The sequence below is a fragment of the Rhinolophus ferrumequinum genome, chromosome 5 (genome assembly GCF_004115265.2).
Source record: "Rhinolophus ferrumequinum isolate MPI-CBG mRhiFer1 chromosome 5, mRhiFer1_v1.p, whole genome shotgun sequence".
In the NCBI taxonomy this organism is placed as follows: Eukaryota; Metazoa; Chordata; class Mammalia; order Chiroptera; family Rhinolophidae; genus Rhinolophus; species Rhinolophus ferrumequinum.
Genome location: NC_046288.1, coordinates 85,956,944 through 86,200,736, shown reverse-complemented (window position 1 = coordinate 86,200,736; position 243,793 = coordinate 85,956,944). Strand labels below are relative to the sequence as shown.

Genomic DNA, 243,793 nt, shown 5'->3' with positions numbered 1-243,793 from the left:
GCAGCAGGTGACTCGGCCTGGAGCTCAGGGGCGGCGGCAGAGCGGCTCTGTGGGGTTTGAGTCACGTTGCACCACCACCCCGTCTCCCCCGAGTGGTGAGCCAGCGGGGCTGTGAGGGGCGCCTCCCGGAGCCGGGCCCACACCTGACTGTCTGCTTCTGAACAGGACTGACGTGAGATATATGTTTAAGGTTTTGAAACGGCTGCAAACATTGTACATCTGAATTAAAGGAAAGGAATTAAACCGTGAACTGCTGTGCAAGGCCTGCTTTGCTTCGAGGACTGACACCCTGCTGGGGGAGCAGAGGCTGCTGCTGCACCACACGCCCGACACCTCGGAGGGGACACTCGCGTTTGTGCCCACAGACCACAGCGCAGGGGGCTTCTGCTCAGCAGACACGGCTGCAGGAACCGTGCTGGTTAAATGACATCATCCAGTTACACAGGGGCCACGTGTTTTTGGCACTGAATCTGCCTCCACATTCGGCCCAGGGCCCTGGGGGGCGGTAGAGGCTGGGTCGGGAGTGGAGTGCTCCCGCAGAGCCGTGACCCAGCTTTTGACCCACCCCCTAGAACCCCCCCATGCCCCCGCGGCCCGGCTGGCCCCTGTGCCTTTCTGGCCGTGGGCACCCATGTCCCTGGGCTGCATTGTGTGGCAATGTGTGCCACGCCCGCCCATTTGAGCTTGCGAGTGCTTGTCACCCGAGTCCAGCGCCTCTGGAAATCTGCCCAGCTACAGGGCACGTCCTTAGCTCTGGTGAGACCCTCCCGGGGAGCCTGGGCGGTTGGGGCCGTGGTAAACTCGGGGTGCAGGTGTTTACCACCAGCCTGCAGACACAAAACCTCTAGGCAGTGGGCTGCTCAGGCAGGTACTTTGGAGTCCCGTGGGTTCCGCTCATTTGGTGGGAGTGGTCGGCAGGGCAGTCCCCCCGCTACACTGCAGTGGCTGCCTGGACACAGCACAGGCTGCCCGGCCCTGCACTTGGGTCTTAGCGGTGTGACTGCACGTGGGCTTCCCTGAGGCTCTGTGATAGCTCTGCCCCCTGCCCTCCTGAGGCACAGGGATGGTGACAGCATTGGCTGCCAGGACCAGGGGGACAGGCCACATCAGCCTCCGGTCTCATCTCAGTTGCTCTAAACGTTTGATGGGAGTGTCTTCACCTAAATTTGTTTCCTCTGTGACACAACTCCTGGGCCCCATGGCCTTACCCTTCAGAGCCACCTAAGCTGTAGTCCCCTACCTGGGCCACGCTGGGACAGCCAGACCCTGGCTGGCACACCTGAGCACACCTGGTCTACCTGTCATGTCCAGAAAGAGCCCCTGGTGGGAGTGGGCTTGTTTGCCATATGTCCCCTGTTTGCCCACCATGGCAGAGGGGCCCTCCGGAGAGGGCGAGACCCTACTTTTCTCAGAGGAAACCCCTGCTTCTGACCTGAGACCCTTGAGCCCTGGGTGTGGGGTGGCCCGCACCTCAGCCCGCGGCAGCGTAGCAGTAGGTCTGAGCGCTGCTGGAGGCAGTGTTCTGCCAGGGCCCAGGGGCACAGAGGTTGACTTGCTTTGTGGAGTCATGGAGACATTTGGGAAACCACGAGCGTCTCCTGAGGTTCCCATGGGCTTTGGGGCGTCTGCAGTCAGGCTCCTCCGTGTGGCTGGATGGCTCTTCCATGACCTCCCAAGCAGGAAACCCAGGCGCCACCAATACGGCCTCACCCTGTCACAACCACGTCCTAAAGGGGCTCTGGGGTTCTCAGGCCTTCAGCCTGCATGGGGAGGGTGGGGCGGGAGGAGCCACTGGCCAGGCCTTCACTTGTCCTGGCCCGGGGGCGCTTGGAGTGTGGGGGGGCCCTGGGGGGCCCTCAGGCCAGGGTGGAAGCCTGCTCACCGAGGGCTCAAAGCCAGGGTCTGGGCTCCTGGTGAACGTGGGAAAGGGCGACGGTGTCAGCAGGGCCCGCAGGCCCCGCCGTCCCACAGCTCTGCCCTGCCCTGCTGCCCCCCAGCCTGGACACCCTGCACACACACCTGGTGTGCTTTCCTCCCTTTGCCCAGGCTGGGAGTTCTACCACCAAACTTCCCTACCCACTGCCATGGTCCCCAATCACTGCTGCCTGGACCCCTTGAGGGGCTGCCCACTTCCTGCCCTGGGCTCCCACGTGGGCCTGACTGCCCCTTCTCCCTGCAGGTGCTGCCGGATGCCCAGCCCCTAGCCCTCTGCCTCCCCCTCCCGCAGACACTGAGGGTCCCAGCAGGCCATGCAGCTGTGCCAAGGTATGGAGCCCCCCTCCGCAGATGAGGACAGACAGGACCCCCCTAGGCCGGCACAGCTGGGTGGTTGGCCCACCCCACACACACCCAGCTGCTTGTCTCTGGGGGCCCAACATGAGGGTTCTGCTTCCGGCACTTCCCCAGGGGTGCTGGGCTTCTGGTGTCCGCTGAAACCTGAGAAGAGACAGTTGGAGTCCAGCCTCTTACCCTGACTCCCTGGACATGCCAGCTGGAGGGCAAACAGGAAGCGTAGGCACCTCTCTGGTATCAGGCCCAGAGACACCGCATGGGCCAGCTGCTGCCCCTGGGGCAGTGGGACTAGCTGTGCGGGAGTTACCCAGGCCGGGAACCCTGGGACGGCAGCCATGCCAGCATCCAGCCTCTGCTCCAGCCAGGCCCTGCCTGCATCTCTCTGGCCCCCACCTCGTATGCTTGGGGGGCCAGAGAAGCACCAGGGCCACCTGAGGGGCCACATCCTTTGTGTGAGGAGTGGGGTTTTCCAGTCGGTCGTTTACTCTGCAAACACTCCTGAGTGCTCTGCCAGGTACCCAGGCAGCCCAGGGATGCAGGGGTGCTACACGGCCAGGCGCTGGTGTCACCATGTCCCTAGGTGACCCCTGAAGCCCAGAGAAGAGGGGATCCCACCGGGAGCTGATGGCAGGGCCGGGCCTTGACCCACACGTGCCCACACCTGTCCCACTGCGTTTCCAGTTCTGAGCAGGGAGGAGGGCGCCCCAGCCGCCGGCCCATCCCAGGCAGCTCCCCGAGTTCAGGCCACCAGCAGAACCCTGAGGGTGCCATGCGTGTGGGGGCGGGGCTGGGCTCCACATGGCCATCAGGGCCTGTCCTGCAGGCGCCGTGGGCTCCTGCTGATTGGCCACTTGCTGGAGTTCAATCTTCTAACTTTCGAATGTTAGTGCCTTTAGGTGGCCCTTGCTCTCTGCAGTCCCCTCAGGCTCTCTGCTCCGGTCTCCTGTCCCCTGGCTGGTCCCCACGCCCCACTGAGGTGGGGCAGCCCTAGCCTCACTCTGAAGCCCACCTTTGCTGACAACGCCCCCTCCCATTATAGTCACGCTGTCGCACAGTGCCCTCGCAGCCCAGCCGGTGCTGGCAGTCAGTGTCTGTGTGTCCTGGCCCTCAGGACATTGGGATGAGCCTGTCAAGCCCTGACAGAGGCCCACGGAGGCAGGGCCAGGGTCCGACGGCCAAGGACCCCAGCCAGAGCCTGGGAACGGTGGGGAGCATTTGCCGAGGCTGCAGCAGTTTGCATGAGCTACATCATGGGTGCAGAGGACAGGTGACAGTGGCTTTCACAGGGAGCCTGTCCACCAGCACGGGGTCAGATCCGGCTCCGAGGCAGCCTGCCTGGGTTCAAAGCCTGGCCCAGCCCAGCCCCTTGTCCACAGGGTGACCTCACCTTTCCAGCCTCAGGGTTTTCATCTGCAAAATGGGAATAACAACAGTTTCAGCCTCCCTCAACAAGAGTGCCTTGAGGATCAAAGTAGAAAACACACAAATACGTTACGTAGAACATTGTCCAGCGCTCAGAGTGCTCGATTCTCATTACTGTCACTTTTGCCAGTGTTCTTAACCCAGGGTCACACAGCTAGAAGGGAGAAAGTAAAACAAGCTGGCTGAAGGTGGGTCCAATTGGCAGGAGGGAAAAGGGATAGAAGACAGACCAAAGTCAAGTAGGAAGACTTCAGAGAGGAGGTAATGTCAGAACGGGGTTTTGAAGAATGAATAGGAGTTTGCCAGTAAGACCGAAGGTCAAGTGTAGGTGATCTACTGGGAAGGGAGGGAGGATTACTTGGGGTTGGCCCCTTCATTTGTACGTTACTTTACGCAGCAGGCCTGTACCAAGCCCTTTCCTGTGGGGTACGGGGGATACAGGGAGCACCCCGCCCAGCCAGGGGGAGCAGGCAGGTCTGGGTACAGATGGCACTAATGCAGGGTGGTCAGGGCTGCAGTGGGCTGCTCAGGGCAGGAGGGACTCACACACCACATGCTCCCAGGTGCTATTTGGCCTCAGAAACTGTCCTGGCTCCTCAGCCCACCCCACCTCAGCCAGGTCAGCAGCCAGCCCCACCTGCAGGGAGGGAGACACACCCGCAGACAGGCCAAGCCGGGCTTGCTCAAGCCAGAGTCCCACTCGCCAGCCTAGCGTTTACACATTTATGTTTCCTATCACAAAATGTTGTTTGGGGACACGGTGCATGGGGCCCTCGGGTGTGAGTGTTGGCATGTCCCTGGGGGTGTCTGCTCCTGTATCTGCCCCCTCTCTGTCCATTCCTGCCCCTCCCACCCACTCTGTCTGTCCTCTCTCAGTCTCCCTGTCTCCCTCTCTGTCTGCCATGCTCTCCTCGTTTGTCACACTCCAACTCCCTGTCTTGGGCTCTCCCAGGCCCCCAGCCGTCGTGAGCCAGGGCCAGACTGAGGTGGGGACCTGGATCCCACTCCTCGGGTGCCCGGTCAGACCAGGGCAGGCTCCTGGCTCCTCATGGCCTGGGCCAGACAGGCCTGGAAGCCGGGCTGGGCGGAGGCAGGGCTGGGAGCTTGTGCCGCCGGTTTTGGGCCTGGCCCGTCCGCTGCAATATTGATGGCCCGTCACGGTGGCCCTGATTCCTGTGCTTTCAGTTAAAAGGTTTCTGTTGTTGTAGCTTATGCAGTTGCTCTGTTGCTATGGAAACGTGACATCAAAATGACGTTTCCCGTTTAAAAGCTTTTAACTAAATTCCTGCCTGTCAGATGTAGGCCCCATTTTGAGCGCGGAGCTGCCTTCCAGGAGCGGGGCTCCCGCCCGCCCGCTGTGGTGTGCAGGCCGCAGCCAGCCTCCCTGAACGCAGTCCTTTAACCCCGCAGGTGCCTCCAGCATGGCGGCGGCCGAAGTACCCGGCTACCTTGTATCTCCTCAGACGGAGAAGCACCGGCGGGCACGCAACTGGACGGACGCTGAGATGCGCGGCCTCATGCTCGTCTGGGAGGAGTTCTTCGACGAGCTGAAGCAGACCAAGCGCAACGCCAAGGTGTATGAGAAGATGGCCAGCAAGCTGCTGGAGATGACTGGCGAGCGCCGGCTGGGCGAGGAGATCAAAATCAAGATCACCAACATGACCTTCCAGTACAGGTAGGCCTCTGCGTGCCCATGCGCTTGGCCCCGCCGGCCCAGCCCTCGAAGGGTCTGGGGTCCCCACTAGAATGGCCCACCTGTGGCCCGCCCTGGACGGGCCCCACAGGGCAACATGGGGCCTCAGAAACCACTGGTGCAGCCTCCCATTGGAGGTTGGGAAACTGAGACCCAGTGAGGGCAGGGCTGGGAGTGACACAGGCCGGCTGTCCTGGGAGCCTCTTCCAGGGCCGTCCCAAGGGCGCCCTTTGCACTGTCCCCCTGGCCCCCACAGTGGCTGGCCCTTGGCCTACACACTGCGTCCAGGAGACTGCAGGCTGCCAGCCCAGGCTCAGCTCTGCAGCAGGGTGGCGGGACGCTGCTGTACAGACAGAGAAACTAAGGCCTGAGGCGAGAAAGAATCTCAGCTCCCGGCCTGTGAGCCCTGCGCGGTCCTGATGCTCATTTTCAGCATGTCCTGAGCCAGCTGTGAGCACAGCGTCGTGCTGACCTCAGGGCCCGGGAGCGGTGAGGGCTGATTGGGCAACCCTTGGCGCTCGGCAGGGTCCCGCTATGGGAGGGGCCTTGTTTGTGGAAGCAAGGGTTGCGGCCCCAGGCCTGGCCCCACCTCTGCCTCTGCCCCTGCCCATCCCATAGTGGCCCCCTTCCCAGGCAGCCTGAGGGGAGCTGCTGGGTCAGGGCCAAAGAGGGACTCCGGGGTGGTGCAGTGTCCAGGGAGGGAGCCGAGTGTGGCCCATGTGCCTGGTACCTCGGGCTGCGGGGGGCCCATGCCTACCTGCAGAGGGTCATGGTCAGGGTGAAGGTCGCTGGCAGAGTGAAGGTCGAGGGCATGCCATGGTCTTGCTGGGGTGAAGGTCAAGCAAGAACTAGAGGCCGTGGGCGAGCGCGGCACCGAGCACCCCGGGTCCTGTGGGCGGCCTGGGCACGGCTGGGCCTGTCAGTGTCCTGGGAGGACGGGCAGGTGTCCAGCTGGTCCCAGGCCTCGCCGCTTACTGGTCCTCCTAGTGGCCGCCCTGAAGGAAGCAGAGCTGTGCCGCTGGTTGGGTGCAGACCGGGTCCTGCAGGGCTGCCTCGGGCACCTTGGGCCACACCCTGTGGGGAGGACCCTCCCCCCTCCACAGGCAAGGAGACGACCCCCCAACCTGGAAGTGCGCAGAGGCTCTGCAGGTCCTTGACAACCAAAAACCTGTTTTCAGTTGCATCCATCTAACTTTTTATGGTCCTTGCAGGAGCAGGTCCAGAGCCTGGCCCCATGCAAAGGCCCTTTTCTGACCCACAGCCCCGGCCCCAGCCAGGCCGGGCCAGAAGGCATCAGAGCCACTTGGAGAATCAGCGTTAGGTCCCAGCTGTGGCTCTGGGATGCCCAGGGCTGAGTGTCTGCCGACGCCCCTCAGCGCCTGGTGTGGGGGGCACAGCGGTGCTGCTGGCTGGTACTAGCCTCCCCTCAGACTGTAACGCAGGCTCTGATTGGTGTCTGGCGGCTTATTCATTATTTATCCTGGAAGCCTACTGACTCTCAGGGGAAGGATTCAGTTCCATTCCTGGAGACGGGGCATGCGGGCGCAGGAGCCACAGGAGATGGGGGTGCAGCAAAGTGGGAACCTGGGGCCTCCACTCCCGGGGCAGGGGTGAGGGCTGCACATGTGGACAACATTTCACAGCTTATGAAGCACGTTGCACACTGTGGCACCTCACAGCTCCCTTTCACCCAGGGACAAACTGAGGCTCAGAGCTGGAGAGGGGCGTGGCTTGCACAGTCCTTAATTAACAGGCCAACACTTTGGCTGACTCGTTCTTTATCTGTCCCCCAAGAGGGCCTATCCACAGCAGGGCGTTTTCTTGCACTTGTTTTCACAGTAGCTCTTTATATATTAAGGTTGTCAGGCTAAGGCAGCCTGGGGGTAGGCCGGGTCCCGTGGAGCATGGTTTGTTAGAATTCAGGGACCTCCCATGCAGGCCTTTGCTCTTTTCTCCAAGGAGTGGACTGGCTTGAGTGGAGCCGAACAGAAGCTGGGGCTCCAGAGGGGCTGGAGGGGAGCCCCGGGCGGAGGCTGGGTGTGGGCCCAGGCCAGTCTCGCCCCTGCGCCCAGCCCTGCGCAGTCCTACAGGGTGACAGACGGCTGTCCCGTGGCTGGGAAGATGCGGCAGGTGTGCTCTTCCCCATGTCACCTGTCCCTGGCTGTCTGCTCAGGACACGTCAGTTGGTGGGTGCTGCTGCCAAGGCCACTCCCTGCCATGGGCAGGCTCTGCTCGCTTATTTGTTGGGGGCCACTCATTCAGATGGCCAGCCCGTTATATCTAGTGCCCCGTGGCCACACCCTGGTCGAGAACCCATGTTGGGAGACAGGAGCCACCCTCCACGGGGCACTCTAGCTCCAAGGCCTCCCCACATTTGGGAGGAACATGGGGCAGGGAACATGGGGGACCACAGGCTGAGGCTGGGTCTGACGGGGCAGAGAGCATGCACCCGCCCCCTTGTGGCTGCTTCCCTGGCCTGGCAGCCCCTTGTCCCCATCCCTCACCTCCAGAGGACGGCCTAGGCCCAGGGCCCGTCTGCATGGGAGGGCAGGACGCAGGGCCTGCGAGCTGCTCAGGCCCGTGCTGGGCAGAGCTGCACTGTGCAGACCCTTGGCTCGAGGTCTGCATGGGGTGGGGGAGGTCAGGCAGCGTGAGAAGGGGTCCCATCAAGCCCAGCCGCACTGCATCTTGATACCTTCAGCCAACACGCTATCTGGATAACTCGCTATTTGTCAGGCCCTGGCTATTGTCATTAAATCCTTCCCACAGCCATGTGAGGAGCTCACTTTGATCATCCCCATTTTACTGATGTGAAAATGGAGGCTCAGAGAGGTTAATGAACCTGCCCAAGGTCACACAGCAAAGTGGTGGGGCCGAGACAGACTCAGATCTGTTGGACACTGAAGCCTGTGCTCTTAACTCCGGTGGTTCTCATTCCCTGAGGCGTCCTCTTTAGAAAACTGCATTTTTCATATTACAGTATTTTTTGTTCGTGTTGCATACTTTATTACATCATGATATTCTATTCCATGTGTGTCTTATGTTTTATTACGTTACAGTATTGTACCACAGCTCGCTGACTTATTTAGAAGCAGTATTTGTTCATGGCAGAGAGTAGAAACTACAGCACATGAAAGACAGAAACAATAGGAGTCAGCCCAAGGTCGCAGCACTGACCGTGACCTCACTCACATTTGGGGCATGTGCTGCCGTTTCTCGTTCAAGGTTGTGTAGGTCCCATGCCTGACTTCTTTCTAAGTGCAGTGTCACCTTGGCCCTGGAGCCTGGCCGATTTTTCTGGGGAGGCCTTTCTGGCCAAGAGTGGCTCCTGCCCGTGCCACGTGGCCCCCCGGGTCCCAGAGCCCCGGTGTCCCTGCCGAGGGCCGGGCGGGACGGGTGGGAGCAACTCTGTTTCTCACCCTTGGCTCTTGTGTCTCTCGTTTCAGGAAATTAAAATGCATGACAGATAGCGAGTCCGTCCCGCCCGACTGGCCCTATTACCTAGCCATTGATAGGATTCTGGCCAAGGTCCCTGAGTCCTGCGATGGCAGACTGCCGGACGGCCAACAGCCGGGGCCCTCCACGTCCCAGACCGAGGCGTCCCTGTCGCCGTCTGCTAAATCCACCCCTCTGTACTTACCGTATAACCAGTGCTCCTACGACGGCCGCTTCCAGGACGATCGCTCCGACAGCTCCTCCAGCTTACTGTCCCTTAAGTTCAGGTAGTGTGTGTCCCCTTCTCCTGCCCCACCTCCAGTGGGGCCAGGAGCCTACTGTCCAGACAAGGGGCTTTGAGCGGTGAAGGCGGCAGCTGTCGTGCCAGTGGCGTCCTCCATCATCCCTGGCTGGCTGCAAAGCATGAGGGGGTGTGAGAGTGCGTCGGGGGCAGCGAAGCCCCAGAGACAGAGGCCTCAGACGGGGGGGCCTCAGACGGGGGGGTCTTAGACAGGAGGGGCCTCGGACAGGGCGGCTTTAGATGGGGTGGGGGCCTCAGATGCAACAGCCTCAGACAAGGAGTCCTTAGATGGGGTGGCCTCAGACGTGACGACCTCGGAGAGGGCGGCTCATACAGGAGGGCAGCCAGTTATGGAAGCGTGGGCTGTCCTGTCCACAGACTGGGTTTGTCTCCTGGCTCCGTCACTCTTTAGCTGTGTGGAATGTTCTTGACTTCTCTGGGCCTCAGTCTCCCTCTATAAAATGAGGACAAATCAGTAGCTTTTCCAAGGATGGCTGGGAGTGTCAGAGGAGAGAACAGACTCGGGCACAGGGAGGAAAGCCAAGCGCCCAACCCCAGTGTGCCCTCCCTGCCTGCCCCTCAGCTTCTGGCTTACGGACTCCCCTTCACCCCAAGCAGACCCCACCCTGGGGTCCCCCTTCTCTCTGCCCTTGCTGAGTCGGCTGGTCCTCGCAGTACCAGGGAGGGGGTGCTGGGCTGAGTCTCCAGAGTGTCCTTATAACCGGCTGCAGTGGGTGCACCCGTCCCTTCTGCTGTGCGTCACATGCTTCCTGCCACGTGACCCTGTCCTCAGGATATCCACACCTGTGTGGTGTGGGGGCTGGGGCCAGAAGAAGGACATTTGGGTCGGGCTTTCAAGGGTGAATAGGAGTTGGCATTTTGGGGAAGTGAGCAGGAAGAGCATGGATTTGAGCCGTGGCCCTGCCTCTCCCCCAAGCCCCAGTCTTCAAGTCTGTCAGATGGGGTGGAGGAAGGGAGGCATCTCTGGGGGTATCTCTCTGATTCTGACGCCTCCGATGTTGAGGCTGCAGTTCTTTTGTCCAGTGCCCCTTCCCTGGAGGGCATTTTTCAGCAAAGACCCCAGGCAAAAATGTGTTTGCTGACAGCCAGACCGAATTAGCAGGGAAGCCTGAGATTTATGGCCAATTGTTTCTGTGGATTGAGCCCAGTTCCCAGACTCACAGCCACCCCAGGCATTGCACCAAGGCTGGGCCATGGGGACCCAGAGCTCTGCTCTCCCACCCCTGAGGTTGACTGGGTCACTGTCCTGCTCAGAAGCATAGAGCTCAGACTGGGAGATGGGCAGGGCCTTGGGGTCTGGTGGAATTGAGCAGCTCCCTGCCCACCAGTGGGGACCGGTTAGACCAGGGGTACCCGCCACCCCACAGCAGGGAGCCCAGGGGAGAGCCGTGGACTTGGACTATCTTTTCTTCCTGTCCACCAGAGGTCCCAGCCCTGGGGAGGGAGGCCTAGGCCCTGGGTGCCTGTCTTTCTGCCCCCCTCCCCAGCCCCTTCCTCTGGGACCTGAGTTTCCCCATCTGTCCAAGGCCGGCCCAGACTGGTGTCCTCTGACTTCCTGGGGGAGCCACACTGCCCAGCACCCCAACCCACCCACCCTTCCTCTTATCTCCAGCCCTGAGTCCCTCCATTGTGCCTGTGCCAACCTGCATGCCCAGCTCAGTGGGTTTGGGGGTGCTCTTATGGCAAGGTGTTCCCCATCCCCCAGATTGTGGGTGTTTGGAAGTCCTGTGACTGGGGTCATTGGGTCTCAATGGACGGCAGTGCCTGCGGCCACCGTTGCCCCCTCACATGCATGGATGGTGGGGCCCTGGCCAGTGGCCCAGCTCCCCAAGGCCTGTTTCCAGTTTATCCAGTGGGGGGGCTGGGAGGGTCGGGTGGGGCCCTCGTGCCCGCTGCTCATGCACCGGCACTGTCTTCCCAGGTCGGAAGAACGGCCTGTGAAGAAGCGCAAGGTGCAGAGCGGCCACTTCCAGAAGAAGAAGCTGCGGCTGCTGGAGGCCATGTTGGACGAGCAGCGGCGGCTGAGCCGGGCCATGGAGGAGACGTGCCGCGAGGTGCGCCGTGTGCTGGACCAGCAGAACATACTGCAGGTGCAGGGGCTGCAGCTGCAGGAACGCATGATGAGCCTGCTGGAGAAGATGATCGCCAAGTCCAGCGCCTAGCTGCCGCTCCAGGCCGGGACCCCGCAGGCTCTGGGGACCTCGCGGCCCCGTGTCCAGCAGTAAAGCCCCTCGGACACAGCCAGGGACTCCAGGGTAACTCTGGGTGAATCCCCAGTGAGGACGTGCCATTATAGAGTCCACTTTCCACCGTAGTCACCGTCCATGGTACTTGAAATGGCTTCTGATAGTAAATGCGTGATTTCTCCTTCCCACCTGGAAGCAGAGCTCACTTCCCAGGCCCGGGGGATGCACCAGGTGGGTTGGTCTGTTCTGGAAACAAAAGCAAATGCAAACAGGTCAGCCTGGCTCACAGCTCCATGAAGGAGGGGGCCCGGTCTTCCTCAGCAGGGTCCGCGTCTGCCCTAAAGTAACCTCCGACACCCAGCAAACCCCGCCCACCCTCGGCCTTCCAGCGCCTTTTTATTCCTGTCCCTGGAACGCCAGGGGTTGCCACTGCCTCCTCAGTGAGAACTCTAATAAAGGTAATGACGCCTGCTCATGTGCACCGGGGGGCCGTTCAGTCTCCTGGCCCCAGAGTCTGGTGGTGAGACAAGGCCTGTCCTTACGGAGCTTACGCCCCAATGGGGAGACAAACACATGACTAGAGAAGTAAACCCATAGTGTGTTGAGATAGTGCTGGAAAGGAAGAGCCGGCTGGAGGCCGAGGAGGGGCCGGCACAGAGCTGGTGCGCCAGGCTGGAGAGTTGCTCCCCACGCCCGGGCCACGGCTGCTGGGATCTGGACAGGAGCTGGGGTGGGGCGGTCAGGGCTGCAGGATAACTTCACCTCCCTGCCCCTGCTCCTTGGCTGGTGGAAAACCTTTCCAGAGGCTCCTCCGAGGGATTCCTCCTGAGGTTTGTTGGCTTCTTTGGCTTTGGCCACTGGCTGTAATGGAGGCTGGGCACAGTAACAGACGATTCTCCCCTGGAACTTGCACATTGCTGCACACAGAGCAGGTTCTGAGGTTACACGATGCGTGGGTTAGTGGCAGGTGAAATGGACTGACTTATGGTCCAGGGAAGCCCCCTTGTGGCTACAGATGGGCCAACTGCTGGGGGTGATGGTGGTGGAGGGGGCCTGCCAGGAAATTTCATCACACGTCGTCCTGGTGGGACAACTGCAAGCTCATCTGACACTTCAGTGGCTCAGAGGTTAGCCATGCAGTGGTCGCCCAGTGGTACAGAGGCCAGAGGCAAAGCTGGGCGGGAGCTGGGCGGGCAGGGCCCCCCCAGCTACTCAGGGATCTCCCTGAGGGGCCTGCCATGGACGCAAACCCTTTGGCTTTGGGGCTGAAGACAGTGTTGGGTCTGGTGACTAGTTACCAGGCCTTGCAGTGATGGCTGGACCCCGAAGTGTGACCTTGTGCATTTCCGTGGTGGAGATATTCCCACCAAGGACTATTTCAGCTACCGATGTGATGTCACCAAACCCGTAGTGGGAAGAGAGGCTGACGTCGGCTCCAGCACCCCATTGCTAGGATGGAGAGCTGGAAGATGGCTTGTGTGGAAGACCTGAGTCTGGGGGCTTGCCCAGCTGATCTCTAGCTCCGGTGCCCATCTGCCCTTTAGAAAAGACGCCCCTCAAGAACTCATTTGTTTAACGAACACTGAGTTCCTGCTGTCTGGCTTGAGAGGGTGCTGGACCCACCCAAGCAAGTGTGTGGCCCATCAGGATAGCCACACCCAGAAGCTTCCCCAGGAGGCGACAGGTTCAGGTTCTAAGTTATGTAGCAGGTTTTCACTTTAAACATCTTTGCTCCTCGGTCATGACCGTGGGACATTAGGACTACAGTAACCACAGGTGTCAGTCACAGTGTTTGTCGCGTTTTCCTGTTTGTCGAAGGGGTGGTTTGGTCTGTTGTCTTTTCCCTGCTGTCTGTCAGAGTGGGAGTCAGGCTCTGCGCATCCTTCACCTCGGGAGTCGCGCTGCCCGTCACTTTCCCTGGGCTGGAACAGTCACCTCCGTCGGGCGGAGCTCGCTGTGGGACCACCAGGCTCGCGCCCTTCGTAAACAGTGTCTTTGTGAGCTTCCCGTTTTTTCTGACGTTATTGGCCCGTGAAGAAGGAAAACGTGGCTAGATCAGTAAATGCTAAAATATTTGACAGGGTTCAGCAAAATTACAGGTGAACACAGAAAACTAAAATCAGGAACCAGATTAATGTGCTTGCTCTGGCCATTATTTAATGTTGTTTTGACAATATTAGCTAATGCACTAAGACAAATGAAATAAGCAGGATAAGAGATGAATGGAGAAATGAACATTACCTTTATTTTCAGATAGTATTTTTGTATACCCAGAAAACCAAATGTCCAAAACACCAAGAGTTCTTGAAACCACCTTAAACCTGTTAAATATGAGAGTGGAAACGTGTTTTATTAACAGTTATGATTAAAAACTGCAGAATGTTTAGGAGTGAATGTAACCAGGAAGGTATAGGATCCATATGAAGACAACTATTTAGTTTTATTGAAAAATCGAAAAACACCTGAGCATGTGGAGAAACTTAACATCCTCCTGAAAGCCCCAAAAGGAAATAAAATGTCATCATTTTATTAATGTAATTCCAACTAGACTCTCAGTAACGCTGGGTTTTCTGTTTGTTTTGAAATGGACAAGATTATTTTAACATTTATGTGACACAGGAGTGCAATGGGTGTCAGGGGCCCACGAGCTAGGAAGACACGCCCCGCCCCGGAAGCAATGGGGAAACGCAAAAGAAAACCCCAACGGGCCATTTCATACCCGCTGTCAGCATCGAAGGGGTCACCCACTTCGGAAAGGAAGCTGAGAGCCCGCACGTGGGTGTGTGAGCTGGCACAGCCCCTCAAGGAGCAAGGTGGCATGGTGTCGGAAAGCTGGAACCACCGAGCTCTTCACGCACATGCTGCCCTCGGGCACCCGCTTCGAACTGTGGCTTTAGGGCCCCCGGCCTCTCTTCAAAGTTATTGAAGGTGCCAGAGAGCGTTTGTGCATGGGGGTTCTAACTAACAATATTAATACCTGTAAGATGGCCTGATTAGAAATCGGACCTCAGATTTAAAAAATGCTCCGTTCAAAATATTAATAAACCCGTTACATGTTAACATAAATCCCAGTTGCGTGGAAAATACATTTTTCTGAAACCAGTTTCAGCGAGAAGGGTGTCATTATGGTACCGGTCCCATGCTCTCTGGCTGAGAGAGGTCAGCTGGGCTCCTGACTCAGGCTGCTGTGGGGTGTTGTTTGCTGGCAAGGATGAGTTTCTGTGGGAAATCCAGCCTCACACAGATGCGTATTTGGAGAAGAAAGGGATATTTTAATAACATCTGCAGATGGCTGCACCAAACTCGACAAGTGCTGGTTCCTTACAGGTAGTTGTGATGTGGAGTCCGAATCCACATCAGGGACTGTTGCTGCGGTATCACGTTAGAGCCATCCATCCATCTCGCACCTGAGGACCCTCCCCGTCGCGTCATGCTTTCGTGACATCACGTGCTCGGCACTTGGAACACGCGGGTCTTCTAAACGTTGATGCGGTTCATTAAGCAATCTGAGTTACTTTTGTTGGTGTCACCGTCAAGCTTAGCAGAAAAGTCTTTACTTTGGGTAGCAGATGCAAGTTTTTCAAATTTCCAATTTTTGCACAAAAGCTTGAATTTTATCATTGATCACAAATGCTGTCAGTTGGCATTTCTTGAAGTGACCGGCTTACTTTGTTCATTTTCAAGCAGGTGTGTGCCAGGTGCGGGAGTGTGAGTAACTGGGACATTCAGGGCCACGTGGTGTTGCCACGGGGATAGCCAGCGGGGGTGGGGAATACCCAGCGGGGGTGGGGCAAAGATGCAGGACCGCCCGACTCAGGAACAGCATCCGACAGAGACGACGGTGGCGACCCTCGAGTTCGGTGCAACAGGCAGGAAAATCACGGACGAGCCTCTCATAACCTTTACAAGGTGAGTTTCAGGTAGATTAGAGGTTTAAAAGTTAAAAAATGGAAACTTCCAGAGGAAATTTTGGAAGAATACTAATCTTTCTGAGTGAGACAACTCATAAAGGGAAAAATGGTCTAATTCGATTAATGAAATGTCCAAAATGTTGCATGGCGAAAGAGCTTTAAAAACTCGAGACGTGCAACCCACGGACAACGTAGAGGATAAAAGAGAGCAGCTTGTACGGCGGGGTATGAATGGGGCTGACAGTTGTAGCCCCGCCAGGTGACGGGATGGAAGGGCGGGAGAGGAGAGAGCTGAGGCTGGGGACTGCTGTGCCCCTCCCACTCCGCCCACCCAGCCCCCAGGGGCTCCTCCTTCCCCACCCAACAGCCAGGCAGCACCCTGAACCCCCCCATGTGCACACCCGGCCTCTCCTTCCAGGGGCCTCCGCTCTCCCTTCTCCAGTAGGTGCTGCCTCTAAGGATCTGAGCTGATTTCTGACACTGTGTTCTGGAGTCTCATTGTTATTCTATATGCTGGGAATCATCGTTCCCAGAATCCTTCACCCTGTACGGTTCCAGGATAGACGACGTCAAAGGTGAGGTTGTTTGAGACTTGGGAGGCAGAAGAAGGACTGGCCATGATGTTCTAAAGGTCATGGATGTTTAGGGGTGTGCATGGTTAGAGACAATGGATGGTAAGGGGTGTGGATGGTTAGGGGTGTGGATGGTTAGGGGTGTGGATGGTTAGAGACCATGGATGGTTAGGAGTGTGGATGGTCAGGGGTGTGGATGGTTAGGAGCCATCTAATGTTGGGGTATCAGTGGTTGGCAGCAGAAGAGACACAGAGGTCCCAACAGGGTCTAGTTTGTCTGGTGCAGTGTAACTGGCCACATCAGCCATTTCAGTGGACTCATTCCATGTCCTTTTGGGGGGTACCTGCTTGGATTCAGATTCTGTGATGCTGTGTCTGCCCTCAGGGAGGTAAGGACAGACCTGAGTTCAGTCTTCCAAATCTCCTCTGTTTGGAGTCTTGTTTGATTCAGGGTTTTCCATGTTACAGACAATGCATGAAGGGTCTTCCCTCCTGGCAGAACCTGCTAAAGGCACAGCAGTATCCACTTCTTCCTTTCTAAGTAGCACAATGCTTATTTTATTCTGAGCAGCAATGTTCTGACTAAAATTGGAACAAATGTCCTTTGCTGTTAAGGGTGACAAGTGACAATCTGAGGAAGTTGGCAAATTCTGAGAAACCGCCGTAAAAAGGGCTCAGGTAGGTGTGTGAGGTTTTTTGTTGGTTTTTTGTTTTACCATTTTCCTACTTTCTCCTGCTCCCTGTCCAGCGACACAGGGGATGTAGAGATGGCTGGCTCTCCAGCAGCCTTGCAGGACTATGAGGCACTCTTGAGGATAAAAGCCATAAGACCCCACAGCCAGAAAGACAGCAGGGTCTGACTGCTCTGCCCTGGCTTGTTTTATGTGAGAGAGACATAAAATTCCAGCCATGCCAGTGTTATTTTCAGCCAAACTCAATTTTTAGCAGAGAATTTAATTTAGTCCCAGAAAGGGGAAGGTGTGCTGGCATGGTAGCTCCTAGAACAATGGTTGGCGAAGTGGAGGCAGTTGAATGTGGGTGGAGGGGATCACAAGGGCATACCCACTGCAGACCGGAAAGCTGGTGACCTGTGTCACGTCATGGGAATCGTGGTGAAACTGTCACCTGGTCTACCTTGGCAGGCAGACCACACACAGACCAAGACGGCGGAGTGAGGGGAAACGGTGAGGGAAACATTTGGAATTCTGTCAAGGTTGGTCCCTTATCGCCAACTCTCCCAGAAGAAGGCAGACTCGGCTGGAGCAGCCACTGCAGCACAGATAGTAGGACGCGCTGCTTTCCTGGGGGAGGCTCCGCTGTGGCATGTGGCCTCCTCGTGGAAGCTCTGCAGGGCTGTCCCCCAGACGGCAGCACGTTTAAGGGATGCCCAGTCGCAGGGCCCACTGCAAAGCCCCACTGGGCACCAGCCGTGGGGACCCTCCCCGGGTCATCTGCTGACCTGTGGGACACAGTCAAATCTGAGACAGCCCTGCCCTCAAGGAGCAACCAGCATGGGAGGGGCAGCAGTGAGCAGGGGTGTGACAGCAGCAGAGGGTGGCATCGTGACCCCCATGTTGTGAGGGAGCATGTGTGAGGGGAAGCCCCAAGGCTCTGGGGGCAGGGCCAGGCCTTCTCTTTACCTCTACACTGGCTCCCAGCTGGGGCTGCAGGGTCAGGGAAAGGTCAGGACCGAACAGGGGAAGGGGAGCCCAGGGGTGCGCAGGGTCCCAGGGGATGGCCAGTGCCCTCGCACACCACTCATGCATATGAGCCCCAAGTCGGGAGAAGGAGAACCAGAGAGCTGCTGGGTATGGGGGAACCCTGGGGCTCCCCTCTCACTCTGCCCTGCCTTCTGTGGGGTCCACAGCAGCCCCGCCCCTCTCGGGCTTGTCCATCTGGTGCTGGAGGCTGGGCCCTGAGGCTTTGGTCCGCTGAGAGTACCTGCCAGGCCTGGGGCTCACTCCCGTGGGGTGGTCGCAAGGCCGAGATGGCTCTCATCTGTGGGGGGAGGACCTGGTCACACAGCTCCCCACCCTTCCTCCAGCCCCAGCTGCCAACTCATTTCACTGCCACAGAATTCCCTCCATGCAGACCTCGCCCCACAGAGGGTTCTATCAGTTCTAGAACTTTCCCATCTTGTTACAGCTGTCAGTCCTGAATCCCCTGGTAACCCACACTTGGTCCTCCTTCCATCTAGTGCCAAGCTCAGGCCCAGGTCTGGGCGCCAGGCCCCTCCCCTGGGAGGCCCAGCTGCTCACCCAGACACCCGTTCATTACACTGATATTTAGATTCCAACGGTGTGCCTGACCCCTCACCCCCTCATTTGCCAAAACGCCTCTGTCTTCCTGTTCAGAGAACTTTCAAGAGACTTTGAAAGTTCTGCTTGGGAACAGTGTGGCTCCCAGGGCACCAGCTGGCATCTCCTGCAATTATCCTTCAATTACAGGGATAATTTTAATTTCACAATAATTAGAAATATCAACTGCAGCTCAGGCCTTCAAAACTAATGGAATTTTAATGGGCAGCTGCTTAGGTTACAGCCAAGAATAGGAACTCTCCACCGAGCGCAGAGCCTAGGGCCCTGAGCACCGGCCTCTGTGCATGTGGAAGGGGCAGGGGCACCGCCGGGGGGCCATCCGCCCAGCAGGCCCGAGCCGGAAGGTGGGGAAGTGAGATTCGGGGGCGATGGGACTCACCCTGGCAGGTGGAGTGCAACCCACATCCCACATTGGGACCCCCAGTTCAGTGTATTTCCCCACGTGGGCCCAGCCCACAGCCTCTACTCTTGGGTCTGAGCTTCCTCCCAGCCCGGGGCCAGTGCCCACCTCCCCTGGCTCCCGCAGCCTTGGCCCACAAAAACCTTCCTCCGAGCGGGATACAAGGCTTCCACTCAGGCCGCGCTGGCCCCAGGCAGACAGCCAGGGGCTCGGGAGGCTCACCTCAGTTGCATCCCAGAATTATAGGCCACTGTCCCAGAGCCGTCATTTCCCATGTGCTGTCCGGTTTTCAGCTGTTTGAAGTGTGGGGCGGTGGGTCTCCAGCCAGATCCTGTGAGGTCAGCATGGCGGAAAGTGGAAATTAGTGGTGTCTGTTGGGGGGCAAAGATTTTGCTTTTGAGAAAATCAGAATTATCTAATTTATTTTTCTTTTCTGGCTAGAGCTTTTCGTGTCCTAAGAAATCTTCACCAATATCATGAAGATGTTTTCCCCTATGGTATTCTAGAAGCCATGACTGTGTTTGGGACTTTTGGGACTTGGAGCCGTCTCCAATTAATTATTGTCTATGATGTGAGTTAAATATCAAGTTTCTTACTCCCCCCCATTCCCCCCCACATGATTATCCAGCTATTCCAACACCGTTTGCTAAGTCTTTCCCTCCCCTACTGAATTGTTCTCATGCCTTTGTCAAAAAGGCAATCCATTGAACAAGAGTGGGGCCACTGGTTGATCTGTCTACTTTATCTTGATCACTATAGCTTTATAGCAAGAAAGTCTTGAGGTCAGATGGTGTAAATCTTCCAACTCCATTTTGTTCCAAAATTGTTTTGGTTAGTCTGGATCTTTTGCATTTCCAAATAAATTTTAAATCAGCTCACCAATTTGTACCCCCACGAAGCCTGCTGAAATTTTTATGGAGATGGCATTCAAGTCTAGATCAACTTGAAGAGAACTGACATGTTACCAATCAACACTGAGTCTCACAATTTATGAACGTGGTCCACTCCTCTCTTTGGAGAAGCCTAGTGCATTCTTTATTAAATTTACTCCTCAGTGTGTTAATTTTCCAATTGTTTGTTGATAGTATAGAGAAATGCAATTGAGGTTTGTATTTGTAGCCTGCAAGCCTGCTAAAGTCTTATTAGTCTGGTAGCTTTTTAAATAAACTCCTTAGGACTTTCTCTGTTCACAATGATGCTTTCTGTGAAAAAAAGGTGCTTTCCTTTTTGCTCTTTAATCTATATAGTTTTTATTTCTTTTTCTTGCTTAACTCCTCTGGCTAGAACCCCAGTACAATGTTGAAAATAAGTGGTAAGAGCAGCATTGTTGCTTTATTCCTGATTTTAGGGGGAAAATAGCCTCTCACCAGTGAGTATGATGTTAGCTGTAGGTTTTCCATAGATGTCCTTTATCAGATTGAGGAAGTTTCCTTCTATTTTTAGTCTATTTAGAATTTTTAATTATAAATGGTATTGAATTTTGACAAATGGTTTCTCTGCATTTATTGAGATAACTACAAGATTTTTTTCCTTTATTTTGTTAATGTGGTGAATATAATGATTGCTTTTCAAATGTTAAACCAACCTTGCATTCCTGGGATGGACTATGTTCATACTGTGTTTTTACTAAATTTAGCAATATTTTGCTAAGGATTTTTGTGCCCGTGTTCATGAGAACATGCAATTTCCGTTTCTCATGATGTTTTTGTCAGGTTTTGATATCAGAGTTATGCAAGCCTCATAAAGTGAGTTCAAGAGTATTCAATCTTTCTCTATTTTTTGAAAAAGTTTGTGTAAGAATGGTATTATTTCTCCCTTAAATGTTGATTTATTCCTGCACCATATGGTTTTGGGGTTTTTTTTGTGGGTAAGTTTCTTTATGGAAAATGCTGGCTTTTTCCCTGAAGTTTTATTATGAATAATTTCAACCACTCAGAAAAATAGACAGAATTGTATAATGAGCAGTCATGTCCATTTCCTAGAATGACATTTTATTATACTTTCTTTGTCAGATATTTATCCATCACTCCATCTTACTTTCTGATGCATCTAAGTAAGTTGCAGACATCAGCACACTTCCCCTTAAAGGTTCTGAATAATCAATTCAATTTCTTTAACCGATACAGGGCTATTCAAACTTTCTATTTATTCTTGTGTAATTCGTGTTGTGTTGTCAAAGGAATTTTTCCATTTTATACAAGTTGTCGAATGTGTTGTCCTAAAGTTGTACATATTTATATTTTACTATCCTTGAAATATCTGTGGGCTCTGTAATGATATTCCTGATATTAGTAGCTTGTGTTTTCCCTCTATTTTTCATTAGTCTGAGTAAGGGTTGATAAATTTTATTAATCTTTTTGAAAGACCAACTTTTGGCTCTCTTGGGTTATTTTTTTCTGTGGTTTAGCTGTTCTCTATTTCATTAATTTTCACTCTTATTATTTTCTTCTTTCTGTTTACCTCAGATTTCATTTGCTCTTCATTTTGTAGCTTTTTAATGTGAGGCTTAGATCATTCATTTCAAACCACCTTTTCCAATATAAGCATTTTAAATTATGCATTTATCTATAAGAACTTTAGCTACATACCACAAATTTGGGTATATTATGTTTTCTTTACTATTCAGTTAAAATGTCTTAAAATTTTTCTTTGTGATTTCTTCTTTGACTTGTGGATTATTTAGAAGTGTGCTACTTAATTGTCAAAAGTTAAATACTTTTCTAGATATTGTTATTGATTTCTGTTGTTAGAAAACATGTGCTATATGGCTTCAATCCTTTAAAATTAATAAAATTTATTTTATGGCTCAACATATGTTCTCATTTGGGAAATGTTCCATGAGAAGAATCTGCACTCTATAGTGAATGGGTGTAGTCTTCTATAAATATCAATTAGGTTAGATTGTTTGATGGTGTTCAAATCTTTTATATCCTTACTGATTATTTTGTCTGGTTTTCTCATCAATTTATGATAGAAAAATGTTAAAATGTTCAGCTGCAAGTATGGTTTGTCTATTATTATTTGTCTTCTTTTACTTCTCACAATTTTTGCTTCACATATTTGAAGATATAGCCACGGCAGTTTTCTTATGGTTATTTTCCCTTTTTTTTTTTTTTTAAATCCTTTCACTTTCAATCTAAATGTGTTTTTATGTTTAGAGTGTGTCTCTGTCAAAGAAAATATAGCAGGGTTTTAAAAAAAATCCAGTCTGCCATGCCTTGTCTTTTAATTGGCGTGTTTAGCCTATTTATATGTAATGTAATTATTGATATAGTTAGATTCAAGTCTACCTATAATCTTGCTAATTATTTTCTATTTGTCCTGTTTGTTCTTCATTCTTTTGTTCTTCCTTTCCTGACTTCTTTTGAATTAACTGCTTTAAATTTTTAAAAATTTTGTCTCCACCATTGGGTTTTTAGCTACAATGCTCTGTATTACTTTTTAGAGTTTGCTCTAGGGCTTCCAATATGTATCCTTAATTTACCTCAGTCTACTCTGAAATCGTATTATACTACTTCATGTATAATGTAAGACCTTTCAACATATAATTCTGTTTTCTTCCATCTTTTGTGCTCTCAGTTGCATATAATTTGCATGTTCTTATTGTTACAAACCTCATAAATACAATGTTATTATTTTTCTCTTAAATGTTCAATTGTCTTTAAAGAAATGAAGAAAAGGGAAATGTAGTCTTTCATATTTACACACATATTCACCATTTCTACTTTCTCTTCACTCCTTTGTGTAGATCCAAGTTTTCATCTGGCATCATTTCCCTTCAGCCTATAGAATTTCTTTTAGCATTTCTTGTAGTGTGAATATGCTGGCAATGGATTCACTCAGATTTTGCTTATCTGAAAATGCCTTTATTTTTCATAGATATTTTCACAGAATATAGAATTGTCGGTTAACAGTTTTTCTCCTTTAGAGATGTGCCTCTTTTGTCTTTGGGCCTCTGTTGTTTCCGATAAGAACTCAACCATTTTTGTTATACTAAAAGTATCTAATTATACTAAAAAGTATAAAAAGTATCTAATTATACTAAAGTATCTAATGTGTCTTTATTTCTCTGGCTGCATTGAAGATTTTAGTTTTTATTTTCAACGATTTGTTCCTATGTGTGTTTCCTTTGTAATTATCCTTCTTAGGGTTTGTTGAGTTTTAAGATCTATGGATTGTTTTTCTAAAAATCAAATTTGAGAAAATTTTGGCCACTATTTCTTCAAACATATTTCCCCCGTTTTATATTTCTGGGCCTCTAATTACACATATGTCACTTGATATTATCCCGTAGGTCACAGGTGTTCTTTTCATTTGATTTAATCAAATTTTTCCTCTGTGATTTAGTTTGCATTATTCATATTGATGTATCTTCAAGTTCACTGAATTTTTTTGTGTCTAGAAGCCTAGCCAATACGTTTTTAAAAATTTCAAATATTGTGATACTTTAGTTTTCAATTTTTGAATTTCTTTTGTGACTTTAGAGTTTCCATTTCTCTTCCAAAATACCCCATCTCTTTATCTATTATTTCCACCTTTACCTGTAAATTCTTCTGCATATTCATAATATTTTTTATATTACATGTGTGCTAATTTCAATTACTGGGTCATCTGGGATTTACATGTTTTGATTGTGTTTTCTTTTGACTATAGGTCAAAATCTTCATGTGTCTTGTAATATTTATTCCATTCCAGACATTTGTGCAAATGAACAGTGGAGACTAATAATATGTAATGTTTTGTTTTGATTTTATTCTGCTTATTTCCCACAGAATACAAACTGTTTCCTCAGTTTGGGTGAGGAGTTTAATATTCAGATTTCTCCAAGAGTCAAGTTGACTCTGGAACTGGGACACAGCTTTAATTATTTTGAGTTTACCTATGTTCACCCCAACCTTCCACGTTCTATTCCACTGCTGCCTTTTTTTATTTTTTATCTTGTCAGAATTGGAGCTAGGAGCCCAACTACAGTTTCAAATATATTTGATTCACTGTAGATCGAACTCTGGCAGAGCTCTGGCATCCCAGCACGGTGTGACTATGGGGGACGAAATGATATTGCTTTGCTTCCCAGCCTTTCTTCTCACTTTCTTTGTATCATTTGAGTCTGGGTGGGGCTGAGTGACTTGTCATCTAAGACTGGGCTTGTTCCTCTTCACCCCTGCAACTCCACCCACTACTATGTGGGCCAGACTCCCGTTATAGGGATGGCTGCCATACTTTGTTCAGTGATGAAGAGCTCATCTTTCTCGGGCATTCAGTTCTTAAACATTTCCTTGCATCTCCTTGTCTACTAATCCCATAGAAAAGTACGGTTTTTTCCCCCTGGGTTTTTCTTGTAACCATGGGAGTGAAAGTCTTTTGCATCCTTCCACACTCCAGCTGGAAGAGGAAGTACCACTTTCTTTCCTTCATTTTCCCTTACTTTGAAAATGCTTGCGTTGAAATAAAAGGTAACAAACTTGTCAGGTCCTTCTCTTCAGGTGGACCGAATGCCACAGACTCACATAATGGTGTTGACGTCTATTTGCCTTGCTTTTCTTCATATTTCTATTTGTGATTGTTTCCAGAGGTTCTCAGAAACTGACAGAGCCTTCGCGACAGCCCACTTGGCAGGTGGGGGGCGCTTTGCAATGCTGAGTGTTCGCATTACTCCTCCGTTTATGTGCATGTCGGGCGAGACCTAACGGTGAAGTGGGTGACGCCATGGCAGACTGGCAACAAGATGGACACTGACACTAACGTTGGGAATCCTTTTATTTAATAAGATTCATTTACATTTTCAAAAATCAAATAAAACAATCTTACCTTCAAATACTTTAGAAGATAGTCAAGAGAAGAGTGTGATAATGTACCATTGCAGTGGGCAAAGGAAAAGGTAAACGAGCCCAAATTTTGGCCGGAAACCCAGAAGCCTTCCTTGTGCCAACTGTGACACAGTCTGAATTTGTTATTGGGAGACGTGGCTGTGAGGCTGCCAGCCGTGATGACAGGCTCTGCAATCATTCAAAGACTGTTGGATAGTTTCTGCATCTGCCCAGAGGTGGACCATCTTGATGAAACATGTATTACATCTACCCTTATAATCACCCTCAGAAACACAAAAGAAAGTCACCGAAATGCTGTTAAAGGAATTAGATTTAATTTATAGAAGACTCAAGCTGCATTAGAAGAGTTAAGTGAAATGCCTAGCAGAATATCCTCAGTGAATCACTGTCTTCAGAGAAAAATAAAACTGATTTCAAATTTGCTCTATTCCAATCACTCAGTATGTTGATTGCTATTAATAACATTAGAAAAAGCTGACCAAGAAAGAAAAAAAGATACAGAAATAAGCAAGGTTGACTAGTTCATGTTTTAAGAATTAAATGCATTGTTTTTAATTGGAGAGAAAATGGGCTTTCTGTGCATGTCTCCTGCCTGGGGCCAGGCACCCGTCCTGCTCCTCAGGGAGAGGCCCCGGAAGCCCACCCTGTAGCGGGATCTGGAGGGGATGAGAGGAACATCTGGGAAAATGCCAAGATCGCCTGTCTGGGAGAACCCAGGGCTCACAGCGTGCCTTTGTACAATTCTCTACTAATTCTCAGGAGGGGACAGAGGGGAGCTTTGCTGCCAATAAACGCTGTACTAGTGGCGGGAAGATGCCCTTGCTGGCCGGGACCTGACACTCCTGTGATATCAGCTCCTGGGGCTGCGACGGGGAAATAGCACCCAGAGAAGACAACGAGGCCCAACTCCTTCAGGTGTGACAGGCGGTATCTTTGCCCAGCCTGGCATGTCTCTGGTTATTCGTGAAGTCCATCAGAGGTGGGACGACTAGCTGTCCCGTTTGCCTGGGACTGGGGACCCAGGAACGCAGGAGTTGGGGTGCTAAGACCCAGAGAGGCCCAAGCAAACCCAGACAGTGTGTCCCCTACAAGGGACAGGTCACATTTTCCACCCTGCCTTCTGGAATATCTAGCCCCATGCAATTGGTGAATTGAAAAGCGTTTCTCATGATAAAACCAAAATGTAACTTTGTTTTCTCCTCTTTCCCGCCCTAAAAACTCCTGGCTGGCCTTTGGGTTTTTGGTTTCTCTTACATAAAAAGGCAGCTTTCCGTAACTTCAGTAGCAAATCCAGTGTCGATTTAGAATTTGTCCCAATCCACGCTCTCAAGTCCGAGATATTAACCAAAGTTCCATACTGATTTCAAGTCAAGCCCTCCTGCCCCTGTACCCTTGTCCTGGGCCTGCTCTGGGCTGGGGTGGGGTGGGGGGGTGTCTGCTCCCCCCTCCATCCACACTGCATCCCAGCCAGGCACCCCATTTCTGACCCTTGCAGGTGGAGTGTGGGGTGGGGGAGAGGGAGAGGTCGGAGGGGTCAGGGATGACCTTCCGTGACCCAACCTGGGGAGCTCACTTCCTGCAGCTGGGCCTGGGGTGCTCAGCGTCTTCTCTCTATGGCCGCTTTCATGGGTTCTTGGGGTAGGGACCCTGGCTTCCTTCCTTGGCCTCGAGGAACTGGGGTCCACTCCTGTCTTTGCTGTGGATGCTCTGTCTCTTGGGGTGCCAAGTGAACAGGACCACGGGTGGTCCATGGGAACCCGGCATCCCTCATGCCCACAGACTCAGGACGTGGGCTGGGCTCGGCCACCTGAGATGCACTTGGGTCCCCTGTGTCCCCTCTGCAGCAGACAGAGTGACGTCTGGACATGGAGGGACAGCACCTCCCCCCATACTGGCAGTGGGACCTGCAGTAGGGCACCCCACAGAGTCTCTTGCCAAACTCTCTTCCACTCTGCAGTGGGTGAGCGGGCCCAGGGGCCGGGTCTCGTCTCCACTGTCACACCCCGTTACCCCTGAACTCCTGCTGTCACCTGGATGCAGGCAGACCTTGGCTCTGGCCCGCTCATGCTGGGGGGTGGGATTGGGTGTGACACCTCCCGAGCCTGTTTTATCATCTGACGGTTGGGATAATACTAATAACACCCACGTTGTGAGGCTGGCTGGCTAGGATGACGCCCAGAAAGTTCCCCACACGGGACCCATTATCACCATAGAAAATGCAGGAAGCACGTGTGGGTGGGGAGGAGCCTGCACATGGTAAGAAAGCCAGGTCCTCTCAGAGGTGTCACTGGGGACTGTCAGTCCCTGGAGGTGGGTGTGGGCCTCCCTCCAGCTGCTGCCTCCCGAACTCTCTGTTGTGGCTGCGAATCCTAGAGCTCTGATTCCAGCCTGTGGCTCATCCACTCGCGTACCTGCTGTGCCCCGGCTGGAGAAGGAAGATGAGCCTTGGGGCTCCTGCCCTCTAGTGCTCACCCACCTGCCAGGGGACGCTGTGTGCCGCCTGTCACCCCAGGATGTGGAGCTTGGGGGACAGCTCTCAGTGGTCGCTGGGTCCCAGACAGAGGAGGGCACACAACAGACAGGGTGGCCCCTCCGGCCAGCCATGCCGTCACTCCTCTCCTCCCGGCCAGCTGTGCCCCACGTGGCTTCACTGGGCTGCCCCTCTGGTCCCTGCAGTGCCCTGGTGCATACAGAGCATTCGCGAAGCTTGGAGCCAGCTCGGGGAGGCAGGAGGCCAGGCCGGGCATGACACACACTGGGAAGGCTCTCCCAAGCACTTGTGTCCCCGAGCCTCAGTCTCCCTATCTGTAAATGGGTGTGTGCAGGGTTGTAGGGGGATTAAAGGGCCAAGGTGGGCAAAGCACCCAGTAGGCACCTAATTGGCATGGCTGTTGGTGCCAATCCTGCCAAAGGGAACTCAGCACAGAACCAGGAGCTGTCTCTGCAGGACGTGCCCTTAGCCTGGGACACGCTCGACGAGGCCCTGGCCCGTGGCCTCAGCTTGTACACACATCAGGGAGCATCTCAGAGGAAGTCACCGTGTTCAGGAAAGGTCGCTCATTCCTTCGGAATCCTGGTCTGAAAGGTGCGTTCTGGGGCCGCCTGTTCACTGAGTGTCCAGGAAAGGAAGCCTCAGACGGCAAGGCGCTGTGTCCACTCGGGAGCGCAGCATGCAGGACAACGGTGAGTGTGGGCCTACTCACGGCAGTCACGGGGCAACGTTTGGGAATTCATTGTCATTTCCCTGGTTTGAGGGGACGCTTTCTGGTTTATTTCATGTTTATTTTTTGCGAAGGAAAACACTCTCCTAACAGACATTTTCCTCAAATGGGGACTTTCCCAGCACAAGTGACGCTGTGACAGCAGAGACACTTCACAGTTGGGTCTGCACAAGAGGGCGGTGTTCAGGCCACACAGGGGGCTTCCTCTCCTGCTCTGTGAACTTGCCAAGGCCGGCCTGCCCGCCGGACCTCCCTGTCCCTGGCCACCGGCACCCTGCACGATCCTTCTTGGGGCCCCAGGAAGAATGAAGTGCGTTCCATTGTGGGAACAATGTGAGCTGGTCAGTTGTTACACATTTTGCTCAGTAACAACGTGGCCTGTTCCATTTGGTGACAATGTCCCTGATTAACCGGAGTTCTATTGAGCAACAATATGCTCAATTTAATTGATTTCATGTGTTTTGGTTAAAAACATTATGCTTCATTTGATTTATTTCATCTGTGCAGTGATCCTAATGAGTTCCAAAACACAGGGGTGCAGCGGGGGGGGGGGTTGTTGGGAGAGATGTGAGGCAGGGGTTCTGGTTCCCTGAAAATCGGGAGGGCCTCCTGAGGGGGGGCTGGGAGCCGAGCATCAGGTGGGGGCAGGTGCTAGCTGGGCCTGGGTGGGGCCCTCAGCCTACCCTAAGTGCCCGTGTCCCTGGCTGCCCCAAGGACTTTGCCCTTGTCTGGGCCTGTGGCCGTCTTGGTTCTTGTTCCAGGGCCCCTCACTCCCCTGTCCATCCCACTGACTGCAGCCTCTCAAGTCCACCGTGGCTCCTTCTCCAGGGTGCTTTCCCTTCCGGGGCAGGTCACTGTCCCTGCTCCCCAGTCACCCCCCGCCCCCACCCTCTCTGTTGTCCCTCCCCTCTACACAGTCAAGGGCTTTTCCAGAAACACAAATCTGCCCAGTCTCCTGGACATGGTTCCCAAACCCTTGCCAAGTGACCCTGCAGGCCTCTCTGCCAGCTGGCCACCTGTGGGCCATCCCACCTGCTGGGCTGGTCTACCGTGAGTTCTTGGAGCCCTAGACGTTGTAGCCCCATGCCTGGCATTCGTTCGGCACAGGTGGGCGCTCTGCAATGTCTACTGGTCCATCGTGGTACTTCTTGGTCAGTAGCTCCAGGGTGGGGGTGAATAGTGTGGGGGCATAAGACAGATGTGAACCTGACCTCCTTACAGAGGGATAGGATGGTGACAGGTGTGTGTATCGGTCAGGTGGGTGCATGGGAGGGGCTCCCTTCCACTTGGGTGGGGGTGGGGTGGGGTGTGTGACACCTGAGCTGAGCTCTGACAGGTGAGGAGGTAGCCAGCAGATGTGGCAGCAGGTGGCATTTCAGCAGGCCCGCTAAGGACACGGAGCATGAAGGGCACCAACTGGAGAGGGAGGAGAGGACCTCGGCCCTCAGGCCTGCTGGATGCTCTGACTGGCCTCATGTCTAGCTGGCACTGAGGTCACCTGGCTGCAAGGTCCCACGGTCCCATCGCCTCAACTCCTGGAAGGCAGAAAGGGGTTCCGTGGAGGGGAGCCTAGACCCAAGCCTCGGGAATCAATCGATTCCTTAGTGCAGACAGTGGGGCCTGTGCAGGGCTACACGGCACAGGCAGGCTGGGGAGAGGGGCTGGCAGTGTGACGCTGGGTCCAGAAGGCCCTTCCACGTGGTGTCCAGGGCGTGGGAGCAGGGGGTGCCATGGAGCTGTCAAATTTTGGGAGCCAAATCCCAGCTTCTCTGCTTAGTGGTGCGCTGCTGCCGGACCCTGCTCCAGCCTTAGTCTCCATCTATAAATGGGATGACACTAACACACCTACCTTGGAGGGTGTGGCTGCATCCAGTGTGAGGGACGCTCCTGGCATAGCTTGACACCAGGTCTTAGCTCCACGGTGGCCAGTGAGGTAGTGACTCAGGCTGGTGGCTGGCTGATGGCCTCAGGCTGAAGCAGGGTGCTGGGAAGATGGCTGAAGGTGCCAGGTGCTGGGCAGGGGAGAGCAGGTGTCAGCCAGGGCGGAGGCAGTGTGATCCCACTTTGCGCATGTCCTGCAGGTAGGGCAGGCCTGGGGAAGCTGACCTGGTGATAATCTATGAGGCAGAGGGAGTAGACACCAGAGAAGTATGTGTGTGCCCCCTCGCTCTCTTCCTCTCTCTTTCTCTCCCTCTCCCTTCATACTCCCTCACCCTCTCTCCCTTTCTCTCCCTCTTTCTCTGCCCCACAACCCCGACACCCATCTCTCTGGGCTGCCCCTGCTCTCCTAGCCCTAGAGGTGGTGCCTGGCCCCCGCCCTGTTTTTCTATCTCTGCTCTACACCACCCCCTGGATCCTCTGCAGAACGGGCCTTTACTGGACTCGAGTTCTCAAGTTTCCCCATTTGAGAATGCCATGTGTTTCCTCCTGGGACCCGAAGTAATAACACAAGACCTAATGATGAAGGGCTGCCAAAGAAGGACTTGGGAGGGACAGGGGGAGAGGGAGAGAGAGACAGAGTGGTATCCTTGGAGTCAAACAAAGCAGATGACACACTCAGAAGAGGAAGGGGACAGGAGCAGAGCTTCGGCAAGTCGCCAGGGTATGCAGAGTTTGGAGAGTGGACAGGTAGCGAGTGGTGTATTTAAAGGGGAAAGAAGGCAGGAGAGAAGGAGGATGGTGGACCAGAAGGAAGGAGCAGAGGATCCAGCATTGGAGAAAGGAAACAAGAGGCTGAACAAGGAGTCCGACCTAAGGAGGTGGCTGGGACAAGTCTAGAGAAGGCAGAATTCCGGAGGCGGAAGCGTGACATGATCAGAAGGGGGCAGTGCTCTCCGACTGCTCTCCGACTGCTCTCCTGCCCCTACCCCTTGTACAGAGGGTTGGACTTGGGTGCTTGTCTCAGAAGACCACAGACTGGGGGGCCTTAGAGAGAACAGAAACTAATTTCTCACAGTTCTGGGGGCTGGAAGCCTGAGATCAAATCGCCAGCAGATTCGGAGTCTGCTGAGAACCCACTTCCTGATTCATGGACAGTGTTTTCTTACTGTCACCTCACAAGCTGGCGGGGACAAGGAGGCATTGTGGGGTCTGTTTTATCAGGTACTAATACCCTTCATGGTGGCTTCACATGCATGACCCAATCACCTCCCCAAAGCCCCACCTCCAAATACCATCACATGGTAGTGTTAGGCTTCAACACATGAATTTGGGGTGGGGGGACAAACATTCAGTCCATAGCAAAGCTGTTGTAGAGACAGTGGCCCCCAGCCTCAGAGTCACCATTTCCTGCCCTCTGTTAGCAGAGCAGGGTCGCGTGCTTCTACCAGTGCCAGTTCCACATTCCATGGCGCTGTCCAGGTATTTCATTTGCAAACACGGGGGAAGATGCAAACTGATAACATCCCAGGTAGTGAAAACACTGCCCTTGCTGTCATTCTGGGAGCATAACTTAAACTTTCTTGTTGTTGGGGTCAGTGGAGGGACTGGAGTGTGATGGCTGGTGGCTTTGTTGTAATGCTGTTACATACAACCCAGCAGGCTCCAGCCGGGTTTGGTGCTGGCGGCAAAACTGAAAGCCAGGGCCCAGCTAGTCAGGAGTCCTGGACTTGATATCCACTCCCCGCACTTAGATTGTACAGTACATGTCCGGTGGACTGTTTCCTGAAAATACTCTGGTGGGGCACTGGGAGGAAAGGAAACGGAATTTCCAAATAGTGACTGCGGGGGAAGAAGACAACTTGGAGGCAGGGAGAGCTGCTTGGAAGAACTCCGGGGGGACAGAGGCGGGAGTCTGGACAAGAGGAGGGAATCAGGTCCCCGGGGCCCTCCCCCGGGGTCGTGCTGGGCACCCCACCTGCCTGGCCTCTGACCCCTGTTGGAGGACCCGAGGGATACCGCACTTCCTATCTGCTCTTCTTCTTTAAAAATAAAACGATTTCCCGTGGGATGCAGTCTCCACCAACATCAAAGTCCGCGGAAGGCAGTCGGGAGGAGGGGGCGGGACGGCCTTGGCGGGGGCACAGGAGACTGGGCGGAGGTCGAGAGGAGACCCGAGCTGGGGGTCGGGAGGGGACTCGGGGTTAGGGTTCGGGAGGGAACCCGGTGTCGGGAGACCGGAGGGGACCGAGGCGGGGGCGCAGGGCTTACGCTGGAGAAGCTGGACCAGCAGCCACAGCTTGAGCAGCGGAAGTCCCGCCCCTGCTTGGGAGACCCCGCCCCCAGACCCGCCCCCAGGCCCCGCCCTTCGTTTCTTCTTACCCTCGTCTTCTGTATGCTCCGCCCCTAGGGCCCGGACGAGCATCCAGTTTCCCGCCCCCTGGAGGCTCCGAACCACCCATACACCGTGCACTGCTGCCTCCTCCTGAGGCCTGCCCACGCCCTGGAGGCCACGCCCACATCGACCGGAGACCACGCCCACCAACGACCACGCCCTCCGGAGGACCCGCCCAAACGACCCCTCCCCGGGCCCGCCCCTTGCTCCGGGCCGCGGAGGCTGAGGGGACCGTTGGGCGCGCGGGCGGCGCGGTCTCCGCCGGCGGAGGGAGCGGCCGGTAGGTTGCGGGCCGGAGGCTGGGCCGCCCCGCCTCCGCTTTCTTTCTTTTCTAGGCGCGCGCTCGCGCCCTTCGCGGGCCGGCCCCGCCCAGCGCGGCGGAGGCTGGAAGGGGCGTCCGGCCGGGTCCGGCCCCTCAGGGCCGCTGTCTCCTCGGGGAGCCCGGCCCCCGGGCCGCCGGCTACTCTCCTTTTGTTCCCGGGCCCCACTCCGGGACTTGTCGTGGACCCGGCGCGGGTGTGGGTCGCTGTGAAGCCGCCGGGTCCTGGCGGGAGCGGACGGGCCGGGGCCGGGCCCGGGGCCGGCGGCGTTCGTGGCGAGCACCCGGGCCTGCGCGCCCACCGCGCTCGCTCGCTGCCTGCGGGGTCCTGGTTTCCTGGCCGAACCTAACAGGCGCCTCATTGTTTGGGCACAGGCCGTCTCCAGAGACCCCAACTCTGGAAATTAACTGCCGCCGCCTGCCTGCCGGTCCCGGGTCCCGGGCTCTGCTGCGGCTCAGGGGTGGTGGGGTGTAGACAGAGCGGCTCAGGGGTGGTGGGGTGTAGACAGAGCGGCCCGGAGTGCTGGGGTGTAGACAGAGCGGCTCAGGGGTGGTGGGGTGTAGACAGAGCGGCCCAGAGTGGTGGGGTGTAGACAGAGCGGCCCGGAGTGCTGGGGTGTAGACGGAGCGGCTCAGGGGTGGTGGGGTGTAGACAGAGCGGCTCAGGGGTGGTGGGGTGTAGACAGAGCGGCCCGGAGTGCTGGGGTGTAGACAGAGCGGCTCAGGGGTGGTGGGGTGTAGACAGAGCGGCTCAGGGGTGGTGGGGTGTAGACAGAGCGGCCCGGAGGGCTGGGGTGTAGACAGAGCGGCTCAGGGGTGGTGGGGTGTAGACAGAGCGGCTCAGGGGTGGTGGGGTGTAGACAGAGCTGCTCAGGGGTGGTGGGGTGTAGACAGAGCGGCCCGGAGTGCTGGGGTGTAGACAGAGCGGCTCAGGGGTGGTGGGGTGTAGACAGAGCGGCTCAGGGGTGGTGGGGTGTAGACAGAGCGGCCCGGAGTGGTGGGGTGTAGACAGAGCGACCCGGAGTGGTGGGGTGTAGACAGAGCGGCCCGGAGTGCTGGGGTGTAGACAGAGCGGCCCGGAGTGCTGGGGTGTAGACAGAGCGGCTCAGGGGTGGTGGGGTGTAGACAGAGCGGCCCGGAGTGCTGGGGTGTAGACAGAGCGGCCCGGAGTGCTGGGGTGTAGACAGAGCGGCTCGGGTGGTGGGGTGTAGACAGAGCGGCCCGGAGTGCTGGGGTGTAGACAGAGCGGCCCGGAGTGCTGGGGTGTAGACAGAGCGGCCTGGAGTGCTGGGGTGTAGACAGAGCGGCTCAGGGGTGGTGGGGTGTAGACAGAGCTGCTCAGGGGTGGTGGGGTGTAGACAGAGCGGCCCGGAGTGCTGGGGTGTAGACAGAGCGGCCCGGAGTGCTGGGGTGTAGACAGAGCGGCTCAGGGGTGGTGGGGTGTAGACAGAGCTGCTCAGGGGTGGTGGGGTGTAGACAGAGCGGCCCGGAGTGGTGGGGTGTAGACAGAGCGGCTCAGGGGTGGTGGGGTGTAGACAGAGCGGCTCGGAGTGCTGGGGTGTAGACAGAGCGGCTCAGGGGTGGTGGGGTGTAGACAGAGCGACCCGGAGTGCTGGGGTGTAGACAGAGCGGCTCAGGGGTGGTGGGGTGTAGACAGAGCGGCCCGGAGTGCTGGGGTGTAGAGAGAGCGGCTCAGGGATGGTGGGGTGTAGACAGAGCGGCCCGGAGTGCTGGGGTGTAGACAGAGCGGCCCGGAGTGCTGGGGTGTAGACAGAGCGGCCCGGAGTGCTGGGGTGTAGACAGAGCGGCTCAGGGGTGGTGGGGTGTAGACAGAGCGGCTCAGGGGTGGTGGGGTGTAGACAGAGCGGCCCGGAGTGGTGGGGTGTAGACAGAGCGGCCCGGAGTGGTGGGGTGTAGACAGAGCGACCCGGAGTGGTGGGGTGTAGACAGAGCGGCCCGGAGTGGTGGGGTGTAGACAGAGCGGCCCGGAGTGGTGGGGTGTAGACAGAGCGGCCCGGAGTGGTGGGGTGTAGACAGAGCGGCCCGGAGTGGTGGGGTGTAGACAGAGCGGCCCGGAGTGCTGGGGTGTAGACAGAGCGGCCCGGAGTGGTGGGGTGTAGACAGAGCGGCCCGGAGTGCTGGGGTGTAGACAGAGCGGCTCAGGGGTGGTGTGGTGTAGACAGAGCGGCCCGGAGTGCTGGGGTGTAGACAGAGCGGCTCAGGGGTGGTGTGGTGTAGACAGAGCGGCCCGGAGTGCTGGGGTGTAGACAGAGCGGCCCGGAGTGCTGGGGTGTAGACAGAGCGGCCCAGAGTGCTGGGGTGTAGACAGAGCGACCCGGAGTGGTGGGGTGTAGACAGAGCGGCCCGGAGTGCTGGGGTGTAGACAGAGCGGCCCGGAGTGCTGGGGTGTAGACAGAGCGGCTCAGGGGTGGTGGGGTGTAGACAGAGCGGCCCGGAGTGCTGGGGTGTAGACAGAGCGGCCCGGAGTGCTGGGGTGTAGACAGAGCGGCTCGGGTGGTGGGGTGTAGACAGAGCGGCCCGGAGTGCTGGGGTGTAGACAGAGCGGCCCGGAGTGCTGGGGTGTAGACAGAGCGGCCTGGAGTGCTGGGGTGTAGACAGAGCGGCTCAGGGGTGGTGGGGTGTAGACAGAGCTGCTCAGGGGTGGTGGGGTGTAGACAGAGCGGCCCGGAGTGCTGGGGTGTAGACAGAGCGGCCCGGAGTGCTGGGGTGTAGACAGAGCGGCTCAGGGGTGGTGGGGTGTAGACAGAGCTGCTCAGGGGTGGTGGGGTGTAGACAGAGCGGCCCGGAGTGGTGGGGTGTAGACAGAGCGGCTCAGGGGTGGTGGGGTGTAGACAGAGCGGCCCGGAGTGCTGGGGTGTAGACAGAGCGGCTCAGGGGTGGTGGGGTGTAGACAGAGCGACCCGGAGTGCTGGGGTGTAGACAGAGCGGCTCAGGGGTGGTGGGGTGTAGACAGAGCGGCCCGGAGTGCTGGGGTGTAGACAGAGCGGCTCAGGGATGGTGGGGTGTAGACAGAGCGGCCCGGAGTGCTGGGGTGTAGACAGAGCGGCCCGGAGTGCTGGGGTGTAGACAGAGCGGCCCGGAGTGCTGGGGTGTAGACAGAGCGGCTCAGGGGTGGTGGGGTGTAGACAGAGCGGCTCAGGGGTGGTGGGGTGTAGACAGAGCGGCCCGGAGTGGTGGGGTGTAGACAGAGCGGCCCGGAGTGGTGGGGTGTAGACAGAGCGACCCGGAGTGGTGGGGTGTAGACAGAGCGGCCCGGAGTGGTGGGGTGTAGACAGAGCGGCCCGGAGTGGTGGGGTGTAGACAGAGCGGCCCGGAGTGGTGGGGTGTAGACAGAGCGGCCCGGAGTGCTGGGGTGTAGACAGAGCGGCCCGGAGTGCTGGGGTGTAGACAGAGCGGCCCGGAGTGCTGGGGTGTAGACAGAGCGGCCCGGAGTGCTGGGGTGTAGACAGAGCGGCTCAGGGGTGGTGTGGTGTAGACAGAGCGGCCCGGAGTGCTGGGGTGTAGACAGAGCGGCTCAGGGGTGGTGTGGTGTAGACAGAGCGGCCCGGAGTGCTGGGGTGTAGACAGAGCGGCCCGGAGTGCTGGGGTGTAGACAGAGCGGCCCAGAGTGCTGGGGTGTAGACAGAGCGGCCCGGAGTGCTGGGGTGTAGACAGAGCGGCCCGGAGTGCTGGGGTGTAGACAGAGCGGCTCAGGGGTGGTGGGGTGTAGACAGAGCGACCCGGAGTGCTGGGGTGTAGACAGAGCGGCTCAGGGGTGGTGGGGTGTAGACAGAGCGGCCCGGAGTGCTGGGGTGTAGACAGAGCGGCTCAGGGATGGTGGGGTGTAGACAGAGCGGCCCGGAGTGCTGGGGTGTAGACAGAGCGGCCCGGAGTGCTGGGGTGTAGACAGAGCGGCCCGGAGTGCTGGGGTGTAGACAGAGCGGCCCGGAGTGCTGGGGTGTAGACAGAGCGGCTCAGGGGTGGTGGGGTGTAGACAGAGCGGCTCAGGGGTGGTGGGGTGTAGACAGAGCGGCCCGGAGTGGTGGGGTGTAGACAGAGCGGCCCGGAGTGGTGGGGTGTAGACAGAGCGACCCGGAGTGGTGGGGTGTAGACAGAGCGGCCCGGAGTGGTGGGGTGTAGACAGAGCGGCCCGGAGTGGTGGGGTGTAGACAGAGCGGCCCGGAGTGGTGGGGTGTAGACAGAGCGGCCCGGAGTGCTGGGGTGTAGACAGAGCGGCCCGGAGTGCTGGGGTGTAGACAGAGCGGCCCGGAGTGCTGGGGTGTAGACAGAGCGGCCCGGAGTGCTGGGGTGTAGACAGAGCGGCTCAGGGGTGGTGTGGTGTAGACAGAGCGGCCCGGAGTGCTGGGGTGTAGACAGAGCGGCTCAGGGGTGGTGTGGTGTAGACAGAGCGGCCCGGAGTGCTGGGGTGTAGACAGAGCGGCCCGGAGTGCTGGGGTGTAGACAGAGCGGCCCAGAGTGCTGGGGTGTAGACAGAGCGGCCCGGAGTGCTGGGGTGTAGACAGAGCGGCCCGGAGTGCTGGGGTGTAGACAGAGCGGCCCGGAGTGCTGGGGTGTAGACAGAGCAGTCCCAGAATTGTGGGCTGTACACAGAGTGGCCTCAGAGTTGTGGAGGGCGGACAGAAACCCCAGAGTGGGCTGCCTGGCCTGGCACCTGCCTGGCTGCTCTGCAGGGATGTGCCCTTGGGCAGGTGAGCACCCTGTCTGTGCCTCAGTTTCCTCATTGGTGGGGGGTGGGGTTCATCATGGGACATGCCGTGGGGCAGGCAGGTCCTGAGTGGATCTGCCCGGAGCCCTTAGCGTGGTCAGTGTCAGTTACCTGCGTGGTCGCAGCTGCTGTAGCTCAAAGCACACTTGTAAGGCCCCAGACCTGCAGGAGGGCGGCAGTGAGGTCTGCGTGGTAAAGGGCCACACACTTGCTTCCGAGAGGAGGAGAGAAGGGTGGTGAGGCAGGTCCCGGGCAGGGGTGACGTCCTGAAGAGTCCTGTGAGCTTTATAAAGGGTCTGAGACTCAGCCTAGAGTGCGCAGTGGGTGGAAGGCGGCGAGTAGGAGAGAATGTGTTTTAAGTTTTACTTTAGAAACTCAGTTGTCACGTCACAGTGTGAAGTTTCATAAAAATGCCTCCCTGCCCTGTGGTTTTAAGGACCAGAGATAATAGGCCTTGAGTGCCTGCAAGGACGTCTGCTTCAGGGTTGCTCCTCAGGTGGTGACAGCGTATTGTTGAGGCGTCCACTGCCAGGGCACTGGGTGACTGACGACGAGGGACACCTCTGGGTGGGGCTGAGGAAAGACCACGGACTTGGGCTGTGGAGGGGGTGGGAGGAAGGGACAGCGGCAGGTGGCTGGAGGGCTCAAGGTGGCAGTGCCGTGGGGCAGGTCAGGAGGTGAGGAGGGAGACGCTGAGCAGGCCTGTGTGGCAGAGAGGCGGGGGGCTGGAGGCGCATGGGCCTCAAGGTCAAGGGGAGGCCTGGTCCCCTTTCTAGAATGATGGCGTCTGAGAGGATGGCGTCAGTAGCCAGGCAGAGGAGCAGCTAGGGGGCTGGTGAGGGCCAGAGGAGATGGCCCCAGTCCCAGGCAGGGACTGTGCTGTCGGGAGGTGGGGCAGCTCCAGTTTTGGGGTGAAGGTGCTCAAGGTGGCCGTGAAGGAATAATGAAAGGAAGCGAGGCTGTGCCCACAGCCTGCACCTCCACTACAGAAGGTGACACTGTGTTCATTTCTGATTTTACTGTCTTTTGACATGTATCTTTGTCTGAAAAGGGCCAAGCAAAACAGAGTGAAGGAGAAAGCAACGTGTTAGTTATGACAACACATTCTGTGTGGCAAGCACAGAAACAGTGAGCTGGAGTATTTTCATTTTCATTGAATTTGGTGGCATTCCTGTAAGCATTTTACTTTCTTAATTAGCATGTGTGTGATTCGCGTGGCTGCTGAAACAAATTACCACGCACTTGGGAGCTTTAACAACAGGAATGTATTCCCTCACAGTTCTGGATGCAAGAAGTCGGAAATGGGTCTCACTGGGCTGAAACCCAGGGGAAGCTTCGGGAGGTTCCAGGGAGAATCTGTTCCTGTCCCTTTTCAGCTCCTGGAAATTGTCCTCAGTCCTTGGCCCCGCCTGACAGCCCAGTGCCCACCGCCCTCGCTTCTGCCGCTGTCACATCCTATCTTCAAGTCCCCCCCTTACACCCCAAGGACACTTGTGATCGCTCGCGTCCACTCCCACCTGCATAACCCAGGATCCTCTCCCAACTCAGGATCCTTGACTTCATCACACCTGCAAAGTGTTCCCTGTTAGGTGACATTCACAGTTCCAGGGGCCAGGACCTGCTGTCTCTGGGTACTACCCCTGAGCCTAGCACAGTGCTCCTGACTGCTTCTGGAAGGACTGTGGTTCTTCCCACTCCTGCCCTGGTCCCTCGGGCACGTCTATCAGAAGGGCTGCCACTGCCCCTGTGTCCAGATGGGCCTAGTGGTTTCCCTGCTCTGCTCTGGAGGAGAGACTGGGGCTGTACTGGGAAGGGCATCCCAGGAAAGAAGATAAGTCTGACTTGGGGTTCGAGTCTGGTAGATCACTCTTTCTTTACCTTTTGGGGTTGGTGGCCACCAGGGCTTTGGCCATCTGATGAAAACTATAGTCTCTCTCCAGAAGTATACACACATGCATACGTGATTTTAATATGGACACAAGTTTTCCTGTGCTTTACAGGGGGGTTCACATTTCAAAAGTTCACCAGCTTCATCCATGAAGGAAGCCCTGTGCTCCAGGCAGAGAACTCTTCTGTTGGAGCTTTCTCAGAGAAAACATGGAGTTTGTCCTGTTTTCCTTCCTTCCCTCCTTTCCAGTGGCCTTGCTCTCCCCAACCCTGTAGACATGGTGATTTCCCGGTGCGTGTGCTTCCCACCTTTTTCCTTGTTTACATATTTGTAGACATACAGACACGCACACACAGACACACACTCCATGCTATTTACATATCTTTCTCTACCTCTTGTTTTTGTCCCTTATTCTTCTGGGACACTAGCTGAAGCTAAGCCTACTGATTTAAGAATCAGACCGTAGGCCTTCTGTCCTGCTGCTCCTCATCTCTGAGATGCAGTCTTCTTCAGGTATAGCTGCTAATTAAGCTGCTCTTTTAAACTATGTATGTAGACATTATCTTTTGATTTCTCTCAAAGGTGTGGAGGAAGCTTTAGCTTTCCTCTCTATCCATCACTGCTCCCCCTCCCTCCATTCCCCAACGTTACCATATCACCTTTTGGTTAAACCAGTGGTCATTGCTTACCTTTTTTATGGCTCTATTGTTCATTATCAAACCGCACAGTACACTCGAGCACAACTCCTTTCTCATCCAACCCTGTCACTCATCTATCCCCAAACTCCTTTTTCTTACATCCAGCACACGCCCCACCACTCCCCTTTTGTGGTTGTTGGGAGACTTATCTTCCAGAGTCCCCTTCCTGCCCCAGTCTTCTGGTCCCAGAGACCTGCATGCAGCTGCTGACTGGGTTTCTCTGTGCTGTTCTCCCTCTGTGATGGGCCTGTGCTCTGGGCCCCTGTGTTCTGTCTGGGCTTACTCATTCTTTTGTTGAAGTACATGCTCTTGACAACTAAGAAAAACGTTACATAGATTTTTCTTTTGTCTTTGATTTAAAAAATACCTTTACCCTTCAGTTAACTTTTAGTTTAGCTGGGTATAGAAATCTACTGAAAAGTATTTCCTCTGCATTTTGAAGACGTGGCTTCACTGTATTTAGTTTCCAGCAATGGTGGGAAGTCTGTTCCTTTCTGATTTCAGTTCTCTGTGTGGGATCTGGCCCCACCGTAGCTCATAGGAGCGGCTTTTGTTCCCTGTGTTCTGCAATGTCCCATGATGGTACTTGTTCTCATTACTGTGGGGGTTGGCAGGAAGCACATGGTGGCCTCTTCAGATTGAGGACTGATGTTTCGTATCATTCCAAGATAATTTTCTTCCAATTTTGTGTTTTCTCTTTCCTGAACTCATTTATTTGGAGGTTTGATTTCCTGGGCTGATGCTCTAATCTCCTGATCTTTTTTCTCCTTTTGTTGGTCTCTTTGATGTTTGTCCTGCTCTTGGGAAATTGCTTTCCATCATCTTCCAACTCTCCCATTGTTTTATTTCCATTATCCTTTTTGTTTTTCAAAAGTTCTTTGATTTCCTTTTTCTATTTTTAAAAATAACATCTCTTAGTTTATTTTTACCTGATTAAAATATCAATTAAAGGTTGTCAGCATGGTTGCAGGTAAACTGATGTTTGAAATTCACCAAACGACTTAATGTGGAATAGGATAATATACTTCTAGTGCCCTCAAGGCTGTGACCTTACAGCCATGTTACATAGCACATCATTCCTCCTATAGGGATGAACTTTTCCTGGCACGAGAAGTAGCCGCTCTGGATAAAGCTTTGCTTATTGTAACAGGCTTTTGTTTCCAGGTAACATGTCTGTGGAAGACTTAATTCTGAATAGAGATGTATCTATTACTGGAGACTAATTGTTTATTATACACTGCTTTATCAAAAAAGTAAAACACTTAAATTGTGCTACAGAAATCCAGATGTTGTCTTGCGATCTTTAAACAATAAATGAATGATTTGCCCTTAAAAAAATAAAATAAAATAAAATAACATCTCGTTTTTCATTTAAAGATGTAAGATCTTATCTTTTAGAAGATAATAATTAAGAATACTTTGAGTTTTTATTCTGTTTTTTGTTTGTTTTTCCTTTTTTCCTTCTGTTTGAACTAGACTATATTCTCCATGAAACCAGGGATTTTCTTTTCCTCATTATTATTCGTGGTTGATTTCAAACACCAAAATGCCTGGCACATAGAAGGAACACTACATAGTGTTTTGATTGGCTGTATTAGTACTGATTTTTGGCGGGTGAAGATTCAGATAGTTCTAACTGTTGCTGAGAAAGCTGTTAAATAACATCGGCGGTGGATTGGTCTCCTTCTGCCTTTAGTTCTTTCCACTTTGGTTCATGTGTTGAAGCTCTATTATTAGGCTCCCACACATTTATGGTGATTCTGTCTTCCTGATGAATGGAGCTTTTGTGTCTAAGTCTATTTTGTCTGATATTAAGACAGCGCCTCCAGCTTTCTCATGTTTGTTGTTTTCATGGTATAGCTTTTCCATTCTTTTACTCTCAGCCTACTCGTGTCTTTATATTCAAAGTCAGCTTCTTATAAAACGTATAGTTAGATGGGTCTTGCTTTTTCATCCAGTCTGATAGTTTTTGCTTTTGAATGTGAATGTTTTATCTATTTACATTTTTTAATGTTTAAATATCCCCCAATTGAAGACTTTTTTATTAGCTAATAAATGAAGAATAAACACCATTTTTTCCAAAGCAGCTTGGAGGGTGAGGCATAAATAATATTTGGAATACTCTTAAATCCAATTTTAAAAAGTGTTAATTATGGAAAATATTGAATAGATACAGAGTAAAGAGAAGAATATGATGAACTCATATGTACCTGTCACTCAGCTTTAACAACAGTTGATGTCCTGCCATTCTTTTCCAGCTCTACTCCACGCACTCCTCACTCCTCTCATTGCAAAGTTTTTCAGTTCCATTTCATATGAGTATCAATATGGCTGATCTGTGTCTCCCACTTTGTATTCTATTTGCCCTATTTTTTGTTGTTGCTGTTTTTCCTTTCCTGTCTTGTTTTGGGTTAATTGAATGTGTACTTATATGTATCCATACACACACACACACACACACACACACACACACACACACGTACATGCACATAATTTATGTGTGTATTTGTAATATACATATACATTTTTTAGTATTCTATCTTAATTTCTCTATGGGCTTTTTGGCTATACTTCTTTGCATTACTTTTTTTTTATAATTTTATTTTTTTGTCAGACACACATGTTTTTTTTCCCCCCTAGGACTTTATTGGGGAACAGTGTGTACTTCCAGGACTTTTTCTCAAGTCAAGTTGTTGTCCCTTCAATCTTAGTTGTGGAGGGCACAGCTCAGCTCCAGGTCCAGTTGCCATTGCTAGTTGCAGGGGGCACAGCCCACCATCCCTTGCGGGACTCGAGGAATTGAACTGGCAACCTTGTGGTTGAGAGCCCATGCTCCAACCACTGAGCCATCCGGGAGGTAGCTCAGCTCAAGGTGCCGTGTTCAATCTTAGTTGCAGGGGGCGGAGCCCACCATCCCTTGTGGGACTCGAGGAGTTGAACCGGCAACCTTGTGGTTGAGAGCCCACTGGCTCGTGTGGGAATCAAACCGGCAGGCTTTTGGAGTTAGGAGCATGGAGCCCAACTGGCTGAGCCACTGGGCCAGCCCCGCATTACTTTTTAGTAGTCTAAAATATCTTACTGTAGCCCGTTAGGTTAATTTTGTAACACTTTACATAAAACATAAGGATTTTTGTCATAGTAAGTTCCATTTATCCTCCCTTGAGCTATTCTTGTCTTTATATTACATCTACATGTTGTAAACCACACAACACAGTGTTACAATTTTTGCTTTAAAAAAATCATATGTATTTTAAAGAAATTAAGAAAAGAAAGTATTTTAAAATACTTAGTCACATGTTCACCATTTCTAGTGTGCTCCGTTCCTTCTTGTAGACTTGAGTTTCCATCTAGTATCATTTCTCTTCAGCTTGAAACACTTCCTTTAGCATTTCTTGCCTGTTAATGACAAATTCTCTCAGTTATCATTTATCTTAAATGTCTTTATTTTCCTTCAATTTTAAAGGATCTTCTCGCTGGATATAGAATTCTGGGTTGCCTGTTTCTTTTTCCCAGCTCTCTGTGTTGTTCTAACATCTTCCAGCTGCCCTTGTTTATAATGAGACGTTAGCCCTGGCTTCACTGCGTTGTCCCTGCATGTCCTTGGTGATGCTGCTTTCCAGTTCTTCTCTTTGTGTTCCAGTAGTTGGACTGATGTCCTTAGGAGGGGATTCTCTGTATTTATCCTGCTCAGGGTTTGTTGAACCTCGTGGATATATATGTTAATAATTTTTTACTAAGTTTGGGGAAAATTTGGTCATTGTTGCTTCAGATATTTTTCTATCTCACTTGTTCTCCTCTCCTTTTGGTACTCCTATTACATTTATGTTTGATATTGTCCCACAGGGCATTCAGGCCCTGTCCATTTAAAAAATAATTTTTGCCTGTTTTTCATATTGCATAATTTCTATTGATCTATCTTCAAGTTAGTTCACCTTTTCTTCTGTCTCCACTCTGTTATTAAGTCCATTTGGTGAGTTTTCAAATTTGTTACTGTAGTTTGTATTTCCAGAATTTCCACTTGCTTCGTTTTTATCGTTTCCATCTCTCTACTGAGATATGCCATCTGTTTATTGTGACTGCATTTTCCATTAAATCCTTGATCACACTGTATTAGCTGCTTTAAAGTTCTTATCTGCTAATTTCAACCCCTGGGTTATCTCAGGATCAATTTCTGTTGACCTCTTTTTCTCTTGACTATGGGCCACATCTTCCTGTCTCTTTGAAGATATAGTAATAGTTGATTGTGTGCTGGACAACATGGGTGATCCATTGTAGTGACTTTTGTGTTTTTTTGTGTGAAGAGTTGATTTTTGTTCTGGGAGTTCATTTGTCTGGACTCAAACTGAAATCTCTGCTGTGATCTCCACTTGGTGAGCTCAACCCACCAGCTGACTCCTCCTGTTCCTTGTGCATGGACAGCTCGGGCTGGCCCAGGACCTGGCAGAGTTTATGAGTGGATTCCCGGGCTTCCTCTCCTCAGCGTCTTCCTTTCTGAGATGGTGAGATGTCCCCCTCTCTTTCTAGTCACGCTGCCATGCCCATCTCCATTCTCTGACTCAAGCCAGGAGGAGTGCAGCCTCTGCCTGTACTGCAGTCACTTGTACAGATGCACAGCGTAGCATTTTACCCACTGCAATCTTCTTCGAGGGGAGAACACCCTTCCCCCCCCCCCGATTTCTGCTCCCTCTTCACAGCTCTCCAGTACCTTTAAATAGTCGGTCTTTATTTTGTACCTGGCTGGAATTTGATTGAGCAACAAAGGAGAATGCGTGAGGCTTTGTCACCACACGGACAGACTGGGACTCAGCCTGTTGGTTCGTAGGCATTGAACTTGGGGTTTACTTGTTTCTCCCCTGGAGAATTGAGTAATCAGGGAGTGAGGCCCTCTACCCTAAAAGAAGCTTCCTTACAAAATTCTGGGTGAGCTAAAGCCCACGGCTGGCTCTGCTGCATGTTAGCCTCAACAGGTGCCCGTCTCCGTATGGAAAGGAGTTCGATGAGCGTGGTGGCAGTAGAGGCGGAGCGTTTTTCACTGTCTTCCTCGGGCACTGCTTAGCAGTGAGGACCTGGCAGGTGATCCCGGGCCTGGCGTGCTTACTAGGCGTCGGGCTCCGTCTGAGGCCTGAGAGGCAAGAGCATTGCCTTTCAGTACCATGTTCTTTACCGCATCCTGTTGTCTAGTTTGACCTTGTGCAAACTCTTCTGTGCTGCAGTTTCTCTCGCTAGACGAGCAGTTGTGAGGATTAACTGGGTGACGTGTGTAAGACGATGGGAGCTGGGCCTGACACCGGACGCTCTCAGTACCCGTGAGCGACGTTGTGCTGACGTCATGCTTAGGCTTGCAGGGTCGTTGCTGGGAGTGGGTCTGTGCCCAGGTAGGCGGCCCTGGCCTTCATGTGGCACATCTGTGTCAGGCGCGGCCGGAGGAAAGAGCCGCAGGAGACCAAGCTGGGTCTATTGGAATTTACTGGGCATGTTTGAGCTGCGGGAGGGAGGCTAGAGCCAAGGGAAAAGATCATAACCTCCCCGAGCAAAGAGCGGGCTGGCTGTTCCCCTTCAGTCTTCAGGGGGTTTCGTTGACAAAGATTTCAGGGCATGGCCAAGCCCTCCAGCTCCACACCAGGCCCAGGCCCCTAGGAGATAAAGCAAGATGGGCTCACGACAAGATGGCTTTTCAGATAAGGTTTCTGCTCCTGGCCTCAGTGTGGCTTAACACGATGTGATTGCACCTGAGCGCGGTCAGCGCATCCACGGCCAGGATGCGGTTTCCCAGGGAGCAGTTGGGCAGAGAGAGGTGCCCACTTGCCAGAGCCCCGCATCCCTGTTCGCTCGGAGTCCAGCCCAGAGGACGGTCTGTGGACGTAAACGTGTAGCAGCCAGCCTGCTTCCTCACTGCGATGGGGGCAGTAGGGCCGGGAGGAGGAAGGAGGGTGTCACTTTCCTGGGGCTGTTGTAACGAAGCACCACAAACTGGGGGGCTTACGACAGCAGCCATTTACTCACTCACAGTTCTGGTGGCCAGACGTCCATGTCAAGGTGTGGGCAGGGCTGTGTTGCTTCTGGAGGCTCCAGGGTCCTTCCTGCCTCCTCCAGCTTCTGGGGGCTGCAGCTGTCTGTGCTTGTGGCTGGTCCTCCAGGCTCTGCCTCTGTTTTCACATGGCCTTCTTCCTGCCTGAGCCCCTCTCACTGTCTGGATAATCCAGGAGCATCTCCTCAACTCAGAATCCTTAACTTAATCCCATCTGCAAACATCCTTTGTCCAAATAAGGTCACGTTTCCCAGTTTCGGGGATTAGGACCTGATGTCTTTGGGGCCACCATTCAGCCCACCTCACCCTGCCTGGATGTGGGAGGTGAGGAGCCATCTGGGGTCCTCAGGGGGGTGGGGCCTCCTCTGGCCACCCCTCCTCCTTTGCTCCCAGCACCCTGTGTGCGGGCCTGTGGCTCTCAGCTTTTCCCTCCTTCTCCATGCTGATCCGGGCGCGGGCAGGTTTCCTTGTCTTAACAGTGACGGAGAAAGACACGGAGAGCAGAAAGATCTCCTTGAGCCCCAGTGAGAAAACCAGACAGGACAGGCCAGCACCCGTGGCTTTCTCATCTCAAACCCCAGAGGGAATGACTACATTTGTACGTGGGAGAGGGAATTGCATGTAGGAGGCTTGAAATGAGACCCATTTGATGAGGAAGAAATTGTTCTCAGTCTTTCCTGGGCCTGTGGGGGTGAGGCGGGGTGGCAGACGAGGCTGGGGATTGAGTGGGGCAGGTGGACACAGAGCTTGGCCTGCCCACCCTGTCCTGGGCTTTGCCCGGGCGGGTGGCGGGGGGGGCCAGCCAGGCTCCAGCAAGGAGGAGCTCAGGGAGACTGAGCGGGGGGCATGGGCGCTGCAGTGTGGCCAGGCAGGGGGGGCAGCCTCAGCCGTCCCCCCCCCGGACTGGCCAGATGAAGTGTGCTGCGCAGTGTTTGGGACATATTTACACTAAGCAGTTACTCGTCTTTTATTCGAAATTCAACTGGGTGACCTAGTTTTACTTGCTAAACCCGGTAACTCTATTTATAGTCCCACTTTGCCCAGGTTTTAAAACCACAAACAGAAATAAATATCAAGCAGAGATAAAAGAAAGTCAAATGATAATGGCAAGGGAAGGCGGAGATGACATAACCTTCATTATTCTGAGATTGTTGACCTAGAATTTGTTTCTGGAATCAGTAAAAGCCCCGCAGTTCCCTCAGCTGTAGATCCTGAAAGTTCGTAGCTCAGCTTGTCCTGCCCCTCACACGGCTTCCCCTCAAACCTGTCACCCGTCCTGACGTCCACACGTGTGCCCGCAGCCTGCACGTGTCCTCAGTGCGTGTACCGATGCTGTGTGCGCCCACTGCGCTGCCTCACAGACACGGAAGGCTGCTCAGTGATGTCCCTGGGCTGACCAGTGAGCAGAGCCTGGGGCCGCCTGGGGGCGCCTCAGACCCCACCTCCTCCCTGACGACCCCGCCAACTCCCGCAGCCGGCCCCAGCCACCACACACCACCACTATGAAATAACCCCCTTTTCTAATCCGCGGGGTCTGATGTCTGTAGTTATTTTCCATGTGAGAGCTTGTGTACATTTGTTTCTCTTAATTGTTATCCTGTGGAATTTGCTTGATGTAGACTTCACATGACAAAGGATTAGAATCAACATGTGATACAGTTGACCCTTGGACAGCGCGGGTTTGAGCTGTGCAGGTCCACTCACAGGCGGGCGGTTTTCAGTCAATACCCAGTGGGCTGTCCGTATCCCCGGGTTTCGCGTCCGCAGATTCAACCAGCCGCGGATGAAAGCTGCGTTTCTGACCCGGGTTGGGGATCCTCGGATGCGGAGGGCCGGCTGTGTACGTCATTTCATGCCGTTTTATGTGAGGGGCTTGAGCACCTGCCGGGGGTGGGGTCTGGAACCACCTCTCCCACCCCCCGGCCCCCGCAGACACCTAGCGACTGTAGTTAAGTTTGGAGGGAGTCAAAGTTACACTCAGATTTCAACTATGGTGGGGGTTGGCGCCCCTCACCCCTGCGCTATTCAAGGGTCAACTGTATATTAATATTTTTGAACCAGTACAATGGACCTTTGTAATTTACAACAATGTCTTTTCTGCTGAATCTAGACTTTCTTCTCCGCACATGAGAAAAAGGGAACATCCTGTGCTAGAGGTGCTGCCTGGCCTTCTCGTGTGGGCGGGGGACAGTGGGAACCAGTGATAAAATATTCAAGCAGCTGGGCAGGTATCCTGTTCCCACAGGCCCTTCTGTTCCAGGACTGTGGTCGCTCCCTTCCTTGGGGGCAGCCCCTCGCTCCCCTGCAGCCTGAGCTGTACTGGGGGGCACACAGCTGCACTTGTCTTCGTGGGGGCCGTAGATAGTTCAGTGCTAAGAAGGCCGAGTTGTGCTGTCGGGAAGGAAGAAGGAGCTAGATGAGTTTAATGTTTTAAACTTTCCTTATGTGGTAAGTATAACATTAGCATAACTGTATTTCTTCAACTTTATATTATTTTTGGCATTCTATTTCCTTTTTACATTATTAGACTGTGAGTAATAATTGTGTGTACACTTTTCGATGTGTTCAAAGAAATGAAACATTCTTTAATTTTCCAGTTTGTAATTTCTTCTCTCCCTTTCTTATTTCTTTCTCCTCTCTCCTGGTGATGTGTGTTTGCTGTATTTCCGAATTCCACAAGCTGCTTTCCTGTTGGTGTAAATTCTTGTCCATCCCTATCTGCCGTGCGGCTGCTTAGTTGGCAGTGAGCCAGGCTGGGAAGGCAGAGGGGACATGATCCCGGAGACCAAACCGGGCATCCGATACGTGCCCGAGCCTGGCCTCTTGGTTTCTTGAAGTGGTAACACCTCAAGAATTGACATTTGAAAAGAAAAACCCACACAAAAACTCTGCATAACAAAATGCTGAACTGGGACTTTTATATATTGTACGTCTGTTCAGCCTGTTGTAAATTATTCCACAAGCATGCATACTAAGAATTTGGCTGGCTTCCGACCGACCTGCCCCCTAAACTTAGATTAGTGTTCCTATTTGGGAAATGACACTCCCAAGGAATTGAGATGGACTCTTTGAGAATGAGGCAAATCATTTCTGTCAGCAGCAGACATGCTCCGAGGGGCGTCAGTTTCTACACCGGCTTTTGCTTGTGCGCTGGTGGTAAAAAGGGGGGTGCAGCGGAAACGGCCTTGGCAGTGAGTCCAGCCCTTGTCTTCTGTCGTGGCGGCAGGCAGGTGCTCGAGCCTCGGTTTGCTGCTGTGTATGATGGCGTTGTTTTCCTGTTTAGCTGTGAGACCGTGATTGCTTAGGTAGTGGTCCCGCAGAAGTCATGTATTAGCCCGTTGTTTCCATTCTGTAACCAGTTTATCTCTGGGGTACGCAGCACCATTTCCTCCATCATCTCCTCACAGATTAGACTAGAGGGAACGCGAAACACACGTAGCCACGCATTGCTGCCTAGACATAAGTAGAGTGCTGTTTTTATGTATTTGTGGCAGGAACGGTAACAAATCAGATCCTGACATTAGATTTTGCATTATGTGCTGCATTAGTTACCTACTGCTGTGTAACAAACCACCCTAACCGTGACCGCTTACAGCAGGCTCACCTCAGCAGGCGTATGTCACCTCAGGAGCTGGGGTCAGGCCTTCTTGGGTCCTCTGCCCCAGGTCTCACACAGGTGTCGCTGCCTGTGGTGGGTGCAGACCCGCGTCTGGGCACACTCCGAAAACCCCTGCCAAGGCCAGCGGTGTGGCTGTCAGCCGGCGACGTCGTTCCCTGCGGTGTGGGCTGCTGCTCAGGGCAGCTCACGGCCCAGCAGTTGACGTCCCTCAGAGTGAGCGTGGGGCAAGGTGAACAAGACAAAAGCCACAGTCCTTTTGGAACCCTACTTGGAAGTGACATCTCTTCACTTTTGCCACGTTCTGTTTGTTGGAAGTGGGGCACTGGGTCCAACTCACATCCAAGGGGAAGGGCTGACTAGAGTGGGACCCGGGGGCCACCCCAGAGGCTGCCTGTCACTGTCCAGCCCCGGGCACAGTGGTTCATGTCCCTCCCGCGTACAAAACACACGCCCGCAAGGGCCTCCCCTCGAATCCGAATCCCATTGTCTGAATCAGCTCCAGGTGTGGGTGAGGCTCCCAAACGTAGCCCCTTGACTGCCACTCCTGGGGTGCACTTCTTCTCTGTCTAGACCTGAACTAAGACACCAGCCCCCAGCTCCCGCCTCCCCCCCAGCCCCACAAACCAGAAGTGCATTGTTGGCACAGACATACGACGACCACTATAGATGCTCCTGCTCAAAGCGAGGGCAAATGGGAGGCATGGTGGGGCCACGGGGGTGTAGCAGTCTTCAGTCTGGCCGGGCAAAGGTGGCAGTTCCTCGGTTAGCTCTCCACACTTGGGGATCGTTCTCTCACCCTGATCCGTCTGTCTGAGCCATCTCCCCTTCTCGGAAGAGAGCACGTGCTTTGCTGTTGAGTCGTTTCCTCAGCCTGCTTCCTGCCAGTGCCAGTTGGGGGATCCAGTCCCACTTCTCATTTTGTACTGCATCCGACCCTTCGCGTTCAGGCTGGCAGTGTTTCTACTGATACAATTTTCTAGAAAATGTCGTGGGCCTCCTGTGAACCTCATTGGTGTTCACTCCGTCAGATAAGAGCCATTCCTCAAATCTCCGAAGGTGAGTGAGGGACAGCGCCTGCGAGCCCCTTGGGGCCCAGCTGTGCTGTGAGGGCTTGTGAGGCAGTGTGGGGACAGAGTCCCAGACAGCAGGTTCCAGGCTCTCGGCCTCACATGGGAAGGTGCTGGCTCGGGTAGTGGATGGCCGTCAGCTGTGGCTAGTTGGCCCTCAGCTGTTACTGGTTAGCCATTGGCTACTGATGTAACTGCCGTGGCTGCGTTGGTTGGTTGGTTGGTTGATTGGTTGGTTGGTTGGTTGGTTGGCAGGCAGAGAAGCGGACGGCGGATTGCGAATCGTGTGGCTACTACTTCCTGTGTGCGTCTCGCCCGGCCGCCAGAGAGACTGGGGAGCCGGAAGACCCCTTGTTGGGGTACTGGCAGACGTTTGCTCCCTGTGTCTCCAATCCAGCCGCCAGCGAGACGATAGTGGTCTGACTCCCCTACCTATGGCTCTGTGGGTGTTCCTTTTTGGCCTCACCGTGTCCTGCGTTCTTGTGTGGGGAGCGGGAGCTGAGCCCCTGCGGGACACCCCGCCTGACAGGCACCCTCGCACCTCCTCCCCTCTGCTCACACACAGCCCTTTCCCTCAGCATCACCACACTGGGACAGGCCTTGCACAGGCATGGAAGGTAAGGCGAGGTGAGGCGGTAGCTCTGGAGACATAGGGTCCATGTGGGTGGTGACCGCTCAGAGGGGAGAGGTGGCAGGGGGAGGCCAGGTGGTGGTGACAGGAGCTTAGCAGGGCTGTGGAGAGAAGGCGCGCTGTCCCAGGTAGAACCGCTCAGCCGTGCAGGAGGAATGCTCGTGGGGGGAACAGAGGGGAACCCCGGGATTGTACTCGGAGTGCCATGCCCGCCCCCGCCTGTCACGTGGATCCACCAGCACACCTGGGCTTTAACCCGGGCTTTCTGTGCCGTGTTGCTCAGACCCGCGTGCTGCGTATGCCCGCACAGCCGGCCCGGCCTCTTCGGAAAACTCGTGCTGATTGTTTCCTTCTTCAAATGTAACCGTTGTCAGTCTACTCTGCCACTTGGACCTCAGCACCGCCCCTCAGGGGACACGTCAGGTACCTGGAAGCGGCGGGAGACCTGAGTGGCGGCCCGTGGCCCTGGCCACCCGGGCCCAGCCCCCACGGCACTCTGCGTCTCTGGGTCGGGATGTGGTGCGTGGGGCACTGCGTCTCTCGCCTGATTACCTGGCAATTAGGCTGACAGCCCTGGTGGGAGGAGTTGGGTTGGGTTAAGGGGTGATGGGAAGAACGGAGAGAGGGGACTCTAGCTTCATTTTAGGGAACTCTGGATTTTCGTCAGTTTTCTAATGTTTGGTTCCCTTTCATCCCTTTACTCGTCTGAGTTGTGCTGATTAATGTGTGTGGGGGTGCTTTGCTCACCGCACCCCACTGAGCTCGGGAGCTCTGATGACGGCGTGTTTCCACCCGGAGCCAGCAGTTCGACTCGCTGGTCTGCTCCTGGGCTTCGGCGTCCAGCCCATGTGTCACACCCTTGCAAATTCCTGCTGTGGCTCAGGTACAGCCTCTGGGACAGGGGCCCAGCGTAGTGGGGACAGACCCCACAGCCGCAGCGAGTGCACTCCCCCACTGTTGGGTCCCCACTGCGTGGGACAGGAGTGACCTGGGTCTGGAGAGAGAAGGCCACCTTCATTGTCCAACTTGCACTTAGGTATTTTGTTCATGATTGTTTGTGATGGCCTAGGTATAGAGACGCGTCATCCTCTTCAGTTAACTTTGTTTTTCTTACTACAAAAGTCGTATCTCTTCTTTTTAGAAAGTTTAGATACTTGGGATGAAAATAATTAAATTCTCACACTTGGAGAAAGCTCAGGCTGTTTCAGCCACATTTATTCGTTCAGCAGGTAGCTTACTGAACACTTTCTCACTCCAGTGGCACGTGACATGAACACAACACCTTCTGTCGTAGCTACACGTCTGACAAGCCATGCCATCGGGCTTGTGATGTGCCCTGGGAGAGGGACCTTTCAAAGGGGAGGGCGCGGGCGCGGTTGATACAGGTGCCGAGGGCCAGGAGCCAGCACATTCCTGTCCTCAGGGAATTGTGTGGGTCTCCTGTCCTCTACAGGCCCTGGGGCTCGTCCCAACAGGCAAGGATGAAGCCACAGCTAAAGAGTAAGGCGGGCCGGGCCTCTGCCAGGCCTCTCACATGTGACCCCATCTGACCCTCCCAACCTCAGGCAAGGGGCGCTGTGGTCTCTGTTGAACATGTGACCAAGGTTGCATAAGTGGCAGGGCTGGGTCTCCAGCATCTGTCTCTGTAGTCTCGGCCCTGACTGGGACAGTCTGCAGTACTCTGTTTCAGCTACTGATGCTTGTACAGAAGGTGGGCCCCTCCAGGGTGGTACCCCCAGGACAGGCCCCCCCGGATGGTCCCCCAGGATGGTCTCCCCAGGACAGCCCCCCTGGATGGCCCCCAGGCCGGCCAGGCCGCCTCTGTTGACCCCTCTTCCTGTTACGGCCTGAACAGAGCACAGGACTAGGCATTCGTGGAGTGGGCGGGACGAAGAGCAGCTTGCTCCTCCATTTTACCGTGTTTCCCCGAAAATAAGACCGGGTCTTATATGAAGTTTTGCTCCAAAAGACGCTTTAGGGCTTTTGTTCAGGGGATGTCATCCTGAAAAATCATGCAAGGGCTTATTTTCCGGCGAGGTCTGATTTTCGGGGAACCCTGGTCGCAGGGCTCCGTTAGTGCCTCTAGTATTTAGGGGAAGGGTGTAGATTTCTGCTCTCAGAAGGTACTGCCAGAGCAGCAGTCATTTGAAAAAGGGAACTTCCTTCTCTGTTCCCAAAGTCCACAACGTCCTGTAGGGAGAGGAGGGGAACCTGTCCTTGCCTGACGTATCTGGGCTCCAGCCACCCCACTAGGATGTCTGGAGGGCTGGGCAGAGGCCGTGCACCGGGGCCTGTTTACGCTCTGTGGCTGTTTATCAGACTTTGGGAGTTCAGGCGGGTGTGATCAGACATTGGAGGGTGCATTGCCCGCAGCACACCTGTCTGTCTAGCTGGGTGATGAACTCAGTCTGTGCCTCTGCTGACATTGACAGGGGCAGGGGCCGATCCCCTCTTGAGGCAACCCCGCACCGCTAGAGCTTGCATCCTGGGTGAATAGAAAGAAACACGCCGGAGGAGTCACACAGATGGTCTCCCGGAGACGGCTCCTGGTGAAGGATCTGGAGTTCAGCCTGCCAGTCCTCGCGGGGGTGCGGGCTCTGGACAGGGTGCCTCATTGCAGCCTTCCCTTGCTCTAGGGTGACCATCACACTAAAACGGTGAGATGCACGTGCTAGTCTTTCTGGCCACCCTCACCTGTCAGAGCTGCCACAGGTTGAAGTCCTGGGGATGGGCTTCTCGCACAAGCAGGTGGGTGCTGGTCGCACCTGGGAGCATGGCCAGTCTGCGGGCACACTGTGGGCACGCGGGGTAGCCCAGTGGGACCACCCAGCCCGGGCCTTCGCTGCCAGCAGCCTTCTCACCGCATACATGATGTTCTCCAGCACGCGTGCAGGGAGCCGCAGAACCTCACCCGCGGGCTCTGCCATCCTCACACGTCCGCTGGCAAATCCTGCTGCTTTGTACGAGAGCTGTCTTTTCTCCTGAAAGTCTGGGGACTTTTCACTTACTCTGCTCAGCACTTGCTGGGCCCTTTGAATTTAAAGGTTCTTGTCTTTCTGTATCTCTGGGAAATGGTCCATGAATTTTGGGGCCAACCAGGTGTTATTGGGCAAACATTGACTACCACTAATGAATTCAGTTCCTCCATCCATCCATCCATCCATCTTTCTCCCATCCTTCCATCTGTCCCTCTCCCCCTCTATTCATCCACCCACCTACTTCTCCATATGCTCGTGGCTGGAGCTGAGTCCCCTGGGCCTGTGGGAAGCAGTTGGTCACGCAGGAGCAGCCTGGTTGGAAACCACGCCGAGTCCTAGCACAGCTGGCGCCTTGTAATGAAACTTCCTCTGGGCGTGGGGCCTGAGCACATGGCCTGTGTCCCCTGAGTCGCGGGGTGGGCTGGAGAGTCTTCCCTTTGTTTTGGTGGCTGCAGGATCCTTCCACTATTTCTTCCAATTTCTTTCTCTCCGTCTTCTTTTCCCACTTTTTTTAAAAAAAGCAAAACAAGGCCAAACATCTACCAAATGCTAATACCTGGCTTCAATTTCAGCTGCCTCCAACGTTCTCCAAGGAGAATTTTGCGTTTTCCCCATTATCTACAATTTAAGTCATACAACCCCCAACACATGCTGCAAATTTGGGGAAACCCCCTTCCTGGCTGCCCTTTGCGGGCGACGCAGTGACAGATGCACAGAGACGGCTTTTCACTGAATTTCCCCCCGTGTTTCTTCCCTTCCCACACTTGTCCCCTTGGTGGCTCCTGGTCGATGCTGTTAGTGTCTCAGCTTGTCTGTCGTCGTCCTCCCATCTCACGGTCCTTCTGCTCTGTGTGGAAGCTGCGCTTGGCTGGCCCGTCCTGTGTTTGTGGGTTGTGGGGTTCTGTAGACTCTTCGCACTGTTGCTCCTTGTTCATAGGCTTTGCCTGAGGCTGAATCTTTGAATCTCTGTGTCCTGATTAGGATTTCAGGGGTCTCTGGGAGCCCCCACGGGTGTCGGCTCCTGCCTGTGCCTCTGTGGGGATGGTGGCCAGTCACTTGAGAGGGCGTCAGCTTTGGGGGACAGAGTTTGTTTTGACTATGAGTTTGAGGTGCCCCGAGCTTGCAGGAGCAGTGTGGGCGGGAGATAAGCAGGTGGGAGACCCTGGCCTTGGGGTGGATCTGTTTCCCCAGGGAAGTGGGGGGAGAGCTCAGAGTCACGCCCCACTACCTTGGGGAGGGTATTGAAGTTCAGAGAGGACATGGGTCCTGGAGGGAGAAAGGACGGGCACAGACAAGGGGCCCTCGGCAGGTGTGTGAGCAGCTGGTGTGCGGACAAGGGGCCCTCGGCAGGTGTGTGAGCAGCTGGTGTGCGGACAAGGGGCCCTCGGCAGGTGTGTGAACAGCTGGTGTGCGGACAAGGGGCCCTCGGCAGGTGTGTGAGCAGCTGGTGTGCGGACAAGGGGCCCTCGGCAGGTGTGTGAGCAGCTGGTGTGCGGACAAGGGGCCCTCGGCAGGTGTGTGAACAGCTGGTGTGCGGACAAGGGGCCCTCGGCAGGTGTGTGAGCAGCTGGTGTGCAGGTGTGGGTGGCACTGCCAGCCAGGGAGCCAGTACCCCTCAGGAAGTCGCTCTCCTCGTAGCCTCCTCGCAGGAAGGGACTGCTCCCTCCTGGGGCATCGCTGTGCTGGCCCCGTCTCCTGCATTGTTGGCGCTCGGTGACACGGTTGAACTACAGGCAAAGGGTTTGCACCAGCACCGGGTAGGTGACGGGTCCGGTGGCAAGGGGTGGAAAAGGGGCCCTTTCAGGGTAAAAGCATGGTGAGGGTTGTTGTTTGTTTGTGGCAGTAAATGGCCTGGAAGTGGCCTTGGTGAGCCAAGCAGTGGCCAGTACATCCTTTTTGGTGCTTTCGGATCGTCTGTCCAGGTCGGGTCGGTCAGGCTGAGGGCAGGCCGAGTGGCGGGACTTGGGAGCTCTTCTCAGGGGTCAGGGGACCGGCTGCTAGGATGGAGCTGAGGGGGTGAGGTGGCCAGGACGCAGGGCGGCTCCGCGTGCGTCCTGGTGTGTGTGTGTGTGGGGACGTGTTGGGTCTTCCGTGTATGTCCCCAAGGGGGATGTGGAGGGACGTGGTACCTGGTGGGTGTTTGGCACTGGGGGCAGTTCTGGGGTGGTGGCTAGCGTTAGCTGCTGGGACACAATGGCTTTGAGTGTGGGTTTAGGGGGCAGGGGTCTGTTGGTGGGCAGGGCACAGCCGGGATGCGGCACGGTGCCGCCAGGCCCTGTGCTGAGTGGGACCAGGCTGACGAGGCGTCCCCAGTGTGTCACGGACTGTGGGAATGGACAGCGCCTGCTTCCTCAGGCTCAAGGCCGTCTCTGCTGCTTCTCAGAAGCCCTCTGCGTGGGGATAGAGAAAGCCAAGAATGACCTCTGCTCAGATCCACCTCTGACACTAATTAGCTGTGCAGCCTTAGACTAATTCCTTAACTTCTCTGTGCCTCCATTTCCTTACCTGCAAAATGGGAATAATAACCGTACTACCTCACATGACATTGCTACGGACACACGAGTGACTGACTGTGCGTGAGGTCCCGAGGCCCTAGCCCCTGCCAAGCGCTGTGGGAGGCCCCCGTTGCTGGCGTCACTTGCTGGTGTCACAGTCACTGTCCTGCGCTTCTCCCCGAGCGTCCCCTCCCCCTCAGTGCCTCCTGGTGCTATTTCTCTCCCTCCGATTGCGTCTCCACGCGCTACTCTTTATTGCTTTGCTCTTTTGGCCCCCTGCTCAGCCCAGGGCCCGTTGAAGCATGAATGTCTGTGACATTTGGGGGCACAGTTCTGGACAGCCGAGCGTCGTTCTCCCAGAACGTCCCCTCTCCATGGGCAGAGATGGAGGCTGAGCTGCATGATGGCCGGAGTCATGCCGCCGCCTCTGCCTGGGATGGCTTTCGCAGCTCGCTGCCGGCTCTGCCGGTGGACTCCACGCACGGGCGTACAGCTGGGGCGGCACTCGCTCTGCTCAGAGTGGGGGCTCTGTAGCTTCTGGGTCTGCGACGCTGCCTGGCACGGGGTGGGCACTCACTCTGGGCTGGTGAGTGGAGGAAGGCTTGAACGGGCCTTGTTTTATAGCAGAGTGAAACCTTGGAGAGGAAGGGGCGGGGAAACGTCATGGCACCTGGTATTTGTTTCTCGGTTGTTAGTTTGAAGGCCGAGTGACTGGAGGGTGACAGTAGTGGGCGCAGTGAGAGTGGAGACCCTGTGTCACCGCTTTCTGTGCCGTCCGGAAGCTGTCACTCAGATGAAACCCTGCTTGCCGACCTCAGTTACCTTTCTGCAGGCCGAGGAGGCTGGGTGACATGACAGCTCGGCCAGCGCGGCCGCTCTAACTGAAGCCCACAGACTGAGGGCTTAAGGACAGAAATGGCTTTCTCACGGTTCTGGGGCCAGAAGTCCATCATCAAGGTGCTGGCAGACCCGGTGTGTGCTGAGGACCACAGCCTGGCTCACCACGGCTGTCTTCTCTGTGTGCTCACGTGCTGGCAGCAGGCGGCTCCTGGGTGTCTTTCTGTGTTACAAGGACACGAATCCCATCACGGGGCTCCACTGTCATGACCTCGTCTAAAACCAGTTCTTCCCAGAGGCCGTCTCCAAATACCATCCCTTTTCTACGTAGAAATTTGGGGGACACGTCTCAAGCCAGGCTGCTCCACGTGCTGCTGCCTACATCGACGTCTCCTGGAAGATTGTGGGCTTGGGGGGAGCTTCGTCAAAGCAGGCGCCTGCTGGGCCTACAGCCCCGAGCTTCTGGGAGGAGGAGAGGGACTGGCACCTGGCATTTCAGCTGCCCAGATGGCGAAATGCCTGTGCAAGTTGGAAACGGGTGCCCTGTGGTTTCTCCTGAATTTCACTGCCTGTTCCACCAGTTTGCTATTCATTGATGCAGCCTAAGGAAAATTTAAAGTATAGGCTGAACTTCTAAAATGTGATTTATAGGTATGCAAATGGCATTCATATGAGTTAGAAACTGCTTTTAATCTATAGAGGAACGTAGCAATAAGTCTAATAGAAATGTCTGAGTAAACCACATACAAGATTATTATTCAATGGTGTGTCATACAGAGTTGTGACTCCTGGTGATCGGATGAATTACACAATAATTCTGCATGTGAAACTGGAAAAGAGCTTCTTTCAGAGAGGATCTGTTATTGTTTGGAAGAGAAAGCCAGGAGGTTTTGTGTTCCTGGAGGGAGCCAGCAGGGCCGCACCGACCTCTGTCCTGGGAGACTTCACAGTGACAACTGACACCTGCAGTAACACCGGGAACGGCGGCAGCTTTGATGTATCATCTGCCAGGAGCCAGATGCTGTGCTGAGCGTTTTTCAGACAGGTTATTTCATGCATGTGCTGTATCCCCACCTATAGGTGACTCCCCTGTATGAGGTTCCTGTGGCTGCTGAAGCAAATTGCTGCAAACTGAGGGCCTTAAACCACACAAATTGGTTCTCATAGTTCTGGGGCTCAGAAGTCTGCAGTTAGTGTCACCAGGCTAACGTCAAGGAGTCTGCAGGGCTGGTCCTTCTGGAGGCTCCAGGGGAGAACCCATTTCCTGCCTTTCCAGCTTCTAGAGGCACCTGCATTCCTCGGCTCCTTCCTCCACCTTCCAAGCCCGTCACTCTCATCTCTGCTTCCGTCATGTCACAGCCTTCTCTCTGACCTTGACCCTCCTGCCTTCCTCTGATAAGGACCCTGTGGTTACACAGGCCACCCGGAGAGTCCAGGATAACCTCCCATCTCAGGGTCCTTCACTGAACCACAGCTGCAAGGTCCCTTTGGCCACGTGAGGTGACATTCGGGTTCCTGAGATTAGGCATATTTGGTGGGGGGGGGGGCGTTAGCTCACCACACCCCTTAAGAAGATCTAGTGAGAAGACCTTAAAACACATTTCTTGGCCATCTTTAATATATGCATTTTAATGATGGATATTTAAGTGATTAATTTAGTACCACTTAGGTATTAAATAATATGGTAATTTAGAAACAAATGATTCATTTTCACTCTTACATGCCATAAAATAATTTTATTGAAACATGCATCCCACATGTTGGTGTTTTCATCATTCTTGAAGCCGCTCTTGGAGTCCTCTAATAATACCCTTTCCATATCTTCTTGTTCTTTCATTGTGTGTGTGTGCATAAATTACCTTGAATTATGCTTCTATTACTGGAAACTTTATCCCAAGACGTAAGAATTTCTCCTAATAACTTTAAAACAATTACTTAAAAACACACACTCTTTAAAAAACATTCTCTATTCTAGTTTGGATTTTCACAACATAATCACTTACTGTATTCTTTTTAAAGTGATCTTTAAAGGGTTTTGTGCGGAGGAGCGCGCACGGCAGGCCTGGCTGCGCTGGGAGACGCCTGCGTGAGGGCTGGCCCTGGGCTGGCATCGCGAACCTGGGCGTCAGGAGCGTCCTCAGGACCCTGACTGACAAGAGCGGCTCCCTGTGCCTCACCTGTGCGCTGACACCCCTCTCCTCCTGGGGGTCTGGAGTTCGGGACGTGCCCGCCAGAGGGCCCTGTGGGACCAGCCCCCCAATGAAGGCCCTGGCTCTGAGTCTCTGAGGAACCTCCCTCGTGGACAACACTCCACACGTGTCGTCACGAGCCGCTGGGGGACTTGAGCGCGTCCCGTGCGACTCTGGGAGAGGGTTCTGGAAGCTGAGGCTGGTTTCCTCTGGATTTCGCCCGGCGTGCCTTCTGCCTTCACTGACTTGCGTTCTGCATGCTGTCTCTGTGCTAAATCTTAGCGTGGGTACGACAGTCTGCGCAGTCCCGTGTTCTCCTAGACAGTCGTCGAGTCACGGGGCCCGTCCGTTTTGTCCTGATGACCACACTCCTGTAATTATGCGGCCATCCCCTGGGAATGACTCTTAGTATTGAATTCCTCAGCTCTTTCTGCTGCTTTTATCTGTTCTATCGGGCGACCTGACTGCAGCTGTTCCAGTCCAATACGATGTGTTGTCCCCACACAGTACCTTGTTCACGTGGATTCCTGGAGGGAGGGTGGTGGGCTGGGAGAGAATGTTAGCTGACTGCCTTTCCTGGGGAGAACGTTTCCTAGAGGGAGTTTGAGGTCACATGCAGGTTGGACTAGGGGTCATCCAGGTGCCTGTGTCCCCCAAGTCTCTAGCCAGCACTGCTTTTCACTCCGACCGCCCCTCTGGTTAACATGCAGACTTGGGTGCATAGGGCGTGCAGTGGGCTCTGGCCCTCGGGCCACACTGAGGGTCAGGTCTCCAGGCGCCTTCTCTTCCATCCCCACCGGGAGCGGATTCTGCGCAGTCCTGTGCCGCTCCAGGCCCAGGTGGGGCAGCCTCAGAGGAGGGGGCGGGGGCGGGCGGGGAGATACGTCTTGGGAAGCGTTTTCTACTTCGGGAGGAACTTGAGCCTGACTAAGATTTACCGCTTCTCCTTCACTTTGACGTTTATGTGGTAACTGGAGAGTCCTTCTCTGGCGGGTTTTGTTCTGAATTCTTTTGTTATGTGTAGGTAATAAGCAATAGAGAGCTGGGCTTTTTAATAATGAGCTGTTTATTTTTCTTCCTTAGGGCATTATTTCAAGAAAAACTATGGCAGCATCAGGCATTCTGAACTGCGGACCCCTGGAATAAGAACTATGCTCCTGGTCTTGGAGGCCCATTGAGATGTATAGAGCAGGCAACGCAGCGGAGCGCCCCCTGCCGGGGACGGCGCCCCCTCGCATGAGGAGCGTGGAGGTTGCCCGGGGAAGAGCTGGGTACGGCTTCACCCTTTCTGGTCAGGCGCCCTGCGTGCTCAGCTGTGTCATGAGAGGGAGCCCTGCCGATTTTGTGGGCCTCCGCGCTGGAGACCAGATACTTGCTGTCAATGAAATCAACGTGAAGAAAGCGTCCCACGAAGACGTGGTGAAATTAATCGGGAAGTGCTCTGGGGTCCTGCACATGGTGGTGGGGGAAAGCCTCAGCCACATAGAGTCGTGCTCCAGTGACGAGGAAGTGGGGTTCTATGAAGGAAAAGGCTGGCTGAAGCCCAAACTCGATTCTAAAGCTTTAGGTATAAACAGAGCAGAGAGAGTTGTTGAAGAAATGCAGTCGGGTGGAATTTTCAATATGATCTTTGAAAACCCTACTCTTCGTGCAAGCAGTTCAGAGCCCTTGAAATTGAAACAAAGATCCCTTTCAGAGTCAGCTGCGGCGCGATTTGACCTTGGACATGAAAGTATAAATAATCCGCACACCAGCCTGCTCTCCCAGGAGGAAATCTCCAAAGTTACTAATGATGATTCCGTGTTCAGTATTGGCCTGGAGAATCATGAAGACTTTGGGTTAGATGCCAGCATATTGAACGTTGCCATGGTCGTCGGCTACTTAGGTTCTATCGAGCTTCCTTCCACGAGCTGCAACCTGGAGTCCGACAGCTTCCAGGCCATCCGCGGCTGCCTGCGGCGTCTGCGGGCCGAGCAGAAGATCCACTCTCTGGTGACGATGAAGGTCATGCATGATGGCGTGCAGCTGTGCACCGACAAGGCGGCCGTCCTGGCCGAGTACCCCGCCGAGAAGCTGGCGTTCAGCGCCGTGTGCCCAGACGACAGGAGGTTTTTCGGGCTCGTGACCATGCAGAGCAGCGATGATGGCAGCCTGGCGCGGGAGGACGAGGGTGTCTTGCGGACGTCCTGCCACGTGTTTATGGTGGATCCCGACTTGTTCAACCACAAGATCCATCAGGGCATCGCTCGCCGCTTCGGGTTCGAGTGCACGGCCGACCCCGACACCAACGGCTGCCTGGAGTTCCCGGCGTCCTCCCTCCCCGTCCTGCAGTTCATCTCCGTGCTGTACAGAGACATGGGCGAGCTGATCGAGGGGGTGCGGGCCCGGGCGTTTGTGGACGGGGACGCGGACGCGCACCAGAACACCAGCACCAGCAGCAACAGCGACAGCGGCATTGGGAATTTCAACCAGGAAGACAGAAGCAGCCGGGTGCTGGTGGTCGACCTGGGCGCCAGCTCCAGCAGGCATGGCCCCGGCAGCAGCACCTGGGAGGGCGGGGGCGGGCGGGGCTCCCAGCCTTGGGGAGCCCCCTGGAATGGGGCCTTCTGCCACGACCCCGAGCTGGGCGCCCCTTTTGAGGCTGCTCTGCAGGCTGACAGGTGCTGGGACTTCGGGAAGCATGGAGGGCCCACTTCTCACGTGGAGGTGCCCCCTGCCTCCTTGCGGAGTTCCGTCCCTCCTTCCAAGAGAGGCGCTGCAGGCCCTGGCGGTGGGTTCAGCCAGCGGTGGCTCCCGGTCCACGTCCTGCAGGAGTGGCAATGCGGTCACGCCAGCGACCAGGAGTCTTACACGGACTCCACCGACGGGTGGTCCAGTGTCAACTGCGGCACGCTGCCCCCACCCATGAGCAAGATTCCCGCCGACCGCTACAGGGTGGAGGGCAGCTTGACGCAGCCCCCGCTGAGCTCCCAGAAGAGGGACTGGTCCAGGAAGGCTTTTGGGATGCAACACATTTTCAGTCCCCATCGCAATATTAGAAAGACTAAGGAAGACAAAAAGGTAAGCCTGCTGGGAGTGGCCCATAGAAGTGAGCTTGATTTGATAGCTTAGTCAGCTACTGGTGAAATGATGGCACATCAGTCGCCGTGTCTCCAGTCCGACTTCCTCTAGCTGTGGCCTGTCAGCTGGCACAGGATGTGTGCTTTGCCTGTGGGCTGCAGGCTCCGTCTGGCCCTCTCAGCGCACTTAGTTCCCTCCCGTGGGCTTGTCCCCAAGCTGGCCTTGGCTCTGCTGTCCCGGGTAGGACACCTGGGGGACAGGTGTTGGTAGAAAGGCCGTTGACTCCTCACAGCCCCGATGAGGCTGTGCCCCCTCCTTCCTGCCCTGTCCTCCTGCTGGTGCCTGGGACAGCCCTGTCCCTTGGCCCCTTCAAAACCCTTTGTGTCTCTGGCCTGAGTCTTCACCCCAGTGGCCAAGGCAGCCAGCCTTCTGAGGAGAGAAAATTCTCGAAGCACAGAGACTGTTCATTATCCTTGCACTGCCTCCTTCATCGAGGAAACCCTGCTACAAAGCCGTGCCAGCTGAATCCGACAGTGGCACGTGGCAGGCTCCTGGTCGTTGGGGACGAGCATCAAACAGCTGGGGGCCGGCTTGGCATAGCACTGCCCTCAAGCCCCTAGGTCTGCTGTGTCCCTGGGGGGACCTTTGTGTCCCCACACACACGCTCAGTTTGGAGCCTGAGGGAGGGGTCGCCCTCCCTTAGGACTGCTGGGAGAGGGCCCCCGGTGGCCGTGGTACCAGCCTGAGCAGGAGGAAGGCTCCTGCTGAGAGGAGGATGGCACTGGGCTCAGATTGTTCCAAAGGAACGTCTCACAGGACTTCTGTGACGTTAGGGTACCTTTCCTGTGTCTGCTCGGATTTTGTTCTCGGTAGCTGGCCTCTCCCCAGCAAAGCCTGCGCACCTATGCCTGGGTAGGGCAAGTCAGGCAGAGGAGAGCATGGGGCTTGCACTGTGGGTTCCATCAGGTTTTGTTCTAGATCCTTCCGCTTCCGAGTCTTCTGTTTGTCACACAGAGCATACTAAGGAAACGCAAAGGTGGAGCAAGCACAGCTCTCCTGTAGCTTTACCTCGTGTATCTAGGCACAGAGGTTTGTTTTCAGATACACAGTTGTTGCCGTATGAGTTTAGGACTAAATCCTGAAGCTAGTGGTGCTCGTGGGAGTTCTGCCCTGTGTGCACCTCCCCCTTTCTGGTCTGGGTTCAGTGTCTGAACCGTGTGCAGGTGGGGTCTCAAGGTCTCAGGGTCTCAGGGTCTCAGGGCAGCGTGGCTCCTGCCCCTCCTTCTCTGCACCCCACCGGCCTACCTGTGCTGTGGGCCCCACCTCCCACCTGAGCCTCCTTCAGGGGCTTCCTCCCAGCTTGGGCGGGGGTGGGGCTGGGGAGGGAAGGCCCTGGAAGGCTCTGGAAGTTGGCTAAAATGTTGGTTGAAACTGAGGAATTCACCATCTCTTGGAATACATATTCTACAAGTGGGTTTTCTCAATTGTGGCTGTGTGAGTACATTTCATAAGAATACGGTTTTTTTAAAAAAATTAATTAATTAATTAATTTATTGGGGTGACAATTGTTAGTAAAATTACATAGATTTCAGGTGTGCAATTCTGTATTACATCATCTATAGATTACATTGTGTGTTCACCACCCAGAGTCAGTTCTCCTTCCATCACCACATATTTGATCCCCCTTACCCTCAGGTCCCACCCTCCAACCCCCTTACCCTCTGGTAACCACTAAATTACGTTCCCCAGATTAATTTTCAGAACCCCGTGGCCATCTTGTGGTTACTGATTGTTTTCTAATCCCCTCACTTTCCCCCTTACCCCCACCCCCCCCGCCCATCTAGCAACCCTCAGTTTTTCCTCTTTGTCTCCAAAACTGTTTCTGATTAGTTCATTCACTTATTCTTTTCTTTAGATTCCGCATATAAGTGAGATCATATGGTACTTATCTTTCTCTGTCTGACTTATTTCACTTAACATAATGTTCTCTAGGTCCATCCATGTTGTTGCAAATGGTAAGATTTCTTTCTTCTTTATGGCTGCGTAATACTCCATTGTATAAATGTACCACAGTTTCTTAATCCAGTCGTCTACTGATGGGCATTTCGGTTGTTTCCATGTCTTGGCTATTGTGTATAGTGCTGCAATAAACATAGGAGTGCATAGAGATTTTTGAATTGGAGTTTTGGATTTCTCCGGATAGATACCTAGGAGTGGAATTACTGGATCATAGGGTAGTTCCATTTTCAGATTTTTGAGATACTGCCATACTGTTTTCCATAGTGGCTGCACCAATCTGCAATCCCACCAACAGTGCACAAGCGTTCCCTTTTCTCCACATCCGCGCCAGCACTTGTTTGTTGATTTATTGATGATAGCCATTTTGACTGGGGTGAGGTGGTATCTCATTGTGGTTTTTATTTGCATTTCTCTGATGGTTAGTGAGGTTGAGCATTTCTTCATATGTCTGTTTGCCATCTGTATGTCCTTTTTAGAAAAATGTCTCTTCAAGTCCTCTGCCCATTTTTTAATTGGGTCGTTTGTTTTTTTGGAGTTGAGTGAGTTTTTCATAGATTTGTGATATTAATCCCTTATCAGATATATCATTGGCAAATATCTTTTCCAATTCAGTAGGATCCCTTTTTGTTTTATTGATGGTTTCCTTTGCTGTGAAAAAACTTTTTAGTTTGATATAATCCCACATGTTTATTTTTTCTCTTACTTCCCTCGCGCGAGGGGATATATCAGTAAAAATCTTATTCTGCGTAATGTCTGTGAATTTTCTTCCTATATTTTCTTCTAGGTATTTTATGGTTTCAGATCTTACGTTTAAGTCTTTAAGCCATTTTGAATTTATTTTTGTATATGGTGTAAGGAGGTGGTCCAGCTTCATTTTTTTGCATGTGTCTGTCCAGGTTTCCCAGCACCATTTATTGAATAGACTGTCTTTACCCCATCGTACATTCTTGCTTCCATTGTCGTAGATTAAATGGCCATATAGGCATAGATTTATTTCTGGACTCTCTATTCTGTTCCATTGATCTATGTGTCTGTTTTTATGCCAGTACCATGCTGTTTTGATTACTGTAGCCTTGTAGTATAATTTGAAGTCAGGTATTGTTATACCTCCCACTTTGTTCTTATTTCTCAAGATTGCTGAGGCTATACGGGGTCTTTTATGGTCCCATATAAATTTTAGGATTATATGTTCTATTTCTGTGAAAAACGTCGTTGGTAGTTTGATAGGAATTGCGTTGAATATGTATATTGCCTTAGGCAGTATGGACATTTTAACTATATTAATTCTTCCTATCCATGAACATGATATGTGTTTCCATCTATTTATATCTTCTTTCATTCCTTTCTTCAGTGTCGTATAATTTTCTGAGTACAGGTCTTTTACTTCTTTGGTTAAATTTATTCCCAGGTATTTTATAGTCTTTGGAGCAATTGTAAATGGGATTGTTTTTTTAATTTCTCCTTCTGATGTTTTATTATTGGTATATACAAATGCAACTGATTTCTGAATATTAATTTTGTATCCTGCTACTTTACTAAATTCATCTATCAGCTCTAATAGCTTCTTGGTGGAGTCTTTAGGGTTCTCTATATATAGTATCATATCATCTGCATATAATGATAATTTTACTTCCTCCTTACCAATTTGGATGCCTTTTATTTCTTTTTCTTGTCTGATTGCTGTGGCTAGAGCTTCCAGCACTATGCTGAATAGAAGCGGAGATAGTGGGCAACCTTGCCTTGTTCCTGATCTTAGGGGGAATGGTTTTAGCTTTTCCCCATTGAGTATGATGTTAGCTGAGGGTTTGTCATATATGGCCTTTATTATGTTGAGATATGATCCCTCTATTCCCACTTTCTTAAGGGTTTTTATCATACATGGTTGCTGGATTTTATCAAATGCTTTTTCTGCATCTATTGACATGATCATGTGATTTTTATTTTTCATTTTGTTAATGTGGTGTATCACATTAATAGATTTGCGGATGTTGAACCACCCCTGCATACCAGGGATGAATCCCACTTGATCATGGTGTATGATCTTTTTAATGTATTGCTGAATTCTGTTCGCTAATATTTTGTTGAGGATTTTTGCATCTATGTTCATTAGAGATATCAGCCTGTAGTTTTCTTTTTTTGTGGTGTCTTTGTCTGATTTGGGGATCAGGGTGATAGTGGCTTCATAAAAAGTGTTTGGGAGCCTTCCCTCCTTCTGGATTTTTTGGAAGAGCTTGAGGAGAATAGGTGATAGTTCTTTTTTGAACGTTTTGTAAAATTCACCTGTAAAGCCATCTGGTCCAGGGCTTTTGTTTGTTGGGAGATTGTTGATTACTGATTCAATTTCCGTGGTGGTAATCAGTCTATTCAGGTTTTCTGTTTCTTCTTGAGTTAGTCTTGGAAGGTTGTACGCCTCTAGAAAATTGTCCATTTCATCCAGATTGTCAAATTTGTTGGCATATGGTTGCTCATAGTAATTTCTTAAAACTTTTTGTATTTCTGCGGTGTCCATTGTCACTTCTCCTCTTTCATTTCTGATTTTATTAATTTGGGTCCTCTCTCTCTTTTTTTTAATGAGTCTGGCTAAAGGTTTGTCAATTTAGTTTATCTTCTCTAAGAACCAACTCTTGGATTCATTGATCTTTTGTATTGTTTTTCTGGTTTCTATTTTTCATTTATTTCTGCTCTGATCTTTATTATCTCCTTCCTTGTGTTCCCTTTGGGCTTATTTTGCTGTTCTTTTTCCAGATCCCTTAAGTGTGAAGATAAACTGTTGATTAGTGATGTTTCTTGTTTCTTTAGGTAGGCCTGCAAAGCTATGAATTTCCTTCTTAGGACTGCTTTCGCGGCGTCCCATAGATTTTGGGTCGTCGTGTTTTCATTTTCGTTTGTCTCGAGATATCTTTTGATTTCTTCCTTGATCTCTTGCTTGACCCATTCATTATTTAGTAATAAGTTATTCAGCCTCCATGAATTGGTGTGACTTCCAGTTTTTTTCCTGTAGTTCATTTCTAATTTCATAACATTGTGATCAGAGAAGACAATTGGTATGATTTCAATTTTCTTAAATTTATCAAGACTTGTGGCCTAACATATGGTCTATCTTGGAAAATGTTCCATGTGCGCTTGAGAAAAACGTGTATTTTGCAGCATTGGGGTGAAATGTTCTGAAAATATCGATTAAATCCAAGTGGTCCAATGTATCATTTAAGGCTGTTGTTTCCATATTGATTTTCTGTCTGGAAAACCTGTCCCTTGTTGTCAGAGGTGTGTTGAAGTCCCCTACTATGATAGTGTTACTGTTGATCTCTGTCTTTATGTCAGTCAGTACCTGTTTTATATATTTAGGTGCTCCTATGTTGGGTGCATAGATGTTTACTAGGGTTATGTCCTCTTGTCGGATCGATCCCTTTATTATTATATAGTGCCCATCTTTATCTTTTAATATGTTCTTCATTTTAAAGTCTATTTTGTCAGATATAAGTATTGCAACTCCAGCTTTTTTCTCATTTCCATTTGCATGAAATATCTTCTCCAACCCTTCACTTTCAGCCTGTGTGTGTCTTTTGTTCTGAGGTGAGTCTCTTGTATACAGCATATACAAGGGTCTTGCTTTCTTATCCAGTCAGCCACCCTATGTCTCTTGATTGGAGCATTTAATCCATTTACATTTAAAGTGATTATTGATAGGTACATAGTTATTGCCAATTTTAAATTTGTAGTTAGGTTGTTTTGATCTTTCTTCTATTTACAGAAGTCCTTTTAGTATTTCTTGCAATGCTGGCTTGGTGGTAATAAATTCCTTTAGCTTATTTTTTTCTGGAAAGCTCTTTATCTCTCCATCAACTTTAAATGATAGCCTTGCTGGATAAAGCAATCTAGGTTGTAGGCCTTTGTTTTCCATCACTTTGAGTATCTCCTGCCACTCCATCCTGGCCTTCAATGTTTCTGTAGAAAAGTAATTTGATAGTCTTATGGGAGTTCCCTTGTATGTAACCCTTTGTCTTTCTCTTGCTGCTTTTAGGATTCTCTCTTTGTCTTTAAGCTTTGCCATTTTAACTATAATGTGTCTTGGTGTGGACCTGTTTGGGTTTATCCTGGTTGGAACTCTCTGCACTTCCTGGACTTGTATGTTGGTTTCCTTCATCAGGTTGGGGAAGTTTTCGGACATTATTACTTCAAATATGTTCTCAATCCCTTCCTTCCTCTCTTCACCTTCTGGTATTCCTATGATGCGCATGTTGTTGCGCTTGATGTTATCCCATTGGTTTTTATTCTTTTTTCTTTCTGTTGTTCCGCTTGGGTGATCTCTGCTACCTTGTCTTCTAAGTCGCTGATTCGATCCTCTGCTTCATCTAACCTGCTGGTAATTCCTTCAAGTGAGTTCTTAATTTCGGTAATTGTGTTCTTTAGTTCTAACTGGTTGTTCGTTATGATTTCTACATCCTTCTTTATATCTTCTCTAAGCTCCTTAAACATTCTTACCACCAGTGTTCTGAACTCTGTCTCTGAAAGGTTGGTTACCTCTGCTTCATTTGGTTCCAGTGTGGAGGTTTCTTCTGTTCTTTTATTTGGGATGTGTATCTTTGTTTCCCCATTCTGGCTGACTCTCTGTGTTTGTTTTGATGTATTAGGTAGATCCCCTAGAGTTCTTAGTTCTTGCTAGGTTATCTTATGTAGTATGTGTCCTTTATATTTGACTTGCACTACGTCGTTCTTCTCCTCTGCGTGTGCTCCAAGGGTGACTTGTGTTGTGTATATTGTCCTGTTCAAGATCTTTAATTGCTTTTTGCTTGTGAGTAGGTGGGGTTAACTCCTAAGCTGACTCGTTGTGAGACTTGGCTCTGCCCACCACAGGGCGTTCTGCTGCGTGAGGGTTGACCACTTAAATGTGGTTTGGCCTCTATGGGCTCTACTGCCTGCAGAGAATTCCCTCTGGGTGTGTGACTTGTAGGTCAAACCCAGTAGTACTCTGGTTTGGTCTGGAGTTGGCCTCTGGATATGTTGAATCTTGAGCCTCTTAAGCTGGGCCCTCCTGGTCTCTGTGCTCTCCGTTCCGCCCTGGGATCCCGTGCGTGCCCGGAACTGCGGGTGCCACCACGGTTTTCGCCGCCGCCGCCCAAGAATACGGTTTTTGTACGGTCCTGTGTAGACTACAGTGCCGCTTCATGTCCACTCTCATTGGGTTGGAAGTACCCTGTCTATACACTGTCTTGGATCCCTCACAGTGGGGTTCTGGCCTCGGGAAACCTGGGAGATGGGAATGTGGTGGTCCCCTGAGGGGTTAAGTGAGGGGTTTGTCTAAGGTCCAACAGTCAGCATTAAGCAGGCTCATGATTCAGCACTTCTTTCTTTATTTTATTTATTTAAAAGATTTTATTGGGGAAGGAGAACAGTACTTTATTGGGGAACAGTGTGTATTTCCAGGACTTTATTGGGGAACAGTGTGTATTTTCCAGGACCCATCAGCTCCAAGTCAAGTTGTTGTCCTTTTAATCTTAGTTATGGAGGGCGCAGCTCAACTCCAAGTCCAGTCGCCATTGTATAATCTTAGTTGCAGGGCGCGCAGCAACTAAGTCCCTTGCAGGAGTCGAACCGGCAACCTTGTGGCTGAGAGGATGTGCTCCAAACAATGGAGCCCTCCAGCCACCTGGGAGTTCAGCAGCAGCTGAGCTGCAGCTCGTCGTCTTCATTCTAGTTGCCGAGGATGCAGCTCACTGGCCCATGTGGGAATCGAACCGGCAGCCCTGTTGCCCAGAGCTCACACTCTAACCAACTGAGCCACCTGTCTGCCCTCAACCCTTCTTTACAGACTGTTTTCTTCAGAGCAGTTTTAGGGTCACAGCAAAATTGAGCGAAGGTGCAGAGAAGTCTCATATACTGTGTCTCCCACACACGTGCACAGCCTCCCCCCCCGATGGTACCTTTGTTACAGCCCATGACCCTGCATTGACACGTCCTCACCCCCCAGAGCCCTTCTTTGCATCAGCGCTCACTTGGTGGTGAGCATTCGGTGCGTTTAGACGGTGTAATGACACGTGTCCACCATCACGGTGTCACACAGAGGGGTGTGCGTTCTGTGGGTTTAGATGGTGTAATGACACGTGTCCACCATCACGGCGTCACACAGAGGGGTGTGCGTTCTGTGGGTTTGGACGGTGTAATGACACGTGTCCACCATCACAGTGTCACACAGAGGGGTGTGCGTTCTGTGGGTTTGGACGGTGTAATGACACGTGTCCACCATCACGGTGTCACACAGAGGGGTGTGCATTCGGTGCGTTTAGACGGTGTAATGACACGTGTCCACCATCACGGCGTCACACAGAGGGGTGTGCGTTCTGTGGGTTTGGACGGTGTAATGACACGTGTCCACCATCACGGCGTCACACAGAGGGGTGTGCGTTCTGTGGGTTTGGACGGTGTAATGACACGTGTCCACCATCACGGTGTCACACAGAGGGGTGTGCGTTCTGTGGGTTTGGACGGTGTAATGACACGTGTCCACCATCACGGCGTCACACAGAGGGGTGTGCGTTCTGTGGGTTTGGACGGTGTAATGACACGTGTCCACCATCACGGCGTCACACAGAGGGGTGTGCGTTCTGTGGGTTTGGACGGTGTAATGACACGTGTCCACCATCACGGCGTCACACAGAGGGGTGTGCGTTCTGTGGGTTTGGACGGTGTAATGACACGTACCCACCATCACAGCGTCACACAGAGGGGTGTCACTGCCCTAAGCCCCCTGCTTCCCCTGTTCACCCTCCACCCCCACCCCCGGCCACCACTGATGTCTTTACTGTCTCCACAGTTTTGCCTTTTCCAGGGTGTCACGTCACTGGACTCACACAGTGTGCAGCCTTTTCAGATTGGCTCTGTCACTTAGTGACACGCATTTAAGGTTCCTCCGTGTGTTTTCATGGCTGGACAGCTCATTCGCGTTTAGTGCTGAGTAACATTCTCTTGTCTGGATGGACCACACTTATTTATCCCTCACCTACTGGAGGAGGACGTCTTGGTTACTTCCAAGGCTTGGCAATTCGGGATGGGGCGGATGTAAGCAGCCGTGCGCAGGGTTCCGTGTGGCCGGGGGGCTCCGGCTCCTTTGGGTAAATGCCGCGGAGCCCGACTGCTGGATCTGCAGGTGTCTCTCGCTCTGCTCCCCTAGCATCTCGAGCAGCCTTGGCAGCAGCTTCCCAGTTGTACCCAGACCCCTGAGTGCGGTCAGCGCACGAGCCCCCCAGATGACACTCAGCGCACCCCATCAAAAGAAGCTCTTTGCCGGGAGCTAGTGCTGCAGGGACAGGAGACCCATGCAGCGTCTCTAAGGGCATGTTTATCTCCACAGACCAGCTGGCCCCCCAGCCTGCTGTGCTTTGGGCGGGAGTGGGGCAGTGGTGCCCTGGGCATTGTGTGCACAGGCAGGGATCAGAGCCGCTCTCTTCACAGGGCCCGAGCTGTGTTCTCCAGATAGTTTCTACAGTCTATTTTAACACTTCCTGCCATTGTGCTAGGAAAACTCCCCGAGAGCCATTTGTTGAATGCAGCGCTGTCCTGGCTTGAGCGCCGACAGCCTGTCGTTGGCCGCCTCACAGAAACTCCGCTGTGGCTTCAGTGCCAGTCCTCACTTTGTTCGTTAGAGCTCTCTTAGCATTTCAACTATGTCATATTCCCTCGTGTGACTGTAGCACTACACACACACGCACACGCAGCTCCTGAAGGAACGACGGGTGATGCTATTGTGGACATTCTTACACACGTCTCGAGGGGTGTATGTGAAGGAATTTCTCGGGTTCTGTGCAGAGTGGGCAGCTTGTCCGTAGCAGTATTCATCTTTGCAGGCCGTGAGGAGGTGTTACATTTTTAGTATCTGTGTCCGTTCATATTGACAAGTGGACACCACGTTTCTGAAGCGTGGACAGATTTAATTATTTACTTATAAGAACCATGCTGGTTTCCCCATGTCCAGTTCTTACCCTGGGGTGACGCAGTGAGAACCACATCAGATGTCACCCTACACGTACCGGGGGTTGTACTGTGGGCCAGGAACCCCCAAAACAGGAATCTGGGAGCTTATATACATGCTGTCCCCTCCCCCTCCTGAGATGGGGAGAGAAACTCTGCTCTTTCATCAAATTCTCCTTCAAGACAGAGGGAAGAATCCTGGGTTTCCCCTCTTCTCCTTTGCAATGTGAGCTAGCATCTCCAGGAGGAAGGTAAGACCGCTACTCCAGGCGAGGTCTTGCAGGTCTCATGCCTCTGCAATGTGAAAACATACCCTGGTGAGGTCAACTCTCCTGGAGTTTTCACTGTGCTTTCCGTCGTCATTTAACCACCAAGTTCTAAGACTTGGAGACTTTAGTCCAGGTCTTGAGTCTCGGTCAGATTCGCTCAGAGGCCCTAACCCTGCAGAAGCAACGCTATTTCCCTGACTGCCCGGCGCTCGCTAGTGTAAGAGCTCAGATGGCCCCACGTCCTTACCACAACTTGTCTTGTCAGGCTCTTCAGTTCTTGGCAATCTAGTGCTAAAGTGGCATCTCCTTGTGGCTTCAGTTTGCTTTCCCTTGGTCGTAAAGATTTGGACTTCCTCTTGGTTGAGAGCCCTACCCAAATCTTTTGCCCATTTTTTTGTGGGGTTATCTTTTTCTCTTCGGTTTGTAGGAGTTACAGATGCAGCTGTTAACCCTTTGCTGACTGTATGTATACACGTTACCTGCCCAGCTCCTCGTGGCTGGTGTTTTCACTGGCTTCATGGTGGTGTCTTGATGGACAGAAGTCCTTAACTTGAATGCCGTCCTACTTGTCAGTCTTTTCTCTTAGGGTTTGCACCTTTGGTGTAACACATTCATTATGACCCTGAGGTCAGATTCTCTCCTTTGTCCATGTATGAAATGTCCAAAACTGTAGAGAGTTTTTGTAAGAGTTAATTGGAGCCAAACAGATGCCGGCTGCCGGGGAGCAAGATCTCAAATGCTCCGGAGAATAATAGTTTCACAGTTTCTTCTATGCATTTGGAGTTAAGGAGGGAACAAGGGAGACGGCCTGGAGGTGGGAAAGCAAGCCACGGATTAGATTACAGGAGACTTAGGAGACTGTGCTCTCCTGAGGCTTAAGGCCCTCCTGGAGGGGTGTTACTTCCGGTGCTTCAAAGGTGTGTTAATCTGGATGCAGGAGAACAATGGACAGAGCTGGTTTAAGACCTTTCCCTAAAGAAGTTAGAGGCTGGGGCGTGAGGACCCACCCGACCTGCCCAGTTAGGGATTTATGATCAGATTCCCCGTGAGGTCACCTTCTGTACACCCCCTTTTTTTCATCCACACCTTTTTTTCCTAAAATTGTTTTGGAGTTGATTTCTATGAATGGAATAAGGTGGGTGGCAAGTTAATTGTTTTTCCTTGTGGACGACCAGGTGTTAGAGCACTGAATTCCCTCCCACGTAGGCCAGCAGTCCCCCTCAGCCATGTCATGTGTGGGTCTCTTTCTCAGTTCTCTTCTCAATTGTCAATACCCCCCAACAATACTTTACTTTTTAAAATTGTAGCTTTTAATGTCTTTATATCTGATAGGGCAAATATCTTGACTATGCTTGAGCCTTGTTCTTTTATATAAATTTTACAATGCTTATAAATTCTCCAAAAATGCTTTTGGCATTTTTATTGCTGTATTTTTTTTTATTATTTGGGGAAGGGGAACAGGACTTTATTGGGGAACAGTGTGTATTTCCAGGACTTCACTGGGGAACAATGTGTTTTCCCAGGACCCATCAGCTCCAAGTCAAGTTGTTGTCCTTCAATCTTAGTTGTGGGGGGCGCAGCTCAGCTCCAGGTCCAGTCGCCGTTTTCAATCTAGTTGCAGGGGACGCAGCCCACCATCCCATGCGGGAGTGGAGAGTCGAACCAGCAGCCTTGTTGAGAGCTCGCGCTCTAACCAACTGAGCCACCCAGCCGCCCCGATTGCTGTATTTTAATCTGTACACCGATTTGGGAGAATTGATGTCTTTAAGGATATTGAGCCTTCCTGTTACGAAAATGATCTCGCGCTCCATTCATTTAGGTTTTCTTTATTTTCTTTCAGTAAAATTATATAACTACCTTTATGAACATTGTTAATTAGATATATTCTTAGATTCTTTAGTTAGATTTATTCTTAGGTACTTTATATATTTTGTTTCATTATAAATGGTACCTACTTAAAAATTAGAAATGCTAACTTTTGTGATATGTAAAAGTACAATTGATTTGTTGATTTTTATCTCCAGCTGAGTTGCTAAGGTTACTTCTATTTGTTAATACTTATCATCATGAATGTGTGTTTCTTTTTTGGTTGTTTTGCATTCATTGAGATGATCAAAGCTTCCTCCTTTAATATGCCAATGTGGCAGATTACACTGATAGATTTTTGAATGTCAAACCATACTTGCATTCCTGAGGTAAACCTCACTTATGATTATCTTTTTATACACTAACGGGTTTGGTTTTCTAATATTTTTGTAGAATTTTTCGATCTTTGTTTATGAATGAAATGATCTTATAGTTTTCCTTTCTCTCATTGTTCTTGTCTGGTTTTGGTATCAAGGTCATTCTAGCCTCATAAAGTTATTAAATCAGTGGTGGCATTTTCTCCTCTTCTTCCTCCCCTTCTCTTTTTAGTGTATTTAATCTTTTATTTAAAAAGCCCTATTATGGATGAAGTTTGTTTTGTCTGTTACTATTATAGCTTTAAGGATTTTTTGAATCAGCATTTTATATCCTTTTTTAAAAAAATCTTTTTCATTTCTCCCTGTTGTAGGAGTGTTTCTATAAGTAGTAGTTGGATTTTTTCCCCTTATCCACGTTGACGTTCTTCTGATAGTTCAAGAGTAATGTCAGAATAAATTGGCAAATTTGGTCCATTTATATTTATTGGGCTAACTAGTATGTTAGTCTTGTTCCATGATATTTCTGTGTACTTTTTGTAAATCTATTTTTTCTAGGCTTTCTCCTCCTGCTTTCCCAGAGCCTTTGTTTTGTTTTCAGGGCTATTTTTGGTTTGTTTGCTTACTTCATTTCCCCTCCTTTCTTGGTTTGGAAGTTACACACTTTGTTTCTGTCTTTTAAATGTTTTTGTCCTAGGTGATTGTGTGGAACGTAGTAGGCTGTTAGATAATTGTTGAATAAATAAATGTTTCCTTTAATTTTCTGTCTTGATTTAAATGTCCTTTCCTGTACATTCATCCTTTTCCTACTTGGATAGGAGAGCCAGTCTGTCTGCGTTTTCTCCTTCCTTTCTCTAGAAGGGGATTCACATGCCAGGGAAACCTTTCTTCAGTTCCTTACATGTTGCTCTCATGGTCATCTCTATGTTTGTCCAGTATTTATGTGGGAAATGGAATTCTGTGGATTCTAAAATTGTCTTGATTTGGAGCTTTGAATTCTCTCTGATATGTAGAGTTTTGTTGTAACAGGATTTAACAAGCTGTGCCAGTTATTCAGCTATCGTCCCTCAACCCTGAGCCCACCTTTTGCAGTGGTCTGTGGGACACGGGTCTGTGACCCCTTCCCTCTGCCAGTTGTGTCCCCATGCCTGCTCTTTCTTGTCTGCCCACCCCACATCACCATGGCAACACTTCCCCCCTCACCGGCAGTTCCTTCCTGTCACAGCCCTTGAGTCCAGTTTGCGGGCTCCCCAGCTCTGCCGAGGCCAAGCTCGGGGCCAGGCGTGCTGCCCCTCAGACACCAGCCTTGGCCTGCACCCCTCTGAGGTCTGGATCCCAGCCCCGCGGCCCTCAGGCCGCTGCTTGCTGGCTGTCCCAGCCTGGGGCTCAGCCACTTCCCGTGTGGCTGCCTCCCGGCTGCTAGAGCCTCTTGTTGCCTCTCAGTCCTCTGATACCTGGTTACCAATTTATATTGATGCGAAATGCTCTCTGTTAAAACAACTGGTGCGGTTTTGCTTTCTGACTAGACGCTGCCCATGCGCTGGGAGAAGTATGTCAGCTGGAAATCTTACTCCTCAAAGTCTCTGTTACCTCTCTTGGGGAAACAGTCAGGTGATCTGCTCTCTATTTTAGGCTAAATCATCTCTGGCAAGAGTTGATTTGCTCAGTAGTGCTCAGTGAGCACCTACTATGTACCAGGCACTGTGGGAGGGGTGGGGGCGTCGTGGCCACCTGGGCATAGTCTTGCGCCCGTGGGGCTCGTGGTCTAGAGCTTAGACTTCGTAGGTTAGTCATTCCTAGTTCGGATTGTAACTAGGAAACCGCAGTGGAGGAGAAGGGCTCTGGGTCTCACCTAGCCGCCTCCCTCCGGCTGTGTGGTCCTGGGCAAACCCCCCACTGCCTTCCGGCTTCTCATCTGTAGATTGAGGAGGAGGGACTGGCTGTGCTAAAATGAGTCCTCTCCCTAAGTGGTGGCTCCATGGGATGGTTCAGTGTTGGCACTGAGAGTGGCTGAGGCAGTTGGGCACCCTGTGTGGTGGGTGGGGCCCGTGACGCGGGTTCTGCTCTCACCCAGTTTTCTGGCTGTTTCATCAGACAGTGAGCCCGGTAGCTCTCTGGGCCTCGTTTGGGGCGGATGAAGGCATCCTGTAGGACCCCTTCCGCCCCTTACGTTTTGAGGCGACAGTGACCAGGTGGGTCATCTCTCCAAGCCAGGGCCAGGGGTAGGGAAGGGCCCTTTGGTCTTCCCGGCACACGCTGGGCACCGCTGCCTCACACGTGGCTGCTGAAAGCGGGGTGGCTGCCAGGCTGTGTTCTCCATGCCTGGAGCAGTGAGATGGAGTTTGCTCCCCCAGCACCCTCCGATGTTGGGGTGCAGAGAGCTCAGGCTGGGCCATGCCACTGTGAGACATGAGGGTGTGGCCGGCATCTCCCGCGCGCCTTCTCAAGCAGTTACGGTGAGTGGTTTGCAATTTAAAAAGTGGAGTTGACTTTGACAAAGGAGCCACTTTGGAGGCCCTTTTGCAGTAGTCGTCACAGAAGTGCTGTTTGGGGGCTCAGGTACGCAGGGCCGGCAGGGGCGCAAGTCAGTGGTGACTCCTCCTGCTCAGCAGTGGACTCTGACATGAGAAACAAACCAATACGGTCAAGAGTCTCCTTGGTGAAGTGTCACTGCAGAGTCTATTCAGTTCCTTGTGGAAGTTTTTGTGTCTGCTTGCTTGCTAGAGTTTTTCCTCCTATTGCCTTTAAACTTCGCCATCTTACGGCACATCCGTGCCTAACGAGCTGTTCTCGGCCTCATTTCCCTCCCTGTGATGGGACACAAGCTCAGAGCTGAGTGGAGGAGCCGCGCCCTGCGATGTGACGAGGCTGTCTCAGCCAAAGTCGCCTCTGCCGCCACCTGGGCTTTAAAAACAGGAAAGAAAATACAGACCAGCCAGTGTCTGGTTTGTGCAGAGGACTCACTTCTTCGTACCTGGGGCCTACTTGGGGTCAGTAACAGATGAGGGACGTTGTCCTCGCCGTCACTTTGGGAGGCCTTATCCGCCAGGGGCTCCCCGCGCTCAGCAAATGCTGTGTCCACTGGCTGGTGACTGCGCTGGCCAACAGCTTCAGGGTGACAGAGCAGAGGCCCTGCCGCCCTCTGTAATGGGCGAGCTCCTCGGGGACAGGAGCCAGAAAGCTGGTGGTGTCATTTCAGTTCATGTTCAGAGGTGCGAAGGCACAGATGGCGACCTAGGAGACGGGTGAAAGGAGGTCTCCAGGAGGTGCCGTGGGTGAGGGCCCAGGGCGGGAAGAGCGGCCACCTAGGCCGCAAGCGGGGCCCAGTAGGGTCGGGCAGCAGGGACCCGAGCCCGCAGAGCGTGCGATGCCCTGAAGAGCGCGGGCAGCGGGCTGCACGGCGAGGGAGGCAGGCGGGCTGGGCAGCGCTGCGTCTGGGAGATGGCTGGCTTCCAGACACGTTTTCCAGATAGGATCAGCCTCGGGCATATTTTTGAAGAAGAAAGTTTTTAGACAACTTTTTCTGGAGAATATGTCAAATTGAGTAACCTGCTAGCATGGCACCAGCATGGTGAGCGGCAGGGCTGCCGCCTTAGAGGGCGGGGGAGTTTGGACTCAAGCGCTTGCCGAAGTGGGCCTGGCATGGTCATCATTCATCACAGAGACGCGGAGATGCCTGTCGCCGGAGCAGAAACACGTGGGCGGGCACGTCTGGGTCTGAACTGGAGCCGTGAGGCTCACCCCAGGAGTGCCTGGGGGGCCAGTTAGCTAAGGCAGGACCTCGTGTCCCCCAGACCTGCAGCCAGCCTTCCAGCAACAGGCGGGAGTTGTAAACAGGCGTTTTCTCAGCCTTAGACAGGCAGTGCGCATAGGTCACCCAGCCATCCATTTGGGGACAAGCACATCTTCCCGTGCAACTTGATTTCTTGGAGGGCATTCCAGCGGGGCACCGGCACGGGCACACTGGCCCCACACAGCTGCTCTGAGGCGTCACCTCCACACGGTCGCTTGCTGGCACCTCTGTGGTGCGGCGTCACTTTCAGGGTGACAGCTTCCACGCCTTCTTGGGCCTGGCTCCAGCCCAGGTGGGTTGGTCCTCTCTCCCTAGGCTTTGTGCCGACCTCACACCTTTCCTCCAGTTCGCCCTCTGCCTGCCCGTAGGTCACGTAGGATTTCACGTTTTCAGGAAGTCAGAGATTTTTCAGCTGTGATGCTTTTTATTTCAAAGATATGGTGACTTATTTACTGATCACATTTGGACAAGTGCCTAACATAATAACTGAGAATTAATTCTGGTCGTTTCCTGGAGGAAGAACAAGAAGTTTCAATGGCCAGTTATTTGCCACACCTGTGTTGGTGAATGTCTAGGAATTCTTTAATTTCCCAAACTGCTTGTAAAATTATGTAAAAGCCTCACCTTGCTGAAAACCAGCTTCTTTAGTAATAATTGTTACTCTTATCACACACTGGTTTCACAAACATTGAAACATGCTTTTGCATTTGCTCTTGGTGACAGCCTTTGGAGGCGGCTGTTTTGATCGCTTCATGATGGAGGAGGGTGAGGCGCTGGGGGTCGTTCTCTGGGGCACACAGATGGAAGGGGCAGAGCAAATGCTTGGAGATGTGTGTCAGCTCTGCACTTTTGTACTGTGGTGATATCTGTATACCTTGAAATGTACCCCAGGGTGACGTAGCCCAATTTTCAGTTCCACTGTAGCCCTCTCTTTCTCTGAGGTGGTGTGTCAGGCAAAGCTGCACATCTCTTCCCAAGAAGGCAACTTGACGTATTTACTCTTTCTTTTTCTTTAGGGCTCAAAACTTGGGCGAGGGCTTGGACTCGCTCAGACCTCTCAGCGCGCCTCTGCTCGGAGATCGTTCGGGAGATCCAAGCGATTCAGTGTCACTCGCTCCCTCGATGACCTTGAGGTAATCATTTCAGTTTTTCTTTTATCTCCGGGTGCTTAGAAATGGAAATCAATCTTACAGATACATCTGAACCCCTTGGCAACCAGTGATCCTTCCAGAATGAACACCAGTTCATTCTGTGTGTTTTAAAATTCTACACTGGTGCAGTTGCACTGTATGCCTTATTCTGCCACCTTGAAAACACTGCCTGATGTTTTCGAGATTTACCCGTGTAGTGTCCGTTCAGTCACTTACTTGTTATGTGGCATTCCAGTATGAATGTGCCACAGTTTTTATCCATTCCACAACTGACAGGTGCTGGGTGGCAAGTGGGAAATAGTCCACTCTGAGGTCTTCCAGGGCACACGTGGCAGAGAGAGTACCGTGTTTCCCCCAAAATAAGACCTAGCCAGACAATCAGCTCTAATGCGTCTTTTGGAGCAAAAATTAATATATGACCCGGTCTTATTTTACGTTAGATAAGACCCGGTCTTATATTATAGTAAAGTAAGACTGGGTCTTATATTAATTTTTGTTCCAAAAGACGCGTTAGAGCTGATTGTCCAGCTAGGTCTTATTTTGGGGGAAGCACGGTATTCCCAGCAGGAACACTGCCGGGTGCTGGGCATGGCCAAACACCCACTCACAATGGCTGTTCCCACTCAGGCACTGGTCCTTGTGACCCCCCTCCAGTGTGTGGCACTGTCAGATGTGAAGTTTTCCATTTCAGTGAAATGGCATCTCGCTTTAATTTGCATTTCACTGATCACAAGTAAGGCTGAGCTTTCTCCACTGTGGGTTTTGGGTTATTTGTTTTCTCCGTTTTGAATTAATAGCTTGTTCATATCCTTTTTCTAATGGGTTGTTTTATATATGTATATATTTCTTAGTAGTTCTTTATATATTTTGGATACGGGTCCTTTGTCAGGTGAACATTTTGAAAAGATCTTCTGTGTGGCTTATTTCTACCCTTGTTTAGGTGTCTTTAGTTAAAAAATATATACTTATATATATAAATACATATATATATATAAATAGTGGTAAAATATTATAACATTGATCATCTGTGAGCGCACAGTTCTGTGGCATTGAGCACATCCACACTGCTGTACAGGCCATCACCTCCATCATCTCCAGAACCTTCTCATCTTCCCAAACTGGTGTACATTAAACGACTCCCCGTCTCCGCTTCCCCAGCCACCGCCTACTTTCTCTCTCTCTGAAGGGAACTCCTCTGTGGACCTCATCTAAGTGGCATCGCACAATATACGCCCTTTGTGTCTGGCTTATTTCATTGACTACAGCATGGTGTCTTCACGGTTCATCCATGGTGTGTGTGTGAGAGAATTTCCCTCCTTGTCAAGCCTGAATGCTACTCCATTGTGTGGGTGGATCCCATTGTTTATCCATCTGTGGGTCCACGGACACTCGGGCTGCTCCCTCCTTGGCTGCTGTGAATGGTGCTGCTGTGCACATGGGGGTGAAAATTAACTCTACGTAAGGTGGTTTGTGACAGACTCAGTGATGATAAACCGGACACATTGACTTCGGTGGTTGTTTCCTAAGAGTGTCAGTTAATTTGTGTTCTCATGTGAAACTGGAATGTTAGCGGGGAAGAGGCCCTTGAGGTCCCCTCAGGGTACAGCTGTGAAGGGAGCTGCAGGCTGGATTCGGGGGTTTTGCAGACAGTGAAGGTAGCCTCGGGGCAGAGGAGAGGGTACTCGGGGCTGGAGGCAGGAACCTGCCACTGTCCTGCCGGGTCTCAGGTCACAGGGCTTTTCCCGCCAGCACAGGGCGCTTGGTCTGGGGCTGTTGTGGAGGAAACAGGTACGCATGCTCTGACGAGGCCCCGCCTGCCTGCTGAGGACCCTGGGGGCTGTGGGGGTCCCACTCCACCCCCAAGGTATGTCTCAGACGGTTTAGGGTTTTGCCAAGTGTGTGTCTGTATTTTCCTGGGAGAAGGTCTCAGACTCCGAGGTGAAGCAGCTCGCTGTTGATCGCCGGCTTCGCGGTGACGTGCGGGCGTGTGGTCTGACTTCTGTGTCTCCCATGCGTGGCTCTGGGACCCGCACTCCAGCTGGCTGCCCTTATTGCTGCTTCTCTTCATCAGAGAGGAAGTGCTAAGAGGTCCACTTTCCGGGACGAGCCATCAGGGTGTTTGCCATTATCCGCTTATCAGGCAGGGGCGGCTCCATCTCCATGTCTTTTATCTCCGATCGTCAGATCAGCCCGGCAAGAAGACTGTCATTGTCTCCATTTCATAGATGAGATGCAGGGAGGCTCAGCTGCATTCTTAGGCCACACCTGGCTGCAAAGCGCGTGATTTCGCCACCACGAACCAAGCCTCTTTTGTCAAAATCGTATTAGAGACATGGGAGTGAATTTTTGCTAATTTTTTTGCCTGAAGATTTCAAAATGTAGAAGCTATTAGATTGGTGCAAAAGTAATTATGGTTTTTGCAATTATTTTTAACCTTTTCAACCACAGTTACTTTTGCACCAACGTAATACATATAACTTCCTTTCTCACTCATCATTGGTAAGGCTGTTTCTAAGGGAAACAAGCCTGCTGAACACTGTCTGTTCTTCCCTTTGTTACTCTCTGGCTGTGTGCGAGGCCGCCTCTGAGAGGGCCACCCCTCCTGGTCTTCACACCCTTGCATTGTCCCCTCCCCGGGGACACCGACTTTCTCATCTTCCCTTTAATTGGTGCTTCATGGTCCAGTGCCTGTTAGTAACCTTGTGTCTGCCTGCTGGGGGCCTCTGCATGCCCTTGACCACCACCGGCTGGACACGCCCTTCCGCACCGGTTCAGTTACAAGTCCTCTTCCTGGGGCCCCTGTGGGCACCAGCATCTTAGGTTGGGTCCCTGGACGCAGACTCAGATAGAAGGCCATTTACACACTGGGATGAGGAGGAAGTCCCAGGAAGGACCCACATCAGTTACACCCAGCAATGGTCCAAGTACTGGGAGTGGGTACATGTTTCAGGGTGCTTTCCTGGCTAGAAAGAGGGTAAAAGTGCCAATTGGTAGTTGATTTTTATAAGGTAAGGATGCCCGTTGTAATCTCCAGGGGAACCTCAGACAAAATAATGAATCAATTTCAAGTTACTAGAAGGAAAAAATGGAATCATAAATAATACTCAGTTTGGAAGAAGGCGAGAAAGGAAACAAGGAGAGACAGACAGATAGCAGTTAGTAACATGGTAACGTTAAGTCCAAATATGTCAGTAATTCCATTAATTTTAAATGAAAGAAATTAAAAAGAAAAGATTTCCAGACTTCATTAAAAATCTGTTAGGCTATTTACTAGAGATACAACTAAAACTTAAAGATACAAAAATGAAAAGAAAAGAATGGAAAAGGATGCACCATGAAATACTAATCAGAAGAATGGTAATGTAGCTCTATCAATATCAAAGTAGACTTTAAGGCACAAAGCATTTCTAAAGATAAAAAGGGAGACTTCATAATGATAAAAGGCAGCAGGAAGTTATAATTCTAAATTTTGTACACATTCAATAACATGGTCTCAACACAGCTAAAGCAAAAACTGACAAAAGTAGGAAGAGAAATGGACTAATCTGTACGCACAACAGGAGATTTTTTACTCCCTGCTCAGTAAGTGGCAGTTGAGCCCCAAAAAGTCAGTAAAAGATAGAGAATCTGAACAGCGTGACTCCCAACCTGGCCTACTGGACTGACGTGGGCACTGCTCCCAGTCCATGCGTTCTTCCTGTTCCTTCTTGGAACATTTACGCAAGCTGACCATGTGCTGGACCATAAAGCAAGTCTTAGCAAATGTGGAAGCTCTTCCCGCAGAGCATATCCTCTGCCACTGGCAGGTATTGTGGAAACCTGGGGCAGACTCCACTGCCTGGGGTGAGAGCTGAGGCTGAGTGGGCCGGGGTTCCAAGAAGAATCACTATGGAAATTAGGACATTTTGCATGATAATGAGAATACACACATCTAAACCTGTGGGATGTAGCTAAAAATGTGCTTACAGGAATGTTTGTAGCTTTACAGTGTATATATTAGAAGTGAAAGTCAATGGAAAGTCATCTCAAGAAGGTAGGAAAAGAGCAGGAAAATAGATGCAAAAGGACAGCTGGACGATAATGAAGGCAAAATCAGAAATTAATAAAATTAACAAATTAATTAAAAGAAATTAATAAACTAAATTCAATTAACAAACTAAACTAGCAAAAGAATAAATAAAGAGGGGTTACTTCCCAACTCATTTTAGGAGGCCTCCTGAACCTTGGCACCCAAACTGACAGAGACGACAGAGGAAAGGAGAGTTCCAGGGTGGCTCACTGGTGAGCACAAGTGTGAGGCTCCTGAACAACGTGATTACGTGTAAGCGGAGCGCCGCGCTTCCTGTTTCTTCCAAGGACACAATGTTTTTTTAACATTTGAGAATCAGTCAGTGTAATTTCCCACATTAAAAGAATAAAGTAGAAAAATCATATATCTCAACAGAAGCAGGAAAGGCATTTGGTAAACTCAGTATCCATTCATGGTTTTTAAAAAAACACCACCCTTAAATAGGAATAAAGGGAACTTCCTTAATCTAATAAGAGTATGGAAAACCTCAACAGCAAACATATACTTAAACTTTTCCTTTGAGATCAGGAGCAAGAGAAAGACATCTGCTTTACCATTTCTGTTTACGTTTTTATTGCAAGTCCTAGTCAGCGTAGTGTAAAAATAAAAAATAGAAGTTAAAAAGTTTGCAGAGAAAATGCAAATGTTGTTCTTCTCACATGATATGATTATAATATAGAAAATCCAAAAGAATCTATAGATTAATTATTAAAATTAATGAGTTTAGCTTGGTTGCTGGATATACGGTCAATATACAAAAATTAGTTGTGGATACAGGTAGAAAATGACCTATAGATTCAATGCAATTTTAATCAAAATCCTAGCAGGTATTTTATGGAATTTAAGAAGTTGATTCTAAATTTTCCATGGAAATGCAAAGTGCTAGAGTAGCCAAGATATAGTTGGGGAAGAATAAGATGGGGGCACTTCCTCTGTCAGCTCTCAAACTTGTAAAGTGAGAGCCATCGGAGACTGTAAATGTTGACCTACTGCCCAGCCACAGGGAGGGACAGACTGTGCCTGACTAGCCCAGCGGGTGCTCTGTGGCCGCCTCCGTACATGGACACGTATCCCAGGAAGGGCAGACACCAACAGCGTGGCCCTCTGATTCTATTCATAGAAACGGAAAACGGGCCGCACTGAGCCATTCTCTGGTTGTGCTCAGTGCAGAACCATGAAAAGCTAGAACACCACCACGCTTTTCGTCATGACCAGGAGAGGCCACGTGGGCTCTGCTTCAGAATAAACCACGGGAGCCTAGATTCCTGCCTGTGCTCTTTTCTGAGTTTGTAGTAAAATGATCAGCACAGCCGCGCGCGCGCGCATGTGTGCGTGTGTGTCTCTTCCAGCCCTGGGTTGCTACTGCAGTGGGCAGTGTTTTGCACATGAGCCTGAGAGAGGAAGATGGCACCCAGGGACCGAGAGTGTGTGGAGTGGGTGCCGAAGTGAGAGGGCAGAGCTAGTGGCAGATCGTGGGAAAGGGGAGGGCCTTGTGGGTAATGTGCTGAGGACGATGGTGACCCCACTCCCTGGAGGGCAGCTCCCCCCACGCAGGGCCCCATGACCTGCACTGACAGGCCACACGAGGCTGATGGCATCTGCCCGATGGCACAACCTGCCCCGTTGCTGTAGATACAACAGTGAACCCTGGGCCGCAGGAACTAGCATCATTTCTGCTTTACAGAGTGGGAAATTGAGGCAAGGTGCCCCTGCCAGGGTTAAGGGACTGGTCCCAGGCCGCCAAGCCCGTTCCCCGGGCAGGCGGGCTTCAGAGCCCTGCTTCTGGGCGTGCGCTAGACTCACATGCTGCCTCTCCCGGACCCCGGAGCTCCAGGCCAGGCCCCTGGGTCTGTGCATCTGGCTTCCCAGCCTTCTGTTGCTCCCACTATTCGTCCTGCTCTCGGATCGCTCTCCAGGTGAGTGAGACGACCAGACAGACGCCTCAACAGGAAGACGGCAGACAGGGTGATGGCGTATGTGGGGAAGACATGAGGCTCCCCTGCATGCCACAGTCGGGGGTCGGGCTGCTCTGAGGAGGGAACATTCACGCCCAGCCTGCGGTGCTAAGAGGCGGCCGGCCACGTGTAGGTCTTGGGACCGGACAGCCAGTGTGTGCAGGGACAGAAGGGAGCGAGGGCCGGCGGAGGCCTTGGCTTTCCTTCTCAGTGTGATGGCTGCCTGTGGGAGCTGAGGAGAGCGGCTTGCCCTGCGCTCAGCGCCTGCTGTGGGCCGGCCTGGGGAGCTGGACGCAGCCCCCCCTGCGGGAAGCATCACGCGACCTGTTTGAAGACCCCTCTGGCAGCAGTGGAGGCTGGCTGGGCATGAGACTCCCCAGGAGGGCAGTGCAGCAGCTGGAGGCCAGGCAGCCACCTTCTCAAGCCGAAGCTTTCAGGTTTCCAAAGACCAGGAGGGGCCCCACCAGGCTTTGGACTAGAAGGGGGCGGGGAACCGCACTGGGCAGAGGCCGTGGTTGGGGCCAGAGTCCGCTGACTACAGTTTTATTGGCACAGGGTCACGTCGCTTGCACGGCTGTGCTGTGTTCACCCTGCAAGGGCAGAGCTGAGTGGTAGACACAGTGTGTCGCCCGCAAAGCCGGGGTACTTACCCTTGGCCTCTAGAGCAAACTTGCTGCGCCCTGGGCGAGGCCACTGGTGAACTTGCTGCCAGCACTAGGACCGAGCCGGAGGCAGGGCCTGGGAGGAACGGGCCCAGCTCTGCTCTAGACTGTTCTCTAGCCTGTGGGTGGGAGCCTCCAGCCCCTTCCCATGGCCTGACACACTGCCCTTTTCCAAAAGGGCCACTGGCAAGTAGCAGGCCCACCTGCCTGGCTGCCCTTGGACTCCCTCACTGCTGGACGTAGCCCGTGTCCCAGACCCAGCATTTTTGAAGCTCCTTGCGGCCCCTGATGGCGCCTGGGGCCTCTCCCAGCACTCCAGCCCCTCCTCTGTATCACAGGCTAGAGCATATACTGGAGGAAGCCGGCTGGCTTCTCTTCTTGAGCTGTGGTGGGGGGTGGGGGAGCCCAGGTGTTGACCATGGGAACTGGCAATGTCAGACCTGGACAGCAGGGGGCGCCCAGGCCACTTGGTTCCCTGAGAACTCCTACAGACTGCTCCCCGGTGGGGGGGAAGAGGAGAGGGGAGGGAGGGAGAGGGGAGAGAAGGAGGGGAGGGGGACGGGCAAGGGGGGGGCTTTTGCAGTTGCTGTCTCTACGGTCCAGGCCCTGGGTGAATTCCTTTACTTTGAACTGCTGTTATGCTTGCCTTCGGAGAGCTGTCATCCCGCACAAGGCAGGGGAACCTGCGCTGGACTAGACCTGAAATTCGCTGAGGCTGCAGTTGCCTTCTCTGGCCGGTCGTCTGGTTTGGTTCATTGCCCTCAGCCCGGGCTCACCTCTGGGACGGCCTGCAGTTTACAGAGTTCGCATGACCCAGGGTGCAATCTGCACAGACGTTTCAAAACAAGCTTTCTTTTTTAACCTTATTTCTTAAGTCTTCTGTTTGTTATTTCTAGGAGAATTTCACTTAGGAGTTTTTGCTTGTTTCGGTCTTTGATGTACTTGTCTATCCTTTAAACCATTTACATAGGAAATTATATTAATTTTCTTTAAGACCCTATTCACTCGGGCATGTACCAGGATTTCTCAGTGCCTCGTGTGTCCTCCCTCATTCAGTGAGTGTTCATTGAACACCTACTGTGTGCCTAGCGTTATTCTGGCTCGGGACAGAAGTGAATGAATGATACCACCCCCTGGTCTCCTCGAGCTGGCCTTGCGGCAGTTGCAAACACTAAACCCATGCGCTTGGGAGGATGGGACGCCAGACTGGGGTCTTTGAGCCAGCTTTTAAAAGGTCCTTCTGGGTGTCGGGGAACAAATGACCATTGGGGGTGCTAGAAGGAAGGGAGGCAGTTAGGATTCCGGGCATGTGGTAGTCCGGGCTGGGGGCCTGGGGGGGGGGCTAAGGGTCAGACTCCTTACCTGGGATCAGGGAAGGAGCAGCTGGGGGGAGCCTTAAGGGTCACCGCGCACCGGGGTCACAGCCAGGCTGGGCCGGGCAGGAGGCCTGGGGGCAGCTCCTCAGCTCCCACCTGCTGTCTTCCTCCGAGAGTCTTGGACACCCCTGAGTGGAGGTGTTCTGACGCTTGTCTTTGTGGGGCGAGGGAGCCTCCCCTGAGGCCGCCCTGCTTTCTGCACTCGTCTCCCATAATCCCTAATGGTTACTGTGAACCATTAGTAGAGCGACTGTCTGTCCCTGCTGGTCCCACCTGTGAAGTCCTGCTGGGTCTAGGGGCCTCTGGAGAGTGTGCCCCTCCCCCTGAGCGTGGGGCTGAGGCAGTGACTCGGACCTGCGAGGGGACCCACAATAAAAGAGGGGCTCCTTGGCAGGTTCCTTCACAGGAACTTTGCACTGCCCAGGCCCCCTGGTCCCCCGGACACACCGCAGGAGGGTTCTCTCTGTCACCATGCTGCTCCCGCTCAGCTCATCTCTGGCCTTGCTGGAATGCTCCCCGAGCCCCCTCCCCCCCCCCGACCTTTCCTGCCATTACACGGGCTGCCCAGCTCAGAGAAGACCCCTGGGCAGGCCCAGGGCCGAGGCAGTAAGGACGCCCAGGCTCCCTTCAGCTCTGGGACCAGCTGGGGGCTCCTAGTACTTCCTGTCATCCAGAGCGCCTGGCACGCAGGCAGTACAGCGCAGGTAGGCGCTGCTGGACCGGCCGGGGTTGGGGGCTGAGCAGGACTTGTCCGGAGCTGGCCCTCTTCCAGTGGCCTCCAGAAGCTCACTGTCTCTTGCCAAGGCCCAGCCTGGAGGCCACATGCACTGCGGCCACCCCAGCCTTTCCTCTGTGCCCAGACCCATTGGGCTGTGCCAGGCCCTGGGGCCCAACATGAGTGCAGGGGGGTGCTGCGTCCAGTCTGTCTGCCTGGCCAGACCCACAGTTTACAGCACACAGGCTCCGAGCATAGCTTCTCACCTCTGGAAGCAGAGCTGGAAGGAGATGGACGGAACCAGGCTTCTCTTCCCCGTGGCTGGTTTCATGGCTGCCCTCTTCCCGGGAGGAGCAGCTCTGCAGACGAAGAGAGGGGGCTGCCGTGGGGTGTGGGGTGCCAGTCCTGCCCACGTCCCCCAGGCAGGCGGGCTGTTGGCTGCTGCCACCCCTGCTGCTTTCGCCCTCGGTCCAGTTCTGCCCCCAGCATTCCCTCACTCCCCCAGCCCTGGGTGGGCCTCCCCCTCCCTCCCTCTCCCCCTCCTCCTCCTCCCTCTCCCCCTTCCCTCTCCCCCTCCCCCTCTTCCCTCTCCCCTCCCCCTCTTCCCTCTCCCCTTCCCTCTCCCCCCTCCCCCTCCTCATTTTCCACCCCTCCCCCTCCCCTCCTCCCTCTCCCCTCCCCTCCCCCTTCCCTCTCCCCCTCCCCCTCCTCCCTTTCCACCCCTCCCCTTCCCCCTCCTCTTCTCTCCCATCTTCTCCCCTTCCCTCTACTATCCCCTCCTGCTCCCCCTGTCCTTCCTCCCCTTCCTCCTCTTCTCTCTCCTCCCCTTTCTCTCCCCTTCCCCCTCCTCTACTCTCCCCTCTCCCTCCCCTCTTCCTTCTCCCCTCCTCCTCCTCCCTCCTCTCCAGGGCCTCACTGTCCCCAGCATTTCCTGGGTCCTGGGCCAGGCAGTTCCTGTGCTCAGCGGTGGTGAGGAAGCCTCTGACCCTTTCCTGCTCCTGCTGTTTTTCATGCTTTTACTGTGTGCTGGTCCCTTGAGAAAAGCTGTCTGAGGAAGCTTGAGCCAATGCGCTTTCTGAGATGTTCACCCTTCAGGCAGGCGTTGTGTGTCTGCATTAAACATAGAGCCATGGGCCTATGCAGCAGACTGTCCCCTGAATGCTCCTGGGGGAAAGCTCGGGTTCCCCTTCTTCCTCCCAGGGAAAACCAAGAGGGAGGGTGGGCTCAGCACCAGCCCAGCTAGTGACCTGACCCCACACCCAAGGGCCTTCATCCCAGCCCACGTGGGCCCTGCTTTGCAACCCTGGACAGGATGCTCCCTGAGGCCTGCTCCTTCTGCCATTCTAGGAGCCCCTTCCCCTTCGGATGAGACGTGATGTCCCCGCTGTTAAGGCTGGAGAGTAAGGAAGCACTGCGGGTGCTCAGTTGACCCCTGAATCTCCAGCACATTGAAAGGTAGTTTTGCGATGCTACCTACCGTGGGTCCTGCAACTAGTTTTCTCTTTCTTTCCTTCTTCCTTTCCTAATCAGGACCTGTCACGGTTCCCTCACTTGCAGGTGGTGTCAGATGTTGGAAGGCAGACAGAGCAGGTCTAGGAAGACAGGTCCTCAGGCTGGCACCACATAAACCCACATGGCACATGGAGGCTTATAATAGAACCAGCCCCTGTAATTAAGGGTGGGAAGTGTGCCACGCTGCTACACACACGAATTCTCTGCAGCTGTTGTACTGACTGAGAATTACCCCATCAGCTGAAGTCTTCTTCTTCTGATTCGGTAGAGGAAATACTTTAAAAATGATCTCACAGCATGATTTATGTAAACGGCTTTTTTTTCTTTGTACGAGACAATCCAGAGAGAGTCTGAATCCCTGGCCAACCACAGCTTCCTGCAGTGTCCTGTTGCCATGGGTTACGGAGGGAGCGAAATGGAACTTCATCTGAAATGTCTTTAAACTTCTCTGACATGCACAGGCACGCCGCCGTGTAAATGGTATATTCTAGATCTGCGGCCCTGGTGAGGTTCGGAAGTTTTCTTGTCTTACGATGAATTTGGGAAAAGGGATGTCAGAGGAAACGGACATTTTAAATGGTCAGCAGGTAAGTCACTGCAGCCGTTTCTTGTCTTTTAAACAGAATTGTTAAAAGAAGACTTGGCAGCTTGGTTACTGCTTTGTTTTCAGCCTGTTTCGAGAATGGTAGCTTTTAAGTGTAAACTTTGAAAAAACGCTTCCTTTGTGTCTGCGTCATGGAGCTTAAAGTGATTCCCGTGGAGGTAAATGCCTGGCTCCCCCCCCTCCCGGGCCCACAAACCTTCACCCAGAGCTAGGCTTGGGGGGTGGTCGGTCGCGCAGGGTGGGTGGCAGCCCAAGCTCTGTCACGGCGGCCACGCTACCTGTGCTGTAAGTCAGCCGTAGGAAAGCGTCAGTGTTTCTCTTGTCCTTACCACAATAATGCTGACAGAGCTTAAAGAGGCGTGAATAATTTTGTTAAAATGTTAAATCTCAACTATTTAAATGTATTAAAATCTATCATACTCTTAATTACTGTTATATATCTTACATCTTTGAATGTAATGAGTTGATCGTTTCATATGCATACATAGGGTACCGGCAGTCATATTTAATGATTATTATCTGAGCTGATAAAGTTGAATTTATTGTAAACATTTTTTAAATGTTCAAGGTTAAATAAAAGGAATAATTTTTATTTTCCTCTCGTGGCTGTGCTGTGTTGATGTGAAGGTAAAACTAAATGTAAAGCATTTACAGAAGATTGTCACTAATTACTGGGGACCAATTTTAAATTCACTCTTTTCTGACAGTTGTTGCATCGTCATGTTTTCCTAATGCCTAATTAGAAGCTTCTGTAGAGAACTCAGGAGACAGGCCCCTTCCGATGTGCCGGGTTTGGGGGGGTAGAGGAGAATGAGCAGGGTCCTTCCTCTGAAATGGGAAAGAGAAATAGGTCTGCTGGGCAGGTCAGGGATTATGCTGATGAGGCACGTGCAGATTTTCCTGTGTTTTGAAAACGCAGAGCTGTGTTTTGGAAACCCCTGTTCTGAAAGAGCTCATTCGTGGGGTACAGGAGCACTCGGAGGTTTATGGGCACGCTTGCCTGGAGGCTGCGTCTGGCCAGTTTGTGCCGTGCACTCATGTATTCCTGTACATTCCACTTCACATCTTGGGTGGAAAGTGAGTTTTGCACGGATTACGGCCTTCAGGGACCAACTAACCAGTTCGTTACTTCTACATACGTGTAGACTGCACTTGCATTTCAGTAGTGTATTACGGCAAGTTTTAGAAAAATGTTTTTTATTCTAAGTGAAAAAAAAAGGTCACTAAAAATCTGCCTTTGTACTTGGCTATATAAATGATTTGGATTCCTTTTGAAATTTCTGCAAGTGTTCAAAGTAACAAATAAGTTGTTCACGTGAGTGTGTTAACACAATCTGGTTGTGTGGTCATATTTTAAGCATCAGACACTGGGCAGCTGCCCCCTGTGAGTGGAGCGGCCAGTGGAAGGTGAGGGGTTCTGGATGGCAGCACTACCTGGCTCCCCTGGGGCCAGGTGAGTCATCTGGCAGGCCAGCTGTGCAGTGGTGACAGGTCACATGGCGCGGGGGCTGGGGGTGAGGTCGAGGGACCGTGTAGGAGGGCTGGCTCTCGCCCCACCAGCTCTGTGACCTTAATTAAATTGCTCAGATAGTTCATCTTTAAAATGGGGGTGTCACAGGGATGTTGGGCTCCATCCAGAGTGTGTGAGAGGTCAGGACGAGCTGTGCTCTGAGTTCCTCGTTGTGAAACGGGGCTCTCGTCAGCCTTTGTAGGAGCTATTTCCCAGCATTGTTTCCGAGGCACCAGGGAGAGCTGACAGGATGCTGCCCAGGGGCCGACTGAGCGGCTCCGGTCCCATCATCCTAGAGGGAGATGGACACGGCATTACATAGACTTGGGAAATGTACCGTCCCTTTGCCAAACGAAGCCATCATCATATTTAAACCCCATCACAATGGGGGGGTCACAGTCTTAGATACTAGTAAGATACCGATTGAGGAGATGCGAATACCCACAGCCTAAAAGAAACACACACTGTCAGAAGAAAGCTTTAACATGCTGTGGCCCCCTGCCTTCACCGTGGGCCTGGACGGGCACCCAGAGTTCCGTGCTATGTCTGATGGAGCCGTGCTCGGGGCGGGGTGCTGTGCGTGCTTAGTGGGTCCTCGTCCCAGTGCTGTCGGTGGGGCAGCAGCCCAGGAGGGCTGTGACAGGTTGACTGTGTGCGGCTGCAGGGGTGGTTCCCTGGGGCCTGGGCCGGACGGTGTCCTGAACCAGACGCTGGGTAGGAGCAGCTTAGTGGCTCCAGGGCATCACCACACCAAGCCAAACATGGGGTGTCTTTCCCTCCTCTGAGCTGAGGAGCAATCCTATCTCAGGGCTCCGCTGACCCGCCGCTCTTCGTCCCTGAGCCCTGTGACCACCACGCTCAGTGTACGCAGCAGCCAGCACCACTGGGCTGAGGTGTTGGCCTCCTCCCGTGTTTGCTTCAGGTGGCCTGGGCGTTGTCACTGCTGTGGTCTGTCCTTCCCTTCGTGGTCATAAAATGCAGGTTCTGCTGTGTCACACACTTGGCAGAGGCTTGTCTCTCAGGGGTTTGGAAGCACATCAGATGTAACAGATTTGTTTTGAGTCCGAGGGAAGGAATCTTCCAAAGACCAAGGGCTTTTGGCTCTTATTGCACTGGACTCCGTGTAGGATCTGAAGATGAAACGGCGGGCGCTATAAAGAGCCCAGCATTCTTTTCTGGGCAGCACGGAGCCCCTGCGTCCTTAGGGGTGGCAGTAGGACCCCAGTGGGACGGGGCGGCTCCTGGGCTGTGGTGTCCACACACGCACACAGCAGGCCCCACACACAAGCCCTGGGAGGCTGGGGAAGACAGAGCCTGGCGGTAAAAGGGAAGCGCTGCGCGTTTGTGCCTGGGGAAGTGAAAGCGCCATGAGGAAGCCGGCCAGGTCGTCAGGAGCAGTCAGGCTGTCTGGCGCAGAGGGCAGCTCTGGCTCCAGATGCCATTGTCCTGTCCTTCCCCCGTGGCACTGACAGGACTCTTGGCCCTGCTCCTCTCCCGGGTCTGCCGGGCTGGGTGGCTGGGGCAGGACAGCGTCCCCTCTGGAGTCTCAGGCCGACCAGCCTGAGGGGGTGCGGGCCTCCACCAGTGTGGCCGGGAGCCTGGGACATGAGGAGGCGTCAGGCCTGTGCTGCACATGTGAGCGCCTCCTGCTCTTCTCTGAGCCCGTCCAGATGGGCCCCTGCGGGCGGACTTCTGTGGCTTTTGGCAGTCTCTTTTCTAGCTCAGATGAGTGGACATATGTCGCCTGTCTGCCCCCCCCTTCTCCCAGATGGGCCCCCACACTGCCCTGCAGCGAGCGTCCTGACAGCTGAGGTGGGAGGTGCAGCCTGCCCCCTGTCCATGGCCGCACCTAGCCCACACTCTGCCCAGACCTCCTTAGACCCTAAAACCGGGGGAGGGGCCTTGGGTCTGCTAGGGACAGTCAGAGGTTATCCCGCTCCAGCCGATGGCTGCACCGATCCTCTTCTCACTTTTCAGTGCTCCGATTCTCGTTACCCTCTGAGAAGTGAGGGAAGCTGTAAGTTTCTGTTTTCACCTCTTCCCTTTTTTCGTGAAGAAGCGAGTTACCTTGAACTGGCAGCCTTCCTTCCAGGTTCCAGGCTTAAAGGCGCACCTGTGTCCTCCTCTCACTCCTGTGGCCTGGCCGGCATGTGGCCTCCTTCCTTCCACGTCCCGAGGGGACAAGCACACGCCCCTCTCCCTGGATCCCCAAACAACGGCATGAGCAGAGCCGTCGTACACGTGGAAGAACGGCTGGCCCTCTGGAAACGGCGGGATTCATCCGCCTCCCAGCTTTTGCGCAGCTTTCCCAGGCCCCCCCTTCTCCTCCAGGTCAATTGGAGGCTGCCCTCCCCTACCGACCTCTGCAGCAGGGTTCCCCCGACCCCCGCTCCAGACCACAGCCCAGCCGGCTCGCATCTCCCTCGGACATATGTGCAGGAGGACCTGCAGCCCAAGTGTCCAAGTCTGACCGTGACTCCCCCACACCCCAGTCTGCTCTCCCCCCACACCCCAGTCTGCTCTCCCCCCCACACCCCAGTCTGCTCTCCCCCCACACCCCAGTCTGCTCTCCCCCCCAACACCCCAGTCTGCTCTCCCCCCACAACCCAATCTGCTCTCCCCCCCACACTCCAGTCTGCTGTCCCCCCCACACCCCAGTCTGCTCTCCCCCCCACACCCCAGTCTGCTCTCCCCCCCAACACCCCAGTCTGCTCTCCCCCCACACCCCAGTCTGCTCCCCCCCCACACCCCAGTCTGCTGTCCGCCCCACACCCCAGTCTGCTCTCCCCCCCCACACCCCAGTCTGCTCTCCCCCCACACCCCAGTCTGCTGTCCCCCCGCCCCCGCCCTTCCCTCAGGCCAGCCCTCTGTCCTCCCTGTCAGCAGACCCTCCATCTGTTCCATGTGGTGACACTTCCTCACCTGGAGCCCTGGGGACCACACCTCTCCTCCCACACCCTTCTCCAGTGGCAGCCTGAGGGGCACTTGCCTCTGCCCTCCTCTGCGCCATGCTCTCGCCTGGAGGTGGGGACCTGACAAAGTTGAATTTGTCTCTAGCCACCAGTGTACGTGTCCCGGGAGTGGGTCTGAGCAGGTGCTGAGCAGACGTTTTGTTGAGCAGAGTGGCAGCCGTCTCAGCTGGATCTCCCCACCCGGCCCGACCCCAGGGCCCCGCACCCACTGCCCCGAGCCCAGTGTCTGCCTGGACAGGACAGTCTGGCTGCTCGGGCGGAGGGAGTCAGCCTCGGCCTTTAGGAGTAAGCTGTCCCCTGGTGTTGGGCGTCAGCTTGAGGTGGCAGGCCTTGGATTCTAGTGTCCAGCACGTAAAGGAGTAAAGTCGTGTGCATCCCGAGGGGCTCCCGGCCACTGTCTGCCTGGGAACTGGACCCGGTGCCACTTCCCAAAGCCAGGGTTCATGCCGGCTTAGCTGGCAGAGGTTAGCTCTGTCCTGAGATCCCGAGTGTCGCCCCAGACCCCTCTGACACCACCCCCTCTCTGTATTGGGGACTCCTGTCTTGGTTAAATTGGGCCAGCCAGGTCAGGGGGTTCTTGTTTAAAGTCAGATGTGTATGTGGGACCCCTAGCATTGCTGTGGGGCCGTGCGCTGCCCCATCAGGCTGGCACCTCCGACTTCTAAAGTTTTTAGAATGAACCGTCTTGCGCTTCACCCAGGGCGTGACAGCAGTATCAGCTGTTCAATTCTTAGGGAAATGCTGTTGCCGTGGAAATGTTTGCCTGGTTCGGTTTCTTTTGATTTTTACTGAACATCGAAGAGCTCTTTGGGAGACACACACGTGCACACACACACACGCGTGCACACACACGCGTGCACACACTTTAAAAAGAAGCAGAGCCTCACTTCTGCGCTCCGGCTGCTCTGCTTCCAAACCAAGGCCCTGGAGGCCGGGCCGCCTGCCTGGCTGCGTCGCTCTGCCCTCCTCGCCCATAGCCCTTGCCTGCGTCCTGCGGGCCTGTGTTTGTCACTGTGCCCATCATGCCTCCGTCCCTTTGTTGTCACCATCACCTGGGTCACAGAAATTCTTTATCGTGAACATCACGGTTTGAACCTAAAAAGATGTGCCTCTTCCTCGCCTCCTGAGCCTTCTGTCCAGTTGTTTCTGGTTGAACCTGCTGGAAAGAAGTGTGTGTGTGTGTGTGTGTGTGTGTGTGTGTATGTGGTGTGTGCACACGTGTGTATGTGTGCTTGCATCTGCCACTGTGTGAATGTGGAGAAAGCAGGTGGTGGGATGAAGCACTGTGGAATCCTGGCGCGGGGTGGGCCGTGGAGCACACCCCCTTTAGCTCAGGCCGCTGCGTGGTCTGCCGAAGGTCACGCCTTGTCCTATACCCGGGACCCGGGAGCTGTCCTGTGAGGACAGTCGTCGTGGCTGTGCAGGGAAGGCTTCTCAGAAGGTGTGGGTGAAGCTGCAGCCCTGGTGGGCGGGCTCACCAGGGGAGGCTACAGGTGAGAGTCGGGGCACAGGGAGGGGTGCTCCACGCTGAGGGGATGTGTGAGGCTGGGTCCTTCCGAGCAGCGACTCTCAGAGTCCTGAGACTACAGCACACAGCGGGAGTCACGTGGTGTGCGAGCTCACACGCATGTGGTGTACAAGCTCACACGCACGTGTGCGAGCTCACATGTGGTGTGTGAGTTCACACGCACGTGGTATACAAGCTCACATGCACGTGTACAAGCTCACACGTGGTGTGCGAGCTCACACGCACGTGGTATACAAGTTCACATGCACGTGTACGAGCTCACACGTGGTGTGCGAGCTCACACGCACGTGGTATACAAGCTCACACGCACATGTACGAGCTCACACGTCGTGTGCGAGCTCACACGCACAGAGCTCTGAAGCCAGGTCCAAGCACAGCATGGACCCTGGAATGTCCTTGGGATTTTCCTTTCATGTTCTCCTTTCCCATCTTACTTCATTTTTTAACAAATGCTGCTCATTGCCCATTGAATTGATTTGACAGTTCCTTCGAGGGCTGTGGGCTCGTGGAGCAGAGGGCAGGCTGGGGAGCAGGCATGGGCGGGCTGCATGCGCCCAGTCTCGTAATCCCACCAACCGGCCGGGACCTGCACGGCGACCTGTGATGCCCCACCATGGCCTCCGGGCCCACCTCTCGGGGTCGTCCCTGCCCCACATGGACCCTCTCTCTAATGTACTGGGGCCAGTGAGGAGTCACCTTAAAACTTAAATGATCAAATTTTTAAAAAGTCAAGTAAATATATATAGAGGGTGCCAAAAAAATGTATACACATTTTAAGAAAATAAAACTGTATTAAAATTGTAATACTCAACATATACTGATAACAGAAGATGAATACAAGTCACATTTGACTTCTGCAATTACAAGAGGTGCTCAAAATGGTTCCCATCAGCGTCCAGACACTTCTGATGACGGCGAACTGCTTGTGCAACGTTGACCAAAGTGTCCACTTGTATCCGGTTTTTTGGCACCCCGTATTATATACAAATTATATGTGTGGTCCAAGTTCCTGCCAGGAATAGACACAAGTCAGTTTCCACTGAACTGGGGGGTGTCTGAGGCCCACCGAGGACGGGAGCTGGTCTGAACTTGGAGCACACCACTAAGACACTTGGTAAGTTCCTTTAAAACAAATCTATTTATGTTAGTGTGAATCCCAGCCTGGGAGGCGCATTGTAGACGTTTTTAGAGCCGCCTACTTGTGGTATGTGTTTAAATTGTAAGCAGAGAAAAATGTGAATTTAGTGGGACCTTTTTTCCCTGGCAGCTTGTTTTTGCGGCTGTACTTTTCTTGTAAGTAAAACAACTGGATTGGGGGATTTAGGAAGAACCCAAGAATGCAGGAGATGAAAACGAGTTGTACCGGCATCAGAATACTCAAGAGGCGTGTTAAGTCTTAATTCACAAAATGTTTGTGGTGGTCAGTGGTCTGTGTAGGCAAGGACTCTGGGAACGCCAGCTTTCGGGGTCACACTGAGCTGCAGTTCGTCCTACTTGTTCTCTGTGGGGGTCTTCTGGAATATGTCTGGGGGTTTCGGGGCCTGTGCCATTTTAGACTGCTTCCCCATCAGCCAGGATGTGCACAAAAACATGAAACCAGGCTCAAAAAGGGTACTTGGGTCAGAATTGACATGTCAATCCGAAGGCAAATGGAAACAATTTAGGGGTTATGTGCCTTCCCCACACACCCCCAGTGCTGGTGGCGTGCCTGCCTGCACCTCCTCCTCCCACCAGTGAAGCACCCTGTACCCTGCTCCTCCCAGGGCACCTCCGGCCTCCTGTGCCCTGACTCCACCTGGCACCGTTGGCACGACGCCGACTGCTTCATCCCGTCAGCCTCACCTCCTAGAATGAGGCCTGGCCACGTGCTCCTTAGCCTGGGCCCTTCCTGTGCAGGCAGCGGGGTGTCGGTCATAGAACCGATATACACACCAGGTGTGCGCTTATAAATAAAGTATTGGACAGCAAATGGAAGACTTAGGTTTGTGGTCATTATACACTATTTGTTTGCAAATTAAGTAATCTGCTCAGGGAACGTCAACACATGTTGCTTGATAGAATGTGACTTTGGAGGAGGACAGTGGTTTTATGTCCGGGTGATAATAAACATGTCTCCATGAGACGTTTAGATTAATGTCTGATTGGGGTGTGACCAGTTGCCAGATAAGTCGTAAGCAGAGATGGTGGGGGACCATGAATAAAAGGGCTGTGTTGCTGGCTCCCCGGTGCCGTTTCACACTGGTTAGTGTTAGGAGCAATCCAGGTGTGACCTTACCTTTTATGGAGGATTTCTGGGCGGAGCTCACTGCTTGTCACATACAGAAGCCAACGCTATGGCACCAGCTTTTGAGAAAAGAGAAAAGCTTTCATTTGTGAGTTGACCGGTAAGGAGACAAGAGGCGAGGCTCAGATCTGTCTCCCCATCTAGGGTTCAGGGTGGGGTTCTGAGGGTTTTCAGCACCGTTTCTTCCTGGACAGCGGACCCTTCGTTCTGAAAGGGTTCCGGCGTTCAGGTTCCTGTCAAGTCCCGCTCCTTTGGTTCTGGTGGGGGAGCAGTTAAAGTGTCGCGCATCAGTGGGGTATCTGAGGTTTAAACTCGGGTTCCAAAGGCCTTAGAAGCAGGATGGGACCAGTCTGAGCTGGTTCTGAGGTTACAGGGAGGTGTGGGGTGGGCAGGGATAGCTGTGACCTCTGAGTAATTACTGGCCCCTCCAGGAGAACCTTCGACACACAGAGGCCACCAGCCTGCAGCTCCCCGGATACCTGGAACTTTCCTTAGAGTTTTGGGCTTGGAAAGTACTCTTTTGGCACAGCGACCCAGACAGGGAAAAGGGAAGGAAATACATTTGAGGATGTGGCTTTGACATTTTGAGTCCCTCCTGGAAAATGCTGGCCCACTGAGACATGGGACTCTAGATACTTCTTCCTGGTGGCCAGGCCTTGAGAAGTTCCTGAAGGGACGGCCTGTGGGTGGTGAGCCCTTTCGGGGTGGGTGCTGGGAGCATGTCTACGTAACAGCCCTCATTCCTGGCAGAGCTTTGCTGGGCGCTGTCCCTGCGCCAGCCAGCACTCCTCGGAGTGTTCCCCTGCTCAGCCCTCTTCGGGTGTCTTCTCGTCTCTATGCCTCATCTCTGTGCTGCCGTCAAGGTGATTCTTTTCAGGTCAATCTTCCAATTCCCACATTTTCTGTTCCACCTTACGTCTCTGCTAACCTCTCTTTTGATTGTTTAATTTCAACAATTGTAGTTTCCATTGTCAAACATTCTATGGGATTATTTTTCAAATATGCCACTTTATTTCCTCTTTTTTTAATTGCGACTTTTACTTTTTTACAATTTCATAGTTATTTGACATCTGTATGAGGACTTTCCAGTGTCCAATTCTGTCATTGTCAGTTCTGCTGGTTCTTTCCTGTGGTGGATTTTTCCTTGGTTTTAGGGGATTTTTGAATTGTGAGCGCATATTGGCGTGGGCTTATTTTGTGGAACTCCTGTGGGCCTCCGTTGGGCTGCTTTCTCCCCAGAAGGACTTGTGTTGTGGCTGCCTGGCCCCAGGCCTCTGCCAGTGAGTGGCCTGCCCTGCGGTGACACTCAGCCCAGCGTCGGCATTTTTTTGCTGACTGCTCTCCCTTCCCTTCCCTTCTCTTCTCCCTCAGGGACTCCCCTTATTTCTTTGGGATCGGCAGTGTATTAAAAAGCATGTTTGTTACTGTTGTTATTTCACAGTTTTTCTATAAATCTAAAACTGTCCTAAGAGGTAAAGACCTTGAAAAAGCATGCTGATTGAGCTCTGCCTGGGTCTGCTCGCTCTGTGCCGAGGACCCACAGGCTGCAGTCTGCAGCCCCCCCAGAGCCCTGAGCAGACGCCCTGAGCCCGCCCTGCTTGCCACATGGCCCATACCCACCTCCCCGCCTCTCTGTGGGCACCCCGCTGTCAGCCACCACCTTCTTTCGTCTCTGTGGCTTCAGCGACACCCTTCTGTCCTGGGTCTTGTTTCATTTCACTTCATTTTGGGGATGTATGTAGAGATTTTTAGTGCACTTTGTTCCATCTGCTAAAAGCCTACGAATTTAGTGTTAATTCTGATTGTGACATGAAGTAAACTGTGCCCTTCATATAGATAAAGTTTATGTTTTATGATTTATTTTTCAGATTATTATTAATGACAGTATTTCTGGTTTTGCGTGTGGCCTCGCAGATTTTCTTAATCTTGGAATAATTTGCCTTTGATACTGTTTAATGTGTGACATGACTGGAGGTGACTTATTACGAGCGTGGGAGAAAGACCGCTGTCCACGGGCTTTGGTCAGCCCTGGAAGGAGGCCCACCCGCTCTGGGGCGGGGATGAGCCCCATTCGGCTGAGGGCCGATACCCAACGCCTGGCTTGCAGGCCGCTCTTCTGCCTGATGTGTGGGAGATGAGAGTGTGAAAACGGGACACATAACAGTATGTTTTTACTATTGAAAACACATTGATAAGGTGCCAAGAGACAGTTTCAAAGTATTTCTGACCCAGGATTCCTGACGGTTCGAAACAGTGACAGCCCGTCAGGAGGTGGCTTCCTCTCACTGTCTGAGGTCAGACCCTTTCTTGGGGGTGGAGGTGGGGCGCTTAGCTGGCTCCCTGGACTTCAGGTGTAAGTTCCACCAGGTGAGGGCTGAGACCAGGTCTGCTCGGAATGGAGAAGGTCCCCCATCGGCTGTGCCACTTGGGGGACAAGGTTTGGGGGCCCCCAAGGCTGGGGACGGGGCACTCAAGCAGAAAGCACAGAATGCCAGCTGACGTGGGTAGCAGCTCTAGCCACACACACGTGCTCTGGCTCTCCGTGACGGAGGCCACGATGACAAGGGGCGTTCGCTGGAAGCCTGGCTCACCCGGCGGACCTCGGGCCTCGCTCGTGTGCATTTTGGCCGAGGGGTCTTCAACATGACCTCCGCTAGTTGGGGAGGCCCAGGACCAGGGAAGGGGCGCTGTGTGTGGTCACGCGGACGAGGCACCAGCTCTGGTCAGCCAGCTTGTCTAGGCGTCCTTTTCGTCCCACCAGGTGTCACCTGTGCCCTCGACAAAGCCTTCCCCTCCCCCTGCAGAGAGGCTGTGAGTCCATTTCCCACCAGAGCCCTGGGGCTTTGCGGCCACTGAGAAGCGCTTTACTCTTATTTCAGAGCTGGGAGGGTCCCATGTCCCCGGTCTCCTGACCCCAGTGCCTGCACCGAGGCTGCTGGAACCCCCTGCCCCCCAGGCTCCTTATGCCTCCTGGTGTCTGTCACCAGACCCTGTCCTTCTGAGCCCCGGTTCCCGCCCCTTTCCCGACTCCCCCAGACTCTTCCTCCCTCCACATGTCCAGGTGGAAGTGACCTCCCCTCGGGTGGCAGCCTGAAAGCTGAGTGCCCATCTCAGACAGACTTTCTCAGACCCCCCCCGCCCCCCGCCCCCAGCTGCTTGTAGCTCTCAGTGCTCGGAGCTGTCATGCCAGGGCCTCCCTCCACCGCCCGCCTCTTCCAGCACCAGCCTGCATCGAGCCTTGTGGGACGTGTTGGTTCTTGCCCCCGTGCCTCCGAGCCAGCCGCCCTCCTCTCCTTCAGTCTCTCAGCCTCTCCTAGACGCCCTCCTTGAAACGTCTCCCAACCTGCCTGCCGTGGGCCCTCCTGCCCCATTTGGTGGTGGCTGGGCCTGGTGGTCCAGGGTATGGGTGGGCTCACCCATCTCCAGGGAGCTGTTTGCCCTCTCTGGGCCTGGATTCTGCCCTGTAGAGTGGAGGTGACACCAGTTAGCCTGGTGCCCAGGGCGTGAGCGCCAAGCAGGGTGTGTCATGCCCAGGGCACGGCAGACTTGCAAGCCAGTGGCACTGAACGGACTCTGCAGGTCGCCTGCCTCCCTGGTGCTGTGTGTGCCCTCCAGACGGCAGCCCTTGGCTGATGAGATTGGAACGTGTGTGTAGACTTGTCCTCAGTGAGGCTGTGACTAAGGTTGTGATGTCAAACACGGTGGGATTCGTTCTTTTCCAGTGAAAATGACGATGACTTCCGCACGTCCTGCTGTGGCCTGGCTCACTGGCTTGGGTGGAGTTCTCCCAGGAAGTGGGAGCGTAACTCTTGACTCACTGAGGTGTCTGGTTTTCCTGGGACACCGGCACGGAGAACCAGAACCTTCCACAGAAGCTCCCCATTTTGTTCCTCAGATGGATGTGCTTTCTCCTGAATTTGTCATGAGGCGTAATTAACTCATGTCTCTCTCTCTTTTCTTTCAGTCTGCAACTGTATCTGACGGTGGTAAGTCACAATTTCTGATGTATGTTTTTATTATTTTTAATGAAGTTTTCAAATTGTGAAAGTGTATTTACCATTGGCTCACGCCAAAAAGGGGATTTCTTTGCCATTCCCCATCCCCTTGGGGGAGGGTTTTGCCTGGGCTGGTTTGGGGAGCGTTCCCTGGCTCCCAGGTGGCGGCAATGTGTGTGGAAGCCGCTTACCACAGAGACGTGTCATGAACCTGAATTTCAGCGTGATGGCACAGCTGCAGCCGGCGAGGGTGGGGCCGCGCATCCGGCCCCTCACCTGCTCTGGACAAGTCAAAGCCTGCTGTCCCCGGTTGTATAACCAACAAGGGAAGAGTTCAGAGCTCTGGCTGAATTTGAGCAATTCTGGAAATACGGGTGACACTCTCAGCTGCTAAATTTCCCTTTCTGAGGACAAGTGTCAGAGATGAGTTGAGAGTTGTGGGGTGAAGAGGAATCAAAAACTTTGTCTTTAAACAATTTTGTGCACAGGATTGTTTTAATGGGACTGATCCAAAAAGGAAATGGCAGAGAGGTCTTATTTCACTTCAGATTTCTCTGATGTAATGCTTATCGCTTTCGTTCCATGATTTTTAAAAAGCTCTCCAAGGTGATTTGGAGAGTTTCTCCCAAATGTTCCTCGTTTCTTATAATACTGATAGAAGTGCCTTTGCTCACAGGTTGTTTGTTTGTTTGTTTACGTGATTTTAATTAATCTATTCTTCTGTCTTTTGAGAGTTGAATTTTTAAATTTATCAAAAGGTGCCAGCATTTGATTTTCATTTATACGTTGGCTGTGGGTCTGAAGTCCAGGTGACAGCCAAGACTGTCCCAGCAGGGGCATGTGATGAGGCTGGAGGCTGCCCCCTTATTGTAAGTTACAGGGGAGCTGAGTGTGGTCTGGGCACTGGTGTCCACACCGCCGGCCTCCCCATGACCTCAGGAAGGCTTGCTTTACAGGGAAGGGCGCAGCCGGGAGCCCTGTGGTGGGTCAGAAGCTGAGACCAGAGAAGCTTGTGTTTGGGGCTTTATTTTTATCATAAAAGGAATTATGTTGCCTATTTTATGTACAAGGATAACCATGCCATTTAATCTGTCTTAAGCTGGGAGTGGGAATAACTTCCTTAAAAAGAAATAGGACCTGTCACCAAATCCAAGATAAAAGTGAATGGTGTTTATAAGATTCTGTTCACGCTTACCCTTTCTACTGTGCTCTAATTTCTCTTTTCTGGTAAAAGACTCATTTCTGCAGGAAATGTATCAATTTGAGAAGTTTATTTAATATGTTCAGTTTAATCATGAATATTAAGCTTTATTCATCTCTCAAGTTTTCTTCAGTCAGCAACAGATGCAAGAATCGCAGGGAGTTTTATTATAGAGTCCGTTTTATAGTTTTTTACAAAGCTAAACTTCCCAAGTGTAGGAAGCCCTGAGTCACAGCCCTGAGGTCCTTCTAAGGAAGTGGTGCCCTGGCTGGTGGCAGCGGTTCCTCCTCCCCACGGGGGCTGTGTGCCCCCCTGGGCCTGCCTTGCTCCTGCACTTGAGACCCTGGTGCCACTGTGGGGGAGGGGCAGGGGAGAGGCCACTGTGTCATAAGCTTGCCCTGAATTTCAGGAACTGCACCTGACAGCTTACATTTGTTTTCTTTCTTTTTTTACATTTTTATTTTTCCTTCTTCAATTTCTTTTCTGATTATAAGTAAGAAGAAGAAGTTCTCATTTAATTTGTATGTTAGTTCTAGGAGGCATAATACTACATTCTGTCATCTCGATCGGCAAAGACTCTAAGGCAGAAACGGCCCAAGTGGATCAGGGCCGTGTAGACACCAAGTGAAGTGACTGTGCTCAGACTCGGGGTCGCCGACGACAGAGCCGTGGAGGGGCCCCTGGCTGCCGAGGCTCCTGTGCTCTGGCTTCCCACCCGTCTCCCGAAGAGTCCCAGCTCCTCCAGCCCGCTTCCGGGGGATGGGGGACTCCACCCTTCCTGCCCTCCCCGGTAGTGGACAAGAGTCTGTTGAGAGGATCCGGGTGGAAACTCGGGGTGTGTTTCCACAGTGGGATGTTTTTGTCCGAGGTGAGCAGCAGATTCAGCTCACTGAGGGGCCTGGGTCCTCCGGCAGCCGTATCTGTGGGAACACACCCGGCTCCACGCAGTGACTCAGGAGCCCGCTTGGAAAGCAAGCTGCTCGCACGGTGGGATGGTCTGGTCCCCCAGCCTCCCCGTGGCCATGAGTGGACCGCTCACTCAGCAATGTTTGTGTGCCGTCACCCTTGTCAGGGACACAGCTTGGATTCGTGTGGCTGTTGGCTTCCATCTCACACATTATTCTTTTATAACGTGTGTTCTTACGTTTTGTGGCTTTATTTTAAGGAAGTTGGACAATACTATTTTTGTAATCTTTGGCCACTTGAGGTGTGTTTTTCCACTTTCTCCTAAGGAGAGGGGCTCATAATGACTGCTCCCCGTCGACAAAGGCTGCCCGTGACAGAAGGAGTAGCGGTCAGTCTGCAGAGGGCGAACCCGGGCCCGGGCTGAGGTCCAGGTAGGCAGGCTCTGCCTCCAGAAAAGGAAGAACAGTCCAGCATTAGAGAGAGGCTTAAAGATGTAATGCTGTGGCTGTGGGACGTTACTCAGACACTTGTTCACACAGAATGCCCTCGCGTTCAGACACAATGTGAGGGGTCTCGGCAGCGGCCGGGAGGAAGTAGGTGAGACCTTCCTTGCTGGTGGGCGTGTCCGGCTCTCCGATCCTGGCTTCGAGCGGAACAGAGTTCATGGTCGTATTGATCTCTTTTTCTACTTCACTCTGTATCAGCAGCTTTGCCAGCATTCTCCTCCCACCAAGGCACACGTCCTCGAAAGGTCGAGTGTTTTCTGCCATTACTGGATACAGCTTTGGAAGAACTTAGGGGTGTCAGGGAGCGTTCACACAGACGCCCACATTCACTGGCACATGTTGGGCTGTGACCGTGGGAAAGTCTGGCTTCTGGGTCTGTGACACGTCCACGCAACACCTCCACTTTGGCTGCTTCATAAACACACCAATTTATCTTGTCCAGCCTCACTCTCAGCTTTCCCTTCCACGCGTGCTGGTCCCCAACTCTCCCAGTCGCCGTGAGGGCTCGTCTGTGTCCGTGACCTTCCTCACTCCCCACCTCCCGCAGCCCAGCCCTCAGGAGGCTGCAGCTGTGCCCCACTCCCTTCACCTAAACTGCTGCCCTGTTGCAGGTTGCTCCCCCACCTAACCCTACCTGGGTATCGCCGTCCGCCTGCTCAGACTGTCCTCGGGGCTATGCCAGCACTTTCTCAGGCCTCACCAGGAGATGTCCTCCCACCCTGTCTCCCTTCGCCCCTCAAAGGCGCCTGCACTGACCACCAGCCCTTATTCTGAGTATCAGCCCAGACTTCATTTCCTTGCAACATAACTGACAAGGCCTGTCGATTAATTATCTGTCTGTGTCTGGTTTTGCATACTGCCCCCACCCCCAAAAGTGACCTACGAGAAGTTCTGTCGAGTGAATGATTCAGTCAAGGCATTTGCAATGTGCACAGACGTCAGCCAGAGCAGGAAGGGAAGACCGCCACCAGGACAGGGGCTTGCCAAGCTTTTCCTTTTCAGTGAAACCCTCTCAGAAAACAAGCAAACAGCTTAGTAGCGTCCTGTTCAGTGAAACACAGAAGCAGAGCTACCACAGAAGCAGCCCTCATGGGGCTGGGCCAGCCTCTCTGGTGCTGCTTCTGCCCCTGGGCCCGAGGGCCCAAAAACCCCGCAGACCCACTCGGCCTCTTCTTCCCGGTGGCAGCCACGGTCCCCGGCAAGCGTGTCTTCTGTCTCCCACAAGCTGGCACTTATCATCACTTCTCATCTAAGACAAATCATTTTGAAGTAGACGGTAAACTCCATGCTGGAAACTAACAAGCAGTAATTTCTAATGTTTCTGATTATCGTTTTAACATAGAAACTTGAACCTTTTTGACATCAGAAGTAATATCTGAGAAAAAGACATGCACTCAGGGGCTGGCAGGTTTGGGAAGCGGCCGGGAAGGCAGGTTCAGTGGAGCTCCCTGTCCCCTGGCAGCTGGGGAGCCCTGAGTGGCAGAGCCCGTGGAGCTGCGCTGGGTCTCATCTGGCCCGGCACCCGACCTTGACTTTGTAAACTCTGGGTCGCACCTGACCCAGCTCAGTAGCGGGGAGACGGCACTTGCTAGTTAGTTCCTGTGTAACTAGTAGTTGAGAGGTAGTGCCAGCCGGTTAGGGTCATTTCATAATTGTGACCAAAGTGGAAGGCAATTAGACGTGTCACTTAAGCTGATCACCCTTAAATCACTAAGATTATATCGTAAAACTTGGGCCTCGTAGAGACTGTTAAAAAGAAAAGCGCTGTAGTTAAGGTCACGTGCCCTGGGCCAAGCGCACTGCCAGGTCTGCGTGCGCTGTCCTGACGCAGCTCTGGTGTCAGTAACTACTTCCTGCACCAGTTTCTTGTTTCTTTTTCTTTTAAAAATGATTTTTATTTTTTCCCCAGCTTTATTGAAGCATAATTGACAAAACTTGCATGTATTTAAGGTGTATGATGTGGTGATTCGATGTACATGTACGTTGTGAAGTGATCACCACGATCCAGCTGATGTATACTCCGTCACCTATAGAGTCACCTGGGGGTTTTGTAGTGAGAACACTTCAGATCTACTCTGTCAGCAAATTTCAAATGTGCAATCCACTGTTACTCGCTGTGGTCACCAGGCTGTGCCTTAGACCCCGGATTTGTTCATCTTTTCACTGAAACTTTATATATCCTGACCAGCATCTCCCTGTGCCCTCTCCCGTCCTGGCACCCACCGTTCTGCTCTCTGCTTCTACGAGTCTGACTGTTTCAGATTCCATGGAGAAGTGAGGTCATGCAGTATTTGACTTCCTGTACCTGGCTTATTTCACCCAGTGTCGTGTCCTCCAGGTTCATCCATCGTGTCGCAAAGGCAGGGTTTTCTTCTTTTTAAAGCCTGAATGATATTCCGTTGTATGTATCCATAACTTCTTTCTCCATTCATCTGTCAGTAGACGCTTCAGTTGTTTCCATATCTTGACTACTGTGAATTGTGCTGCAATGAACATGGGGGTACAGATGTCTCTTTGGGATGCTGATTTCTTTCCTTTGGATAAATATCCAGAAATGGGATTATTGGGTCATATGTTCTATTTTTAATTTTTTGAACAAGCTCCATACTGTTTTCCATAGAGACTGCACCATTTTGCAATGCCACCAACAGTGCACGAGGATTCCTTTTCTCCACATTTTTGCTGACACTTGTTATCTCTTGTCTCTGAAAACAGATATCCTAATAGGTGTGAGGTGATACCTCATGGCAATTTTGATTGCATTTCCCTGTTGATTAGTGATTCTGAGCACCTTTCGATGTACTTGTTGGCCAACTGTATGTCCTCTTTGGAGAAATGTCTATCTACTCAGGTCCTCTGCCCATTTTCAATCTGGTTATGGGGTTTTTATTACTGACTTGTATGAGTTCCTTCTATATTTTGGATATGAATCCCTTATCAGATATGGTTTGCAAATCTTCTGCAGAGAGCTTTCTGACCACATGGCCGGTACAAGCAGTTTAGACCTGTAGCCCTGGTACTTTCTGAGTGAGGCGCAGGGGCTAGAAGAGGCCATATAGCTCCCTGCAGAGAGCATATGCTGCCTACCGCCCTGTGTCTGGTCCTGTGTCTGACGGGTTGATTTCCATGTTAATGATGCCCCTCCTGGCCAGGCCCACGTGTCCATCTGCAGGAGGCTGGGGGACTGCACAGTGGGCCCAGTGGGAGGACAGGGAGCGCTGGCCCTCACCTGCTCCAGCTGCACACACCCGCATGCTGAGCCTCGGCGAGCGTGCTCTGCAGAAGAAGCCAGACCCCAGAGAGACCGATGGATTCTGTTTTTGCCAGAGGCTGGAATCGAGACGGAGGCCCGGGGAGGCAGGATCGTACAGGGAGAGGCAGCAGCGGTGCGACGGGACCTGTTCTCCAAGTCACCGAACCTTTACTATCTGCTTTATTTTTACAGATTTAATATTTGAGAAGAATGACCTTTCTTGGTAAAGTAATACTTACGCATTATAAATAATTTAAGTAAGAAGAAAAAGTAGAACAGAAAGTGGTTCTAAAAAATCAGCCCAAATCCAACAACCCAGAAAGTTGCACAGCGCCGCAGGTGTTTACACAGAGAGCAGTCCGGGCAGATGGACACAGGTGGGAGCCACGCTAGCAGACGCACCAGGTCGGCAGTGCGGGCCAGGTCTCTCGGTGGTGTCCCCACTGTGGCCTCTGCCGCACTCTGGCTGCTCCTGCGGTTCCCTCAGCTTGTGTCTGCTCAGCTCCCTGTGGGAAGCCTGAACAGCCACCCTTCCTTCTGCTTTCTCCCTCCTCTGCCCCCTCCCCTCCAGGTCTGCATCAGGGACCGCCGTCCACTGGCACGTGTGTGGCTGTAGCGCCATCACCGGAGCCCCCAGGGCACCCAGCCCGGTTCTGTACTAAACGAAGGAGAGAAGGCTTATGTCAGTCCTCTACCAGCCGCCTCTCTCAGGTTCTTTGCTTCACCTGGAAGGTATCTAAGAGCCACTGGCTGTTCTGTTCCTCATGTTTCTGCTGCTTTGAGAAGGCAGGCCGTTCTTGTTATACTCAAAAGGCAATTTGGTGGTAAAGGTCTTTTTTTCTATGTCATTAATTTGATTTTCAGACATATCTTGCCTCTTTACTTTTTATTGGTCCTGTAATAGTCTTGATTGTGTCCTCAATTTGGTTAGTCAGCTTTGCATTCTCCTCTTCTCTTCTAGAATGTGAAGGATTTCTCTTCTAGAATGTGAAGGATTTTAAAGTTCTTAGGCTGTGTTTTCTTCCAGACCAGATTTTATGTTTGCCTTTTGTGTGGTAAATACCTCCTTTCATCCACCCATCCTTCCATGTATCCTTCTACCCCCCGTCCATTTACCTCTCCATCAGTTCGTCCTCCCACCTGCGTATGCCCGCGGTCCCCGTGGTCCCGATCGCTGTGCTTTCTGGGGCTGGCGTTCTCAAGCCCAGAGACACCACAGACGGAGCCCTCTGTGCCAACTGGGGCTCTCCCCACAAGGGTTTATCCTGGACTTCCCCTAGCTTCCTCATTATCCTGCCGGTTTGGTTTTGTTTTAGGAGGACACGGCAAAGTTATACTCAGAGACTGATACTGTCCCTTGTTGCTAGAGCACGTTGCTAGGGAACGAAGGTGCCGGTGTTGGCGGGCAGGCCAGGCTGCTCTGAGGGTTATCATTCCAGGGGACACTGCACAGATTAGCACCCCTGCCAACCAAAGAGTTGCCTTGGCCACAGCAGGAACAGAAATCTCGAGATCTTTGGAGAGCTGTTGAGGTCAGCGAAGTGTGCCTTGCCTGGACCAAAATGCTCGAATAGTGCTCACAAACTCGCAGTATTTATAGTCTAAATGTCCCCTTGCCATAGCTGCTTCTCCACACATTCTTATCGATAAGCCACAATCGGGTCCCTTGGTGAGCTGCTGTCTGCTTATTAATGACAGCAGATGAGACTAGGGTTTCCAAATTCCTGACATTTTGGAACCTTCGGGAATCGAGAACGGGGAAATCGTATTTCCCAAGAATTCTCGAGAATTCCTGAAATAATCTTTTTTATTTAATTTTCGTTGATCATCTGTAATAATGGCTGTAATAGTAAATGTTAATAAACAGAAAAGCCATAGAGAAGGTAGGGCAATCAGGGTTCGTGGCCCCAGCGCAGCCTTTCAGAGGTTTCGAGACACTCCTACATGTAAAATGACAATGCAAAACTTGAGTAAATAAAATTTCCTAAGTGGAGGTTGACCGGAATTTCATGACTAGTGCATCTCTTGCCCTGAGTGCTAAACAGGGGTCACTACGGTGTCATTTTGGCTAGGTTTCTGTTATATTTCAGGTTTTCTTAAAATATAAACAATGTAATTAATACAAAGTTTATTTAACCAAACTTTAAAGTATACAGTGAGTTTTTACATATATCACACAATGTATTAACATTACCAATCTCATATAAATATTTTATTTATTAAACATTAATAGAAAACAAATACAAATATTATTCGTTTGAAAATTTAAAAAATACTTCAATTAGTTTTTATTTGTCATTTTTAAAATGAAACTTTGGGAAACATAGAGCATTATTTGCCCGATCAGACAATCGTGATATTCACTTTGTAACAAATATACTTGATGTGGAAAAATTTCTTTCATTTTCTGTAGACGTTGGTCGAATTGTTATGAGTGCGTCTAAAAGCATCTTCAAGTTGGGAGAGAGAATGAGTTGCTTCATACAAGCTCATTCCTCCCTTAGAGAAGCAAATATTTGGTCTGCATGCAGAGGGCTAGGCTGTGATGTCGAAACTGATATTGCTTTAGTCAGTTCACACTTCGGATCAGATTCTGATTTAATGTCAGAACTCTCTGTAAGGACAGCCTTTATTTCTTCTCTTGGAACTTCTGCTGTAAATGTTCCTTTAAAAAGTCTTTCCATTAATGACTTCGCCAATCGTGCAATTTCATTCTTACTTGACAAGGCAAAAAATCCATCCTCTTCCATCTCACATAGACCGCTAATGTTACTCAAGTACTTTGTGAGACACACAAGATCTCTATTTCTATGTTTAACCAATTCAAATTTTATTTCCTTTAAAAGCATTTGGCTCATTGAAGAATTCTGTTTTTCTAAATTACTGAACAGGAACTTAAAAATTCCTTCACTTGTGAGAATATTAGCTTCTCTATCGCTTAAGGCTTCAACTGCTAATCTTACAGGTTGTAAGCAATTCAACATACATCTCAATATTTCATAATACCTTTCTTTCCATAAGTGATCGAGTGCGGTTGGTACTATCAGCCGTCACTTTGTGGAAACGGTTCATCGTGGAGAACAGAAAACAGTTTGTATTTACACAGAGAAATATTTATTTTCACAACCCAGGATTTGACTATAACATCATATTAAGGTAAACTACCTTAGATTTCCTGAGTTAGTTCACCTGAAGATGACTTTGTAGTCAAATCCTGGGTTGTGAAAATAAATATTTATGTGTAAATACAAACTGTTTTCTGTTCTCCATGATCAAATGTGCTCGATTTACAAGAGTAAAATTAGCTGGTCATGTGATAGCTGATTCTGGTGTCCCGGGTGCATGTCTGGTGGCGTGCAGCATTGTAACACAATGTAACTTTAGATAGTGTAGATAGGAAAAATGTTTAAGAGATACATTGTGAGTAGTACGTTTATTTCCCATTGTGGGTATTACTGGGTTCAAGGAGCTGATTTTCCTGATTTCCCGACCAACTTTTTTCGGGATTTGGGAACAGGAAAGCGAAAAAAATTCCCGAGAACGGGCGGGAAAGAATTCCCGCCCGGAAACCCTGGATGAGAGGATGACATCCTGACATAATTCACTTCATTCTTAATTTACTTCGTTCTTACGTCAAAACATCCTCACTTTTAAAAAGAAGTTATTTTTGTTTTTGTCATAAAAAGTGGATTAAAACAACTTCCCCTAAGTCATAAACAAGTGGATCTGAGATCATATGAAACCAACACACACCACTGCCTTCGCAAGAATGTTCGGGATTTTGTTGACTCAGCTTCCTGTTCCAGGACAACTGCTGGGAACTTGGGAGTGGGTCAGACATAAAAACCTGTCAACACCTTTTTCAAACATGTTTCCTTGGCTTCCCCCGTCCCCTGTATTTCTTACTCATGTCTGAAGCTATGGCATGATACTGTGCCCACTTCTTTGGTTGCTTTTGTTGGGTTTGTAGCTGATTTTCCATTCCCCGTTGCCCCCACCTGTAGTGGGTGTGGGGAAAGGAGTGTCTGTGGGCCTGGTCCAGTGCCTGTACTTACCTGGCAGCTGTCGCGTGCAGGTTTGTTTTGTTTTTAAGTAGAACTTTCAGTAGGAAATGAAAGAGGAAAGGAGGTCGTCATAGCCTGTTGCTTTCCAGACCTCCTTGACCTGCTCCTCTCGGTCCAGGACCTGCTCCGCTGTCTCCGGGGCTCAGCCGGCTCCGCTCCCACAGTTTGAGCACACCTGGCCAGGGCTGAGTATCGCTCACTGGGCTTGGCTGCCGGTCTGGGTCTTTCTGGGTTCTACCCTCTCCTTATCCCCGGGCCGGGTACCTGGTGAATGATGGTAGGCACGGTCTCAGTCAGATCCAGTGCAGGGTCCCCACTTCCCCCTCCAGTCCTGGCGTCTCTCCTTCCTCCCGCCTCAGTCCAACCCCCAGCTCTGTCTGGGTCGGCCTCCAGGCGCTGTTCTCCACGTGCATCACATTCCTAGGAAGCGGTGCTTTCTGGAAGTGGCACACGACCTCAGGTGTTTAGGGTTTGGAGGGCCTCTCCTCTAGTGTCCTCCTGCCTGCCAGAGTAGATGCCACCCACAGGACCACTCCCTGTGTTCCGGTCAGTTGTTCGAGGGCAGTCCCTGACTCCTTCCTTCTGTGCAGCGCCACACACGCCAGGCTGCTGTGACCAGCTTTCCCGGGCTCACACCACACGGCCGTGAAGGGAGGGTGTGGCTTCTGCCCACAGCCGCGCAGCTCACAGGTCGACCTCCGACCTCCGAGGGCCTGGTGTTCTCTGCCGTCCTCGGTGTCCCATCCGCCTGCCAGGCTCGCTGTGTGGGACAGCGCGTGCTGGCCTGTCCCACGGCGGCCTGAACCCGGGGTGCCGCCACTGTTCCGTCCATTGGGGGAGCTGAACTGCATCCATCCTTTAAGTACTGGGTCTTACACTGTGAGAGTGTTGAGATGAGTCTGCCTTCTATACAATTATGAAAGAGGAAGAGAAATGTAAAGGTTTCAGGGCAGGGCCATGGGTATGTGTAGAGAATTCTGGAAATTCATATGTTCCTCATCAGCAAAACAGCAGCCTAATTACACATTCTTCAAAAATGTTTGCTAAATCGTAGAGATGGAATGTTAATTTGTAATTTGCTATGCGAGAGGGGTTGCTTTAACCAGGACCCTTTATTTTGGTTTAATGTATCACATTCTTTATGGTTTGCTTTTGAACTTAAAAATTATACCCAGAATAACATAGTGTACTTAGAGGGTACAAAGCACTAAGTATTTGTAAACACTCGTCAGATTGGAGATTTTCGTTTTTGGAAGCGTGGAGACTTGATTTCCGCCAAGATACCTTGCAGTGTACTGACTTCTTTCCAGTTCTACAAGATATTTGGAGAGAGTTTTTATTAGTAATTATTTATATTGTGGAATTTTTTTCAGGCAAACAGACGTTCAAAAGTAATAAGATCAGTGACCACATACCTACCTCCCAGAAGTAACACATTAACATTTGGGCATATTTTTTCTAAAGCATTAAAATCGCAGTGGTGGTCTCCTTGGTACCCCTCTCCTCCTGTGTCCGTTTCTCCTTCTCTTCCAGAGGCGCGACCTGGAAGATGGTGTGTATCCTTCCCACTGCAAAGGAGCTGATCAGTCTCATTCTAGGGGAAAGCCTCGCTCAGGAAACTGGAGTGTGGGAAACTGGACTGTTGTAGTGCGCGCCCTGGGTGGTGGGCGTAGTGCGTAGTGCGCCCCCGGGAGGGTGGTGGGCGTAGTGCGTAGTGCGCCCCCGGGCTGGTGGTGGGCGTAGTGCGCCCCGTGTTCCCTCGGGAGCAGTTCCCCTACAGCAGCCCCAGGGGCTCTCACGCCCAGCTCTGGATCTGGGACATGGTTACACGAGTGTGTTCACTTGTGAAAATCCAGCGAGCTTTGCACTTACGATTTGTGCACTTTTCTGTGTTCTACTCTAATAATTTACTAAAATAATACTGTTTTATATGTTTGAAGATTTTTACCTGAGGACTTTCAAAATGGTCTGGAAATTTTAATAGATCCACTCTCAGGAGAATATGTGTAAACTTGCTAAGAGAAAGTGTTGCAAATCAGATTAGCCAAAATAATTTAGGGGAAGGTCTAGAAGTAGACCCTGGAGTTGGGGGTCTCAGTGGCTTTCCTCAGGGGCTTTACCTGAGTAGCTGTCCTGCAGATGGGAGGTACTGGTCCCCACCGCCAAGCTGCATAAACTGAGGAGACAGGTGTGCACCTCCCTCCTGCTGGCTGCCAGCAGTTCAATTATGAGGAGTCCTGGGTTGGCTTTGTCTGTCTAGATGCTGTTTGGGGTCTGTCGAGGGTCAGGTATTTTTCGCCCGCCCCACTTTGGGAACTTTAGTTACCAGTATATTAGACCCATCGAGTTTCTCCTGGAGGCCACTGAGGCTTGTTCATTTTCAGTCTCGTTTTCCTCAATACGCTTTATGTTTCATAGTCGCTTTTGCGCTCTTTTCCAGTTCACTGATGGATTCTTCTGTGTGTCTAGTACGCTCTTCACCCCATCCTGTGAACTCTAAGTTTTGGAGCGCGTGTCTTTTGTCTCTGGCAGCCCCTTTTGGCTTTGACAGCGCTTCACTGCCCTGGCTGCGCCCATGCCTGCCTCTGAGCCCTCAGGCGTGTTTCCAGCATCAATAAGTGTCCTCAGGTTCCTTGTCTGCTGACACATCGTCACTGTCATTCCTGGTGCCTTCTGGTGACTGATTTTTCTCCTGGTTATGGGCCACATTTTCCTGTATCTTCACATGCCCTGTGATTTTCCTCCTGGGTGCTGCATGCTATGGTCTTCCTTGGAAGGGCGTAGAGGTTTGTGTAAACAGGCAGTTAAGTCCTGTGGGTGCGCTTGGTCTGTCTGACGCTTGTGTTTAGGCTTTTTAGGGCGAGTCTAAAGTGGCTTTTACTGTAGGCTGGTTTGGTGCCCCCACTGAAGCCTAACACATGCCGGGGCTCCTTTGAAGGTTAGGTGTTTAGCAAGAACTAACGGGGGGACTCGGAAACCTCGCAATCCTGGGCGGGTTCTGGGAGCAGCTCAGCCTGCAGCTCCTAGCAGTTCTCTGACCCATGGGGTTCTGCCTGTGCACACACAACTCAGAATTCAGCAACGGACTCAAGGGGTCTCCTGTGACACGTCTGGAGCTCCTTCTCTGCTGGCTCTTTTCCTCTGGCACCGCAAATCCCAGACACCCTGGCCCTCCCTAATTCTAATCTCTGTCTCTCCATTCAGTGAAACAGCCATAACCTACCTGGGTTCCCCTTCCTTGGGCTGAAGTTTGTAAAGTGCCCCCTGGCAGGTAGCTGGGCAATCGTAGGACACTCCGTGTGGATTTCTTGTCCATCTGGAATCAGTCTTGTGGTGATTGTGGCCCAACTGTTAAGAGCTGTTGTGCATACATTTCACCTAGTTTTCTACTAATATGTGGCAGGAGACGTCTGTTCCCAGGTACTCCATCTGGACAGATACAGAATTCTTGTAATACATATATTTCTCTAATTGTAGGTTATGATCTGTGAAATTCAGAACAAAACCCAGGTTGTGACACTTCCTTGCACAAAGAACTTCAGTGATTTCCCATTACCTACAGGATAAAAACTGCCCTCACACCCCAGAAAGCATGGGTTCTCCCCACCACCCTGTCCCTGGTGTAGCCAATACCCGGTGCAGGTGGGCACGTGGAAACGGCCAGTGAATGAGCCAGCACCTTATTCCGGAACCATCCTGTGAGCTCTGATGGCCATCCCATTCTTAGTATGCTGGTAGACTTCAGCATCCAGGTGGAAAAGTCACCAGTAGCCGGGCCGTAGTCGTCTGTGCTGGAGTTGAGCTCTGCCTCCTGATTGGCAGACACCCCAGCTCCCCAGCGCTGGTTCCTGAAGCACACCCAGTTCTGTCCGGGAACCAGTGCAGGGAACTCTGTGGGCCCGGGGACGTGCCCTTCCTCTGATTGGAGGGAATTTGGAGGACCTGGCTTGTCCAGCACCACACAGAGAAACACCAGCAGCAGGGGGCATGTCGTTAAGTGAATTCCCTTGGGATAGGAGAGGCAGTGGGGGACGCTGGTGGCGGCCATGGTACCTCTGGAGCGCGGCGTGGGCAGCGCTGTCCTAGGTTTGCAGGTGCTTCACACGCTTTCATTCATACAGCCCTCACTACTGCCAGGCGCTCCGGTGGGCAGGTAGATGGCCTTGACGTTGGATAGAGGGGCGGGGAGCCTGATGTATCTGGCAGCGGCCCACGGGCTTGTGCACCGCAGGGCGTGCTGGTGTTATCACTGCAGTTTGCTCATGGAGATGTCTGTGTGTGGCTCCTGCGGCCCAGGGGTCCCGGGGGCCAGGAGCCTGTAGCCCAGGGCCCCCCTGCTTCTGCGCAGCTCAGGCTCAGGCCGGTCCATGCTCAGCCTGTTCCTGCCCCTGGAAGCAAATCTGAGACCACCCTCGTCTGGTCCCATGGTGCTGAAAAGCTTCCATGTGAGTGTCTCAGTGACGGCCGCATCGGACAGCCCTGGCCAGAGCGGCTGTTTCCCCAGCTTCAAAGGCAGCCCTTGGAGTTAGTTCACCTTAATCGAGCCCCGATCCTGCCGCCGGCGATGATCTGTCTTTAAGAACTCACTGTGGAGAAGGGGCTGGAATCTAGGGAGAAAGCGGTCCCAGGTGGGTTTTGGCCCGGCTCCCTGCCTGTGTCCTGCTGGTGGCCAGAGGGACAGGCGGGGAGCCGGGCCTGTGCCACGTGCCATCGTGCCCTCGCCCGTCCTGCCACTGATGGGCACGTCATCTTCACTCTCCCACAGGGCACATGTGACAGCACAGACGCATGTGTCCCCGTCCCACCTGATACATGGGTGAGCTTGGAACACACACCGGACCAACACAGGGCATCCCTCATTGAGGACACACCCCACTGTTTTCTAATGACAAGTCCCAGAACTCGGTCTTGGCCAATTTGAATATGTAAAATGTAGATAACAAATCCAGAAAGAAATGTAGTAACAAATGTCTACACAGAATACTTATTTATTTCATTATACAAAGGTACATTTTACATCAAATTATATTAATTTAGAAAGGCTTCTATTCTCCCATTTCCTGATACTGCTTTATTCAAGCACTTTAGATGTGTTTTTGTTATAGCTGTCTTCAAGTAATGAAAACTTTTTATTGAACAACTTACACATCAGCAATGTGTAACACCTGTGTTACCAGACGTCCCAAAGCCCCCCACCCCCAGCCGTCAGCTCCTGCCCCACAGAGCTGACCCCAGCCTGAATGCTGACGCCATCTGTAAGTCTTGCCTGTTTTTGAACTTAAGAAAAGGATTCATACAATGCCTGCTGTTCAGTGTCCGCTTGCCCCGTCTAACACTGGGTCTGTGCGCTTGCCCCCGTCGTGCACCAGTCACTGTGCCCTGTCATGGCCACGTGCTACCCCTTCATGAAATACGTCACTGTTTACTCATCCCTTCCGCCATTTGGACATTGAGTTGGTTTTGACTTGGTGGTGACGTACGGCGCCGCTGTCACGGGGCTGTGGCACCAGCACACGTTTCTGTGGTGATAGGGCTGCTCGTGTGTTTGCGTGTCAGCCTTTAGTACATACTGCCCGTTTTCCTTTTTTTTAAACATTTTTTTTATTAGTTTCAGGTGCACAAAACAATGTACTGATTAGACATTTATCATTTATATCTCTCACACAGTGAATACTGCCAGTTTTCCAAAACAGTTTTCCAGCATATGCACCCCACAGTGCGTATGCAAATTTGGGCGCTGCGTGTCTTCTCAGCACTTGACACTGCGTTTTCCTTTTAGCCAGTGACAAGGTGTCGGGGCGCTGGGTGTGGTTTTAGCTCGCACATCCCTGACGACTAGTGAACTGAGCCCCTTTGCATGTTTTCAGCCATTCAAATATCTGCTTTTGTGAAGTTCCTTGCAAGGTTTTTGCTCATTTTTCTCTCAGATCATCTGCCTTTCCTTATTGATTTGTAGAAATTTTTAAAAATATATTCCAGAAATGATTCTTATGTTGCATTTGTGTAAGCAGGTGAGGCCCCTGCTGCTTGCCTGTTCATTCTTAGTGGTGTCTTTTGATGAGCAGAACTTCTGAATATCATCCAATTTATCATTTTTTCCTTCTTGTAATGCCTTTTTCTGACCTCTTAGAGCAGGCGTTGTCCTTCCCATGCCCATGAAGGTAAAACCATTATGTTTTGTCTTTCCCCTTGAAATCTCTGGTCTTCTGGAACTGATGTTTTGTATATGATGTGACTTAGGGGACAAGATTCATTTTCCCCATGTGAGATCCGGTTGACCCAGCTCCGCTTATTGAAAAGTAGATCCTCTCCCCACTAAATTGAAGCAGCACCTTTATCAGGTAATCATATATTCGCGGGTCTGTGCTGGCCTCTGTATTCTGTTCCACTGGTCTCTCTGTATGTCATTGGATCAGCGCTTCGTGTCGTAATTCCTGCCGCTCTGTCGAGTCTCAGCTCTGTGTCTTCAGGGTGCTTCGTCTGTCCCCAGCCCTCTCACACGTTAGAGCCAGTTGTGAGGCCCCAGCCATTTTGCAGAGTCTTTTGGCGTCTGTCTGAGGTGGCTGAGCGCGCTGTGCGAGCTGTGTGATGCTTGCACGGAAAGAGGCCCACAAGCCATAGTCAGCCGCTGGCCGTAGGTCAGCTGGTTTTAAAACCGTCTTGTACGTTCCTGACCTTCGTTATGGAGCCTTGTCTTGCTCACTAAAAATCTCGAGCTCATTCCATAATGATAAATACTAAACCTGGCGTGGCTTATGTGCCTTTTGAAAAAAACATTTCTTTTAGATACTGACCTCTGTAAGTATCTAAAACAAGCATTAGTTGAGATTTTTTTCAGGCACATGTGTCACCCTCAGATAGACTCCGTTGTTCAGCAGAGGGTGAGAGAAACCTGTGACATACAAGACCTGACGAGGGCTTGCATCTGAGGTGGCTTGTCACATCGGAGAGAAGCAGGTGGGAAGGCCATGGGTGCCTCTGGGGGACGGTGGCCGACGAGTGGGCTTTGGGGCCTGTTGTGGGGCGAGTGTGCAGCAGGCCTAATCCAGTCAGAGGCAGCATGGCCGAGCAAAGCTGGGACCTGAAAGCTGAGATGGACTGAACCCTCTTATAAGTTTGGGGAGACAGGAGGAACGGGGAAAAGCGGGAAGGAGCAGCCAGCAAGAGCGGGAGCCCTGAGGGAGAATGTTTGTCCGTGAGCAAAGCGTAGAGTCAGGTGAGAGAGGGCACAAGCTGACCTTAGGTTTTCACGTGGGGACCTGGGGGGTGGCGGGGTGATCATGCCATTTGCAGGGATGGGCAGGAGTTGGGTGGGGAGAAACAGATAACGGGGCGATCACGAGAGTTCTGCTTTGGACCTGCGGTGTCTGAGATGCTTTGTTCAGTTTCTACGTAAGTGGAGATGTCGTGTCGACAGTTGGATAAATGACTATAGAATGCACAAAAGTGGTGGGGCCTAGGAGCATAAATTTGGGATTTATCAACTTGTCAGTGGAATTTGAATTTGAACTTGAATAAGAGATCATGCAGAAAAAGGTGAGTCTCAAACCTCTGAGGTAAGTGGGAAACTGGAAGACTGTTGGACACAGAGATATGAGAGGCAACAGGACATGTAAGAAGTGAGAGCATGGACTCTGGAGCCATACTGTCTAGGTTTAATTCCAACTCTGCTACCAGCTGTAAGCCTCAATTCTCTCTTCTGCAAAATGGGTCCTAGGATGCATCCTATAGAGTTGTTGTGAGAACTCAATGCGTTAATATATGTGATGCACTTAGAGCAACACCGGGCACATAATGAAGCGCCATAAAAATCGTAGCTGCCAGTATTAGATGCCTTGTTTCCATTGCTTTCTAACCTGATTACCGCTGGAAGTGCCTAAAGGGACTGGGATAGAAAGAGACTGGGACAGATCCGAAGATGGTGATGAGGTCAGTGGGGGAGGAGGAGCACCAGAGGACACAAACTGTCCATTTAAATGGTTAAAGATCCAGTTTCAAAACAGAACAACACAGGAAGATTGAAAATAATAAAGTAAGATATAACAGGCAGATACTAAGAAAAAAGAAACTGGTAAGGCAATATTAACATCAGAGAAAATAATTCAAAGTGAAAAATGTAAGAACAACAAAGAGAGTAGTGTGCACCAAAAATAAGCATCACATTTATAAATCAAAATTAGATGGAACTACAATAAAGTTGACAAGTACACTTAGGGGGAGACTGTAATATACCGTTTTCAGAAACTGAGAGACCAAGCTGATAAGCAAAATAGTAAGATTACAGAGTATTTGAATGATAAATGGAAACATTAAATCTAGCAGATACATATGTAGAACTTTACACCCAATAGAGAATACACTTTTTTCTAAAGATGCATGGAATATTCCCCAGAATTGACTATATCCCGTGCCAGAAATGCAGTAGCTACAAATTTAAAAAATATTTATAGCATACAGATCACATCGACTAGCAACAATGTAATAAAATAGAAATCAATTGCAAAAAGACAACAAAAAATAATTCATACTTTTGAAAGTTTAAAACTGTACTTTTAAATAATCCATGGGTCAAGGAGAAAGTTAAGATGGAAATTATAATACAGTTTAGAACTGTTTAACAATTGTAGTGCTACAGATTAATACCAGTGGGATATAGCCATAGTGGTTTTCAGAGAAAAATGTGTAGCATTAAGTGTATATATTATAAAAAAGAAAAGTTGGGAAAATATGGGAAATAAGCTTTGAACACAAGGAGGTGGGGAAAACCAGCAACATAAATGCAAAGTAAGATTAGAGCAGTAATAAGGATAACCTAACAAAACGGAAAACAAAACAAAATGTACAGCTGATTAATAAAACTGAAAGATAAGTCTTTGGCAAGTATGATCAAGAAAAGGACAGAAAACACAAAGAAAACATCAATAATGAAACGGGTCCTAATAAATAAAGTTGTAAGAAAATTGTATGAATAACTTTACACTAATACATGTGATTACCAGATCAATTAGACAACTTTTAGGAAAATATAAGCGATCAAAGTTGGCCTAAGAAGAAAAAGACATTTTGGTTAGCTAAATCAGCAAAGGCAAAAATGACTTTGAAGTCAAAGATTTATCCCCCAAAAAGGCACTGTGCCAAAACCAATTTATAGGTGAGTATATTAGTCAGCTCAGGTTAAGTAATGTTACAATAACAAATAACTCCAAAAATTAGTGGCTTACAAAAGCAAATATGTCTTTCTTACTTACACTACATGCCTACTGCCATTTGGCTTAGAGTTTTCATTCCAGGAGTCAGGCTGTTGGAGTAACTCCTCACGGGATGCTGGGTCTTGTGGCAGAACCAGGCAGTGGCTCCCCCTGAAGTGGCACATGTTATGCTCTCTCACACTCTGGCCAAAGCACATCACAAGGCCAAGTCTGACATCAGTGCCGAGATCATGGATAATCCTCCCACAATGAGGGGCAGCAAACACTGGAACGTAACGTGGTCTTCCACACAGGGTGTAGAAGATGGGAAGCTACCCAACTCATTTTGCAAGGCTAGCTTACCCTTGATACCAAAACTGGACAAGGATGGCACAAAATTAAGTTATTGGCCAATTTAACTTATGAACAAATATGGAAACTTCTTAGATACAATGTTAGTAAATTGAATCCAGCAGTGTTGTTGTTGTTGTTGTTTTTAAAGCTGCATCCTTATGAAGTGAGATTTACTGGAAGAATTCAAGAATAGTTCCACATCAGGGCATTTTCCATTCAAGTCACCACTCATTCATTCAAGAATTATTTTTCGAGCTCCTACTTCTAAAATTGTTCTGGACTCTGGACATTGGCGAACAAAACCAAGGCCCTGACTTCATGGAGCTCACGTTTTGGTGGTGAAACACCACAGGCACGTGGACAGGTCGTGTTATGTTAGTAGGTTACAGGAGTAAAAAACCTTAACGATTATCACAACAGAGGCTAAAGGAGCGTCTGATAAAATTATATGCCCTCTCTGTTGTTTAAAACTTACACTTAATAGTTAAGCTTCAGGAGCATTCATTCCCATTGGAGCCAGGAATAAGGCAAGGATGTTCTCTATCTCAGCAACTATTGAACATTGTATTGGCGATTCTGGCCAACACTATAAGACAAGGAAAATAAATAAATTTAAAAACTTGTAAAGGAAGAAACCAAATAATCATTATTCTTGAATGATATTGTTCTCTAACTAGAGAACCCAAAGCATGTCAATCACATGGCCAGTCCTCTTAGAACTAATAGAGTTCAGAAAGATAAAAATTAGTAGCTTTCCTAAACAATACACATTGTTTCTATGGGGATATAGGTATATATGTTAGTAAAAGCCTTAAAAAATATTTGAAAGAATCAACACCAAATTAATAAGATGGGTTTTCTCTGGGGTAGGGAAGATAGGACCAGGATTTTAGATAATGATCAATAAGAAATTTTAGATTTATGTGTAATATTTTAAAGAAGGAAATATTCATGAATTGTGCATTAAAACTGCAAAATATATGTAATTTGAAGTTATATGCCTTTCAGACTTTCATCTCAGTAACTTGTATGTGGGAGACATGACCCATTATTCATTCAGTATTATTGCCGCCTACCATGTGCCTGGTACTGTTTGTCACACAGCATTCCTATGACGCCAGTACACAGCTCCTACCACAGTTTTACAGAAAGGTGAAGTGACTTGTGTGTTACTTGGTAAGGAGCAGAGTGTCACAGTGTCCCTGTGACATCATTACAGCTCCTCCCGCAGTGTTACAGAAGGGTGAGGACATTGCCCAGCTAGGAAGGGTGGGGCTCTGATTCGCCCGGCAGTGTGACTCTGGAACCTCCCCGTGAACCACCACACCTGTGCCAGGCACACTGGCCTGGAGACTCTGGCACCGAGGACAGAGTTTGCCACATAGTAGACCTGCAACACATCTGTTGAAAAAGTGAGGGGGGTGCCCATTTACCTCTTACTCAGATGGCCCCAGCCAGTTTTAGGAAGAAAACAGAGGAATGTTGGCTTCTTTGTGTGGTGGAGCCCTGGTCATCTGCTTATTCCATAGAAGAGTCAGGCTTGACAGATCCCCAAGGCAAGGTGGGCACTCCAGCCTTTAGCTCCACCCACTGGAGATGTAGACCATAGTAACAGGCCCCGCCTACTGGAGACATACACACCAATGGATAAGGGGCATGTCTCTGGGAGCCCTGCCCATCAAAGCCTGCTCCTGCAGGAGGAGCAGGTGAGCTGCCAGCCTTCCCTGGACCAGGGAGGCGGCCAAGGGCCCCTAGGGACCAGGAATCAGCATGGTGAGCATGGTGCTAGTTTTTAAAACCCAGTTTTGGACAAATGACGTTTTAAATTTGATTGTTTTATTTGGAAGTCATGTAAAAGGTACAAATATTACATTGTGTTTACTTTTACAGCTAACATATCTTCCTTAAAATTATGTGAAATCGTTACTGTTGCAGAAAACCCAGGCTTATGGTGGCCATAGCTAAAAACTTACAGTCTACACCTGACATGTACGAGGTGTGATCAAATAATATGGGGAATGTTTAAAAACATTTATTAAAGTAGAAGACCCATTGCCATTAACTCCCCTGAAAATACTCCCCCTAGCTTCAAACACACTTATTCCATTGTTTTTGCCACTTTCTGAAGTAGTTATGGAAGTCCTCTTTCGTGAGTGTCTTTAGTTACGCTGTTGTGGCTGCCTCAATGTTCTGAGTCATTTTGACTTTGGGGAAGAGCCAGAAGTTGCACGGTGCCAGATCCGGCAAATAAGGTGGATGAGAACACATCGTAATGTTTTTATTTGACAGAAATTGCCATACCAGACGCGTTGTGTGACATGGGGCATTGTCATGATGGAGGATGATTTACGGCACACTTTAAAACACACCTTCTCTCAACCGTAGCTCACACCCAACTGACGGCACTGAACAAGTTGAAACTTGTCACACACTTTGTTACTAAGGTTCCACGTGCTGCTTCCCGTATTGAAGGTCCCTGCCTTTCCATTGGATGGCACTCGGCAGCAGCATTCACCGTATTTTGTGATCACAGCAGGTAGGCTCCATGTCACACATCGCGTCTGGTATGGCAACTTCTGTCAAAAAAAAACATTACGGTTTGTCCTCATCCACCTTATTCACCAGAGCTGGCACTGTGAGACTTCTGGCTCTTTCCCAAAGTCAAAATGATTCAAGACATCGAGGCAGCCACGACAGCACAACTAAAGACACCCATGAAAGAGGACTTCCAGAACTGCCTCAGAAAGTGGCAAGAACGATGGGATAAGTGTGTTCCAAGCAAGGGGGAGTATTTTGAGGGGGATTAATGGCAATAATAAATGTTTTTAAATTTAAACATTCACACTATTGTTTGATCACACCTCATACAGTAGGTGTTTTCCTTTGTCACTGTATTACTTCTTCCTGCTCTCAGGAGGGGCCTCTCAGTCCATTTCCGATGAAGGGGGTGACTTTCCCACGCATCCTTTATGATTTTGTACCCTGATCCTTTCCCTTGCCAGAGCACTGGCCCTCCAGCCCCGTGTCAGCGCAGGCCGGGGGCTCACAGCTGGACCTTGTTTCCCTGGTGGGGCCCTTCCCTGACTGAGTGTAGCACCCATTTGAGTCTTACTTGTGGAGCCCGCATTTGGGGCCTGAGGCTTCTGTGTAGGCAGTGTCCTCTAGGCAGGGACAGGCCACAGCTGCATTTCATGTGTGGCCCTGGGCACAAGAACAAAAGAATGTCTTCACAAAGCATTCGTATTTTATTTGTTGAGATGAAATACATTAATTCCATAAAGAAATTACTTAGTAAGTGAATAATGTAATTCTTTTTATTGAAATTTGCATAATATATGAATTTGATTAGGGTTAATCTTTGAAAAATGCCCGGTGTCCCTATTTGGTGAGTTCTGGAGGCTCCCTGTGGTCAGATGCCACCTTTAGTTGACCAGCCACTTGTGGTCAGAGTTGATAGCTCTGAGCCTAGAATCCTGAAAATTCAGTGTGACAAGTGACAAAATTCACACGTCTCCACTCATCCCCACACTTCCCACACTGACCCTTTTTGGTTACTGTACCGCCCACTCCTGTGGCCTCGTGAGCTCTCCCAGCATTTCACCCCCATCTGCTTGGCATTTCACTTTCCAAAAGCACTCATGTCATTTCAGACACAGAAAGTTTGTTTGGCTCTGCTAGGCCAGACTTTCCTGGTACTCACTTCAGGAAAGGCTTGAATTTAGCTTTCTCCCGTTTGGGCCCACATTTCCTCTGGCCTGGAAGTCCAGGACGTGCACTGTCCATCAGGCCTCCAGTGGGAGCGTGAGGCGTTTTACCTCCTCTCCAGGGCTATGAAATCTGGCTGCGAGGCCAGACTGGTGTAGCTCATGGAGCAGTGTGTGCTGGGCACCTGGCCGCGGAAGGACGGCTCAGTGCGGTCATTGCTCATCGCAGGCCGGTCGTGGGAGGTCTTTAGACCTTGACAACGTCATCTGTAAAAGGGCCTGATTGAATCAGATCAATAGTTTCTAGACTCCATTCTGAGGAGGTGCTGTGAGGTTCTAATGATCAGTAGGGCTCCATAATTTGTCATCGAGAGGAGCTGGGCCGGCCTGCGGGGGCTGTGCCGGGTAAAGCAGAATGGGGCCTGAGGTCTGGCATCTGTCCTTGTCGGAGTCCAGGCGGGGACTCGGGCCCCAGGATGGTCGCTTTGGCTCTGGGTGGCGTGATGTGATAGATGGCATGGCCATGGGGTCTTTGTGCCTTGGTTTTCTCATTAGGGGACAAAGGAACATTTGCAGGGCTTAGGGCAAGAAGGAAGAAATGCTGGGATCTTTAAAGAGGCATAACGACTAGATGACCTGAAGTGGATCCCAGACTCGGGAAAGAGCTAGAAAGGACATTAGTGCTGCCATTGGAGTATGGACTGTGTGACTCCCCGATTTTGACAGCTGTACTGTGGTTATGAGAGTGTCCTTGTCACTGGGAAATGCACACTGAAGTATTTAGGGGTGAAAAGGGAAGCCGTCTCCAGCTTCATCTCAGAGAGTGTGCGTATGTGTGTGTGTGTGAGTGTGTATGTCTCAGAAGAAAGAATGGGAGGAAGGGAGTGAGGGGAGACAGACAGGCTGATGTAGCAAACGGCGGGAAAATGTCAGGTGTTTGGCGGCTGGGTAAAGGGGCATGGAAGTTCCTTTCACTAGTCTTGTGAACTTTCTGCAAGTTTGAAGTTATATCAAAATAAAAAGTCGCCCCAAATGGATGGCACATAAAAAGGGGCAGTTCTAGGAAATGGATTATTAATAAAAAAACACAACAATATAAAAGGGGGGGCAATTTTAGTGCAAGTGAAGGAGTGTTCCCACGGCATCGGCTATGCTAACAGCTCTGCCTTTCTGAGCACCGACCGGCCAGGTGTGGTTCTAGTGACAGTCACATCTGGACTGTTTGGCCCTCTCCACAACCCTGGGGGCCCCTGTGCAGCCCCGGCAGAGGCAGAGCCGGGCTGGCCCAGAAGGGTGGAGCCTGTCGGTCTGCTCCTCCCACGCTCTGCTCTGCGGCTTTGCTTGCCTGGGGGGTGGTCCTGGGCTCTCCCTGTTGTGATGTACTGCAGAAAATTGAGGTCAGAAAGGACATGGACAGGAAGGTAGGACCAATCGAAGTTCCCTTTTCAAACCCTTTTCCAGAACTGTCTTCTTGGAAAATGTTGAGATTGCGGTAACACCTTTTTCGTAGCGCTATCACCAGGTTGCAGTTTGTGTGGCAGTGTCTGTCCCAGAAGCGATAGCAGGGGTCACCACCAGTCTGTAAGCAGCGCCTTCCTGGGACACAGTCAGGTGCGGTCTACGCTCCCCCCAAAAATGCTCGTTACGTGTAAAAGTGGTCCCGTGTGCTCCAGTTGCTTATTACCGAGAACCTATTGCGGACGTCATGCAGTTTTGGTGATCAGGTTCTCATTAAAAAGGTAAGTTTATGGGATAAAAAATGTATTTAGATTGAAGATATGTAGGGAAATAAGAGTTTAAAAACTTCATAGTTATTATAAAAAACCGCAAGTATTTATGTTTTCCCTTTGCTAGTTGGGCAAAAACAACCCCCGGGTAGAGCGGCCTGTGGGACCGCCCTGCCCGCCCTTCGTCTCCTGCACTGACGCCCGGGAGGCCGGCCTGCCTGCCGGCTTCTGGAGCTGGGCTCTGCTGGCCTAAATAATTCACGGCCCGTCGGCAGCAGCAGGCCAAGGGCCTGTGGTAAATTATTCATGCATGTTCTGCAGGGCTTTGTGTTAAGTGCACTATTGGTTTCCTCTTCTGAGCGAGCAGGGAGAGCCGCCTTTGTCAGCCTGTGCCACTGCCGTCGCTGGAGCGAGAGCGCTACTTCGCCTCCTTGGGGAGCAGCTAAGGAGCAATGTCTCTGTGTGTGGCCCGGGCCTTTGCCCGGGGCCCCGGGGGCTGTGCCAGCTGACCCTGGTATGGATTCAGAGGGGTGGTTTGCGGTGAATGGTTGGAAGTATTTGGTTAAATGGCATCACAGTGGCTCTTATCAGCTCTACCCAGGTAAAGTCCCGCGTGGTCTGTGCGCCTTGTCATGGTTGGCGGGGGCAGGCTGGCTTGTGCGGTCTCCAGGTATGTCTGCGGAGGGCTGGGTCAGCTCCCAGGCCGGCATGCGGCCTGCGGCCCGCGGCCCTCTGACCGCCCTGGAGTTGTGATGTAACTATTTCACGTGCTTGGCATTATGGTTTGGATGAAATATTCTGGTGAGATGTTAACGGGCTAACGCGCTGTGTTACAGAATCATCTATAAGAATTTAATACTAAGGCATTATGATCCGCAACATACAACCGACATGTTCAACTTGTGTAGATAAAGGTGGTGGCTTTTCCAGTTTTCAGCAAATCTGAGACAGACTTTAAAAACGTTCTCCCCCAGAAAGCATTTCCCTGTCTCAAACTGGTCAATTAAAAGAGGAAAACAAAACCACAACAAAAAGCAGGAAACATTCCCTGAAGTGATGCCGTGAGTCGGCCCGGGCGGGTGTCTCCTGTGGGTGTTTTCTTCTGTGCTTAGAGTACAGGTGCATGGCCGTCCCCGCACACCTGGCACCCACAGAGTCAGGCAGCGGTTTAGGCGGACGGGACGACGCTCTCCTGACCTTGGAGTTGGGTGGGGATCTTGGTGTTTGAAAGAATTTCGTTCAGCGTTCAAGGTCAGTGCTTCATGTGTGCACCATTTTCCATGTGTCGAGAACAATTCCAGAGCGAGCTCAGAGGCGGTGTGAATTATGAGATGCAGAATTTAAAAATGGATATCCAAGACCAGGGACTGTCCGTGGGTGTCGAGGACACAGGGAAGGTGCTAAGGTTTTGTAATCCACGGGAGCAGCTCTACCTTAACCTCTCTGCGGGGGCCTCTGCACCCACCACATGACTCTCCACGTTCTGCAAGAGTGTGCTGTCCAGAGTTCCCTAGGGGGTCCCATGACGGAAGGAACTCTGTATGACACCTCTGAGCAGCCAGCTGTCTCTAACTGTCCCCCCTTTGAAGAAGGCGCGTGTTCCTAGAGACTTACCTGTCGCTGAGGGAAGTCGGCAGCCACTGGCCCCGCCCCGCCGCGTCCTGCTGTCCCTCTCTAAGCTCTCCTGGTGCTGGCTTTGTGGCCCAGGGAGCCGGCATGGCATTCGGGTTGTTTCCACCAGAAACAGAACAGAGTGGGGGTGCCTTTCTGGAAGGAAAGAAAGGGAGACTGTGGGGAGGGGGGTGCAGTCAGGGGGAGCAGGACCCCAGAGCCTGCACCCTCAGTCGACGTGGGGTTTCCAGCCAGAATGGCTCTTTCCTTCATTGCCTGAGCCCCTCCCCGCGTCCACTCTCTGTTGCCCCCTGCCCCTCGAGCTGGGCCTTCGCAAGCCCGGCATGCACCTTTCTGGGCAGGAGGTCAGTCCCCTCAGACTCCAAGGCAAACTTGACACGCACCAAAGAATCAGTAAGGGCGGACCCCAAAACATGTCGAAGTCATCTGACACACAGAGCATAATGTACCTTGCGGGCCAGTAGTTTCCTGTTTTGTAATTTTTAAGTTTCCTTCTCAGACTTTTAAAGTATCGGTTATTGATTTGTGAGTCTTAAAAATAACTAGTATTTGCCAAGTGTTATAAGAATGGGTTTAGTTAATATACAGGTCATCTTTCACTTAAAATTTATATTCAGCCAGTGTTCGTTCGTTCGTTCGTTCGTTCGTTCGTTCGTTCCACAAGCAGACAGCACATCCTTCGTCTCCACGCTGGGGGAAGCACTGGGCACTGTGGAGATGAGAGGTGGGCCTGCAGAGCAGGGGCGTGGAGGAGGGCAGGCCGTGGGGGGTGGGGAGGTGGGAGGTGTCCTCTGCAGAGGGGACAGTCCTACACGTGCTGGCGAGGGAGGCAGATACTCTGCCTCACTCCGCTGTTGTGTGGCTGGAGTCCAGACAGACACCCTGCATCTGAGCAATAAAAGCTCCAGCACCACTGATGGGGGCGCAGCTCTGTCTGCAGTTTGTGACCCGTCTCCTTCTTTGCCTCCCCGTCCAGGTCACCAGCACCCTCAGCTGGGCCTCCGTGGGGGCAGCTCTCAGACCTGCCCTCTGCCTGCGGAGAACGGAAGTCTCTCTCTTCTTGCCATTCCTGTGGATAACTGTCCCCCAGGGCAAGTTCCACACTGCTTGGGTGCCTGCAGCCCTGCCATGCTGGTCCTGCCAGCTCTCCTGCTGCTCGGCCGTGAGCCAGGTCCCTTCTGTCCCAGGCAGGGCCTTTGCACATGCTGGTGGCTTCGCGGGACGCTTTCCTGCTTCCCTGAGGCCAGTTAACTTCTGCTCATCCTCAGTTCTCACTTCAACTTTTGTTGTCTCAAGGACAAAAAAGCTGGAGGAAGAAGGTTTTGGTGCTTAGAGTGTTTATTTCATTTTGTGAGGATGAAAGGGAGCAAGAGGGCACCTTTGCTCCTCCCCTGCTGCGGGGGAGTGCCTGTTGGGAAGGTACAGCCGCTCATCCTTCCGACTCACCTTTAGCTCATTGCAGATGAGGCCGAGCACGTCTCCACGTGGCTGGGACGCCTCTTAAGCCCCCACCTAGTGACCGTTCATCCCTCTCTTCCTCTTGTCTTTGGTCTATTGATCTTTTTCTTATTGATGTGTACGTGTCTTAAATATAAAGGAAATTAGTCCTTCGTCTGTGTAATGTGTTAGATCTATTTCCCCACAGTTTCTTTTTTGTCTTTTGACTTAGCGTGTGGTGCTTTATACATGCAGAGATTTTATTTTGTTTGTTTTTTTATTGAGGTATAGTTGACACACAACATTATATCAGTTTCAGGTGTACAACATAGTGATTTGATATTTGCGTATGTTATAAAATGGTCACCATGGGAAGTCTAGTTAACCTCTGTCACCATACAGTTGTTTTTCTTGTGATGAGAACTTTTAAGATCTACTCTCAGCAACTTTCCAATACACAGCGCAGTATTAACTACAGTCACCGTGCTGTTCGTTACAGCCCAGAACTTACTCATCTTATCACTGGAAGCTTGCACCTTTTGACCCCCGTCACCCATTTCACCTGCCCTCACCCCCAACTTGACAACCACCAATCTGCTGTCACATACAGAGATTTTAAATCTCTGCTGTCTGTTATGCTTGTATCACTCTGGACTTGTGTCTCCTGGCTCTGCTCATTCAAATATTTCAAAATATTATCCTGTGTTTTCTTCTAATATTTCTCTAATTTCATTTTTACACTCAGATCTTTGGTCCATGTAGCATTTATTTTAGTGTGTGTTGGAAGGGATCGGACTTGCTCATTTTTCAGACTGCTCTCCAGCTGGCCTAGACCACTGACGGCACAGCCCGTCTGTGTTCCGTCCAGTGACATGTCTGTTTCTGCACCACTGGAGGACGAGGCTGTGACGGTCTGACATTGGGTAGGGCTGACCCTGCCTCATCCCTCTGTTTGGTTTTGTTTTTCCAGCATTTCAGGTTTAGTTTTCCACATGAACTTTTACACTCAGCTTGTCAAGATCGAATAAAACTTCTACTAGGAAGTTTATTGGGAGAATTCACATGTTCATTAGGGAGCATTCACATCTGTGGTGTTAACCCCTCAATGCCCCAGTTACTGGCCACAAAGCAAACTTAGAGCTGGGCCTCTTCCAGGACCCCCGCCCCAAAACGAGAGAGGGTGTGCATGTGCGTGAGTGCCTGTGTGCGTGAGTACACGTAGGAGTGTGTGTCCTACATCCTGTGGACTTAAGAAACGTCCAGACTTGTACAGAGTTTTTATGAGAGTTTCTTTGAGCCAAACTGATGCCATCTGCCGGGAAGCAAGATCTCAAATGCTCTGGAGAATAACAGTTTCACAGCTTCTTTCGTGCGTTTGGGGTTAAGGAGGGCACAGAAGGAAGACGGCCTGGAGGTGGGAAAGCAAGGCGCAGGACCGTTAGGAGACTGTGCTCTCCTGAGGGCGGTTCGGCTTAGCTCAGAGGCTGGTGACGCAGATGCACAGAAACAACGGACAGGGCAGCTCACGGCCACGATGAGCCTGTCAGTAAAGAAGTTCGAGGCCTGGGGCGTGACGACCCACCACGACCAGCCAGTTAGGGATTTATGATCATGTCACCCTGTGAGCTCACTTTCTGTACAACCCCTTTTCGCCCACAGTCCCAAACATGTAACATGGAGAGCTTTCCACCTGGGCAGGTTCTGTAGGTCGGGATTCTTAGGCGAGGCATTTCCAGATGGTTCCATCTATGTGATGGCAGAGTGGCTGAGTTCTCTGGAGTACCCGTGTGGACCCTCGTCCTGCTGGTCACTGACTGGTGTGCTCCAGCAATGTTCGTCCTGTGGCGCCTGTGCGTCTTCCGGACGGCTCAGTCAGCCTTCCCCTGAGTCCTCGCTGACTGGTGGCAGGCAGACTACACGAGTGTTTTCTCTCAAACATGATACACGCAGCACGGTGCATCCTATTGAAGCTCAAGGAGAAATTGAAATTGTCCTCTGATCTTCCACAACTTCTCATGTGAATTTTTCCTGTAGCAGTTAAGTCGTTTGATTCCTCTTGCCCTTCTAGTTTTCTCTTCTTTTCTCATCTAAATGCTTGTAGAGCTCCAAGTGGGTCCTGCCAAAACTGGCCTCTAGTTACCACACCAGTACGACTTGATCAAATTCCTGCTTTTGCTTTCTTGGCCCCTACAGGCCCACGTCTCCCTGGACGAGCAGGGTCTGGGACGTGGCCTCCGCACCCTCAGGGCTCTGGCTTGCCCTCGCTTTGGGCTGTGGGCATGGGGGCTGCAGGCCTCTGCGCACCATGGTCAGCAGGTCGGGGAGGGCATTTAATCTAAGCTTAGCATCACTTCTGCCCCATCAGTCAGGGACTTACGCGGCTCCACTGGCCTCCAGCCCTCTCTAGTCGTCTCCCACCTCTGGTCCCGGCACTGGTAATATGTCTTTTAAACGGTTGGCCTGGAGCTGGAGCCAGTTAACTAGTCCACGTGACTCCTCACCACAACCGGCCCAGATGGCTTACTCCGCACAGGTGACAGGGCACAGCGGGCAGTGGGACAGAGGAGGGTGACGTGGGAGCACGTGAAGCTGTGTTTCATTAGTCAGCTTTGCTCCACGGAGCCGTGCCAACTCGCCGAAGCCGAGCCCCACACCCATGCAGGTTTGGGGTCCTCCGGTCCTGTCTCCATTGAAGGTCCAGGGGCGGGCGTGGCACTTCAGAATGTGTGGGCAGTCCTGCCAGGCCAGACTCTCTCCTCGCAGGTTTCCCTGGCCAGGCCTACCCATGCCAGCCTGGGACATGAGGTGGTGAGCGTGACGGGGGTTCCCCAGGCACCTCCCCCCTTTATGGAGGGAAGATTATTGCGAGCTCACTTTAAAGCTCGTGGGAACCAAGGCTGTCCAGTGCCATTCTGCAGACAAGTGAGGAGCAAACCTGCTGGGGCACATGTGACATTTGCTACATCCAGGTGGCCTCTGGTTGAGTTGTCACACTGACACATGTGCCGAAATACTCACATGTGGACATTAGGAGTGGACCTTTCACACTGAGACCAGCCGCGCTGAGTGTCCACAGCCCTGCCCCTTCACTCTGCTCGCCCGGACTCCCGCCCCGCCGAGCCTCACACGTGGACCCCTCGAAGCTCCCTGTTGCGTCCCGGCTTGGGGATAAGCAGCCCTGTCGTGCGTGGTTATAGACACCGTTCTTCCTGCAGAGTGTGTGCGTGCGGTTGGTTTAGTCCTGTCCCAGGCTCTCCCTGCACCCAGAACAGCACTGGGGACGCGGTTGGCGCTCGTTGCATGTGCTCGAGAAGAGCCTTGTGAGACCCCCGTGGCCTCAGGAAAGGCTGGCCGAGCCCCCGGGCAGGCGTGCAGGTGAGGTGTGTGCTGGTCCCCACAGAGCTGAGCGGCGCCGACCGGAAGGACTGTGTGAGCAACCACAGCCTGAGCAGCAATGCCAGCCTCCCCAGCGTGCAGAGCTGCCGGCGCCTGCGTGACAGGAGGGTCGCCAGCTGGGCCGTGTCCTTCGAGCGTCTCCTACAGGACCCGCTCGGTGTCCGGTACTTCTCTGTGAGTGGGGCTGGGCGTGGGACGGGGGCCCCTCCAGCAGGACCCTGGGACCATGGCGGCTGGGGGTCACCGTGCAGCCTGACACTCAGGGCCAAGGCAGTGCAAGGAGCCGGCTCAGCCTGGCCTTGGCTGTCACAGGAAAGAGCACCCGAGCTTCTCCTCACTGCCTGGACGCCAGGGATGCGGGGGCACGTCCCACGGTTGGGGGTGCTTAGCTCCTAGGGGACCAGTTGCAGATGCCAAAGCAGTCTGATCAGTGGGCGGCTTTACAGAGTCGTGTGCCCGGCCCTGGGTGAACTACGGACACATGCTTATCACCCGGTTTCTGCAAAAGGGAAACTGGGGAACAAGTGGGAATAAGGAAACAGAGCTCCGGGGCAGGGGCAGGGAGGGACCCCCGGGAGCTGCCGACTTACCTTCTCCTGACCACTGTGTGAAGACTGACGGACAGTGTTTTTCTTAGGATTTTCTCCGGAAGGAATTCAGTGAAGAAAACATTTTATTCTGGCAGGCTTGTGAATATTTTAATCATGTTCCTGCACACGACAAAAAAGAGGTACGTCTGGTCCCACCAGGAAGTCAGGAGCTTAAGGGCAGGGGGATTTCACTGCGGGCAGCAAGCAGCTAGTGTAGTCGGAAAAGTCCGTATGAAATATTTTCACATCATTTACAACACACGTCCTTTCAGAATAAGTTTCTTCATAGACACGGTATTTAGTTTTGCCTAAACGTAGTTTGCATAAATGCCTTTAGCCATTGAACTTTCATCAGCAGATGTGCTGCCATTCAGGGTGTGGAAAGGGGGTTACGGGCGGTCCTAGGAAGAGCATCAGGGAGGCCGTTTGTGTGGCCCCACCTCACGTGCGGGGTGGGTGTGCCCCGCTGGTCCCTGCCGGTCCAGGCCCACGGCACCTCCATCCCACGAGGCCCGTCTGCTGTGACACCCAGCGCCGCTTGGACAAGTTCCCCCTCTCCCCAGGAGCACGCTGCGTGAAGCACCGCACGCTGACACTGCACGCGGGTGCCCGTGGCTGCAGCGCTGCCCAAGTCCTTGGGACACATGATAGCCCACTGGAAAAACTTGAGAGGAGCCGACTCAGTGCAAAGTTTCACGCTGGCTTCTACTTGCATTTAGTCACTCAAGCAGTGTGCGAAAAAACTCTATACACATTTTAAGAAAGGAAAACTGTGTTAAAATTTTAATACTCAGTATATCCCAATAACAGAAGATACAAGTCACATTTGACTTCTTCAATTACAAGAGGTGCTCAAAGTGGTTACCATCGGCATCCAGACACTTCTGATGATGGCGAACTACTGCTTGAGCAATGTTGACCAAAGTGTCCACTTGTACCCATTTTTTGGCACCCCCGGTATTTACTGGGCCCCGAGCAAATGCCTCTCCAGAGCCTTGGGCCGCATCTGGGATTTGGCTTAGAGCAATGACAAGCAAACCCCCCGTGCGGGGAGCCCGTGGTCTGCATGTCCCGCTCATGGCCCTGTCCTGTCAGCTTTCCTACAGGGCCCGCGAGATCTTCAGCAAGTTCCTGTGCAGCAAAGCCACCACCCCAGTCAACATCGACAGCCAGGCCCAGCTGGCGGACGACATTCTCAGCGCACCTCACCCCGACATGTTTAAGGAGCAGCAGCTGCAGGTGACACCATGCCCCAGGTTCCCGCAGGGACTCCTTGTCCAGGCACGGGGCAGAGGGCTCGGGTCCGTGAGCTCGCAAGTGCCAGCCGGGAGGGGGCAGGCAGCAGTTGGCTCGGTGTGCTAAGGGACCCCTTGCCCACTGGGCTTCAATGTCAGCACGGCCGGTGGAGTCTGCGCATTTCAGTGGGGCCCTGAGGTGCGAGGACCCCCCCCCAACTGCATGGTCCCCAGAAATGACGTGTCCCGTGACACTTTGACTCATGCATTCGTGTGAAACCACAGGTTCATGGGGGGATACATGTCAGGACATCCTGTGATGAGAAGATGCCTGGGACCTAATGTTATTTACAGCCCGTCCCACCGGCCTTACCTGAGAGGACTTCTGTTGCTAAGTCATACAAACGATGTGCAAAACAAAGGGAGGGAGGCATTCTCAACACCGTCTCCCTTCCTTCAGATTCCAGTGGTTTGGGGTTCATCTTTTTATTTATTTATTTATTTTTTATTGGGGAATATTGGGAAACACTGTGTTTTTCCAGGACCCATCAGCTCTAAGTCAAGTCGTTGTTTTCAATCTAGTTGTGGAGGGCGCAGCTCACTAGCCAATGGGGGAATCGAACCGGTGGCATTGGTGTTATGAGCCAACCGGCCGTTTGGGGTTCATTTTTAACGAAGTAAATCTCCTCCGAGATTGCACATTGGCTACCGTGGGTCTCCTGGTGGTGCTGGCTTTGTGGAAGTTGTCGGGATTCGCTGATATTAAGTGTGATAAATGAAAGGCTGCCGTCTTATAAGAAAGAGTAGTCAGGTTTAAACGAACTCTGGAAAATAACTCTGGGGCGGGTGGGTGGAGAAATGGGCTGAATGACGTCCTTTCAGAAAAGGTCTGGCGGGTATCTGTAGGTCCCCGCTGCGACCTTGAACCTTCATGGCTGAGTCTGTAGGTACTTGTGTAACTAAAGCACGTTGCATTTACTCCACAGATTTTCAATCTTATGAAGTTTGACAGCTACACGCGCTTCCTGAAGTCCCAGCTGTACCAGGAGTGCATCCTGGCGGAGGTGGAGGGCCGCCCCCTGCCCGACCCACAGCAGGTGCCCAGCAGCCCGGCCTCCAAGCACAGTGTCAGCTCGGACCACTCCAACGTGTCCACACCAAAAAAGGTGCCTCGTCCCCGTCGGCGTCGCCTCAGAGCAGGCTGTTCTGTAGGCAGGACACCAGCCCGTGTCAGTGTCCCGTCACCCACAGTGAGCGCAAGACCCTGGGGACGCAGACCTTCCAGAACGTGTCTTCCTGTGGGGTGGGCGTGGGGTCCAGCCTTGAAGGATCCAAGGAGCACTTTACAGCTCATCTTCAGCTTCCTTTTGCATTTCCTGTCATTTTAAAGTAACTGTCCATGATTTTAACGATGTTTTCCATTGGATGACAGTTGAGTGGAAAATCAAAGTCCGGAAGATCCCTGAATGAAGAATTGGGGGACGAGGACAGCGAGAAGAAACGAAAAGGAGCCTTTTTCTCTTGGTCCAGGACCCGGAGCACCGGGCGGTCACAGAAGAAGAAGGACCACGGTGACCATGCAAACGGTTTGTGGTGTGCAGGTGGGGTCTGACGGTAGCCTGATGAGGGCGCTGTCCTGGGGGCGGGACCAATGGGGGCGGGGCTGCTTGTAGATGTGGCCTTTGGGGGCAGGCCCACTGGAGCCCAGGGGGGGTCTTAAGGTCTTCTGAAAAACATGGGGCTGCACTCCCACCGCCCTGGCTGCCCCCTGGCTGCTGCTTTCCTGCACTGTTCTTGCTTGAGCGGCAAAAAGTGCTCTGGGAGAAAATGTGGAAAATGCAACCCAGTAAAAAGAAGAAAATCCAAATGCGTGTTGTCTGTCCACCTAGGACGACAGCCTCTTGTTTTTCTGCCTAGCTTTCTTCTAGGTATGTGTAGGGGTGCACCAGCCTTTGTGACTTTGCTTAAATGCAGTACCATAGTTTGGCTACAAGCATTCTCACAATTGTAATTTTTTATTGTTATAAATCTTAAAGGTCACCGTCCTAGGTATTTTCCCCTTGGTTTCCTTCTTGTGTGGACCTGAGACACCAATGTGAGAGACACAGGGCCTCAGTGAGGCCGAAGGGCGGAGCAGTTCGCACCAGGCTCTGAAAAGCACTGGAGGGAAGGGTTTGCAAGGGTTTTCTTCTGTAGAGCTCTTTAAGAAAGGGATTGCTTTCCAGGAAATTACCTGAAAGGCCCAGGCCTGTGGTCCCCGAGTTTCATCAGCCAGTGACCCCTATGGAGACAGGACAGGCAGGTGGCCCCGAGGGAGGGCCAGGTGCAGCTCCTGACCGGGATGCGGCCTGGCTGCGCCGAGCGGTTTCTGCGGTGTGTGTTTCATCTCCTCAGAGCAGCCTGCACAGGTCTTACGTGCCTTCTTGCAGAAGGCGGCTCAGGGGGTGTGGGCCTGAGGTCTGCAACCCCCGCCCCGGCCACGTTGCGGGTGACGGATGCAGGAGTTCTTCCATGAGGACAGGCAGACAGTTGTAGAGTTCAGTTAGTGAGACCTCCAGGGGGACGAAAGCTGTGTAGCCAGACGGGGCCACAGACCCCCAAGTGCCAGGGAGACAGGTAATGCTCGCCTCAGACCGTCTGTCCCCCCCGAGCAGGACCAGAGAGGCTGGGGTCCCCGTGCCTGGCACATCTTTAGAGAGCTTTAATCCTGGTTCCAGGGCACTGCCCAGGAATTCGGACTTGGTCGTCTAGGAACCCGTTGCTTTGGGGAGGTGGGTCAGAGGGATGTGGGGCCCTGTGTACACACACCCGGCTGCAGTCCCCACCCTGGCACAGCGTCATGACTGGGAAGCAGGCCCCATGTTCGGAAGGGCCTTTCTAGATCAGTGCTTTCACGATTTTCACGTTAGCCTGAGATCACAGTTAGTTCAATTAGCGACCACAGGTGGTGATTGTTGGCTCACTTTAGGACTTCACAGGAAGACGTGACAGAACCACTGGTAAAGATGCAGTGACCGTGACGGGACAGTTTCTGTTTAGGCCCAGAAACCCCACGTTGAGATAAAAATCCCAGATAAGCGAAGGGAAGGACCAGCCTGCGCTTTGACCTGCTCTGAGCCAGTGGGCTCCTGGGCGCTGGCCGAGCACAGCGCAGGGGGCAGCATCTCTGCAGCGTGGCCCGGGGAGGTGGGGCAGTGCCTCCAAAGGGCTTTTCCCTGCTGCCTTCTGTCCTTCATTCAGCCTCAAGGGGTGGGGTTGGGAGATGTGAGCAAGTAAGTGGGGTTTCTGTATTAAGTGAAGCTGGTGCGGTTTGATTTTCTGAGTCGCTGTGTTTCCCCATCAAGACGCCCCTCACGCCAATGGAGGCCTGGGCCGCAGGGAGTCTCAGGGCTCCGTGTCCTCCGCGGGGAGCCTGGACCTGGTAAGTCCCAGAGGCCACGTGGACTTGTGGAGCCTGTCTGAGGGTCTAGTCACCAAGCGCTCACATGCACAAACCCTGATGCTCTGGGGACGGGGGGCGGGGCTTCTGAACGGGGCGAGGAGCCGTTTGCTAGGTGGGGGTGGTGCTCCTTGGGCACTAAAAATATTTCTGGATTGATTTTGAAATCTTTCTGTTTTCATTCAGTTACATTTTTTTCGAACTCCCATTACTAACAAACAAAAGCTTTGTGTCACTGTTTTAACATCCCATTAACTCAGACATTCCCGTGTTTGTGGGGGCTGCTGGGAGGGGCCCCTCACACCCTGATACCCTGGTGTTTGGTTGCTTGTTCTGCCCCAGGTAGGTAAGGGCAGGTGGGAGGCGTGGGGTAGGTGCTGCCGGCATCCGAGTCACTAGAAATTGTCAGGCAGCAGTTAGTGGGCATAGTGTTCCTTCTGCTGTGCCACACGACGGTTAGCGCTATGAGGGCTCCCCAGCTATCCGTTAGCTGTGGCTCCTGAAAGCCGCCCAGAACTTAGGGGCTTACAGCGCACTAGCGTCTGTGGGAAGGGGATAGTTGGGACCATTTTGCAATCCGGGTAGCACCTACAAACTAGTTTTCTGAAATCATGTTTGGGTGAAAGATTTTCAGACTCTGTGGAGGAAATTGTGACAGTGAGGTGACAGCTAAGGCAGCAGGGCACTAGAAGAGTGTGTGCAGGGAGCGGTTCCTAGTGAGGAAATGAGTTCATGACTCAGGGACAGCCCCAAAGGCTGGCCGCTCGGTCCACATCCCACCTCTGAGCATGGGTCCTGGTGCTGGAGTGACGTGCCAACTAGTGATTTCCTGAGCTCTAAAGTGTGTGAGTGATGCCACAGACACTGGTGTTCTGGAAAGACCCAGCATACCAGAACCGCTGCCCACCCCCATCCTGCAGGCTCGGCACTGCTGAGGGCCTGGGAGGGGTGGGCACGTGAACTTGGGCCTCGTCCTCGTCCGGGCAGACTGTAGTTAGCATTCTCTGGGCAGAAACAGCTGGGGCCTGGCCCTCACTCAGGCAGGGCGGGCCCTCTGCCAGCACCCGCTCTCACTGTGGCCCTCACAGCGCCTTCCCACCGCCCAGACGCCCCCCCAGCCTCCTCCCTCGGGCTGATTGGCTCTCCGTCAGGAGGGGCCTGCGAGGCCGGGCAGGGGAGCCGCAAAGAGAGCTAGAAGCAGCAGAGGTGCTCCCAGACTGCATCGGGCCTCGGCCCCTCAGTGTGTCATCCAGCCTGCCTCATGGTCCCAGCCCCGTAGACTGAGGTGGGAGAAGGCCTCTCAGGCTCAGTGCGCTGTCTGCTTCCGGGTCAGGTCCAGACGAGACCCGACAAGAGCGGTGTGAAGGGCCCGTCCTGCTCTGAGTAGGAGAGCTGGCCCAGGCTGGCCCTCGTAAGTGGAGGGTGAGACTGTGAATTCCGTGCCCGAGTGACCAGAAACAGCATGGCTGTCCCCCTGTGTCAGCACAGAAGCCCCAACCCCTCAGTGGCTTCGCTGCACAGTGGACACTGTGTACATCTGTCACACGGTTGTGTATCGACCTCCGTGAGCGCATGTGAGCCAGCCATAGCCCTTCTCGGGGCGTCCTGCACACTCCCCGAAACCCTGTGTCCTGCTCCCCAGTCTGAGGCCTGCAGGACCTTGGCGCCCGAGAGGGACAAGGCTGCCAAACACTGCTGCATCCAGCTCCCCGACGGGACATCCTGCGTGGTGCTCGTCAAGGCGGGGGTGTCCATCAAGGACGTGTTGTGCGGGCTCTGCGAGCGGCGCGGCATCAACGGGGCTGCTGTGGACCTCTTCCTGGTGGGCGGGGACAAGGTACAGGCGCCGAGACCCTCAGCGCCCTTCCCTGGGGGGACCCACCTATGGGCGCACCAGCCCGGGGAGGGGGGGCCTGCCCCGTGGGGGGACCAGTGAGGGGGGGCCTGCCCCGTGGGGGGACCAGTGAGGGGGGGCCTGTCCCGTGGGGGGACCAGTGAGGGGGGGCCTGCCCCGTGGGGGGAACAGTGAGGGGGGGGCCTGCCCCGTGGGGGGACCAGTGAGGGGGGGCCTGCCCCGTGGGGGGACCAGTGAGGTGGGGCCTGCCCCGTCGGGGGACCAGTGAGGGGGGGCCTGCCCCGTCGGGGGACCAGTGAGGTGGGGCCTGCCCCGTGGGGGGACCAGTGAGGGGGGGCCTGTCCCGTGGGGGGACCAGTGAGGGGGGGCCTGCCCCGTGGGGGGACCAGTGAGGGGGGGCCTGTCCCGTGGGGGGACCAGTGAGGGGGGCCTGTCCCGTGGGGGGACCAGTGAGGGGGGGGCCTGCCCCGTCGGGGGACCAGTGAGGGGGGGCCTGCCCCGTCGGGGGACCAGTGAGGGGGGGCCTGCCCCGTCGGGGGACCAGTGAGGGGGGGCCTGCCCCGTTGGGGGACCAGTGAGGGGGACCCACTCATCTCCTTGCCTGGCCTCGTGGTGGTGGTAGGCACTCGCTTGCTCACGGCTGACCCTGTGCTGAGCTCCTTGTCCAGGCAGCTTGCTGGCGCCGTTGTGAGGCCGGGTCCAGCTCTGGGACCCTCCGTGTGCTGCCGCGGGGAGCATGGGAGCTGCCTTCTCTCCTGCGGCTCTGTAGCTCTGTGCAGCTGTGTGTCCCACTGTGTGCTGACAGCGCTACAGGGCACTTCCTGCCCCCTGGCTGATGTCTGATGCCATCTCTCTGTCCCCTGCATGTGCCCTGAAGCCGCTGGTGCTGCATCAGGACAGCAGCATCTTGGCCTCCAGGGACCTGCGCCTAGAAAAGCGAACTTTGTTTCGGTAAGAAAAGTGCCACTGCCATGACCACGAGGGTCCCCGAGGCACACAGCTATTGGAAGGACTGTCCTGGTGGCCTCTGCGTCCCAGTGGTTGCTGGGAAGGGAATGCCGACCCCCATCGCGTGTCTGAAAGGGGGGAGGTGGCCGCACACAGCCACCTGGAGCCCAAGGGGTCTTCCTGTCCCACGCACACAGTAGGGCCACACCCAGGGGTGGGCAGATTGGATGGCAGAGCTGGCCACCCCGTGGGGAAGGGACCGCTCTTTGCCGAGTGTGTCAGCCCATGTTCAGCCCCACAGGAAACTGAGAAGCCCCCGCAGGCTTCCTTCCAGAGTCAGAACCTGGGCCTGAGTCAGGCGCCCCCGAGGGCTAACGGTGCACGGGGTGTCACCTTGTCTGCCCGTGATGTGGAGTATCTCAGTGAGGCGGACATGTCAGTAGTGTGTTTCTCTCTCTCCAACCAGGCTGGATCTGGTTCCAATTAACCGGTCAGTGGGACTCAAGGCCAAGCCCAGCAAGCCCGTCACGGAGGTCCTGCGGCCCGTGGTGGCCAAATACGGCCTGCACCTGAGTGAGCTGGTGGCCAGGCTGGTGAGTGACCGCCCCGCCCCCGCCCCCCACCGCTGTTCCCTGGGAGAAGCTCAGTGCCTGTTGGCTGGGCAGTTGGCTTCTAATTCTCTACAAGGCGCCGCTGTGTCACTGTCCTCAGCTTCCCCCCATGCCAGCCCTGGGTGGGGGAACTGTGTCGCCTCTGCTCCCTCACTTCTCATACATACTACTGAGCGCAAACGGTTGTTGTTCGTACCTTGGTCATTCCCAAAGGGATTGGGCTTGATATTTGAGATGTGGTTTCGGTCCAGAGAAACCAAAATGAGAAACAGACAACTACCACCCGGAAATGCGCCCCCGATTTGCACGTCTGAGCTCAGAGCAGTGCCTCCACAGCCTGAGCTGGGAGCCAGGCATTTGCTGGTGGCCTCAGGTGCGCCCTCTCATTAAATGGCCTGTTCCACCTACACTTGGTAGATTGAAAAATCTCTCTGGCATTTCCAAGCAGGGCTGTTGGGTTACCATGTGAGTGGGTTAAGGAAGAAAACACTGGGAGAGAAGGAAAGCAGTCTCCGGATGGGAGCAGAGTCTGCTGTCCCTGAACCAGAGGGCAAGTGTGGGAGATGCCCTGGGTCAACAAGCCTGGTCCCTCGAGACCTCGTTTATGGCTGGGATCACTGCCAGGTCTGCACGCTCTGTGCGTGTGCTCTGAAATACGGTGATTTATGATACAGAGTTTGCCTTGTGTTCACCTTTCTTTAGAATAAGTAAACTATCGGAGATATGACTTCAAATATTTTTAGCATTTTAATTTTCTGTGAAACAGGCCCTACACTTGTTCAGGATCTTTGAGGTGAAGGAGAGGACCGTGTTAGTGTACAGACACCTGGGAGTAACCTGACATCCCCCTCTCCCGGCTCAGCAGGGGCACCGCTGTTCTACAGTCCAGACATGCTGGACGGAGAGGGACATGGGCCTCCCTGCTCCTACTCTGTTGAGATCCTAAGCCATCGCTTAATCCCTCTGTGCCTCAGTTTCCCTATCTAAAATGAGGTTCCCGTGGTAGTGTGCTTGTGGGGCTGTGGTAGGACTTAGGCTGGCCGGTGGCCAGACCGTGCCCCTGCTGGACTGTGGTTCCTGGGTGCTGTGGGGTGCCCATCGTGAAGAATTCTTGGGGAACGGGTGTGACACATGTGGCTTTTCCATGGACAAACCAGCTGACCCTTTTCACTGAATACGTGCGTCCACCTAAGCCAGGCACGTGGTGAGCAAGGCAGGACCCCGTTAGCCATTGGCTGTTTCCTCACTGCGTGGAGCTCTGGGGCCACGGCCTCCTTCAGGGAGCAGTTCCTTGGCACTGGGCCCCTCTGAGGCAGCCCTGCTACCTGGCATGTGACCCATCAAGCCTGGGATGGTCTTGCTGTCAGCAGCTGGCCCACATGAGCTGTTCCAGAAAGTTCTTGTCCAGGTGAGTTACTCAGCACACCATCTTGTGTCTAGAGTGGAGAGAAAGAGCCCCTAGACCTCGGTGCCCCCATCTCGAGTCTGGATGGACAGCGGGTCATATTGGAGGAGAAGGATCCCTCCAGAGGAAAAGGTGGGTGAGGCCCTGCTATGTCCCCTTCCCTGCCTCCTGAAAGCCCCCTGCCCTGCTGCCCAGCACATATGGTCTCAGCTGGGTCAAGGGTCTCACAGGGCCTGGTGACCCCTGCCCTGGCAGTGCTCAGCCCCCATGGGCGTCTGAGGGGCCTGGACTAGTCCGGCCCCTGACTGGGCAGGAGCACGAGGGCCTCACTCTGGAAGCCGTGTGCCTCCGGACGAGCGGGTCCTTCCTGAGCCTGTGTTCTCAGGCGACAGGCCCTGCCCAGCCCCCCAGTTGCTCCAAGGTTCCAACCGCCCAGTATTGAGGGCTTTAACTACAGAGAACTCTGTTCCCAGGAGGCTTTGGGTCCTTCTGCCCAAGGGGCTCGGCTTCCCTGGGGGCATCGTTGCCCTCCTCGCAGACTGGGTGGTGTCTGAGGTCCCACTGTCCCTTTGTGCCGGAACCAGGTGGTTTACAGAGCCCTCCCCACATCCTGTCTCGGCCACATCCTCCCGGGTACGTGCCTGGCCTCAGAAGGGCTCAGTCAGACCCCCCATGCCTTGGGACCTGTGCTTCTCCTCAGTTCCTTCCGGGCGGAGGGCAGTAGGGAGCACGGCCCCTGGAGAGAGCTTTCTGGAACTATCCGATTACCTGGGTGAGGAGGTGGCTTTGCAAGGAGCTGCCTGAGGCAACTTTGGGGCTTGGGCCCAGCGAGGGCTGTGTAACAAATGATTTGTGAGGGCTGGCTCAGCTCTGAGATGTCTCTGTCCCCGGGTGACCTGCCGCCCTTGGGGCTCCAGGGCCTGCCCCTCTCCCCTTTGTGAGAGGAGGGACCTCCCCGGGCCATCCGAACGTGGAGAAAGCCACGTTCCCTGGTACCGGGCAAGGTGCGCCAAGCCCCCAGCAGTTTGTGGGGTCGCTGCACCTCCCTCCGGGTCTGACATGGTGGCTCTCCCGGGAGGCTGCCGGCAGAGTGTCTGCAGCAGCTGTAGGCAGGTGCGCTTCCTCCAGCCGAATTGGGCCACAGAAGTGGGCTAGGGCCCTGAGTGCCCACAGGGGCCAGACGGCAGCCTGGACGTGGGGCCATGGCCATCCTTCAAAATATGTGATGACTTTCTAAAGAATGTTCATGCCCAGTCATCCATGAAATGAGCTTTGCCCGTCGCAGTGCCACCACAGAGTCCCGTGTAGTGAAGTCACTGTGCTGTCCCCCCCACCCCACCTGGGGTGCTGCCAGCGATCAGGCGAAAGAGGCTGGTCCTGTCCCTTTGTCCTGACTGGGCGTTGGGCCTGTCTGTGCCTAGGTTAGGTAAGAGCAGCTACGCTTTGTCTTCTGCACAGCCCTGCTCTCAGGCAGTGTAAGCGTGATGGTGTTTAAGTGTTCGGATGGATTTGCGATTCGCCGTGACTACAAAGCTGTCTCATGTGTTCTGTGTCCACAGATAAACTGAAAGCCACGCCGGGTAGACAGAGCATGGCTGTGAGTTCCAGCTCCAGAAGTCTCTCGGCGACGGTAATGCCCCACCTGGCCCGCACGGCGTCTCGCTCCTCCAGGCCTGCCCGCTGTCCCCAGCCCGGTGTCCTCTCACGTCCCCTCCTGGGGCCTGCTCCTCTGACCTGTGACATGCCAGCTTGCTTCCCCCGTGGTGGGCACTTGTGTCTTACGTGCTCTGCTTTCTGATCTTTGTCGTGGTGACTGCTTCCTGCGTGTATAGGCACCTGTCAAGCAGTCTGTGCCTCAGAGACCCTTTCTGTCTGTAACTGATGAATTGTGTGCTGTCATGTGTCTGAAATGTGAGTAGAACTTTGACTTTCCTTCTAATGCAGGGAGAGGAGAGAACACTAGGCAAGTCTAATTCTATTAAAATAAAAGGAGAAAATGGAAAAAATGCTAGGGATCCCCGGCTTTCAAAGAGAGAAGAATCTATTGCAAAGATTGGGAAAAAAAAAAATCAGAAAATTAATTTGGACGAAGCAGAGGGTATGTGTACTTTTTAAACTTGCACGTTTGTTAGTGAATGCAATGTCAGTTTTTCAGTACAATCATTAGAACTTTCTTTGAGTTATTGGCAGCGGGGTGACTGATCCCTGTCACATTGAGAATGTGTTGCCCTGTCAGTCTGTGGCTGTTAGTGTAACTTTACTAAAACCCCCATTTTCAGACTGAGAGCCGGGCCCCTAGGGGACAGGAAGCATCCATGGGGTGGGGGACACGGTGGTCCCGGCAGGTTCCGCCTGCTCCTCCCTCTCTGTTCCCAACTGGGATGGTGGCTCAGTTGGTGCCAGGAGAGGAGGCAGCCAGTGGGGGGCCTGGGTTCGCTGAGCTCTGTGTTAGCCTGTGGGGTGTGGCGGCCTGTATCCCTCCTCCCCCCGGGGCCTACAGGAAACAGGAAGGAGGCACCCAGGAGATTGAGAGGGAGAGAGGGTCTCTTTTATGGAAACTTCTTTGTCTGCTAAAAGCTTATAACCAAGGGAAGCATGAAAAGCAGAATCAAAACTAACAGCTGTGACTGTGACCTGAATTTTAACCTGGGGGTGCTTCCTAGTCAGCTTGTCACAGCTCCCATGACGTCCACCCTTAAAACCATAAAGGCCTCCCCCACTGTTAGCCACTCAGGCAGAGGTGAAGCACCGCCCCCCCCGCCCTGCCACTCTGAAGTTTGCACATTTCTGAGAAGCATTAAGATTTGAGATTTTAAGCTCCTTGTCTTGTTCAAAAACTGAGAGTGTGATTTAAATGCTAGAGAAGCTCAGATTAGACACCTACTGCTTTGAACAGTGAGCTCGAATTACAATTGCAAAGCCTTCTGGGTAAGGAAAGGGGTTCTGGAAGAAGCGAAGAAGCTGGGGGCAAACAGCAGGCTGTCGAGGGTGCCAGGGAGGTGGGGGCCCAGAGGGGCCATGGGACTTGGGTGGGAGAGAGCATGGAGGGCTCGGCACTGCTCTCAGGCCCTGTCAGGACCACCCTGTGCCAAGAGGGGGCGACCCCAGAGGCCCCAGGTTTGGGGTTGCACGACTGGGGGCTTCCTTCCCATGCCCGCCCCCCGCCCCCCCGGAGTCCCCTTCCCTTGTCCAGGCAGGTTCATCCAGCTCCAGTGCCTCAGTGTCTGCTGGGTCACTGCCTTCCTCCCAGAAAGGGAGGAAAGGAGCCCGGCCTCCCACCGTCATCAGCCCCTGGCTAGAGTCCAGACAATGTGCCACTGAAATGCCGTCAGCTCCCAGCTGTGTTAGGTCAAGGGTTTGTAATTATTCAAGTCTGGACTTCACACAGGGTTTTCAGGGAGGTAGAGAGCTGTGTCGGATTGTTCCAGAAGCCCAGGACTTCCCGCGGCTCTGCGGGTGAAGGTGGTAGGATACACACGCCTCTGGGCCGCAGCCTGTGGTCCCAGAGCAGTAGGGCAGCGAGATGAGAACCGTCCAGAGGGTGCTTGTGCTGTGGCGTGCCTGAGTGCGCACCGCTCTAAAACTTGGTCAATGTGGCTTTTCTCCCAATAGCGTTTTTTGAGCTCATTTCCAAAGCTCAGAGCAACAGAGCCGACGACCAGCGTGGGTTATTAAGGAAGGAGGACCTGGTCCTGCCCGAGTTTCTGCGGTTACCTCCTGGCGCCGCCGCACCCGCCCTGCCCTGCCCGGCTGCGGCCAAAGGCTCCAGCAAGACGTCCGTGAGCAGCAGTGGCAAGGAGGCGCCCTGGCCACGAGACCACCCTGAGAGCCCCGCCACCAGCCCCAGCTCGGCCGACAGCCCACCATTCTGCTCCCCGACCTCCCCCGGGCCCCAAGTGCAGGAAGCGGAGGCCGGGGGCCTCCAGACTGTGGAGGGAGAGCACGTGGCCGACCTGACGCTCACTGGGGAGGGGGACATCAGCAGCCCCAACAGCACTTTACTGCCGCCACCCCCCACCCCACAGGACTCGGCCGGACCTCCGAGACCAGGTACCTCCGGTGTTGGTTCCCCTGCTCACCTTTGACTCTTTGTCTCTCCACTGCCCACTCGGGGCCGTCCACCCAGGGCTGCCCCCCAGGCTCCCAATAAAACAACCACTGTGGTCAGTCACCCCTCTGCCCCATGACCGTCTGTGTGACAAGACGTTTCCGTGTGACCGTCCCCTCTCAGTAATCACAGTAACTGGGCTGCCTCTGTCTTCTCTGCACGGAGGGCGTCGGGCAGCAGCTGAGGTCGCGTGTGTGGTCAGGATGGGTCATGGAGGTGCTCGGTGGCTGTGCCAGTGTCGTGCACTGCTCGGGACACGGGACTGAGTGGTGCCCGCAGCGGACTTGTCCTGGGTCCAGTGACACCGCCGAGCAAAGCCCTGGGAATTTCCAAAAATGTGTGTGTTACTTTTAAGATTTCGAGAGCTGGCATTTTAGTGTTGTGGTCTCAAGGCTGGAAAAAAGCGTTTGTCTTGAGCAAGTAAGTAAAGTCTGGGTGACTTGGAAGGACTGTCCCGTCTGCCGCCAGAGGCTTTCTACAGCAGACATCGTGTTGGGCCTGCGTGGCCGGGGGTGTGGCCGGGACCAGGGGCTGGGGGTTTCCGTGGGTCAGAGGCGTTTCTCTAAATGGAAGTATGACTTCAGTGTGCTCATGAAACTCAGTGAAGAGTGTGCTGGCGGCTGGGACTGTCCCCTAGATACAGATTAGAAGTTGAAGTGAGGCCTGGGGCCTCCTGCCAGAGGGGCTTCCAGGAGCGGCTCCGCTCCCCCCCCCATAGTGCCACCACACTGGTGCCTGCGTCCCTGTCCCCACTCTGTGGACCAGGTGCCTTCTCAGTCTATACTTTGATAGAGCCCCTGGGGGCTGCTCTTTCTCCTGTACACTCGGTGGTGCGTGGACACTTTTGGTCATGATCTGCTGTTGGGATGACAGGACGCCCCGCTCTGCTCAGCCCCGTCCAGGATCTGACGGCAGTCTGTGCCCCACACCTGGACGGGGAAGCAGGGGCACTCGTCCCTGCTCTGTACTGTCCACAGCCGGCTGTGGAGGACACGTGCTGTGTGGGAGTGGGACGGCCGGCACCTTCCCGCTGTGACAGCGCAGCCCACAGAGTGGAAGGAGCCCGGCGTCTGCACTACGGCCCAGCTGCCCTCTGCTCTGCTCTGTGGACACCTATGTGTGGTTTCAGCCGCGTCTGAGTCTGCGTTCTTCCAAGAGGAATAAAATCTAGATCTCATGATGGACTGCTTGAAAACTCTTTCTCATTTGAAAATTTGTTTTCCACTTTAGAGAACTATATAGGTGCCTTTTAATCCAGGGAACATACTACACACTTTCAGGGACCCAGTGGGTTTGCCTTAATATACGGCCTTTTTAAATATACCGTTCACTCAGCAGCTGTTCTCGAGCACCTTACATGTACCCACACACTCGGTTATGTGATGCCGCAAGGACAAGTGTCATGAGGGGGACCCACCCCAGAGACCGCGAGGCAGGGTCAGAGATGGAGTCGCGGCCCAGTCACAGGGCCTCCTCTCCCTGAGGACACCGGTGGTCTCAGTAGGCATGTGTCCCGTCTGCCGTCGCCAGGCAGAGGTCAGTGAGGTGGCCGGGCTGCCACAGCGGCCCCTCCCAGCCCCAGGGAGATGGGGTCCCTGAACCCTTGGCTCCTGGGCTGCTCTGGGCAGGAGAGGGGTGGGATGGCCTTTGGCCCTGAGCCAGCAACGTGGCCATGTGGAGCTGGCAAGGGTCTTTGACCCACCGTGTGTGTGCGCTGGAGCTGACGAGCCACCTGCTGGGAGGGGCCTCAGCACTGACTGGGGAGCGCAGTGGGCCCCCCAAGTCGGGCTTTTCACATGCAGTCTGCAGTGGACAGTCACTTGTCCGCGTGAGCCTTGTGTGGGTTGCCCCACACTGTAATGAAGGCCCACGAAGCCTCAGTCATGTGCCTGGGGAGCATCTTTCACACCCTGGGCCAGGGCGCCGCTGGCCTAAGGCTGAGCTGTATTCCTCGGGGTTGGGAGGCATTCGCTCAGTGTTCCCCTCACCGGTTCTGCCAGGTGCTGCGAAGGAAGTATTTCTTAGCAGTGTGGTGGCCACGGTGGGCCTTCCATCCAGAGTGAGAAACACCAGGTGGGGATGCAGTGGGGCCCTAGGGCTCCCACACCACGGCCGTGTCGGGGCCGTGTGGCCGGTTTTGGGGGCTGCCAGCAGTGCACCCCCAAGTAGGGATGGTCTTGCTCTGAGAGCCATACCCCTCGCCCACCCTGACCCGCGATACTCAGAGCCCACTGCGAATTGCCCTGTGCACACCCTACAAGGCTGAGGGTAGAGGATTTCAGAGCAGAGGTACTTAGGAAGACAGAGGTATCCAGAGGGACAGGGCTGTCCAGAGGGACAGAAGTATCCAGAAGGACAGAGGTGACCAGAAGGACGTAAGGAACAGAGCGCTTCTGGGTGCCAGGCCCTCCTTCCACGGGCACAGCCGTAAGATGTGTGTGGTGGTGGTTTGGATGCAAGTCCCCAGCTGCCTGTTATGTTTCCAACAAAACCCTGGGAGCTTGTGGGTGTCCTCTGGCCTTTCCCATCTGGGTAGGGCCAGGTGGGGCAGCGGTGCCGTGTGTCCCCAGGTCCTGGCAGAGCGCGAGTCAGATTCCTGTGGCCAGTCCTGGGGGCCTGTGCACGGGGCAGTGCTGCCTCAAGGGTTTGCTTCCCGGTGCGAGAAGGCGCCTCAGATGCAGGCGTCACATCAGCGGACACAGAGGGTGTCGGGCTTGCCCCTTAAACAACACTTTTTCCTACTGAGGGAAACATCTCTGTTGAACTGCAATTTTGGTGAGGGGTCCAGAGCCCACCGAGGAGCTGCCTTCAGTGCGCTGACTGGTGGCTGGTGGCCCCGGGCCCAGCCTCCCCCACACGCAGGAGCTGGGTTGGCCCAAGGCTGGGTCCTTGCCTTGGTCCCAGGGCTGAGCACTCAGTAAAGTGTCAGCCAGCAGAGAACCTCAGGGCGCAGGTGTGACCACGTGGCATCTGAACGTCTGCAGCCCTTCCCCAGGCCTGGTCTTGGAGAAGTCCCTCCTTAACTGCCCCTCCCGCTAGCTGATGGGCCGCAGGGGCGCTCCACAGCTCCACCCTCCCCACCAGCCCCCTGCCCTCCCAGCCCTGCCCCTGCACAGGTGGAGCCCAGCGACTCCCCTCACTGCCGCCTGGCTGTGCTGGCGTTGGAGGCCTGGGTCAGGGTTCTGGCTGAGCCCCTCCCAGCCCCTCCTGCAGGCCAGTCCCAAGGAGCCCACAGGCCAGGCTGGGCTCCGTGCTGCCCTCCCAGCCCGGCCGCATGGCCCGCCCCCGGGGGTCGTCCTCACACAGCCATCCTGGCCCAGGGTCCCCAGGGGCTCAGGTGCAAGAAGCTGCTACTCGCTGGGCAGGAGGAAGTCACCCCAGCTTGGAGGCCTCGCCTCGTGCCTTCTGTCACAGTCTAGAGTCCTCATGGCCACATCCTATTGTCAGAGTGACAGCGCTTGGTGGGCCCACAGCTCACTTCCTAGCAAGTATGTACGGCTCTCCTGGTCCACTCACACAGCCCGCCAGCCAGGGGATGGCTGTACCGTAGTAATGTGGTTTCCATGGAAACGGAGCTGGAGAGTTAACCAGAGGCCATGCCCTTCACCTTGGCAGAGGTAGCCAGACCACATGCCTTTGTTGTGGCCAGTGTGTTGGGAGCTTGTCTGCACCTCACCGCTCAGCAGTCGGCCACCCTCCATCCTCCCCGCCCCAGCCTGGACCTCCTGCCACAGTCTCAGGTGTGTCACACCTGGTCATTCCCAGATGAGGTGGCATCCTGGGCTGAGGACACCAGGGGACCTTGCCTTGCTCCTGCTGTGTCCAGGACAATAGCCACAGGGTGGCTTCTGCAGCTTTTGTCCAGCCGCCCGTCCCCAGCTACCTGTCCCCAGCTTCCGGTCCCCACCTGCCCAATACACAGCAGACGTGCAGGTGTCACCAGCCCAGGGCCCGGCCTCTTGTTCCCTGTCCCTCCCCAGGTCTGCACTTGTCCATTCCAACGTCCTCTGTCCAGCAGAGGCCTGCCCTTCTGTCTGGGGAGTCCAAGGGACACCCCCAACCATGCACACCGGATTCCAGCTCAGGCAGTTCAGCCCTCCCAGCACAGACCATGATGTAGATGAGGGTGTCACGTGGCCTTCTCGGGGACCATCGGTGCAATGGGTCTCAGGCCCAGAAGTCACCAGGAGGGCCACCCCTGCCAACGGCCTCTTCAGAGCCCCCTTCCAGCAGAGCATGTTGTATGCTCCGGCCTCGACCTGGCAGGAACGGGCCTGAGTGGACCAGCTGGATGCCCAGGGCTCCTGCACCACCTACCCTAGCCCAATCCCAAGCCGGCCCGGCCCCCTCCCCAGACCCCATCATGGCAGCTCCGTCCTCCCAGCTGCTCGGGCCAGAGGCCCTGGGTCTCCCATTGCATGCCCATCTTCCTCACCCCACCCCCATGAACCCCAGCATGTGCCCTGAGGGTGCTCCGCCCAGCCTCTGGGTCTCAGAGCAGAAGCCACAGGCCCCAGTGGCCACCATGTGACCTGCCCCCACCCCACCTCCTCCAGCACAGCACAGGGTTCTGGGTCCCCACCACCCACGCCTACCGCCTACCTAGGCTGGATCTCTTGCCTACAGCCCCTCCCCCAGGGTCACCCACCACCCCGGTGTGACCTGGAGACTGCCCATCCCCATTCTCCTGGAAGACATCCTGTCCCCTCGCCATGTGCTGTCCCAGCTCCGAGGGTGCTCGGTATACACTTGCTGAATGAGGAACTTTAATCCAGCCCCACCCTGTCACGGACATGGTCATGGTCCAGCTGCGGTCTGAGTGGAGGGGGACCTTGTGCCACACGCAGGACCCAGGGCTTTGGTCGTGGCTGTCAGGCGCTTTCCTACGGGAACCCCCCCCAGCCTCCGAGGAAGCGGGCAGAACGGTATGGAGCAGCCAGGGCCAACACAGGCCTTAGAAGGGCCTGGAGGGCTGGGGTCTGAAGGCAGACCATGGGGTCCTGCCCCTGGCCCCCTCCCACTCTCCAGATTTCCCAGCCTAGCCGTGCCCATATCTCCTTGTGCTATGCGAGCTTCTGAGGGTCCGTCCAGGAGACTGCACAGAGGAGGTGGCAGGGTGGCCTCAAAGGACACGCAGGACCCAGCCTAGCCGACGATTCAGAGCTTGGGGACAAGTCACAACAAAGGAGGACAGGGAGGGTCCCCTGGGGGTCGAAGGACTATGGGACAGGCAGCTGGGGCCAGGACTGCAGGGAGAGCCTGGAGGTGGCCGAGGGATCGGCCCGTGCCCCCCCACCTTGGCCCGCCAGTGCAGTCCTGTACCCTGCCATCCCCAAGAGGAGGCTCCTGACTCCGCTGCCACCTTCTCCTGATGTGGGGTCTTCCAGAGCAGATGTGGCAGCCAGTGTCGAGAACACTAGTGGACAAATGAAGCGGTGGCCCAGGGGACGAACAACAGCCAGCCGGCGGATTTGGGTGGGGCTGACCAGTGGGCAGAGAGAAGACCCTGGATCACAGTGAGGGTACCAGCAGGGCCCCTCAGGGCAGGGAGGGCCCGGCTGCAGAGTCGGAAACAGCAGGACTTGGTCCCTGGGGGTTGGGGGGCAGGGGCTGTGGAGCCCTGGAGAGAGAAGGGGTCAGCAGGGCAGCCTTAGGGGGCAGGAGGGAGTTCTGACCAGCATCCCATCAGGTATTTCAGGGACCTGGGACAGGATCCGAATGAACTCATGCATAGAGTAGAACCAAGCTCCCTTTGGAACTAGTGGCCCCTGGACCCTGTGGGTTCCTCTGTGTCACCGTCCCTGCCAGAGAGGCCGGGCAGGCAGCTCTGGGACAGGCTCTGAGGGGGGCTCTGTGATGCCCGCCTCTGCATGAGACTGGGGCCCTACCACTGAGTCACGGGCTCAGAAGAGCAATTGTGGGCCAGGCAGGCAGGAGAGCCTGGACCTCGGCCACCTCCGTGTGACACACATTTCCTTGGCCCCGTGCGTCAGCTGCCCTCTCCCCAGAAACAGCGTTCCTCCCTGTCCTGAGCCTACCGAGCTGCTCTGGGGTCAGGGGGCCCGGTCGAGGTCCGTCCCCCCTGCAGGCCGGTCTTCCAGGGAGTCCATTCACGGATGGATAGGAGAGGGTCAGGCTCCTGAACCTGTGTGGTGTCACAGGCCCTGTAATGCTCCACATGGCCCAAGTAGGGACAAAGGCTCAAGGGGCAAACCCTGCTCTCTCTTCATCCTGACACTAAATTGAAGCCCAGCGCCCTACCATCTCCTGCCCTGCAGCCAGCGTTCAGAGCAGCATGGGGACCCAGTGACAAGCGGGGACAGGATGCATCCCAATGGGCAGGCCCTAACGGAACGTTTGTTGAATGACTAAAGAACTGCACCGTTGGACCTCAGGAGGGGCAGCTGTTCCCGAAAGCCTTTCCCACTGTTCCATGAACACCAGACCTGCCCTGGAGGACACACCTGGGCCCAGCCCCGTTGAGATGGGGGAGGACATGTGCAAGCCGGGTGCCCTGACACTGACATGTGGAGGGCGAAAGGCCCATGGTCTGCTGCATGGACTTGTTACTGAGGGGACGCCGTGCCTCTGCCTGCAGGCCTGGACTTGCCTGGGAGGCCGCGTGGAGGCTCTTCTGGAGGCGTGGGGTGCAGTGGGGTCTGGAGACTTTGGGGGTCACGGAACAGCTGGGGAATCACAGGCTCCTGATCCCACGGTCGTCCCCACTCCCGCTCAGAGGCCTTGGACCCATGGAGTGAGCAGAGGCTTCACCTCCCCAGCAAGGCCAGGGAACAGAGGCCCAGGGCACGGTCTTCAGGGGGGCAGGACCCCGTGGCCGTGGGGCTGGACTCCTCCCCAGCCTGGCCACCATGGGTCATGGGCACCCGAGGGGCCTCGGCCCCAGGCTCACCAACACCCCTACAGATACACCAAGGGCTCCCACCCAGACCAGGTACTGGCCTGTCTAGGGCCCTTGAGCCCTGCCCTTGGCCCTAACCTGGGTGGCACTGCCTATCCCCGGCCTGGGGTGAGCCAGGGGAGTGAGAGTGCCTGCCGAGTGCCCACTGCCCACCCCGCGCGCTGGGCCCTGCAGACTCCACATGGGAAGACAGGTCTCTATCCTCCGGGGTCCCCGCTCAGGGGCAGGCAGACCTCCAGCTGTGGTTGGCAAGGTGTTAAGGCTGCCCACCCCCGGGCCTGGAAGCTTCCAAGGCAGTTTCAGGAATTCCTATTCGTGAGGGGGTGGTTTGGAGCCAGAGGTCCGGCTGGGCACTGAGCAGCCTGAGGAGGGGCCGACGGGGGCAGAGGGTACGGTGGAGCAAAGGGCAGGCAGCCGAGCTGTGAGGAGGGGGTAGGAAAGCGTACCTGGCACCCAGAACCCAGAGCGGGCGCCTCAAAGGGCTCAGGGTCTGTGTGGTGAAGACATGGGCCTGAGGCAACAGGCAGTGGACAACCAGGTGGCCAGGCTGGGAGGGTACTGGGGACACTGGAAGACGGGCTCAGCCCCTGCCCCACCCAGCCTGGGAGCTACGTCCCTCATCCCTCGAAGAAGCTGGCAGTGAGGGCTGTGGGTAGAGGCCTCGAGTGCCCTCAGGGGGCCCAGTCCCATCTGGAACAACCCCCACCCAGTGCTTGGTCCTCATCCCCAGCCCAGTAAAGGTGTCGCCCCCCCACCCTGGGGTCTCCTTGGGGACTCCGGCCTAGGGGCAAGCCCTGCAGATGGCCCCCCAGAAGGAATCAGGGGGCTTACTATCCTGGGGTGGTGGGGGGGTCGGGGCAAGATGAGGCTGTGTCCTCAGCAGGGGCCCAGCTCTGTTCCTGAGCCGCAGTGGGGGGGCACGGGGGTGTCTGAGCAGCGTGGTGGGAGGTTTCTCTTGCAGACCGGTCCCCCACAATGCTCTCCGCTGGACACAGCCCACCGGGGAGGCTGACTGGAGCCCTCTCGGGGCCCTGGGGCCCCATCCCCTGCTCCTCCCCTCTCTCCATTTCCCCGCCATCCCAGCCCCCGGCTCAGAAGTCATTTCTACAACATAAACCACACACCTGTCCCCACTTACAGCCCTGGCAAGGGGACAGTTCAGTGTCATCAGAGCTGGGGGAGCCCAGCCAGGGAAGGCATGTAACGCCGCCTGGAAGATGGAGGAAGAGGTGGTAGGGGCAAGGCGTAGGGCAGGCGGCGGGTGGGGAGCTGCAGGCGCTCAGGTGCCCCAGTAGGCGGGACAGCCCTCGAGTAGGTGACACACCCTGGCTGGCCTGGCACAGACTGGACAAGGGCAGGGTGCAGAGAGCCTGGGTGTCCCTGTGATTGATGGGTGCTCCCCCAGGTCCCACCACACAGGACCTGGGCCCTGCAGCCTCAGACCTCATCCTCCCGTGCCCTGGGCCCCGGGCGCTGCCCCCTCAGCCTCGGGGCCCTCCCCGCACTGTGTGCCATGTCTGCCAGAGGCTCATAAGGGGCTGGCGCCTTATTGAACCAGAGGCTCCAGACTCCTGCCCCAGGCCCAGGGGGCCAAGGGCAGAGGTTGCCTGCTTCTGGGCTGCATTTGGGTGTGAGGAACCCCTCCCACAGCTGGTGGGGTGGGGTCTCCTGCCCTGGGTGCCTGCAGGGCTGGGGCAGACAGGTGACAGCCTCTCTCTTCTCCGTGACAGGAGGCGGGGCCCGCGGCAGCCGAGGCGTCCCCGCCAGCACCATCATCGACGTGGACCGTGTGGCCTGCTCGGCCCCTGGGCTGGGCCGTGGGGCCCCAAGTGGTTGGACAGGCGCCCTGAGGTCACAGGCCAGCAGGCCCCCAGCTTCAGACCACCCTGGCCCGAGCCCTGTGTCAGGAGGCCCCGCCAAGCCCAAGGCCAGCCCGCACCACGCCACCTTTGTCTGAGGCCGTCTACAGCCCTGCCCCTGCCGGCCGACCTCCGACCCCTCCTGACAGAGCCCGGCCAAGCTGCCCATCTGGACCTGCGTGTGGAGGCCCAGTGACCTTGCGGGGGCCACCGTGCCCATCTCAAGGGCCTTGGAGGGGCCACTGTAGCCACCACACCCTTGGGAACCAAACCAGGAGAGGGCGGAAGGCCTGGCCTCGGACATGCGCCACGCTGGCTCAGAGGTTCCTCGGACCCTGCCCCTGCCCCGGCATCCAGCCTTCCCTCAATAAAGTGTCTTCGAGGACCCCCAAGCGTCGGCCTCGTGTTGGGTGCTGGGGTCCCAGGCCCTGTCCTCCGGGAGGTGTTGTTCCCAGGGGCCTCTGAACGTGTGGGGAGAGGGGCTGAGGGCAGACGGTTCTTGTGCTGAGGTCCCAGGTGGGACTCAAGGCCAGGCCCTGTGGGAAGTGAGGAAGTGAGGCTGCGGTCAGGCCTGGGCTTGTCCACGTCACACTTTCCCCTGCCAGTCAAAGCAGGCTCTCCTCTCCAAGGTGAGCTGGTCACTGTCTGTGGCTAGGAGCCAGGTCTCCTGCCACGGCTCCGGGCTGCTGTGGCTCTGACGGCACAGTGGGGACCGACCCTTCAGGATGCCCTGCCCTTGGCCTCACTTAGAGGAATGGTCTGGCAGGGCCTCTCTGTGGAGTATCTGAGCAGAAACCTGATTGTGAAGAAGCCCTGGGAAAGTGTCAGCGCTGTGCAAAGGCCCTGAGGCTGGAGCGAGTTTGGTTACAGAATGGCTTCAGCCGAGTCAGGAGAGGATGTGTGCAGGACGGTGTGGTATGAGGCTGAAGCAGAGAGATGGTGCCATCGGCCCAGGTTGCCTCAGTGGAACCCCAGTGTTGAGCAGCTGAACGCTGAGGGGCCCCCCACAACCATTCCTCAGAGATGGTGGAGGAGGTAGGGGTCTTGTCTTACCAGGTTTGTCAGGAGGGCCTGAGGGCACACAGCAAAGCCATGCGACTGTCCTGGGTGCTTCCAGGGAGTGGCCCCCCGTGAACAGTGCTCTGAGCAGAGCTCAGAGGAGGTGTTGGAATGAAAGAGAGGGCCCAGCACCCTCTCCCTCTCTCTGCACAGATGTCAAAGTGGGGGCCCAGAGAGAGTGCTGTTTGGGGGCACACAGTGAGGCAGCGGCAGTGCCAGCCTCCCCTGGGCCCCGTGCAGGCAGCCGAGCTCACTCACCGGAAACTGAGGCTGCCCAGAGATTATGGTAGAGGTCCCCACGGTAGCTTGGCCCGTAGCCCCCAGCCTGCCTTCTGGGCAGGGAGGGGCAACTGCTGCAGCTGCGTCCGGCATCAGTGCCCCCATTCCAGTTCACAGATGGGGACAGCAGGCATCGCAGACCTGGCAGGACCCCGAGCCCCTAGGTACCTGGCTGGGGCTCCGCTAGGGACCAGAGAGGGAGTCCAGGAGAGGTGAGGGAGGGGACGCTCCTGGGCACCACCGAGGCAGGGCAGAGCGATGGGCAGCTCTGGTCCTGCCCCTCCCCCAGTTCTACTCCCAGAGGGCCTCCCCACTCAAGGCTCATCCTGGGAAGAGCAGCAGAGGTGCCCATCCTGGTCACTGTTTGCCACACTCAGCGCGTGCATACACCCTCCTCTCTGCCTGGCCTTTTGTTGGCCTTGGGACCAGCACCCCACCCCCCAGGCCTGAGCCGTCAAAAGAGCTCAGCAGTCATAGCCGTTCACAAATAGACAGTGGCCAGCCCTGTGGCCACGTCGGGACCGGAAGCTGGGGCCTTGAGTCCAGGCTCCTGAAGATTTCGTGGAGGTGGCTTCTAAGCTAAGACCCGAGGATGATTCAGGTCCAGGAGCAGATGGCTGAGGCCAAAGGGGACGGCTGGGCCCTGTGGGCCTGGCCCGTGAGCTGGGCAGCAGATCCGGGGGCCACATGGCCAGCGGGGGTGGCAGCCACGGTTAATCATTTCCAGGCAGCCTTGACCCCACCTGCCTGGCCGCTCTGCTTCCGCCTCCTACTGCCCCTCAAGCCAGCTCAGGAGGAGCCATGGGGCGCTGGGCCTGGATCCCCAGCCCCTGGCCCCTGCCTGGACTGTCCCTGCTCCTGCTCCTGTTGCTGGCATCTCTCAGGGCCCAACCGCAGGTCGGCAGGGTGAGCACTGACCCAATCGCACTGTGGCCACGGGCTCCCTGTCACTCGGGTCCTGGGCTCAGGCCAGGGAAGGGGTGGATGGCGAGGGGCCCAAAGTAGTGAAAGGGGGCTTTGGGGTGAGGTGGGCGTGCTGGGATGGCCTGGGGGACAGGGCCCGGGGATCCAGCTTGCTGGGCTCTGTTGGTCCAAGTGTTTCAGGTGGGGGATGGAGGCCTCAGTGCCGCTCGGCTCCTCTCGCCCATCCCCCAGAACGGAACCCCAGGACTCAGCCTGAGGGTTATGGTGCCCTGCTTGGGCAGACCCTGAGCCAGCCTGGTCTAATGCCCTGGGCTCAGTGCGAGGGGGAGGGCATGGGCCCAGCTGAGGCCTCAGGACATTCAGTGTCCCCTGGCCCCTACTCCAAGACCTGAGGGCTCCAATGTGGAATCTGAGGCCCACCCTCTCGGCTCCTCCTAGAACCATACGGAGCCCCCAGAATCTAATGCCACAGTGACCTCTGGGGCCCCCACGATCAGTGTAACCTCGGTGACCTACATGCCCCCAACCGTGAGCACTCCAGAGGCAGAGGGACCCCGTGGTGGGGGGCTCACCTCTGCACCCAGGGTGGCCCCCTCCAGCAGCAGCCCTGGAGGCCCAGGTGGGTCAGGGGGGTTTCCTGGAGGAGGTGGTGGGCTGCACCTGGACAGGTGGGTTGGGGGACATAGACGGCTGCTGGGGAGTGGGATGAGTGATGGGGGGTCGGGGTCCCCAGCATGGGAGCCCCTTGACCCCGCTGCCTCCCCAGCAGTGCTCACCGAGGATGGCCAGCCCTGCAGGTTCCCCTTCCGCTATGGTGGCCGCATGCTGCACTCCTGCACTTCGGAGGGAAGTGCCCACAGGAAGTGGTGGGTCCCGGCTGGGGCAAGGCCTGCAAGCAGACCACCAGCCTCCCCTCCTCCTGGGCCCCACAGCCCCCATCCACCCTCCCTGCTCCAGACTGAGCCTGGCACACAGCAGGTGTCGTGAATGGATGAAGGCGCCCACGAGTGAATGAGTGAGTGAGTGGGTGAGTGGGTGAGTGAGTGGGTGGGTGAGTGAGTGGGTGAGTGGGTAGGTGAGTGGATGAGTGAGTGGGTGGGTGAGTGAGTGGGTGAGTGGGTGGGTGAGTGGGTGGGTGGGTGAGTGTGTGAGTGGGTAGGTGAGTGGATGAGTGAGTGGGTGGGTGAGTGAGTGTGAGTGAGTGGGTGTGTGAGTGGGTGGGTGAGTGTGTGAGTGGGTAGGTGAGTGGATGAGTGAGTGGGTGGGTGAGTGAGTGTGTGAGTGTGTGAGTGGGTGTGTGAGTGGGTGGGTGAGTGTGTGAGTGGGTAGGTGAGTGGATGAGTGAGTGGGTGGGTGAGTGAGTGGGTGAGTGGGTGGGTGAGTGGGTGGGTGGGTGAGTGTGTGAGTGGGTAGGTGAGTGGATGAGTGAGTGGGTGGGTGAGTGTGTGAGTGTGTGAGTGGGTGTGTGAGTGGGTGGGTGAGTGGGTGGGTGGGTGAGTGTGTGAGTGGGTGAGTGTGAGTGGGTGAGTGTGTGAGTGGGTGGGTGTGAGTGGGTGAGTGTGTTAGTGGGTTGGTGAGTGGGTGGGTGAGTGTGTGAGTGGGTGAGTGTGAGTGGGTGGGTGAGTGTGTGAGTGGGTGTGAGTGGGTGGCTGAGTGTGTGAGTGGGTGGCTGAGTGGGTGGGTGAGTGGGTGGGTGGGTGAGTGTGTGAGTGGGTGTGTGAGTGGGTGAGTGTGTGAGTGGGTGGGTGAGTGTGTGAGTGGGTGAGTGGGTGGGTGAGTGGGTGGGTGAGAGCTCCAAGACAGTCAGGGTGAGTGTGTGAGTGGGTGAGTGTGTGAGTGGGTGGGTGAGTGGGTGGGTGGGTGAGTGGGTGGGTGGGTGAGTGGGTGGGTGAGTGGGTGAGTGAGTGGGTGGGTGGGTGAGTGTGTGAGTGGGTGAGTGGGTGAGTGGGTGGGTGAGTGGGTGGGTGGGTGAGTGGGTGGGTGAGTGGGTGAGTGAGTGGGTGGGTGGGTGGGTGTGTGAGTGGGTGAGTGGGTGGGTGAGTGGGTGGGTGAGAGCTCCAAGACAGTCAGGGCAGCTCTGCAGTCTGGGGTGCCCACGCACTGCACACGTCACCCCCAGGTGTGCCACGACTCACAACTATGACCGGGACAGGGCCTGGGGCTACTGTGCACAGACCTCCGCGTCCCAGCAGGGCCCAGGTGGGTGCCGGGAGATTGGGAGGCCTGGGTCCAGGTAAGGAGGGGGCTGGGCCTGGGCGGTAAGCTCGGGGGACATCAGGATCAATGTGTTGATGAGGGTGGGGGTCCTGCCTGCAATGCGGGAGGGGGCTCCAGGGTGGATCCCTGCAGGCCCGGGGGCCAGGCCAAAGCATGGGGGGCATTAGCATGGGACCCCAGGAGTGTGGAGGGTGGGACCCTCCCGGGTGGGACCCTCCCAGTCAGGACCCTGCCCTCTGGTGGCTGCTTTGGCCATTGCTGGGACCAAGGCACCCCCTGCTGGTCAGGTCAGGCCCTGTGGCCGCACAGGCAGAGCCCTGGCCGGTGAGGGAGAGTCAGTGGGGTCGACAGGGTGTGGTGCTGGCAGACCTGCTTCCGAGGGCCCCAGGGCACACGGAATGGGACCATGCTGCCTAATGAGGTGGGGTGTCAGGCTTCCCCGGTGCCAGGTGGAAAGCCAGAGGCCCACCTGCCCAAAGTCTGAGTGTCAAGCAGGGATGTGGGGTGAAGGGGGAGAGCTGTATCCCCTGCCAGGGCACCCACACCCCTGCGGAATTCAGAAGGGGCATCTTTAAGGTGGCAGGCATGATGGAGGCACCACGAGCCCTTGGAAAGCAGGGAGGGTCATGGAGTGTGAGGGACACTGACCGGTGGGGCTCGCAGACCCCACCTCCACCCCTCTTGCATGTCCCCAGCTGCCCTGGACCCCTGTGCCTCCAGCCCCTGCCTCAACGGGGGCTCGTGCACCAACACCCAGGAGCCTGCGTCCTACCACTGCACCTGCCCCGTGGCCTTCACCGGCAAGGATTGCAGCCTGGGTGAGTGGGGTGGGGGGGCCGGGGGGGCGGTAAGGCCAGGTCCTAGGAGGAGGTGGGGGGTGGGAGGCAGCCTGCCGCATAAAGGGGGCAGGGCCCTGCGTGGGGGCAATGGTGTGCAGAGAGCAGGGACTCATGGTGCCACCCGCAGAGAAATGCTTTGACAAGACCCGCTACGAGTACCTGGAGGTGGGCGACCGCTGGGCCCGCGTGCACCAGGGCCAGGTGGAACAGTGCACATGTGCGGGGGGCCACGTGCAGTGCGAGAACACACGCCACACAGGTACACCATGGCTGAGGGGGCAGGTCAAGAGCCTTCCACCGGGTGTCCCCTGCCCCGTACTCTCCCAGGGTCACCCTCATGCCTCATGCATGAGGCCCGAGGCCTAGCTTCTGAGCCCTCCCCATAGCTTGCCTGAGCAGCCCATGCCTGAATGGGGGCACCTGCCACCTGGTCGTGGCCACCGGGACCACCGTATGTGCCTGTCCCCCAGGCCATGCTGGGCGGCTGTGCAACATTGGTGAGTCGCTCGGCCCCTGGAGCCACATGGGTTGGCCACCTGGCGCGGTGCCCTGGGGGCTGGGTGTCGGCGTGGGTGCAGCCTCAGGCCCAGGCTCACCGATGGCACGCCATGCCACCCCCAGTGCCTGCACAGAGCTGCTTCACGGGGAATGGAACCGACTACCGAGGCGTGGCCAGCACGGCGGCGTCGGGCCTCAGCTGCTTGGCCTGGAACTCCGACCTGCTGTACCAGGAGCTTCACGTGGACTCGGTGGGCACTGCAGCCCTGCTTGGCCTGGGCCCTCACGCCTACTGCCGGTCAGCACTGGGTGGCCAGGGTCTGTTCTGGGGGGCGGGGCAGGGGGAGCTTCCTGACACCTCTGCCTGAGAGCTAGCTGCCCCAAGAAGAAGAGCCGGGCCCCATGGCCACTGTATCCATCTGCAGAAACAGCAAAAGGCTGCTGGGGAGGGTGTCAGGACCCCCACCCTGTTAGGTGTCCCCATGTCCCTCTCTCCCTTCCCTCTCTGGGGGGCAGTGTGACACCTGCCCACTCGCCTCTCCATGCACTCCAGGAACCCAGACAAGGACGAGAAGCCCTGGTGCTACGTGCTGAAGGACCACGCACTCTCCTGGGAGTACTGCCACCTGGTGGCCTGCGGTGTGCAGCGCTTGTGGGGGGTGGGGAGAAGCAGGGTGGGCAGCACTGGCCACACCCCTGCTGAGGTCACGGCGGTTCTCCCTGTGGCCCTCCCTACCTCGTCCCCACACCTGGCCTCTTCTCTCTGGCAGACCACTGAGGGGTGGGCGGGGTGTATGCTTACCGGGGCAGGGCTGGTCCAAGGCCAGGCAGTGGGTTGTCACCAGGGGTCAGAGGGGCCAGGCTGGTCACCAGGTCCTCTGGGTGGCCCCTGCCCAGGCTGAACCATGCTGGGAAGGCCATCAGAGGCGATGAAGTGCTGGCAGAGTGACTAGTGTGGAAAGGAGGTCCAGCAGGGGCCCCTGGAGTCAGGCCCTGGGGTGGGCACCTCCGTGAGGCCAGATGCCCTCTGGCCTCTGTGCCTCAGCATCTGACCATCCTGGGACTGGCATCTAGGAGGCACATGGACACCTGCCAGGTGTTCCAGGCCACTCTGGTTCCCACAAGCCTGTGACTGGGTTTTCCCCATCCTACAGATGAGGAAACAGGTTCAGGGAGTAGTAAGTCATGTGCCAGGTGGGCAGAGCTGGGCCCGAGCCCTGGACCCTCTTCTAGAGGAGCTGCCTAGGGTGGGGCCCGAGGAAGGTTGAAGGTGGGTGCAGCCTGGGGCTCGCAGGAGGAACCCAGGGGGTGTGACCAGTCACCTGTGCCTTCAGAACCCGTCGCCAGACGTGAGCAAACACGCACCAACGTCCTGCTGACGCTGCCTGAGCCCGCCCCCGCTGGACGCCAGACCTGCGGCAGGCGGCACAAGAAGAGGAGTTTCCTCCGGCCTCGCATCATCGGTGGCTCGTCCTCGCTGCCCGGCTCCCACCCCTGGCTGGCCGCCATCTACATCGGGAACAACTTCTGCGCAGGCAGCCTCGTGCACACCTGCTGGGTGGTGTCTGCGGCCCACTGCTTCTCCAACAGGTGAGCAGCTCTGGCCCGAGTCCCAGACCCCCACGCCATCCCTCAAACCATCCACTCATCCTCTCCCCATCGACCCCTCCACCCATCCGTCCCCCACACTCCATCCCCCACGCCCTCTCCCGCCCACCGGCCTATCCTCACACGCTTCTGCCTAACCATCACCCACGTGTCCCCACGCCTTCCCACCTACCCTCATCCTCTTGTAGCTCAGCTCCCCGTTCCGCATCGCCCCTCTGACTCAGGTGGGACTCAGCACTCAGCCAGGTGCTGGACATGAAGGCTACAGAGGCCCGCCCCGTCCCTACCACGATGGCTGTCCCCGCCCCGTCCCTGTCCCATCCCTGGACTCTAGGCTGTCAGGCGCTTTGGGTGGGGCGAGAAGGCTCTTGGAGTACCGGGGGCGCCTGCGCAGTAGGGGCCATGGGCGGGACCGTCCCCTGCGCAGACCCCACCCCGGCCCCGCCCCCCTCGCCCAGACTGCGCAGGTGGCACCAGGGGGCGCAGGGACTCAGAGGCTCCGCCCAGTCAGCGGCCTCCGGGCAGGGAAGGCGGGCCGGGGCTGTCAGCTCTGGATGGGAGGCTCGGGGATGCAGACCCACCACCACACCCCCAGGAGAGCCAGCGAGCTCAGAACCGGAAAGGCCAGCCTTTTCCGCGCTCCCACCGCTCCCACCGCTGTGGTGGGGACAAGGCCTGCCGGGGGCACTCGGGCCTGGGGCGCGGGTGGGAGGGGCCAGGCCTGACAGACATCCCAGGGATCAAGGTTGGGAGAGGGCCGAGGGGTTGGCAGTGAGCCTTCATGGGTCAACCCGGGGACTACAGCATGGGGGGTGGGGCACAAGTCCTGCTCGCACTGACCCCTGTGTTACCTGCAGCAGGCTCCTCCCTGGGCCTGTGAAATTGGACCCCTAAGGCTTCCCCAGTCTGGAATAGGGTGGGGGTGGTTAAGAGTGGGGGAGCGGAGCAGACATCCACTCCTTACATCCAGGGAGGGGCTAGGAGGGCCCAAGCTGGATGGGAGTACCTGGGGACCCCAGCACACTGGTCACAGGTCTGGACCAAGGAGAGCTGGGGAGACGGGCAGAACAGGACAGGTGTGGACAGGCAGGAGGTAGGGGATGTGGCTCAGACGGCTGGACCCCCAGGTGGCCTCGCAGGAGGGGCCTGCTCCCTTGGGGGTGGGACAAAGGGAGAACCAGGAAGCCTCCTCACACCCCTCAAGGTCTGGGCGTTTCCAGCCTGAGCTCAGTGAGCGAGAGCTAGGAGCCCCCAGCTCTGGCCCTGCCCAGGGGGCAGGGGCACCAAGTCCCGCTGTGTGTTGGGCATCCGCTGCCCTCGGAGAGGGCGCCCATTTTCCAGAAGGGCCTGAGGCCTGGGAGGGCCAAGTGGCCAAGGCCTCACGGTGGCGTGGAGGTGGAGCCCAAGGCAGGAGGGCCGGGCCAGGCTGGAGTGACCCCCCCGCACAGCAGATGGGAAAACGGGGCTAATGGGCCTAGACCTGTGCCCAGCACAGTGACACCAGCACAGGGCTCCAGCACAGTGACACCCTCCTGGGCCTGTCTCTGGTATGCTCAGCCCCTGTGAGTGAGCAGAGAGCCAACTTTGGGGACCCAAAGGGAAGGCCGGGGTCATGCTGCCACCAGCCCCTCCCTGCACAGTCCCCCCAGGCAAAGTGTCTCAGTGGTCCTGGGCCAACACTTCTTCAACCACACGACGGACGTGACACAGGTGTTTGGCATCGAGAAGTACATCCCGTACCCCCTGTATTCCGTGTTCAACCCCAGTGACCATGACCTTGGTGAGCTCAGGACACGTTGGGGAGCAGCAGGGCTGGGATTGGGTGTTCCGTGCACCCCAGGCCAGAGCCAGGAGAGGGGCAGGGGTAGGCACCAGGAGGATCCTGGGAGAGTCCTCAGACATGAGTGGGGAGAGCGTGGGAGGGAAGGAGGGAGGGGGTCCAGGGCAGGGCAGCAAGGGCGCCTGGTGTGGCAGAGCAGCCTTGGCCAGTGGAGGAAGCCCTGGACAGCCAGCCTTTGTGGGCACCGAGCTGGCCGTCCTGCTCCCTCCTGGGTCTCCCAGGCCACAGCCCCTCTGCCCACGGGGATTGCACCTAGGGTAACTCAGTAGCCACCCTCTGTCCATCATGGACCCCCACACCCCAGGCTGATCTGTGGCCTCTCTCCCGCCCAGTCCTGATCCGGCTGAAGAAGAAGGGAGACCGCTGTGCCGTCCGCTCCCAGTTCGTCCAGCCCATCTGCCTGCCTGAGCCCAGCAGCCCCTTTCCAGCCGGACACAAGTGCCAGATTGCAGGCTGGGGCCACCAGGATGAGAGTGAGTAGGGGTGGGGCAGCCTGCCAGTGTGGTGGCCAGAGGATGGGTGGCACTTGAGCCTTGCCCACCCTGATGGTGCGTGCGCTGTCCACAGACGTGAGCGGTTACTCCAGCTCCCTGAGGGAGGCGCTAGTGCCCCTTGTGGCTGACCACAAGTGTAGCAGCCCCGAGGTGTACGGGGCGGACATCAGCCCCAACATGCTGTGTGCCGGCTACTTTGACTGCAAGACCGATGCCTGCCAGGTGAGCCCCAGCCTCGCCCAGCCTGGGGTGGGGCTACGACCGCAGGGCCAGCAGGAGCCAGGCCAGAGAGCACACCTCACACCTCCGGTCACTGCTGGAAGCCCCCTCGGTGGGGCACAAGGATGGGGAGACTGAGGCCCAGGGAGGGGCAGGGCACAAAGCCGGTCATGTCCCCGCCGTCCAACCGAGGGCAGGGCCGTCCCTGTGACCCCAAAGGCTGAACCCCTTCACCCAGCGTTCTCCCAGTGGGCTCCATCCATCTCCTAGTCCCAATAGCTGGTGCTCAGCCAGGCTCCACAGGCGGGATCTTGTGCAGACTGCCTGTCAACCCTGAGATGGAGGAGCTGCTTTACTCCCCATTTTATACATGGGGATCCCGAGACCCAGAGAGATCTGATCACTCTTCCCAGGTCACATAACAGACATAGCAGGGGAGTAGGCATGGAGGTGGGGGCCTCGACACTGGACCACGTGGTACAACAAGTGCCCTTGGGGAAAGTCAAGGACGGCTTCATGGAGGAGGGGGCATTTGCACTTGTCCTGAGGGGGTAATAGGAGTTTGCTGAGAGGCGAGGAAGGTGGGGGTGGGGGTGAGGGGATAGCATGTGCCACAACACAGGGGCCACCTCGTCCACGTGGGCCCTTGCTGGTCAGTGGGGGGCAGCCAGCTACAGGAGCGTGTTGCTGGCCCTGGAGGCGAGAGGGGCCCGGCAGGGCTTTAGGGAGGGGAATGACTGGCCAGACCCTGTCGCAGCAGCCGGAATGAGAAGACTTCCTCTCTGTGAGGTTCAGGGAAAGGGGACAACTCCCTTACTTGGAAATAATGCCTTTGCCATCTGTCCCCAAGCTGCCAGGGGGCCGTCTGAGGGCCCTCGGGAGGCCTGATCACAGGGGAGCGTCTGAGATACCTTTGGGGGCATTCTTGGGTTGGAGTGAGGGAAGCCCGGGAGGGACGGGGTGGTGGGGCTGTTTCTGGGGTGCTGAGGAGCTGAGCCCTAGGTCCCCCCAAGCCAGATCCTGGCTCTGACTGGCAGCTCTGCCACAGGGCGATTCAGGCGGGCCCCTGGCCTGCGAGAAGAATGGCGTGGCCTACCTGTACGGTATCATCAGCTGGGGCGACGGCTGTGGGCGGCTCAACAAGCCCGGCGTGTACACCCGCGTGGCCAATTATGTGGACTGGATCAATGACCGGATTCGGCCCCCAAAGCGGCCTGTGCATCCCTCCTGAGACCACCCTGGGGCATGCTGCCTCCCTGCCATTCCCTGCTTGCTAGCAATAAAGATGTTTCCAGGAACGCAGCCCATCCTGCCTGTCCTGCTGCCCCAGCCCAGCCTTCCCTCCCAGGCCACACCCGGGCTGTGTACCCCTCTGAAAACGGTGTCATGTCGGTTCCGCATTACCCCTCGCCCGAAGGGGGCTGCCCTGACCCTTCTCCCCTGAGTCTGAGTGTGGATCTGTTAAAGAGGTGACTCGTCTGTGTAGGTTTTCCAGTGTCCAGCCAACCTTGCATTCCTGAGTGACCGTGCTGAGTCTGAGTGTGAGCCAGGGGTCCTCCATTTACCCCCACATTTATTCCCCACCTTGCTCTCTGCCCCAAGAGGCTGCTCTGGTATCAGTGGGCTTCTGTGCCCTTTGAGTTTTGTTGGGCCATTAGGGAGGCCGAGCAGGAGGTCAGAGGAGGAGGAGAGTGAAATTGGGTATTGATTTCCCCGGCTCCCTCCTTTTGGGGTCATGTCAGTGTTACAGATTGAATTGTGTGCTCCTAAAATCCATATGTTGGAGTCCCGACCCCCAGGACCTCAGAAGTGACCTTATTTGGAGAAAGGGTCTTTACAGAAGTGATCAGGTTAAAATGAGGTCACTAGGGTGGGCCCTCATCCAGTGTGACTGTGTCCTTACCAGAAAGGGGAACTTGGACACAGAGACACAGAGACACAGAGAAGGAAGACAATGTGAAGTGTCACCAGGAAAACATGGCCATCTACAAGCCAAGGACAGGCCTGGAGCAGCCTCTCCCTCCGAGTCTCAGAAAGGACACCCTTGTGGAGCCCTCGATCTTGGCCCCTGGTCTCCAGAGCAGTTTCTGGCATTGAAGTCCCCGGTCTGTGGTGCTTCGTGATGGCAGCCCGAGCAAATCAATACACATATCCCTTAACCGCCAGTCATTGCTCCTCCCAGATGTACGTGGCTCTGCCTGGGCATTTCCAGTGACCTCTCCGTCCCCTGGCCCACTCCTGCTCTCTAACTAGCCCAGGGCTGCCGAGTTACCCCTGGGGGTTCCCCTCCACCTTTGTAAATAAACCTGCCTTGATTTGTCCTAATGTCATGTCAGCCTGTTGGGATCCTGGGTGTTGATGCACGCTGTATTTTTTCATATGCTTTTTGAGATTTACTTATATTTTATTTAGGATTTCACATTTAAGTTTCTGAGTGAGATTGGCCTATAATTGTCCTTTCGAATACTTTTTGAATGGCTGTCATCACCAGCCTCACAGAATGAGTTCAAGCGTATCTCTTCTCTTACAATTCACCGGAAGATCGTATCAAGCTGGAACGATCTATTTTTTGAAAGTTTGGTAGGAGTCCCTATAAACTTCCCTGGGCCCACTCTTTCCTTTATAGGATGATATTTAACTACAGATTCAATATCTTAATAGTTAAGGGGTAGTTGAGAATTCTACTTCTTCTTGAGCCAGTTACAGGAAGTCACACTTTGAGGCATTTACCTGTCTAAATCATCACATTTATTGCCCTAGAGTCGGTCATAGTGTTCTGTCATTTAATCTCAGATGTTATCAGTGGTGATTTTCTGCTAGCATTTGTGGGGCACTCCACCATCTTCTGGCTGCCATTGCTACTGCCGAGAAGTCTGCTGGAAATCTGGGGGCTGGAAATCTGTTCTTTTGTAAATAACTTTTTCCTCTGGTGGCTTTTATGACGTTTTTGTTGTTGATGTGCTGTGTGCCGCCACCATGGTGTACATGTGGCGTTCTCCCCTTTCTCTTTTCCTGCTCGCTGTGTGTTGGATTTCGTGCTCAGCCTGGATGTTTGCTGGTGCCCTTCCCCCATGGTGACCTAGGCTCCTTCCACTTAGAGCTTTCAACGTCTCATGAAGCTTGGGGTCCAATACCAGACACTCCATGTCAGGATGCTTTTTCTGTGTCACAAATGGCCTCTACCCTCAGTGATGAAAACAGCAGCCATGCACTTAGCTAACAATGCTTGGGCTGGCAACCTGGGCTGGGCTCTGCTGAGTGGTTGCTGTGGGCTGGCCGGCTCCTTCACATACTGGGGTCATCAGTGGGTCTTGGCTGTTCTGCTCTTGGGGGCTGACTGGCTGTTGGCTGGGACCATGGGGTGACTAGGCCACATGTCTTTCATCATCCGGCAAGCTGCCTGAGCTTGTTCCCATGGTGGAGGCTGGGCTGTAAAAGAAAGAGTGGATATGAGCATTTCCATGGCAGCTCATTTGTCCAAGAGAGCCAATTCTAGGCTACAGCGAAAGACCCCATCTTTTAGTGGCAGGAGGTGTTCAGCCACATTTCAAGGGGTGTGGGTACAGGGACAGGAATATTTGCAGCCATTTTCCCAAACAAGCAACCACACTCTCTGTACCACTCAGCTCGGGCCACCATCACAGAATACCGCAGGCTGGGGCTTAGACGACAGACATTCGTTTATCACAGTTCCGGAGGTTGGAAGTCAGAGACTGGGTCCTGGGGAGAGCTCTCTTCTGGGTGTGCAGATGGCCGCCTTCTTGCTGTGTCCTCTTCTAATAAGGGCACTAATCGCATCATGGAGACCCCACCCTCGTGACCTGATCACCTCCCAAAGGCCCCACCTCCTAACACCATCACACTGAGGGTTGGGCTTCAACACATGAATTTGGAGGGTCGCAAGCATTGGTTCCATAGCAGGAACTGAGGAGCAGAGGCCAGGGGCCGACCCAGCGCTGGAGTGGGCGCCAGGCAGGAAGCTGTCCTGCCTTTCAGCAGCCCAGGCAGCCGTGGAGGGGGAGGGGAGCTGTCTGTCCCTCTGCAGCCCGCATTTTCTGGGGCCAGTGCGGGAGCAGGTGCAGCTGCCAGGCGTGGCAGGAGCCTGGGTCATGGCCAGCCCTCAGGAATGCAGCAGGCACTGCCCCTCCCAGCAGGGAGGACCAAGTGCCAGGCGCCCGGGTGAGCGGGTGTATCTGTGGCCACAGCCCCCAGCCCCCACCCAGCTCCACGCTGACTGTCCCTTGCCAGCCCGTGGGGCTCTGAGATGTGTGAGGAGCGTGAATGGGGCTCTGTGGCTGGGAACTGCTCAGGAAGGCGGCTGGCGGCTGCACAGGTGATGTGGGGTGAGCTCAGGAGACACTGAGCTGCTTTCTGGCCCTGGTGTGACCCTGCTCTGCATTAGGTCCTGGCATGACACCCCCAGGGCATCAGAATCAAGCTTGTGGCCCACCAGGGACAGTGGGGAAGGGGCACCAGTGGAGGTGGACCTGGCTCTCTGCACCCAGCACAGTGGCTGCTGAGCTGAGACTCCAACCCAGGCTCAGTTGACATGGGTCAGTCCTGGTGACGAGACCTGACACCAGTGGCTCTGGGACTCACTTCCCTCCTCTGTGAGTGGCAGGAGCCAACCAGCTGGGCCTGGATGGTGTGAAGACTGACAGCCGTGCCTCAGGAAGGGCAGCCTCCCTGCAGTGAATCTCCGGTTAACCGGACACTGTTTATCTCTGCCCTCCTCTCCCCACCAGAATGTAAGCCCCTGAGGGAGGGACCTTGAGTAGGGCGTGCTGCTTCTCATTGCTTTGCCAGGGCGCTGGCCCACCTCTGTGCCGTCCCCTTACCTTGTTGGATGCTCCTGGAAGCATGAAAGCTGGAGGCTGTCTTAGGTGTAGCCCTACCAGGTCCCACAAACCACCTGGGCTCAGAGAAAGGGGACGGCTGAACTGGACCTACAGGGTGGAGGAGGGGAAACGCAGAAGCTCCAAGCTACCTGCCCCCCAGCTGCCTGCCATGGGCACACAGTGCGCTTGGACCTCCTTCAGTGGGGCAGCGTTCAGCCCTGGTGGAGGAGACCAGCCACGGAGCCCAGGGGCACAGGTGATGTGGGCTGTACACAGTAGTCCTGTCCCCCAGCGACCTGCACTGGGGGACATGCTGCGGGGGACACAAATGGATCCCCTTCCACCACCCTGCTTGGGGAGTGGGGGCAGCCAGAGGGGGGGCGGGAACGGGGGCTGGAAATCTGGGGGCGGGGCAGTGTCCCTGCCAGAGTGGTTCCACAGTCGGTCTGTTGTCAGGGGCGTCTGGTGACAGCCTTGGGGTGGGAGGGGCAGGTGCCAGAGGGTAAAGTCAGGTTAGTTGAAGACAAACTTAAAAATTGGGAAACCTGGACACACGGGTGTCCCCTTTTTGTTGGGTTGTTCGCCTTTGGAAGAGAAGAAGCCCCTGGCACTGGCACCGGGTGAGCGGTGCCTGAGCCACAGACTGCGCCTTGTTCCGGAGCGGAGGCTCCAGGGCCTCAGGCGTCCTGCGGTGCCCATTGCGGCGGCTGCGGGGGCGGAGGGGCCGCGCGCGGGTGGGGAGCGCGCACCTCGGCGGGACGCCCCGCCCGCCAGCCTGCCCGCGGCCCGCCCTTGCTGGCGCAGCCCAGGGCCCTCCCGAAGCTATTTTGAAAGTGACCCTGGGCTGGGGCGGCCGCAGGGCGGCGGGGAGAGGCGCGGCGGGCGCGCGGGAACCATGACAGAAGATGACCGAGGCGGCGCTGGTGGAGGGCCAGGTCAAGCTGCGGGACGGCAAGAAGGTGGGGGCGCGCGGCGGGCGCGGGGCGGGCGCGGGGCGCGGGAGGACGCTCACGCCCCCTCTGTCCCCGCAGTGGAAGACTAGGTGGCTGGTGCTGCGCAAGCCGTCGCCGGTGGCAGGTGAGCGGGGTGGGGACGGGCGCCGGGCTGGGCTGGGGCGCGGGGCGCGGGGGCGCGGGTGCTGGCGGCCTCGACTCCTGGCGGCCCGGAGCCGGGCCAGTTCGCCCGAAATAGCCGGCGGCGCCGGGGCCGAGGGCTGTAACCGGAGAGCGCGCCGGCCTCGGCCTCCTCCTGCGGCGGATGCCGGGACCCTCTCGGAGGCGGAGGGTGCGGGGCGGGGAGCCGTCATGGCAGACCCCAGGCCCTAGGCGAGAACCCCTTTTCCAGAAGGGCAGACTGAGGCCCGGGAGGGGCTGCAGGGGCAGTGGAGGGGCACAAGTGCAGGAGCCTGGGCTGCCCCCTCCCCCATCACGCGCTGGGAGCGCCCAGAAAGTTACACGCTGTGCGCCCGGGGGTTGAGTTGTGTCACTGAACCAGAGTGAGGTGGGGCATTCCCGACGCAGCAGCCCTAACACCTTCCCCAGGTGGAGAGGAGGGGGCGGCAGGAGGAACAGTGCTGCTTCTGTGCCTGAATAATGTGCAGTCTAGCTGGTTTGGGGGGCACGGTCCTATGGGAAGCACCCCAGCAGCTCCCCCACTAGCCGGCACCCCAGCGTGGGAGGCCAGCAGGGAGCCGGAAGTTGGGCGTCTTCCTCCTCTGCCAGCCGTGGGGAGCAGTGGAAGGCTGGGCCAAGTGGCTGCAGCTGTTTCCGAGACAGGTGTCCTGGAGCCGGCCCAGGCACCCGGGGGTCTGTGTGGGGTGCTGGGGGAGTTAGTGCACGCTGCCTCACACGTGTGGGGCTGCCAGAGCGTCTTCCGGGACGTGGGTGGCTGTCATTTCCTAGGGAGGGTGACGGGCCCGCCCTGTTCCCTCCTGCGTCCCTCCTGGGTCCCTTCTGCTGAGCCTGCTCCAGGTACCTCGCGGTGCAGTCCGAGGGCCTGCTCTTGGCCAGACACACTCCCTCTGGCTGGCCGGGGCCTGGCATCCCCTCCAGGGGCTGGCTCCCTGCACAGCTCATTCATCCAGTGTTTCATGCTCAGACCCTGTGCTGGTGCCGCAGGGCCCTTGTTCTGGGGAACTTCAGGGAGGCCTGGTAGAGAGGGCAGGGGCTGGGGAGACGGGGCCTACAGTGATGGTGACCGTGAAGGACTCTGGCCAGGGCCGGCTGTAGTTGGGTGTTGCTGGTGGGTCAGTGGTGAACGGGGCCTGTGCAGACCTCAGACGGGTGTCCCACTGGAAGAGCAGCCCCTGGTTGGTCTTTGTCCCTTTGTGGGGGTGGGGGTGTGATTTGCAGATGGTTGTGGGTTTTAGCTCAGTGTCAGAGAGCCATCTGAAGGGTGAGCTCTGGCCTGGAGGACACCTGTGGGGCCCTTCTGCACTGGGGAGTTTGCAGGGGGTCCCCGATACTGCAGAGTCACCGTGTCTCCCTGCATTTACCACATGCCCAGGAGCAGAGAGAGAGCAGTCGCAGTAGGAGAGTGTCACAGGAGAGTGCCATGAGAGCCGAGTCGGGGGGTGGAAGAGCCTCCCCTAAGGGCTCTGCGGCTGGATTTGAGGAGCCCTGGAGAGCAGAGGGCAGGTCACTCCAGGCCGGGCCTCACATGCACCAAGCCACCGAGGCCAGGGGCAGGGCCCGGGGATTGGACAGTGGAGGGCACGTTCCGTCCTCCCTGAGTGGCCCACCTCTCTGAGCCCTGCACCTGCCATCTCATGTCGCTGTACCGGCGTCTCGAACCCCCACTGTCGGTGTGAGAAGTGCAGCCATCTTATAGATGCCGACGTCAGGCAGAGTCTCAGGGCTGAGCCCCGCCTGCCTCACTGCCCAGTACTGGAGCTGTGCTCCAGTCCAGGCCGCCCTGCACAGAGGCCCCGGACACACCTTGCCCTCCCCTCCCCGGCTCTTGGCCGATGAGCTGGCCCCTCTCCCTGCTGCGAGGGTGGCCCCAGCTGCCCCCTCCCCACCCCTATCCTGAAGACCAGCACCCCCAGGTGGATCAGGTGTGGGGGGAGCAGGTCCGAGTCCTTGAGGATCTCACAACTAAGAACCCCAGATCCTGAGTGCGGCAAAGAGGGGAGCCTGTGAAGGACAGACGGGGCCAACCCTGCCTTCTTGTCGGAAAAGCCAGGATGCTTAGTTTTAAAAGTTGTTTCCTTCCCAGGAGTGCCCACAAGGGACAGCTAAGGGGCGCCAGGGGCGCGGGTGGGCGTGAAGGCCACCTTGGCCCTTTGTGCCCTTTCTCTGGTTTGCACTCTTCCTAACCAGCTCTTCTTAGAACAGTTTAGTCAGTGAGAGAAAGGAAAACATCTTTAATAAAAGTAGTGATAAACCATTATAAAAGGTGGTGATGCTTCCGTGGGTTTGTGTCCCTCAGGGCTTAGCCTCTGTCCCGGCCAAGAATTTGTGTCTGGTCCCCCCACTGGTCAGGGGCCCAGCTCTCATGACCCTGGGCACCCTCTCTCTTCTTCCTGGTTGAGGCTTCGGATGAGGGTGTGGCTGACAGATAAGGCGTCCAGAGGCGCGTGCGGAGCAGCCAGCCGGTCTGGTCGGCTCCCAAGGTCCCCGGCCTTGCTTTACCCTGTCTCGTGTGGGTTGCCGGGGCCTCCATCCAGTACAGAAAAGCCACCAAAGGGGCCCTGAGTCCTGGAGCCGGTGAGGCCTTTGGGATCTTTATAGGCAGAGGGCTGAGGCCCAGAGACCCAAGGAGTCCGACCCAAGGACGGCGGGGGGGATGGCTTCCTGTCTCCAGCCCCCAGCCGACAGCTGCCCTGTGGCAGGCCAGAGGGTCAGCACCTGCTCCACCACTGACAGTGGGAGTTTGTTCAGTCTCCCTCAAGGTCAGTGCTGAGTTCCTAGAGGGCAGGACGCCGCCAGGGCATCACCCCAGCAGGCATCCTGGCAGGGCTGGGGACTTGCTGAGGTGCTGTGAGCCTGGCCGTGCGTGGCCACACCTCACACAGCACCAACCACCCAGAACGGAGCCGCGGGGCACGCGCCCCTTCCCCGTGTAGTTGGTCGCTCTGCTGAGGTGGGTGTATTCGGAGAGGACAGGCGCCCTCCCAGGTCACACCTCCTGGCTTTGGAATATTGGTCCCATGGGAAGGGGCATGCTGCCTACTCCCGGCTGAGCACGCAGCCCATGGACACGGTGTGGTGGTGGCCAGCCCTCCTGTCCCCACGGAGCCCTTGCAGAACGGTCAGGGCTTCCTGTGGCCCCTGCTTCAGGCTTGGGAATTGGAGCCCCTGGGCTCCAACCTCAGCTGTGCTCCCACAAACCATATGAATGGGACAGTCGTCCTCAGGCACTCGTCGTGGTCCCTGCTCTGGGTGGCCCGGCCTCTGTGAGCCTGCACGGCTCTCCTGGTAACACTTGTGCACTGTGAACGTGCATCTTTCCCGAATCGGATCATGAACGGGCCTGGGCCCCTGCACTTGGAACTGGGACTGCAGGTCAGACGGGCGCCTCCTGGCTGCCGCCTGAGGCACCTGCAGACTGGCCGGGTCAGCGGCTCCTAGCTCCGGCTGCTTGAGATGCCCCCAGGCTGCTGCACCCTCCTCCGCAGGGTCCCTGTGGGCTCCTGCCAGGCCACACTCCTGAAGACACTGCCCCAAGGTCACTGTGACCTCCAAGGGCTAAATCCAGCTGCTGCTTCTCTGGCCTCTGTCACAGGCTCCGGCTGTGTCCCCATGGATATGGACCACCATCTCCTCCCTGGCTGGCTTTCCGTCCTTAGCCTCAATGCAGGGTTCCCTCCCCCCACCCCCACAATGGAGCCCGGAGGTTTTTCTCTTCCCAGCCGCCCTCCCCACTCAGACGTGGCTGTAAACGCCTTCGGGCGCTCATGACTCCACGGTTATTTTTACATCCAGCTGCTTAAGTGCACACGGCCTTGTGTCCGGTGGGCCTCTCAGGCTCTCGTGTCCAGGGCAGCACCCCGACCCTGGCCCCGCCCCAGCAGCCCGTCCCTAGACTCCTCTCCCCGCCCGAACCCAGCATCCTCGCCCTCTTCCTTTCCCTCATCTGCACACTCTGCTCCCAGAGGTCCTGTGAGTTAGGCAGCCTCAAGCAGAGGGAAGGCCCCTCCAGGTTGTCACCTCTCAGGCTTTCTGCAGAGCCCAGAGCGCCTCCAGAGCCTGAGGTGGGGGTGCTTTTCTCCAGGCCAGCCCAGGCCAACAGCTCCTCTCTCCTGAACAGCTGCAGGAGTCCTCTGCGGTTACCCGTGTCCATTCACAAGCAGCAAGGCCAAGTTCTCTTTGCTTAGAGCCCTCAGGGCTCCCTGGTGCTGGGAACAAGGCTCTTGGCTTGGCTCAGCCGGCCCTCCTGACCTGACCCCCTACACCTGGGATCACTCTGCCCCTCCCCCTCCTGCTGGGCCAGCCCTTTGGGTCCCTGCCTCTGGGCCTTTGCACTGGCTGTTCCCTCCAGCACAGTGCCGTGCCCGGGGGCTGCTGAGCTGGCTCCTTACATCGTCCCCTCTGGGAGGGTCTCTGATCCTGAGCTCAGCCCCCAGCCCAGCACTGTCATCTGCCTGTTCCCATCCCCTGAGCAGCACGGACACATAGCTTCTCTTAGTCATCCTGCTTCAGTGTTTGATTGTCTTCCCCTTTGAGTGTCAGCTCTGCAGGAGCCAGGCTGTGTCCCCTGAGTCCCTGGGCTGCGGGGAGGCGGGTGAGGCCCTGCACAGAGCAGGAGGTGGGGGTGGGCACCCTGAGAGGTGATGAGCTGGCTTGGTGGGGGAGCAGCTAATGTGTGGTCCCAATCACATCCCTCCTGGTGTTTAATGACCTGGGACTGTCTGAGGCCCTGGGCCCAGGTCCCCTGCTCGTCCTGCTCTTTGCCCGCTGGCAGTATGACGTTGCTGAGGACTTCTGCGTGCCATTCTGGGTCATGTCAGCGCCTCCACTCTGTGGGGTGGGTGGTGCCTATTCCTCAGATGGAAAGCAGAGGCTCCCAGAGCTGAGAGACAGGTCTACCGCAGACATGCAGCTGGAAACTCGTGCGAGTGTGAGTGAGTGAGTGTGCACGCGCCCCACTGGTCCTCACTGCCTGGCGGGCACCTCTGGTACCTGTAACGTGCCTCCTTTCTCCATGACATCCCGTCCTCTCCACCCTGCTGTGTACCGCGGGCATGGTGGGGAGCCCGGCGGAGGCCCTCTGAGTGCGTGGCCGGTGTTCTGGATGGGAAGGCCGTCCAACAGGCCGTCCCAGCCCTGACCAGGACACCTCGCCAATGGCCCAGTCCTGCTGGGCTTCCTGCAAAGGGGCGCCACCCCAGGGCACGCCCTGCCTGGGTCCCTGGGAGGAGCTAGCCAGCATTCCTGTGCCCAGTGTGTCTGCTGTCCCTGACTGAGCATTTCCGTGTCTCCACTGCCTGTTATTGTAGCAGCTTTGCACTAAACAGCCCTCCTCACAGAATGGGTTTTAAAAATAGGATCAATTTACTGCCCGAGGTGATGGGGAGAGGAGAGGTGCTGGAGCAGCTGAGGGACACAGGCCCCGCGGGGCCCCACACGTGCTGCCCCCAACCCACTTCTAATGGAGCCTCGCTGCCGGGGGCCTGGGGACACTGTAGGGTGAATGTCAGCTGCTGCAACAACTGGGGCAGAGCTCGGGCCAGCTTCCGCCAGCTCTGTCCCTCTCCCTACTTTGTTCATATTTCATAATGAAATCAGTGACTTGGATGGTGTCTTAGTTTCCTGGAGCAGTCATAACGAATTACCACACCTAGGGAGTGTAAGGCAACAGAAATATGCTCCCTCACAGCCCTGGAGGCCGGAAGTCCAAAATCCAGATCGCAGGGGAGGGTCCTTGCTGCCTCTTCCAGCTCCTGGTGGCCCCAGGCGCTCCCTCCATGACTGGTCTTCCCGTGGCCTCTGCTCTGTGTGTCTGCGTCTCTTATCAGGACACTTGTCATTGGACTGAGGGCCACTCTGCTCTGATCCAGGATCATCTCATTCTGAGATCTGATCACACCTGGGAAGGCCTTTTCCAAACAAGGTCACATTTCAGGTTCCGAGGGTCAGCATGTGGACATATCTCTTGGGGGCCCCCATTCTTCAGCCCATTACAGATGGGAGAGGGTGCTCATTGATTCTCAGATCTCCTCAAGGAGTAAGGTGGGAGCTGCATTTCAGACACAGTCAGAATCCAAAAAGATGGGGCATTCCTGAGGGAAAAGCGCTCTTGCACACTGTTCCCAAATCAGGCTTGCAAGTGCAGAAGACCAGGATGGGGACCTGCTCAGCAGCAGGAGACATCGGGAAGGGGTGAGGAACTATGGGGCAACACAGTGTGGCTGTTGTAGCAACTCGACTCCACACCAGGAGTCTGCAAACCACGGCCCTGAGCCAAATCCGACGCCCTGCTTGTTTCTGTAATAAAGTTTTATTGGAACACAGCCATTCACTTATGTGTTGTTAGCTGCTTTTGCAGTTCAGTAGTTGTGACCAAGATTGCACGGCCCACAAGGATGAAAATAATTACTATTGGCTCTTTATAGAAAGGTTTGTTGACCTTGCTTTTGGTTATATTACTGGGAGTATAACTCCTAGAACAAAGGCGGTGACAGTCACGCTCTGCCTTGCTGGTCAGGCCATGCCTAAAGTGCCCATCTTTCATTTGACAGAACGTCCCCACCCTCCTGTGCCAGGCAGTGGGGCTGTCACTGTGCGTGAGCAGAAGTGGACCTGCTTTCAGGAGCTCGCCTTCAAGGTGGAGGGGGAGACAGCAAGTAGACAAGGGACAGACAGCCAAGTGGAATGACCTCCCTGAGGGAGGCCGGAGCCTGCTGTGGGCGGGGCAAAGGAAGTGGGCGTGTCTGGGGTGTGTGGGGGGTGGAGTCATCCCAGGTGTGAGTGGCAGGGCTGTCCTCACACAGACTGGGCTCCCTTCTGTAGCTGCCTGTTGCTCTCTGCTGCGTCCCTGTGTCCCACGTGGCGCTCTTTACCGCGAATCCTTTACCGTGGTCTTTCTGTGATCACACCTTCCTCAGTTCTTATTTCTCAGGCCTCTGGTGACACATTTGAGAGACCTTTCCATAATGACACATGCCCTTTTTGCTGCCTGTGTGACCGATTTCTCTCTGGGCCAGGTGACACTCCCCGTTTGGGGCCAGCTTGGGAGAGAACATGCCAGAACCCTCAGGTGGGTTTCCGTGGGTTCTGGTGGTTGTTTTTGTTTCCCCTCAAAATGGGAACATCGTTGCTTTTTTCTGACATGTGCATTTCAAACACAACAGACAGGTTCTTAACTAGGAAGTGAAGCCCTCACCACCATCCCCTCTCCTGAGTTTGTAACACAGGTTTGCAGGGACACAGACACAGCAGGGAGTCTGGGGACCGACAGCCTCTCTGTTGCTCTGAGGTGGGACCTCAGTTGGAGGGCCGGTAGGGCAGGGAGCAAACCACACTCTGCAGCTGGTTCTGCCCCCGGCTAAGTCAGTCTCTGAGTCAAGTTCACTTGGGATTGGGCTTCTCAAGGATTGGAGGAAGCATCCCTGACTGCTCTCCCTGCGTCCTCGTCCTCGGGTGCCACCCCCCACCCCAACGCACGCCAGGGCCTGATGTCGCCAGCTTGCACGCAGGATTCCGGGTTCTCACCCCTAACTGTTTCCATGTCATGTTAGTTCCCCAAACACTGTGCCTGCACCAAAGCCTGGGCTTGGGGTGGGGCAGGATTTGCTGAGGGGACACAGGGTGGGGGGTGCAGCCACATTTGGAATGCACCCCTGGGCAAAGTGGGCTGCTTGCTTTACTGTTGGCGTAGCAGGGACGGCAGTCGTGATGCTGAATTTGAGGACAGACCCGGCTCACCCAGACTCCGGCTTGTCCCCTGTGGCTGGGGAAGAGGCTGGAGCTTGTGCATGGATCTCAGGGATGGGCTCGTGTGGGGTCTGCAGGGGGACCCAGGGCCCAGTGGCGCCCTCCCCAGGCCTGGAGTCCAGGGCACACCTTGGAAACCCAGAAATCCCGGAGGTGAAGTGGGTCTGGGTGTGGCAGGAAGAGGCACACGTAGGGCTGAGGCAGGGCCCCCCGCCCCCCCACAGGCTCTGTGCTCGTCCGCCAAGCCACCCACTACGGCTCCTGCAGCCCCTGCTCCTCTGACGGTGACCTCCAGGGTGGCAGGGCCTGGGCAGGTCCAGGACTTGGCCCTGGGGGCCAGAGTCAGGTGGCAGGCCCAGCCATGAAGTGTTCGGGGTGCTCTGCCCTTGAGGGTGGGGGTGCCATTCTGTATACGAGGAAACGGAGGCTCAGAGTGGCTGGGTGGCTCGCTTGGAACCTCCCGTTGAATCCCAAAGTCTGGGCATGGGGGCTTGGGGGCAGCGGCATGCTGGCTGGCGCCCCTGACGGCCCTTCTCATGCATCCTGTCCGGCGGCCCCGCAGACTGCCTGCTGATGCTGGTCTACAGAGACAGGGCCGAGCGAGCCAAGGGCCTCCGGGAGCGCAGCAGCCTGACGCTGGAGGACATCTGCGGCCTGGAGCCCGGCCTGCCCTACGAGGGCCTGGCCCACACGCTGGCCATCGTCTGCCTGTCACAGGCTGTCATGCTGGGCTTCGACAGCCGCGAGGCCATGTGCGCCTGGGACACCCGGATCCGCTACGCGCTCGGTGAGGGTGAGTGACGGCGGGGCGCAGGGGTCTGAGATGGCAGCGTCCACCCTTACATGTCCCGTGGGGCCTCACCCACAGGCTGCAGAGGCCGGGACGGCCTCCAGGGCATGGAGCAGGGGTGTCTGCTGGGCGCCTCCTGGCCCCGGCTCTGAGCTTAGAGCCCAGCTCAAGGCTGAGGCTGCGGGAGCTCGTAGGGCCGCCGGGGCCTTTCCGGCTGCCTGCCCTGCCCTGTCAGTTAGAACGAGAGCCTTTGACCCACGTGTGCGGCTGTCTAAGCCGAGTGCAGAGTGGCCTTTGCACCCTTCCCTGGCTACCCGAGCCCAGAGCTAGGGCAAGAAGGAACAAATGTCATGGGTCACCGTCCCTCTGAGTCTCCCACACAGCAGCGTAGCGGGTCCTGCGCCCTGAGCTGGGGCGCAAAGGTGACGTTTGACTGGCCTCCTCGAGGAGGGGAGCGAGGCCAGTGCTCTGGGGAGGTGGTTTGCAGGAGGCAGAAGGGGAGGATGAGGCCTCGCTCACCTCACCCCTGCCCCGCTGGGGACAGCAGCCACTCCCTTCTGCAGGAGTCCCCAGACCAGGCGCTCAGTGCAGGACAAGTTGGGACAGCTCAGCCAGGGCACAGGGGAGAGAGAAACGTTCTCCAGCTGGGGTTCCCGCCAGCTCACTGGCTCAGAGGCACAGCCCCCCTTTCCCTATGGAGTGGGGTGGTACGTCTAGAGGTCATGACAAGGACACGGGGTGGCTCACTGACACCCAGCTCGTTGGCCAGCACAACATCAGCCTGACCTTGCCCAGGGGCCCTTGACCCCCCCATTGTAGGGGCTCAGGGAGGGGCTTCAGGTGCCAAGGGCTGAGTCGAGATGGGGACACGATCTCAGGCCGCACGATGGTCGTGCTCAGCGCCAGGGAGACCCCTGACTGGAGAGGGGACCCGGTGTCCCTGTGGTCAGGCTGTGCTGTGAGGCAGACACTCCACAAACTGCCCACAGGCTGCGCCTCCCTGAGCCTCAGTTTCTCCGTCTGGGAAATGAGGCCACAGCAGCCACCTGGCGGGCTATTTCCCGAGGGAGGTGCTCTGTGAAGAGGGTGTTCTCAGCAGTCTCACGTGGGGAGCTGTCATGGGAGCTCGCTGGGGCCACCTGTGGCTGTTAGGGTGGGGAGGGGGATCAGGGCGGCCCCTCCGAGGACTTGCCCGCCCCTGAACAACCGTAGCTCCTGAAGGATGGGCAACATGAGTTCAGCCGCCACGCTGGACGCTGGACCTGGAGGGAGCAGCTGAGAGGGCCGGGCCTCGGTGCTCCCCCGGAGCCAACCCCTGGGTGCTGCCCCAACGTCCCCTCTCCTCCTGCCCCTGCCCCCGGTGATGCCCTCTCGCCCCTGCCTGGCCCTCAGTGCACAGGTTCCACGTGATGGTGGCTCCAGGCACCAAGCTGGAGAGCGGCCCTGCCACCCTCCACCTCTGCAACGATGTCCTCGTCGTGGCCAGGGCCATCCCTCCGGCCGTCACGGGGCAGTGGAAGCTGTCTGACCTCCGGCGCTACGGGGCCGTGCCAAACGGATTCATCTTTGAAGGCGGGACCAGGTGTGGGTACTGTAAGTATTTGGCCGTGGGGGCCCCGGCACACCTTGACCCCCCTGGCACGCTCACTGTGCTGGCGTCTGGGGACGCGCAAGGCTGATGTCTCTCAAACCGATGCTTAGACCTGAGTCCAGACCCACTCTTTCCAAGGGGTGGGGGGCCTTGGGATGCTGGGAGAGTGAGAGGGGGGCCCCCGGGCACGAAGACACACAGGAGGCACCCAGCATCTCTGGAGAGAGACCTTCGTGTCACAATTCATGGCCCTGCGTCTGAGGCCACAGAGCATCAGAGCTGCTCATGTTCACATTTAATGAAAAAAAAGAAAAAGAATAAACGTGGTCATTGAGGACGTGCAGAGAAACACGTCCACATTCGTGTGGCCCAAGGACTCCTGTGGACGCCCCAGCTCTAGGGCCTATGAGCCCCCCACACCCAGGAGCAGGGCAGGGAGGCGAGAGCTGCCCAGTGTCACAGGATGAGGGCCCGTGAGAGGCCCCAGCTCAGAGCAGGTGTCCAAGAGGGTGTGAGCTCCAGCGGCTGCCAGTCAGCTGACCTCCAGGACCTTCACTCTCTGAAGAGTTTGGGGGCACAGTGGAGATATGGCTGTCCCAATGCCCTTTGCCCGCTGTTCCCATGGGGGTGTGCAGGTGTCTGGCCACCATGGGGGCCCAAAGCCCCTTCCCTCCTCACCTGTGTGCCCAGGGCCTGCGGTGGGGCTGGGTGACCTGGTGACCGGGCCTATGGCTGAGATGACCACTGTGTGCTGGGTCGGCCGCGGGCCTGGGTGGAGCCACGCACTGGGCCTAGCTGGGCCCCCTCTCCATCCAGCCCGGGACCCCTTGTGCACAGGCAGAGCTGTGGGAACCTCTGTCCACCTGCCCCCGCCCCCCGAGTCCACTGGTGCAGCCTCTTGTAAGGATGAAAATGACACAAGCTCACCCAGGGTCTGCACCGCTCTCGGTGTGGCCAGCGGTGCCTGGGGTTCTCTGGACAGAGCAGCCACTGCACTTGAGGACGAGGTTGTGGTGGCCTCTGGCTACCTGGTTGCCTCGTTCTCAAAGGGCGGGCAGGTGAGACAGGCCTATGGGCACGTGTTCTGCAGCTGTGCCAGGCGCTGGGAGCAAACCCAATGGGTCTGCAGCAGGAGGCAGCCCTGTGGAGCGGCCTGCGGGACGGCCTGTAAGGAGACAAACGCAAACTATAGCCAACTGACTCCCCATGATGGCTGGGGCCTGGGCTTGGGGAGGCTGAGTTTAGAGACGCAAAAGGAGCGGGGCCGGGCAGTTTGGGCAGTGGCCCCTGGAGCTGGCAGGGTGGCCGCAGCCAGAGTCTGAAGGGCCTCGACCGCAGCCAGGCCTGTTTTCTGTGGGGAGGGGCGGTGAGTGCAGCTGCCTGCCCGGGCTGGCATGGAGGGACCGGAGGGGACATCAGTCAGAGTCCCCTCTGCTGGACAGGCCCTCAGGCCACCTTACTGTTTGCATGTTAGCGGTCATAGTACCGGGTGTCCAGAGCAATCGGCAGGGGTGGGGACCCTCACCCAGCTTTGTTCCCTGCCTTGTGTGGACGGTCAGGAACCACAGGCCACAGTGCCCTGGGCACGTGGCAGCCCTCCCCTCCCACGTTCCCCTGGAGCACCCCAGAGGCGGGGCACCCGTGTCCTGTCCTCTCTGCTCGTCCCTGGACCTGTGGACCTACTGTGTTTCCCTGAAAATAAGACCTAGCTGGACAATCGGCTCTAATGTGTCTTTTGGAGCAAAAATTAATATAAGACCTTATATTATATTATATTATTATATTATACCTGATCTTTATTAATTATATCATATCATATCATATTATATTATATTGTATAATACCCAGTCTTATGATAAGACCAGGTCTTATATTAATTTTTGCTCCAAAAGACGTATTAGAGCCGATTGTCCAGCCAGGTCTTATTTTGGGGAAACACGGTAGTTCCTGCAGGTGGCCTTCCCAGCAGCTGCAGCTGCTTTAAGGACTCGTGTGCAGACCACCTGGGGGTGGCGCTGGCGTGTGCCCTGCCCGTGGCCGGGCCAGCAGGGCCGTTTCCCTGGAGACCTGTTTGGTTTGCCCGAACATAATTTAATAGGGCCCACTGGATAGTTTTGCTCTGAGGTCTCAGAGTTTAAAATCCTGAGTCTTGCTGTGGATGGGTCCCTTTTCCACTTGTAAACAATTCCAGACATTGGAGGGGGTTTCCAGGGTTGGGGGTGGGTAGAGGCTGGAACTTGAGCTGCCCTGTCTCCTTGGGGGGGGCAGGAAGCGAGAGTGACCTGTCACAGGCCCCCCGGTGCTTCTCCTGGGCAGGGCTCCAGTTAGCTCCGTCTGCAAGCCTGGCTGGCCCCACAGATCTGCTCTGTCCTGCTGACACTGTCGGGTTCTCCTGTCAAGGGCATTGCCACCCACAGGAGCTGCTACGTCACCAAGGACCAGGGTCCATGGATGCTGAGGAATTCAGCATGTGACAGCAGGCGCCAGCGCGGGTCCCTGAGCCTGTGGCTGCTCCTCCCCGCCTTGTGTCCTCCGGTCGGCCGTTCCTTCAGCCGCACGGACACAGGAGCGTTTTCAGTGAGTTTCTTACGCCCCACCAGGACAGCCTCGTCACGCTGTGCTTATAACATACGTGCTTGCCCAGCTCTGAGCAGCGCTCTGGTGCCTGGTCTGGACTCGTGGTCTCGACAGCTGAAGCTCTGGCCTCTGACCCAGGAATCGGGGCAGAGGTGGGAGTCTGCTCACTGGCTTCTCCGGGCCAGGCCCTGGTGCAGGACTGGGAAGGCTCAGAGCCTGTGTGAGATGAACACAAGACATTCACTTAGTCCTAAGGGAGTGCAGTGGGGCCGCGAAGCGGGAGGGACCCCAGCCTGGGGCATCGGGAGGCTCTCAGGAGGTGAGCCTGCATGGGGCCTCTTCTGGGTGAATAGGAGTTAGCCCAGCCATGGAAGGGTGTGGGGACAGAACCCCAGAGAGCCGTTTCCAGGCTCTCAGCCTCACGTGGAAAGGTGCTGGCTCAGGTAGTAAGTGGCCGTCAGCTGTGACTAGTTGGCCGTCAGCTGTAACCAGTGAGCCATTAGCCACTGATACAACTGCCGTGGCTGAGCTGGCAAGCGCGGATTGCAGTTAGCAAGTGGGGTCGGTTGGCAGAGAAGCAGACGGCAGGTTGCAGATCGTGTGGCTCCTGCTCCCTGTGTCTCCAACCCAGGCGCCAGCGAGACTATAGTGGGATGACTCCCCTACCTATGGCTCCGTGGGTGTTCCTTTTTGGCCTCACCATATCCTGCGTTTTTGTGTGGGGAGTGGGAGCTGAGACCCTGCATGACAGGGTTCAGGCAAGGTGAGGCAAAGGGTGCTCCAGACACATGTCAGGTATGGATGGTGAGAGTGACAAGTTAGGTGGGGGTGGCAGAGGCCAGGCTGGAGGAGGGAGCAGTGCAGATTATGAAAAGCCAAGTAAACTGGGCCAGAGCTTGCACTGTGTTCCCAGAGTAGCAGGGAGCCACTGAAGGCCCGGGAGCATGAGAGTGCCACCAACAGATCCATGTGTAGGGTGATAAGTTTGGCTCCAGGGTACACATGGGATTGAGGCAGGGGGCTTTGAGAAGCTTCCGGATGAGGTCCAGCTGAGAGGGTGGCGCTCAGCTAGCAGCAACTGTGTGGATGGGAAGGGCCTGTGGATTCCAGGACGTTAACAAGGTGGTGATTGACGGGAGAGGCGGGGAGGGGCAGCCTGGGGTGGGCGGGGAGGAGGGGCCAGGCGAGGGTCCCAGGAGGGCAGGCCTGGAGCCTGCCCAGTGCCAGCCACATTCTAGTGCTGTGCCCACGGGGCAGCCCATGCCAAGGCCCCGTCTCCCACTTGGTACCAATGGGGGGACATTTATGAATTGTGGTCATTCGATAGGGACTGTTTCAGGTTCAAACCAGGAGTTCAAATCTCCTGTCTGGGTCTCAGACCAGCTGTCACATTTCTGGCAGGTCTGTGGTCAGTTTCACCCCTCTGCTCTGAAGTTCCCACTCTGGGGGTGGGAGCTGGGCTGGAATCTGTCACCCTTTTCCTTTTGTAGCCACTATGATATTTGCGTGTTGAGGGTGCAGACACGAGGATGATTCTGCATGTTGAGTGTCCAGGGAGATGACCGGAGGGCGAGGTTGCCCGGGGACACCCAGGCCAGGGAGAGATGGGGCCCGGGGTGAGAGCCACCCCAACAGCCATCTGCAGGGGTGCCACATAACTGGGGTCCCAGGTACTCACTGTATTGCTCATCGGTCCTTACACTGACCCTACGAGGTACATGCACCAGCCCTGTTTTACAGACAGGGAAACTGAGGCCTGGAACCGCCTCGCCTTTCCTGGGTCTGTCTGTCTGAGTGCACTGGAACCGAGGTCTGCCCAGGGGATTGGCCCCACCCCCAGGCCCAGCGCCTGCTCGGCACAGGGTTGAGTGGTGGGCCAGCTGTGGGGGTTCAGACACGGCCCAGCTCTCAGCAGCCTCCGTGCGTCCTCTTGGGGAGTCTGCTCCAGTCTGTTTCCTCCCAGGCAGAGAAGCGGCCCCAGGGACAGGCACGCTGTCCCCCTGCCCTCAGGACATGCACTGTATCCTTGGGAGGGACCACCTGGATGAGATGGCACACGAGCCTCATCCTACGTCTCCAAATGCTAGAAATTCAGTCCTTGGGCATAAAGTCCCTTTCATCCAGGATCTATGTGGCAATGTGTAGCTATCTGCAAGTTCCTCAGACCTCAGGGGTGCTTAGTAATGTCCCTGAGCCTCAGTTTCCTCCTCTGCGCCATGGGACTCCCTGTGCCCTGTGTGCGGTGCCGGGAGGGCTCGGCTTTGTGGGCCTGGACCCTGGCACGCTCATGCCCACCACCCCAGCCCGGCCTCCTGGAGCCCGGAGAAGCCTTGGCCCGCAGGCTGCTGCCAGTTCCAGCAGCTTCTTGAGGATCGGGAGTGACCCTCACCTCTGGGGAGCCCGTGGGCTAGGCCGGGCATGAGCCGAGGAGGGCCAGCAAGAGGTCAGTGAGCCGTGTCCTGGGAGGCCTGCTCACCAGGCTCAGGCAGTCCAGCCCCCCGACCCCCCGAGATGTGCTTCGTCTCCCAGGGAGCCCCTGCTGTTGGCTTGGCTGGCATGGGGGGGGCGGTGGCTGTGTCCCCAGGCCTCAGCGGCCGGACGCGTCTTCGGGAGCGTGATGTCGGCAGACGCCCCAGTGGAATGCCGCCGGCTCCTCTCCCCTCGTAATGTGGTTTTTTATAGTTGGGGGACTGATTGTGCCATGGCCTCTGCCAGCTGACTGTGAGCTTGGGATTAGAAGCCTGGCCCTTTGTGAGAACTGGCGGACTGGCTAGTCATGCGCGGTGGGGTGGCGGCCGGGCCGGGCACGCAGCGAGTGGGCATCGGCAGGCGTGACGGGCCTTCTCCTCACCTGCCCCCGGCCAGGGTCCGGTACAAGTTCTCAGCCAATGAACCCTGGCTAGGAGGGCCACCTGCCAGCCTTTCTGGGTGGCGAACCTTGGGGGTGTCCCTGGTGGGCGTCGCAGCTTGAGTCCCCTTGGCCCCTTTCTGGGCCTCAGCAGGCGGGTCACCAGTTTAGGGGCATTGCATGGATGAAGCGGCAACAACCGGAGGGGTGGCCGCCGAGGGGCGCAGTGCCATTGCCACATGCGAGGGGCTGACCAGAGTCCCTGCAACTCATGAGGGTGGAGCAAGACTGTGACGGCAGCAGAGGCTTCCGTGCAGAGCTGTCCTGTCCCACCTCTTCGTGCAGTGGCGCCCAAGGACCTTCCCCTCGAGAGCGCGTGCCTTTCTTTGGGCAACAGGTGGAGGGCAAGAGCCTGAGGCATTCTTGTGCAGTGACACCACTCTGACTGTCCAGCCCACGTGACCCGGCGTCCCCATTCACTGGTGATGAGGGATTTCATTCACCCTGGCCAGGGCTGCGGGCCCAGCGGGAGGGCGGGCGGCCCTGCTGACTCACCGGCCTGCTGTCTGCTCTGGCACCCCCTCAGTGCTCCCACCTCTGTCCCAGTGCCCCAACCTCTGCCCCAGGTACCCCCACCTCTGTCCTGGTGCCCCCACCCCTGCCCCAGTGCCCCCACCCCTGCTCCGGTGCCCCCACCTCTGTCCTGGTGCCCCCACCCCTGCCCCGGTGCCCCCACCCCTGCTCCGGTGCCCCCACCTCTGTCCTGGTGCCCCACCTCTGTCCCCGGTGCACCCACCTCTGCCCCAGGTGCCCCCACCTCTGTCCTGGTGCCCCCACCTGTGCTCTGGTACCCCTACCTTTGCCCCAGTGCCCCCCTTCCCTCTGCTGGGTGGGAGCCCTGTGGCACGACCTTGGCCTTGCACCTTTACGTGTGGACTCCAGTTCCCCACCTGCAGACCCCAGGAGGAGGAGGCCCTGTGCGGTCGGCCAGGATGCTGGCCGGCCCCAGCAGAGTGGCTGATTCCCTGTGGGACAGGCGCCATGGCACGCGCTTTACTAACAGCCGCATTGTACCCTCACCATAGCCCTGGGTAAAGAAACCAGGTCTGGGGTCCCCAACATGGCCAAGGTGTCGCAGTTGCCCTCCAGAGATGTGAACCCCACTCTGGACAGCCCCGCTCCCAACCCCTCAAATGAGCTTAGAGATATGGGGTGGGGGGAGGGCTGCTGGGCCCTCCCGTGCAGCCAGGACGCATTCGTCTCCTCCCATGGCCACCAACCCCCAGAAGCCCCCAGCTCCTGTCCTGGCGTGGGACCAGCAGGGCAGCACTCCTTCCCCCACCCCATTCCTGCCACACATTGAGGTGGCCCTGCCCAGCTGGTGTTGCAGGTGTGGGACAACCGGCGTGTGGCCTATGTGCCTGGACAAGCGTGTGTTTGAAGTACAGGCAGGGTTATCGGGGCTGAGAGGCTCGTCCAGGTGCTGGGTGACACTCCTGGCAGGTGGTGTCGTGGCTTTGCCCCGCAGGGATTCCGTCCACCTGTGCCCTGGCCAGCCTGACGGGTCCATCCCCCTGCAGGGGCTGGAGTCTTCTTCCTGTCCTCGGCCGAGGGAGAGCAGATCAGCTTCCTGTTTGACTGTATCGTGAGAGGCATCTCCCCCACCAAGGGTCCCTTTGGACTGCGGCCAGTTCTCCCAGGTGCGTGCCGGAGCATGGCTTGGCGGGAGGTCCCCGCTCTGCCAGCAGGGTCCCTTGGCCTCTGCCCTGCCCCCCACACGCCACTGAGCAACGTGCCGGAGCATGGCTTGGCGGGAGGTCCCCGCTCTGCCAGCAGGGTCCCTTGGCCTCTGCCCTGCCCCCCACACGCCACTGAGCAACGGCCCACGCTGGCGTCACTGCGCCTCCTGGGGGCACAGCCCTTCCTCATGGGTCTGAGCTCTTAGGACGCTCCAAGGCCACTGCTTCTGTTGGGACAGTTGTGCTGCAGCTGCCCCAGGTGGGTCAGCCAGAGGCCTGAGACCCTGGGGAAGGGCTCCTGGAGACCTTGTGAGCAGCCCCATGTCTCAGAGTGGGGTGGGGTTTTGCCTGAGGTCAGGACTGGCTGTCCTAGCCAGCGCTGGCATTGGAAGCTGCCTGGTGGGGTGGCCTCGTGTGCGGGGTCTTGGTGTGCACTGGAGCAAGTGAGGCCGCTCAGAGTGTGCCTTGTCTTGTGCCCGCTTCCCTGATAGCGGCTCAGGCACTATTTGTCCCGAGTCCTGGGCCAGTGACAGTGCTGACCCCTGGAGGGGCTATGCTACCCTGGAGACTGCCTCCCAGCCAGGCGAGGTCCAGGGCCCCTTGATGACCTGGGAGGCCCTGAACACTTGTCACCACAGCTTCCCTGATGGAGACCCAGGATTGCTGACTCTCCCCTCACCCCAGTGAGGCAGTGCTTGTCCCCTTGTCTAGGTGGGGACCAAGGCCTGCAGCCACACCCACGGGTGGTCAGTGAGCTCACATCTGGGGCCTCCTTGCATGGCCACCACTGCTGCAGTGGGGACAGGTGGAGCTACCTGGGCAGGACAGGGTGGGCAGTGGGCCCGGTCGCCCTTCTCCCGGCCTTGGCTCCTCCCTCAACCCCCTATCCCTCAGAAGGCCCAGAGGGAACAGGCTGGGAAGAAGGAGGCGTGTCCTGTAGCCAGAGCCTGGCAGCTGGGGCTCTGCTGGATGGTGTGGCAGCGCCCTCTGCTGGCACTGTCCTGCCTTGAAGCCGCAAGTGGACTGTGGGCCTCCCAGGGGGTCACTTGTGGCCCTGCCATGGCGTTGGGACTGGATCAGAGTCCACGTGGCCTTGACAGTGCTGGGCTCACTGTGACGTCCTGGGCAGCATGTGGGCGGAGGCGAAGGGTCCTGCGGGGTGAGGGCTGGGGCTGCCTCTTCTGATCCTCTCTGCTGCAGACCCCGGCCCAGGGGGGCCCACCGCCATGGACGAGAGAGTGGCCCAAGAGGCCCTGGAAGCGCTGCAGCTGGAGAAGCGGCTCAGCCTCCTTTCCCACTGTGGCAGGCCGGGCAGTGGAGGTAGGGTCACGGCCTGGGCTGTGGGGAAGTGGCAGCGGCGTGGGGGCCCGGCCAGCCCCTGAGCCGACCTCCAAGCCTTCAGTCCTCTCCTTCTGGTCATTCACTTGTTCCTCCCTTTCTGGTCATTCATTCATTCATTCCTCTCCCTCCTGTTTATTCATTTGACCCCTGACTCACCATGCCACAAACACTCACTCTGGCCTGGGCGTGACTGGGAGGACGGTGCAGTCATGAGAGCCAGCTGATGAGTGGATTTGGATTCCTTCCCACCCACCATCCGTGTGGCCTGGGTGAGGCTGCGGCTAATGCTTTTCGGTGTCACCACCTGTGCCCAGACAAAAAGGCTCAGGGTGCCGGCTGAGTGCTGGCCCTTGACAGCGTTAGGGGCTCAGGCGGGGCACTAGACGGCAGCTCCAACCGAGGCCGCCCCCAGCAGCCTCAGCCCCTGCTCTCCATCTCAGGGGACGACCGCAGCCTGTCCAGCTCATCGTCAGAGGCTAGCCACTCGGACGTCAGCGCCAGCAGTCGGCTCACGGCATGGCCAGAGCAATCCTCGTCCTCTGCCAGCACGTCCCAGGAGGGGCCTGGGCTGGCGGTGACCCAGGCCCCTGGGGAGGCCGCACTGGGTGCCTGGAGGCCACCCCCCAAGCCGCTACGGCCGCGGCAGCTGCAAGAGGTGGGCCGCCAGAGTTCATCGGACAGTGGCATTGCCACGGGCAGCCACTCCTCCTACTCTGGCAGCTTCTCCTCCGTCGCCGGCAGCAGCCTGGATGTGTGGCGTGCCGGCGACGAGTTTGGCTCTCTGCTCAGCCTGTTGCCAGCGGCCGGGGCGCCCGAGCCCAGCCTGTGTGCCTGCCCGCCAGGGACAGCCGAGTACCAGGTGCCCAGCAACCTGCGGCCCCACTACGACACACCCCGCAGCCTGCTCCAGGCCCCTAGGGACCAGACCCCGGCCACGCAGGGCAGCCCTGATGACACTGCAGCCGGGGACTCGGGCGGCCAGACATCCATGGGGTGTCCCTCTGGCTGGCTGAGTGCGAGACGGCGGGGACAGGTGGCAGAGGCCCCAGGCGGTGAGGCGGTGCTACCCAGCCTGGCTGCTGGAGGGTCCTGGGAAGCAGGTGGCCCCCACGCGGGACCCCCTCCGGCTTTCTTTTCCACGTGTCCTGTCTGTGGAGGACTCAAGGTAAACCCCCCTCCCTGAGCCGAGCCCAGACCTGCTGCTGCGAGCGGGCTGGCATTGCCCCTGTGGACAGGAGAGGAGGGGGCGGTGGACCCCCGCAGAGAGGGGTGTCCTTTGTGCCGGTTGGTGATGCTGGCAACTGTGTAGCTCAGTGGGGAGGGTGGGGCCAGCCTACCTGTGGGGCGGAGCCTACCTGTGGGGCAGAGTCCCAGGGCAGAGCCTGCAGGACTCTGGAGGTTTGAGTTGGGTGCAGCTGGAAAGTGGAGGCTCTGGGTGGGGCAGACAGGGCCAGCAGAGCCCCAAGGCCCAGGGTCAGGTGCTGGGGGGCAGGCGGGCGCTGCATCCCAGCGAGCTCCTGCTGGGCTGGGGAAGCTCACTGGCCGGCTCTTCTGCAGCCTGCCCCGCCTCCCAGCTCCAGGACAGCTGATGCTTACATCTCAATCCGGCCCCTCCGTCCCTAGCGCAGTCATGATGCCTTAAATGCTAAAAATCAAATCCATCGGCAGCAGCTCCAGACTCCCAAGTCCCGGGGAACTTGAGCCCGAGACCGCCTCCCTGTGCGTCCCCTGTGTGTGATGAGCTTTACCTGTTTGTCCCTCGCCTCCTCCCTTGCAGCCGCTGGTGGCCCGTCCTACAGGGAGGAAACTGAGGCTCAGGAGGCCTAGGGACTTCTGTGGGGGGGTCTCATGACTCTGGACCCCCTCCCAGCTCCCCCCACACCAGCCTGTCCCTGGACCCGAAAAGTCCCAGTGAGGGGTGGGTGGGCCGTGCTGGCCTTCTGTGTGGCCACCGTGGCAGGAGGCCCAGCTGTAAAAGTGCTGGAAGGCAGAGGTCAGGACAGGGGATGCCTGGCTCCGAGGCCTGTACCTTTGCATTTGGAGGGCCCAGGCATCCCTTCCAGCACCCTCTGTGGCCTATCTGCCCACCTGCATGGAGTGCGGCTGTGTGGCCTGGTTCTGTGCGTCCGCCCTGCGAGTCCAGAGGCACCGAGAGCGGCGTGGCCTGTGCCACGGATTCTGGACTGTGCTTGGCTTCGTCCCGCGCTCTGGAATCAGCCCCCGGCCCAGCGGGCAGCTCACCTGCCAGTATTCCGCTTCACTGTCAGCTGGAGATGTTCGTTGCTCTTTTACATTTTAAAAATCTGACACTGTTTGTAATAAATTCTTAGACTGGAAATAAAACGTTCTTTTCTTATTATCTTGTCCTTTTCCGTTTGGCCAGCCCTAGCCCTCCCTGTGGGGCCTTGGCTGTCTCTGAAATCCTGCCTGAGGCCACACGCAGGACGTGTGAAAAATGAGTGGCGGCTCCAGACAGCCCATGGGGCCCACATGTGTGCGTGCACATTTTTGTGTGTCATGTGTGCATGTGTGTGCATTCATTTGCATGTATGTGCCCTGCAGTGCATGTGTGTGCACAGATGCGTGTAACGTGTGTGCATGCACATGTATGCATGTTGTGTGTACATGTGTGTGCGTGTGGTGTGTGCGGTGTGTGTGCACACGTGTGGCACATTTCTGAGTGTTCACTGGAGACCACACCGAGGTCCTCGGCACTCCCTGGGGCTCAGGCAGGCAGCTGCCATGTCCAGGTGAGGAGGACACTCCGCCTCCTGGGCCCAGGAGGGTGCTGGCATGGTGCCTGGGGGCACCCCGACTCCCGTCTACCCCAGTGGGCAGCCGAGCTGCGGGGATCCCACCGCCGTCTCCCCCGCACATCCTGGGGGCCACACCCTGCCCTGTCCTGCCCTTTATCACCCTTGCTCGCCCCCCTGTGGGGGCCAGCTCTGCCAAGGGCGGGGAGGGGTGGGGGGGTTGCGAGCTCTGGGCTCTTACAGCACTGCAGCTGGGAAGGCAGGCTTTGGGGGCCAGGCTGAGGCCCCGCCCACCGGCTGGGTGGCCCCAGGCAAGTCACTATACCTGTCTGAGCCTCAGTTTCCTCTTCCATAGATGGGACAAACGTCCCTACCTCCCTGGGCCCACCGAGGGTCTGACGGCAACATGTAAACGCTCCGTGTCCTTTTCACCCCCACCCAGAGGGCCCCCGCCAGCTTTGTTGCAAAAAGAGATGCGGTTTCAAGCTGCTGCTGAAGGCGAGCTGGGGTGGGGCTGTTGGCCCTGGAGGGCGGGGCCGCCTGCTCCCACCAGAGCCCGTCATTGGGGCTCAGTCCTGCTCCCACAGGTGCCCTGCCCACAGTGGGGGTGGGGCAGGCATCCCTCCAACCAGAGCAGACTGAGGCCACAGCAGTTGAATGACGTCCCCCGTCACCCCTGTGAGGTCAGGGAGGGCTGGCACTGGCCTTTGGCTTGGCCCCACCCTGGTGGGCCATCTGGCTGTGGGCTCTAATCTCTCTGGCCGAGGTTGATGGCTGGGACTTGAGGGAAGGGCATGTGGGGGGTGAGGCAGGAGGGGTGGACTGTGCACCATCCAGGGGGGACTTGGGCAAACTGGAGGCTCTGGCATCAGCCCTTTGCTGGAGGAGGCGCCCGAGGACCTGGGTGGGCAGGGGTTGGAGAGAAGTCCTCGTGCAGAGGGGGGAGGCGCCCTTCCTGGGAGTGGTCACTGACGGCTGAGGACCTTTGGGGGCCTCCTGTGATGGAGGAGGGCCCGGCCCCACAGTTGGGTGCCTCAGGCTCCCTTTGCATCCCCAGGTGGCCTGACAGGACAGGGTGGAGGCACGGGCTCTCACCTGGTGGGGCTGGCAGGGCTGCCAGGACAGCCCTTTGCCCTGAGGCTGTTGCAGAGGCATTTATCTTCATCCGTTCTCTTCCCAGGGAGCTTATGGGGGCCCCTTGCTCCTGGGGCACTGCTGGATGAGGCTCCAGCCTGCTGCCGGTTTTGGTCCCCCTCCCCGGGGTGGGGTGAGGGCTTCTCAGGTGCCCTGGAACTTCCTGCTGAGTGTCAGGGCTGGTGGCAACCAGAGGGGGCAGATACTCACCAGGAGTCCTCCTTGCACATCCCCCGCCTGACCACAGGGATCCCCAAGAAGCCCGAGGATAGACCAGCCTGGTGCTCAGGAGCCTGGCCCAGGACCAGGGTTGGGGTGCCATGTCCTGAGTCTGGCAGCACATTTGCCCCCCCCGGGAAGTGGGTAGGGCTCTGCACCCCCATTCCAGCCCCCAGCCCCCTCGAGGCCCCCTACTGGGGACCATCTTCTACAAGATTTGGGAGACCAAGGCTCAGGCAGCCATGGATGTGCCAGCCACGGGCCACCGTCCTTGCCTCCCAAGCTGCCGGCAGCAGAGTTCCAGGCTCGGAGGCCGCCACAGTCCCCTCCCCGCTGGCTCTATGGGCATCTCCGACGAGGCACCGGGGAGACCACTCTGAAATCTAGGGGACTTGCTCATCTCTCAGGGCCCCGGGCCAGGCTGTGCGTGTCACACACAGCTCTTGCACATCTCCCAGTGGCAGTAGGTGACAAAGCATGGCTGCGTGCCAGTAACACTACTATGTACAAGAACAGATTAGGTCTGGGGACCCAACTTGCCGACTCTTCTCCCCTGACAGGGTCATGTGGGTGTCAGGGCTCATGGTGAGGCAGGGGCACATGCGAGGGGCCCCAGGCGGGTCTCCTGTGTAGGTGGCCAGCCCCTCATCCTGTGTTCCTCTTGGGGTTAGCGTCCCAGTTCATGGCCGGGGTGCAGGATGAATGGGAGCCTGAAGGACAGACTGACACATGCTCTCTTTGGTGTAGGGAGCGGCCGCCTCACCCCCTGGGCTCCCGATGCATTCAGGTAGGTACAACTTCGGAACCAGTTCCCACACAGCTGCGGGATGAGGGTCAAGGGCATGGTGGCCTCAGTGACAGCCTAGCCAGAAAGTCTGCACCAGATAGGGAGGGGGCAGCAGTGGGCAGCAGCAGTGGACAGGACGGCAATGTGCAGCTGGGAGAAGCCCGGCCTGGGTGGGGGAGGCCAGGCAGGAAGTCAAGCACAGGAAGGCTGGACGTGGCCGGGCTGCCTGGGAGGGAAGAGTGTAGATGGAGTAGGCGGGGCTGGGGCTGTCCTGGAGCCCCAGCTTTTAGGGAGCCATGTCCTTTAGATGACAGAGAATAGAGGTAAGCGACTGTCCAGGGGACCCAGCGATGGGTGGGGCGAAGGTGATCGTGGTGAGGGGAGGCCCAAGCAGGGAGAAGCCCAGATAAGAGGTGAGAGGCCAGACACTGGCTCTGACCCTGGAATGAGAAGGTTGGCCTGGGGTAGCTGGAGGTCAAGGGTCAGCTGTGTGCCTTGTTTCATTGGTGTAGCCTTGGGCCAGGGTGGGGCCCTAAGGAGCTTAGATCCCGCCATCTCTTCTTCAGAGGTACATGGAGCCTGCATGGGGCCAGACCCTGCAGGCGGAGCAGAGCCCAGGCAGACCTGGCATGGACATCAGGGGACAGGCGGGAACAAGTAGGGCCGTGGGCAAGCCGATCCAGACAGGGTCCCCTGAGCTGGGACAGGGAGGCCCCAGGCAGCCCCCCACATGGTCCTGGGCGCTTCCCTCCTGCCAGCTGCCCACTTCTCAGAGCTGCCCCTGCCCTCCAGGTGCCTTTCACCCAGATACCGTTGTGTAGCCCCGGGAATGGGCGGGGACATGGATTCTGTCCCCCCAAGGCCCTGCACCACCACCAACGCTCTCCCACTGCCGGGGCTGGTGTGAGGAAGGTTGTTTCCTGCAGTGGAATCTTTCCCACAAATGGGTGGATTTACAGAAATCTCTCGCTTCAGAGCGAGACTTTCTGAGGATTGAAAACACTCAGACTGTCCTTTGCTTGACAAGGACAGAGGATACTCTGTGGGTGGCCAAACAGAGCAGGGCCACCTCTGTGACTTCACCACACAGACCCTGGGACCCGGTGGGTGTTGGAGGGCAGCAGGTCTCAGCTGGGGTGACCAACGACATCCTTGTTCGTTGGGGGACAGAGTCCCAGAGAGCAGTTTCCAGGCTCTCGGCCTCACGTGGAAAGGTGCTGGCTAGGGTAGTAGATGGCTGTCAGCTGTTACCAATTAGCCATTGGCCACTGATATAACTGCTGTGGCTGAGCTAGCAAGCGGCGGAGTGTGGATTGCGGGTTGCAGAGAGGCGGATTGCAGTTAGCAAGTGAGGTTGGTTGGCAGAGAAGCCGACGGCGGGTTGCGGATCGTGTGGCTCCTGCTTCCTGTGTCTCCAACCCAGCCGCCAGCGAGAAGATAGCAGTATGACTCCCCTATCTATGGCTCCGTGGGTGTTCCTTTTTGTCCTCACCATGTCCTGCGTTCTTGTGTGGGGAGTGGGAGCAGAGCCCCCGCGTGACACCCTGCATGACGCTGGTGTTAGCCTGCGGCTCCCATCCCGGGGCTGCGATGCGGATGGTGGTCACGGCAGACTGTGGTCCCCGCTCCCTCTCTCCGCGGGAGGGCCCCAGGCAGGCGAGTGCAGGCGTGACCCCTTCTGGCTCTGAGTCTCCTGGGGATCTGGGGCTGCTCCTGGGGGCCCCATGCCCCTTGGGTCTGTGCACATGAACCCTCCAAGGTATCCCTGCTGGGATCAGAGCCAGGAATGTGCAGGGACAGCTGTTTTCACTGGGTCACAGGTCTTGGAGGCCCCCAAGCATCAGTGTTAATGTGTTGAATTTCAATCAAGTGGACACGGCATCTGGAGAGGGCGTCCTGCCCTCCAGGGTCCAGACACTGACAGGAGGGGTCTCCCAGAGGCCCCCAGGCTGGGCGGGCTGGGGAGAACCATGTGACCTGCTTTGGTTCATGGAATCAGACGGGTGGACCCACATGGACCTGGTCTGTCCAGCTCTGCCAAGGCAGCTGGAGGGACTCAGGGATGCTCAGGCCTTTGTCCCCACACTGGGAACGACCAAGCAGTAGGGTGTGCCCCGTCCTCCCCCAGCCGTGCTAAAAGGCACCTGTGGACCTGAGAAGGAGCCCTGTGACGTGACAGGGCTGTGAGCAAGGGTCTACCTGCTGGACCTCCCCCCGGGCTTGGCTCCCTCGGACCAGCGTGCAGGTGGCTCAGAGGCAGGTCCTGAGGGGCTTCAACCCTCACCTGACCCCACCCTCACCTGAGTCCCCCTCCTGAGTCCTTCGCCACCAGATCTCAGCCCCCACTCCTGAGAGGCACGTGGTCTGGGCTCCTAGGCCTAGCTAGTAGAGGGATGAGGAAGAGCCCCCGACTCCCTGAGATGGTGGCAAGTCCCCACCCCATGGGCTGTGCTCAAGGGCCCGGGGATCCCGTGACGACCCACCCGCCCAAGGAGGGTCCCTGAGGCCTGGAGTAGGCGGGGTGACCCAGGAGGACAGCCGAGGGGGAGGGCTGGGGCGTGGACAGGCTGCGGGGGTCCTGCGTGGGAGGGGCAGGGCATTGGGGACCCAAGGAGGAAGTGGCTAGGAGAGGCTGTGGGGTGGTGAGGGTCAAGGGAGGGCGGCAGGGGTGCTGAAGATAGACGAATGTGGTCACTGGGCTTCGGTGGCACGGGGGACAGCTCAGCAGTGGTCAGCGCAGAGAAGCAGAGGTGTGCGCTGGGTAGGAGGGCTGGGGACACCCTTTCCAGAAGCTCAGTGTGAAGGGAGAGAAAGGCGGGTGCCTGGGTCAGGGAGGCACGTGGGTGGGGTCTTACGATGGGCAGCCGGCCCAGGAAAATCGAGGAGCCCCAGGCCCTGGACAGGTGGAGGGTGGAGACGTGAGGGGTGGGGTGGGAGGGAAGCTTTGCTGCAGTTTTGGGGTCAGCTCGGCCGGTCCTTGCAGGAGCCCCGGGGCCCGAGGCGCCCGGCTATGTGAACATCCCTGCCAGCCCCTCCTCCTGGAAGCAGCTGCACTACCTGGGGCTGGAGCTCCAGGAGACCAGTGCGGAGGTCCGAGGTGCGTCCAGGTGGATTGGGGGGGGGGGCGCTCCTCCTCTCAGCCTGAGCTGTTTTCTGCTGGGTGGAGCCCCCAGTCCCCACACCCTGTCCAGGTCTTTGCTGGGAGGGGCGGGCTCTGTGGGCTCCCTCAGGCTGGCTCACCTGGGGCTGCTTTCAGGAGCCGGCGTGTCCCACTACGCACAGATCGACCTCGCGGCCACAGCAGCAGCCCACAGGGCGGGGGCCCAGCACGCACAGGCCCGTGAGGAGCGACTGGCCGAGCTGGAGCCCAGGAGGAAGGGGACCCCACGCTGAGGCTCCCACGACTGGACAGCCACACAGCTGCACAGCGGGTCCAAGGGAAGTGGGCCTCCTGGCGGTCACCTATGCTGCAGCCCAGAGGTCTGGGCTCCTGCTACACAGCCTCCTGGCCACAGGGTGGGCATGGCTGGTTCTGAGCCCTCCCCGCCTCACTGGTCTCCAGCACCCAGCGGTGCCCCTTCCTTTGGCCTTAGCCAGTCCTTCAGTACCCCAGGTGGGAGGCAGCTCTTGGCTGCAGGTGGCCCTGGGATGCAAACCACCCTCCCCTCCCAGAAGTGGTGCCGCCAACTGATGACACAGGCAGGACCTTCCCAGGCCGAGCTTCCCACAGCCCTGGGCTCAAGGACCTCCAGCCGACCCACGCCACTCCTGGGGCATCGGAGCCCCCGGCCAAGCCCTGACGCAGGACTGTGCCACCTTCCGACCTGGCAGGCCACCGGCGTGGCCCCCACACGCGTTTACTGACTGCATGGCTTCTTGGGACCCATCCCAGTTGGTCATGTAAATAGTTTAAAATCCTCAATGTTCTATTTTTAACGATGCACATTATTTTCCTGAAGAATGAGCTGCTGTCTCTCTCGGGTTATGTGCAGTGGGCTGAGGCTTTGCCTGGTGGCCCCTGGACACAGCTGGGTCATTTTGACATGGCCGAGGGGCTCAGGGCTGGGGCTGGCCCCACCATGGCGGGTCTGGGTGGGGGTTTCCACGTGTTTCCCCCCAATGCCTGTGGCTCTGGGGGAGTCGAATGACATTTCCATGACTTGAAGCCAGAGGGGTGGGTGGTCCCACTGACCCACTGAGGTCTGAATGCTGAGAAGCTTCCAGAGCTGGTGGTGGGATTCCTGCCATGCCTCCCTAGGCCTGGGGCATGAGCGGGCAGCCCCAGGCTGGGCCCTCCTGGTCGCAGAGGTGGGACTCTGCTCTGCCTGGCTGGGGGACCTACCCACAGCCCCCTCAGGCCCCTCTCTCCTTCCCTCCCTCCCACAGCCACCCGTCATCCATCATCCATCATCCATCCGTCCAACCATCACCCATCTGTCCGTCACCCGTCATCTGTAACCCATCTATCCATCTTCCCCCCAGCCCACCAAGCACCCCGTGAATCTGTGGGAGCCCGCCACTCCACATGTTCTCCTCCTCAGCTGAAGTCCACTGGGTGGGTTGCTCTAGAACACCAGTCTTGCCCTGCCGTATCTTCTGAGCTGCTGTTTGACTGCTGGGGCAGCTGGTGTCAAGGCAGGAGCAGGCTCAGCTCTGAGCCCTGGGGGCAGGTTCTCTGCCTAGAAGGCTCTGCTCCACAACCTGGACAGGATTCCAGGGGAGCAGGACTCTCCTTTTAAGCTGTAAGTTGCGGGGCTGGCGGGGTGGGCACAGCTTGGCCAGCACACCAGTCCAGGGCTCGTGGTGCAGGGCCCCTCTGGGCGGGCGGAGCTGCAGGCATTGGCTCTGAGCAGCCTGGACAGGCAACTAGGGGTCTTGGGCCTGATCAGTGACCTTGAGTGGCTGGCGCCTGCGGTCTCCACAAAGCTGCTGCGATGCAAACACGGGTCGAGGACGTGTGACATCCAGGCAGGGGCCTAGACCTGGGAACGGGCAGGACGAGGGCCATGTCCTGTCTGCAGGGTTGTCTGCCCTTCGCCCTCTGCCCGCGGGTGGAAACATCCACCTGGAGATGCACGGACGTGGGGCGAGGCTGCAGAAAGCACTGCTCTCGGGATCAGATGGCCGGGCCACGGGCACCATGTGAGGGCCGTCAGGGAGCGTGTGCTCAGGAGGCTGTGAAGGGGACCAAGCGTCCGTGCCCCACTGTGCCACCGCGGGGCTGGCAGTGCGGAGGGGCCTTGGGAGTGAGGACTCCGGCCGAGGGCAGGGCTTTGCCCTGTGCACGGCGGCCCCCTCAGCCCAGGGAGGCTGGGAGGTGCTGGGGCTATACCTAGGTGGTGGGGGGTGGCGGTGGGGACCACACAAATGCCTGCCCTTCCTCCAGAGAGGTCCATTCTTCTACATTCTTAACCAATAAGCTTCCATCATAAGAAGCAAAAACAAGGGCACTAAATTAAATAGAAGAGAAAAATGTAAAAGGTAAGAGCATAAGTCAACAAAAAACAAAAGACGGGCCGGCCGTTTGGCTCAGCTGGTTAGAGCACGAGCTCTTAACAACAAGGTTGCCACTTCGATTCCCACAGGGGATGGTGGGCTGCACCTCCTGCAACTAGATTGAAGGACAACGACTTGACTTGGAGCTGATGGGTCCTGGAAAAAACACACTGTGCCCCAATAAAATTAAAAAACAAACAAACGAGAAAACACAAATAGTAGAGAAAAACCAATGAACCCAAAAGCTGGTCCAGGGGAAAAAATATCCATAAGATCGATAAACCCTTAGCTAGCCTGATCAGGTTAGAAAAGAAAAGACGAATTACCAACGTCAGGAAAGAAACGGGCATATCACCACAGATTCGACAGACGTTAGAAAGTAAGGGGACAGTGTCAATCACTTTCTGCCAATTATTTTGACAACTTAGAGGAAATTCTTTCAAAAACACCTTTAAAAAAGACAAGATTTAGGAAATCTAAACAGCCTGTCTATTTTTAAAAACTGAGTCCTTAATCAAAAACCTCAGCACAAGGAAAATTCCAGGCCTAGACGGCTTCGCCCATATATTCTGCCATACACGAAGTTAGAAAATGGTGCCCATGCTGCCCAAACGATGGCAGAAAATGGAGAAGGGAACACTTCCCACCTTGCCAAAACACGACAGGTGTGCTATGACACAAAAAAACTACAGGCCAGTGTCCCCCATGAGGACACAAGCAAAACTCCGTAACCAAGCAGCAGCACGCCTGATCCGGGCATACTGAAAAGGGACACTCCGTCACGACCCATGGGGGATGACGCAGGACGGCCAGGTTATTTCATGCTTTAGTATCGAAAGCCCGTGAGTCATCGAGTAACTCAGTCAAGAAGCGAACCTTCACCACCATCGTCTCTACAGATACACAAGAAGCACTTAACCTATGGAAGCATCCAGAAAAGCCCCACGGCCAACATCACATCCAGCTGTGACAGCGTGAGCTGGACTCCACAGAGAGTGGGTACGGTAAGGATGACCACTGCAGACGACAGCAGTGAGGCGGGTACAGCGACTGGGGAGGAGGCGCAGCTGCTGTCTCGGCAGACGACACGAGCGAGCATGTGGAATGAGCACGCGAGGTAAGGGGACAGGACGCAACATCATTAAATGAAACAGTTCAAAAGTGAGACAAAAACACACCATTGACAACAGCGTACGACATGTGACAGCCGGGCCCCCGCGCCGACAGTGGCACCTTGCCCAGAGAAGGAAGAGTTAAGCAGGTGGGTGGGAGGACCAGCACTGTGAAGACATCACTTCTCCCAGGCCCGTGTATTCAAGGTGATCCTATCGAGTTTCAGCAGGCTTTTCTGTAAGAATCCAGAAGCTGATTCTAAAACGTTACGTGGAAATGCCAAGTACCCTAAACGTCTTTAAAGACGGAAACGCTCACTACGGGCCCAGGGTCTACCATAAAGCCGCTGGAATCGCGGCAGCAGTGGTACAAGCACGCACGGATCACTGGACAGGACAGTCTAGAAACAGATCCACACGCTTCATCTGTGACCAAGACACCAAAGCCAGTCAATCCACAAAGGGAAGAAAGTCTACAGAATGCACGGCGCTGGAACGCACGGGCAGAAAGGAACCGTGACTCCAACCAGAACTGGACATCAGGTGCTCGTGAAGAAGCAACGGCGTGGTGTGCCCGGACACGGATGCATGAGCAGCTGACGAAATCACACGCTCACCTCTCACTGTCCCCTCACACAGCGGAAGGGTGACACAAGGCGCTAATTCCATTCATGGGGGCGCCCTCACGACCGCACCTCCCAGAGGTCACATGGGTTTAGGCTTCGATGTATGGATTTGGGGGAGACACAAGCCAAGTGGGCAGCTATAGGTGAGATGTGGTCCTCGCATCCTGGTCAGCTCATCCCAGGGCTGGGGCCCCCCAGCACTCACTTGGGGTGACCCACTGAGCTGGACGCGAAGGCTTTGAGCAGTTGTAATGCCATCACTTAGGAGCTAGAGACAACGTGGTCCCTGCCTCAGGGGCTTCCACCTCAACGGTTTCCTCCAGGGGCAGAGGGCAAACCACAGCGAGGGCTAGGAGCGCCCGCTGGTTGTCAGATCCCTCCTGTTTACCTCCAGGCCTGGGCCCAGCCTCACCCCGGGCCTTGCGTTCCCCTCCCTCGACGTGACCCCCGGGGGCTGGTCCACGCCTGCACACGGGACCACTCAGTACCTGGCTCGTGGCCTGGAGCTCGGACGCCTACAGGCAGCCCCCTGGAAGCCTGGCAGTGAGCACTCGTTGGGCATGGCGCCTCACGGGACAGTCACCAAACCCTGCCTGTGCGGCCTGCCGATGGCCGCGAGGGACACACAGCTGGCTGTTCAGGGGCAGACATGACACCGAGGTCCAGGGTGTGGTGCTGGCTCACCAGGAAGGCCCAGCCCTTGTCCAGTGACCATTAGGACAGGGCTGCTCCATGACACCTGCGTGGGGGCCACCTCCCTGCTCTTGTTCACAGCACCCCGGCACACAAAGTCCGAGCATGCTGCCCTTGGCCTTGATTTCTTAGAACAATGGACATCTGTGTTTGGCGGATCCCAGCACTGGCGGAGCCTGGACGTGGCCAACCACACACAGCGGGACTGGGGTCAAACCTCTTCCAGGTTCAAAAGGGGGAACTGTTTTCGAGCCGCTACCTGACACCGCCCGCTGTGAAGTCAGACCCGCCCTCCCAGAGCTCGGCCCTCGGCCAGCACTTCCGCTGGCCACAGGCCTGCAGGCACAGCTCTTGCCGACCCTGACCTGCAGGGCTAGGCAGAGAAATGCCCACCGAGCGCGGCCTGACTGCAGAGTCCGTCGGCCCTTCCTTCATGTCATGCAACACAGAAGAACAAGCACGGGGTGGGTGGCGTCTGGCGCTCATGGGGCCCTAAAAAACTGGCAGAGACCCAGAGCCACTTCCCACACCTGGGACTGAAGTCACCACGGGCCAGCCCAGGCTGAGCGCAAAGACGCAGACACAGTGCGAGAGCTGAGCGACGAGTCAGCTCAGACGAATTAAACACTGCGGTTCCTCGGCAGGACTGGTGTATAGTGTTCCCAGCAGCAGCTTTATAAGAGCCTGACTCTGGTGTCAGAGCACGGAGGACCCCCTCCCCACGGGCAGCTGGGACCCGTTCCCGCCGCTGGGACGCCAGCTCTGCTTGTGCGGCCAGCTGGGGCGCGATCTCACAGACCCTCCGCCAGGCGCCCCAGCATGAGGCCACCCCGCACTGCTGAGGACCCATCTCGCCCTCCCGAGGTCCTGCTCACAGAGGCCCCCCCAGAGCACGTGGCCCGTCGTCAGGACTGCACTGCAACGCCCGTCACAGCTCGTTGTGGCGCGCTCTCGAGACCCGGCTGGACAGGTCCTGTAAGTGCTTCTTGACCTGCAGACAGCACAGGGAGGCCCAGTTACAAGCCCTGCCCAGGGTCGGGGGTGGGGTGCAGTCACCCCCAGAACCGTCATCTCTAAATCATCAAAGCAGCTGCCATCAGCTAGAAACCACCAGGGAGTAGTAGAAACAAGCAGCTAGATGCAGAGCATGCTGAGAAGGAGGGCGCTGTTTCTGCCACCGCCCAGGTCACTTTCAGGCTTCCTTCCGCCCATCAGCAGGTGGCGGCCTGTCGGGGTCCCATAGCCTGTCAGGGCCCACAGCCTGCTCGAGCTTTCTGCAGCTTTGCCTAAGTCCCACAGGACACTGCCGGCCGGGGAGGGGCCCACTTGCGGGCTCCCCTCTGGCCCATGGGCACCCCGCCCCAGTCCTCCCTTCCCCAGGCACCTAACCCACACAGCATACTTCTCCAATCAGGTGAAGCTCCCTCCACCACCCACACCTGTCACAGGTGCGTTCCTCTGCAAATCCCAGCATTAGGATGCCAAGTTTAGAACCCACTCCCCAGGTCCGGCCCTTGGCTCCTCTCCTCATGCTGCTTTGCAGCGGTAATGCAGGCCTGCAGTTTCAAAGGCACAGCTGTCCTTCCCCCCAGCGCCTTGTGAGGACGGCTGTGCTCGTGCCCCACCTGCTCCTGGCATCCCACCCTCCTGCTCCTTCCTTTCTGGTAATCTAAACCAGAGGCTCTCTGCATAAAGGGCCCTTTATGTTGTAATGCCTGGACAGGGTCCAGACTTGTGGCTGACCTAACCAGTGCCCTGTGGAGGGCAGCTTGGCCCATACAGAGCAGAAGCAGTGGCTAGCCCATCGGGCCACCAGCTGTTGTCTTGAGATAGTCCCCATTTCCTTAGGGACCAAGAGGCCAGCTGTGTGGCTGAAGAGATCCGGCTCCAGCCCCACCCGCTGTGCCCACAGCCCTTGCCAGGTCACCTGGCTGAGTGCAAGTGGCAATACACAGGTCCCAGCCCCAAACCAGCCCAGGGGGGGGGGGCGGGGGGGGTGGGAGGAGCTAGGAAGCCCCAGTCCCACCTCAGGGAGGGGCAGACCCTGGGAGCAGGGCCGGGAGGCTGCTTGCCGGGTTCTTCCACCGAGTTCCACGAGGGGTGGCCGATCACCCCCCAACCCCTGCAGAGGAGGAAACTGAGGCTCAGAAAGGGGCAGCTGGGCACGCTCAGGGCCACGGGACGGACGCCCTTCCGGTCGACTGGAATCGGTACCTGTCACTCGCCCCCTTCCTGCGCAGGCCCCGGCGGGGACACACACACACCTTGTAGCCCAGCTCCTTGGTCTTCTCCTCCAGCATGGCGTAGCGCTCTTTGTTCCGGCTGACGTGCTCTTCGTCACCAAATCTCTCCACGTGTTTCAGTTTTTGATGAGAAATTTCTAGCTGCTTCTGGTAGTGGTTATGCTTTTCAATTTTGACTTCAAAGTGCTTCAGCTCCTCCTAGAATAATGTTTTAGCAATTGAATTCCCCCCCAACATGCTCTAATGCCAGCTGGGTCCCTGCTCAGACTTGACAAATGCTCCAGAGTACCAAGGGTAGGCCATACGCTGGCACAGGGACTGGGTCCCACGGGGTGGCAGTGCTCAGCAGGGACAGTAGTTAGCTCCCTACGGAGCCCTGCACCGTGCGCCCCACTCAGGACAGCCCCAAGGGCTGAGTGGGGGCTGAGGGCTCCGCCGTCCCCTCTGCCACCCCATTATGAAGCAGCACAGTTAGAAATGGGTGAACAGCCCGTCCCCAGTAAGGGGACGCCCCGCTAGAAGCTGATGGCACTTGTGCGCTCTGCACCCACCCTGACTCCTGACCTGGGGACTCTCAGTGTAAAGGGCCTGCCAGGCAATGGTTCTCTCCGGCCCTGACCCCACGTCTAGCCTGACACCTGGGGCTCAGGCTTTGAACATGGCCACCCTGCAGTCCTCTCTGTCCCCACGGCCTCCTGTCCCATGTGGAGCAGCCCCCAGCCTTGACGCCTACCCTCCACCTTCGGGAGGCTCCACGACCCAGCCCTCCTGCCCACCCAATGTGCTCCCGGCTCAGGTGTCCCGCTGGCCAATCACACCACAGTCCTGGAGTGGCTGTCATTTCCTCTGGGCTGCGTGCCCTGCCTGGGGACAGTGAAAGCTCACAACACATGTCCCTCTGAACTGGTCTAAACTCCGCAGGGCAGATGCTCAGCACAGATCTTTGCTGCGCCTGCTCTGACCTCCCTGCCCATCTCCTGCCATCACGTGTCCTGACAGCTATTCCTGAGGTCTCCCTGCTCCCCCCGCCACACGGCGGTTCCCCTTTCTGTCCTCCCTGTCTGCGACCCCAAGCAGGCTCTCCCTCACTGGGCTCCCGTCTGAGGAAGGCAGCTTCCTGCCCAAGCCCCTTCCCTGCAGGCCCTCCGCTCTCAGCCCACTCGCTTCCACACAGCCCTCCTCGCGCAGGCCAGCCTCGCCGGACAGCGCGTGCCAAGTTAAGAGACCGCAGGGCCTCCTGCCTCCTTACCCGAAACGACTCCAGCTCCTTCTCAGTGAAGTTGGCTGACCTGGCCAGGTCCCACAGGTCAATCACCCGGGGCTCCTCGAACTCTACAGAGAGCAAGGTGATCTCTGAGACGCACATGGCCTCCCGTGACGTCTGGGCCCACACGTCCCCCCTGGCCGCGAGTGCGTGTGAGCACGCGTGTGCATGCAGGGTGTGTTCAGTGTCCTCTGGAAGCAAACTGGGCACCGTTCCCACGTGCATCCAGGACCCACTGGAACGTGGCTGACCTCTAGACACTGCCCAGGGCCCCGCAGCCAGGTCTTGGCGCGAGGAGTGGAACTGGAGCACCAGTGGGGAGCGCTGGCATGAACGAGCCATGTGTGGAGCTGTTACGGCAGCGGCAGCGTAACCAGCTGTCCCGACTGATACGAGGGCCAAGGGAAGACTGACGAATGGGAGGACGGTGTGACACTGAAAACCAAGCTGCACGTAGCTTTCCAGAAAAGCAGCAGAGGCCGCCCCACGCGCCTGCTCAGAGTGGGGAAACGGCCGCTGCCTGCCCCCCGCCATGGGCCCCGCGCTCACCGGCGTCCCCGCCGTAACCCTGGTGGCTGACTTTCCGTAGGCGGTCGAAGCCCTGACTGATGCCCCGCAGCCGGTCCTGCAGCTCCACGTGCCTGGCCCCCAGCACCTCCGCCTGCCTGTGGCTCACGTCCTCGGGGCTGATAGCGTTCTCCTGAATCTCTGTGGGGACGAGCAGAATGCTGACGAGGAAGGACCTGTGCCCAGAGAGTGTGGGGACACCAGGACCCGAGCTGGCCCCTGCAAAGGTGCAGACGCAGGAACCCGCGGCAGCCCCAGTGTGCTGACTGTGAGGGTGGGGAAGCACGGATTTGGGGGGGGTCCCCAGTCCAAACAACGGTGCCATCAGAGATCACACCAGTCAAAACTACACATCTGTGGGAGGTGTGCCATGGTGAGGAAAGAGGTGACCTGAGTTACTAAAGCAGTGTTCCATCTGACTAACACGTCCTGGCACCTGTCAAAGGCACCCCGATGGGTTTCCAAACAGACAGTCCCCCTCAGATTGCTGCGTGGGGCCTTGAGAACACGGCATGAGCTCCTCTCCCCCACAGCTCCATTTGGGAACATTCTGGAGCCAGGGCCGCCCACCCCCACAGGGAGGGCACAGGGCCAGAAGCACCTTCAGTTCTGCTCAGGGTCTCCAGCAAGACATTATACTCGCGAACTTTCTCTTTGTGGTGCTGAAACTCCCGCCACAGCTTGTCCAGCTCTTCCCTGGAGAACTTCCCAGAGGTCTTTGCCTAGGGAAAAACGACCGAGTGCATATGTGCTGTGGGCCTGCCCACCTGTCCACACCCTGGTGCCCCCACCCCACCCCATGGGCCAATCCCCATGTCTTCCCACCTGACCACCCCCAACCTCCGGGGCTGTAGGGACCCGTGTAAGCCTCAGGTCCCAGGCTCAGCCTGGAGGGCACAGAGAGACCCCCCCCGCCAGCTCCACCCTCGTGACCAAGACCCACAGGCTGGTGTGAGAATTCCCATTCCGGGACCCACTCCATGTGGCACCCAGCACGTCCGACAGGCGCTGGGACAGAGGGGAGGGAAGCGAGCGCCTTGCTGCGGCCGCCCAAACCACCGCCTGGACCTGCAGGCTGGCCGCACAGGCTCCCATTTGCGCTTTGCACCCCCTGCCCCCCAGGGAAGGGCTGAGTTGGCCCGGCACCTGCCCACCAGGTGAGGGCACCTCTCAGAACCACAGAACCTGCCTGCAGGATCAAACCCAACTAAACAACACGCAGAGTCAACACAGCCCCGGGCACAGCAGCAGCGTGTGCACTTGGCCGCACGTTCGTTCTAAGCACCTTCTCGGCATCGGAAGCTCCACTGCCTAGCACCAGAGTCCCTGCACCCGGTGGGCCCCAGGGCTCCTAGCAGGAGAGCGGGAGGAACCACAGGAAAGAGGAACGGCCATAGGTAGCAGAGGGGTCCGCGGAGACCCCACCATGCAGAGCAGAGGTAACTGTGCAGAGGGGCCCCCAGCCGCCCCCAACTTTCGACGCGCAGGCACACGTTTCGGGTTCACGGGAAGCGCTGAGCGTACCTTGTGCCACAGCTTCTCCAGCCTGGGGTCTTCCAGGCCATCCTGCTCCGTGCCGTCGCCGAGGGAGTTGCCGCTGACCGCCCGGGCGTCCTTCCTCCCGTCCAGACCATACTTGGCCAGAATGACTAGGAGAGAAGCCGGGTGTCAGTCAAGGCGGGTCCTGGGTGCGAGGGGCAGGCCCCCTGGGTTTGTGGTGACGAATCGGGACCAAGCAGAACAAGAACATGAACAAACCTGGGGACCTGCTTCCCACTCTTACCAATACGTCCAGTGGCTTAGGGGACGCCCCCCAAACACACACTGGCTGCTTCGGGGCTCCCACCACCAGTAACTTCATCTGGGACAGAAGTCGTTAGCAGGGAGGTTGTTTTTATGGGACAGTTTCACAGATTTTCGAAACCAAAATTTGCAGCCCGTTTCCGGCGAGTGTGGGAGAGATGACAGTTCAGGGTGCAGGGGTGTGTCTTAGGAGGCTTTTCTACACCCAGTCATGTTTCTATTTGGAGGAATAGACTTTTGAAAGGACAAACACCAGTATCAGCAACTTCCAACAAAAAGTTAACAGCAGCCGAGAGCGGAGATCAGCCGCCAGCCTGCTACTGCCTGGTCACCGGGCTACTTCTCAGGGCCCACCCTGAGCCCTCTGTGCCAGGCGGGGCTTGTGGGGGGGTGCCTTAGCACCCTGTTGTCACTGACGTGACATGGGGCAGGCGCCAGGCATAGCCCCAGGAAGCAGGTCTGCAGGAGGGGCCGGACTCCACTTCCCGCGTGCTGTGGCTCTTTCGGACAAGCCCTGCTGGGTCCACCCTGGATTCGGGCCCATTCCCATGTCCTGCCCGCCCAGCACTGCCTCCCACTCATCTACCTCCCGAGCTGGAAGTGGGCTTGCCCGGTCCTCTGCTCTGAAGGGACGGAGGACCTCCTGGGCTGCAGAATCTGCTCCACGGGCTCCGCCAGGCCTCTCCCAGGCCCCCACGCCCGCCTTCCTTAGAAACTTGGCGCAGGGCTTCCCTACCCTGTCCTCCACCCTGGGTCCTCAGCATCCAAGCCAGCAACCCACCTGAGCCGCCCTCTCTGGACACACACTAAACATGCATGGGGGGCACCTGGGCCCAGGCCCCCACACCTGCTCCTTAGCCGTGTCCGCCCTCGGCTGTGCCAGCTGCTCAGCTCATTCAGGCTTCACTTCCCGGGCTCAGTCTACACTGCCTGTGCCTCAGAACTCACCCACCTGCAAGCTTACACCACTGGAGGCCTCAAGGATATGCCGTGAAAAGTGTATTCCAGTGTTTGTCTGTGAGCTCGTGGGTTTCCTAGACATTAAATAGCAGTCTGGGTTCTCTCCCTAAACTGCAGAAGGGCCCTCTACAGAGCCACCGAGACCCTGGCCGGGGGTGGGTCACGCAGGCACATACACCTGCCAACTCATCAAACCGTGTCACCGAGATCTGTACTTCAGCACGTGTAATTTATACCTGAAAAAACTATTTAGAAAAAAGGCTGCTGCCCAGATGGCTCCCTGCCCAGCCAGCCATGGCCTGCACGGCCGGTAACCTTGTCCTCCCCACGACCCAAGCCAGAATAAGAAGCTGGGGCCCCGGAGCCTGGCTGACTCCCCCTCTAAAGGCAAAAAGTAAAAAAGGAAGATACCATTGAGATTGCGTATAAGTTTTGCTTCTTTCTCTCCGTCTTCATCCAAGCCTTCGGCCTTCAATTTCTTCCAGCTGAATTCATCCCTTTCTTGGATCTTCAGATCAGCATGGAGCTCAGACAGTTCCACAGGAGAAAGCTGAAGCTGCAGGACGAGAACAGAGGACATGTGACAACCAGCTGCATGATGAACCAACGCTACAGCTGAGAGAAACCGACCCTGGAGAAAGGGTGACCGGGAGACACAAGGAGACGAGCAGGAGATGGAGTCAGGGTCCTGGACACTCAGAATCCTGCACACATTCATGTAGGGCAGCTTCAGGGGTACGTTGGCCCTGCACATGAAGACACTGGCCTCTCCTGAAACATCCACAGCATGGAATGATCTAGAAATCCCAGGTCCTTAGCCGCCCACTATCAGCAACCTGAGCTTTAGGGCACAGCAGGGAAAGCCGACTGCACAGGTCAGCTCCAGTGAGAGGACACCCCACCTTCCCACCCTGGACCCTGGGGATATTCGTGGGGCATCTGGCTAAATGGGGAAGGGTGCAGGGGAAGAATGCAGGGCTGGAGAAGAGGCCAGTACCTTGTCCTTGGATCACGTAACTACATAAAAATAAGCTGTGACTATTAGAAAGGACGGAAGACTGAATTTATGGAAAACTTCCCGTTTTTTAAAAAAAAAGCTCCCCAGGACACTGGCCGGGAAGCTCTGCCCTGACATCTCTCCCCTGTGAGCAGGGCGCCAGGCTGGCTTCTGACTGAGGGGCTCAGTGGGGGACCTCTAGTCCCTGCCAGGTCCCGCTGCCCTGTTCGGCCCAAGAGGCCCCCTGCCAAGCTGTGGGCCAGCACCACCACTGCTGGTTGCAATGGTGCTGGGAGGTTCTGGTCATATTGAAGGGATGGCTTTAAAAATCAGTTCGTTCACATGCCTGACAGACAACACACCCCCAGGAACTCGCTAATGACCCCTCGACGACAGGCCCAGGGCCAGGGGTGAGGGGCTCCCCCTCAGTGCCCGGTGCCACCGCAGGCAGCCCAGCCCTCCCATGGGAAGGGCCTATCCCCAGGGCCATGCTCAGGCTGGATGTGTGCGTGTGCCTGCGAGCACAGCTGGGCTAGAACCTTTGAAGAAAGAGGTAAAGGTCCAGCCAGGAAGAAAATGCAGAACTGAAGGGTCCACGGGTGAGGACCCAGACGCTGCAGGGGAGGAAGCTGTAGGGCAGGTGGCACAGAGAACCATGCCCAGGAGTGCAACCCTGGGCCAGAGGGCACCAGGAAGGAGACTTCAGCTTGTGGTCCTGGGCAAAGTGCAAATAAAGAACACAGAGTCCTAAAGGTCTTTTACAGACAAATCAGTGCAATTTCCGATTTCCCGTTTTCATCTCATTGACCCTTCATCTGACTCTTGGGCTCAGTGTCTGCTTCTTAAATGTATCATGAACTCTAAACAAACCCCAGACGCTTCTCAAAGGGACCCCACCCCCTTCAACAGGAATAACCCAGCCCCCTTATCTGCTCCGAGCGGACCAGGGGCTGCTCCCCATGCAGGATGAGGAGTGCTGTCTGCAGGTCCACAGTGCTGGTACAAGAGCAAACGTGTGTGTCAGGTGACCCCAGAACTGCAGGGCGAGAGCACTTGGAAGGAGCAGGGTTTTCCTGTTCACAAGCTCCCAACCCAGCAGATGATGACGCACGGGCTTAAAGCTAAAACTACCTTCAGGTTTGGGGTACACTTTGGAGCAGAGAGAAAATCCTTTTGATTTTTGAGTTTTTCACAGTAGTGTGAAACCTGACACTCTTATATCTCCAGTCCTGCTCTTACTCCTACCCTTACAAAAAGTCATTACTGACTAGTTGCGTGATATGCTTCAAGGTACAACATTGCAGCTACTGATATAAATGGTGTCAAATGGAAAGATCGAAGCATTCTAAATGTCAACAACAACAAAACACCCACAAGAAAAACAACCGACCCTGGGATTCTTAAAGTTTAATGGCGGATTTCTAAAGCCACGCCCACGTGTCCCCACGCCAGACAGCTGGTCAGAATGCCATTTCCAGATGCACCCCAGCTCTTGGTTCTGACCAGCTCCTGGCTACGTGCTGGGGCATTCTTTGTGGAGTTGGGCTCTTCTTTATAAAGCAAGTTTTCCAAGAGGTGTATGACCTAGAATGTGCCAGGGACAGTCAGACCAGGGTCCATGGAAATAGGTTCTGGGGCAGTTACATGGGGAAGCCTGCCGCCACACCACTTTGTGACATCAGCATATTAAGAGCTCTGAGGAACCTATCAGCTTCTTTGAGCCCAGTTTCCCTACCCTACCTGATCTCAGACCAGTCATCTCCCCTAAGGACCCACATTCTCGGGCAGGTCCTGGAGTGGAGGGTGGCCAGGGAACGCTCCGACAGCCTGAGCCTGAGTGTGTCCTGGAGCTGGTCCCCAGCAGGACCGTGTTCTGCGGCTGGAGGAGGGACCACCAGCTCCCACCACTCAGAGCCCTGCTCCAGGTCCCATGGGAACACCTGGCAGCCATTCTCTGGATTCTTTGACTATCTCTGTAAATTACAGTTAAATGTTAACGCCTCACGTGAAAAGTTAATAAGGAGCCCAATGCACAGCAGAACTTGTCCAAGACTGAACAGTGGCATAAATCAACAACCGTGAGACAAACACACAGGCAGGGGACAAAGCAGCTCCGCAGAAACAAGCCCGTTCCTGGTGTAGATGATCCCACAGCTGTAACTCGATTCCAGACTCATCCACACGTGTCCACTAAATATGTACAGTGTGTGCATGTCAATCAAATCTCAATAAACTTGTCAAAAAAAAGTGGGAACTGGTGTCCACCCCAGCCTCTACCTCCAGCCACAGGTCCGGTCTCTCGCTGAGCCACGGTGTGCAGAGGACAGACAATTCAGGGCCAGGCAGCATGCGCCAGACAGCTCCAAGGACAGAACACGGCCGCACCCACCTCCTGGTATGCAGGTAAGGTGGCTACCTGGCCTGCCCTCCCAGAGTCTGCCCTGGAGCAGAGGGATGTGGTGCCCCAAGGAAGTGAAATACACACGGGGACAGAGGGGCTTTCAGACACAATCTCCCTCCCGCTCTGGCCCTCCCACCTGGGAGGAGGTCGAGTGCTTCAACCCAGGGGTAAGGACAAGAACCCTGACAGACGAGGCGCTGGCAGCACCATGTCACCGAGTGCTCTGCAGTGGCTCCCTGTGGGTCTGCTGGCCCTAACACCAGTCGTGACCCTGAGCTGAGGAGGGTGACACCAACCAGACAAACGCCACCAGCACCAGGCTGCCGCCCCCAGGGGCACCTCTTACGAGGCTTCGCCCCAGCCGCAAAGCTCCAAGGACAGCCCCCTGCCCCCGCCCCGCATCCCCTGCTCTGTAGTCTTGCAACACCCCGAATATGTCACAAGCCCCACAAGAGTGGGCAGAAGGAACCCTGCTTCCTCCCCTGTCTGCAGCTCTTCTCAACACTTCTGTCAAAGAGGAACTGGATGATTTCACAGAAAGTCAAGATTTAAGATGCTGGGACGGGATGAAGCAACGCAAGCCGTTCTCTGGTCTCATAGGACAGCAAGTGAGCTTCAGTGTCTTCTCAGAGGCCCCCGAACCCGCAACCACGGCAACTGCGCACAACGCAGGAACCACAGCCCCCAGCCACGGCCCGCGGACCCCCGAGATGGAGACCCCGAGGACAGGGGAGACCCCGGCCTCCGCTCACCCGCTGGGCCTTCTCCCACAGCTGGTTCAGCTTCTCCATGCGGAACTCCCCCGCGGGCTCGTTCTTCTCCCGCGAATACTTGCCGCCGTGCCCCTCCGCCGCCCAGGGCCCGAGCAGCGCTAGCAGCAGCAGCAGCAGAGGCGGCGCCCGGCCGCGCAGCCCGGATCTGACCCTTCGTGGCGCCATCTTCCTCCTCCTGTAGCGGAGACCCCGCGCCCGGGCCCCAGTGGTCTTGTCAGGCCCCGCCCCTGGCCCCGCCCCGCCGCGCCTCCTCCTGGGAGTTGAAGTTTCTCCCGCGCGGCTTGCCCAGGCTAGGCCGGCGGCGGACTACAAGGACCGGGAAGCCCTGCGGAGGCACGTGGGCGTTTCCCAGGCAACCACGCCGCGATCTCGTGACGCCGAGCGCCCCCCTGGCGGCCCACTGAGCTAGGGGTTCTCTGAGTTTGCAGGGTTGCCAGGGACTTGGTTGAGAGAGGACTCGGCCACCCAGATCCCGGAAGCCGAATGACCCGAGGCCCCTTTCTTTTCTACTCCGTAGAAAGAGGAAATCGGAAATCGGGACGTGTCTGGCTGTTCTTGAGACGGTTCCTTTGTCATCTGTATTGATGTTGACTCTTCCTTGTCATTATGCTCTTGGGGAAGGTGGCCCCTGCTTGGTACTCAGGCACAAATGTCACTGCTGTCAGGAACCTTAGAGAACCACCTACCCGACTCCTCCACTTGACAGAGGAAGAAAAGCTGAGGCGCCGGAAGGCGCAGATCTCCTGGGCCTTCTCTCTCCGTCCCCGCTGATTCGAGGAGCGCCTGCACCCGGACACTGTCGTTGCACTACATCCAACACGTGCTCTCCGTGTACTTCTCCTGTGTTAGATATATTTGTGTACCTGTCTCATTTTTCCCACCTGCTACGTTTTAGCATCAGCAAAATTCCACAGAGCCAACCCAGGGAGTTGGGCAGTGCCCTGGAGATAGAGGGGGAAACAAAGGGAAAAAGCGAGATGCAGATTGCTGCCTTCAAGTCGTCTGAGATACAGAGTTGAGTAGAGGCACTGACTAGGTGCTTTGGGGCAGCAAGAAGGGACAGGGTGAGCCCATCTGCTAAGCATGACCTGAAAGACTTCCAAGAGTAGTCAGTTGTGTCTGGGAGTTGGGCATTCCAAGTGGAGGGACACTGAGGACAAAGGAAGGGGGTGGAGAAAACCTGGGCATCTCGGGATGAATCAACATTTAGTTACTTTTAAAGTTACCCTGTGTTGCTCCAGAAAGGGTTTAAGGCTCCTAGAAGCAAGGAGTGATGTGCAGTCCTTCTTGCCTGATGTCTACTATCTTGAGAACCATCATTCCGTGTATTTTGTCCAGTTATTTAGTTGTTTCAAGCAAAAGGGTAAGTTCAGTCCCTGTTACTTCATTCTGCCCAGATCACAAGTTTCCAGCTGCTTGGCTGTTAGTAGTTAATGCACTTACCCTGTTTATTAGCTTAGGCTACCTGCTATAACAAACTCCAAAATGTATAAAGGCCCCAAGAGGGTAGAAGCTTATTCCTACTCCTGTTCAAGTCTGAAAGGCAGATACTCCTATGATCGTCCACACAGGCCTTCCAAGATCGCTTCCCACTGGCGGGGGGACAGAGCATTGAGGATCTCACAGGGAAGTGGTTGAAAAGCCAGGCCTGTCACTTCTGCCCATGTTCTGCTGCGTAGAAGCAATCACATGGCCAGACCTAACTGCAAGGGAAACTGGGAAATGTCCAGCTGTGTACCTAGGTGGAAGAGACAGTGAGTGTTGTGGACGACTGGCCAGTGTTTTTCTTGGACTGCCTGAGTGAAGAACTCATCCAGGGTGATCCTGATACTTCTTCCCTCTTGGGCTTTGGCAGAGGGCATGGGCTGCAGACCTCAAGGGCAGTGACCTTCCAGGTCCTGGAGTCATGAAGTTCACAGACCAAGAACGCATCAGAGCTCTAACGGTCTATAGTGCTTATCTGGCTGTATATCTTCATATCACAGACTGACAAATGGAAGCCACGAGATGCGGTTTGACTTGCTCAAAGTCACAAAATTGCTGAGGCCCTCTTGTCTGGATAACTTTGGTCTCTCCCTGTTGGCCTCTTTGCTTCTAAACTTGTTTTCTGAGGAGTCCATTCTCAATACAGTAACCAGCATGAGCCTTTAAAACATAAGTCAGATCGAGAAAATTGCAGACCAATATTCCTCATGAACACAGACACAAAAATCCTGAATAAAATATTAGCAAATCAAATCTAGCCATATATAAATATAAAAATAAGTTTAGCTTCATATTTGAAAACGAATCAGTGTAATTCTCTTCATTAATAGAATAAAGGAGAAAAAAAGCACATAATATTCTCAATAGGTGCCGTAGCAGCATTTGACAAGTCCAACACCCATTTGTGATAAAATCACTCAGCAAATGAGCCGTTGAAGGGGACTTGCTCAATTTGTTAAGAGGCATCTAAACAAAATGTGCATCATATTTAATGGTGAAATGTTGAGCATTTTCACCCTAAAATTAAAAAGCATACAAGAATGTTCACTGTTATCATTAATATTCAACACACTACTACCTGCCCACTAGAACAGCCAAAATTAAATACATCCACTCTGTCATATGTTGGAAAAAATATGAAGCAACTGAAACCGTCATACGGTGCTGGTAGGAGTGGAAAATGGTCAACCATTTCGCAAAACTGTTTGTCAGTTCCTTATACAATTAAACAAATGCCTATTCTATGACCCAATTCAACAGGTTGAATTCTAGAAATCAGAACATTGCCTATGGTGGGGGTGGGGGTGAGAAGTGGTGATTAACTGGAAGGAAGCACAAGGGAACTTTCTGGTGATACGGAAATGTTTGATATCTTGTTTGAAATGTTGATTGTGGGGCTGTATACATTTGTGTAAAATCATTAAATTGTATGTTTGAGTTCTGTGCACTTCACTACGTGTAAAGTTAATCTTTTTTTTCTTTCTTTCTAAAAAAGATTTTTATTGAAAAATATAGCTAATATACAATATTACATCAGTTTCAGGTATACACCATAATTGTTCAACATTTATATACCCAACCCAAAGAAGTGATCACCATAAGTCCAGCAACCACCTGACACCGTACCACGCTATCACAATATTATTGACTGTATTCCCCGTGCTGTACATTACATCCCCATGACTTATTTGTTTTATGCCTGGAAACTTGGACCTCTTATTCCCCTTCACCTTTTCCCCCCTTTTAGAATTTTTCAGTTACAGTTAACATTCGATATTATTTTGTATTAATTTCAGGTGTACAGCATAGTGGTTAGACATTTATGTAATTTAAGAAGTGATCCTCCTGACTAGTCTAGTGCCCACCGGGCACTATGCACAGTTATTGCCGTATCATTGACTATATTCCCTGTGCTGTACTTTACATCCCCAGGACTATTTTGTAACTGCCAGTTTGTACTTCTTACTCCCTTCACTTTTTCCACTCTGTCTCCCAACCGCCCTCCCATCTACCACCCCGATCAATCTAGTCCCCATCTGACACCATCCATAGTTATTACAATATTATTGGTTATATTCCTCTTGTTACACCCTCCATCCCCATGACGACTTCGTAACAACCAATTTGTGCTTCTTAATCCCTTCCAATGTTTTCATCCACCCCCTCTCTTCCCCCTCCCATCTGGCAACCATCAAAGTGTTCTTTGTATCTATGGGTATGTTTCTGTTTTGTTTGTTTGTTTATTTTGTTCTTTAGAGTCCACATATAAGTAAAAGCACACCGCATCTGTCTTTCTCTGTCTGACACACTCCGCTCAGCACAATACCCTGCAGATCCATCCATACCACTGCAGACGGCGAGAACCCATTCCCTTCCCCAGCCGAGCAATATTCCATAGTATATACGTACCACCTCCTCTTTATCCATTCATCCATCTATGGACACCCAGGCTGCTTCCACATGCTGGCCATTGTAAACAGTGCTGTAATGAACATGTGGATGCACACATGCCCTCAAAGTGATATTTAGGGTTTCTTTAGATAAATATCCAGAAGTGGGATTACTGGGTCCTTCTTTGTCTCTTGTTATAGCCTTTGTTTTAAAGTCTATTTTGTCTGGTATAAGTATTGCTACCCCAGATTTCGTTGTTGTTGTTTCTATTTTCACGAAATATCTTTTCATATTTTTTTACTTTCAGTCTATGTGTGTCTTTCAATCTGAAGTGAGTCTATTGTAGGCAGCATATGTAAGGTTTTGTTTTCTTATCCATTCAGCCACCCTATGTTTTTGATCAAAGCATTTAATCCAGTTATATTGAAAGCAATTGTTGATAGATATGTAACTATTGACATTTTATGACTCATATATTTTATTTATTTATTTATTTTCTTAAAGAAGTCCCTCTAACATTCCTTATAATATTGGTATGGTGGTGGTGAACTTCATTAGCTTTTTCTTGTCTGGAAAGGTCTTTATTTGTCCTTGGATTTTATTTTATTTATTATTTGTTTAGTATGCAAGGAGGGTTTATTAGTCATATGTTCTCAGGGAAGAGAGTGGGCCCAGCCAAGGTGGGAGAGAGAGAGAGCAAGACAGAGAGAGAGACCTTGTCCCGAGGACTTATAGTTTGCTGGGTGGGGTGAGGGAGTTACATATTGATTGGGCGGGAAAAGTGGTGCTTGCTCCTGGACGGGGAGGACGGAGGACGTGACCCCCTAAGATGGGTGGAGGTCTGTTGACTCAGATCCTTATCTTGCTCCAGATCAGCTCTTGTCATCTGTTGTTGTAAAAACAGAGCCGTGGCTGGAGGCAGTTAATCAAAGCTGGTTATGAGCTTTGTCTCTAGGCACCAGGGATCCCTCCCACCCTCCTCCTCCTACATTTTCTAACTTCTACCTAACATTTTTTTCCCCCTCAAGTATTAGGAACCCAAATCTTTGGGGACATTGGGGTGGCGACCGCTCTGGCTGCTTCCTGCTATATAGGGACGTTGAGACTTCTTTGGGTTCCATCTGCTTGCTAACTATTGATCAGAGGAGCTGGAGGGAAGTGTCCATCCATCTGCCCACGGTAGGTGTCTGAGCTTGGAGTCCCAGGGGTCAATAGTTGTTCATGGTGGTCATGTGTAACTTTATAGTCTCTATTCTAGAAGAGATAAATTTAGTTAGTAAGTTGATTATCATAATAACACTAGTATGATTAACAAGGGGCTGCAAAGGGAAGAAGTAAAGATGGGAGCCGTGAATTTGAACCCCTGTATGAGGCTGAGGTCTTGATTCTAGATGCAAATTCAAGGATGCTCTGAATGTTCTGTTGGTCTTGTCCTGATTTGTAAACATAGAAGCAACACTGTTCCTTGAGATACAGGCACGTTTCCCCAGCTGAGGCTGTAAGGAGGTCCAATGCCCTTCGATTTGGGAGGGCAACTCCCCCAAACCAATCCAGTTTGTTCTTGGAGTGCTGCAAGTGTTTCCACTGTTTTAGTTAATGACTCAGTCATTTTCTGTGATTGGCGGTGGTGGATTCCTAACGAAGCATCCCCTACCACTGTTCCCATAGCAGAGAGAATACCAATAAGTGATATTAGAGGAATAAGAGGACTGGCCCTCTTGAAAAGATGTCCTTGTCCTTATAACAGGAATGGGAGGGTGATGTTTTCCCATGCTCTGGAAATGTCAGGAAGAATATACCCAAGAGAGCAGATTTCTCTCCATTGTAGATTATGCCTGGGACCCACAAATCCAATAGACTCCTGTAGAAGGGGATATTTCTGCTACCAAAGTAATCTCTGCAAATTTAACTGGCTGGGTTTCTACAGAGATATATTTGCCATTGACTAGTTGTTTGTTTCTTGGGTATCTCGTACCCCACTGTTGTAATTCCTGTGCTGCCAGTGAGGCTGCAACCAGGGGGTCTTTTGTGGGATTGTGGGACCTTGTGCTATTTATGAATTCAGTAAAGATAGAGCTCCTCTTTAGTCCAAAATGTATGGCGGTTCAAGGGCTGTGGTCAAGTTATACAGTACTCTCTTTCCTGTGGGAGGAATTCATTAACTTGAAAGGACGGTCTGCCTTGGCAGTAAGCTTGTCCTTGGATTTAAATGGTAGCCTTGCTGGGTAGAGTAATCTTGGTTGTAGATACTCGCTTTTCATCACTTTGGATATTTCCTGCCAATCTCTTCTGTCCTGCAAAGTTTCTGTTAAGAAATCAGCTGGAAATCTTGTGGGAGGTCTCTTATAAGTTACTAGTTGCCTTTCTCTTGCTGTTTTTAGGAGTCTCTCTTTGTCTTTAACCTTTGCCGTTTTAATTACAATGTGGCTTGGTGTGGGCCTGTTTGGGCTCATCTTGTTTGGGACTCTCTGTGTTTCCTGCACTTGTATGTCTATTTCCTTCACCAGGTTAGGAAAGTTTTCAGTCATTATTCTTCAAATAGGTTCTCAATCCCTTGCTTTCTCTCTTCTCCTTCTGGTACTTCTATGATGCATATGTTGTGACACTTGATGTTGTCCCAGAAGTCTCTTAAACTATCCTCATTTTTTTTTTTAAATTCTATTTTCCTTTTGCTGTTCTGATTGGGTGTATTCTGCTACCTTGTCAAATTGCTGATTTGATTCTCTGCTTCATCTTGTCTGCTGGTGATTCCTTCTAGTGCATTCTTCATTTAAATTATTGTATTCTTCACTTCTGACTGGTTCCTTTTTATAGTTTCTATGTCCTTTTTCATGCTTGCTGTCTCTTTGTTGAAGTTCTCACTAAGTTCCTTGAACATCCTTATAACTATTATTTTGAACTCTGTATCTGGTAGATTGCTTGCCTCCATTTCATTTAGTTCTTTTTCTGGCGTTTTCTCCTGTTCTTTTGTTTGGGACAATTTTTTGTTTCCTCATTCTGGCTGCCTCTCTGTGTTTGTTTCTATGTATTAGGTAGATCTGCTGCACTTCCTGCCTGGTGGCCTTATGTAGTAGGTGCCCTGTAGGGCCCTGGCACAGTCTCCCTGGTCACCTGCACTGGGTGCTCTAGGAGTGTCCCTTGTGTGGGTTGTATGTGCCCTCCTGTTATAGTTGAGCCTTGATTGCTACTGACATACCAGTGGGTGGGACTGACCCTCAGGCTGGTTGGCTGTGTGGCTTGTCTATGTCGACAGCTTACATGCTGCTGTGAGGGGGGCTTACCCCACTTAGTGGGATTCACCCCAGTGGGCTCTGGTGCCTGTTGCGACCACCCTTTGGGTGTGCCACTTATGGGGTTAATTGGACAGTGCTCTGCTGTGATCTGAAGCCAACCTCCAAGTATGTTGGTTCTGAGGCACCTTGGAAGGGGCTCCAGTGCAGGCCTAAGTCAGCCACTGCCTGTGACTGGCCAGGGACTACCTGGTAGGAGCTACAAAGTGATCCAGGGTTGGCTGTTGCCTGTGCTGGACCTGGAGGCATACGGGAGAGGCCATGGTGAGAACTGAGGACGGCTGCCACCAGTACTGGGCCTGGGGTAGCTCTGCAAAAAACCAGGACACACTGAAACCTGCTGCTGCCTGCTGCCAGTTGCCAGCTATGGTAAAGTTCAGCCACCAATAAAGCGTCCATATGGAGTTGGATGTGGTGGGGTCTCAGTGAGTCAGCATGGCAGAGCGGCAGAGCTCACCAGACCAATTAGATTCAGATTTAGCCATAAGTGTAGGGGGCAGGCTCAAGACAGGAAAGATGGTGCCCGCCTGCCAGCTGCATGGGAAGGGAACCCCACAGAGGGAAAATGGAGACTGTTCTCCAGCCTGTGCCTTGAACCCACACATCTCAGTCTGCCCTCCCCACCCGCATGCCCCCAGTGCTCACCAAGTCACTGTCCCTCCGCCAGAGCCCAAGGTGAGTGCCTGCAAGTGAGTCTGTGTGGGCTCTTTAAGAGGACATCTGGGTTTCCTGCCGCCTTCCATCCCACCTGGACAGGTAGAATTCCCACTGTATTTCAGAGCCAGATGTTGTGGGAGCTCCTCTTCTGGGCACCAGTACTCCGCGGAGCCTGGTGATGGGCTGGGGTCCCTCGCTTCTCCAGGGGGAATCTCCCTGGCCGAGATATTACTCCTGGTTCTCAACCATCCCAGGGAGGTTTGGGGCCGACCTGTTTAGCGTTTCCACCTCTCCTACCAGTCCCAATGTGGCTTCGTCTTGATATCCTTAGGAATAAAACTTCTGTTCAGCTAGACTTCAGATGGTTCTTTAGGTTGATTGTTCTATAATTTAGTTGTAATTTTGATGTGTTCACAGGATGAGGCGAGCATAGCATTTATGTACTCTGCCATCTTGGATTGTTCTCCTAAAGTTAATTTTTTTTTTTTACATTTAAAAATTTTTTTCAATTACAATTGACATTCAATATTACTTTATATTAGTTTCAGGTGTACAGGATAGTGATTAGACATTTATATAAATTACAAAGTGATCCTCCTGATTAGTCTAGAACCCACCTGACACTGTACAATTATTACAATATTATTGACTGTACTCTCTATGTTGTAGTTTACATCCCTGTGACTATTTTGTGGCTACCAAGCTGTACTTCTAAATCCTTTCATCTTTTTCACCTAGCCTGCAACTGCCTTCTCATCTGGCAACCATCAGTTTATTCTCTGTATCTATGTGTCTGTTTCTGTTTTGTTTGTTCATTTATTTTGTTCTTTAGAATCACATATAAGGGAAATCCTATGGTATTTGTCTTTGTCTGACTTACTTCACTTAGCATAATACCCTCTAGGTCCATCCATGTTGTCCCAAATGGTAAAATTTTATTCTCTTTTATGACTGAGTAATATTCCATTGTATATATGTGACCACATCTTCTTTATCCAGTCATCCATTGATGGGCACTTAGATTGCTTCCATATCTTGACTATTATAAATAGTGCTGCAATGAACATATGGGTGTATATATCTTTTCGAATTAGTGTTTTGGATTTCTTTGGATAAATACCCAGAAGTGGAATTCCTGGGTCATAAGGTAGTTCTATGTTTAATTTTTTGAGGAACCTCCATACTGTTTTCCATAGTGGCTGTACCAATTTGCAATCCCACCAACAGTGCATGAGGGTTCCCTTTTCTCCACATCCTTGTCAACACTTGTTGTTTATTGACTTATTAATGATGCCATTCTGACAGGTGTGAGGTGATATCTCATTGTGGTTTTCATTTGCATTTCTCTGATGATTAGTGATGTTGAGCATTTTTTCATATGTCTTTGCCATCTGTATGTCCTCTTTGGAGAAATGTTTATTCAGGTCCTCTGCCCATTTTTTAAAATTGGATTGTTTGTTTTTTTGGTATTAAGTTGTGTGAGTTCTTTCCAAGCAGCTCTTAAATACTGCATTCCTTATTATGAGCAGTGAGCTAAGGAGTCCTAAAAATCTGAGGAAATTTCCTAATGTGGGGGGTAGAGAAAGAGAGAGAGAGAGAGAGAGAGAGAGAGAGAGAGAGAGAGAGAGAGAGAAGCAAATAGACAACAATAACAAAAAAACAACTAGGAGAAAACACAAACTATGCAGGGGAAAGAAAAGGGGAAAAATAACTATTCTTACCCTCATAGAGATAAGACAACTTGTTAAATCCATGGAACACACACACACACACACACACACACACACGAGTATATAATTCAGAGAACAAAGAGAGCTATTGGAAACTAAAAACATTATAGCAGAAATGAAAAAACAAACAGAGTATAACACTGAAGAAATCTCTGAGAACGCAGATTGAAGTAATAAAGAGATGAGCAACAGGAAAGAATATGTAAGAAAATAATTAGATTTCCAATTCTGGAGACTTATTATTTGATTAACAAGAGTTTCAGGAAGCAAGGACAGAGGAGTGATAGAACTACCAAAGAAATAATTCAGGACAGATTTCCAGATCCAAAGGGCATAAATTGCCAGAAAGAACCCACCAAGTGACTCTAGTGATGACTGAAAATAGGGCCACACTAAGGCAGATTAATGTGAAATTTCAGAACACTGGAGGCAAAACTAAGATTTTACAAGCTTATAAGGAGAAAAATTAGTAAATATAAAAGGCATATTGAAATGCCTTCAGATTCTCAATAGTAACATTTAAAGTAAGAAAACAGTGGAGCAATAACTTCAACATTTCAAAGGAGGGAGACCTCCAACCTAGATTTCTATACCCAGCCAAATTACCAAGAAAGTATGTAAGTACCTAATGAGAATCTCTTAATAAAGACATTTCAGTCAAGCAAATCCTCCATCAAAATAGGAAAATAGAGCAAGAAGAGGAAGACAAGGATACAAGACCCAATATGGGGTGTGTGTAGGAGGGAGGGAGATACAGGAATCCCCCAAGAAGATGGTAAAGGGGGGATGACCAGATGCAGTGGGAAATGAGTCCCCATTGGAGGAGTGTGACTCAAGAGCCAGGTCAAATGCTGTTGTTACCATTATTCCATATTTTTTAATCTATAGACAGAACGCCCAGGGAGGCTGCCCCGAATTCTCACACGTACTTGTCTTCTCCATGTGTTTCCCAGTTCTTGCTCTTCTCTCTGCGTCCTGAGACCTGGAGCGTAGAGGTCACCCATTTCACTCCACATAAATGTGTCCCTCTGTCCTTGCTCCTGAGAGCTGCAGGTGGTCTTTAGAAAGAGACAGGCTAGATGGCCCAGCCCCCAAGAGTAGATTCCAATTGATCATCTGGTACTCGGTCCTCCCCAAACCCAAATGCCCCAGTTCTGAAGAATCCTGTTTCCCCTGTCTCTAGTATCCCCAGCAAGGGCTCTTAAACTCAGACTGGCGCCAAAGGCTTCTCCTAGGGACCTTCATTTTACAGTGATCTCATACCCTTTCTTATATAGCCACATCGATGTGCTGCTCAGTGTTCCAGAACTAAGCTGTAGATGACATAGGAGTAAGTCCATAGTTGCTGAAACCATAAGGAAGGGCAAAGGCATGAATAAAAGGCGGATAGTGATTATCTGGGGGAGGTGGATGCAGAGAGGCTTCTAACATGCTGTTCACGTTGAACTTCTTCAGCTGGGTGGTGGGTACACAGGTGTGCATTTTGTCGTTACTCTTCAAATTGGGCATACGCATTTTACACAGGCCTCTGTCTCATTATGTATTTCCAAACAAGAAATCTTCATTTTAATGAGTGAATGCATTCAGTGCAGGGCTCAGCACACAGACGGTGATCCAGGTGGGGCCGGACATGAGGTACCTCTTCTCCTGGGCTTGTCCGTCAGGGCTGGACATGGTTTTCAGCAACTGCCAACTTCTTTCTCCTCAGTTCAGTTCAACACCATCCCTCCACCCACCAGCACCCACCAGGCCTGGCCCATGCTGGATGCTGAGGACTCTGTGTTGATCAGAAACCCCTTCCTTCCTGGGGTGAGGGTGAAGCTGTATAAACAGAGACAAATGTCGTGCTGGGAGCCTTGACCTTCATGAGGATGGGTAGGCTTAACAGTTTTGCAGGAAGAGGCCACATCCAGGCTGAATTCATTGCATGCTAAAGCAGAGAGAACTGTGCTTGCAGGGATTTCTCTGAGCAAACCAGATGGCTCACTTTGGGGGCCTGGCATTCAGATAGGTCAGCTTTCAGGGGCAGGAGTGTTTAGGGATCTGCTGACTTCACCTGTTGGAGATGGAGGGCTATATGAAGGTGAAGGGACAGAATTTGGTGACTGAAGTGTAGACTGATGCCCAGGTTTCTTCTTAAGGAGACCAGGTAGAGAGAGTGGGGCCGTTTCCAGAGCCAGAGACCTCTGGGGGTACAGCAAGTTCAGGGGGCAGATGGCGCATCCGCTTTTAAACTCCTGAAGTGTGAGGTCTCTGCAGGACGTCCGGGGTGGGTTCCAGGGGAGCATTTGGCCAAATAGATCTGGTATTCAAAAGAAGGGGGATTGAGGAGAGAGGAGCGAGAGAGATGGGAGTCGTGCATGGACATGAGGTCACCCAGGGAAAGTGAGCAGAGGGAGAAGAAGCGGGTGGAGTGCTCTGATATGAAAGGGCAGGTAAGAGAGAGGGACACTGACACACAAGCCAGAGCAGTAGGAAGAAACTCAATGATGAACAGTGCCGCAGACTCAAGGGACGGGAAAGCTTTCAGAGGGAGAACACTGTCAAGTGTCACAGAAAGACCAAGTAAGGACGGAACCACGCACAGGGGAGCAAAACCAAAGCCCAGGGGGACATTGGCTGCTTCTGCCTGCCCAACAGCCAGTCCCTCTGTCTTGGGTCCAACTCCCAGAAAGCAGACCCCGAGATGGGTTTGTGCAGAGGTGATTCATGGAGGGAGCATTCCAGGAGAAGGGGCGTGAGGTGGAGGAGAGAGCAGGTGAGGAAAGCTGAGCGTGGTCTTGGCTGGGGACTGGCTTCAGCCTGACCCATCGGAGCTCTGGAGTGTAACCAGGACCTCGCAGTTTGCCTCTCCTGAGGCGGGAGCCATTTTACCCTCCCCCGCCCCCAGCTGTTCATCATTCATTGGCTGTGGATTATGAGGGTGAGACCTCCTGGGTTAGGCAGTTCCCATTTGGCCTAGGGCAATAGGGCAATACCCCAAACGAGGGGAAGCTGTGAGCAGCTGGGACATGGGTGGGCACTCTGGGAGTCTGGGTGGGCACCACAGTGTCCACGACCTTCTGCCAGCAACCATCACCTGGAGATAAGCGAGGTCCCACGTGCTTGAGTAAAACCACCCCTTCCCCAGCTTCTATGCTTCCATCTGGACTCCAGAGTGTCAAGGCCACCTTCAGCTGGCCTCGTCACCACCAGCAGGAGACAGTGGGATCCCTGGGACAAACCCATGACCCTCCCTGCTTCCCACCACTACCTGCCACTCTAGACCCTAGGACTAATCTCGTTATGCTCCTCCCTCTGTATGTCAAGTCCAATCTCTCAGGCCAGCCCTCGTCCCACACGGCTCCATACAGCCCCGTATCTGCCCCTCCCCCACTCCCTAACGCCCCACATCCTCCAATTGCCCTGTTGACCAGCCATGCGCAGCACCCCCTGTATCCTAAGCCTTTTGTCTGAGCTCTCCCTTGACCTTGCTCTGAAACGGGAGCTCCCTTATAAACGGGAGCACTCCTCCCCTTGTGATCCTGGGTGGTTTCAGTTTCCGGGTGGGTGATTCCTCCAACACCCTGGCCTGCTCTCCTCCAACGATCTTGACCTCCAGCCTTCCCCACCCACCCACTCCCATGACCACACACCAGACTCTGAGACCCAGGACTGTGAGTTCCCCTTGCTCCCGGAACACAGTTCCGAGCCCCCACTCAGCAGTCACCACGTCCTGTCCTCCCAGGTGACGTCCTCCAGTTCCCATCCCAATAATTCTTCAAATGCTGGGGTTTACAGTCCACCCCGTGTTTACTGTTCATCGACCTCTCTCGTCCTGCCTGTCCCCTGCCAGCTGTCGTGGTGGACACCCAACATTCTTGGCAACAACTGCCAGTTTCTTCAAGTCTTCTCCTCATCAGACCGACGTCTCAGGTGTTCCCCAGGATGTGGACCGCAGACTGGCCATTCTTTTGTGTCTTTGTCTTATGCTTCTGTCCATGTCTGCCCTTCGGACAGTTCTGAGAGCGGGCATTGAGTCTCCTGCCCTGTGCTCAATGACGGAGGGTTGGAAGGATTCCTCTCTTGTTCCCCTTCCGATTCTAGAATATGCTGCCTTTCCCCGAAAACAAGGCGCCACAAAGGCCCTGGTGACTCTGCGGCAGAGGGCTAGGTGCTGAAGGTCTCATACCCCTTTCAGATCCACAACAGACCTGAAGTGACTCAGGTGGGATCTGTTGGCTGGTGATGGGGATTGGGGTGGGGAGCTGGGGGGAGCAGGCAGCTCTAAGCCACTTTTCCAGGCTCTAAACAGTGCCCCCCAGCAATGTTTCTGCAGACACGTGCCGTGGTCCCAGGGTGATGGGCGCTGCCCTGGAGCCTCTCCTCTCCCCAGGTGGGAATGTGGGGACCCCTCCCCTGCCTTCCCCTGCCCCCTGCTCCAGTGCCCTTGGCTTCCCTGGGGCCTGTGTGCTGGCCGACCCAGGAAGCACTTCACTCAGGTACCCAGATGTCACTCAGCCCCTCAGCCTTACACAAGGACGATGAACCTGCCCCTTATGAACTCCTACTTAGCTGTTCTGACGTGGAACTCCCACCAGCCTGACACTTGGTGCAGGACAGCAATGACTGGAAACACCCTTTTAAAAAGTTGACATTTTGTATGAGTTTGCCCTCCTCCGTGCTGCAGCCTCCCTGAGAGGGACCTGCACTTAGGCACTTTTTGTGTGACTCTAACTGTGCGTCTCCGAGGAGCAGTGAAATGGGCTCAGGGCCCAGCTGTCCCGGGGCTCGGCGCCGGGTCTCCGTGCCGCCCTTGTGCTTTGAACTCGCTGGCTTGGCCCCCAGCACCTAAACGCTTTATGAAGCAGCCAAGTCCCAGGGCCCTGTCCCAATGAGCTGTTGAACTTGGGGAAAAGGACTTTTTCTCGCTGGTGGTATGAGTGGCCCCTTCTCTGATGACAAGAGTGACAAGTGCATGACTCCATGGAGGTCACACCACTTCCAGGGACATCGCAGCTGTCTCCCGAATGGGGACAGGACAGCTGGGCGTCCTGCTGACACTGGGAGGTGAGGGGAGTGAGAACTGCTGTGTGTGGTGGGGGGTGGGTGGGAAGCATCCTGTGAAGGAGGAACTATGCCCCCCCCCCCCTTACAGAGGAGGGAATTAAGGTTTAGAGAGGTGATGTCATTTGTCCAAGGTCCAACAGCTAAAGAGTGGCAGAGTCAGGACTTAAACTCAGGTGGGCTGATCCTACCCAGGATGCAAGGCTGCATGGCAGGGTGATTCTCCTCCATCTCTGCCCACCCCACGCGCTCCCCATTTCTAAGGTTGGTTTCTGTGGTATTTACCATAAAGCCGAGGTTCGTTCATTCACTAAACAAATACTGCTGAGCACTTGTTGTGTGGCAGGCACTGCCTTAGGGTCCAGGGACACAAACAACCCGTGTCTGTCCTTGGGGCTTCCATTGCAAGGCAAGTGCACGGGGAAACGCAAAGTATTCTGCTACGCTGTCACCAGCTGGGACAAGCAGTGATGTATCGTGACCCAGCGACTCACCTTCCCACGTGTGACCCTAGAGCCAGCATCGGGAAAGTGCGCTTTCCTCTCTCGGTCTGAGTCCTTATCCCTCAGTGGAAACGCCTCTCTCCACTCTGAGGGCCCTGTGAGGGGCGCAGGTAACTGCCGTTTATAAGCGGTGATTGCCCCACGAGTGGGCGATTAAGACCATGCATTTTTTCTCAACGCAGCTACAACTGAGTCTAGCCAGGTTAGGGTACAGAACACGAGTGGCCCCCAGGGGCCCATCCACAACCCAAACTCCTCCCTTCTCCGTCCTGGTAACCGCGATTGCTCCCCTCACTTGTAGGTGACCTCTCCCTTGCGTTTCCGTGTAGTCTGACAACACCGATTGCACCCTTAACAATACGGTTTGGTTGGCCCTTCACGCAAACGAGTACTGTGTGGATTCCTTCTGCGTTCTCCTCTCCACCAGGGTCGTGTTGGTGAGACCCATCCATATTCCCAGCAGCTGGTGGTGGCCTTCTCCTGGTTATGGAACATTCCAGCGCCGATGACACTGCCCCTGCCCACGCGGGGCAGTGGACGGCGGCCACCTGGCTTGTCTCTGCTCCCTGGCAATTGTCAGAAGAGCTGCCCAGAGCAGGTGCCTGCAGACTTCCTTTGTCTGGAGCACTTAGCTCAGAGTGGAATTGCCGGGTCACGTGGTTTGCATTTCTTCAGCTTTAAGAGAAAAGTCAGAACTCTTTTCCAAAGTGGCTGCACGGACTTCTGTCTTCCCAGTGGTTCTGGAAGAGCACCTCACGGCAGGATCAAGGAGCATTTGCCTGACTGTCGCTGCACTTGGGCACCTTCTCATCCGCAGAAGCCCCTTGCACTTCGTCCTCTGGGAAGTTCCTGGTCAAGTCCTTTCACCCATTTTTCTGTTAACAGTTTTGCCTTTTCTCATTGATTCATCGAACCTCTAGACTCCAGTGCTTCGTCAGTTTTTTAAAAATTGACCTTGTCGGGGTGACGTTGGTTAATGAGATCATATGAGTTTCAAGTGCACAATTCTACACTCGGTCATGGTGCCACTGTGTCCTCACCACCCAGAGCTTAGTGTCCTCCTGTCCCCGCACACTTGACCCCCTTTTGCCTCTTCAAACTCCCAACTTTGTCAGTTTCGTGTGTTGCAAATATCTTCTATCCCGTGGCTCGGTCTCTCTCTTTGATTGTGTCTTTTGATACAGTGTCTTTTGATACTTTTACAGTTTTTGATACAGGCAGTTTAATATACTTGAAACTATCAGTAATCTCTTTGAATTGTCAGGGCTTTTGTGTCTTCTTTAAGAAATATTTTCCTACTTCAGGATTGTGAATATATTCTTCTGTATTATCTTCCAAATGCTTTATGGCTTTGCCTTGCATGCTGGAGTCTTTAATCCAGCTGGAATGGATTTTTGAGGATGGATTTTAGTAGGAACACAATTTCACTTTTTCCCTCTTATAAATGGCCTGTTGTCCCAGCACCATTTATTGGAAAGTTCGTTCTCCGGTCCTGGCCGTGCCATGCCACCTTTGTCTTAAATCAAGTGTCCTTATAGACAAAGGTCTGTTTGTGAGCTCTCCATTCTGTGCCACTAGTTAATTAGCCTTCCCTGCACCAACGCCACACTGTCTTAATTACAAAGGTTCCCGATATGCCCTGATATCCGGTAGAGCATGTCCTCCCACCTTTCATCACTTTCTGGTTTATCTGCTCTTGTGTCTTGCAAATGTCACCTTCAATGAGGCCCATCCCCGCCATTCACTAATTCTGAGAACTGGCCTCTCTCTGGCCCCTGGCAGCCGGCAGTAGAGGACCCTTCACCCTGCCCTGCTCTGCATCTTCCCTGAAGCTTGCTTCCTTATCCCACACTGGGAAATCACTTACTCTGTTCACTATTCCTTGTGTGTCTCCCCAGCTAGGACGAAAGCTGTGTGAGGCAGTCTTGGCTGGTTTCATTTTCTGATGCACCCACAAGCAAGTACCAGCGGTCGTCAATATTTGTTGAATTGAATTTGTACTTCTATATATTGAATTGAATTTGTTGACCTGAATTTGTATTTCCATATACTACATCTTAGAATCAGTATTATTTTCCCCCTTCTTCTGCCTCCCCCTTCCCCCCTTTCCACCCCCTCCACACCCCCTCCACGCCGTACCCCTCACTTCAAGCCGTTGTTTCTCAGTCTAGTTGTGTAGGACACAGCTCCCTGGCCCACGCTGGTGTTGTGAGCCTTGCGCTCCCCCGGCCGAGGCAGTCGGTCGCCGGTCGCTGGTCGTTGGTCGCTCACAGCAGCTCTTGCCAGCTGCCGGCCACTCACGCTGGCTACCGGCTGCTCATGGCAGCACTCAGTAGCCCACAGCAGCACTCAGTAGCCCACAGCAGCACTCAGTAGCCCACAGCAGCACTCAGTAGCCCACAGCAGCACTCAGTAGCCCACAGCAGCACTCAGTAGCCCACAGCAGCACTCAGTAGCCCACAGCAGCACTCAGTAGCCCACAGCAGCACTCAGTAGCCCGCAGCAGCACACAGCGGCTTATGCCAAGCTCTGGCTGCTCACGGCGGCCCAGCTCCCGGGAGAGCTGTTGTTCACAATCTCAGCTGTAGAGGGCGCAGCGCACCGGCCCTCTACATGCAGATCCCTTATGTGGGAATCGAACTGGCGACCTCGGCTTTAGGAGCGTGGCACTCCAAGCACCTGAGCCACCGGGCAGGCCCAGAATCGGTATTTTAAGTTCCACAAAACCTTGGTTGGGATTTGGATGGAAATTTCTTTGGTTCTATAAATCAATTTGGAAAGAATGAATGAATTTGGCCAGAATCTGTAGTCTCCTAACCCATGAACATGGTACTTCCATTTACTAGACCTTCTTCTATATCTCTGATAATGTTTTATTTTTCTCATGGAGATCCTCAGCAGGATTCCTAGATGTTTGATGCTGTTATACACAATGTCTGTTTCTGAAACCTTGCACATAGATTTTACTTTTCCAACATTGTTGCTAATATATAGAAATAAAATTGAATCGTGCACATAGATTTTGAATCTAACAGTTTTGCTCAAGTCCCTGTTCATTATCATAATTTCTCTGTACATCCTTTGGTCCCTCTTCTGCACAGAGCCGTGTCATCTGTGAATAAAGACAATTTTGCCCCTTTACAAACTTTACCCGACTCACTGTGCCACCGTCTGCTACAGCCAGGCTGACACTGAATAGAAACGGTGCCAATGGGCAGCTTTGTCCCCTTGCCAGTCTCAAAGGAAAAGCTTTCAACATTTTCCCATTAACTGGGATTACCGCTGCAGGTTTTTGGGTAGATAGCTTTTATCAGATCAACAGTGTTCCCTTCTCTTCCTAAACAGCTGAGATGTCGTCTTGAGAATAGAAACTGAATGCTACTGTGCCCACCGAGAGGGCCCGTGCATTGTATCTCCTCACGAGTTAACGTGTGAAGGGCCTTGGGTGCCTGAGGGCAGTTGTGGGCTGGGGAAGGGGAGCAGTTTACTCCCAGGAAAGGAGGGAGCCTGAGGAATAAACGCCCAACTCGCCCTCCTCCCACTGCCTCCCTGCTGCTCTTCCCTCGCTCTGCGTTTTCTTAGGTGCTGCGTTTTTCTACTTGGCCTCCATTCACCATGAACCCAAAGGCAGGGCCGGTGCTGTTCACATCCCCTCCGAGATCCACAGCCCACAGTCTGAGCCTCCTCAGCCAACGCTCACACAGCAAGCTGGCATCTCTCAGCGAATCCCATGCCAGGGCCAGGCGCCAGCCAATGAGGGATGGCGCTGTGCCCCAGAGCATGCTGGCATCAGTCAAACCAGCCAATCCTAAGTGGTCCCCCCAAGCCCCAGCATTTCCTTTGGCGTCGTGACCTGACAGGGCAGGGTGAGGACTCACATGGAGAGTGACCGCGCCCGCAGTGCCCAGCACTACGACGATGTGGGCGGGAGCCGGGAGCAAGACAGGAAGCCTACAGTCGGAGCCCTCTATGGGCCAGCCCCCAGGCCTCAGGTGTGTACAGTTGTAAGCAGAGGGTACCACTCTCACCGACACCCGTGCAGAATGGAAGCGCTGCCCCCTCTGCACTGCACGCAATGATAAATATGTGCCAGCATTGTTCCTTTTTTGAAAATGGGGATCTTATGAAATAGAATTGATCAGCTCTCCTGCTGTTTAGGGCGCAAGAAACTTTGGCTGGATGGAGACAGTACACGCGTTGGCCGGGGAGCCACACTGTTCGTCTTCTAACTATAAATAAGAAAGAAGAAATTTAAGTCAACCGTGCTGGAAGAAAGACAACTCTGTTGCTGTTCTCTCTCTCAAACATGATACAAAATTGTCATGCATGGAGATGACTAAAAAGCATGTGGCCAAAAAATGCAGGAGAAAATATTATGGGGATGGATCAAAGTGTGGAAAAACAACAGAGTATTTTTGTGTTGTTTTTCCACATTTTGTATGTTTGTGGTATTTGTCAGATTTTTAAAATGTGTAATTTGTCTTCATTTGTTCTCACTCAGAGTAAGTGTTCACTTTCATAGCAATCCGTTTCTCTACGTTTGTATTCTCTTCTTTAGAGAAAGCCAACACCTGCCTAAGCTTCGGGTCCCAGGGGACCTGGCGCCAACTTGCCCGCTGCCCTGTCCCTGCCTCTTGCCTGCTGGGATGAGTTGGTGGTGGTGCTGTGTCAAGGGTGGAAGGAGGCCGGAAGGAATCTGGGGAGTGGTTGAGCTCATCTGGACGGGGACATCGGCACTGCCAGGTGGCTGACAGAACCTTCTAGAATACTGTCTGAAGGCGGCCCACTTCAGTGCTCAGAATAGCACCTGGCACACAGTGTTCTCTCAACCAATGGGACCCCTGCCCATTACCACAAAATGTGTTGCTGATGCTCACGCCCAGTGGTTCTTTCATTTATTCAGGGAACGTGGGCTGGGCCCTTACCAAGAGTCGAACCCCATGCTGGGTGGGGGGATATGAAGAACCGAGCCAGACCGGCCTGACTTTGAGGTGCCTCAGTGGTGGGGACGAGTCAGAGATGGTGAGCAGCACAGTCTGAACCCCTGATCATTGGTTCTCAGCTGGGGGCAGTTTTGCCCGCAGGCGACAGTTGGCCATGCCCAGACGTAAGTTGGTTGTCACAATTGGGTGCGGGGAATGCTGCCTGCGTCTAAGGGGTGGAGGACAGGGATGCTGCTAAGGTCCGCCCAGTGCCCAGGACAGCTCCCCACGAAGAACTAGCCGGCCCCCAGCTGCAGTGTGGGGTGGGAACCCTGAGTCGAGCAGGGACCATGGTGGCACCGGGCGTGTGAGGCCTGCAGGAACGGCACCACCCACACATGCGGCCGGGCGGTCGGGGCAGTTAGGACTCCATGCGGGGGTCACTGCGGTGGCAGGGCAGACTTCTTGTTCCCATTTCACACCATGAGGGACTGCGTCCTGAGAGAGCTGTGTCCACCTCGGTGGCCCGGCCAGCACCACAGCTCAGGGTGTGAATCCCACTTACGTTGCCAAAGAATACTTCCCGTGGGCAGAGAAATCCTACCTTCCCAAATCACACCTTTTTTTGTCCTCCCAGCACTTCCATGAGTTCAGAAAGAAAGGTGCTTGCCCCACCCCTCATTTTACAGAAAACGGGCCACAGCAGGATAAAGCCGGAACCTCAGCGCCAGGTCCCATGCTTTCTCAGTAACTCGAGAGCACTGCCTCCAGCCGCCTCCCTGAGCCCCGACCCCTCTGCACCCCAGACCCTAGGGCCCATGTGAGATCTCTGGAGTCTGCAGACGTCCTGAGCTGTCCAGCAAGACTCAGATTCAAGACGCATTGACAAAGGCAGAACCGCCTGGGTCTCCAAGAACAAATCACTGGCTAATTGGAAAGGACATCACTCTAACAAGGCCTGGGGCCTCTTTACGTTATTGACTGAAACCGCCAGGCTCCTGCTGTGTGTGGGAGCAGGATTTGGGGTAAGCAGCGGTCACCCGGTACCCACCCACACCACCTTGGGCTCACGGCACACTCGAGGCTGGCGTCATCGGCTCCACTGTGTGCATAAAGGAGCTACAGATCAGGAAGGTCCATGGCCCCCTGGGACCGCACGGCCAGCCAAAGGCAGGGCTGAGATAGGACCCCCACCTCGGTCTCTAAATCAGTGCTCTGTGGCCAGCCAGGCTGCCTCTCATGGCGGCTGCCCAGTGGGGTTTGCATGGGTCTGTCCTGCTGGCCTGGGTGCAGTGTTGGGTGTTTGTGAGAAGGACGAGGTTCAAGGGCTCAGCTCCCCGCAGCTCTGCTCCTGGCTGTGCAACCTGGATCAGGACTCAACCTCTCTGAGCCTTACCTTGCTCACCTGTAAAGGGGACTGTGATCTATTCAAGTCCACGCATGTGCGTGGTGAGTGCTCAGGGGTCCTGCAGGGTAGGGTGGGTCTGGGAGGGCCTGTGAGCCCCAGCCAGAATCTCTCCACATCTAGAGATAGGAGCTCACAGCCCCCAGGCAGGGCAGAGGTCACAGGATCCTTCCTGAGGTGGGAAGGGACCCAGTCTCACCCTCCTCTGCCCTTCCAGTCACCCGTGAGTCAGAACCAGCCTAGGATGGGCCAGCGGGAAGTGGTTTAGGGCAAGTTGGGGCTGCAGTGCGTACCTCCCTGCTGTGGGGACAGCTGGCACCTGCCTCGAGTGTCATCTGAAACACTTGGATCCTGGGTTCTCTTCCTGAGCATCCGGAAGACATTCTCCCACCGCCCTCGCAGTGGAGGGGGCACTGGCTGATTCTGGAATGCGGTGCCTGGGAGCAAGAGAAGGTGGGCACATGGGGTGTCTGAAATAATGGTACACGCGTTCTTTCTGTAGAGGGCAGTTTTCCTTCCAACTGTTACTATGAACGTTTGCAAACTAAAATTCAAAGCTGACGTCTGTAGTGAGAGCCAATGGTATTCAGTGTCACGTGGTAGCTTTGGATCAGCCATGGTGGGGTCCAAGCACCGTGGAAAGGGACAAACACTACAAATCAGGCCTTTGCCTAGGGAGCCGGCTGTGAACATTCCCCAGGACACACTGAACTCTGGGTACTGCCCTGCACCCCACCATGAAGTGGTTTTGGGGTGGGGGCCATGCTCTGAGGATGGAGAGGAGCAGTAGGCAGGAATCTGGGACCCTGAGGACACTGTGGAACTGCCATGCCACCCTGGATGGGTCACCTCCAGATGTGTTCACTTATGAGAGAAACAAGCTGCTATCTTGTTTATGCCTCTTTGGTTGGGATTTCTGTGCTGTGTGCAGCCAAACCAAACTGTAATGGGTATATTATTCCTAATATTCATCATGGCCTTGACTACTCTTCTACCGAGAGGCAAACTGAGGCTCAGAGATGTGAAGGCAGTTGCTCAATGTCACACAGCTGCACGTGGCAGGTAAGCCAGATTTGTGCGGTTCAGACCCTGCCTGGCGCTACTCACACACTGGGGCCTGGAGCCACACGGCTTTCTCCCTGAGTCACAGCGGCCAGTCTGTCCATAACAAGCCACTCCAAGCTCCCAAAGGCCGGCTGGAAGAGCCACATGGCACGGGGACAGGGCACCCACTTGAGAGTCGCTCTCCCCGTGTCCGCTGATGACGAGCAAGGCCAGGGCTCCTGGAGAAGGGCTGGCTCCAGATCTGGGCCAGGATGAGCCCAAAGAGCTCAGAAGCCCTCAGAGAGGAAGGGGAACGCGTCAGGAGAGACAAGGGCCAGCGGCAGGGGCTCCCAGCGGCCACGTTTGGGAATATGACGGTGAATGTCAGATGAAAATATCCATGAGTCCACAGAGATACTAAAGAGAAGGGAGGACTTCTTTATAGGACGGTGCCAGCTGAGAAATGCTGGCACAATCCCTCTCCACCTGCCGTCCCCATGGCTGCGTCTGCACTGAGAAGTGGGGACATGACACATTACTGCACCATCTGTTTTCCAGGTTAGAAAACGAGGTGACAAATAGCAGCATGTTTATTGTTACAATGTGGACTTCCTAATCCCAAGCAAACTTGACCCACTGAATTCAAGCACTTGGTGAAGGAGGGCGTCCATGCCTTGCTCTCCCCTTTGCTTACTCAGTTCATGCTTCCATTCATTCATTCATTCATTCATTCATTCATTCATTCACTCATTCACTTCTTCACTCATTCACTTATTCACTCCATAACCCCTGCAGAGCCCCTCCTTGGTGGCAGCCTCTGCTGGCCTTGGCGGCACCACGGTGGGAGAGCGAGCTTCACCCCAAGTCCAGTGTGGGGACAATTCTGGACAGGACATGGTGTGGGCTTCAGGGTGGTGACTGGGTGTGGGGGCTCCACAGGGGACTGATTTCCGGTCTCAGCAATGCCCACAGGAGGCACGAGAGCCGGTTAATCTGACCTCATGCCAGGCTCACAGGGTTAACGTGCTCTTGGTCCCGAGGCCCAGCGCAGGGCATAGGGGCTCCGTCCGATGACTCATTCCTCCGTCTCTGCAACACATCCTGACTATTCTTGATTTATAGCCTAAAGGGCAGATGGAGGTGCCAAAGTGCATAGATGGGTCTCTCGAGCCACCCCTTGGGTCTCTGTGTCCCTCCAGCAAGGCCAGAGCAGACACCTTCAGAACAGCTCTGGGCTGCAAGGCAGCATGCAGCTGTCCCATGACGAGGCTTGCAGGACGCCAGACTGCCCAGCCTGCAACCAGCACCCCCTTGGTCCCCAGAGCACTCCTCTGGGAGCAGGCGGGGGCTGCGGGTCTCCCCGAACGACAGATGAGAATCCTGCGGCCCCAGGGCGGGGTGGGTCCCCAGACAGTGACCCGGAGACATTGCTAGGCCTTGTCCCACCTGGTGAGAAGAAGAGGCCCCAGCTGTCTGTAGTCTAGAGGCAGACGTGTGGGACACTGTCCCCGTCCTGCTCCGGGTGCCAAGGGGCTGACCCAGGTGCACAGCGTCCAGTAACCACTGCTTCCCTGGCCCTTCGGCCCAGAGGTCGTGATGGAGCCCTGCCCTGTGGTCTCCCCAGAGCTGCCTGCTCCCTCACTTGTGCCCTACTTGAAAGCTGTGGTGTGCCCAAGTCCACTGTGCAGGTGAAGGCCATGCCAGCTCACCTACAGAGGCCACCGAGACCCCAGTGAGCCTGGAGGGATTCTGCTGCGATGGCTGGGTGGTTGCTAGAGCAGGTACCCCAGAGCAGCCCCTGGACCTCCAGGACATTGCTTCAGGCTGCACACACAATAGGGGGCCCCTAAGAGGGACACCCCTCCTCCCCTTCATTGAGATGGAGTCATCGAAGATGGGCAGGGGGAGATCGTGACTGAGAAAAGCTGGGCTGGGGGACTTGGCTTTGATGAAAGGGCCCCCACATCACCCCTAGTTCTGCTCAATCACCAGTCACTGCAGAGCTCTGCTCAGTTGCGCATATGGTAGGGAGCAGGCCTCTCGAGGCTGTCAGATCTGAAAGAGGGGCTGCCAGGTACTCAGCTGCCCCCTGCCCAAACTCACGGGCAGAGAGACAGAGTGAGAAGCAGAGGCCTAGGGAGAAAAGGCCCCCAACTGGCAGCTCGTGGGTGGCAGCCCGGAGCTCAGGCAGTGAGAAGGAGCTGCCAGGCCTGGCTGGTCCATCCTCCCCCAGTAGCCACCCTGAGGCTCACCCAAGACCCTACCTACCCAGAATGTGCCCGGTGAGCTCAGGCTCAGGCCAGGCTCTCTCAGGCCACTCAGGCCTTTCCTGGCTGGGCCCCACAACCCTTCGCAAGTGCTGTTCCCTCTGCCTGCAATGCTTTTCCCCAGTTTCTTACTTGATGGGAACCTCCACCAGGCTGCCCTCCCTGACTACCACAGCTAAACTTGCCTTATCCTTTGATAAGACAGTGGCTGCTTGACTCTCTGATACCCAGTCAGAAAGATCCAGAATCCTGGAATCTTGTGAGAGCATTGGATTCATAGAAACTCAGAGCTGGGAGGGAAGTTATAGACCTTGTTTTCCCCTGGACTTTCCAAACTGCCTGCCAGGTGGTTCTGTGGCTTTAACTTGTACATTGCCAGGGATGGGGAGCTCACCACCTCATGGGACAGTGGGTCCCAATAGCCAACCACTCTGTCGGGAGCCCGTTTCGCTGTGGCTCCCGCAGTTCCTCCCTAAACCCCGCCCCAAGTGCTCGCTGGTCCCACCCAACAGTCTGCCCTTGCCTGTTATCATTACCCCACTCCCTTTTGTGTCCCCTGGGTCCCCAACTCCCCTGAGACAGGACCCTGTGCCAGCCAGACTGCCTCGAGGGGTCCACATCAGTCTATTTGTGGCACAAAACATTAGCTGGCTCTTGGGAAATGTCAGGGGATAAGTCAGAGCTGGCCAGGGGCGAGACCCAGTGATGCTCTGTCACTTTATGAGCCTCTTTCCTTAATCAGCTGAGGAGAAAAACAAGTAGTGAAGGGTTTTCCATGGCAACGACCAGTGGGCAGAGCGTTCTCCCTGTCTGGGCTTGTCCCAAGGCGACAGGTCTGGCCAGAGCCCGCTGACCCTGGCCCCAACTGTCAAGAGCTCTGTCCTGGGCCATGACCAAAGCCTGGGTGAAAGGCCTTGAGCACGCACAACTAATCAAATCCATCTACTCCATCACACTCCTGGAGCAGACGGAAAACAGCCCAGAGAAGGGCACATGGTCACTCCAAGTCAGAAAGCACGTTTGTGGAAGAACTGAGTCCAGGACCTCTGAGAGAGCTCTCAGAGAGATACTGTCTATTAACTAGAAACTTCTTTATTCACTGCTTCACCATACGCCCACCTACCCATCCACCCATCCAGCCACCCATCCAGCCATCCATCCATCCATCCACTCATCCAGCCATCCATCATCCATCCATCCACCATCCATCTATTCATCCATCCATCCATCCATCTATCCATCATCCATCCATTCATCTATCCATCCATCATCCATCCATCCATCTATCCATCATCCATCCATCCATCCATCCACTCATCCAGCATTGAGCCTTATTCATTCATCCACCCACACACAAACCGAAATGTTTCATCTCATATATCCCAATTGTCAAGTGCCCACCCAGGTATCCACGGGTCCATTGCCTCATCCGCCCGTCTCTTTGTCTACCCACCTACCCCTTAACACACCACCCCTCCCCTCAGCACCTGTCTATCCATCCACTTATCCATTGGCCTCTCTTCCAGCCATGTTCTGTTTACCCGTTATCCTCCCACGCACTCACCCACATACCCAATCCCCCACCCATCTACTTGCCTTCCTACCCACTTACCACACGCTCATAAAACTATCCATCCATTTATACACCTACTCATGCATCCACCCACCGACCATCCACTCACCACTCCTCCACCCACCCACCCATGATCTCAGCACCACACATCGCAGGTATGTGTCCGGTTGGCTGGGCTGTAGTGCATTCTAGGCATTTTACATCCTTGCCAGCACTTGCTATTATCCTGTTTTGAACTTTTGCCAACCTGGTAGGCGTGACGTCTATCTTGTTGTGGCTTTCATTTGCATTTCCACAGTTATGCATGATGGCGAGCATCTGGGCTACCTCTTTTGTGAAGAGCCCATCTGCTTGTGTGCTGTCAGTTCTGACTGACTATTCCATGCTGTTGGGTGCTTGCCTGCAGAAGCCCTGCCCTCTCTTATTTTTTTCGGATCTACACTCCTGAGTTCCGACAAACAAGATGTAGATTTCAGAATTGTGTGAACATTTTTTACTGATTTAAGGCTGTAAGTGGGGGCCAGAAGGATCCCCTATCGATGGTATAGCATTAAAGGAGGTTTTTGGTTGCACACAACAGAAATGCAACCTAAGTAGAATCTACTGGCTTTTACAACAGAAAGTGGTAGTGGCAGCTTCAGGTGAGGCATGCTCCAGTAGTTCCAGGATGTCACTGAGGATCCTGTCCTGCTTCTGAAGGTTCAGCTTGTCCTAGGTCTGGTTTCCCTTATGTTCTCGAGCTGTTTGCCAACACCTCCTGAGGCTATGGTGTCTTCATCCACACCCACTCCAAAATGACCGGGCTGACAGATCACGTGGGCAGTCACGTATTCAGCGGATAGAATGTTCAGGTTGGGGTAAAGTCAGCTTCTCGCAAACCACAAGGACCCCCAAATGGAAATCAGAGCAGATGGACAGGGAAAGCGGGTGCTGGGGCTCGATCAACAAACACCCTCCATGGCCGTCACGGCCTGGAGTGCTCGGTGAGCGCCACGTTGGCCACCGTGCAGACCTTCGTGCTGACTCCTGGGTGCATGCCTGCACACCAGATGGCCGAGCCTCCTGGAAATCTGATCTGCGGAGAGCTGCAGGACACTTTTCTTAATTATGGAAATGTTCATAATGGACGAATAATATAGAAGGAGAACATAATGAACACCTGGCCCTCGCCCGCCTAGGTGCAGCAATTGTGAACATATCGGCATACGCCGTCTTTCTCCTCTTCCCTCCTCTAAGTTTCTGCTGAGCGTTTTGGTAGAAGTTGCAGATATTTTGACGCTTTATCCCTAATCTTTCAACTTGCATGTGTCAAAAATAGGGACATTTCCTACAGAACCACAGTGCCATTTTCACACTTAAGAAAATTAACAATCAATTCTCAAGTAGCATCTAATATCCTGCCCAGATTAAAAGTGTCCACAATGTCCCTTCTTTTGTAGTTGTTAGTCTGAACCAAGGTCTAACCAAGTTTCATATACTGTCTCGCTTGTTTGTCTCTTTAGAATCTTTTAATCTAGAGGGAACTCTTTTAACCTAGAGTTCCCTCTAGATTAAAAGTTTTAGATTAAAAATGTGGTTCGTCTACACTTTTCTTCATGATGGTGACTTTTGAAGGGTTAGGGCAGTTGTTTTGCATAATGCCCACATCCTGCATTGGTCCGTTTCCTCCTGGCATTGTTTAACTTGTGCCAATGTCCCGTCTTTTCTGTAAATTAGAAGTGAGGCGTGGGCCCTTTGCAAATGGAGGATTCCCTTGGATTTCTGTGATGAA

The 243,793-nt window shown here is 54.8% G+C and overlaps 5 protein-coding genes and 1 long non-coding RNA gene across 23 annotated transcripts; 5 read left to right on the top strand and 1 right to left on the bottom strand.

Moving 5' to 3' along the window:
• Positions 1 to 1,797: 1,797 nt before the first annotated feature.
• On the top strand, positions 1,798 to 12,526 carry MSANTD1 (Myb/SANT DNA binding domain containing 1). The gene is made up of 4 exons (XM_033106295.1): positions 1,798 to 2,265; positions 5,125 to 5,389; positions 8,854 to 9,129; positions 11,086 to 12,526. Exons 1-4 carry the CDS (start codon positions 2,250 to 2,252, stop codon positions 11,324 to 11,326), a joined length of 798 nt encoding a protein of 265 aa, XP_032962186.1. The 5' UTR covers positions 1,798 to 2,249; the 3' UTR covers positions 11,327 to 12,526.
• A 3,698-nt stretch (positions 12,527 to 16,224) lies between these two features.
• On the top strand, positions 16,225 to 24,932 carry LOC117022355 (uncharacterized). Its single transcript, XR_004423035.1, has 3 exons — positions 16,225 to 16,511; positions 18,993 to 19,122; positions 24,122 to 24,932. It is a non-coding gene; the product is annotated as an uncharacterized LOC117022355 (long non-coding RNA).
• A 7,021-nt stretch (positions 24,933 to 31,953) lies between these two features.
• Positions 31,954 to 157,691, top strand: RGS12 (regulator of G protein signaling 12). 12 transcript variants are annotated; one of them, XM_033105987.1, is made up of 18 exons: positions 31,955 to 32,153; positions 60,432 to 62,408; positions 79,651 to 79,767; positions 102,937 to 102,958; positions 134,340 to 134,509; positions 134,973 to 135,065; positions 136,021 to 136,164; positions 137,147 to 137,326; positions 137,593 to 137,746; positions 139,505 to 139,581; positions 141,242 to 141,436; positions 142,332 to 142,405; positions 142,869 to 142,995; positions 144,454 to 144,550; positions 145,978 to 146,048; positions 146,363 to 146,516; positions 148,031 to 148,468; positions 157,176 to 157,691. In XM_033105987.1, exons 2-18 carry the CDS (start codon positions 60,528 to 60,530, stop codon positions 157,400 to 157,402), a joined length of 4,221 nt encoding a protein of 1,406 aa, XP_032961878.1. In that variant the 5' UTR covers positions 31,955 to 32,153; positions 60,432 to 60,527; the 3' UTR covers positions 157,403 to 157,691. The 12 variants fall into 12 exon arrangements, with proteins under 12 accessions (XP_032961883.1, XP_032961878.1, XP_032961879.1 ...); XM_033105988.1 differs by lacking the exon at positions 31,955 to 32,153 and adding an exon at positions 36,799 to 36,901; XM_033105990.1 differs by lacking the exon at positions 31,955 to 32,153 and adding an exon at positions 47,908 to 47,980.
• A 1,700-nt stretch (positions 157,692 to 159,391) lies between these two features.
• On the top strand, positions 159,392 to 169,611 carry HGFAC (HGF activator). 5 transcript variants are annotated; one of them, XM_033106002.1, is made up of 14 exons: positions 159,392 to 159,548; positions 160,005 to 160,185; positions 160,333 to 160,432; positions 161,686 to 161,765; positions 162,479 to 162,601; positions 162,750 to 162,881; positions 163,009 to 163,119; positions 163,244 to 163,418; positions 163,674 to 163,759; positions 164,455 to 164,710; positions 166,369 to 166,508; positions 166,901 to 167,041; positions 167,136 to 167,284; positions 169,188 to 169,611. In XM_033106002.1, exons 1-14 carry the CDS (start codon positions 159,444 to 159,446, stop codon positions 169,239 to 169,241), a joined length of 1,833 nt encoding a protein of 610 aa, XP_032961893.1. In that variant the 5' UTR covers positions 159,392 to 159,443; the 3' UTR covers positions 169,242 to 169,611. The 5 variants fall into 5 exon arrangements, with proteins under 5 accessions (XP_032961893.1, XP_032961891.1, XP_032961890.1 ...); XM_033106000.1 differs by lacking the exon at positions 169,188 to 169,611 and adding an exon at positions 168,330 to 169,181 and having other exon boundaries at positions 159,393 to 159,548; positions 160,336 to 160,432; XM_033105999.1 differs by lacking the exon at positions 169,188 to 169,611 and adding an exon at positions 168,330 to 169,181 and having other exon boundaries at positions 159,393 to 159,548.
• A 3,240-nt stretch (positions 169,612 to 172,851) lies between these two features.
• Positions 172,852 to 200,621, top strand: DOK7 (docking protein 7). Of its 3 annotated transcripts, XM_033106640.1 has the most exons (11): positions 172,852 to 173,078; positions 173,151 to 173,196; positions 181,558 to 181,788; positions 183,178 to 183,378; positions 190,382 to 190,501; positions 191,741 to 191,860; positions 192,322 to 193,046; positions 196,735 to 196,774; positions 199,658 to 199,684; positions 199,761 to 199,871; positions 200,031 to 200,621. In XM_033106640.1, the coding sequence occupies exons 1-11, from the start codon at positions 173,025 to 173,027 to the stop codon at positions 200,165 to 200,167; spliced, it is 1,812 nt and encodes a 603-aa protein (XP_032962531.1). In that variant the 5' UTR covers positions 172,852 to 173,024; the 3' UTR covers positions 200,168 to 200,621. The 3 variants fall into 3 exon arrangements, with proteins under 3 accessions (XP_032962531.1, XP_032962530.1, XP_032962529.1); XM_033106639.1 differs by lacking the exons at positions 196,735 to 196,774; positions 199,658 to 199,684; positions 199,761 to 199,871; positions 200,031 to 200,621 and adding an exon at positions 193,439 to 194,219 and having other exon boundaries at positions 172,854 to 173,054; XM_033106638.1 differs by lacking the exons at positions 196,735 to 196,774; positions 199,658 to 199,684; positions 199,761 to 199,871; positions 200,031 to 200,621 and adding an exon at positions 193,439 to 194,219 and having other exon boundaries at positions 172,855 to 173,078.
• A 4,725-nt stretch (positions 200,622 to 205,346) lies between these two features.
• LRPAP1 (LDL receptor related protein associated protein 1) lies at positions 205,347 to 215,939 on the bottom strand. Its single transcript, XM_033105301.1, has 8 exons — positions 215,689 to 215,939; positions 211,950 to 212,094; positions 210,300 to 210,424; positions 209,377 to 209,497; positions 208,758 to 208,916; positions 208,194 to 208,276; positions 206,966 to 207,142; positions 205,347 to 205,692 (listed from the first exon to the last, which is right to left on the bottom strand). The coding sequence occupies exons 1-8, from the start codon at positions 215,872 to 215,874 to the stop codon at positions 205,630 to 205,632; spliced, it is 1,059 nt and encodes a 352-aa protein (XP_032961192.1). The 5' UTR covers positions 215,875 to 215,939; the 3' UTR covers positions 205,347 to 205,629.
• Positions 215,940 to 243,793: the final 27,854 nt, after the last annotated feature.

Excerpts from the sequence above, each read along its gene's own strand:
- DOK7 (XM_033106640.1), top strand. The coding sequence starts at position 173,025 with ATGACCGAGGCGGCGCTGGTGGAGGGCCAGGTCAAGCTGCGGGACGGC. Across the intron at positions 190,502-191,740 it reads ACTGCGGCCAGTTCTCCCAG|ACCCCGGCCCAGGGGGGCCC; the intron begins GTGCGTGCCGGA and ends TCTCTGCTGCAG. Across the intron at positions 199,685-199,760 it reads AGGCCCTGGACAGGTGGAGG|CCCCGGGGCCCGAGGCGCCC; the intron begins GTGGAGACGTGA and ends TCCTTGCAGGAG.
- LRPAP1 (XM_033105301.1), bottom strand. The coding sequence starts at position 215,874 with ATGGCGCCACGAAGGGTCAGATCCGGGCTGCGCGGCCGGGCGCCGCCT. Across the intron at positions 210,425-211,949 it reads ACTTATACGCAATCTCAATG|TCATTCTGGCCAAGTATGGT; the intron begins GTATCTTCCTTT and ends CTTCTCTCCTAG. Across the intron at positions 208,277-208,757 it reads GGGTTACGGCGGGGACGCCG|AGTTCGAGGAGCCCCGGGTG; the intron begins GTGAGCGCGGGG and ends TGCTCTCTGTAG.
- MSANTD1 (XM_033106295.1), top strand. Across the intron at positions 5,390-8,853 it reads AACATGACCTTCCAGTACAG|GAAATTAAAATGCATGACAG; the intron begins GTAGGCCTCTGC and ends CTCTCGTTTCAG. Across the intron at positions 9,130-11,085 it reads TTACTGTCCCTTAAGTTCAG|GTCGGAAGAACGGCCTGTGA; the intron begins GTAGTGTGTGTC and ends CTGTCTTCCCAG.
- HGFAC (XM_033105999.1), top strand. The coding sequence starts at position 159,444 with ATGGGGCGCTGGGCCTGGATCCCCAGCCCCTGGCCCCTGCCTGGACTG. Across the intron at positions 159,549-160,004 it reads CCCAACCGCAGGTCGGCAGG|AACCATACGGAGCCCCCAGA; the intron begins GTGAGCACTGAC and ends GGCTCCTCCTAG. Across the intron at positions 163,120-163,243 it reads TGGGCGGCTGTGCAACATTG|TGCCTGCACAGAGCTGCTTC; the intron begins GTGAGTCGCTCG and ends TGCCACCCCCAG.
- RGS12 (XM_033105987.1), top strand. The coding sequence starts at position 60,528 with ATGTATAGAGCAGGCAACGCAGCGGAGCGCCCCCTGCCGGGGACGGCG. Across the intron at positions 139,582-141,241 it reads CCGCGGGGAGCCTGGACCTG|TCTGAGGCCTGCAGGACCTT; the intron begins GTAAGTCCCAGA and ends CCTGCTCCCCAG. Across the intron at positions 146,049-146,362 it reads CCAGAAGTCTCTCGGCGACG|GGAGAGGAGAGAACACTAGG; the intron begins GTAATGCCCCAC and ends CTTCTAATGCAG.